This window comes from Choloepus didactylus, chromosome X, assembly GCF_015220235.1.
Source record: "Choloepus didactylus isolate mChoDid1 chromosome X, mChoDid1.pri, whole genome shotgun sequence".
Lineage (NCBI taxonomy): Eukaryota > Metazoa > Chordata > Mammalia > Pilosa > Megalonychidae > Choloepus > Choloepus didactylus.
This window is the reverse complement of record NC_051334.1, coordinates 116549106-116837463: the sequence shown is the minus strand read 5'-3', so window position 1 is coordinate 116837463 and position 288358 is coordinate 116549106. Positions and strand designations below refer to the sequence as shown.

The 288358-nt window shown below is 41.5% G+C and overlaps 5 protein-coding genes and 1 long non-coding RNA gene across 13 annotated transcripts; 2 read left to right on the top strand and 4 right to left on the bottom strand.

Moving 5' to 3' along the window:
- Nucleotides 1-45112: 45112 nt before the first annotated feature.
- Nucleotides 45113-56871, bottom strand: MORF4L2 (mortality factor 4 like 2). Of its 2 annotated transcripts, XM_037821984.1 has the most exons (4): nt 56727-56871; nt 55308-55404; nt 48036-48151; nt 45113-46661 (listed from the first exon to the last, which is right to left on the bottom strand). In XM_037821984.1, the coding sequence occupies exon 4, from the start codon at nt 46635-46637 to the stop codon at nt 45771-45773; it is 867 nt and encodes a 288-aa protein (XP_037677912.1). In that variant the 5' UTR covers nt 46638-46661; nt 48036-48151; nt 55308-55404; nt 56727-56871; the 3' UTR covers nt 45113-45770. The 2 variants fall into 2 exon arrangements, with proteins under 2 accessions (XP_037677912.1, XP_037677913.1); XM_037821985.1 differs by lacking the exon at nt 56727-56871 and having other exon boundaries at nt 55308-55741.
- Nucleotides 56872-57233: 362 nt separating this feature from the next.
- Nucleotides 57234-161047, top strand: TMEM31 (transmembrane protein 31). 3 transcript variants are annotated; one of them, XM_037820983.1, is made up of 8 exons: nt 57234-57388; nt 60983-61084; nt 79904-80063; nt 82392-82449; nt 83324-83448; nt 106288-106316; nt 158190-158340; nt 160915-161047. In XM_037820983.1, coding segments are annotated over exons 2-8 (561 nt in total). In that variant the 5' UTR covers nt 57234-57388; nt 60983-61082; the 3' UTR covers nt 160951-161047. The 3 variants fall into 3 exon arrangements, 1 of the variants encoding a protein (XP_037676911.1); XR_005214473.1 differs by lacking the exons at nt 106288-106316; nt 158190-158340; nt 160915-161047 and having other exon boundaries at nt 79899-80063; nt 83324-83449; XR_005214474.1 differs by lacking the exons at nt 82392-82449; nt 106288-106316; nt 158190-158340; nt 160915-161047 and having other exon boundaries at nt 57235-57388; nt 79899-80063; nt 83324-83454.
- LOC119522567 (glycine receptor subunit alpha-4) lies at nt 75074-97039 on the bottom strand. 3 transcript variants are annotated; one of them, XM_037820978.1, is made up of 9 exons: nt 96806-97039; nt 93572-93705; nt 93214-93281; nt 92336-92559; nt 92115-92197; nt 90554-90694; nt 87505-87719; nt 83959-84108; nt 75074-76905 (listed from the first exon to the last, which is right to left on the bottom strand). In XM_037820978.1, exons 1-9 carry the CDS (start codon nt 96874-96876, stop codon nt 76615-76617), a joined length of 1377 nt encoding a protein of 458 aa, XP_037676906.1. In that variant the 5' UTR covers nt 96877-97039; the 3' UTR covers nt 75074-76614. The 3 variants fall into 3 exon arrangements, with proteins under 3 accessions (XP_037676906.1, XP_037676907.1, XP_037676908.1); XM_037820979.1 differs by lacking the exon at nt 90554-90694; XM_037820980.1 differs by lacking the exons at nt 93214-93281; nt 96806-97039 and having other exon boundaries at nt 93572-93702.
- Nucleotides 154352-159814, bottom strand: LOC119522570. Its single transcript, XR_005214475.1, has 3 exons — nt 159804-159814; nt 159571-159691; nt 154352-154930 (listed from the first exon to the last, which is right to left on the bottom strand). It is a non-coding gene; the product is annotated as an uncharacterized LOC119522570 (long non-coding RNA).
- PLP1 (proteolipid protein 1) lies at nt 160919-176304 on the top strand. 3 transcript variants are annotated; one of them, XR_005214472.1, is made up of 8 exons: nt 160919-161061; nt 169171-169357; nt 170156-170417; nt 171495-171663; nt 172122-172195; nt 173018-173083; nt 174203-174644; nt 175965-176304. XR_005214472.1 is itself a non-coding variant. In XM_037820982.1 (7 exons), the coding sequence occupies exons 1-7, from the start codon at nt 161058-161060 to the stop codon at nt 174272-174274; spliced, it is 729 nt and encodes a 242-aa protein (XP_037676910.1). In that variant the 5' UTR covers nt 160919-161057; the 3' UTR covers nt 174275-176304. The 3 variants fall into 3 exon arrangements, 2 of the variants coding, with proteins under 2 accessions (XP_037676910.1, XP_037676909.1); XM_037820982.1 differs by having other exon boundaries at nt 170156-170312; nt 174203-176304; XM_037820981.1 differs by having other exon boundaries at nt 174203-176304.
- A 59135-nt stretch (nt 176305-235439) lies between these two features.
- On the bottom strand, nt 235440-254535 carry RAB9B (RAB9B, member RAS oncogene family). Its single transcript, XM_037822548.1, has 3 exons — nt 254385-254535; nt 241154-241224; nt 235440-238948 (listed from the first exon to the last, which is right to left on the bottom strand). Exon 3 carries the CDS (start codon nt 238904-238906, stop codon nt 238301-238303), a length of 606 nt encoding a protein of 201 aa, XP_037678476.1. The 5' UTR covers nt 238907-238948; nt 241154-241224; nt 254385-254535; the 3' UTR covers nt 235440-238300.
- Nucleotides 254536-288358: the final 33823 nt, after the last annotated feature.

The following is a 288358-nucleotide window of genomic DNA, read 5'->3' as shown; positions in this document are numbered from 1 at the left end:
TGGGCCTTCCGCCTCAATGCTCTAGAAAAGTTTTGCCGCCTCAGGACCCAGAGGGTGGAGCACATTCCCAGGGGAATGGGAAAAGCCTGGCTGCCACCCCACTGTTCAGAGAAGGAAGAGCCTTTACCCCGAAGAGGCAGAGTCTGGGTGGCACCCCGATGTTTAAGAAGGGTGGGGCCAAAAAGGTAATCTCCCCAGCATCACCCCAGACTTTGAAAAGAAAAGGGCTGCCACAAAAGCCTCTAAAAAGGGTTGGACTCCCACTCCCTCAAGCCCCAAGAATACAATGTCATTCTGTTAATAACTCAGACTTTAAAAGGTCAGCTATATAAAGGAATTTTAGCCTAATATTCAGAGAAGATCCAAAAATCGATGAATGGCTGAATAAGCCATTAGAGGAAATATTCAGAGAGTCAACAAGCCAGGGAGGAAACAGACAAAAGTGAGATAGAGAAGTAATTGGAGCAGTTAAAAAAAAAAAAAAAAGAGGAAGGAAATTTGTAGCATGGGGTTTGTGTGATTCTCTATTCATATACTTATGTGGGGCTAAACAGGTATTAATAAATACATTTACATATTTTAGTGTGCTGTGTAATTAAGTCTAAGGCATGTGGAAGCTACATTTAAAGTCCCTTAATGTGTGTATCAGGGTATATAGAAAGTTATATGCACATTTTTTAGGACTGTATTTGGATGCATTCTGAGAGTTAAAACTTCATGAATCTAATGGGAGTTTAAGTTGTATGTTTACACAAGAATGTGGGATAGTTGTATTTGTATGTAATAAAAGCATGTAATATAATTACGTAGGAGTCTTTCAAACTGTGAAAGTTTGTCAGTGTGTAATTTAAAACTTGGCAAAAATTTCCTGTGTACTCATCTATAGTAAACTGAAGCTATTTCTTTGTGTCTTTATAGCGTATACTAGTTTGTGTGTACTCTAAAGCTGGGCAATTGTGTGCAGTTTCACAATAGTGTGAAAAATGAAAAAAAAAGTGAGAAAAACTGTGTAAAAGTTTTCTATGTATGTGTAACAGTAGTGTATTGGCTATACATGCTTGTAAATGGGAATGTATGTCTGTTTCGTATGGTTATGAGTGTGTATATAATTTATATGTGTCTGTATTCCAGATATATGAGACTGTGTATTCTTGTAAAAAGCAGAATAATTTTTCTGATATATTTTGGGCAAAAGCAAAAGGTCTATACTCAAAGTGCAAGTAAATGTTCCTATAAAAGGGTTTAAGGTTCACTAAAGCTGAATTAAACAAACTTAGAACAGTGAATGGTTCATATCTCTTCCCAGGTCTCCATTTGGTAATGCCAGGTTGCTATCTTAACATTAAGTCTAACAGGAATAAAGACACCACATATATTGTCAAATACTACACACCAAGGCTTGTCCTCCTCTCCCTGGAGAGTGGGTTTTTACTCATCTAACAGCAAAACTTGTGTGTATGTTCAGGGTATGCATATATGTGAATCACGTATATTCAAGCATCACTAAACTAGGTGTACTAAAAAAAACTGAATTTTAAGTTAGCATTTAAGAGTGGTAAGCCTTTTTATGTTCATTAATCTTAGGTTATTGTAAATTATTGTTGTCCTTTAGTCTAATTGTTCTAGCCTGAAATGTTGGTAAGTTCTTGCTGCTCTTCATGCACATGACTTCAGGAGTGTCTGTACCTAAAGCAGGTATTAGCAGTTTTACACTAGGAGAGTCATTAGAGGGGTGCAAGCCATGTGTAATTTAGTACTTAGGCAATTACAAGGTGTAGGCCTTTGGTTTTTGGTTTGCCTTTCCCCAGGAGGACTGGAGAGCTCCCCTCCCTAGACACAAAGGATCTTTTTCTTAAGAATTATATACTGGCCTTGTCTTCTACTTTATCATCTCTCAGGCACCGTGGACTGCTGGCTCAGACCCCGCCTCTTGAATTTGCTGCCCATCGACATCAGCCTGGCAGCTGGGTTCTGATCCAGTCGTGAAAAGAATCCAAACTTCAACCAATCTGGGAAGGACCCTATCAAGTCTTGCTGACAACTGAGATGGCAGTCCGAACGGCAGAAAGAGGTTGGGCTCATTACACACGAGTGAAGGGACCGGTGCCTGAACCAGACGATAAGTATCCAGCAACTCAACCTGAATCCTGGAAAGTGACTCCTACCTCAGATCCCCTAAGGATCACCTTAAATAGGCAACAGTTGAAAGAACATACTAGGAGGGAGGAAGGGCTGGATTAAACCCTATGTTTGCATTGTGCTCTGTGTATAGCTTAATGATGAAATTGCTTATACTGATCATAATGTTCTATATTCAAGGAGTAACAGGTTCTGCTAAGCTGGTTATAAGTGTAGTCAAAGGCTTAAAGTCTCAAACTGTACAATTTGATGTCTGTCAAGTAATGAGCTGTAAAAATCTAAAACATCAGCAACAACTGAGGGAGGAATATAAGCATTTATGTAAGCAGACTGTTCAAATAGAAAGCAAGATTGTTGGGGGGCGAACATTTGAGAGTATAACTTATGAGACACCTAACCCCTGTTATTCTTGAAACACTGCTTGGTGGACCACACAGTATGAGGGATGGGTCTTACCCAGGTTGGAGGGAAAACCATTAAGGGAAACTTGGCTGGAATTTAACTCTCCAGTACAAATTGACCCCAAGGTCATTAGAATACTTAAGGCCAAAAACTTAAAGCAAACCACAGAAATAGAGACAGGTTATGGAAATACAAATGCCTGGGTAGAATGGGGCAAACATACCATCCAGAGTCTAAACAGAAGTGACTGTTATGCTTGTACAACCAAACAACCCACTGTTCAGGTTATGCCCTTCCCCTTGGGGATGAAAAAGCATGAAAGGGAGTTTAAATGTATAACACTCCTCTTTCAAAATGCTACTCCTGGTGAAAGTTGTAGTACGTTGTCCTCCCTTTTCCCTCCAGTCCAGGAGGGAAGTGTCAAAGCCATACCAGCGTCTCACCTTGGTCCCGGAAACCACTCTGCCTGTCTCTCCAGATGGGAAGAAGGGCTCCAGGATCTTGGTACCATGGCTTTGTGTACACAGGTGTGGAATGTGAGCAAGGATAGTACTGGCAACTTCTCCAGCCTAACTATACCCCGAGCAGACCTCTGGTGGTACTGTGGGAAGGGCATCCTCTGGCCAACACTACCTGAAAGGTGGGGAGGAACCTGTGCTCTGGTTCAATTGGCTATCTCATTTACCCTGGCATTTGAAAGTAATAAAGTACCAACCCAAGGCAAAGGAGAAAAGAAAAATGTACAAAGTGTACCTAGTTCCTTCAATAAAAAATGTTTGTAGATAGTATAGGGGTTCCCCAGAAAGTTCCTAATGAGTTTAAAGCTAAAAATCAATTAGCTGCAAAATTTAAATCGTCCTTATTCTGGTGGGTCACCATCAATAAAAATGTCAATCATCAGCTAAAATTTATCAACTATACCAGGAATGTCATTAAAGAAATAGCAGAACAGTTAGATGCCACTAGCCGAATGGCATGGGAAAACAGAATGGCCCTAGACATGATGCTAGCTGAAAAAGGAGGCGTCTGTGCTATAGTTGGGGGAAATTGTCGCACATTCATCCCCAATAATACCACACCTAATGGAACTATCACCAAAGCCCTACAAGGCTTAACAGCCTTATTTCAGAAACTAGAAAAGAATTCTAGCATTAACAACCCACTCATAGAATGGTTGGAAAATTGGTTCGAGAAATGGAAAGGAATTGCAACATCTATTTTAATTTTCCTTATCGTTCCAGCCAAAATGTTTATAACAGCTGGGTGCTACATAATCCCGTGTGCTCAAAGGCTAGTTCAAAAAGCCATCAAAACCACTGGAATCAAAAATAAGAAAGATCCCTATGATGAGGAATGTAAAAAAGCCCTTAGCAAATTTGAGAATCTAAAATGTGAAAACTAAAAGTGTTTAAAAAAAAAGAGGAGGGAATCTGTAAGAAAGGAATAAGTTTCATTTTCACATAGAGACAGCATGGAATAAGGGGAATGGAGGCAAAACCAGTTTAAACAAGCCCCAGACAAAGAGAAGAGAGAATCTGCCTGATGTAAAGAGACATGAGGTAGTATCAGAGGCGGGAACTCACAGCAAAAAAATAAAAATTTGGGGGGGCATTGGCTAATCAGTTCAAAATCTCAATAATGAGCTAGTTGGCTCTCTGGGATTGGCTGTACAAATTAAAATCTCAAAAGATGAATTAGTTAGTGTTCTCGGATAGGCTGTAACCTCTGTAGTACCCAGTCAATGGGGAAACAGGGGAGGGACTTGCGAATTAGGAGTAGGAGATTTAAACATCGCCATTCTCTTCCTCTGGCGCGCCAGCCTTCCGCGTGTTTGGCTGGACGCCCCATCTTGCAAGATCGTAAATAAATTCTTTTCTCCTCCAGAAAAAAAAAAAAAAAAAAAAAAAAAAAAAAAAAAAAAAAGAATAAACTATAAGGTAAATTGAAGAAAATATAGATAGATGACCATATCTTAATTTACCTTGAACAGCATGAAAGGCCTGTACAAGCATATTTTAAAATTAGAAACTAAAGACCGTCTCACCAATTTTGCTATATAAAACTTAAAAGATTTCTTGTAGCAAAACAAGACTATACACGAAAAGGTAGGAGAGATAACTTAATAGCAGGACATATTTTCCATGACTGAACATCATGTAATAACTTGTGTTCCTTCCTTCTAACATGAGTAAAATGCATCAGAAATAAATTCAAAGTTGTTTTGTAATCAGCTCACAAAATGCTTGAGCCAGCCCTGTGCCCTTGGCTTTGTTTTTGTTTTTATTTTTTCACTCTGTGATGCTATTTTGGGATCTTCATATCTCCAGACCATTCTTCAAGGTTATGGCAGACTGATGATGGAGGCTCTTTGGATTGAAATTCCAGCTGGAGTGACATCAGGCACAGGGTCTTTGCAAAATGCCCAGAGACTCCCCCAACCCCATTCAGAAATTCTAATCTAAACTAACTCAATTATTTTTACAAGTGAGAAATAAGATTATACAGATAATAAGAGACAAATTTTGTGTTCTAACTCAGATTTTTCTGTATCATATCCTGTGTTCTCCCCACTGTACCACACTGCCTCCAATTTAGATGGTAGCTTTCCAGAGCTTAAGGAATAGTTGGTTTAGACTTGCTGAGTGTGTATTCTTATTGGTCTGTGCGTTTGAGTTTTCCCATTATTATGTTGCTCCAAGTAGGCAGTTGGATGTGAGTGTCTAGAGTTTTGGAAAGTGATTGGAATGGAAATAAGCATTGTGACTGGTGGCACCCGGCATATAGTAAACACCCTATAAATATTTACTGAATTAAATGAGTGAATGTAGAATCCAATTGCGTATCCTTCTGTCTTTTTCTATGAATATGTATTTTTCAAGCAAAAGTGGTTCTTCTGAACTCTCTGCTTCATAACTTGTTTGTTAAAAATGAACTTTTATTTTTTTTAACCTGCTTTTTACTAAGACAATACCTGTTTTGGAGAATATTTAGAAAACAGTGGTAATTGTCCCCTGGTGACCAGAGCCAGAACTGTGGGTTGAACACAGCTAACAAAGAGAGGCAAGGAGAGAGGCTGGGAGGAAAAAAGGCTTGATTTGTGGGAGGGGAATGCCTCAACCCTGACTTACACTGGACTGATAAAATTATCAGGCTCTTCCTGGGGATTAAGGTGGCACAAGAAGCAAAATATGGTTAGGTGGGTTTTCCCTGTCTCAAGTCCAGATAAGTGTGCTTGTGTGTTTAACCTCAGTGGTCTTATACTATTTTCATTTTTTCTCTGCTAGTGGAAACTATGTGTTTCTACTAGAAAATATCTTGAAATACAAATATGTATAGGAACAAGATAAAATCACCTATAATTCCCCTATCCAGAGAAAATAATTAATATTGAAGTGTATGCACTTACACTGTGTATGTATCCTTTTATATACTATATCAAGGTACTTAGTTATATAGTGTATATGTATAACTTTGTATATTTATATATTATATATTCTAATACCTTTATGTATTTATATATTTATAGTTATATCTTGTGTAGCATATATTTATTCCTTGCTTTTTTTTATTAGAGAAGTAGGTTTACAGAAAAATCATGCCAAAAATTCAGAGTTCCCATATACACCCCCCATTGTTAAAATTTTGCATTAGTGTGGTACCTTTGTTGCAATTGATGAAAAATATTATTATAATTATACTATTAACTGCAGTCCATACTTTACATTAGGTCCACTCTTTGTGTTGTACAGTCCTATGTTGTTGGGCTTTTTTTAGTTTTTAGTCTAGTAACATATATACAACTTAAAATTACCCCCTTTTAACCACATTCAAATATATAATTCAGTGGTGTTAATTACATTCACAATGTTGTGCTACCATGGCCACCTCCATTTCCAAAACTTGCATTATTTGCATTATATGCATATGTGCCATGACATTCACCTGTATGGGTACTCCATCCACCACACCCTTAATGATGATGTTGATGGTGAAGATAAAGTTGTTCTCTTTGATCCGAGAGGCCTATGTCTGTGGGCCACATGAATGGACAAGTTCCCCAAAAAGCATAAAGTAGAGGAAAGAGCATCATGCTTGTTTGGAGTTGGGGAAAGCAATTCAAAATGATCAACACCTACTTTGGGCCAGGTACTTTATATTTGGAATCTCCTTTAATCCTTACAACTCTTTGAGGAAGGTATTACCATTCACTTATTATAGATGAAGAAACTGATGTCAAGTCTTAACCATTATACCTTGCTTACTCCTAAGAGTTCACACTTGACTATTGTTGCCGAGTCCAGTGGTAGTCACCTTTTAGATGTCAAAAAAGCTGTAAACACTCCCCCACTGTCACGCCCCACTCGTGTTGAGTTCGCCTTTTTTTTTTTTTGCTACATGCATGCTTTTGAAATCAGAAAAATGAATAAAGAATTATGTCTTTACAAATCTTTAAAGTAAAAAACATAAATCTCAAAGAATTTTAAATGGCATATGAGAAACAGATTAACATTTCAAACATATTACAGATTTAGAAATATCTTTTAAAAATTAAAAGCTCTATTCACCTAAATAGATAATGAGCAAAGTAAATGGAGAAGTAATGAACATGAGAAAACAAATGACCCATAAACATGCAAAAGATAATCAACCTCTGTTATTATTTAAGAAACAACGATGGAAAGGAAAAAATACACGTTTCTGGTCTATCAATTTGGCAAGGATTGCAAAGATTAATAACATCCTGTATTGGAAAAGAGGTGAGAAAAAAAGCATATATTGCTGATGGTAGTAAGAATTAGGACATCCTTGTTGTAGAACAATTTATGTATGAATATTTATTGGAGTAATGCTGGAAATATAGTGAAAGTTTGGCAATAACCTAAATGTTCACCTGTAGAGGGCTATTTAAACAAATTATGATAATCTCTATTAGGGGTTCTTAAATGGGATGGAGCTGCTCCCTACAGGGTATTTGGAAATGTGTGAGGCATCTTTGATTTTCATAATAACGGGGATATATAACTAGCATTTATTTTATGGGAGCCAGGGATGTTAAATGCTCTGCAAGGTAATACCTCACAACAAAGAATTGCCCTATGTCAAACATCAGTGTCCCACTGAGAACTGGACTACTAAGCAATCAGCCAAAAGAATGAGGGTAGATTGTATTATAAATTGTGAAGTAAAAGCAAAAGCAAATAAGGCAAAGTTACAAAACAGTGTGAGTAGGTAGCCTGATCTCAGTTTTGTAAATTTTAACAGAAGGATCTATTTGCATAGAAAAATGCCTGGAAGGATATACACTAAACTGTTAGTTTTGGTGGGATTATAGGGGACTGGATACTCTTCCCTTTTTCTATATTTGTATTTTCTAATTTTCCATAATGTGCATGTGTTATTTGGGTAATTTTTTTTTCATTGTCTTCTCCTTTGAATTTTTTTATTCATTTTATTGAGATATATTCACATACCATGCAGTCATACAAAACAAAGTGTACATTCAATTGTTTACAGTACCATTATATAGTTGTGCATTCATCACCAAAATTAATTTTTGACATTTTAATTACCACACACACACAAATAATAAGAATAAAAATTAAAGTGAAAAAGAGCAATTCAAGTAAAAAAGAACACTGGGTGCCTTTTTGTTGTTGTTTTGTTTTTCCTTCTCCCATTTTTCTACTCATCCATCCATAAACTAGACAAAGAGGAGTGTGGTCCACATGGCTTTCCCAATCACATTGTCACCCCTCATAAGCCACATTTTTATACAGTTGTCTTCAAGATTCATGGGTTCTGGGTTGTAGTTTGATAGTTTCAGGTATCTACCACCAGCTACCCCAATTCATTAGAACCTAAAAAGGGTTGTCTACATTGTGCATAAGAGTGCCCACCAGAGTGACTTCTCGGCTCCTTTTGGAATCTCTCTGCCACTGAAGCTTTATTTCATTTCCTTTCACATCTCCCTTTTGGTCAAGACGATGTTCTCCATCCCATGATGCCGGGTCTAGATTCCTCTTCGGGAGTCATATTCCACGTTGCCAGGGAGATTCACTCCCCTGGGTGTCAGATCCCATGTAGGGGGGAGGGCAGTGATTTCATCTGCCAAGTTGGCTTAGCTAGAGAGAGAGGGCTACATGTGAGCAACAAAGAGGCTTTTGGGAGGAGGCTCTCAGGCACAATTATAGGGAGGCCTAGTCTCTCCTTTGCAGCAACAGTCTTTATTTGGGTAATTTTTTAACATAGGGAAAGACCATCACTGGTCCTTCAAATAGAAAAGGAGAGGACTCAGCAGTAATGGGGGGGGGGGGGTTGTGGGGCATAGTTAAACCCATAAGGGGATGAGGTAATGGTTTGGTTATAAGGTTATCTACTCTTTGTCCTTATTATCATGGCAGCACAAACCTGGAGGCTCATAATGAGACTATACATACTTAGAAGAAGGAAAAGAATGATAAGCCTTACAGTCAAAGCTCAGATAACAACCCTTTTCTACTTTTAGCTTATTTCTTATGTGTCACAAGAATAGTCACCTGAATTGAAAGCAGGCTTTCCTAAGCCTTTGCCTAATTGGTCAGGCCCTGGATTACCCAGAAGGGAGAGGATCAGGGTGGTTCCTGAAGCCAGATATCCAAACTAAATTGAAAGCCATCCAACCATCATCAGTCTGAATACTTCCGATGCCAAGGGTTCACAAACTTGATGAAGAACTCTTCACTGAGAGACAAGTGCAGGAATAGGGTTTTTAATTCCTTCATATACATATTTACTGAGAGTGTCCTTTGTGCCAGGCATTGTGCTAAACACTGAGTTTACAGAGGGAAAAAAAAGTGGCTGATAGTTGAACAATGGTCGTCACCCCATACAATGTAACCCACAATTCTCATAGGACTCTTCTTCCTCTACTTCTCCCGTGGACCCTGCTATCACATAAAAAGACAATATTTTAAACAAAAATAAGAACATGTAATGGGAACACCTGGTAAAAATGCAGTTAACCTAGAACCTAGGGCTAATTTCTATGGTTGTGTTTGACTGGTATGCTGATTAGACACATAAAGCCACATTTAAAGAATTGTAAGTAAGAATTGCTTACTGGCACCATGCCAACATGGGGCATTGCTATTCTGTATACTCTTTGCCAATCACGTGGGGCTAAATTTAAATTTTTTAAATTTCAGGTATAGCATGGGTGAACATTTATTTGTCTACATGCAATGTATATTTTGTCTTTTTAAATTGCTGATCATATTCTTGGTACATTTTTCCAATATGAAGTTTATCTCTCTCCAATTTCCCCTACATATGAAAGATTTGAATAAGCCTTTATATTCTGGATATGTAAACTGATGTCTACTTAATAACTTACTTTGTGGTGGTAATATTTTGCAAAATAGATGTTTAAATATGCATTCAAATGTATCCATCTTTTCCCTTAAGTTTTCTGACATTAGTGACTTCACAACAATGTTTCTCTCAAAATAAGATTACATAATAATCTACATTTTCATCAAATAATTTTATAGTTTCATTTCTTATTTGTGAATATTTCTGTCATTTCATTTGTTTTTATTCATATACATAATACATACTTGCATATCCTGATTAATAATTAAAATATTGTGGAAATGGCTAAAAGTCTTCCTAACCACCACTTTCTTTTTTTTCCCCTTAATTCAATTTTATTGAGACACACTCACACACCATACAGTCACACAAAGCGCACACTCAGCTGTTCACAGCACCACAATATAGTGTGCGTTCATCACCAAAACTGAGCTTTGAACACCCTCATCACCATACACACAAAAACAACAAGAATAAAAATCAAAGTGAAAATCAAAAATCAAAGCAAAAAAGAACACTGGGTGCCTTTTCATTTTTGTTTTTTTTTTTTTTGCCTCCATTTTTCTACTCATCCATCCATACACTGGACAAATGGAGTGTGGTCCACATGGCTCTCCCAATCACATTGTCACCCCTTGTAAGCTACATTTTTTTTTTTTATCTTCATTTTATTGAGATATATTCACATACCACGCAGTCATACAAAACAAATCGTACTTTCGATTGCTCACAGTACCATTACATAGTTGTACATTCATCACCTAAATCAATCCCTGACACCTTCATTAGCACACACACAAAAATAACAAGAATAATAATTAGAGTGAAAAAGAGCAATTGAAGTAAAAAAGAACACTGGGTACCTTTGTCTGTTTGTTTCCTTCCCCTATTTTTCTACTCATCCATCCATAAACTAGACAAAGTGGAGTGTGGTCCTTATGGCTTTCCCAATCCCACTGTCACCCCTCATAAGCTACATTTTGATACAACTGTCTTCGAGATTCATGGGTTCTGGGTTGTAGTTTGATAGTTTCAGGTATCCACCACCAGCTACCCCAATTCTTTGGAACCTAAAAAGGGTTGTGTATAGTGTGCGTAAGAGTGCCCACCAGAGTGACCTCTCGGCTCCTTTTGGAATCTCTCTGCCACTGAAGCTTATTTCATTTCCTTTCACATCCCCCTTTTGGTCAAGAAGATGTTCTCCGTCCCACGATGCCGGGTCTACATTCCTCCCCGGGAGTCATATTCCACGTTGCCAGGGAGATTCACTCCCCTGGGTGTCTGATCCCACGTAGGGGGGAGGGCAGTGATTTCACCTTTCAAGTTGGCTTAGCCAGAGAGAGAGGGCCACATCTGAGCAACAAAGAGGCATTCGGGAGGAGGCTCTTAGGCACAACCATAGGGAGGCCTAGCCTCTCCTTTGCAGCAACCGTCTTCCCAAGGGTAAAACCTATGGTAGAGGGCTCAACCCATCAAACCACCAGTCCCCTATGTCTGTGGTCATGTTAGCAACCATGGAGGTCGGGTAGGCCAATACCCCTGCATTCTCCACAGGCTCCTCAAGGGGGCACTACATCTTTCTTTTTTCCTTGTTTTTCTTTTTTTTTTTTTAACTTTCCCTTCTTTTTTAAATCAACTGTATGAAAAAAAAGTTAAAAAGAAAACAAACATACAATAAAAGAACATTTCAAAGAGACCATAACAAGGGAGTAAGAAAAAGACAACTAACCTAAGATAACTGCTTAACTTCCAACATGTTCCTACTTTACCCCAAGAAAGTTACATAATATAGCAACATTTCTGTGAACTTGTTCCTACTATATCCATCAGAAATTAACAGACCATAGTCATTCCTGGGCATCCCCAGAACGTTAAATAGCTTATCTGTTCTTCTTGGATTATTGTTCCCCCTTCCTTAATTGCTCTCTATTGCTAGTTCCCCTACATTCTACATTATAAACCATTTGTTTTACATTTTTCAAAGTTCACATTAGTGGTAGCATATAATATTTCTCTTTTTGTGCCTGGCTTATTTCGCTCAGCATTATGTCTTCAAGGTTCATCCATGTTGTCATATGTTTCACGAGATCGTTCCTTCTTACTGCCGCGTAGTATTCCATCGTGTGTATATACCACATTTTATTTATCCACTCATCTGTTGAAGGACATTTGGGTTGTTTCCATCTCTTGGCAATTGTGAATAATGCTGCTATGAACATTGGCGTGCAGATATCTGTTCGTGTCACAGCTTTCCGACCTTCCGGGTATATACCGAGAAGTGCTGGATCGAATGGTAACTCTATATCTAGTTTTCTAAGGAACTGCCAGACTGACTTCCAGAGTGGCTGAACCATTATACAGTCCCACCAACAATGAATAAGAGTTCCAATTTCTCCACATCCCCTCCAGCATTTGTAGTTTCCTGTTTGTTTAATGGCAGCCATTCTAACCGGTGTTAGATGGTATCTCATTGTGGTCTTAATTTGCATCTCTCTAATAGCTAGTGAAGCTGAACATTTTTTCATGTGTTTCTTGGCCATTTGTATTTCCTCTTCAGAGAACTGTCTTTTCATATCTTTTGCCCATTTTATAATTGGGCTGTCTGTACTATTGTCATTGAGTTGTAGGATTTCTTTATATATGCAAGATATCAGTCTTTTGTCAGATACATGGTTTCCAAAAATTTTTTCCCATTGAGTTGGCTGCCTCTTTACCTTTTTGAGAAATTCCTTTGAGGTGCAGAAACTTCTAAGCTTGAGGAGTTCCCATTTATCTATTTTCTCTTTTGTTGCTTGTGCTTTGGGTGTAAAGTCTAGGAAGTGGCCGCCTAATACAAGGTCTTGAAGATGTTTTCCTACATTATCTTCTAGGAGTTTTATGGTACTTTCTTTTATATTGAGATCTTTGGTCCATTTTGAGTTAATTTTTGTGTAGGGGGTGAGGTAGGGGTCCTCTTTCATTCTTTTGGATATGGATATCCAACTCTCCCAGCCCCATTTGTTGAAAAGACCATTATGACTCAGTTCAGTGACTTTGGGGGCCTTATCAAAGATCAGTCGGCCATAGATCTGAGGGTCTATCTCTGAATTCTCAATTCGATTCCATTGATCTATATGTCTATCTTTGTGCCAGTACCATGCTGTTTTGGCAACTGTGGCTTTATAATAAGCTTCAAAGTCAGGGAGTGTAAGTCCTCCCACTTCGTTTTTCTTTTTTAGAGTGTCTTTAGCAATTCGAGGCATCTTCCCTTTCCAAATAAATTTGATAACTAGCTTTTCCAAGTCTGCAAAGTAGGTTGTTGGAATTTTGATTGGGATTGCATTGAATCTGTAGATGAGTTTGGGTAGAATTGACATCTTAATGACATTTAGCCTTCCTATCCATGAACATGGAATATTTTTCCATCTTTTAAGGTCCCCTTCTATTTCTTTTAGTAGAGTTATGTAGTTTTCTTTGTATAGGTCTTTTACATCTTTGGTTAAGTTTATTCCTAGGTACTTGATTTTTTTAGTTGCTATTGAAAATGGTATCTTTTTCTTGAGTGTCTCTTCAGTTTGTTCATTTCTAGCATATAGAAACATTACTGACTTATGTGCATTAACCTTGTATCCTGCTACTTTGCTAAATTTGTTTATTAGCTCTAGTAGCTGTATCGTCGATTTCTCAGGGTTTTCTAGATATAAGATCATATCATCTGCAAACAATGACAGTTTTACTTCTTCTTTTCCAATTTGGATGCCTTTTATTTCTTTGTCTTGCCGGATTGCCCTAGCTAGCACTTCCAGCACAATGTTGAATAACAGTGGTGACAGCGGGCATCCTTGTCTTGTTCCTGATCTTAGAGGGAAGGCTTTCAGTCTCTCGCCATTAAGTACTATGCTGGCTGTGGGTTTTTCATATATGCTCTTTATCATGTTGAGGAAGTTTCCTTCAATTCCTACCTTTTGAAGTGTTTTTATCAAAAAGGGATGTTGGATTTTGTCAAATGCTTTTTCAGCATCTATTGAGATGATCAATTGATTTTTCCCTTTTGACTTGTTAATGTGTTGTAATACATTGATTGATTTTCTTATGTTGAACCATCCTTGCATGCCTGGAATGAACCCCACTTGGTCATGGTGTATGATTTTTTTAATGTGTCTTTGGATTCGATTTGCAAGTATTTTGTTGAGGATTTTTGCATCTATATTCATTAGGGAGATTGGCCGGTAGTTTTCCTTTTTTGTAGCATCTTTGCCTGGTTTTGGTATTAGATTGATGTTAGCTTCATAAAATGAGTTAGGTAGTGTTCCATTTTCTTCAATGTTTTGAAAGAGTTTGAGTAAGATTGGTGTCAGTTCTTTCTGGAAAGTTTGGTAGAATTCCCCTGTGAAGCCATCTGGCCCTGGGCATTTATTTGTGGGAAGATTTTTGATGACTGATTGGATCTCTTTGCTTGTGATGGGTTGGTTGAGGTCTTCTATTTCTTCTCTGGTCAGTCTAGGTTGTTCATATGTTTCCAGGAAATTGTCCATTTCTTCTACATTATCCAGTTTGTTGCCATACAGTTGTTCATAGTATCCTCTTATAATTTTTTTAATTTCTTCAGGATCTGCAGTTATGTCACCTTTTTCATTCATTATTTTGTTTATATGGGTCTTCTCTCTTTTTGATTTGGTCAGTCTAGCTAGAGGCTTGTCAATCTTGTTGATCTTCTCAAAGAACCAACTTTTGGTGATATTTATCCTCTCTATTGTTTTTTTGTTCTCTATGTCATTTATTCCTGCTTTAATCCTTGTTATTTCTTTTCTTCTACTTGGTTTAGGATTGGTTTGCTGTTCATTTTCTAGCTTCTTCAGTTGATCCATTAGTTCTTTGATTTTGGCTCTTTCTTCCTTTTTAATATATGCGTTTAGTGCTATAAATTTCCCCCTCAGCATTGCTTTTGCTGCATCCCATAGGTTTTGGTATGTTGTGTTCTCATTTTCATTCGTCTCTATATATTTAGCAATTTCTCTTGCTATTTCTTCTTTAACCCACTGATTGTTTAGGAGTGTGTTGTTTAATCTCCAGGTATTTGTGAATTTTCTAAGTCTCTGATGGTTATTGACTTCTAATTGTATTCCATTGTGGTCAGAGAATGTGCTTTGAATAAGTTCAATCTTTTTAAATTTACTGAGGCTTGTTTTATGTCCCAGCATATGATCTATTCTGGAGAAAGTTCCATGAGCACTAGAAAAGTATGTGTATCCTGGTGATTTGGGATGTAATGTTCTGTATATGTCTGTTAAATCTAATTCATTTATCAGATTGTTTAGGTTTTCAATTCCTTATTGGTCCTCTGTCTGGTTGATCTATCTATAGGAGAGAGTGATGTGTTGAAGTCTCCCACAATTATTGTGGAAACATCAATTGCTTCCTTTAGTTTTGCCAGTGTTTCTCTCATGTATTTTGTGGCACCTTGATTGGGTGCATAGACATTTATGATTGTTATTTCTTCTTGTTGAATTGCCCCTTTTAGTAGTATGTAGTGGCCTTCTTTGTCTCTCAAAACATCCCTGCATTTGAAGTCTATTTTATCTGAGATTAATATTGCTACACCTGCTTTCTTTTGGCTGTAGCTTGCATGAAATATTTTTTTCCATCCTTTCACTTTCAATTTCTTTGTGTCCCTGTGTCTAAGATGAGTCTCTTGTATGCAACATATTGATGGTTCATTTTTTTTGATCCATTCTGCGAATCTATATCTTTTAATTGGGGAGTTTAATCCATTTACATTCAATGTTATAACCGTGAAGGCATTTCTTGAATCAGCCATCTTATCCTTTGGTTTATGTTTGTCATATATATTTTTCCCCTCTCTCTATTAATATCCTTTATTGTATCCATACTGAATCTCTTTAGTACTGAACCTTTCTCCAGGTCTCTCTGTCCTGTCTTTGTGTCTCTGTCTGTAGGGCTCCCTTTAGTATCTCCAGTAGGGCAGGTCTCTTGTTAGCAAATTCTCTCAGCATTTGTTTGTCTGTGAAAAATTTAAGCTCTCCCTCAAATTTGAAGGAGAGCTTTGCTGGATAAAGTATTCTTGGTTGGAAATTTTTCTCACTCAGAATTTTAAATATATCATGCCACTGCCTTCTTGCCTCCATAGTGGCTGCTGAGTAGTCACTACTTAGTCTTATGCTGTTTCCTTTGTATGTGGTGAATTGCTTTTCTCTTGCTGCTTTCAGAACTTGCTCCTTCTCTTCCGTGTTTGACAGTGTGATCAGAATATGTCTCGGAGTGGGTTTATTTGGATTTATTCTATTTGGAGTTCGCTGGGCGTTTATGATTTGTGTATTTATGTTGTTTAGAAGATTTGGGAAGTTTTCCCCAACAATTTCTTTGAAAACTCTTTCTAGACCTTTACCCTTTTCTTCCCCTTCTGGAACACCAATGAGTCTTATATTAGGACGTTTTATATGATCTATCATATCCCTGAGGTCCGTTTCGATTTTTTCAATTTTTTTCCCCATTCTTTCTTTTATGCTTTCATTTTCCATTCTGTCATCTTCCAGGTCACTGATTCATTGTTCAACTTCCTCTAATCTTGTACTATGAGTGTCCAGAATCTTTTTAATTTGGTCAACAGTTTCTTTAATTTCCATAAGATCATCTATTTTTTTATTTAGTCTTGCAATGTCTTCTTTATGCTCTTCTAAGGTCTTCTTGATATCCTTTGTATTCTGTACTATGGTCTCATTGTTCATCTTTAGTTCTTTGAGTAGCTGCTCCAGGTGCTGTGTCTCTTCTGATCTTTTGATTTGGGTGCTTGGGCTTGGGTTATCCATATCGTCTGGTTTTTTCATATGCTTCATAATTTTCTGTTGTTTTTGGCCTCTTGGCATTTGCTGAACTTGATAGGGTTCTTTTAGGATGTGTAGACCAATTGAAGTCCTTATCTCTAATTTATCAGATCTACAGCTTCGTGGAGTACACTTTCTCTAACTAACCAGCAGGTGGCGTCCACGAGCCAGTTCTCCCCTGCTTTGCCTTTGTGGTGAGTGGGGGAGTGAGTCTTGTGGGGTCCAATTGGTGTACCAAGCTTGCGTGTGTAGTTGGTGTTGCCCGCCCTGTATATGGGGCGTGTTTCTGGGCAGTCAGGGCAGGGGGGTGGCTCTAACAATCAAATCTCCCTGGTGATCCTGGGGTTTTAAAGCTGCTGCAATAGTCTAATCCTTCAGTTCAGTCCTGCCACAGTTTGTCTCTGCCACTGACCCACAAGTCCTTGGTATTGGCGTATGGCTCCTGAGACTTGTAAGTGGGTCCCTCTTCCAGGCCGTGCACCCCCTGGTCCTCTGTTGAGGGATGACTGTGCTATGTCACAGGTGAGTGCCGTCCCCCCAGGGCGGTTCTGGGCTGCTGGGCTTTGTAGGTAGGCTCCCGGTCTGCTGAAATGATGGCTGAATGGGGCTTTGTTAATTCACACTGCTCCACCTTCCTAACTCTGGGACAATCAGCTGAGGTTGCAGGGAAGGCTAATGTCCATGCCCAGTTTTGTGGAGTGTGCCTGTTATTTGAAGCACTTCAGTCACACTGGGTTGTGTGGGGCAGCTCTGGGCTATGGGGCTGGCGATGGGCAGGAGTGTTTCCTGTCCACCAGGATGATGGCTGGGAGCGGACACCCCCCTTTTCTTGGGAAGTTGTGGTGTTTAGTGAAATTTCTCAGCCACTGGATTATTGCCTTTTGTCTCAGAGCTCTCTTAGTTCTGCTCTTGTCTTGACCTGCCCAAATTGCAAGTCTTTGAAGCTTTCTGTATTGGGCTTCTTAGAGTAATTGTTTTACAAAAAGAAAAAAGGATTAAAAAAAAAAAAGGGCCCTCTGCAGAGATCTAATGGGTTATTGAAATGCTAAGAGACAAAGCAACCAGGGCCATTAAGGAAAGGTCCACAGGGCAGAGAGATCAGCTTTTCTTCGGGATTTGCATATGAGCCTCAGGGCCTGAGCTCTGCCCTTCCCCTTTCTATGTTCACCAGAACTCCAAAAATCCTCCGCTTTTATTTTGGAGTTTTTCATGCTGTTTTTTTCTATGCCTGTCTCCTCTCTGCTGGGCTGGCTGCTCTCAGATTCTCTGGTGTCTGGTCTCAGTCTATCTATGGTTGGAGTTTGGATCAGTAGAATGAGTTTCTGATAAGGGCTGCCTCTGCAGTTCTCCCTTCTCCTTCCCGGAGCTGACAGCCCCTCCTCCCACGGGACTGAGCCTGGCAGGGAGGGGCGCGGGTCCCCTGGCCGCAAAAACTTACAGATTTCGCTGATCTCAGCAGTTCCACGTTTTCATGACTGTTGTATGAAGTATGCCCAAAGTCAGATTGCTCTGTGGTGTCCAGTCCACGCAGTTCCTGGCTTTCTACCTACTTTCCTGGAGGAGTAACTAAAACATACAGCTCACTAGTCCGCCATCTTGCCCCGCCTCCGCTCACTGCTTTTTAGACACCCAGTCCTGTCAGGTCTTGGAAAGAAACTTAGACTAACCTACAAGGCAATAAATCTGCCACTCAGTGAGCCACTTCACCAAGGCCTAATATCCAGGCCCTAAGCCGTGACATTCTTTCTTTGACAGCTGTGAGAACGTGTCTCATTTCCTGTGTTTGCATGGAAGGAGTTTTCAATGTATGTCCACTTAGGGGCTCTCTGCGGACAAGAATGACCATGATCTACTTCAGTGAGAATATTTCTACCTTTGCTAAGGCTGGTAGAGGAAAAGACCTAGGACATTTATTCAGAGAGTGAATGGAACGGAATTGAGGAACTTGGATCTTAATAGAAGACATGAAGATGGATGGGAGAAGTGGTCAAAGGTGTTCAAAGTGAACTAAAGGAGATCTGTATGTACCATGGCAAGTGATGAAACCAGACACAGACTACAAAGACAGCTATGGGTTCACAATGCCCCGAAAGAATCCCTTTGTCACTAGTCTGGGCTAAACCATCTGTTTCTATCCAGAAGCAATGACAGTATGAAGCCTGCGCTGTCACAGGCCTGCCTACAAATGGCTCTCAGCCACTATGGCCTATTCTTATGCTCCTGAAACATCTTAAGGAACAAAATCTTTTTTGTGATGTAGACTTTTGTAATATGAGGCCTGAGGGAATTACTCATTCTACAGGAATGGCCCAGCAAGAGCACAGAGGATAAAGCATAAGGCATGTTTGGGTCACACTGAGTGGGGGTCTCTTTTGTCTGGGGCAGAGGAAAAATGGATGACAAAGCTTAGAATGTGTGACTCTGACTGGAATCTGAAAAGCCTTGAATTCCAGGAAGGGGAGTCTGAGATTGATTCTGTGGGTTATGGGTTTGCCATCCAGGGCTTTTGAACAGGAGAATGACAAAATGAAATCAGAAATAAGGTAGATTAATTTGGTCATTTTAATTATTATTTGAATTTTTCTCTGATAACTCCAGTCCACTTTGGCCATTATCTTCTCTAAATTCCTATTGACTTGATAATGATCCCTACCTTGCAGGCTGGTGAGGGGGCATGTTAAATAGCCCACGGGCCTTCATAAAGAAGCTGGCCCCATGCTGAGCACGTGGTAAGCACTCATAAATGGTGAAGTTCCCAGAATTCTATAGAGTAGAGTCTCTAGAGGCCTTATGGTTGGCCAGTGTGTCTCCCCGAATCCATCCACCTCCAATCTGATATACCCCAGTAACTATGCAATAAATCATTTTGACTGCCCTTCTTTGCCCAAGATTTAAGGATCTATCATTCCTTCAATGTATTTCAGAGATGAGGTCAATATATTGGGAGTGACCCAAGGACACACATTTAATGATGATGGTTCTGTCACTGGGGACCTAGAGAGGTCTCCTGATTCTGGTATCCTGTCCAGACAGCAGCAGTATCACAATGTCTTCTGTTTTGTGTCTCAGATACCCATGCTTCTCAGATGTTGGTTAAGAAGGTAAAATAATGGGGCAGAAGAGCAATTGAAATTAAAGGAAATGGGGTGTGATGTATTCTTATTCTCCTACCCCATAATCCATTGATTTCTACTTCACAGACAACTTTCATTCCAAATATTGTCTGTGATAATTATGTCGTAAAGGACCATGTTCTTTTTTTTTTTTTTTAATCCTGGAGAATTGAATGGTTTCTGTTAAATATGGCATTCTCTTAATTTTGTACACATGCCATAGTCTGTTTTTGAGGATGAATTGGATAATTTCGGTGAGCAACATGTTTATATTTAGAATCTAGAATGATCAATGGACTTTGGGGAGCAAAACTTGAAGACAGAATAACTCTAAGGAAGCTATTAATAAACCAAGTGAGAGGTGATAGTCTTGAACTAGGTTCATAGCAGTAGATATTAAAGTAGGTAGAAGTTTTCCAGAGATATTTAGAAAGCTGGATCAGAGGAGTTGATCTCTGATTGAATTGGAAGGGATTGGAGAGGACAAAGGAGTGGAGTCAAAGATAATGCTCAGACTTGGGCATCTGGATGGATGTTCCTGTCTATTCCAGTTTGTTAATGCTGCTGGAATGCAAAACACCAGAAACGGATTGGCTTTTATAAAGGGGGTTTATTTGGTTACACAGTTACAGTCTTAAGGCTATAAAGTGTCCAAGGTAACGCATCAACAATCAGGTACCTTCACTGGAGGATGGCCAATGGTGTCCGGAAAACCTCTGTTAGCTGGGAAGGCACGTGGCTGGCATCTGCTCTAAGTTCTGGGTTCAAAATGGCTTTCTCCCAGGACATTCCTCTCTAAGCCACAGCTACTCTTCAAAATGTCACTCTCAGTTGCTCTTGGGGCATTTGTCCTCTCTTAGCTTCTCTGGAGCAAGAGTCTGCTTTTAACTGCTGTCTTCAAACTGTCTCTCATCTGCAGCTTCTCTCTCAACTCCTGTGTGTTCTTCAAAGTGTCCCTCTTGGCTGTAGCTCCTCTTCAAAATGTCACTCTCAGCTGCACTGAGTTCCTTCTGTTTGTCAGCTCATTTATTTGGCTCCACTGATCAAGGCCCATCCTGAATGGGTGGGGCCATGACTCCATGGAAATATCTCATCAGAGTTATCACCTATAGTTCGGTGGGGCGCATTTCCATGCAAACAACCTAATCCAAATGTTCCAACTTAATCCCCACTAATATGTCTGCCCCCACAAGATTGCATCAAAGAACATGGCTTTTTCTGGGGGACATAATATATACAAACTGGTACACTGTCATTCTCTGAGAAAGTGAACACAGAAACAGAGGCAAGTTTGGGGTCAGGGGAGACAAGATAGGAAAAAGGAAGTCTGTGAATTAGTTTTAGACATACTAAGTTTATGGCTGCCTTGGGACACCCAGTTTAAATAGCATCTAAACTCAGGAGAGAGGCAGGGGCTCAAAATAATACTTGTAATTCATTAGTGCTTAGATGAAGAGAACCTAGGAGGGAAACTGGAGTCAAGAAATACATGTTTTAGTGGCTAAGATCACAGGCCTTGGAGTTGCACAGAATTGGGTTCAAATTCTAGCATTTCCACTTACTACCCTTAGTGAGGACCACCACTAATATTGTGGCGGCCAGGGCAAGATTATATAATGGCAACCCACATATCATGTCTAAATATTTAAACATTATAAATCAGGCTATAAAATTGTTAAATAATATACGTTCTATCTTCCTACTTTGACAAATATACCTTCATAACCACCTAGAAGGCCAGGTTCAAATGTAGAATTCTTAGACTTCTCCGATGCCCATAGCCCTCTCTCCCTCTCTTTCTATCCCTAGCTCCATCCCACACTGAGGGGCCACATGCACACCTAAGCAGACAAAGCAAGCTGCATGTTCAAGTTCCATTCACACTCCCTGAAAACAGCTTCCCTTGCCCTAGGGGTGGGGACCCATAGGAGGACAGGCCTGGGAAAGAAGTCCATACAAGCCCTAGAAGTGGGCTCAAGGCTATTAGCATTTCTAGTCTGGAAGGGAGGATTTCTGGAAACATTTTACTTCAAGTTAGAGAATAGCACACCAGCATTTGAATGTATTCCTCTTTCTTTGTTTAAGATATTCAAATATTTTACAATCTTTTCAAAGAATATAAAATTAAACAACTCCTCTCCCAAACAAAAACAAAACAAAATATCTTATCACTCCCCTAATTTAGGAACATACTAAAAATCTTAGGAGCAAAAACAGGATTGGTCAATTCAGCTTGGAACTTCTGATAGAATTGTAAGCAAAACTAATGCATGATTATGTATAGGTGAAGTTTGGAGGCTCATTAGCAGAAAATAGATGTATAAGAGAAGTGAAAAACTCTGAATGGGCAGAGCTGATTCAAAAATGAATTCACCTTAAAGCTAATGAAGCTTAAGCTTCAGGCCCCTTGATTTCTCTGGACACAAAGGCCCTTAGGAAGCGTTGTGGTAGGCAAAATTCTAAGATGATTCCTCAGTGACCTTTATACATGTACAATTCATCCCTCTTGATTGTGAATGGAATCTGTTATTATGTTACATTATATAGCAAAAGGGATTTTGTAGATGCAATCAAGGTCCCCAATTTTGAGTTAATCAAAAGGGAGATCATTGGGTGGGCCTGACCTAATCAAGTGGGTCTTAAAGGGACAGTGTCCCTCCTTAAGTCAGAAAGATTTGACCATGAAAGAGATTCAATGTGAGGGAGATTCTCCAATGCTGGCTTTGAAGATGGTGGTGGCCAAATGGCAATGTGGGTGACTTCCAGGAGCTGAGAGTGGTCCCTGGCTGCTGACCAGGAGGAAAGAAGAATCTCAGGCCTATAATGACAAGAAACTGAATTTGGCCTCAACCACATGAACCTGGAAAAGGACCCTGAGCTCTAGATGAGAATGCAGCCTAGCTGATACTTTGATTTTAGCCTTATGAGATCCTGAGCAGAGAACCCAGTCATATCATGCCTGGACTTCTGACCTACAGAACTGTGAGCTAATCAATTGGGTGTTGTTTTAAGCTGCTAAATTTGTGGTATTTTTGTTACACAGCAATAGAAGTATAATAAAGGTGCATAGCTGCATCATACGTTTTTGTAAAATTCACAGAAATAAGAATATTAACCACAATTTAAGACTTCTCTCTCTTTCCACTCTGATTCTGCCTTCTGTTGGTGGTGGTGAGATGCATAGGGGCATTTGGGGGATCAAACAAAGGGGAAATTGCTTTGGGATTACATTTAGTTTGGGTTAGATATTTTATTAATGTGTTTCTCAGTCCCTTCCATGTATAGTTAAGTTTCACAGGGTAGTAAGTGGCAGCTCTAAGATTCAAACTTAGATTGTCTTATGCTAATGAGCCAAACTCTACACTCTTGCTACACTCTAGTGAACCATCAACAAACCTTATATTTCAAGTAAAAGCATGATGGTCTATCATAAGCCACCTGCCGGCATATGATACTATTTCCTACTTGCCTACATGATTCCAACATACTTTTCTAGTCTTAACTCTCACTGTAACCTATAACTAAATTATGATTTAGCAGAAATGGACTCCTGGTCTTTCCTAGACGAAACATGCCTGTGACATGTTTGCCCAGTCATATCTACACAAGTTCATATTAATTTCTTGTGATTCAGCATGAAATACTGACATTGACTAAGAAACCATAATATTCAAAATACTTCACAATCATGAGGATACTGACATCAAACTGGTTCGACTACTTTCTATTTCAAATTTTAAAATTAGTTGCTGCACAAGAAAATTTGAAAAGCCCCAAAATCTTAACCCCATATTAGAAATTTAGCAGAGATTGATAGCAGTTTCAACAATACTAAGAATTTACCCATCACTAATAATGAGTTGTGATGTGGAAACTTTTCTATCCACAGTAATTTTAAAAATGATTACCCATACCAAAGGAAAGATTGAATTATCTTTTTACTCTCTCTAGGAGAAATGACATTACAAAATTGTTGTACGAAGAGAGGGTCAAAGAGCTTGTAGCTAAAATTGTAGGGAAAAAAATCATTATGGGGTGTGCCAGGCAGTTAAATAAAAATGTTATTTTTCTGGAATTTGGGATATTTGTTGTATACGTCAGCTGTTCACACTTTGTAATTTGTCGTGATTTCTTTTCTAATTGTAAATAAATATTAACTTTGTACCTAATTGCCTGCATTGCCTATAGACTTTTCATATTCTTTTTCTTAAAGAGGGTTCCCTAAATTGTAAGTTTCAGGCCCCACGAAAGCTAGATTTGCCCCGGAGGTGGTGACAAATAGAAGCTTTTTGGTTGTGACTGGAAAGGGTTAATCAGGATGTGGATATGGTAGGAAACTGGGAAAGATAGCAATTGAGGAGTTTGAATTAAAAACTGTTGTGGAGACCAGAACATTGGGACCAATTGGGACCAACTTTTAAGATCTGCAAATCCCAGATGTACTTGGTGCTGTGGGCTTATGTGCCCTCAGTGGCTTACTTCATGGAAAGGACTCACACACACAGGAGCCTCTCACAAAAGAAGCCTCCAATGCCTTGCACATTTCAAATTTCCAAAAAAGTTGGATGCCTAGAGGGTCTGTTTGTATTATCACTGAGCAGTGAAAACAGGTGGCCAGGTTATTTGTGTATACACACACACTTGAATCCACTTCCCACTTCCCAAATGAAAATAGGCAACTCTTCTATTTTCTAATGACAAATAGGATGCGGGCTGATAGTAATGAGTGGTAATAATAGTAAAAATAAAAAAAAATAATAACCATAAGGAACAGAATAGACAAATATTTTTAAAAACTAGTAAAAAGCTTTCACTCTTACTCCCAGGCTCCTTTCCTGGGCCCCATTTCAGTGCCTGGACAAGACTGCAAGGGAGAAAGTAAACCTCAGGGTGTTGGTGGAGGAGAGGGGGGGCGGTCTTCGTGGCAGGAGTGAAAGAAAAGAGAAATGGTGGATTAACCCCAAGAGGCTAATCCTCCTTGATAATCTCAGAAAAGCACATAGAAATATCAGGGAGATGACACATGTTTAGTGTCTCTGGCAAACACTAAAGATTAATAGTATGAAGCAGGGTGGAGGAGGGGAGTGTAGAGGGTAGGGCCGGCTCCTGCTGCAGAGCCTGTGGGAGGGGTAATTGGGGACCTGAACTCACTGTTGACACGGGCCTTGCGTGACAAAGGACTAATGTGAATTCAAGGAACTATGTGGTCTGGGTCCTCTTTCCCGCACGAGCATTAACTCCCTATTACCTCCGAGGCGGGCGGGCACACTTCTGGCTACTACGCAGAAGAGGACACTAGGCCTGCCCCGGATCCGAAGAGGTTTAATTGAGCCGAAGATACATGAAGTAGAGACGACAAGGGCGAAGACCAAAGCAGGACCAGGACTGCATTACGTACATCCCTTCCCTGACCCGCTCCGATCCATTTTGGAGCAAAAACAAACAAACAAAATGGTGAGCTTGGGGGTGGGGGGGTTCTGGGGAGGAGACAGCAGTCAGGTTTGGGTACCAGATCCCTATTTCATTGAAAGCAAGCTGGCTTCTGGGTCCAGGGAAGGAGGAGGAAGAGGAAAATGCCCAGGATCCCTGCAAGTCGGTGTGAGAGTGGGCGCTCCCTGGAAACCCCTGGGATGGAAAAGAGTGGAGAGCCGGACACAGCAGCGGGTCCTGGACGGCACCACAGCCACGCCCTCTGCCCATTTTGATTCCGAAAATGGTGGGCGATGGGGAATGCTGAGGAGATGGGCGGGAACTCTAGCGTGGATGCCAGCTTCCTATTGCAGAGGAAGTGGGCGTGCTGAGCAAAAGATGGACAAAGAGAAGTAAGCACGCCGGATCCCTGCAGGTGGGTGCGAGGGGAGCTGCTGCCTGTAGCATCTCCGCGTGGGGGCGGGAGGACACCACAGCCTGAGCGAGAACCTTCGGAGACTGCAGTATTCTCTACACTACCTTCCCGCCTCCATTGCTTTTGCAACGTGACCAAAAAAAAAAAAAAAAAAAAGGTGGGCTTTGTGCATGGGCGAGGGGGTGTGTGTGTGTAGTAGTTTGGGGAGTTCGTGGAGTTCTTGGAAGGACAACTTTGGAAAGATTATATTCTTCCATTCCTCTCCTGCATGGAAAAGATGGACTTTGCGAGGGTGGGGGTGGGGAGAGAAGTCATCAGAGGAATCTTGGAGAGGGAACCAGAAAGTGGGAAACCTTAATAACCAAGGCTCAAAATCTTTATGGGAACCTATCCCCTTCAAGCGCTGATCTCGGTATCTCCCATCTGCCTGTAGGTTTATCCATTCACTAAGAGTAGCACAAAACTTCCGAGGGAAAGGAAGTAAAGTACAGCGGTTCTCCATAGGTCGGTGTGAGGATGGAACTGCTGAAAAATATCTGGGGGCAGGGTGGCAGAGAGCAGAGCCCAACTTGGGGTCCTCACAGCCTTCTTCGCTCCCCGCCCCTCTCCCATTTCGGTACAGGAAGAGGTTTACAGTACTTTTCCTTATTATCTCCTAGAAGTAATTGTGTTCAAGGAGGAAAAAGAAAGTAAACTTTCAACATGGGGGGAAAAAAACACCAAGAAAACGAAGGAAAGCCAGAGAGAATGCCAAGGGTTAACGAACAGTACTCTTTTGGGGGCAAGACAATGTATGCAAAGACGCAGAAGCATTTTTCAAACAAGGGGCAGTTGCAAATTTCCCAGGAACATACATAAGGAAGGCATTCTGAAGAGGCAGATGAATGTGATGAAGAAATAAAAGATTTTGGTGACATGGAAAGGGTGCTGGAAGAGAAAAGGAGAGTAAGAAACAAATTTGGGTGTAGTATATTAGAAACACAATCTCGATATTGTCCTTATCTCAGGCATTGAATTCTTTTTTAATTGCTATTTATGTAGCCATATCTGCATTCTGATATTTCTTAGCTCGTTCTTTTTCTTTTAAGCTTTTGTGTTACTTTTTTTTTTTTTGGGGGGGTATCTCTTATTACAGGTATTGGGAAATAACTGGATTTTGTTTTTTGCCTAATGAATCTTCTGTCTTTTAATAGTTGAGTCACATCATTTGTAAGAAAAAATGTTTATGGTACACATTGTAAATCAAAAAGAGCAGGTACAAAAGCAGAATATTTAGTATCATCTCATGTGTCAATAATGTGTATGTGTGTGTGTGTGTAAATTCCTGACATGATACACACCAGAAGGATAACAAGTATCTCTGAATGGTAGAATTCTGGCTATGTTTTTTTTCTTTTCTATTTTTTCCTTTTTGCTTGTGCTTTCTCATTTTTCCAAAGAGAATGCATATTTCCTGGTAGTGAATACAAGGTAAAAAAAAAAGTATAAAAATCAAAAGGATCTGTCAATTAGCTGATAATTGAGTAGTTTTCTCCCACAAACACTAACCCATTTCTCTTGTCTGTCCCCCAATATATTTTTTTGTCACACAAATGTGCATTTTAACAAGTTTCCCAGGTGACTCTTATTTCACTCTAAACTTTGAGGACCACTGCTGTGTCTGTCAGGTTGGGCTAAATTTATGCTGAGGTAACAATCTCAAAATCTCAGTGGATTAGCACCACAAAAAGTTTATTTCTAGCTCATAATATATGTCCTATATTTGTTGGTGAAGGTCAGGGGTAGGGGCTTTGTTCTACATAGTCACTCAGTGACCCAGATTGACAGAGGCACCACAAGCCTTGTCATTGTGGCAGGCGGAGAGAGTCATAAAGATCTCTCACCTACACTCTTCTATGCTTTAGCCTAGAAGTAGCATGAGTCATTGCTGCTCACAGCTCATTGGCCAAAACTAGTCACTGGCCTTCCCTAACACGCAGGGGGCTAGGAAGTATAGTTTTTTGGGTGCCCAGAGGTTAGGGAAAACCTAATACTGGTGAGTGCTAGTACTTGTAATGTCTGCTACAATTGATTTCCACAATATAATCTTAAGTATATTAAGTGTAAATTATTAAGTGAGGCAAATAAACTATAAGCAAATAATCATAATTCAAGAGGGAATACATTTCTAAAGCACTAAAACAAAAAAGAAAAATTCATAGTGACGAGTTTAACGTAAGAATATATATATATATATATCAGCACATTATACTAAGTCATCTCTTCTGAACTCAGTGAAATGGCATTCATTGTTCATTCCCTCCTTCCAATATGAGTGAAATGTAGCAGAAATAAATTTAAAGTTCTTCTGTCATAATCAGCTCACAAAATGGTGAGCCAGCCCTGTGCCCTTGGCTTTTTGTTTTCCCTGTGATGCCATTTTGGGAGCTCTTCATGTCTGCAGACCATTCTTCAAGGTTATGGCAGCCTAATGGTTGCTCTTTGGGCTGGAATTCTAGCTGGAGTGAGATAAGGTTCCAGGGGCTCCCTATGCCCAGTTTTATAAAACAGGGTAAATCTATTCCCCTGGCACTCAGAGGGGTGGGGCTCAGGCAGGCTGTGGAAGGGCTCATCCAAGTCTCACACCTCTCCAGGGTGGGTCTGACTTTCTGCTCCAGCCTGCAGCAGGTACCAGACCTACCTAGGCTGATGGCCAGGCTGTCCTGGAATACATGCCTGGAGAAGGAGAGCTGGCCCCCACTGCAGCTCAGAGCACTGTGCCTTTGTCCGTTTCCCTTTCTCTTTTGGGGAACTTTTCATGTGGGAGGAGGTAAAACTCAAAGCTTCCTAACTGGAAATCTTGGTTGTGACCAAGCAGTTGTCTGAACTGAGTCTCACCAGGTAACTTAGAGTTAAAGCAGAAGGGGACCACCCCTCTCTGAGTCCAGTGAAGTCGCCCCCTGAACAACTGGGATGAAAAGGGGTTATACCACAGACAAGAGCTTTCTCCATCCCTCCCCCACCCACCTTGCTCAGACTCCCAGAAGGGCCTCAGTTGTGGCCTGGCCTGTTTTGGTGGTTCTGCAGTGATGTCACTTCTGTTTCTGCCTGCTTCAGTGCTTCTGATGGTCGAGTTGGTCCAGGCTCACAAGTATAGGTGACCCCAGGCACAGGGACTTGCAAAGACATGTGGTCCTACAACTCAGGAGAAAAGAGGTGTCACCTCCTGTCTGAATACCCACATGCACTTCAGGCCCAGAATTGGGGGTCAGGGAAGTCAAGCTCTGAACTGATGTGAAGATGCCTTTTTAAGTCATTGAAGGTTGAGGGTCAGCAGCATCCAGACCCTGGTTCTCTGGGCCCTCACCACCTTCATGCCCATACAGAAGTCTGGTATCTCAATCACATGTCCAAGCAGCAACTTGCCTGGCCAACCCCAGAGCAGAAAGCACTGAGGGTCTAGGACTCCGCAGAGAGAGCCCTCTGCTAACCAGCATCCCTGGACTCTTAGGAGACAGCGCTTAAGAGTGGGATCCCCTCTGGAGAGGCAGCACGGAAGGAATCAAGCTCAGGGTCCTTGCAAAATGTTCAGGCCCCCACCAGCAGAAGGTATGTGGATGGCTGCCGTGAAACAGTCATGGGGTCTGTGGTGGCCTTGGAGTCACACAGTTCAGCTATCTCCTCAAAAGAACCTTTGGCTGTACTCTGAATTTCATGCTAAGGCCATGCTTTCCCCAGAGTGCACCCACACCATGACTAAGCACCGCCGGGCTGCTACTAGTGCTGGGCTGTTTCTGCCTGAAGGGGAACTGTACTATCTCTGCTCAGGGACTCCCCACTGGCCTCATTATTGCACTGCAGTCTGAGACTCTTCCTGCCCAATCTTCCTTACCGCTCTCCTTTCACAGGTGTCAGATGTTCACTGTGGTCTGAAGGCTTGCCTCATTATCTCCTGCTAACCTCCGTCTTTATCTTTCATAGGTGTTTCCCCCAATAAACTCTTACATGTCTAAGTTTGTCTTGGCACCTGATTCTAGGAGGGCCTGAACTGACAAGGGTCAGGGTGCTTTCCCAGATGGAATCTCAAGTTTCACATTTCCCAATACCTGTACTATTTTTCAGAGAGGCAGGATAGTATAGTAGTTAAGAACTTAACTGGGTTTAAATCTCAGGTCTGCCAGGTCTGTGTGTTCTTGAGCTCTGTGCCTCTTTCGTAAAATGGGGATAGTCACATTATTTCCTCTTAGGGTTATTGTGAGGTTTATACAAATTATATAAACTACTTAGAACAGTGCCTGACACACAGAAAATTAAAATGGATAAATATCAGCTACTTTTACTAGCTTTGATAGATGAAGTCTAAAGTGAGGAAATTATCTTATTAGGTCCTATAGATACTGATAAGTTTGGCATTGAAATCTCAATCTGAAGTTCTGGGGATCTGAGTACATATGGTTTATTGATTTTTAACCTACTAGCTAAAATTAAGGTTCAGGAAAACACATGAAATAGTTAAATGGCATGATGTTGTCCCCTACTTCGACACCATTGGATGGAAATGGTATAATAATAGTGTTGCTTATTCTGTACTGTATCCATCAGACAACTCATTCAGGAACACAGAAATGGCATTGAAGATCACACTTGTGTTGTTCCCTTCTTGTTGTTACATTTATGGTAGAATATGTCGAGGTATGTCTTTCAAGGAAGGGAGGAAGCAGAGTGGACCAGGAACTAACATTTATTGCATGCTCGCTAAGGGCCAGATGCAGTGTTTGGTATTTTACATCTAAGTTCTCTCTTTAATTCCCATAACAACCCTGTGAGGTAGGAAGCAGTATTTTTCTTAAACAAGGAAGAAGCAGAACTCAGAAAGGTTAAGTATATCTTCCAAGGCCCTAATCTAGTAAGTTGCAGAGCTTGTATTCTAGCCCAGGGTTGTCACACTCCAAAGCCTATACTCTTCCCACGCTACCTTTTTATTTTTAACTTTATGTGGTGACCTTCCAGGACTGGGGAATTGGTTGGTTTAAATGTGCATGGCAGGATGTTAAATAGGAAATTTCCTCTTAGGCACAAACGTATAATAGATATGAAATTCTAAAGCCAAGTTTTCGAAGGAAATAACCAAGCAGCTCTACCATCCATGAGGAGGATTAAAAGGGTCAAGAGAGAGGACATAGGAGGGAATTTTTGCGAGGATTTCTTTAGAGAGGGCTTCTAAGGGGGAAGAGTTGGGGTGCTTTCCTTCTACCCCAAAACTTCAACTGGACCCCCTGAAGTGGAATGAGATCTGACTGCAGCATGAGAAATCTTACAGGCCTGAGAATGTGTCTGTGATGATGGTGGGAGCATAGGAGAAGTGACTGTATTAAGATCTGTTTGCATTTCCAATTTGTGGAAGGCAAAAGATATCTGGGTGTTTCCCATTTACCAGAAGTGGGTCAAGCAGGACAGCAAGCTACTAGGTATTGACTCCTGCCTAAGGACCGTTTGGGAGCACTATGGATCCCAGCAAAGAAATTGTATATAATGAATAATTGGAAAACCCATACCTGAATGGGAAACAGCAATAGAATGTTTCACTCTTGAGACAGGAAGTGCAGTAGGGGAGCCTCTGAAGAGAGAGAGCCAGCTTTAAACTTCAGCTGGACACAGTTAGTGTGAAGCCAGCAAACTATGGGACCAGTCAAGAACTTTCTGCTCCTTTCTCCCTGACTCCTTCCCTTCCCTCCAACTCCAGACAAGCCTGAAGTCAAAATTGGCAAGCAAGGGAAGGAGGATGGGGAAAGAGAAGAAACCCAGCACATTCCTTCTCTCCAGTAGTGGGAGGTCCACCTGAAGTTGGTATTAGTTGAAGGAGGAGAGGAGGTTTAACTCTAAATCAAGTTCCAAAGGTCCTTTAATATTTGGGATGTAGGATTCCAATCACTAAATTGAGGCTTGATTTGTGATTTAAAGTGACCCACCAAGTTAGCTAGGCACTGAATCTCATGCGGTAAATACAGTCTCAAAACTGCCTTTCAGTTTTAGAAGGGAAGACATCTAGCCATCATCTATATAGCTTCAGAATAGAGAAATTTACTAAATCAAGAGAGATTTGGCTAAGGTTGGATATACTTATTATAATTGCCCTCTTTGTTTTTATCAATAGGATGTCCCAGTTTAGGCCCTAATAAAGTACTTTAAGCCTCTTCTGAATATTCCTAAGGTATTTTTTTAAAACCATTAACAAGAAGAAATTAGCCAAAATAAAAAGAAACCACCTATAAATTAAACTAGAAAATATTGAACTACCAATCATTGAGATTAACATGCGTGTTGTGTTCTCCTTATATTTTTCTCTTCTCTCATTTCCCAAAACAACCAGGAAACAGAGGTTTGTGGCAGAGCTGGAAACAGAAATTGCTTGAAGTTGGTGGCTTTTCTTAATATTTTGAAAAGGATTATACTTTTTTTCCCACCGGTCCCTTCTGCCACTCCCCCTCTCAGTCTACCCCTCAACCAAAACAGACCAGAATTTGAGGAAGAATAAGAGACACTTGAAGGATCTAGTTACCACCTGATGTATAGTAGGGTCACAACACAGCCAGCCTAGAATAGGACCTAGGCTGAGTTCTGCTACTCTGACATGGTACACTGACTAGACACCTAAAAGCATGTTCAGGTGAATAACTTACCAGCACCCATTTCAATGAGAGTGGGAGAGGGGATATTGGCATTCTTTGCCAATCTGGTTGCAGCAGTAGTGGGGAATGTTCTAATTTGAACTTGTAAGTATTTGATGTCTAGGGTAAAGGAATCCATTTTATACATCTACTTGCAATTTGCATTTCTTTAAAAATTTTGCCTATTTGTATGTATGGCCCATTTTCCTAGTCCCTTATAACTTGTAAAATAACCTTTATATTTTAAGGACATCACTCTTTGTCTTTTATATATATATTATGTATTTATATATATTAGGACTACTGTCTTTGTGTGTTGCTTGCCGAATAACTGTCATCAGGTTATCTTCATAAAATTATTTTAAATATTTATGTATTCAAATCTATCCAAATTTTTTCCCTTAGGCATTCTGCCAATAGTTTTTTTATTTTTTTATTTTTTTTATTTTTTTAATCATCATTTTATTGAGATATATTCACATACCACGCAGTCATACAAAACAAATTGTACTTTCGATTGTTTACAGTACCATTACATAGTTGTACATTCATCACCTAAATCAATCCCTGACACCTTCATTAGCACACACACAAAAATAACAAGAATAATAATTAGAGTGAAAAAGAGCAATTGAAGTAAAAAAGAACACTAGGTACCTTTGTCTGTTTGTTTGCTTCCCCTACTTTTCTACACATCCATCCATAAACTAGACAAAGTGGAGTTTGGTCCTTATGGCATTCCCAATCCCACTGTCACCCCTCATAAGCTACATTTTTATACAACTGTCTTCGAGATTCATGGGTTCTGGGTTGTAGTTTAATAGTTTCAGGTATCCACCACCAGCTACCCCAATTCTTTAGAACCTAAAAAAGGTTGTCTAAAGTGTGCGTAAGAGTGCCCACCAGAGTGATCTCTCGGCTCGTTTTGGAATCTCTCTGCCACTGAAGCTTATTTCATTTCCTTTCACATCCCCCTTTTGGTCAAGAAGATGTTCTCCATCCCACGATGCCGGGTCTACATTCCTCCCCGGGAGTCATATTCCACGTTGCCAGGGAGATTCACTTCCCTGGGTGTCTGATCCCACGTAGGGGGGAGGGCAGTGATTTCACCTTTCAAGTTGGCTTAGCCAGAGAGAGAGGGCCACATCTGAGCAACAAAGAGGCATTCAGGAGGAGACTCTTAGGCACAAATACAGGGAGGCCTAGCCTCTCCTTTGCAGCAGCCGTCTTCCCAAGGGTAAAACTTATGGTAGAGGGCTCAACCCATCAAACCACCAGTCCCCTATGTCTGTGGTCATGTTAGCAACCATGGAGGTGGGGTAGGCGAATACCCCTGCATTCTCCACAGGCTCCTCAAGGGGGCACTACATCTTTTTTTTTTTTTTTTTCCTTGTTTGTCTTTTTTCTTTTCTTTTTTTTTCTTTTTAACTTTCCCTTCTTTTTTCAAATCAACTGTATGAAAAAAAAAGTTAAAAAGAAAACAAACATACAATAAAAAAACATTTCAAAGAGACCATAGCAAGGGAGTAAGAAAAAGACAACTAACCTAAGATAACTGCTTAACTTCCAACATGTTCCTACTTTACCCCAAGAAAGTTACATAATATAGCAACATTTCAGTGAACTTGTTCCTACTACATCCATCAGAAATTAACAGACCATAGTCATTTCTGGGCATCCCCAGAACGTTAAATAGCTTATCTGTTCTTCTTGGATTATTGTTCCCCCTTCCTTAATTGCTCTCTACTGCTAGTTCCCCTACATTCTACATTATAAACCATTTGTTTTACATTTTTCAAAGTTCACATTAGTGGTAGCATATAATATTTCTCTTTTTGTGCCTGGCTTATTTCGCTCAGCATTATGTCTTCAAGGTTCATCCATGTTGTCATATGTTTCACCAGATCGTTCCTTCTTACTGCCGCGTAGTATTCCATCGTGTGTATATACCACATTTTATTTATCCACTCATCTGTTGAAGGACATTTGGGTTGTTTCCATCTCTTGGCAATTGTGAATAATGCTGCTATGAACATTGGCGTGCAGATATCTGTTCGTGTCACTGCTTTCCGACCTTCCGGGTATATACCGAGAAGTGCAATCGCTGGATCGAATGGTAGCTCTATATCTAGTATTCTAAGGAACTGCCAGACTGACTTCCAGAGTGGCTGAACCATTATACAGTCCCACCAACAATGAATAAGAGTTCCAATTTCTCCACATCCCCTCCAGCATTTGTAGTTTCCTGTTTGTTTAATGGCAGCCATTCTAACCGGTGTTAGATGGTATCTCATTGTGGTCTTAATTTGCATCTCTCTAATAGCTAGTGAAGCTGAACATTTTTTCATGTGTTTCTTGGCCATTTGTATTTCCTCTTCAGAGAACTGTCTTTTCATATCTTTTGCCCATTTTATAATTGGGCTGTCTGTACTATTGTCATTGAGTTGTAGGATTTCTTTGTATATGCAAGATATCAGTCTTTTGTCAGATACATGGTTTCCAAAAATTTTTTCCCATTGAGTTGGCTGCCTCTTTACCTTTTTGAGAAATTCCTTTGAGGTGCAGAAACTTCTAAGCTTGAGGAGTTCCCATTTATCTATTTTCTCTTTTGTTGCTTGTGCTTTGGGTGTAAAGTCTAGGAAGTGGCCTCCTAATACAAGGTCTTGAAGATGTTTTCCTACATTATCTTCTAGGAGTTTTATGGTACTTTCTTTTTTTCTTTTTTTTTTTTTTTAATCATCATTTTATTGAGATATATTCACATACCACGCAGTCATACAAAACAAATTGTACTTTCGATTGTTTACAGTACCATTACATAGTTGTACATTCATCACCTAAATCAATCCCTGACACCTTCATTAGCACACACACAAAAATAACAAGAATAATAATTAGAGTGAAAAAGAGCAATTGAAGTAAAAAAGAACACTAGGTACCTCTGTCTGTTTGTTTCCTTCCCCTACTTTTCTACACATCCATCCATAAACTAGATAAAGTGGAGTTTGGTCCTTATGGCATTCCCAATCCCATTGTCACCCCTCATAAGCTACATTTTTATACAACTGTCTTCGAGATTCATGGGTTCTGGGTTGTAGTTTAATAGTTTCAGGTATCCACCACCAGCTACCCCAATTCTTTAGAACCTAAAAAAGGTTGTCTAAAGTGTGCGTAAGAGTGCCCACCAGAGTGATCTCTCGGCTCGTTTTGGAATCTCTCTGCCACTGAAGCTTATTTCATTTCCTTTCACATCCCCCTTTTGGTCAAGAAGATGTTCTCCATCCCACGATGCCGGGTCTACATTCCTCCCCGGGAGTCATATTCCACGTTGCCAGGGAGATTCACTCCCCTGGGTGTCTGGTCCCACGTAGGGGGGAGGGCAGTGATTTCACCTTTCAAGTTGGCTTAGCCAGAGAGAGAGGGCCACATCTGAGCAACAAAGAGGCATTCAGGAGGAGACTCTTAGGCACAAATACAGGGAGGCCTAGCCTCTCCTTTGCAGCAACCGTCTTCCCAAGGGTAAAACTTATGGTAGAGGGCTCAACCCATCAAACCACCAGTCCCCTATGTCTGTGGTCATGTTAGCAACCATGGAGGTGGGGTAGGCGAATACCCCTGCATTCTCCACAGGCTCCTCTAGGGGGCACTACATCTTTTTTTTTTTTTTTTCCTTGTTTGTCTTTTTTCTTTTCTTTTTTTTTTTTTTTAACTTTCCCTTCTTTTTTAAATCAACTGTATGAAAAAAAAAGTTAAAAAGAAAACAAACATACAATAAAAGAACATTTCAAAGAGACCATAACAAGGGAGTAAGAAAAAGACAACTAACCTAAGATAACTGCTTAACTTCCAACATGTTCCTACTTTACCCCAAGAAAGTTACATAATATAGCAACATTTCAGTGAACTTGTTCCTACTACATCCATCAGAAATTAACAGACCATAGTCATTTCTGGGCATCCCCAGAACATTAAATAGCTTATCTGTTCTTCTTGGATTATTGTTCCCCCTTCCTTAATTGCTCACTACTGCTAGTTCCCCTACATTCTACATTATAAACCATTTGTTTTACATTTTTGAAAGTTCACATTAGTGGTAGCATATAATATTTCTCTTTTTGTGCCTGGCTTATTTCGCTCAGCATTATGTCTTCAAGGTTCATCCATGTTGTCATATGTTTCACCAGATCGTTCCTTCTTACTGCCGCGTAGTATTCCATCGTGTGTATATACCACATTTTATTTATCCACTCATCTGTTGAAGGACATTTGGGTTGTTTCCATCTCTTGGCAATTGTGAATAATGCTGCTATGAACATTGGCGTGCAGATATCTGTTCGTGTCACTGCTTTCCGATCTTCCGGGTATATACCGAGAATTGCAATCGCTGGATCGAATGGTAGCTCTATATCTAGTTTTCTAAGGAACTGCCAGACTGACTTCCAGAGTGGCTGAACCATTATACAGTCCCACCAACAATGAATAAGAGTTCCAATTTCTCCACATCCCCTCCAGCATTTGTAGTTTCCTGTTTGTTTAATGGCAGCCATTCTAACCGGTGTTAGATGGTATCTCATTGTGGTCTTAATTTGCATCTCTCTAATAGCTAGTGAAGCTGAACATTTTTTCATGTGTTTCTTGGCCATTTGTATTTCCTCTTCAGAGAACTGTCTTTTCATATCTTTTGCCCATTTTATAATTGGGCTGTCTGTACTATTGTCATTGAGTTGTACGATTTCTTTGTATATGCAAGATATCAGTCTTTTGTCAGATACATGGTTTCCAAAAATTTTTTCCCATTGAGTTGGCTGCCTCTTTACCTTTTTGAGAAATTCCTTTGAGGTGCAGAAACTTCTAAGCTTGAGGAGTTCCCATTTATCTATTTTCTCTTTTGTTGCTTGTGCTTTGGGTGTAAAGTCTAGGAAGTGGCCGCCTAATACAAGGTCTTGAAGATGTTTTCCTACATTATCTTCTAGGAGTTTTATGGTACTTTCTTTTATATTGAGATCTTTGGTCCATTTTGAGTTAATTTTTGTGTAGGGGGGTGAGGTAGGGGTCCTCTTTCATTCTTTTGGATATGGATATCCAACTTTCCCAGCCCCATTTGTTGAAAAGACCATTATGGCTCAGTTCGGTGACTTTGGGGGCCTTATCAAAGATCAGTCGGCCATAGATCTGAGGGTCTATCTCTGAATTCTCAATTCGATTCCATTGATCTATATGTCTATCTTTGTGCCAGTACCATGCTGTTTTGGCAACTGTGGCTTTATAATAAGCTTCAAAGTCAGGGAGTGTAAGTCCTCCCACTTCGTTTTTCTTTTTTAGAGTGTCTTTAGCAATTCGAGGCATCTTCCCTTTCCAAATAAATTTGATAACTAGCTTTTCCAAGTCTGCAAAGTAGGTTGTTGGAATTTTGATTGGGATTGCATTGAATCTGTAGATGAGTTTGGGTAGAATTGACATCTTAATGACATTTAGCCTTCCTATCCATGAACATGGAATATTTTTCCATCTTTTAAGGTCCCCTTCTATTTCTTTTAGTAGAGTTATGTAGTTTTCTTTGTATAGGTCTTTTACATCTTTGGTTAAGTTTATTCCTAGGTACTTGATTTTTTTAGTTGCTATTGAAAATGGTATCTTTTTCTTGAGTGTCTCTTCAGTTTGTTCATTTCTAGCATATAGAAACATTACTGACTTATGTGCATTAATCTTGTATCCCGCTACTTTGCTAAATTTGTTTATTAGCTCTAGTAGGTGTATCGTTGATTTCTCAGGGTTTTCTAGATATAAGATCATATCATCTGCAAACAATGACAGTTTTACTTCTTCTTTTCCAATTTGGATGCCTTTTATTTCTTTGTCTTGCCGGATTGCCCTGGCTAGCACTTCCAGCACAATGTGAATAACAGTGGTGACAGCGGGCATCCTTGTCTTGTTCCTGATCTTAGAGGGAAGGCTTTCAGTCTCTCACCATTGAGTACTATGCTGGCTGTGGGTTTTTCATATATGCTCTTTATCATGTTGAGGAAGTTTCCTTCAATTCCTACCTTTTGAAGTGTTTTTATCAAAAAGGGATGTTGGATTTTGTCAAATGCTTTTTCAGCATCTATTGAGATGATCAATTGATTTTTCCCTTTCGAGTTTTTAATGTGTTGTAATACATTGATTGTTTTTCTTATGTTGAACCATCCTTGCATGCCTGGAATGAACCCCACTTGGTCATGGTGTATGATTTTTTTAATGTGTCTTTGGATTCGATTTGCAAGTATTTTGTTGAGGATTTTTGCATCTATATTCATTAGGGAGATTGGCCGGTAGTTTTCCTTTTTTGTAGCATCTTTGCCTGGTTTTGGTATTAGATTGATGTTAGCTTCATAAAATGAGTTAGGTAGTGTTCCATTTTCTTCAATGTTTTGAAAGAGTTTGAGTAAGATTGGTGTCAGTTCTTTCTGGAAAGTTTGGTAGAATTCCCCTGTGAAGCCATCTGGCCCTGGGCATTTATTTGTGGGAAGATTTTTGATGACTGATTGGATCTCTTTGCTTGTGATGGGTTGGTTGAGGTCTTCTATTTCTTCTCTGGTCAGTCTAGGTTGTTCATATGTTTCCAGGAAATTGTCCATTTCTTCTACATTATCCAGTTTGTTGCCATACAGTTGTTCATAATATCCTCTTATAATTTTTTTAATTTCTTCAGGATCTGCAGTTATGTCACCTTTTTCATTCATTATTTTGTTTATATGGGTCTTCTCTCTTTTTGATTTTGTCAGTCTAGCTAGGGGCTTGTCAATCTTGTTGATCTTCTCAAAGAACCAACTTTTGGTGATATTTATCCTTTCTATTGTTTTTTTGTTCTCTATGTCATTTATTTCTGCTTTAATCCTTGTTATTTCTTTTCTTGTACTTGGTTTAGGATTGGTTTGCTGTTCATTTTCTAGCTTCTTCAGTTGATCCATTAGTTCTTTGATTTTGGCTCTTTCTTCCTTTTTAATATATGCGTTTAGTGCTATAAATTTCCCCCTTAGCACTGCTTTTGCTGCATCCCATAGGTTTTGGTATGTTGTGTTCTCATTTTCATTCGTCTCTATATATTTAGCAATTTCTCTTGCTATTTCTTCTTTAACCCACTGATTGTTTAGGAGTGTGTTGTTTAACCTCCAGGTATTTGTGAATTTTCTAAGTCTCTGATGGTTATTGACTTCTAATTGTATTCCATTGTGGTCAGAGAATGTGCTTTGAATAATTTCAATCTTTTTAAATTTATTGAGGCTTGTTTTATGTCCCAGCATATGATCTATTCTGGAGAAAGTTCTGTGAGCACTAGAAAAGTATGTGTATCCTGGTGATTTGGGATGTAATGTCCTGTAGATGTCTGTTAAATCTAATTCATTTATCAGATTGTTTAGGTTTTCAATTTCCTTATTGGTCTTCTGTCTGGTTGATCTATCTATAGGAGAGAGTGATGTGTTGAAGTCTCCCACAATTATTGTGGAAACATCAATTGCTTCCTTTAGTTTTGCCAATGTTTCTCTCATGTATTTTGTGGCACCTTGATTGGGTGCATAGACATTTACGATTGTTATTTCTTCTTGCTGAATTGCCCCTTTTATTAGTATGTAGTGGCCTTCTTTGTCTCTCAAAACATCCCTGCATTTGAAGTCTATTTTATCTGAGATTAATATTGCTACACCTGCTTTCTTTTGGCTGTAGCTTGCATGAAATATTTTTTTCCATCCTTTCACTTTCAGTTTCTTTGTGTCCCTGTGTCTAAGATGAGTCTCTTGTATGCAACATATTGATGGTTCATTTTTTTTGATCCATTCTGCGAATCTATATCTTTTAATTGGGGAGTTTAATCCATTTACATTCAACGTTAAAACCGTGAAGGCATTTCTTGAATCGGCCATCTTATCCTTTGGATTATGTTTGCCATATTTTTCCCTCTCTCTATTAATATCCTTTATTGTACCCATACCGAATCTCTTTAGTACTGAACCTTTCTCCAAGTCTCTCTGTCCTGTCTTTGTTTCTCTGTCTGTAGGGCTCCCTTTAGTATCTCCAGTAGGGCAGGTCTCTTGTTAGCAAATTCTCTCAGCATTTCTTTGTCTGTGAACAATTTAAGCTCTCCCTCAAATTTGAAGGAGAGCTTTGCTGGATAAAGTATTCTTGGCTGGAAATTCCTCTCACTCAGAATTTTAAATATATCGTGCCACTGCCTTCTCGCCTCCATGGTGGCTGCTGAGTAGTCACTACTTAGTCTTATGCTGTTTCCTTTGTATGTGGTGAATTGCTTTTCTCTTGCTGCTTTCAGAACTTGCTCCTTCTCTTCTGTGTTTGACAGTGTGATCAGTATATGTCTCGGAGTGGGTTTTTTTGGATTTATTCTATTTGGAGTTCGCTGAGCATTTATGATTTGTGTATTTATGTTGTTTAGAAGATTTGGGAAGTTTTCCCCAACAATTTCTTTGAATACTCTTCCTAGACCTTTACCCTTTTCTTCCCCTTCTGGGACACCAATGAGTCTTATATTCGGACGTTTCATATTATCTATCATATCCCTGAGGTCCATTTCGAGTTTTTCAATTTTTTTCCCCATTCTTTCTTTTATGCTTTCATTTTCCATTCTGTCATCTTCCAGGTCACTGATTCGTTGTTCAACTTCCTCTAGTCTTGTACTATGAGTGTCCAGAATCTTTTTAATTTGGTCAACAGTTTCTTTAATTTCCATAAGATCATCCATTTTTTTATTTAGTCTTGCAATGTCTTCTTTATGCTCTTCTAGGGTCTTCTTGATTTCCTTCATATCCCGTACTATGGTCTCATTGTTCATCTTTAGTTCTTTGAGTAGCTGCTCTAGGTGTGTCTCTTCTGGTCTTTTGATTTGGGTGCTTGGGCTTGGGTTATCCATATCGTCTGGTTTTTTCATATGCTTTATAATTTTCTGTTGTTTTTGGCCTCGTGGCATTTGCTGAACTTGATAGGGTTCTTTTAGGGTTTGTAGACCAGTTGAAGTCCTTATCTCTAATTTATCAGATCTACAGCTTCGTGGAGTACACTTTCTCTAACTAACCAGCAGGTGGCGTCCACGAGCCACCTGTTCTCCACAAGCCAGATCTCCCCTGCTTAGCCTTTTTGGTGAGTGGGGGAGTGAGTCTTGTGGGGCCCAATTGGTGTACCAAGCTTGCGTGTGTAGTTGGTGTTGCCTGCCCTGTATGTGGGGCGTGTTTCTGGGCAGTCGGCGAGGGGGGGTGGCCCTAACAGTCAAATCTCCCTGATGATCCTAGAGTTTTAAAGCTACTGCAATAGTCTAATCCTTCAGTTCAGTCCTGCCACAGTTTGTCTCTGCCACTGACCCACAAGTCTTTGGTATTGGCGTATGGCTCCTGAGACTTGCAAGTGGGCCCCTCTTCCAGGCTGTGCACCCCGGGTCCTCTGTTGAGGGATGACTGTGCTATGTCACAGGTGAGTGCCGTCCCCCCAGGGCAGTTCTGGGCTGCTGGGCTGTGTTGGGAGGCTCCCAGTCTGCTCAAATGATGGCTGAATGGGGCTCTGTTAATTCACACTGCTCCCCCTTCCCAGCTCTGGGACATTCAGCTGAGGTTGCAGGGAAGGCTAATGTCCACGCCCAGTTTTGTGGTGTGTGCCTGTTATTTGAAGCACTTCCGTCACACTGGGTTGTCTGGGGCAGCTCTGGGCTATGGGGCTGGCGATGGGCAGGAGTGTTTCCTGTCCACCAGGATGGTGGCTGTGAGCGGACACCCCCCTTTTCTTGGGAAGTTGTGTTGTTTAGTGAATTTTCCTCAGCCACTGGATTATTGCCTTTTGTCTCAGAGCTCTCTTAGTTCTGCTCTTGACTTGACGTGCCCAAATTTCAATTCTTTGAAGCTTTCTGTATTGAGCTTCTTAGAGTAATTGTTTTAGAAAAAGCAAAAAGGATTAAAAAAAAAAAAAAAAAAAAAAAAAACGGCCCACCTCAGAGATCTAATGGGTTATTGAAATGCTAATAGACAAAGCAACCAGGGCCATTAAGGAAAGGTGCACAGGGCAGAGAGATCAGCCTTGCTTCGGGATTTGCATATGCGCCTCAAGGCCTGATCTCCGCCCTTCCCCTTTCTGTGTTCACCAGAACTCCAAAAATCCTCTGCTTTTATTTTGGAGTTTTTCGTGTTGTTTTTTTCTATGCCTGTCTCCTCTCTGCTGGGCTGGCTGCTCTCAGAGTCTCTGGTGTCTGGTCTCAGTCTATCTATGGTTGGAGTTTGAATCAGTAGAATGAGTTTCCCATAAGAGCAGCCACTGCAATTCTCCCTTCTCCTTCCTGGAGCTGACAGCCCCTCCTCCCCCGGGACTGAGCCTGGCAGGGAGGGGCGCGGGTCCCCTGGCCGCAAAAACTTACAGATTTCGCTGATCTCAGCAGTTCCACGTTTTCATGAGTGTTGTATGAAGTATGCCCAAAGACAGGTTGCTCTGTGTTGTCCAGTCCACGCAGTTCCTGGCTTTTTACCTACTTTCCTGGAGGAGTAACTAAAACATACAGCTCACCAGTCTGCCATCTTGCCCCGCCTCTCCCTGCCAATAGTTTTTATATTTAGAAAGTTCATTCCTGAGCCAAGATTATGAAATTTCTTCATTATAGGCAAGCAATTTTATGGTTTCATTTATGAAATGTTAATCTTTAATCCATTTGGATTAAATTTTGGAATAAGGTGTAATGTAAAAAATCTAACTTTTCCCCAAATATTTTTCCCAACATTTCTTGACTAATCCATTATTTCATTACTAATTGAAATGGTCCCTTTAACATATATACTAAATATATATACACATACATGGATTCCATTCTGTTCCTCTGATCTATTTTGGTGTCAGTAATAAATTGTCTTAAAAAGTGTCAATTTATAAAACATTTTACTATCTGGTAACTCCTCCTTAATCTTCTTTTTCAGAATTTTCCTATTTTCACATTTGATTTTTATTAAGTCATTTAAAAATAAACTGGTTTTCTTAGGCTTGAATTACCCTTGTATATCAATTCAGGGAGAAAAATGCTTAGATAACCATATATATGTGTGTGTGTGTGTGTGTGTGTGTGTATCTTTTAAAGTCTGATCCCAATTTTGTAAAAATGTGTGCTCTTTATTACAAAAATATATGTATATGCATAATAATTCTAAGAATATATGGCAAAATAACAACTATGGTTATGTCAGGTGCATGTGCACGGGCTGTCTTCCATTTGTGCCCCCTAATCCACTTTCCTCCCTGCTCTATGTCCTTGGATCTTACCAATATGGATTACATCAAAGGTCTTCCTTGCCCTCTGGTTTCCAGTTTGGCCAAGGGCAAATATCAGGCAGGAGATAGAAAGGAGGGAAGTGAGTGAGGTTAGGTATTTATTTCCCTCCTCTGGTATCTCACTCTCTGCAGGGTCTCTGGGAGCTGGCTGCATTCTGAAGATCACAGCTGCTGTCAGGTTGCCCTTTTCACAGAGCTGTCTACCATTCCAGTAACTTCTCCCTTCCTTCACCCGCTCCCTTTCCCTCCCCTCCCACTCTCCTTTGCTTAGGGGTAATAACACCAGAACACTACCACCCCCACCCCCACCCCACCCCTGCTGATAACTTGGAAAAAAAATTACTTATTAAACTCTCCTCAAATCATCTATTTTAAGTACTATTTATTTTCTGCTGGGACCCTGACTGATCTTGGATTATATGTGGTTCTTATTTCCGTATTTGTTCTTGCTGTATTTCCCAAAACTCCTACAGTAACCACGTATTATGTACTGAACTGTGTCCCTCCAAAAGACATGTCCTGTGAATGTTAACTTATTTGTCAAAAGGATCTTTGACAATGTTATTAGTTAAGGGCCAAACTATATCAGGGTGGGCCTTAATCCATTATAACTAATGTCCTTATAAGGAGAGGAAATTTGGGCCAAGAGGGAGGAAGACAGGAAAAGAGTGAGGGAGGGACAGAGAGAGAGGGAGAGAGGGAGAGGGCGCCATGTGAAGGAGGCAGACAATGAGTTATGGATTGCTGGCAAGTCATCACCAGAACTCTAGAGACTTCAGAGGGAGCCAAGGCCTTGGTGAAAACGTGTTTTCTAACTTCTAGCCTGTAGAACTGAGAGAAAATAAATTTCTGTTGTTTAAACCAACCAGTCGGGGGTACTTTTCTACAGTAACCCTGGCGAATTAAGACACTATGGAACAATTGAATAACTGCTTAAGAACTGAAAAACACTGTCATGAAAAAAAGAAAAACATGGTTTGTCTGGGAAATTTCCATGTAAGATGAATTTATAAGCATAGGTATCTAACACCATCCTTCTCCATGGATCCCCTACCCCAGGATTCCAAAGTAATGTCCAAGGGATTATAAAAACAGGGAAAATGACATCAGTGCTGGAACTAGGGAAGGCTGCCATCTTTGGCCAAAAATCTACAGGTATTTCTGAGAGATGTAATACCTAAGGTGGCTGCTGATACTTCTTCTGGTGGGAAAGAGCAAAGCTCTGTGTAAGTACCCACAAAATGTTCCACTTTACTGACCCAACTCATAGGGGCAGGGAGCATCAGGGACAAAGTTGGGTCTTATAAACCAACATTACTAGACAGCAACCCCACCCTGGGAAGCCACATTTACAGGGAAGAGGGGAGGAATTGGCCCAGCAGGGCATATTCCTGGCTACCACACTTAACAGGGAAAGGGGATTCTTTCACTTGGAGTCAGAGTTCTCCACTGAGATACCCCCTAGATCTTTCCTGAGCCCGCTATCATTAAAGGCACACTGCAAATTACTTGCTTTGAAATTTAGAAACAATTTTTATTTAAGATCTGAAATACAATTCCTAAAATATCAACTTTTCCAGAAAACCATGGCTACACAATAATGCATTGCCTCTATCATGTTAGAACGTGCATTAGACTCAAATACAAAAACCATGAAACAAACAACCATCCTTCAACAATATGAGCAAAGATAGAATGCCTAAGGAACAACATAGATGACTCACAGAGGATGGGCTGTTTTACTTCAAGCACCATAAAAAAAAAAGAGCACAAATGCATGGGTTTTCGGGTATATACATTAAGTTGAACCTTTGGCACTAGGAATCAGGGCATTTTTATCACGTAGCATTAACACATATTAGAAACTTGTGTAGTGTCAAAGGGATAGAACCACCAGCATTCAAGCAATGTTGTCAACTAGGCAATAAAATATTCTACTGGAAGTTTCTTCTTTGTCTAAATTACTGCATACACTGGTAGCAACTTTGAAATGAGAAAAGGAGCTTGCACTCCTTTTATTTTCTGTTCAAAACAAAACAGAAATTTAAACATAAGCCCTGTCATACATTAACAATTTTGAAGAACATCAATTATACAAGAAAAAGACTAGGGACAAAAGAGAGTGTTTACAGATACCCAGATATAACAGTGAGTGGTCAGTAGACCCTCACAGAGCTTTGCGGTGATACTCAGCAGAAGCCACCTTGTAATCACTGGCAGTAAACAGAGTGGCGGAATTCTTTGCCAGATATTTTAGGAAATCATGCAAGTAGCCCAATAATAACGCAAGGCTCTTCTCATCAAGGGGTGTATAAGCCAACATTGCTCCGATTCTCACGAATAATCTCAGTAGATGTGGTGCTCCATAAACCTGGGACATGGGCGCATCAGGGTGAGCCACAAGGATTTCAGCATACTGGGGCCTCTCAAATTTGTAGAGCAGCTGAGTGCCCAACATCACGTTGAAATACTCTTTTATTCCTCCCACGACTTCATTAACTGCATATTCTTTATTATCGACGTTTCCTTGAGATTTCTTGCAATTTGCATATTCTTCCAGAATGGCATCTACATTTTTCTTAGCCGGAAGCTGAAATAGCTGCTTCTGCCTGGTAACTAAGTCCCAGTCCTCAACAAGCCATGGTTTTAATTCTTCAGGAATCTTCACTTTAACTTCCATCCTATTCTTAAACGCCTCTTCATTTTCAACAGTGGGGTCTGCCCGGGCCCTTTTCTTCCGAGGTGGCTGAGGGGCTTCACTGGTACTGCCACCATCTCCATTTCCAGGTGTCTTCTGCTTGTTCTTTCTTGTCTTCCTCACAGATCCAGAAGGTGGGTTCTCAGCAGAGCGACCCCCCCACCTGCCTGGAAGTGCTGGTTCAAGATTCTTCTGCTGCGGACCAGCTGTCTTCTTTCCTGAGGAAGCTCCTCTCATTTTGCTTCTCTGCATATTGCCTCTAGTTGGCTTTTTGAAGTTGTCTTCTTCTGCAGATTGTTGTCCACGAGGTTGAGAACCCTGCTTTCTGGAACTCATTCAACCCTGTTTTTATTCTAACCACTGTAACATATAAAGTATTTTACTTGGTTGTTTTCTATGGCAACCTTTAACATACCATGCTCATAAAGGTCCATCAAAGCATCACACATGCTAACTCTTTTGGAATTAGCGTTTCAAAAATGCTAATTCCTTTTAGCATTTTTCAAATCCTATTTCAGGCCATTTATAAGTGACTTTCTACTTCCTCCCTCTCCCTCTGATTCTCATTACCACCCACTACCCTCACCCCACCCAACCTTTCATCAGACTTGCCCATAAATTAGTTTTTTGATGGCACTCAAAAGATAGTAATATAATTTCAGAGAAAGAATGAATAAAATGGGAAAGAAACTACAGAAGGTGGAAGTTGACATTCAAGGGTTTTGAACAGGAAAAACGATAGGATGAAAGAAATAAGGAAGATTAATTTAGTTGACTGGAGGCAAAATGAGCAACAGTAAAGGTTCTTGTATAAGTCTCAGTAGGTGTTGATAAAGGCATGAACTAGGGTGATGGTGGAGTCAAGAGAAACAGAAGAATATAATGAATTAATAAAAGCTCTGATTTTTTAATTGGAAGTTTGGGATCAGCATCAAAATAACAGAACACAAATAATCCATCCATTCATGAATCCATTTACTTGTTCATCACATATTACTGCATATCTGCTGCGGGACAGGTACTATATGATAGGTGCTGGGGATTTAAATATCTAAAGGGACAATTATGAAACAACACGGTTAGTACAATGATAATTATAGGCACAGGATACTATGTGAGCACACAAGAAATGGTGCACAATACCATCTTCAGTGATGCCTTGATGGAAGTGATACATTGTTGAAGGAGAAGTCAAAGATGACTCCTAGGTGTGAGGATGGGTGACTAGGCCATTAGTATTATTAACAAATGAAATTACATCCAGAGAAGGAGAAAATGCATTAGAGGGAAAAGAAGTTCACTATTAGACCTATTAAGTGTGAGGTATGCAGTTAAACATATGACTTTAAAGTTCAGGTGAGAGGTCAGAGCCAGAAATGAAGATCTGAGGGTAATTATCACATAGCTGAGAGTAGAAACTATGAGAGTCAACAAAATCATTCAGGGAGAATAGAGGGAAAAAAACAGCCAAGTATGGAATTCTGGAAAACCTAGGGAAGAATGTTATTTAAGGTTTGAGCAGAGAAAGAGACCACAAATGAAACAAAAATGGTTAGAGTAGCCACAGGAGAATTAGGAGAATGTTACTTTAGAAGCCAAAGAAATTCAGAGTTAAAAGAAAGAAAAGGGGTAATCTACAAACTAAAATGCAGCAGAGAGGACTAGTAAGATATAGATGAAAAAAATGTTCTGTTTTTCTTATGGTGCAACAGACAAACAATTCCTTTGACTTACATAATCTTCCTTCTTCCGTCTCCAAGAACTCCTAGTGCTTTCCCAGATGGAACCTCACAGATATTCTAGGAGGTCTGGAAGGATGAGGTTGGAAACACAATCTAGAAAACAGGTATCTGCAAATAAGATAAAACTTTCATGAAATAATATAGAAAAAATATATATATATACATAATTTAATTGATCAGCATGTGATTTACAATCGTGATATCAGAGAAAATATGAGTTATGGTGTCAGACAGACCTCTACTTCAATTAGGCTCCATCTTTTATCAGTTGTGAGTCATAGGTCAAGATACATAAGTTCTCTTAGCCTGTTTTCTCATGTACGGAATGTGGTTGATAATTCTTCCCCTCACGAGTTCTTGTAAGAATTTATGTGGCTGAACAGCTAGCAAAGTACCTTGAAGAAATACCTGATGAACATGCATACAAAGATGTTCACTGCAGTGATGTCTGTAATAATGAACTGGAAACACCTAAATATTCCTCAACAGTGAAAAGGTAATATAAATTATTATATATGCATACTACGGAAGAATGTGCAGCCTTTAAAATGAATTAAGCAAAGATCTATGTGCTGACACGTTCAATATACATGATTAGGTAAGTAGGCAGGCTGCATAACACAACAGAAATAGAAAAATAAGGATCAGCCTCAGACAGAAAGAAAAATCTGTTCCTAGGAACAGTATGATCCAACTTCTGCATGTGTGTTTTTAAATCAGTGTGTATAAAAGCATAGGAAAATGTCTAGGCAGATAAATACCAGACTGTTAAGACAAGGACCTCTGGGAAAGGGAGCAAGAAAGGGATGATACTGGACCGGCCTTAAACAAGGCTTCTCTGATAACTACAACTTGCACTCACAGAAAAAGCTCTTCAGGCAATCACTGGCCCTTAAGACTATCTGGGCAGGTGTCAGGGAAGCCTCAGAGAAATAAGCAATAAGAAATGTTTTCAAACTAGAGCCCAGAACCTGGAAAGCCAATTATTGGGAAGACAGGCCTGAATCCTAGTACTTTCACTAAGCAAACAATATCCTCTAACTGAAAGGGAAAAAAACTCTGACAGGAATTAAAAAGCAAAGCCGGTCCTCAGAGAGCATCAACATCTCTGAAGATGGAGACTGACCCTGTGGGAATCAGAAAACTTCTGTCAGGGCTACACAGACACATCCTGTGAAGCATCAAACGAGTGACAGCAGCCAGTGTTATGGCATTATATTGCTATATTATATATAATGTAATTATTATATAAAATATTTTTTAAAAAAGGAATTCATTCTGATTGGGACAAAGGGGATATAGGATAATAGTATCTGAAGATGTCAAGAGAATTTAATCAAGCATTGTGAGTGAAACTTAGAAAGACCATCTCCGGACTGATATAGAGCAGTTCTACAAAACCATATAAAGCAAACAACGTGATCCAGTGTGGACCAGATGGTGTTCAATAGAAGTAGCACCAGGCTGGACAAGAACTAATCTGGAAGTCACATTGGTAATCAGCAATTCCTTAGTGAGAAGGAACTTGAGAATGATAGCAGAATCAATTTATCCTTGCTACCGACTGCATACATTCATGCATAAGAAAACTACAAAAAATAATTTTACGGGGGGAGGGGGAGATTCTCATTACAGATGAGGTTAATCATCCTCCACAAATTCTTCTATCATTCATATAAAGTCCCAAGTTGAATGAAACTTCCATCGTTTTATAAAATTGGTCAAGGTTTATGTGCCCAGACTGAAAAGAGCCCCTCTAAAGAATTGTCTCAGTGACCTTTATTTCCATGAGTGCCTTACTGATTATGCAATCACTACTACCTGAGATTCAGAAGCCAGACATCAAAAGGAAAACCAGACTCATCTTTTTGATGTCCAGCTCCTACTTGTAACACAAATTTATGGAGAGCTTTAACTAATGTCACCGCACTTCATACCTCCCTTCCCAGCTTACACTGACTCCATGAATGGGGACAGATGTCTTGTACACATTCTTCAAAACAGCTGATATTAAGTCAGCATTAATTCTTGCTTTATTCTGAGCTGTTTTAAACTTTGAAGGTGCCAGTTTCAATCTTATGTTTTCAGGTGGTTAACATTGTTTACTCTCGTGGTATACCCACTCTGCTCCCATCAGGCGCCCTCCCTTTTTTCTCCCTCATCTAAATAACACCCAAGTCCCATCACCCCTCTCTAAATCTTCCTTCACTACTCCAGCCCACATTTTCCTCCCATCTCCAATATGAAGCTGTTATTAGTACTCCAGAGCTTACTATTTAATTATCTAAACATTTCATGTGTTAATTTTGCTTATGGAACCACATTAATTTCAATATGCCATATTTCATGCTATACCAATTTTTCAGCTTTCACAGCTCTTAGGTCCCTGATGCCTAATAGATTCTTAGTAAACAACTATTGATTGGTGACTCCAAGCAGGGAGGTGATCCAACACGTGGAGAAAATGGGGACACAAATTTGGGACAATCACCAAATATTTTTCCACCCCTTTCCTACAGATCAGCTCCAGGGTTGGCCAGAAGATGAGAAAACACCTGTTTGTGTTTACTTTGTAACAGTTTATCTGTGTAAATTATACATTTACAGAGGTAAATTTAAGCATTAAGGCATCAAATCTTAGCTCTTCCCTTTTTAAAAAAATTTACCATTACAACTAATCACTGTCCCATGTTATGAAGGTCACGTGTATCCCTTTTGAGAGCTATATGATATTCCATCAAATGGGCATACCTTAATCTACTTAACAACTCCTCTGGAAACACCCAGTACCTTCCTGCGCCTCCCGATTTTACCCTATAGTAATCAAGCCATTTGTGTCACTACTTCATATTATTGCTTTGAGATAGATTGCCAGAAGTGGATTTAGTAAGTCAAGAGGAAAAGTTCTTTTAAGACTCTTGACCTATATTGCTTTTCACTTTCCCCCAAAGCTGTACCAATTTCCAATCCAGCAAGTAGTGAGTAAAAATGACTCTTATCACACCTCATAGCCTGGCTAGCACTGGGAAACCTTTATAAAAACATCTGTGAATTTGGTAAGGAAAACAGGTTGTTTCAGCTGTTTAGCCTGTATTTGACTACTAGTGATGTTTTAACATTTAAAAAATGTGTCTACTGGACATTTGTTTGAGCTCTTGTCCTTTTCCCATTAATCAAGTTGGTTTTTAGTGATTTCATTATACTCTTCTTCATATATATAATTTGTCATTTTTTTGCAAGTATTTCCTAGTGTGTTCTTTATAGTGTCTGATAATTTTTAAAAATTTCATATGGTCAGATATGTAATGTTTTTCCTTTCATTGGTTTTCAGTTTAAAAGTTAAGACTTATTATGGTTGTTTTCCATTTTAATTCCTTAATTTACCTACAATTTATTTTGTTAGGTATGAGCTGACAATTTTTTCCCAAGTAATTAATTTTTGTGGCACCACAAAATTTATATAAATTATATTTATATATCTATATATAGTTAGCTATTTATATATCTATAAATAGCAAACTATATAAAGATGTGGGCATTCTAACCTCACCACCTCCCTCTGCCCCAGTCTCAGAGATATCCCCTGAACTGGTGCAAATTCTTTCAAATCTTTTGTGTGCATATTCACACACAAAAACTAAAAACTTATCTTTAAAACCAAATGTGTCTATCACATGTGAATTTTTACTATAAATTCTTGTTTTGACAAAGATGAGAGATTCATATTGTTCTGTACTTCCTTTTCTCACTGAATATTATCATGGGCATCTTTCCATGTCAGTACATACCTACCTCATTTTTTTTTATAACATTCACATTGTACACTGTATTCTATAATTTGCATGTACTATGATTTAACCAGTTTCATATTAATGAATTTGTTACTCCTAGTATCTGTTACAAAAATGCTGCAAGACATCCGTGTACAGATATATTAGAAGTTATGTTAGGTATTTCTGAAGGATATATTCCCAGAAGTGGAACCAATTCAGTGAAAGGATGCGCTTATTTTCAAGTTTGATAAGAGCCAAATTCACCTCAAAAAGAACCATTTCATTTTGTACTCCCAGAAGTGCAGTTCATTTTACCCATAACTTCAACATTGGATAAACATCTTTTTTTTTTTTTTCTGAAGGAGTGATACAAAGTAACTGGGTTCCCCATTTAGGGGCAAGGGGCAGTCCCCAGAGCAGATGTTATTGGGACTGGTTCTGAGACATGAGAACTACATGAGAACTAGATCATTTTTCACCCAGCCACACTGGTCAGATGGAAACAAAGGCATAAAGCCAGAGAATCTGAGGGTCAGACAAAAGACTATAGAGGTTAAACTACAAAGTCATGGGACTGTAGCTAGAGTCTTTAGTGAGAGATGACTTAGTGGGATTGGTTGAGTACTGAGGAGGTAAAAATCATGAAGTTTTGTTGGAAATGTGGGGCAGGCCTGAAAATGTCAAGATCAAGAAGGGTTAGAGCAGTTTAAAGTGCATCATAATTGCCTTGAGGGCCTGATAAACATCTTTTTGAAAAAAAATTTTTTCCAAATCTAAATTGTAATGTTATCTTATTTTCATCTGAATTTGTGGTTCTGAATTTTTTCAGAAGATCACTGGCCATTTTCCTTATGTGAACATTTTTGCCCCCTTTTCTACTGCACTGTCTTCTTATTGATTTCATATTAATTAAATACTAATTTTTTTGTATATTGGAAATATTTTTCCCAACTGTCATTTTTCTTTTAAGTGTTTATGGTAACTTACTATAAGACAATGTACAAATATACACACACATCCACATGCACACACACATATATTTCTTAACAGAAATCTGTCAATCTCTTCCTTTGTGACCTTTGGCTTTTGTGTCATGCTTAGGGAAAATGTCCCCAAATCAAACAATATTGTAAGAATGATTTCCTATTTTATTTCCTGTTATTTTAATTCTTTTTTACATTTAAATCTTTAATTCTAGAATTTATCTTTGCATATGACATCAAGATTTTTCCAAATACATAACTAACTTTTCCCCATATTATTAAAGAGTCCATCCTTTCCTCACTGATTTGAAATGTAACATTTTAAATTTCCAGAGTTATATGGGTCTTCTCTGATATTCTCTCCCCACTGATTTTTGATTATTAAATTCTGAAAGATATCACTGTTTCAAGGCCTTCTGTTCTGTCTACTCATGCCTGATTATTCTCACACGGGTTTAATTATCATAGCTTAAAAACATAAATGTTGCCCTAGAATATCTGTAAATGTGTAGCAAGAGAACTGTACAAAGATGTTTGATGCAGTATTGTTTGAAGTAGCAAAACACTATCAATCTAAATGGTATCTATAGTGGTTTGGTAAAATAAAATGTCGTATATCCATAATATGGAATATCATGCTAGTTAAAGGAATGCCACTGTGAAATGAATCAAATAGAACTCTATGAATGGACACGAAGACATCCAGGATGAATTGTTGAATAAAAATTGAAAGTTGCAAAACAGTATCTATAGTGTGACACCATAATTGTGTAAAAAAAAAAACCACAAAACAAAATTTTATATATATCCATATACATTTTTTAAACAGGTACATAATTTAGAGATCTAGAAGGGAATAGAGCAAGCTGGTAATAGTGGTTACCTCTGGCCAAGAGTAAGAGGCTTAGGAGTAGAGAGAAAAGGAAACTGAAGTCTCTTCTGTAATATTTAAACTTTTTACAAGGAGAATGTATTCACATATCAATTATGGGATTAAAAATAACTAAGAATATTTATATTAAAAATTCACAATGATTTTCTCAGCTATCCTTATCCATGTATTTCACATATAGGTGGACTTTTCAGTTAGTTATCACTATGTATAATACACTTTGTAGGTGTACCATTCAGACTGGTTTCCCTCCCTCCTAGGCTCTGCCTGTCCTCAAAGGCCCAAGTCAAGGTCTGTGAGGTTTGAGGCCATCCTGGCAGTTGAGTTCTCAGAGCTCCCAGTAGCCCAACAGTCCACCCCCTCCCTTTAGCCCTTAATCACTTTCCAGATGACTTCCTGTGAAGGGATTTTCTGCCTACCCATCTACTACATTTCTTCAACAAGGTCAGTGCCCTTTTCTGAACCCTAACTTTAGGAAGGGAGAAAAATAAGGAAAATATAGCAACTCCATGAGAAAATGAAGCTGTCAAGAGACTCAAAAAACTTTCTTCATCTCCTCATGTTTGTGATGGGTCATTCAGGAATGCAGACTCCAGATGCTAACATCTTTGTGTATGTGTGTGTCACAAATAAGTGTGAATAACATCTCCTAGTTTGTAAGAATAAACCTTTAAATGTGCATGCACCGTGTCAATAACAATTATATCAATGCTCTCGTCTGGATCTTGGAACATCTCCTTCATGTTTAAACAGTGTTCTTGTTGTTTTTGAGACTGAGGACAAAGGAGGAATGACATAAAAAAGCTGTTAGTGGACTTATGGTGGTTTGCCAGTCACCATTTATGTTAATTGTAACTCCTGGAAATTCCCTCACAAATAAGTATGATCAATACACTTAAAACCTTTCTAGATTGTTAGGACAAGCCAGAAGTTATAATTTCAGAATTCAGTTCTAGTGGTAACTGCTGCTTCTGAAAAATCAGGAGAGAAACCAACAGTATTAATTTTTTTTTTGCAATTCCAAAGAGAGTTATCCACTGTTTTTGGAAGCATGTGTAAAACACACGATGTACCAGAAGGGCTAACAGAGTGGTAAACCTATGTGCCAGGCACTGTCCTGGTACTTAACATTTAATCCTCATAACAGTCCAGGAAGTAGGTAATGAATGTCATTACCTGTGTTTTACATATGAGGAAATTTAGGTACAAAGTGAGTAAGTATCTTGCCCAGGAACACAGTAAGTGGTAGAGCCAAGATTTAAATTCAGGAAGTCAGTATTTGCTCTTAACCACTGAACTATGCTATGTATGGGATGTCCCAAAGTAAGAAAAACAGTATGACAAATACATGGATTTGTGGAACTAACTACAGGGCATCCTTTGTAGTACCTTTTATCAAGGGATGTAAAATTACACATCCCTGTGTTGTTTAGGCCTCTATATCCACTTTCCATACTGGAAGCACCGATGGACTTTTTCCATCCTTCCCTTCTTAGAATTCAGAGTGCTTCCCCAGATAGGAACTTATTGATCTTAAAAATATTCTTGGACACTTAGAAAGGCTATGTGATATTATCTTGTTTGAGAACTGGGACCAGGAGAAGGGAAGCACTTACCCAAGATTCTGTAATCAGAAATCAGGGATGGCTCTGCAATCAGGATCAGATCTTCTGATCCCTACTGTACAGTGAACTCTGCTTTTCTGATGGTGACCTAGAAGGTCAAACAAGGGGACAGGAAAGGATACAAAACAAAAAGATATGAGATGATGGAGTTCTTCTCCATCAACCAATGCAGTTTATCTCACACAAAGGACACCAAAGATGATAAATAATGTACAACTGTTTCTTTTTTTCTTCCTTGTGGTTACATTTTCAAATTTATTGTGCGTATTTATCCTATTTTTTTTGACAAAGTAATTTTTAAAATCTTTTATTAAGGAATATTTCAAATGGATACAAATTTAGAGAGAATAGTATTATAAACCCACATGAATCCATCATCCAGCTTCATAATTACCAACTGAAGGCCATCTTGTTTCATCTATGACCCCACCCACCAACCCCCCTCCCCGGATTTTTTTCTAAGCTCACGGAATAGCTCATTTTTTATATTATGGAAAATTTCAAGCATATACCAAAGTAGAATAATATAAAGAATTCCAAATGTTCATCACTCAGCTTAAACAATTATTTAGAACCAGTTTTCACCTATACCCCTCCCCACTTCCCCCTTCCGCTGAGATTATTTTGAAGCAAATCCTAGTCATCAACGTATTTTGACCCAATCCCAGACATATTATTTAATTCATAATTATTTTAGTAATATCTCTTTTAGATAAAGACAATTTAAAAACATAACCACAATCCCATTGTAATGCCTAAAAAATTGCCATCAATTCCTTAAAAACCATCAGATACCGAAACCGTGTTCAATTTCTGCCAATGTTATCTATTACTGTTGGTGTGTTCGAATCAGGATCCAAACAAGGCCTACTCTTCGCATGTGGTTGATTTTCAGCTCGCTTTCGTTCTCTATCTCACTGTCTCTTTTTAACTTTTCAATATGGAAAATTCCAATCCCCACTATTGTGAAACCAATCTCCGGTAGCATATTATTTTAACGGTAAAGACTGATAAGTTTCTTATATCTCTTAATTTCTTCTTGGGAAGAAGTCGATGGGCAGGTAAGGCACTATAATAAAATCTACATAATTTATACTATATTTTCTCATTCTGTTACGTGGGTATTTATCTCCATAGTAATAGCTAATATCCTTAGGAGCCAGGCCTTATACGCACTATTATACTTAACCCTCGGTACCCATCTCCGAAGTAGATACGATTATTATCACCATTTTGCAAACATGGAAACCGAGACACAGAAAGAACACGATCCTTGTCCAAGCTGGGCGTTGGCGAGTAGGGATTTAAATCCAGCGCTGCCCGATTGTAAAGTCACTAGCTAATCCTGTCTATATACATGACGATAAAAGGAAATAATCAACCCTTCTTTCCCACCCCCCACCCCGAAACCTGAACGAGAATCCAGCTCTTCCCAGCAGCCGACGTGTGATCACCACCGTTCCTCCAACCGCCATACTAAAGCCAGGTTTCTCTGGCAACTGATATCCATAGGCAGACACGTCACCCTGGAGGCGGGCTTACGTCCTTCAGCCAGTCACATTCGTCTTGTCTAAGTTTTAGAATGTTCTATAACCAAATGATTGGACGAAGACCACCACGTCAGCAATGACACTTCGCCGCAGTAAAGGGGGGTGCTAGCAACCGCTTCTTCACGGTTAAGGGCTGAAGCAAACCAATTATTTTTCTCGTTTAGTGCGCGCTGCAGCCAATCACGCCCGCCCTCTTAGGTTCTTAGCTCACCTTTCAAAAGCGCGACAGCTGTTGGGTCATAAGTCTATAGGACAGGATGTTCACGTGGCCTATTTTCACGACCCAGAGTTCCCCTGATCAGAAGGTTTTTTTTTTTCTGCAAGGAGGGATTATGGGTTCTCCACACCCACCCACCTCCACCCCCCCCCCCTTACTGGGAAAGGAAGTGTCTACGTGGCCTGCGGAAACGGGATGGGCGGAAATGAGCTAAGGTTCCCGCAGGTGGGGAAGCGGGAGGTCGAGGCTGGTGCCACGCCCCCGAACCTCTTGAGCAACTATCGCAGCAAAAAGGAGAAAAAAAGGTGGTTGGGGTTTTTGATGTGCGTGCGAGTGAGGATGGTGGGTGTCGCGGGCGCGTGACGTGGGGCCGGTGGGTGTGCGCGGGCTAACTCGCGTGGCCTTGGCGTTGGGGTAAGTGCGCGCGCAGGCGCTCATGGCGCTGGCGGGTGTGCGGGCGCCCCTGGCGTTGGGACCGGCGTGTGTCCTTGAACGAGTGTGTGTGTGTGTGTGTGTGTGCGCGCGCGCGTCTGCCCTTGAATGAGTGATGTGCGTGTGCGTGTGTGTTTCTTTACTTATAGATGAGCTGCTCTCTTATACTGTTAAATTTAGATAATGGTCGTGTGGATGCTTATTATAGTGGTCGTTCTCTTCTGTGGTATATGCTTGAAAATTATTCTAATGAAAAGGAAAATAACGTCAAGCAGACAATAACAGAAAAAGGGTCCTTTATTATATATATGAGTATTTCGTATGCCCCATCGATTCAATTTTAGACCCGACCACCACACTTGCTTCATACGTTTTTCTCAGTATCAAAATCCTGTTCTAAATCACAGTCCTCCAGTGGTTAAAGCCAAAACCCTCATTGGTATAGAGTTTCTCTTTGGGGAGATGGAAAAGTTTTGGAACGGATGGTGGTGATGGTGAAAGTAATTAGCACCACTAAATCATATATTCGAATGTGGTAAAAAGGGGGAAATTTTCGGGTTTTATATGTGTTACTAGAAAAACGAAAGTGCCAAACCTTTCCATTCTCAAATTAGGAATTCTCAAGGGGGCAGCTTCTTTAATTTCCCTAGTATCCTTTCCTCTCTCCCCCACCCCGCCCAGAAAGTTCGTGCCATTCTCTTGGCACAAATATAATTTTTCTGTTGGGAATATCTACATACAACAGCCTCCCCTTCCACTAGGGACTTTGAATTTCTGTGGGGGCTGAGGCTTTCTTGTTTTTTTGTCGAGCTCCAATCACGTTCAGTTAATTTTCCAGAAAGTTCTCTTGAGTGAGGTTTTTACCTTTGGAGGCTGCCACTAGATGCCGCCAAATCCCAGCAAAGGATTGGCTGTTTGATCCCCGGAATTATGGGATCCCCCACACCCGTTATGATTTGCCAAACTCAGCAAACATCTATGTTGATGATGTATATATTTCATTTCCAGGGAAAAATTAAGTCAACCTTTGTTGGCCCAAGATCCAAATGCTTTTGCTAGCCATATGAATATGGCATCTAAAAATGTTTTCCTTTTTTCCTGTCCCTTTTAAATTTTTTTCCCCCTCCATCCCTCTTTCTTTTTTCATCCTTGCCTTCTTTTGTCAGAGAGTTGATGAATGACCCCAGGCACTGGTGTTGATGAAGAACCTACCCCTTTCTCCTCACCTTTTCAGATTCTCACAACCCCCCAAAATGGAAAAGTACAGATGGCTGTTTAGTCAGTAAAGATAGATAACAACTCTGAGGTAAAACTTGGACTTTGGCATTGAAAACTGATCTTCCTTTCCTCTTGAAACTTTTTTTAGATATGTGTGTTTGTACCCTATTTTCTGTAGTGGTCTTGCTAAAATGTAGTTTTGATCTAGTTTTGAACCTTATTCCATGACTTACTAGCCCTGTGACACTGGACAAACAATTTATGTTCCATGATCCTCAGTTTTTGTGTGCTTTCTATAGTTTAGATGCCATGTCTCACTTATTCCTCATAAATTCTTATTAGGTGGTACTACAAAATTAAAATCAAACAACAAAGTCATACCTCTTCAGTTATCAATCATATAAAACATACACATATATATGTTATACACACACACACGCACACATATATATAAGTGTAAGTGAGGGATTTAAAACAGTGGTTTTCAAAGTGTTTCCTGGACCAGCAGTGTCAGCATCTCCTGAGAAGTTGTTAGAAATTCAGATTCACAGGCCCCACCTCAAACCTACCAATTAAATTCTTGGAGTAGGGTTCGGCAATCTTTTAACAAGCTATGTTCTGATGCACATTAAAGTTTGAGAACCACTGCTTTAGAGGGCAGAAATGTGATGCTTATTTTTGTACGCACCACTAGAGGGTGGTACAGAATGTAAAGCAAAATGTTTTATTGGGGCACCCTGCGTATTATCAATCCCATTGTACAGATTAGGAACTAATGTATAGAGATGTCAAATTATTTTCCCAAGTATATAGGACAAGTATGGGAACCAGGATTTGAATTCTACATGCCTCCCAAGCTCAAGCCCTTAACAGTACTCTGCTGTTTGACCATAATAGCTTCACTTTCTGGGCCTCAAAACACATTACACATACCCTGTTCCCTGCTTTGGCTAATATTAACTAGAGGGTCAAGAAGGGGGAAGGAAAGCAAACCAAGTGAATGGAAATGTTTTAATGATTTTCATACTCTCCCTCATTTCCATTCTATAATAGGAAATCACATAAAAGCTCATGAATGTTTCCCTTCTTGCTGTAATGTTTCCCAAATACTCTCCCTACCCTGCAGCTATCTTTTTCAGTTTATGTCTGTGACTCTTCTATAAATGAGGGAAGAATCAGGGTAATGAGGGAACAATGAGTTGTTGAAAGCCTACTATGTGCCACTCACTCTATATAGCTCTGTATACATTAATCCCAACAATAGGCCTGTAAATTAGGTGACCATTATCATCATGTTACAGATGATGAAAGTGAATCTAGAGACTAAGTATTTTTCTTAGGTCATACAACTTGTAAGTAGTGAAGCCCCGATAATCGCAGGTATATCTGACCCTGTTACTCCACTAAACTTTCTACTTCCAGGTTTTGAATCTGGTTTTGTTACTTACTATTTAAGTGACTTTCAACAAGTCCTTTAATTTTTCTGAGCCTCAGTTTCACCATATATTAAGGGAAAACAAATATTCCTGCTTATAATCTTGGAGCCAGACTATCCAGTATGGTAGCCATTAGCTAAATTTAAATGAAATAAAATTTAAAATTCAGTTCCTCAATTGCATTAGCCACATTTCAAGGGCTTTATAGCTACTTATGTCTGGCCACTGGCTACAGTATTAGCGTAGATATAGAATATTTCCCTCATCACAGAAAGTTCTATTGGATAGCAACAAGTTAGAGACTGTAAGGTATATAAGAGGGCCTAATATGGCACATGTCTCATGACAGGTGCCCAAGAAAAGTGATTTCCTCTGCTCTTTCCTTTCAGACTCAGTGCTTGGGGTGTTCTGCTTTATCAAAGAGGTCAGAAAAGGGGAGTAACTTTCCCAAGGTACTATGACAGGGGATGTGCCTGACACCGGGACCTACATATCTTGACTATGCTCCAATATTCTGCCTAGCGGACCTATCCTCATGCTTTACTCTGCTTATTGATTGAGGTTTCATGACCAAGAGTGTGAATAATGTGAATTAACTTTGGAGTCAGGATGATAGCAGAAAAGGGCACAGGAACTGAATGCCTCTTAAGTGCCAGGCAGCATTCTGAGTTCTTTACCTCTGTTATCTTCATGAATCCTCACTGAAGCCCAGAGAAGTTAAATCCTCAACCAAAGTTGCTCAGCTGTTAAATGGCAGAGTGAGGATTCAGACTTCTTTCTGTCTAACTCCAAAACCCATGCTTTTCCCATTAGGTCATGCTATCCTCTCAAATGTGAATACTCTCCTGCCTCCTCTACTTACCAGTGGGACAAAGCTTCAGCAGATTCCTGACTCTTAGCAGGTCCTTGGAAAATGTGAGTTATTCTTTCTTCCTTTTGAATTTACAGCTGATCTGCTGTCTTCGCGATCCACTGTCTTAGCTATCCGCTATCTGTTGCAACTGAAAGGGAAGAGATAGCTTTGGTTAATGTTTGTTTGGCTCTAAGGCCCAAGGCCGGACAGAGACTATTTATGGTCTCAGCCTTCACTGGACTTCCAGTTGCTCCAAGAATCCTGGGTTTATCATCAAGGCCACCATTAGCTCATACGATACTTTTGTGCTATTTAGAAACATGTGCCACCTGGGAACAAATTTCAGAAAAGTGTCCACTCCAGTGGAACAATTGGAAAAAAAAATGTTTCTCTCTTTCTGAGGTGTTGCAGCCTCAATCAGGGCAGTTGAAGGATGAATTTCAGCCCCCACTTCTGCCCTCTCGGTTGGGCACCCTTGTTCAGTGTGCAACCTACCCAACAGTGTCTTCTGGCATTATCTTCCTAGTGGCTAAGAGAGCCTTCCTAGGTAGGAAGGTGGTGATCAGTCTGTTCTGAGGGGTGGGGATGGACACCCCCATGGTTTCTGGGTAAGAAATGAAATCAGTCTGTTCTAAGGTTAATTTGGTATTTTTTTCTTTTGGTTTTGACTAATTTATTGGATGATTTTTTAAATACAGTTTTATTGAGATATATTCACATACCCTACAATCATCCACAGTGTACAGTTATTCACAGTACCATCATATAGTTGTGTATTCATCACCAGAATCAACTTTTGAACATTTTTCTTACTCCAAAAATAAAATAAATAAAATAGTAAAAAAGAACACCCAAAACACTCCATCCCTCCATCCCACCCTATTTTTCATTTAGTTTTTGTCCCCATTTTTCTACTCATCTGTCCATATTACTGGACAAAGGGAGTCTGAGCTGTGAGATTTTCACAATCACACAGTCACACCATGTAACCTACATAGTTATGCAATCGTTTTCAAGAATCAAGGCTACTGGGTTGCAGTTCAACAGTTTCAGGTATTTCCTTCTAGCTATTCCAATACACTAAAAACTAAAAAGGTATATCTATATAGCACATAAGAATGCCCTCCAGAGTGACCTCTTGACTCCATTTGAAATCTCTCAGCCACTGAAACTTTGTTTCATTTCACTTCCCCCTTTTGTCAAGAAGAATTTCTCAATCCCATGATGCCAGGTCCAGGCTCATCCCCGGGAGTTGTGTCCCACATTGCCAGGGAGATTTATACCCCTGAGAGTCAAGTCCCACGTAGGGGGGAGGGCAGTGAGTTCACCTGCCGTGGGCTTAGAGAGAGAAAGGCCACATCTGAGCAACAAAGAGATTCTCTGGGGTAGACTCTTAGGCACAATTATAAGCAGGGTCAGCCTCCCCCCTGCAGCAACAAGCTTCACAAGGGCATGCCCCAAGATCGAGGGTCTTCCTACCAAACTGTCAGTCCTTAGCATTTGCGAGAACACCAGTAACAACCCACGTGGGGAAGTCCAACTTTATGCATTCTTCCACAGTTCCCCAGGGGTCCCTGCAAATATATCCTCATTCTCTGCCCAAATTACTTTGGGATATATTGGAATTTCACACTAACCTGTACAGCCCTACCAGATCTCACTTCCTATTCAAAGTTCCATGTAATTATGGTGTTTGAATAAACTGTGCAAATTAAATTAGTGTGCTACAGAAAATAAAGATTCTGCACCAAATAGACATCTCTTCCCTTGGTCCCACACAGAAGCTGAAGTTTTAAAACACAGTCAATATCGTCCTTTATCCTTGGTCTGATTTGCCTTAGTCCTAACCAGATCCGCTTCTTTCATAGCTCTAATTGAGGTCTGAGCTCTTTTTCAGCTTTTTTAACAGTTGCTGTATGAGGTAATACTGACATTCATAGCTGCCAAGCTCTAGCTCTTAGTTTCAGGTGTCACACAGATACCCAAAGTTCCAGAGACTGACCAGGTTATAGACAAAGAGCTCAGCGTCTCAGAGTTTAAAGATAACCATTACAACTCAGGAATAGGTGTGACTGCTATAAGAGCTTACAATCTAGGGACCATTACAATAAGCGTTCCCTTGATAAGCTGTGCTCTAAGGTTCGGTTCTCAGAGTTTACACATTATGGTTAGTCCATATTAGTGAGGCATTATAACACATTATATAGTGTTTCTGGTGTACTTCACTCAAAATGCTGTCTTCAAGATCCATTTACCTAGTTACTTGTCTCACAGCTTCATTCCTTCTTGCAGCTGCTCAGTATTCTGTTGTACGCATATACCACAGTTCACCATTCTGTTCATCAGTCAGTGTACCCTTAGGCCACCTCCATCCATTGCAAATCGTGAATACTGCCTTCATAAACACCAATGTGCAAATGTCCATTATGTCCCTGCTCTCGGATCTTATTGGATGATTTTTAAAAGAATATTCACTTAACATAAATGTTAAAAGCAAAACCTAATATTCAAAGCTAAGCAAAATGATATTTATTTAATAAGGGTGTTTTTCTGTTTATTTATGCTTGCCTCATTCCAAAGGGATTTCATGAAACCAATTCAGCAAATTAGTCTGGATCCATCTAGTTCGCTAGCCTGTGACAGCCAGAGCAGAAGATGGGGATAGTCACAGGAAAGCTTTATCATTTTAGGGGTATTTATTCTCTTTTAGCTCCTCTCTCCTTCTGTAAATGAAACCCCCTGACTTCATCCTTTTGGCAGAAAGAGGTTACTTCAGATGACAAGAAACACTAAGATCCCTACCTGAACCTAATCAGTGTAGTTCTTGGGTGGCCTTGGAATGCCAGACTTGCACATAATCCCTTGGTTTCCCCTTCCTGACTCAATAGTTTAGCAGGCAATTTACCTAAATTTGTGGTTTTGAGAACCACAGGCTTTCCCTGGAATAACTGTGTAAAGTCATCCATGTCGTGCATCAACTAGCAGAGATGAGGACTGATTCCCACCAGTGTGTAGAGACTCCTACAATACATGCATTGCCTCTGGAGAATGCCTGAAACCATTTTCTCCAGTGATACATTTGTTGATGCTTATAACCTTCACCTGCAGTCGCTATTCCACTGGGAATGAGAAAAGCTATGCTTTTCAAAAATATCAGCTGTCATTATTGAAAGAGAACCAAGCACTATTACTTAAAGTACTTCCTCTAAATTGTTGAAGCTTAATGATGGGTACATGGGAGTTCCTTATACCATTCTTTCTACCTCCGTGTATTTTTGTAGCTTTGTATTTTTGAAGGTTTCCAAAATAGTCTATTTTAAAAGGGCTTCATCCTTCCTAGGGAAGAGAACACACATGGGTTTCTCTTTAGACGAGTTCCTCTTAACCAAGGGGTAGTTGGAACACACACTTTTCTAGTAGAGATGTATCTGGGGAGGCAGGTATTTTAGATTGAAAAAGTCTCTTTCTCAGAAATTTCAGTAAGGTCTCCTAGAAGGAGAATCTCCTCCCTCCTACAGCCCCCCTCCACCAGACCCCTTAAAGAAGCATTGCTCTAGTGCGGCACTGTTATTGAAAATAGTGTATCTTATCCCTTGGGTGTTTGGGAGTAGGGGGAGGTTGAAAATCATGGAAGCTGGCTTCAGCTAATTGGTGAAAAACTCTGTTAGCCAGCAGGCAAAGGGAATCTGGGGACAAGAGACAGAACTAAGAGCGCAAAAGGGCTTCATTCTCACCCCATGTGAGTGCTGGAGAGGGCAAAGCTGCTAAGGAAAGGGGATAGCAAGGAGCAGAATATGTGGCAAAGAGGCCCTCACTCAGGGCCTCAAAGGATATGCTTTGAAGGCTCCGGGCCCCAGATGATTTGTAGGTTCTAAAAGTGAGCAAACCCTCTGAAGGCAAAGATGTTACACACACACGTCCAGGGACCTGGAACTTGACTGCTCAGCTTGGAAAGGCAGGCTCCATAAGGTACCTATTGAAAACTGTGTGGGTTTGTTTTCTTGTTGTTGTTGTGTTTTTACTGTGCAACTGAGCAGATGAGGATGTCTATGCACTGCTGGGAGTGAGAAGATACGATTGGAGAGGTGGGGCACTGCTCAGGGACCTTGACCTTGGAGGACATTCTTTTTCAAGATTTTGAGGTCGAGGTAAAATGATTAGAAACTAGGGACAGAGAATAGAGCAAGGGCAGTTCCTCAAAGGTACAATGCTGAGATTCACCCAGCTGCTCCCAGGCCTGAGTTGTGGGTGGGACGTCAGTGAGACTCAGGCGGGTGCAGCCAGCTTTCAATAGAGCTGGTCTCTGAAACTTGGCTGTGAGGACAGAGGAAGATTGATGTTCACTCCAGAGTGGGGCTGTCAGCTGTGCTCACCGCTTCACCATGGTTCCAGCTGTAAACAAAAGTCCTGGCCCTTCATGGCACTGCAGATCAGTCCAGGCTGGCGTAAGTCTCTGAGGACAAGCTAGACCATTTTCTAATACTGGCTAATGACCAGAAGACAGAAGAGACAATAGAAGGTGGGTGGGGGGCAGAATTGGAAGGGGTTGAGAAGTAGGGACCAGTGGGAAGGAGCTGTGAATTTTAGATCTTAGGTCTTTGGATGCAAATAGCAGAAATCTTTTGGGGGAAAGCAGACCCTTTTCCTTATCACCTTTGCAGATAATAGCGAATCACTAAAGGAAACCTCCATGGACAATAGGGCCTCATTCATTCATTTATCCATTCAATGAGTACCTTTTATGTGTCCATCACTGGGCTGGGGACCCTGGGAGAGACCAGAGCAATAGAAGACAGCTCAGAAAATCAAGGAGCTTACAAGGAATTTGGGGATATGTGTGAAGTTAAGTATTAGTACTAAATAGTATATCTTTAAATGCAATGTGACAAACATGCAGTAGGAGTTCAGAGGCAAGAAAAGCCATATCTGGCCTTGATCAGGGAAGGTGAGATTGGAGGGGGGCTTAGAAACTTAGACATGATTTGGCTGGGAAGAAAAGGCACCAGGCATTCCAAGCTGGGGCCAAATCATTAACAAAAATGTAGAAATGGGAATGAGCAAGGCCTGCCTTGGCTGAAGCAGATGGTTGGTGTCAGAGACTCTCTTCATTCACCCCCCCCACCCACCCCCCCCACCCCCCCCCCCCGCACGCTTCAGGCCATGGATAACCCAGCCTTCAAGTTTCACTTTAAATGTCACTTCTTCGGGGAGGCCTTCCCTGATCTCCAGGACCAGATTAAGGACCTTTGCCTTATGTCCCCCTAGCATTTACTACTTTCCCCTTTCTAAACCATGACCAGTTTCACCTGATGGCCTATTCTTGTCTCCCTACAATTTGTTCTCCACACTGCAATCAGAATGATCTTTATAAAATGCAGATCGGTTATATCACTTCCCTCTTTAAAACTCTCCTGCCCCTAACCCCTTCCTTCTCCTTTGCCTACCTTTATGTCCTTCCTACTTTCCACCCTCTTATTCTTCCTTCACCTTGCATCTTAAATGTGCCTGTGTCAGGGAAGCCCTCCATGACATCGCGTCCTCCAACTTCTACCACAATTAGGTCAAGTCCCCTGTTACATACTTCCATAATACTTCCAAATTTTCTCCATTTTACTGCTCCTCAATAATGTGGACTATGCTTGTCTCCACTGACAGAATACAAGCCCTCTGAGGGCAAGGGTATGTCTCTTCTTCAGTGTGTATCCCCTGTATCTAGTACAGTACCTGGCATACTATCGTAAGTATTCCACAAAAATTTGTTGAATGAATCCAAGGAAGATGAGGCAATATTGGTAAGTGAAAGCCAGCCTAAAGAGATTGGTTTTACACTTATGGGCAAAGGGAAACTTTGAAAAGTTTTTGATTATGAGAGGAAAAAACCATGAGAGAATGCTGACTTCTGGGAAAAAAAAAAATAAAACAGCATACACAATCAGGGAACTCCAGCCTCGGATTACCCCAAACCCTAGCCTCCGAATTATCTTGCAGACTCAGGTTCACTCCCTCCCTATGCCCCCTCCCCCAGTCTACAAACACAAGAGAGTTACTCATTGGTCCTTCGCACCAGAGAGATTTGCCAGTAGTGCCAAATGCACTTACTTCCCCACATGCAGTTGTTCATTTGGCTCAAATTTATTGTCTACTTTCATTGTTCCAAGCCCTGTGCTCTTACCTACAGATGAAGGAGACCTTCTCCCTACCTTCATGGAGCTCATTTACTTCATAATCGAATTTCTGGTGAAGGACTTTGCCTTACCTGTGTTCAATGTGGGAGACTTTTCAGGGCAGTAGAACCCTGCCTTTTTGTTGAAGGGATGACATCAGACATTGTATTAGTGACACTTTGAAGACATATTCATTAATTTTGACCCCGCTCTCTCCCTTTGAATCCTTTACCCTGAACTTGAGTCCACCACCAGGATCTTAGGGAGAGAGATTGCAAAAGTAGCGGTTAGCCATGAATGAGATTAATTTCCACAACTCAGTGTTCTTCTCTTTGTTAGGTAGCCTACAGTGAAGAGGGTACATACAATGAGGTTCTAAAATCCACAATGAGATGGGACAGCAAGGGTTAACTCCAAAATCAGTGGAGTATATTTCATAGAAGGATGACAATATATAAACAAGAACCACTTTGTCTTCTTCCTTATAGGACCAACCTGAAGCTTAGGCCAATCAAATGGTAATAGCAGGTTATGTTTCTATTAGGGAAAGGCTAAAAGAAGTGTAAATGTAAGGGATTCACAAACATATTCACATAGAAACTTTGGAAAAGAAAACCCCAAGTTTCTAGAATTTGGAGCTTGGTTTGACCATTTTTCACCTGTAATATTATCCTAACTGTTACCATGATTCATGTTATCCTGTTCCTGTGGCCAAAGTTGGGGACTGAATTGTCAGCACAGGAAGTTTCCTCAGCTGTAGATTACCTCTGAACTTGAATCTGTTGTAGTCTCTATGTCAGAGCAGTCCTAGTAGTGAGCCTCTGGAGCTAATAAATGATAATACACTCTAGTCCTTTACTTTCTATTCTTTCTTTTCACAGCTTCAACTAAGTTGGGAAATAAAAGGTGATTATGCCTTGGGCTGGTGTTGCCCACTGAGGCCCTCAGTGTTCTCATGTTGTCTAATTGGTAGACCAGACTAACTGATCAGGGAAGGCCCTTTGGCTCTGCTGTGCCAGGTTCTAGAATTATAAAACATTGTGAACCATTAACCCAGTTACCTTATAGAAATCCCATGAGTCACTAGTTTTCTTAAAGGGTCACTTGTTTGTCTCTCTGTGCAGGAATGGTGGTGAGAGTTAAATATAGTCAGGATAGCAAATGTGTTTCTGTGACCAATGGTCCCAAGCAGTTTTGCCCTTCTGATGATCAGGGCTGTCTTTATAACAATGAATCTCATTACCTGAAGTAATGTTAGGGATTAGCGTTAACTTGAAGACCGATAAAACTGAGATTAGTCAGCAAGGCATGGTGTTGTGTGTGTGTGTGTGTGTGTGTGTGAGACAAGTATTCAGGACTTCTGCAGGCTGATAATTTAAAGAGAAGCTTACAGTCAGAAAGATGCCCAATTTTTAGATTTCTTTTTCATGGTTGCCCCTCACTTTGGCTTCTTAATTAAAAAAAAAACCAAGGTATTCCTATAATATTACTCAAATAATACAGTTTTAATACCTTTTACCTGTAAAATGGCATACCTCTGAAAGTTGTAGATAATCAACTTTTGCTTTTCATAAATGTCAAAGAAGCAGTAAACTCTACTCCCTACCGCCACCACTGCCCCCAAACAAAATCTTATGGTGAAGCTGAATATATAAGCTGAAAGTGGAATTTCTGTGATTGAAATGGGGTGGGGGGGTGGGGGGACTACTTGTTTTTCCTTCCCATGAAACCCTAGGACTCCTTGAAGCTGACTTTAAAAATCCCTTGCCCAGTATATAAGGCATGGAACTGATAAATAGGAGACCTGGGTTTTGGTTTTGCCACTGTCACTGACTCTTTGTGAGGCTCATTTCCTCATCTCTTGCATGGATAGATGGTTATCTTACCATAAAGATTTGCTTTGAAGATGAAATGCCACTTAAGTGCTTTGTAAGGAAAAAAAGTACAAGGATGCTTGTTACTTTGATAGTATAGTCCCTCATGACACAGCCTTTACAAAGTATAGTTGGTGAGAACTAGCGCTGCAAATGGGTGGTTGAAAAATAAATTATTGAAGATCTACAGTGCTTGCCACTTAAAAACTTATTTAGCAAACACTAGTTCATTTTATGATAAGAGCTTGGTATGAGGAATACAAAGATAAATTCATTATAATCCCTGACCCCAAACTCATATTTATGTGTGAGGGATACAGACCAAAAAAAAACAAACAAAAACCCTGCTATGTAATTATATAATCTTGCAAGTATAAATAAAGAGCTATCTACAGGGCATTATTGGAGAATCCATCTCTGTCGAGAAGTTGGAGAGTAAGGAGTTTGAGGCTTCACAGAAAATGTGATACTTTTCCAGTCTTGACAGGTGGAAGAGGACAGGGAACAGCATTTAAGGACTAGGGAATGGAAAAACACAGAGCATTAGATGGGATGAGTTGTTGGGTTCAGGGAACTGTGGGTAAATCAGTGTAGCTAAATGCAGGGTGCATTTAGGGGAGTAAGGGGAGAGATGAGAGAAGAGGCTGGAGGCATTGGCAGGGGCCAGAGCAGAAGATTCCTTGTAGGCCAATCTAAGGAAATTGGGCTTTTTCCTGTAAGCATTGGAGAACTGTTGAAGGGTTCAAAGTAAGAAAGTTTCACAAATAGATCTCTTATTGGAAGTTCAGATCAGCAGTAGTGTAGAGAATTGGAAGCCATAGTGGAATCAGAAGCTGAGCCAAGATAAGGTGGAGAATAGAGAAGGAGGGAGAGATTTCAGAAATATTTGAAGATAAACTCAATAGGACTTGGTGATTGATTTGATCTGAGGGCTGTAGAAGAAAGTTTTTTTTTCTTTTTAATTTAGGGCCTGGGAGGCCTTCCAGTCCTCAACAGGGTGGGGAAACAGGCCCAAAGAGGAGCAAGGGCTTTGCTAAATTAGCAACAGAGTTGGGTCCTTAATCCAGGTGACTCGGGAGATGGGGCTGTGCTGTGAGACCTAGCTTGAGACCCATGTCAGTCACTTATTAGGTGCGTGTGTGAGCCCTGAGGCCTCAGCTATCCTTCTGAAAAATGGAGACATATACAGTCCCCCGCGGAGCTGGTGTAGGATCCATGGCTAATTTGTGTGAGGGCACTTTTAACATGCTATTTATAAATGACTCCTAATCTGTGTCTTGTCCACTCTGCCACACTAGTCTCATGCTTTTGGCTGTCATTGGAGGCCCCTCACAACCACCTCTGTCCCACTTGGAGGAGGATGTTTTAAGGAGAATGTGAGTTTTTTGGTTCTAGACATGTTGAGTTTGAGATACTTGTGGGACATCCAGGTGGAAATGTTTAACAGAGAATTGAAAATTGGATAAATGGGACTAGAGCTCTGGAGCATCTAAGCTAGAGATAGAAAGGTGAGAATCATCAGCATACAGGTTATCCCAGCCATGGAAATAGTAGAGAATAGCCAAGCAGTTGGTGTACAATGAGCAGAAGTGAGAGCTGGAGATGAAATCCTGGAAAATAGGAAGAAGACCAGGAAGCAATGGTCAGAGATGTAGGAGGAGAACATGGAGAGTGAAAGCCAAGAGAGAAGAGAATTTCCAAAGGTGTTGAGAGCTCTGACAAATGTTACAGAGAGAGAAGTCAGGAAAGATTAGGACAGAAAAGTGTTGACTTGATTTAGAAATTAGGACAGCAGTGTGAGGAACACGGAAAAAGCATTTTCGGTGGGGGAGGGGGGAGGTTAGGGGGAAGAAGGCAGAAGATAGATTATAGTGTATTAAGGAGTAAAATGGTAGGGGTGAGGATGTGGAATCAGCTAAGATAGACATCACTTTTAAGAAACTTGGTGATGAATGGAAGGAGGGAAATAGATCTAAATAGCTAGAGAGAAATTCAGGGTCAAACTGAAAGGTTTGTTCTTTATTTGTTTTGTTTGTTTGTTTGTTTGTTTTGTGTGTGTGTTGATGGGCGATCTCTCTCAAATTTGATGAAAAAGCGGAGGCTCAGAGAGATTAAGCAGTTTGCCACAGTTACAGATTTTGTAAGCATGTTATATTCCAGTAGGAAGAACCCCATGGGAAACTGAAAATAAAGAGAGGTGATTTTACCTTGACCTTTTTGTGAGCATGAGCTCGGTAAGATGAGACCCACGAAATGGAAATCTGAAGTTCCAACCAGGCCCATGTGCTCGAAATCTTACAGGTGCAGAAGAGAAACTAAGATGATGTCATCTGGTCATGTAAAAATGAATCTTTGTTGAACACTTACTATTTGCCAGGCCCTGAGTTAAGCACTTTACATACATTGTCTCATTTAATTCCCACAATAATCCTATGGAGTAGGTACTGTTATTGTCTTCATGTAACAGATGTGAAAACTGAAGCACAAAGGTTTAAGATTTGCTCAAAATCACATAGCTAGGTTTCTATGGTGTGTGAATATATCTCAGTAAAATTGCATTTAAAAAAATCACATAGCTAGGTGTTGTGTGCTGGGTATTTCAAAGCCTTCAAATGGCCATTCAGAGGAGGAAGCTGAGGCTGAGAGAGGTGAAGTCATTTGCCCGAGGACCCATATCTAGTAAGTGGTGGAATTGCAAATCATACCCACGCTCCGTCCGTTGCCGAAGCCCACACTCTTAACCACCACACTGTTATTAAAAATAGAGAATATTTATATATTTTTATATACAGCTCTGTAATCCAAAGCATTCCCTAAATTTAAGTGATAGTAGGAATTGCCCTTATTCCAGGGAGTTGATAGTGAGAACATGTACTTCCTTGGTAATGCATCACACATTATAATGTAACCAGGGTGTTTTCAGAAAGACTCATGGTGAAAGCAGAGACTGAGAAAAACAGAGGTACTCTGGTGGGGTGGCAATAGCTAGGTTCTCATGTGATTTCTGCAGGTAACTCCACAGCAGCAGCTGTACTTTGTTCATCTATGCAGAGACTGTTCTGTGATGGAGAAAAACCCTGGCCCAGATGCTCTTTCTCCTCACTAACACTCATTGGCCTAAGAAAAAGTTCGCTAACAAGCTGTTCTGTTGCCACTGGCCCAGGTTTACGTACTGTAAACATTATCCTAGTGGTGGAGTATGAGGTGGTAAGTGGTAAGTGTTGAGCAGCCAAATTGCTAACCCTTCAGGCATGACTGGCTTGCCAGTGGGGACAGCATGTAGAGCAGGGGGAGGCAGTTGGTTGTACTGCCAAGATCCCTGCTACTGCACTTGCTTGTCACTGCCAGGGTTTTCATTTTGGTGATTGGTTTTGGAAATACAGCTTGATAGTAGTCTTTGTATTTGGAGTATTATCAATGTTTAATCAGACTATTATCATTCTTTATTTAGTGATGCAATTTACAGGGTTTTGCTGTCTTCTTAACTTTGGTTCTTTTGCACTCAATGACCAGCTTGTGTGTGTGTGTGAACTCTATCTGATTTTATAAGTTCTTGTTTTATTTTCCTGGCTGCTAAAACAAATACCATACAGTGGGTTGGCTTAAACAGTGAGGATTTATTGGCTCACGCTTTTGAGGCTAAGAGAAGTCCAAAATTGAGGTGTCAGCAAGGCAATCCTTTCTCCCTGAAGTCTGTGGCATTTTGGGGCTGGTTGGCTGCGATCCTTGGTTTTTCCATCACATGGCAATGCACATGGTGGCGTCTTCTCCTTTCTCTTCCAGATTCCATTGACTTCCAGCTTTTGGCTGCTCCCCGTGGCTTCTCTCTCCATCTGACTTTCACTCTGTTTATAAAGGACTCCAGTAATTCAGATTAAAGCTCAACCTGATTCAGTTGGGCCATGCCTTAACTGAAGTAACATCTTGAAGAGATCTTATTTACTGATACAGACCCACCAGAATGCAGACCAAGACCAAGAACATGTCCAAACTGGGGTACCCAGTTCAATCCACCATAGATCCCTTCCAGGTCTATTTTCCTTTGTTCAATAAATTAATGGGAAGAGAAGAATGAGCAGAAGTGTGGTATGTATTAAAGCAAGTGAGAATTCATGCTTTCACTCTACTTATACACGCTGAGTATTGCTATGTACCAGGAGCTGTACAGGCTGTAAGTTTGTATAAGACACACTTCCTGCTCTCTAAGAGCTCATTCTACATTTTTTCCATTAAAGCAAGTGATAAAACTACCTGAGTTCCTAATACAGTGGTCATTCCCATGCTTAGTTGATTTGTCTCTCATTATCAATGGAACAGCCTAGGAGTATCTTTACTCTAAACACAGTGAATTTGAATCTAAGATTTCTACAGTCAGCAATGATGAGATAATGATAATAATATTTACAGCATTGATAATAGTAAACCAAGACTGGAGAGCAGCCAGTGGGGACACATATAGAGATTCCCAGGTGGTGATATGTTTTGGACAAGATTGGGGCATATGCATGGCTCAGTGAAAAGAGAAAATAACTCCAAGTGTCAATTGAACCTCTCAATTAGAAGAGTGTTAGTTCTTTGGCAGATGGGGAAAAAAGGCTTATGGGAGAAAATTAAAGTGATAAATTTTGTTCACTGTCTTTCTTCCACATAGAAAACTGTTTTTGATTTGACCATAACTTCTGGGAGAGCAAGAGGCCCTGTTAGTGGATTGAGAGGAAACAGGAACACAGACCAGAGTTTTTCCAACAAGCAGAGCAAACTGAAGGGAAGGTGGAGGCACGATAGCCTTAACAACAACTGAATAAATAAAGTCCTTTCTCTGGAAAACTTTATGTATAAGATACCTAACTGACATTAAATATTAAGACTGAATTAATGAAAACACCTGATATGCTTTATTTATGTAGGAAGCATTTTTCCCTTTAAAAAATATGTTGTTTTGAAACTCAAAATTGCTTCAGATGTGATCCAGGCAGAAAGTATTGTGGGTCTCTGGAGCAGTGAGTGCTACAAGAATGAGGAGAAATGGAAGTGACCTCCAAGTGAGCTTCTTACATCACCTCCTGCCAATTTACTGTGATAAGAGGGGTCCAAGTTCAGGAATTCCACGATCAAATGGATTACTAGCTGTCAGATGCTCCCAGTGAGATGCAGCACTCCCACCCCATTCCATAGTACATGTGTGGGAAGGGTGAAGAAAATGAAAGCTATTAGCACCTGATTCTGACATCATGTATCTTCCTTCTCCACTTGGGGACTTTGATGGGGAGGGGGGGGGAGTACCTTCCACCTGGCATTGCCTCTGAGTAGCTTTGTGAACTCCTTTGGACTATTATGTTGGTTGGTACTTTGGCTTCTTTGCCTTCCAGCACCAGCTGATGCCCTGAGCTGAGTCCCAGTTGGGCAGGCACTATTGCTCAGTGCTGTAGCTTTCTCCAGGGCATTGTTCTTGAGACTTCCAACAGGGCAGATTTGTGCGGTTGGCCCATCTGGACAAGATCTATAACAAGTAGAGCTCTGTGCAATAAGCTCATCTCCATAGTCCAGCCCCCCCGCCTCCCCTGCCTCCGGGCTGCAGCAGCCTGACACCCCAGCCCCACCATGGAGAATATCAAAGAGATACTCTCTGCTCCTTTCAAAGGGGTATTGCTTGTGGACTCTCATTGATTGGTACTACCTGGGCAGAGATGGGAAAATAGGGGCTCTCTGCTCTCTCAATTCAATCTGCTCTCTTTAGCCAGTTCTTTTGTTTTGAATCTCCTTAGCACCTGAGGGATAATGAATATTGCCATTAATGTTAATTTCTGGACCAGCTACCCTGGTCATCCCCCAAACCGACAGATAAGAGGAGTATATCTCAGTAAACAGGGAAAAACAGACAAGCTCAATAAGAAGTAAACAGGGAAAAACAGACAAGCTCAATAAGAAAGGGGGAAAGAAAGCTGAGTTCTTGATTTGATTATAGAAATGGCATTAGTCATTGTATTTATTGACTTTTAATTTTGAACACCATGTTATAGGAGAGAGGGAGGGAGGAAAGGAGAGGGGAGAGGGAGAGAGGGAAGGAAGGAGAGAGGGAGAGGGGGAGGGGGCATGGGAATGATTGGACTCATACAGTTGTTTATTCTAGGTCCAGAGAAAAGGACAAGATATTAAAAGATCATTTAATCACCTCTTTCTTTCAGTTGGTAGCCCCACAAATTAATCTCTCCTTTTTCAGTTCTGCAGAGTAGGATCATTTCAAAGGACTCAGTGTACCAAGTCCATGCTGACCCCGTCCCAGCGTTATGTCAGGCTTGAAATGGTCTCTACCATACTAATCCTCTCTACTTTGACGTTTCTGGCAGCTTCAACTGACTGATATACCTCCTCACTGTGGAAGAAGAAGGGAGGCAAGAGAGGGTGAATAAATACTCTAGCTTATGGCTCCCTAACTCTCACAAGTACTATCCTGAGGTTGACCAAGTCAGTGTTTGTCCAGGATAGGGGTCCTCTATATGAGAGTCTTCCCTAGGAACCTTGAAGCCCACTCTGATGCTTGGCACCTTGCATTATTTCCTCAATAAAATGAGGTGAAGGTGCAGGTTGGAAGTGAGGAGTCCTGGGGGGAAAAAAAAGAGGCTTGGGAGAAAAACAAACAAACAAAAAAACAAATGAAAGCACAGCCAACAAAAGGCTCTCTGAGGATAGTTTCATATTCTACTTCTCTTGGGTCCTACTACCTGGGATCTCACTTTTCTTGAACTTTTCTAGCATCATCAAGTAAGTTCCTTAGAGAACTTTTCTCTTTTTATACATTCCAGCAGCCTAACAGACCCTGTCACCATGTAGTTAGTTATGGAATACAACAAATATTTCTGAGATCAGGAAGTTCAGGTGGATCTGGAAGGATAGGCTCAGAGTTCCTGCCTCCATTCTGATAGTGTTGGGCTTCCTACGAGACTTGAAGATCTCTTTGTTGGTTTGTAGAGTGATGCCCTACTCCAGGTGCAGCCCATGACTGTCCCCACCCTTCTGAGAAGTAGGGAACCTGTCACCTTGTCTTCTTCCCCTAGTCAAGGAAACCTGATTGGATCACACAGGACAGCATTTGTGGATGGGAAAGACTGCATAATTGAGCCTGTGGCAGGAGGAACATAGGGCACAGTAAAGGCCAGGATCTAGGTGGGAGAGGAGCGGTGTAGATTAAGATAACAAAAGCCAGAATCTAGTAGAGGCGGTCTGAGTATTCTCCACTGAAGTATCAGAAAACAGAGAGGCTCCAGCAAAGGCATAAAGCCATCTTGGCCCCAGGAACATAGCCAAACCTTAATCTCATGAAATGGGAAAGCATGGAGAAAATATGGATTGGGGTATATAAGCCATCTTTGTAAGTGAAGCCACCGTTGGCACCATGCAGCATAGGCCCACATAGCTTTGGGATCAATAGTTGAAGTTCTGAATGGGAAGTCAGGAAGGAACTGTCCACGCCCCTGACGGAATCTAATGGAGGGGAAAAGCCCACCCAGGTGGAAGCAGGAAGCCAGCAGCTGGACTCTATTGTCCCCACCCTAGTCACAGGGCCTGGTGGATATCTTCTGACCGTAGCACTTTATAGACAACCCAGTAGAAGATGTTGAAGATGAGGAAAGTGAAAGGGAAGACAGCCCGTGAGATGGTGTCAATCCTCTTGGCTCGGTCTACGTAGAGTTTCCGCATGGTTTCTGCCTCCCTTAGAAGAGAGGCTGGAGGGTGGGGACTATAAATGCCAGAACCTTCCATTGGAGCTTCATCCCTTTCCTGCAGGCAGTGGCCCAGGCCATAGCCACGGAAATAGAAGCGACTTTCTCGGATGATATCTTCCTCCTGGAATTACAAGGAAGTAAAGGCAGAATTTGCGGTCACAGCTCTAAGGCGTAGGGAATAGAGACCATAGCACACACAAATATCTCATAGGTGATGCGGTGCAGGCGGGATGGCTGGGTACCCTGGCCCACTGAATGCTTTATTATGGCCACAAAACTACTCATGAGATAGAGATTGACTAAGCAGCTATATATTGTATGTATGGTATATATTATGATTCCATTTGCATATAGGCCCTAAGCCTGCCTTTTAAAAATGCATAACATAATTTAGAGCCATCTAAAACCCAGTAAAGTGCCAGCCCACTGTGAGAGGGAGCTCATAGACATCTCAATGTAAAGTTATCTCTGACTGATAATAAACAGAATAGACAGAACAATGAAGCCATTAGACAGCACAGTTGAGACATTTAGACTTGGTGAACTTGACTTTAATGACTTTCAAAATCTGGAGAATTAGTTCTCCTGGTACACAGTATCTTTTTAAAATTGTTTATGTCAACTCAAAGCTGAAAATTCTCAAAGCTTTAAGTGACCCTAAGGGGTTATCCAAATAAGGGTAAAATTGATCGCTGCATTGCAGACACGTGTGCTTCTCTGCAGGTCAGCAGATTTCGATATAGTGGTTCAGTATATGCAGGGTAACATTTATTACCAATGCACATTCCATTCATGTACAATACATGCATTATGATGAACACATTTAAGAGGTGGATTTAATATAAGCACTAAGTAATGGAGCGTACTACAGAACATTCATTTATTCAATCATCTGTCATTTGACAACCTCAAGTAACTAGAACATAAATGGCCCTCAGGCCCGACTCAGATCCTTTTTACTCTTATTTTACATACAGCCCAACAAACATGATTTTCTCTACTTCTAAAAGACATACTACAATCATAAATGATGGTTCACAGCATGGAATTCAGACAGAGGGACAGGGTAGTATATACCAGAACCATCATTCCTTCAAAGATGGTTAAAATTTTTTAAAGTATTGATGCTTAAAGGAGTTCAGATTTCAGCTATTTGGGACATGTTCAGCAACATGGGACATGACTCACGGGGATGAGCTTGGCCCTGGCATTGTGGGATTGAGAAAGCCTTTTTGGACCAAAAAGGGGAAGAGAAATGAAACAAAATAAAGTTTCAGTGTTGAGAGATTTCAAATGGAGTTGAGAGGACATTCTGGAGGTTATTCTTATGCGTTATATAGATATCCCTTTTTAGTTTTTAGTGTATTGGAATAGCTAGAAGGAAATACCTGAAACTGTTGAACTGCAACCCAGTAGCCTTTATCCTTGAAGATGATTGTGTAACTATCACAAAGCATAGGCTGTGTGACTGTGTGATTGTGAAAACTTTGTGGCTCCCCCTCCCTTTATCCAGTATATGGACAGATGAATAGAAAAATGAGGACAAAAAGTAAATGAATAATAGGGAGGGATGGGAGGGATGGGATGTTTTGGGTGTTCTTTTTTACTTTAACTTTTATTCTTATTCTTTTTTGTGTGTGGTAATGAAAATGTTCAAAAATGGATTGTGGTGATGAATGCACACCTATATAATGGTATAGTGAACAATTGATTGTACACCATGGATGATTGTATGGTATGTGAATATCTCTCTATAAAACTGAATTTAAAAAAATTTAAAAAAAATCCCCTTCCTCCAAAAAAAAAAAAAAAAAAGAAATCACCTGAAGTGAAATGTCCCCTTCCAGGATGACACCAGTTACCATCTTGGTTTGCCTTGGGCCTAGGGGATTTTCGGGCATGGATTTCAATGTTAAAACTGTGAGAGTCCTGGACAAACTATCCTGGTTTGCCCCAACTGAGGGATTTCCTGGGACACAGGACTTTCAGTGCTAAAACTGGGAAAGTCCAAGGCAAACTGGGATGAGTTGGTCACCCTACAGCTACCTGAGGCATTTGCTATAGATTATACAAACATGTACATGAATATTGTATGGATATGACATAGAAATATATAGTACATGGATAAAGTAGATTTTACGCACTCTGTGTAGTTAGACATCATAGGGTCTTTATAAATAGGACCTCTGCAGGTATGGTAACACATTGGAAAGTGAAGTTTATAGATGAGATGTTGGTATGGTGGGGTCCTAGTCATCCTTGATTATTACATTACCAGAGGCTGAGCTGTTAGGATAACATTGGGCATCAGGAGCAAGTAAGCTCAGGCTAGAGATTCAACAACATATCCCATCTCTTTCTCTGCTGCCTGTTGACTCATAGTACACCCTTGGGAAACTTCCTCAATCTCGTTCATGACTGCATCCCCAGTGCCTAGTACAGTGCCTGGCATCTAGTAGGCACTCATTAGATATCTGTTGAAAGAATGAACTGCTGAGTCACATGCTTCAGAATTTAGGAAAGGGAATGTTTTGTTTTTCTTTTGAATCCAGTGTCCTCTCAGGATCTTAAACTGAAGATTCTATTCAGAAGAGAGTCTTAGTTACAGAAGTGCTTGGCAGGAAAAAATATTTATTCCCTGCCCCACACCAGACAATGGCCGGATGCCCTTCAACCTCTAGAAAGGGAGTGGCTCCTTTGGCATAGGAAAGAATCTCTCTAAAGCTGCCCACCAGCTTTGCTGCCCAACTCTTGATTTTATCAGAGTCTTTGTGGAGAGAGTTGTTGATGTGTAGGCTGGAGGCAATTCACTATTGGGGTTGAGCTTGGACCCTGAGTTGTTGTAGTGGGGCAGCCTTGGGTCCAAAGAAAGGAAGTAGGGCTGTCTTAATTCTCTGCTCAAAGCTATTTCTATAGCCTCATTCACCAAAGGTCTTAGTTTACCTCACATGTATTCTCTAATTCATTTTTATGCTATTCTTACAAGGAAGGTTGTGCTGCACCCATTTTAGAGATGAAAAACCAGAGACAAACAAAATATGTCCAACTAATTGAAAAATGAAAATGGGTGGGGTGGTGGTGATAAGGCAAATGATTTTCTCTCTTGCTTTCCAGTTTAGGGTACTTCAGCCAAACCTGTTCTCTACTTCCTTCTGCCCTCAAGCTGAAAGAATACAAGCACGAATAGACTTGCTTGAAAAACCTCTGAAAGAGAAAGTTGGATCCATCTGCTGCTTCTTATTCTATAGATCCAATTATTTCCCTTTTTCTACAATCAAGGTAAATCTAAAGGGAGTTATTGGGAAATATTTCCCAGGCTGGAAACAGCTATTTCTCATGGGACAGAAAGTGGCAAATTTGGAGGGTTATGTGTGTATGTGTGTTGGGAAGGGACAGTAGAGTCTTGAACTCTACTTTGTAGATAGATGCTTTGGGGGGCTAGAGAGGAAGGGGCTTTGGGGGGCTAGAGAGGAAAGATAATTCAAAATCAAGCTGGGGAGGGAATGTACAGTGTAGGACGTGAAGTATGGAAATGGAAGAATGATGTGTATTGATGTGAAAGAGGCCAGAAGAGAAGAGGTTGGAGAATGTGGAGGACGGGCATGTTGGGGGATGGAGACAGAAAAGTAGGGTTCTGGTGAGAGAACGTGGCACTATTTTGAACTTTCTTCCAGTTCTCAAGTTATTCTATTGATAATGGCAAGGCTTTCTCTCTGCCCAGCTCAAGAGAGCTCTTGCCAATCAGCCTGCGAAGGCAAGTTGGTGGGTTGGTTTGCATGGTTGCTGTGCTCAGAACTTGGTGCTAGAGACTGTTGAGGTTACGTAAAAGAGAGCCAGACCCTTCCCTGGGAAGCTTTCGACTAACTGGAAAGACAAAGCAGAAATCCAAGGAAAAAATTTAAAACTTTTCACAGTAACATGAAAGGAGTCTGTGCAGTGAGGATGGGTGGTTGGAGAGAGATTAGAGAACAGAATTAAGCCTGGATTTGTATGAATGGCTGGCTGGCTACTAGAATACTCCTAACTTTGTTCTTTTTTTAAAAATTCCGTTTTATTGAGAGATATTCACATACCATACAGTCATCCATGGTGTATAATCAACTGTTCACAGTACCATCATATAGTTGTGCATTCATCACCCCAACCTATTTTTGAACATTTTCCTTACACCAGAAAGAATAAAAATAATAAAAAATAAAAGTAAAAAAGAACCCCCAAATCATCCCCTCCATCCCACCCTATTTTTCATTTTGTTTTTGTCCCCATTTTTCTACTCATCCATCCATACACTGGATAAAAGGAGTTTCTAACTTGTTCTTTTTTTTTTTTTTTTTTTTTGAGCAGGAAGTTTGCTTTTATTACACTGTACTTGACAAAGAGGTTGGTACTATCAGCAACAGAAAAAGGTAGAAACAAGTAAGGGTGAGAAGACAAGTTCTACACATAGAGATGCTCATGGCAGGATGGTTTTGGAAATGGGTGTCAGCAGATACAGCTCTCCAAGAGGACAGTAACTCCTATGAGGAAAGTTCTTATTTTCTAGATCCTTCTGTGGCCAGTCTATCAGCGTCTTCATTGCCTCTGATGCCGGAATGAGAAGGAACATACTTCCACTGAATATCCATTCCTTGGGAAGCTTGATCAATCCTCTCAAAATCTGCTCTGTTGACAACATCCCTTCCGGAGGCTGTTTTCCATCCATTTTCTTTCCAGTTATCAATCCATTCTGTCATGCCTCTGATGACAAACTTGCTATCAGTTTTAATAGTGAGTTTATCCATGTTGAGGCTCCTTGCTTGTTCAGTTGCTCTGTGGGCTGCCTGCAGTTCAGCTCTCTGGTTTGTCTGCCGTCCAGAAACCCTCTCACTTACATTTAGAGGATTGTTAGGTCCCCAGGAGACTCCGAATCCTGCTCGTGCACCATCTCTTCCATTATTTTTGCAGTTGCCATCTATGTAAACAGTTGAAGTGTTGTCGCGGTCCCAGCCAGAAGCCTGTCCCCGTCGTCCCCAATAGCTCATGTCGTCCTTTTCCAATAGGATCGCTCAGCGTCGTCCTCCCTAACTTGTTCTTGACTGAGAGTTCTCTGATAATCCTATGGATTTACCACTCCCCTCCCCCTTCCTCTCAGACTAAAGACTTCTGCTTTGCTACCTGAAAAAGTAAGACTGAGAGAGATTCTAGAAATGGATCAACTCTCCATCAACTTTTCCAGCTTGCTTGGTGACCTCCAGGTTTCCTGTTACAGTTCCACTGGAATGGCTGTGGCTTTAGGACACTTAAGAAAGGACACGACTAATGGCACAGGCTTTGATTTCCAGGTTTTATTTACATCAACAACAAGCCTCAGCCCACTTTCAGACAGGCTGTAGGAGCTTAAGCAGGGCCCAGGCCGTTGTTATAACTTTATAATAATGAAGCACAGGTTAGGACAGACTCCATTATGAACTCAGGATAAACATATTGTATATATATATAAGCAGGAGGCAATAGTCTTTGGGTGGTTGGGGGTTGGAGAGGTGTGAGGGAAGGAGGTGGGACTAGTGTCAACCTGGGGTAGCTCTTCAGTAACTGAGGCCGTTTTTTGTTTCTGGGACAACCATGCAGACAGCTTGTCTGGCAAAAGGACTCTGGACTGCTTGGCGGCCTGCTCTTCTTTTCCAAGGTAGGCTTTAAGAAGCCATCAAGCTCAAAAACCCTTTCAATATAAAATTTTGGTAACTGAAGGCACTGGTTTTTGACACTGATAAAGAGGAAGTGGGGACAGCTAACTTAGAAAAGGGTACGTTCTCTTTTCCTGCCCCTCTTCCAAGTCTAGATTTTTTTTTTCCCTAAGCCCTGGTTTGGGATCTGAAAGTTTAAAGGGAGGGTTTTATGTCTCAAAGAATAAGTCCTAATCAAGGAGATGAGGTTGTGGATCAGAGTCCACTAGAGGGCGGGCTTTCCAGGGTCCAATTAAATGACTAAAGCAAGGTAAGAATTTATAAATTTGGATAAACTGCTAGATGAGACAGGAGCCCTGCTCTCAGCAGAAAGGGACCTTAGCAAGGGACATGAAACCCCAGAGGTAGTTTGTGAGATATTTCTGGTGTGGATATGGTAGGGGTGCCCCAGGAGCAGCCTAGTTGGGGAGTGGGGTGTTAGGGAGAAGAGAGGAGTCCTAGTGCTAGTGTGGCTCAGACAGACTAGAGCCAGATTTTAACAGTAGGCCCAGGTCACTATTTCCTGTCCCTCCAAAGATTATTATGTGCTTGCTCCTTTGGCCTTGGAGCCTCCAGATTAGGCAAGAAAACAAGGAGCCAGAGCTCAAAACAACCAGAACTCTATAGCTCTAATAATTAAGCAACAGGTAGGTAGCTTTTCAAGGGCTTTCAGCTTTGCTCATAATTGGGCACTTGCTTCCTGTGAGGGTGGCTCAGGTGAGGGTGGCTCAGGTGCCTCTGTTCTCATGACAACTTACCCTGCACCTATTGTCTGGGCAATTGGAGGTAAACTATCTCTGTTGTCATGACAACAGGATTCCTCTTTTATTTCCCCAGGTGAACACTCTGCCTTAGGAGAAATGGGGTTAATAAACAAGAGTGAAGGAGAAGAACAGCTCAAGTCCAGCAACTCTCATTTGCCCAGTGAAGATCAAGGAGAAGAAATCCAGCAGCCCGGAGAGGCAAGTAGTGGTTTTTCAATTCCAACTTTGTTATGGGGACCCTTTTACAGTGCTCCCCTAGAAAGGCACCAATGCCTGACTCACAACAGTGTATGACAATTTGGGGTACCTTCCTCCCAGGTAGGTACAAACATTACCTAGTTCTCCTGGGTAGGTACAACCGTTACTAATTCTCAAAGCAGTCTTGTATGAACTAACTTGATAAGGTTCTAATGTGAAAAAAGCACATTATTTCAGTGCTTCCTATGTGTCAGGCACTGTGCTCATGTTTTATCACTATACTATACTGCCCTACAAGGATTATTGTGCTGTTGGACAGATAAGGCAATAGAATCAAAGAGGTTAAATCACTTAGCTTATCTGTGACCAGCCTGGGACTAGAATCCAGGGTTCCTGATTGACCTATCCAGTCCTTGCAGCCCCAGGCTGGGTCTTGGTTTGTGGGAGGAGGAGTAGGGAGGAAGGTGTCCAAAGGAGAATGGAAGTGAGCCCCTCCTCAGTTGTACTCACCATGTGTTGGTGCCTCTGCCTTCTTCCAAGTCGTATGAATTCCTTATGCTGACGGGAGACAAAATTGACAGCAGCATACTCCAGCAGGGCAGCAAACACAAAGAGCAGGCACACAGCCATCCAGATGTCAATTGCCTTCACATAGGACACCTGAAACATCCACCAATAGAGCAGTTAGCCTTCTTGGAGTCCCTCCATGGCCTATCCAGTGGACTGATATGCAATTGCCTGCTGTTCTTCAGTTTTATCCTGAATTTCTTCTGGTTTTTAAAGACGCTTTCCAAGATAGGTCCCATTATCCGTAGGCCCATGTCAAAGATGTCGGGCTACATCTTCCTTCCTTTGCACTCCCCACCTGCCATTTCCATCTGCCTTTCCTCTCTATACTTCTTTTCCTGTCCTTTTTATTCGTCTTGTAATTGTGCTTCTAATTGTGCTTCTTATTCTTTTTGTTCTTATATTCTTCTGATTCTTTTCTTTCAATAAGACAGCAACGAACATGAACACTGGGCTTGTTTTTCCTGTTATCTCCTAGTATCCTCACAGTCACTGCGGAGTTTAGGCAGGGCTCATTATTCCCATGGAAGACACATGAGGACACTTAAGGCCCAGAGAGGAAAGGTCTTGAATGAGATTACCAAGTGATAAGGTGGCACTAGAATTTGGGGATTCTGGCTTTCAGTTTAGTGGTATTGCCATTTACATAGGCTGCAGTTTCACTGACAGGCTAGGATCTCTTTTCATTGCCTTCTCCACCCATATTTTTCCCTTGACCCTGTGATTTTTCCTGCTGCTTTCCATGAGAGTCCCTGATGAGGAATTGAGCTCAATAGGGAGCTGGGGCCTCAACTCTCTAGAGATGAGATCAGGGCAGGGCTCTGAGGTAGCACCACCCACCTCCTGCTGTAGGCACTTTTCTAATTGCAAGGCACTGTTGGCATCCACCCACACAGTCCTTGTGCTCTCTTCTCACCACCTGCCTATACAGCCTCTGCAAAGGGGAGTATGTTTCTCTCCGCCTTCTCTTGTGAAAGCTGAAACACCTCTCTCCTGGAACAGGGTTGCATCCAGGTGAGGCAGGGAGGAGGCACAGAACTCAGGTTTATGAGGTCCTTTCATCCCCTCAACCAGATCAACTCCCTACATAGTTTTGAGTTGTTGAGCTCATCCCATTGTGCTCCCCAGCATGGGTGGGTTTCACAGCCCAGGGGCATTTGACAAAGTCTAGAGACATTTTTCGTCCTCATGATTTGGGTGGAGGATGCTACTGGCATCTGATAGGTAAGAGGCCAGGGATGCCAGCTAAACATCTTACAGTGCACAGGACATGCCCACCCTGGCCATCAACAATCAATTATCTGTTCTCAATGGCAACAGTGTCGAGGTTGAGAAACCCGGCTCTATCTCCTTTAGAGCAATTCCAAGGAGGTGGTGATGGTGAGTTTCTTGGCAGCCCTGATGAGGCATCTCTTCATGTCTCCACTCTACCACCTGTTAGAAGAGCATCCTATTTTATTCACCACTCCAGTCCTACTAGTGCCCCCAGGGAGGTCCAGTAACCACTATTATGAGGATCAATAATGAGTTAATGACAAGGGAGGTCCCTGAAGGGCTTTGGACCATCACAGGGAATGGATACGTATCTTAAGAACCAGGAAGAAATTCTTGTTAATGGTAAGTGTGACAATAATATATCTTAAATATCTCTGCAATCCATCCACTCACTATCCTAGCTCATCTGAAGGAATGCAACAGTCTCATAAATGGTCTCCCTGCATTCTACTCCTGTTCCCTCCAATCTGTTCTCCAAACAGCAGCCGGAGTTTTGTTTTCAAAATGCAAATCTGATCATATCCCTTCCCTGCTTACAATTCTCTTCAGCCCCATCTCTCCCCTTGCAATCTATGACCCTAACATGATGAACTGTTTCAGTATTTCCCCAAGGAGCCAAACTCCCCACTCTCTTCTCTCTGCTTCACCTGGATAAGTTTTACTTATCCTTCAGCTTTCACTTTAGATACTACATCCTCTGGGAAGACTTCCCTGATCATCCCAGTCTGGGTTGGTTGCCCCTGCTATATGTATGTGCCCAGGTTACCTACACCTTAGTTTTAACATCCATCACACAAACTTGGCTGTTTCCTCCACTAGCACTTTGATGACAGGGACTGTTTCCATCTTTGTTCGTTGTTCTATTCCTTGCACATAGTAAATATCTATGCCTGGCACATGGTAAAATCTGTTGAATCAATGAATGGATGGATGGTTAGACTGTGCTTGCCTCTCAGCCTTGCCAATATCTCGATCCATCCAAGAAACACGTGTTCAGCAAGTGAACCCTGATGACTTCTCCTAGGACCCTTGATTCTAATCTGAGCTTTATCATTACTTACCCCTATGGGGCTTTGGATCACCTCCAAGGTTTCCTGCAACTCAGAAATAATTGGAACAACACTAGCTGCTTTAGCCCCATGTCCATCATTCATTTCTTTCTACCCTGACACCTAATAAGAATTACAATTCATTGAGCAGTTATTATGTTCCAAGCACTGTTCTGTGTGTTTATATAGTATCTTATTTATTTCTTGCAACAGCATTATGGAAGAGGTCATATTCTTATTCACATGGTACAGTTGAAGAGACTAAGACATTAAGGAATTTACTTAAGATCACGCCATTGGTAAATGATGAGGCTGAGATTTAAACTGAAATTTGTCTTGCTCTAATCTCCTACTCTGTACTCTTAACCACTACCCCCATTTAGCAAATGCATAAATTCACCATGGGTGTCCCAGATTATCCTATTTAAGTCCTTAGTAAAAGTCTTTGTTTGGAACAACTCTGGGAGTTAGGAGATCTCACTGCCTGGTTCCCAGTAACCAGAGCAAGAGGAATTGTTCACTGTGAGGTCCACAAGGAACTGTGTTGCTTTTGCTTCCCATGGTCTAGTACAGTACCTGGTACATAGCACATGCTCAGTAAATATTTATTGAATGACTGAATGGCCTAGCTCCCTGATATGCTCAGAGCCTTGCTGGCTGTAAGTACCTTGAGGTGACTTCTAAATTCCTGAAGACATGAGGCAGGGAGATCCTGTGCCCTGTCTCATCAGCACACATTTCTCTGAGTAATCAAAACATCACCAGGCCCCAGCTGATCAGTGTCCTCTGACTTTAATTGCTATTTGCTACCTCAAAATTTTCTCATTTGAGAAGCATGGGCATGGTCTCTAGAGTTCTTTGGAATGGTAACTCATTTTTGACATAGTAAGAGGCCATCCTATGATTTCCTGAAGAAGGTCAAGAGTAAGTCAGGCACTGTCTCTACTCATTCCCTAGCCAGTCAGCATCCCCAACCCCAGCCTCCACAGTGTTAGCAGTGTTATTAGCAATATATTGTGGAGGAAAAGAGAATGCAGGACACCTGCTCTTGCCCAAAGGCTCTTCTCAACCTTAAATCCAAGGTAAAGAGTAAGCAGAAGGGAGCATGGGATGAATGGGAAATGGGGAGCTCTACAGCAAGTAAGTTCCTTGTGTGTCTCTTCACCTTAGGCAAAGAGGCCCGGGAGCCAGAGCTCTGGGTCGTCATGGTGAGGACAGTAGTGATGCCGAGGCCCACACGGGCAGGGGCAGCATCCATGTTGATCCAGAAGGAGACCCAGGACAAGATGACGATGAGTAGGCTGGGGACGTACATCTGGATCAGATAGTAACCCATCTGCCGTTCCAGGTGAAACTTCACCTCGATGCAGGTGAATTTCCCTACAAGGAAAGAGATAAGGTATTAGACCCCAGGTCCCCAGCCTGCAGCTGAGCCTGAGGGGACAGGACCAGGGCAGCCCTGTCTCTTTTGGCCAGGCTCTGGGCACCTCAGCTGAGCCAAGAAATGGGCCTTCCAAAATGGCCCCAGGTAGTGCCAGATGTATGCAGTGAGGAAGCTCTCAGAGCAGCCATCAAGGACTTGGCCTCTTGGTCCCAGCACTTTAGTTTCCAGCAGAAGGCTTTCCAAGTGACAGTACAGCAAGAGAATTAAGAGCAGGAGGGCTCCAGAGCCAGGCTGCCTGGATTTGAACCCTGGACCTTCTGCTTACTAACCGTGTGACCTCGGACAAAACACCCAAGCTTTCTGAGCTTCTGTTTCCTTGCCTGTAAAACACAGTGATAATAATTTCACCTCCACCACAGGGCTACTGTAAGAATTAAGCGAGATAATGTATTTGAGGTGCTGTTACTATTGTTATCATTATTAACAAAGCAATTAGCTTAGACTCCACGCAGATCTCAGCAGCCTTGCTTGCACTTGTTGGCACCCCAGAATCTGTCTAGAAACAACAGTTCACTGGGATAAACGCTGCCTGTGTCTTGAACAAGTGAGAACAGCCAGATAGCAAACATCTGGAAACAGTGCCCAACAGAGACCAGCTCTGGCCCATGGGCAGCGGGTTTTCATAAAGCATCAGGCAGCTGCATTCTCAACAAAAAGTGCATTGGCCCCAGGCACATGTACTACCTCCCCTGCCAGCCATTTTCACTTTCCCCAGCTTCCCTCTGCCCCAAAGCTAAGAAAACACTTGTGCAGAGCACCGAGCGTCTCCCAGAAGCGGAGGCTTAGAGGCTAACCAAAACAAGAAGGGGAGGATATGTATATTGTTATTTTATTCTGGTCTAGGCTTGCTGTTATCAGACCTACCTGATTCCTTAAGGCCAGTGATTCCACCCCTAACTGATTAGGGCTTTGACATGCTGTGTGACACCTTGATCTCCTCCTGTTCTCTGAGTCCATCCCACTTTACCCCACCCCGGGTTTCTTCCCTTCCTCCTTCCCTCCTTTCCTCCCTCCTTTCCTCCTCCCTTCCTTTTCTTTTTTTTTTAAATAGCGGTTTTGTTTTTAATTACATAATTAACCCTTGTTTAGTACAGAAAAAAATTGAGAAGTAGAAAAAGAATAATATTCTTAACTCACTTTTATCAGTGCCCTACTAAGTGCCCTCACTGTATATACTTTATCTCATTTAATCCCACAACAACTCTTTGAGATAGATAGAGATACTGAGATTAAGTTGTATTGCCCAACCGCACCCGAATAGTAAATAGTGGAGCGGGATTCAAACTCAGTTCTATCTGACTTCAAAGCTCTCACTCTTTCCCACCGTATCCCATGATTTTAGAAACATTTAGTGCTATTTCCTTCCAGGCATGTTTTTGGTTTGTTTACTGCAATATAATCATTCTGTGTATACAATTTTGAATCTGCCCCCTTTTAACTTGCACTTTCCCATAATAATATAAACCCTTGCAAGCATACCTTTTAATGTCTACATAAAACATTCCATCAAGCAGATGCACTGTTATTTACCTAATCTCTGCCCCTATTGGTCAATATTTAGAAGAGTTCCAAGTTTTTGCTAGTATAAACAGTGCCCCAGGAACCATCTGGGGGGTCTAAAGTCAATTTGATATTTTGCAATATTTTCTTATAATAAATTCCAAGGAGTGGGATTCTTGGATCAATAGGAAGGAGAAAATTTTAATCTCTAGGCTAAAGTTTCTCAAAATATGCTCCCCAGACCACTTGCATCAGAAACCTCTGGATGCTTGTTAAAATGCAGATCCCTGGGCATCACTCCAAGCATAGGTAATCAGAGTCTCTGCAAAGTAGAGTCTAGGAATCAACATTTTAATAGGCTCCTCAGGGGAATATAATGCACACCAAAGTTTGAAAACCACTGACCTATATGCAGACTGTCAGATTTTTTCCCAAAAAGTTTATACCAATTTCCACTCCTACCTGCTTTTTCTAATTGCTTTTTCTAAATTCGATGTCCCATTCCTCTCCCCACTCCTCACACTCCACTTACACGCACACATATATTCAGAGGGCAGCACCCAAAGTATATTAGAGTACTGTAGAAGGAACCCAGGATCTCCCTTCTTCAGGCTGTTGCCCCCTCTCAGGGTCATAGCTCCTACTAGCCAACTCGCCAAACAAAACGAGAAATCAGCAGCTCTTAGGGAAGCTCCAGGGTGCAGATGCTCACATCGGAAAAGCAGCCCCTCTCTACTTGCTGACCCACGTTACCCACCTGGGAAAACAAGCCAGTTCACGAGAACTGGGCAGTTGTGGTGGCGGTACGGGGTGTGGATGGTAAGCCCACCAATGTTCAGCCATTGGCTGGCTGCTCCCAGATGCAGAGTCCCCAGCTTCCACATGAAGCTGACCCCAGGAAATGTGGGACGCTCCCTGCTACTCACTGGCACAGGCCTTTTTGCTCTGTAACCTTTGATAGGGCAAGAACATGGGCTTTGGATTTAGAAAGACTTGGATTTGAATTCTAAATCTCCTATTTACTAGCTGTGTCCCTTGGACAAATGATTTAACCTCTTGGAACCTCAGTTTCCTCTTTTGAAGAATGGGGCTGATAATCCCTACTTTACAGGGTTGCTGTGTGTACGAAATGAGATAAGATGCATGAAGCATTTTGTACCATATGTGGCACAGGTTGAACCCTAATTAGAAACTGGCTTCCTTACCCCTTCCCATGCATCAGTGGGAGCCCTCCTGTGGCTCACAGCCAGTGAAGATCCTAGGTTTTTACCTGTGTTGTAGTGCTTGGTACAGTAGCCTAGATCCTTCTCATCCCGCAAGATAAACTGGGGCAGAGTCAGCCCCTCAGCCACTTGGACAGCAGGAGCATCTTCCAGCCACTCAAATACGAGATCATTCATGGTGTAGCCAACTGAAAGTGACAGATGGCAGAGGGCTTTAGAGTAGGGGTTTGGGGTAGAGACTTTTCCAGAGAGTATACTTGACCAATTGTCTCAAGGGCCTGTCTCTCGGTGTGTAAATCAGGAAGATACCAGACTCTCTCCTACCCAGTTCTCAAGCTTGAGAAAGACTAAAGGAGAAATTACTCTGGTGGACCTAGAAAGCAGGTCAAAAGAGTTGGAAAGATGTCAAGGAACCCAGCTGGGAACCTCCTGCCATATCTCAAACTCAGAGGAGTATTCGTGTGTACAGACCACATGTCGAGATGAGCCAGCCTCACCCTGAGGAGAGGAGAGCTATTTATATCCTTCCAGTCATGCATGGGACAATGTGCACACCATAAACTAGCCAGGGCCCAGAATTTGGGCAAATTGAGAGCTTGCATCTGAACATGCCAAGTTGTTCACAGATAGCTAGCAGTCATGAAGGCTCACGCCACATATATGACCGTATTCACACATGTCAGGTAGAAATGTGAGAAGAAACACAAGGCTCCCAGATGTCCATTGAAGGGCCTTGACCTAGAATAGCAGTGTGACTTTAAGCAAGTCACTTCCTCATCTGTAAAATGGGGATAATAATAGCTGTTCTACCCACCTTTCAGAGTTGTTGTGAGGGGGTAATGAGAACCTGGATATGAAAGCAGTTTATGAACTCTAAAGAGTTGATCACAAAGGACACATCCTATTTATCATTGTTATTGTATGCTGGAAACAGCCTTACAAGTCTTCTCTGAGGACCAAGTATCTCTCTCCTGATCTCACAGTCACACTTCACCCAAGAGATGGAGAGAGAATGAAAATAGGTGACGGTCATCCCCTGGCCCCTCTGTACTTTAGATATCCCCTTCAGGCTGGCACCCCAGCCATAGAGTAGTCCTTGGCTGACCTCTCTACCATTGACACTGTCCTTTGCCTACAACTGCCCTCTCCCAACTCTCTACAAAGGTTATCTATGTTCATGGGTATTCAGGGTTCAAAGAGATCCCCCTCCCTGCCAACACTGACATTTCTATAGCATCTTCAATGTCTTAACTCCCAGGGAGTAAAGGTAGAATTACTTCAGGCACTGTGAGAGGGGACATATCGTGGAACAGGGGAGATGTCCCTCAAATTGCCCCCCACAGCCAGTGCAAGAACATTTTTATGAAAAATTGGTGCCTTCCCACTCTCTGAACCTGACCAGCAAATAGTGTGGAGAAGGAAAATTACACTTGGCTGGGCATTAAGGAGCCCTAACTCCTTGGCTCATCTGTGCCAGGAACTAGCTGTGTCTCCCTGAGTAAGTGCCTCCCTACTCTGGGTTCCCATTTTCTTGTCTGGAATATTATGGGATGGGAATAACGAGCTGGTGTTCTGGGCCTAGCCCTGTGACTCTCTAGAGGCACTTACAGCTCTCCAGCTGCATTGTGCAGGTCTGGATGTCCATGGGAAAGTTCTTGAGATCCATCAGGCAGGACAAAAGGAGAGTCAGCCTTATGGGGACAGAAAGAGAGAAGTGACATCAGCTCGCTGGGGCCCAGCACAGCACAGGGGACCCTCCTCCCACCCCTCAGCCTCTAGCTGGCCTCTTCCCCTTGCCCCAAAGTCTCCTGGCCGACCACCAGGTGCACCTGATGCTGTAGAGCACATTCCCATTCTTGAAGATGCGCAGTAACTTGTTGTCTGTGGTCACCTCATGGAAGTTGGCCCCTTTCTCATTGGCAAAGAACAGGTCTGGCTTCCAGATGGAGTCCAGCATGGAGGGATCAAGGTCCAGCGAGTCGTCAGGATATTCTCGGTAGGTCAGGCGTGGGTCATTCCACTGCTGCCTCAAGAAGACATTTACCCGGTAGTCCTGGGAGGGTGCAGAGATGGGCCCATCAGAGGCATTGCTATTCCCAGGGGCCCAACAAGCCAAAACAGGCAGGAGGGCCATGAGGAGAAAATGTTGGGAGTGTGTCTCAGAGGCAGTGGGCATTTTCCCCTGGAGAAGGGGCCTGCCGTAGGCTGCCATAGCAGTGATAGGAAGGGAAAAGCGATTTACTGAGCACTTGCTATGTGCCAGGCCATCTGCCAAGTGCTTTGTACATATGCCTCATCTCATTTAACTCATACCAACCCTGTGAGGACGGCTTTACAAAGATCTCCATTTTACAGATGAGAAAACTGAGACAAAGAGAGACTTAGGTAACCTGCCTAAGGTCACGCAGCTATTATATAGTAGAGTAAGGATTGAACCCAGGTTTGTCTGGTTCCAAAGCCTGTGCTCCTTGCCAAGCTACCTCACACGAGTCACCATTGGCACCTTAGGCTTCTCTGTCTTTAGCCATGGAAACCTGGGGCTGAGGAAAGATGTCCTCCCAGTGACCAACTTCAGACATCCAATGGCTTTAGCCATGACCACAAAACAGGGAAAGAAAAGCAGAGGGAGGAAATGTTTGCTATCTGGTGGTGGTGGGCTTCACCCATTCACACTAGAATGGAAGCAGGGGACAGGAAGACCCCTTACCATGGTGGTCTCGGTGACGGAGCCAAAACTGTTGATGAAGATGTTGCAGGTCACGTTCACGGGTGGGCCTAAGGGCAGCAAAGCACAGCCCATTGGCAGGGCATTCCAGGAGCCTGGGAGCAGGTTTCAGGACTCCCGCCCAGAGCTTCAGGGCAGGGCACTGCTGGCAGAGGCAGTGCCAGCTACGTGGGCCCATCAGCAAAGGGGAGGGGAGGGTCCTTCTGAGCTGTAAGAGCTAGCCCTGTACCTCCAGCCTCCTTTCCTTGGGGCAAGGAATCAAGGAATAGGGGCTGGCTGGATATTGTGCCTCTAAAAGGAGAGGGGAGGATGGTCTTTTTCTAGGATGAATTTTCCTTACCTTTAAAATTGGGCCGAATCCTGGAATCATAACCAGATGTTCGCCCCATAAGCTTGTCCAGGAAATCAGATGGGGACATGGGCTGGGGAACCCCCTTGGTCCCAGATTTGACTTCCTCTTTTGCCAAGGCCACCCTGGACAGGAGAGGTAAAGAATCTGAGTCCAGTTGCATTCTGCATCGTAGGCCCCCTCAACCTCCAACCCCACCATCTCCCCATCAGACAGGAGGATAAGAGAGGATGCGTCTCTGGGTGCCCATTTGCAAAATTAGGAGAACGAAAATGGTCATAAGCCAATGCTGTCGCTCACCAGTTAGACCTAGGAAAGTGTTTTCACATATATTAGGTCTTTTTACCCTCACAGTTCTCAGTGTGATGGGGATGAGGACAGGTATCTTCATTTATAGATGAGAAAACTGAGACCTCAAGAGGAGGCACATCTTGTCCAAAGTCTTGAAGCTAGTGAGTGATGGGGTCAGGACTCAAACCCAGGGCTCATGCCTCATCTAGTGTTCTCTTTTGAAGGTGCTTTGAAAGCACTCAAAGAAGACTGATGTCTCACTGGAAATTTGTGGCAACATTTTGTGCATCTGACCTAGCCAAGGATGGGAAGGGTTGAAGGACAACCTACATCCCTGAGAGTTGGTTTCAGTTGCTTGGGCATCATGCTGGGATGTCCAGGATCTAGGCCCAGCTTCTGGGGCGGCAGGCTTGGCTTCTGGCATTTGTTCCAGCAGGAAGCCAGGTTTTGAACTGGACCTCAGTTCAGGGCTGTGGCAGCTGCGGGCAGGTGAACGTGTTTTGACAACGAAATAGGTGGGGAAGCATGGGAAAGCCTCCTAGCAGGGTGATCATGCTGAGAAGGTCAACTCCCACCATTTTTCCCCCTAACAACTCGGTTTTGAGGAAGTGGCTAGTGTGCTTTGGCCTATCCCAGAAGCCAGCCCCCTTCTTCCCTGACAAGCGTGATCCTTCTCAGAGCAGCGAAGCCCCTTCCACATGCCTGCTTATCTGCTTACCAGGCAATGGATAGACTTGGGACCAGGAGCTCAGCAAAGCCTTGGGAGCAGGGGGCAGGGCTCGGGAAAGAGCTCAGGCTGGACTCCTGGCTGGGCCATGTGCTTCCTCCATCCTGCCATTGTCACTGTGGCAGGCACCGCAGCCAGCTCCACCACTACCACCACCGCTGCTGCTTCCTGGAGCTAGGAGGCAGGGTGACTGCTGTCCTGGGTCCTAGTTAACTCTGAGCCAGCAGGCCCCTCTTTTCCAGTAAATCCATGCATCAACCAGTGATAATACAAAAAATATATCTTAGGCACCATGCTGAATGCTTTATGCACCTTATTTTGTTTAGCTCTCACATCGGTCCTCTCAGGTAAGCATTATTATTATCCCCATTGCGTATATATGAAGAAGCTGAGGATCAGTGACATGAGGGGGACTTGTTCAGGATCATATAGCAGTAAGTGGCAAGGCTAAGATTCAAACCCAGGGCTATTAGACTTTGAAACTAAGTCTGTTTACCCCAATACCATGATGCCAGCAGCCCAGGGTGTGCTGACAAGGAACCAGAGTGGAGGAAGGTCAGTGGCAGCCCCTCCCTGCCCTCCTAGAGTCCTGCTTCCTTGAATCATCTGAGCAGGAGGAAGCCCTTACCCTGGGAACAGAGGACACCCTGCCCCCAAGCGGGAGAGCAGGCCCAGGCTGCCAGAGCCAGTGGCTTAAGCAGCCTCTGAAAATCCAAGGAGACTGGTAGTGGTGCTGGGGCAAGCAGAAGTTCGTGACTTCACTGCAGGATGTCCACACCGGCCAGGTGCTTTTGTTGCTGCTGCTGCTGCTGACCACCTGCCATCTGCCCTCTGGGAGGCCACATGGCCCTGCACATGGAACAGCTGGACCCTCTCCACCGACCTCATCCCCACACTTAGGTCACCTCTTCTGCCAGCCTCAGGACCCTGGGACAGGCTCTGGGTTCAGCTGTCCTAGGCCCCAACCCCAGCTACAGCCCCTTTCTTCTGGGGCTGACTTGTCTGAGGACTTGACAACAAAGTCACTGTGTGTGGCCTCTCCTTCCTTCCTTTCATTCCTGGAAAGTTCCGAACACTGGCAGGGCTTGGGATGTTCCAGAGCTGAAAATCTTGCACAGGCAAGGCCCTGGGCGGGATGGGGGGGGGGGGGGGGAGTACTCAGATTCTGCCACTGTGGGTACCTGAGTGACCTTGGAGAGGTCACTGGCACCTCTGTCAGCCTCAGTTTCCATATGTACCATAAAGGACTTGGACTCAAGACTGTAAGGGCCATTCTTGCCCTCTGATCATTGTCTGGTCTCCAAGTCCAAGCTGGAATGCTGCAGCCTCCCCTCCAGGAGGGCTACCAAGCCCCATCTGGGTGTCCCCCTTCCGCCTGTATCCTCCAATCAACTCCAGCTGAACTGCCATTCCACTCTGAGCTGCTTTTCACTCTTAAGAAGTTTATTGCCGCACACTGCGTCCCTGCCTACTTGCCAGCCAGTGTGTCTAGGAGCAGTGGGGCAGGAGGCTCTGCAGAGGCAAGCAGCCCTGGGATCCTCCTTGAATTCGTAAGAGGAAGAGGATGTTGCAGTGGTACCCATCCCACCCCACACTTCAGGAGGCCCTCCTCGCCCAGGCTGCAGCCATCTTTCCTGCTCAGCTCACCCTGCCAACCTAGATTGTCTCCTGGTCTAATGAGAAAGCGGACCCAAAACATATTTTGCCTCCAAGCCCAGGAAATGATTGCTACTTAGTGCTCCTCCAGGGACAGCTAGCAGCCAGGTGCACATGGGCAGGATGACTCCAGAGGGCCAAGGCTTAGCCAGTCCAGCTCCATCTTGATGTGCTCTTTGGGCAAACCCCTGCTACTTGAAGTCTCTCAGGCAGGCAGCTGGCAGATGTTGCTGTCATTTTTTGGAAGGTGAGCAGAGTGTGACTAAGCTGGTAGGGAGGCAGGATTGGGGGGCAGGACAGTTGGCCCACTTCCTGAGCTCAGCTACCTAGCCCCTACCCAAGCTCAGGGAGCTCCCACCCATGCAGAAGCCTTCCCACCAGCACTGGGCCTTGACATGCCTAATGAAAAGCCCCCGGGTCCTTAATGGGGAAGAAGTGTCCTTCCCAGGAGCCCTCCAGGCTGTGGGCTTTTGGGAAGCTTGGGGGTAACTGTGCCATATGCCCCAGCTGTCCCCTGCCAGGAGACTAGTGTTCGCATGCACTCAGCTCACCTGAGGAGGACCTGCCCTGGCAGGGTCCAAAGGAGAAGGAAGGAGAGGGTTGCAAGAGCAAGAGTTGTCATTCCGCGGGTACCCTGGAGCCCTTTCTCAGCCTGGCTGCAAGGTGAGGGGGGATATCGCCCCAGAACGCCAAAAGTGCAGAGCCTTCCTCCAACTTGGGCTGCTAGCACGGAGCCCCAAGGGGCTGGGCTAGGAGTTGCGCGCTCTTTCTCCTCTTCTGCTCTCTTCTTCTCTGCCCTGTCTTTACCAGTCCGGGGCCAGAACTATTCCCCTGGAAATGATCCTGACATGGATACCTCTACTGGCTCCTGCCTGGGCTCACCTCAGGCTTCGGAGGGCCTCAGCCGCCGGGGGATCTCAAAGAGATTCTCTTTGGGCAGCAATCACTCTCTAAACCCTGGAGAGTCTTGGAGGGGAGGGAAGAGGGAGCCCGGTAGAAAGATATTTCCCTCCCTCCCACCTCCCCCCAGATGAACCCTCCGAAAGCAGCAATTTAAAGGCACAGTCTCCAGCTGCTGGCGTGGGGTTCCGATCTGTGTGGGGAGGAGCTTGGGCTGCCGCTGATGCTTGGGGAGGGCTGCTGCTTGGGGAGGGCCGGAGGTGTTCTGTCCAGATTCTAACTCTCAGGTGGGAGGACTGCGTGCAGGCTGCCCAGCTCTCTCCTCCCCAGCAGCTTTTCTTTTAGCCTGGAGCCAAGCTGGGGCCAAAGAGGAGTGTCCTAATGATTTTTGCAAGGGGGGAAAAGACCTCTGAGGGTTTAGGCAGAGAGCCACTGGGTATTCTTAAGCTGACAGCCTCAGGTCTGGGAGAAGGTGAGGAGGAGGCTTTTCCCCAGCCCCCAGCATGGAGGCATGGTGGTGGTACAGGAACTTTGGAGGCCTCGTCAAGTCATGTGTGGTCTGCTTGCCTGTCAGTCTGTCCATCAGTCTGCCTGCTTCCATCTCCTTCATCCTTGTAGCTGTGCATTCGTTTCCCTGCCTGCCTGCAGCTCCCGGCTTCAGATTCTCTCTGGGGAGCTTGGCCTGCTCTCTGTTGCTCTCAAAATCGCCCTCCCTCCGTTCACAAAACCCCTTCCCCAGCCTGGCTTGTGGAAAGAGATAGCTTCCCCTGAGAGGGGCAGGGTGAGGCTGGGACCCAGCATACTTTGCAGGCCTCAGAGCATGGCAAAGAGCAGTGACCTAGCCTCAGGGAGAGCCCTAGACAAACTGCTTTCCCATGGAGAACCCCAGCGACCCTCAGTCTGGATGGCGGAAGGAGGCAAGGAGGGTGGGCTGGCCTCCTCCCTTGCTTTCTGCCCAGTTGCTTACAGGATCCAGGTGCTTCAGCAGTTCTGTTTCTCCCCTGCCCAACCCCTCCCCAAACTTTCCCATGTCTCATCTAAACAACTCTGGGACTTTCCTGAGGGTCTCTCCCTCCCTCTCTACCTCTCTTCTCTTTTTTCCACTCTTCTTCCCTCTCTTGAAACACTCCTTCATCTATCCCCTCTCCATCTCAATCTCCTTCCCCTTGTCTGTTAATCTGTCCCTCCCTGTATCTTCTCTGTGTCACCTTCCCAGTCTGTTTCCTCCTCCTCCCCCTCATTTTCTCTCCATTCCTGTTTTCTCTCTCAACCTCTCCTCCACCCTCACTCTCACCCTCTCCTCCTAAATGACAGCAGTGAGAAGCCAAGGGTTTTTTGTTTCCTCTTCCATGGGAACTCTCAGACCAGCTGTGTTGAGTTCTGAGTGTACTAGGGGGAGAAATTTGCCTCACTTTACATGGGTCAATCCCAGAGCTGTGTCCTTCCCTACCTTCCCAGAAAGGGGTTTATGGGGATTGGAAACTTTTCTGCAGTGCCCATTGGCTACTTAGAGGGGTTAATTAATGATTAACGAGGTCTTGGTGGGTGGAACTTGTGCTGCATCTCCCTTTTGGCCATATTGTTATTTAAAAAGTGGAATTTTCAAACCACAAATGAAAGGGAAAGAAGAAAATTTCCAAAGAATACATACTAAACTGTTGATGGGGGAGTGGGGCTCTTGGAATTGGAACATGGAACATTACAAGTCTCAACCCCTGAAGAACCTTTAGCAGCTGTCTCACCTGTCCACTCCCTCTTCATTTCCCTTAAGAGTCACAATCCCCACTCCACTGGCAGGAACCAAGCACAAAGGGAGCCTTATAGAACCGCCCACCCCCCAACCCTGCAGAGCAGAGCTCCAGTCTGGGGACCTAGAGGATGGGTGAGAGGGCACTTGTCTACTCTGTTTAACCTACTCCCTCTGACATACTTCCCCTGGCTCAACAGATCCCCTCTGCTCTTAGGCTGAAGTCCAAGGCCCTGCATGATCTGGTCACTCTGCCCCTCCCACTGATGCATCTAGAGCTACCAGTTCTATCTCTCCAGCTACCCAACATTTTCACATGTTGTTCCCTATACCCAAAGCCCTCTTCCTTGCATTCTTCCTCATCCTTCTGGACTAAGCTTTGTTGTCACTTTCTCAAGGGCAACTTCTTGAAATGCCACCCCCCCCCCCAGGTCTGGATTGGGAGACCCTCCAGTGTGTTTCCACAGGACTCTCGTCTTCCTCCTTCACAGCACTGGTCACACTCTCTGTTACAGTTGCCAATTTACTTGTCTCTCTCACCCACTACGCTATGAGTTCTCTGAGGGCAGAGACACATCATCCCCCGAATCCTTGTGACCTAGCCCAGCATGGCCCAACATAGGCAATTGGTGAAAGTTTGTTAAAAGATGCATCCTGGGCACACACAGATTCTTCCTCAAGCTCAGTGCCCAAGCATCTCTCTCTCTGTCAAACAAGAATGACAAGTTTCACACAGAGAGGGAAGGCCAGGATGAGGTAATGGTGATAGGGAGAAATGAGGAAGCAGTTTTCATTCCCTTGCCCTGTAGGCCTGTGGCCTCACACTCAGTCTTTTGGAATTCTTGGCTAATGGAAAACAGGTCCCTGCAGACTGGTCCATCGTCTCGGGTCTCACCTCCTGTTCATCTCTTGGGATCATTGAGTGCTGAGAACATAGCAAGGTCAGCTTCCTGGGAGGAAAGATCCCTTCTTACAAAAGGCTGTAGCAATGACCAAATGTCTGGCTGGCAGGATGAAGACTTACAGCTCTCCTAGGGGATTGGAAGCAGACTCTTTGAGTGAAGAAGGGAGGAAATGGAAGCAAAGAACTGGAGAAGCTGCTGACAGGAGTTGACAAGCAGCAGGGGAGATGCCCATTCAAAGAGTTCCTGGTACTAACCAGAAGCTACACTCTGAAGATGACCTTGGCACCGTCTGGTCTGGGAAGGGTACAAAGTTCTGTCCAGCCTCACTCCATATGCTTTTTGTGTTCTCATTACAAAACCATGGTGTATATGAATCTCTATGTTCCAAAATATATTGTACCCTCTTCCTGTTTTGCAATTGGCTGTTTTGCACGTTGGCCCAAATATTGAATGTATTTCAGTGTTGAGATTGTGTGGAAGCTAGAATACACCAAGTGTTTTTCAGGATGAAAGATATTATCTTGTCATGGTAAAACTATTGAGCTGCTAAAAATGGATTAAGCACATTTTCATAAATGTTTCATTCCAGGAAAGAGTGTCACATTTTGGCCTTATGCAGGGAAATTTGCAATTGTCCCCTTCTGACAAGCACGCTTTCAGAAACCTCTGTCTGTGGAGCAGCGTGTCTGTGTTGGAATGGGTTTTATTTGGTAAATTCAGTAACTTCTAGGGCTGGATTTTGGGGGCTAAGATTGAGAATCATTTGGCATCCCTTCCTGGACCCAGCTCCTGTTACCCAGGAGGGTATGGCCCCCATACTGCATCTCACACTGAAGTGGAAAGTGGGATGAGGGCTACCTCTAAAAGCAGGCTGAAGACATTTCCAGAAATTTAGCTATTTTTCAGAACCATTGGGATAAGAAGTTGTGTGTCTGTGTTGAGGGGTGGGTGGGGGGGGTGTTGAAATACAAGACAGATGCTTTTCTAAAAATCTGCTGACCAGGTCCAGGGCATTTCAGTTGGATCTACAGGAGCAGGGTTGCATCTTTTTGCTGTGTGTGAGTTTTCCTTTTCGGGGTTATTTTCAACTTCCAAGGATGTGATGGTTTACTCGAAAGTGAGGGCTCAACCTCCAGTGCTAAGTGAGCATTGCTGGCAGAGGCAAGAAGCCCTCTAGCCCTTTAGACTTAAGGAGGCAGTGCATAGTGTGGCAGGGGCGAGGTGGGGTGTCATCTGGAATAAATAAGAACATAATTACAGATATATTAGGCGTGTTCGGTGCTTTCCTGACCTTAGGAGCTTGACTGGTTCAAGCCCGAAGTTTTCAAGATTAGGCATCCCTTTTTTTTTAAGGGAATATTTCAGGTGTGAGATTTGCAGACAGAACCTGGGTTGTCAAACTTTGGGAGCGGCCTGTGGAGAGGCCAACTGAGCTCCTCCCAGTTGCCAAAGACAGAGCAGATATCAATACCAGGATATCACCAATGAGCAATGGTCCTGCCCCTGTTGCTAGATTCTCTGATCAGTGTCTAGAGGGTAACAGAGAGATGGGACTCCAACTAGGGAAGGTGCATTAACTACCACCCAGGAACGCATCATTTCTTGCCTGTTGGACACTGGGAACCTTACTCGTTCCATCAGCTACCTGAGAGCAATTCACAAGGTATACAAAAGAGTTTCATCAAGGTTTCCACATAGTTTGTATTGACTCTCTTTGTCTCTTGGCACTCATAACTCTGAAACATCCTTGTTGGGGGATGATAGGACTATGTCACATTTTTCCTCAAAGGTAAATTGGTTTTTGCTTGTGGTCATGCTCATGAATGTCTTATTTCACTCATTTGGGGATTGTGATAATCCATCCCGTATAAGCTGTGGAACCCTTAAATAACATAAAACAACAGAACTTGGAAAAATGAGTAAATATATACTGTGTGGAGTGGATCTCATTCCCACTAATTCCTGCATTCATTCAACAGATACTGGGGTGCAAATCATATGTCCAATATTCTGGGCACTGGAGATACAAAAGCAAACAAAGCAAAGTCTGTGAACTCATGCAGCTTACATTTTAGTGGAGGTACTACTATAATTCTTTCCCAAAGAAGGTCATACATGAATCTTCATCAGTGCCCCAGGACCTGAGTGCCTCTCGCAGAATTTGAGCAGGTTATTTAGGAAATACCTAAGGAAAAAAGGGAAATACTTTTCTGCCTGCAGGAATGAGTTTCATCTCCATCCATCCTAGACTCTGTCTGCTGGTCACATCACACAGATGCCTGCTAGACACCCTCACACGTATCCAACCAATAATCCAATAATCCAGCCCTAATAACTCATATTTCCAAGTCCCATGATTATCTCTGGTGGTACATATATGTCTGCAACTGCATCTTTCTCACTTAGGAGAGTTAGATGGCATTAACAGCACTCAACACTCTTGCTGTGGTGTTTTTCTAAGTGATCTCTAATTATTTAGGATTCCTTATTTAGGATTCCTTCCTCCCTCCCTCCCTCCTCTCTCCAGAATTTCTTTCAGTCAGTCTTTCAGTCTTTCTGTCTGTCCATCTTTTATTCTATCTTTCTTTTTTGTTTTTTACCATGAATAAATTCAATGTCTGCTGTAATAGGACACTGGATGCTGAGGTAAGGAAAGGCTTGGCTGGTAAACTACATAGAATTACCCAGAAGCTGAATTTGCATTAATAATACCAATCATACAGTTAGTTACACTTAAGTTAGCAAGTTTTATATGCCAAGAATTATACATTTAGCATTACAAATGATGCACTAACTTAACCTTGCACTCCTGTAGTGTTCATTGTCTGAGAATACACACGTGTTCATGCAAAGAAACAGACGTAGATCTCTCCTTGATAATCTGAAGATGATGCCTCTGCTGCCAGCAATTATTACCTGGGAGTGTGACTGCGGCTGTAGAAGTTGGGGTGTGATGAGTAGTCATTTTCATCCCAGGTGCACATAGAAATTGTTCTTTGATTTGTGGCTGTGGCTTCTACAGATACTGTACTAATGAAGCCCTTCTAGCCACAATCAGTTACCCAGAATAATTGGAATCTCTAGGTAAGGTGCCAAATTGAACCACTTCTCTTTGTACAGTGTGGATTAATACATTTTACAAAGTTATGCTGCATATGGCCCAAAGCAACAGATTCTAATCAATGACAGGCACTCCCCAAAAGTCACCAGAGATGCTAATCAGACAACAGGCTACTCCAGATCTCAGCAAGTCACACACACCAGCTTTTGCTGCCACCCACTCCTGCATTGTCAGCAATAGCATCTTCAGACATTGAGAGAGCATTGCTTTGAGGACTCTGACTTCTCTTTCCTGCCCATTGTTAGTTTCTTTCTGTAACCTTCACATTGCCTTTCTGCCATGCATGGCATCCCACGTGTTTGATAATCCCCTCACCTTCCACAGCAATGTGCCCACTGCTGAGTCAAAAGCAGGTGCTGTTTCACAATTGCAAACCCAGTACAACTAGCGTCAATTATAGTCCAGCTTCAGGACAGACAAAGAGGATGCTGAGGTCTTGACATTTTCAGGCAAGTGGTGGCACAGAGCCAGGGGAGTCTGCTCAGTTGCATCACCTTAAATAAAAGCACTTACAAGACCAAATTATTTTTCATGTATAGAACCAGGTCCATGAAATGCTAGGATGGAGTAGAAGCAGCCCATTTAGAAGGTTCACTGGGTGAGGATGAACATTTTTTTTTCATACAGCCTTAATGCTTTAAGGCATTTATTTATTTTTTCTTTTTTTAAATGCAATTTTATTGAGATATAATCACATAACATACAATCATTCAAAGTGTACAATCAGTTGTTCACAATATCATCATATAGTTGTGCTTTCATCACCATAATCAAACATTGAACATTTTCATTACTCCAAAAAATAAAATGAAAATTAAAATAAAAAAGAATATCCAAAACAGAGGTTGAACATTTTAGCACTTCATAGAAGCAACCAGCAGGAAACTGGAAGCAGGGGCAGGGGAGCTCAGCTCATCCAGACCCACTGGAGGGAGAGAATTTTGAAGTGACTCTTTTTTGATGGCTCAGATTCTGGCAGAAAGTTTGCTGAGATTCCACAAGATCAAGTAACAACCAGCAGCAGTCAGAAGACTCCCAGAGAAAGCTAAACTAAAGAGACAAGCCTCAGACTAGAGACCAAGTCCTGGAGAAGCTGTTAATGAGCGCTAAAAAGTCCAGTGCCTGGGGAGCCTTAGCTCATGTTGACTGCACTGATTGAATCCTAGTATGGAACTGAGTCCACCATAGACTCTAATGATCCCCCCAGAGAAAAGGGCCCTTCTCATCCTCTTACTCTGAGAGGATTCTCTTGTCTCTGTGTAGACTGGAAAGGAGTTCTAGTTACTATGGGAGTGAAGTTTCTGGCATTCAAGTGCTGTCAGATGGTCAGAGGGAGGGAAGATCCTTTGTTCTAGGTGGCAGGATTGATAACAATTATTAGATACATTCCACTGTCTTCAATTCTTAGTCACAGTCTGATCTGCCATTATTGGTCCTTCCTAGATCCATTTGACAGATAGGAAAATGAAGGCTCACGACACTGTATGTCTGTCTTTGCTGCCTCAAACATATATTCCCCCCCCATTCTGCATCCACTCTCCCAAACATAAGTATATTATGTTTGCAAGTTTATAAAAATCAAGCCAACCAATAAGATAGACTGTAGTGAAGATGACACTAGGTGTCTTTTTGTAGTTAGTGGCCAGGTAATGTGTAGGCATCTGTCTCATATCCAGTTCCACATTCAGTCTCTGGCCTCTCCACTGCTCTGCACCTACTCAGACTTCTTTTCCCTTGCACATTCAGGGACACCTGCCTGTGACCCTCAACTGAACTTCAGATGAACTGAAGTTTCCTGATATCCAGTGAGGGTCAGAGTTTGTCCCTTCATTTGAAGAATACATGAAAAGGAAGTACAGAATGATTGATTCATCATGGGACTTGATTCTGCCTTGCAGCTTCTCCTGGTCTTAGGAGGTGAGTGGAGAGTGGAGAAATGACAAGTATCCTACTTTCCTAGGCATCAAAGGCCACTCTGGGGGCTTTTGTAGAAAAGAAATTGCACTTTCTCCAGCCTCTGTTCCACAGAGATTGGCCATGGTATAGGCCCTTTTCCCAAAGGTCACACAAGTTGGCTTCAAGCCAGGCAGGTCTGTTCCCCAACTGGCCTTTGCTGATTATTGGTGAAGTTGTCTCCATCCTAGTGAGAGGATCCTTTCAGCTACTAGATGAAACATGGATGAAATGAACATAGCAGAAGTTTTTTTTTTTTTTCTAAAGAGCTTGATTCTTCTCTGCTCCATCCCCCACCCACACCCTGCCACCAATTCTCGGCAGCCCTGCTCTGAGTTGGAAGATGCAATTGGTTCTCAGGTTCCTTCAAAAGTATTTATGCAGTAGCTCAGTCCAGCCTTACCATGAGCAAATAAGGCAGCAGCCCTGGCTGCCCTGTCAGGTGGTTTAGAAGTGCCCTGTGGCTTCCATTTAGTGCTTGAAATGTCTTGTTTTAGTGAGGAAGGGGGGGAGGTATATTAAAAGTAAAGAGGAGAGGCTTGCATGGGGGTAAAAGAAGAAGGAAAGCTAAAATTCCCCATGCCCCTCAAAATCTCATGTAAAACCACCAAGTCAAAGAATGTTAGAACTGGCTAGGATGTTAAGAGATCAAATCCAAACCCCTCTTTTGGAAGGCCACAACAGGGACCAGAAGGGTCAAAAGGAAGGCTCCGTGTCATCCAGTGATTTACTGCAGAGCTTAGATTAGATCTCAGACACTTTGGCTCTCAAGTCAGCTGCTCCCAGTCACATTGCTACCTTCCACCAAAAGCCGAAACCAGTCCTCTGCTTTGTGCTCTGTGACATTTCCCCTGTGGCCCTCCCCACAAAACACACTTGTACACACCTACACTCTGCAGTGCAACTTGTAGCCATGAGCCCTGCCTAGGAGAGCAGGGGCCCAGGCAATCCAGCCTTCCCAAGTTACTATTTTGCAGCAGAGGTTCAGCAGTAGGGCCAAGGGACTCCCGATATATTAAGCCACACGTCAGCTAAATTAGGTACACACAAGCTGCTGCTTCCACTGTTTACTCAATAACTCATTCTCCTCCAAAATCAGAGCTGAGGAGATGAAAAGAGAAAAGAAGAGAAGAGAGGAAAGAGCAGGCGAAACAGAGATGACTGTATTTCCTTAGAATTTCTGGCCACCCCCACCTTCTCCACACCATTTCTTTAATGCTTGTCCAGTGGGGCCTTTATCTTCTGGATGAACAGGGAATCCACCTTCCCTTGCAATCCTGGACACATACTGTCCCACTATAATAATGATGATGATAATCATAATGTTGCCTCAGCAGTGCCTTTCTTTATCCGGAGACCTTCTCAGCATAGAAGATTGGTGTTTGAACCAAACTCTGTGTTCTACAGGACACTGAGGCTCTTCTTCGACCCCAGAAGTAAGTGATCCAGAAAGAGGAACTGCCTGCTCCAAAAGGAAAGTGGGTACATGCCATGGGCAGCCTTGGGTTTCTCTGCTTTGAGAGAGTTCATAGGGGGCCCAGCACCCCCAAAGCCATCCCATCTCTGGGAGGATTCACCACCACCACCCCCCACTTTGTTTCAGGTGAGACATTCTTCATGTAGAAGTGCTTCTGCCTCTCCAAAGTTGACTCCTCTATGTCAGACAACATGATAGGTACTTCTACAGCCATGATTTTTGTCAACCCACAAGTACTATTATCCCCAGAAACAGGCTCAGAGATGTCGAGTGGAGAGCCAGGCCACATAAGTAGGGCTCTTGGCATCCAATAATCTCTCCACAACAACACAGCTGCCTATGAATGGGCTGAGCAGAGCCTGGATCATGGGAAATATTTGCTCAATGTCTGTTGGATGAATGAAAGAATGAAATAACGCATGAACTAATATCTGAAGGCAGAAGGGCTCACCGTAAGAGCTCCTCAACTCCCTCTCTCCCCTTTCTGCTCCACCGTTCACATGGACTTAAGCAAAAAGACATATGCTTATTTTCCAGGATCTTTTTATTGAGCAGACATCCCCCAAATAATGTTGATTAAAAGGTTTGCCTGGGTCCTATTCAATGAATCAGAATCTTCACCCCAAACCTCTTCTGAAAGTAGTTGTAAAGGGGGCAGGTTTTGGTGCTAAAATGCCTGGGTTGAAATCCTTGCTCTTCCACTTAGTAACTCTGACCTTTTACAAGTTGGCTTAATCAGCCTAAGCCCCTGTTTCCCCATCTATTAAATGAGATGCCATCAGGGTTGCCATGACGATTACATGTGATAATAGATACAAAGCTCGAGCATAAGGTCAGGTGCAGAGTAAGCACTCAATAAATGAAAATTATAGTTATTCTCTACCCTGGAGTCCTTTTCCTTCACCTGCTCTGTGGGCTGCAGTGGTTTTACTGCACTGTGCCCCCCATCCCCACCCAGGTGGGGGATACCAGAACAGTGGGCTTTGGAGGGAATGTCATATAGAGCACACCCAGAGCAAAGACTAATGCTTCAGAACTGCAGCTGATAAAACGTCCTGGAGAAGTTAGGGAGAGGAGAAATGTGTAAAAACATTGCCCAAGGGGAGGGAAGATTATAGAGAGAGAGTACAGAGAAGATAGACAGAAGGGAGAGGAAGAATGGGAAGACGGGAAGAAAAGATTTGGGAGAGACAGGGAGGGGCTCAGAGAGTTGAGGAGAAGGTAAATTGCTACTGGAATATTAAGCACAAATGAGGGGAAATAAAATTAACATCTTTATTGAAAAGAAAAACAAGGAAGTAAGAAATATCCCTGCTTGGGGAATCTTGTGTAGAATGAAGCAGGTGCTGGGGGCCTTTGGAAGCTGGTTGCCATGGCGATGCTATATGGCTTCTTTTCTATTACTCTGTGAATCTGTCCGCTGATGGTTTCTTTCTGCTCTGGTTTCTAGGGCTAGGGTTTAGCCCTTGATAAAGCTTTGGTGTTTCCATCTCTAGCACTTTGGTTATGCTGTGTGTTTTAGTTTCCTGGGCTGCTCAAGCAAATGCCATGAAATAGGTTGGGTTAAATGATGGGAATTTATTAGCTCATGGTTTTGAGGCTAAAAGAAAGTCCAAATCAAGGAGTCAAGGTGATGCTTTCTCCCCGAAGACTGTGGCATTCCTGGGCTGGCTGCTGGCGATACTTCGGTCCTTAGCTTGTCACATGGCAAGGCACATGGCGGCATCTCCTGGTCTCGCCTTTCTCTAACGGGTTTCATTGATGTTCAGCTTTTGGCTGCTTCTTCTGTGGCTTATTGTTCTATCTGAATTTCATTCTGTTTATAAAGGACTCCAGTAATAGGATTAAGATCCATCCTGATTGAGGTGGGCCAAACCTTAACTGAAATAACCTCATCAAGTCCTACTTCAGTGGGTTCACACCTAGAGGAATGGATTAACTTCAAGAACATGTCTTTCTGGGTGCATACAGCTTCAAACCATCATACTGGAACCTTCTAGCTTGTTGCCTTGGCTTCTTTTGGTTATGATTACCTGTCTAGAGAGAAAAAGGTGAGAGTGCATGCTGGGGAGCTTGGGGAAAAGCCCTCTGTGTCTCTTTCCAGGTGGATGAGAAGGCAAGTTTAGCATATAGGCAGCACCTTGGCCATGGGGAGATATGGCAGACCTTTAATAACTCCTTTTTTCAAGGTGAATTCAGGTGGGCGTTTCTCTAAGAAACTAGGGTGAAGAATCATCCCTGTCTGCCCAAGACTGAAGAATTTCCTGGGATATAGGATGGTTGGTCACCCTAAGAAAAAGTCCTTTCAGAAAGTCCAAGATGAACACTTCCACCTTTCAGAGTCTGACATTAGAAAAATCACATGCAGGGACTACAAGGGGCCCTTGAGAGAAACGTACTAACCCAGGTTCATAAAAATAGGCAATTACCTTACTAGCTTGGTTTTTGCCACCAACCCATCTCCCACGTGCTACGCTATGTAGAGAGGTTCTCCAACTTCGAGGAACATCAGAACTACTCTGGGCTTTGTTAAAAATGCAAATTCTTGGACCTTCTCCTGATCAGCTTAATCAAAATCTCGGGGGTGGGGAGGAACAGCCCACAAATCTACATTTTATAAATTGTCTCTAGACAAGTGAAAGCCAACAGGCCTCCAGGCCTCAGAGAGCTTGACTCTGCCAAGCCCAAAGGGTGTGAAAATGTGCTGCCTAGGAGCAGGGACAGAGCTCACCCCTCCACTGCCCAAATCTTCCCGCCACTCATTGCCTGCCTGCTGCCTTCTTTCTTGGCCTTTCCTTGCCTCCCGCTTGATCTTAAAGGCATTCACAACACCCTGTTCTTTGATTTTATTGCACTCATCACAATTTGTAATCTCCTCTTCACGGGGGCAGTTATTTGTAAGTACCCCCACTGCCACTAGACTGTAAGCTCCTTGAGGTTGAGGCCTGTGCCTGCTTTGCTCAGTGCCGTGCACCCTACAGCACCTAGCCCAGTGCCAGGCACATTGGACTCATGAGCCAGATATTTCTGAATGACCGCATGGCTCAACAAACGAAAGAATGGATGGGGAGGCACTGGTGCTCGCCCCAGCGTGGACGACTGTGCTGAGTGCAGTGCCTCTGTGGGGGGCCAATCCCAGCCGCTGTGTTGATGAGGTTGCTTGCAACACCACTGCTGGTTTACACGGGCATCAAGGTGACAAAGGACGGGCCTGGGCGCCTTCTTTCTCAGTTCCAGTCTCGGGGCAGAGTCCTGGGTCACGCCCAAGCTGCAAAGCAAACAGAGAGGCCAAGGCAGCCAGGTCGCAGGCCAGAGGCTGGGGGAGGAGAGGCCCTATTCCCCCGGGCCTGCCTTACCGGAGCCCTGCACCTCAGCCTGCGGCTCTTCCTGAAGGTTAGGTCCCACCCTTTATCCTACCCCTGCTGTCTGCAGAGTCATGGACAGGGGTCTCTGTAGCTCTGGAGCATTGGTCTCCAGGCACTGTTTCCAAGGGTGCCTGGAAAATGAGGAGGAACACACATGCAGTTGCATAAAATTGCTTACACTCTAGTGATCTGCAAACATTCTGAAGGGATGGCTCAGGCAATCTGCAACCACGTCTTCTCATAGCCAGAATGTCATGTTCCCTCCAGCTCGAAGAGCCAGGTCCCAGTGCCTGAGCACTGTGACAAACTACAGGCCTGAATGTTCCACCATTTGACAGATTAAACTGTGGGGAACGGGCTTCTGATGAGAGGTGAAGAGCTAACATTTATTGAGTGTTTATTAAGGCAGTGTGCTAACTGCGTGGCTGCGTTTTCATCAGCTTTTTGAGGTCGTACTACTGTTGCCCTATTTTGCAGATGAGGGTACTGAGGCTTTGTCCCCCTGGGTAGTTTTCTCTGTCACCTGCCTCAGAGAGGCAGAGCTTGGATGTGAACCCAGGGAGTCTGGCTCCAGAGCCCAGGCTCTTAATCACTGTGCTTATATGCCACCTGCCTCATACAGGGCAGGAACCTCCAACAAAGAGAACTTAAACCATCTGCCCAGTCTCACACAGCAAGTTAAGGCCAGAACTAGAAGTAGAAATGAGGCTTCTTCTCTGCCACTGAGGCTCTCTTCCCCAACGTGGCCCTAGTCCCTCCAGTACAATGGGGATAACTTGTCCCCCTTTGCCCAGCCAAGCAGACTCCCAATGGCCCAGACAGAAGGCTGAGGTCTCTTCAGTCCCATGAGTGGCTTTTCTTTCACTGCTCAGTACTCAGGAAGCATGACGGGAACAGGCCTTCGGTGCTTGACCAAGGCTTTTGGGAAAGATGCCACCCCAGTCTAGAACCGAGGTCACCCTTCAGTGATGAATCTCCACAAGTTCCATTCACACTCCTGAGTCCCTGAGTCTCGGGGACTCCCTCTCGCAGGCCCTTTGGGGAAACCTTCCACCCCTGCCACTGCATCTTTTCCTCCCCTTGGCTTTCCTTCAGGCTAGATATGGGGGTTGGGGGTGAGTAGGTCACTCCCACCCAGGGCTTTTAATGAGAAGTTTTGTCACGCCCAGCCAGCAAAAATGAATAATTCAGTGAAGGAAGCCCAGGAAATGTTATTCTTTCAGAGAAGGGTCCCTTGACAGAGGAGAGAGTCAAAGAATGACGGCATCTTATTATGAGGGGATTGGGGGCGGGGATGACAGCAGTAGGGGGAAGGAGGAGGAGGAAGGCTACACAGGAGCCACTAACAGAATTCTGAGGGATCCCTGTCAAAGCCTCTTTCCCACTTAGGAGTTAAGCTACTTAGGCTGGTGTAAAATCCCTAGTAATCTGTTGGCTTTTGCCCCATCAAGCAGTGATCTCTTTAGGACCAATACCTACTTTCTGGAAAGCAGTGTTGTAATCTCTAGGGGTGGTAGTCTGTTTTCTTTATTCATTGGACTTTTAAAATGATTAAGAGTGCTCTGAGGGTAAGGAGGACAGATGGAGGGAAGGAGTGACATGTATTCCTCATTTATGTGCCAGGGAGAAAGAAAAAAACTCACAGAAGCAATTCGCCAGCTTGTGTGGCATCTGAGCACATATCCCTCTGAGGTGGGGAGGGGGACAGCAGGCAGAGGCTGATTCTTAGCACCTTTGAGCAGAAGACATCAAAAGGTTTGCCTGCAAGGCATTGTGGTCCTACTTCAAACAGTGCGGGAGAGTCGAGGCTCTTCCCAATTGGCAGTTTGAGATGCAGCCCGGGGGCCCTAGATCATCCTTGTCTGAAGAGAGGGCAATTAATTGTCTTTGAATGGGAATTGGCATGTGTCACACAGCAATTTTTCTAATTCTTTATGTGCCAAGGGGGCCCCATGGCTCATGGTCTAGGGTTCCGGAATCAGAAAAGAGTGGATTTTAATCCCAGCTCTATCTCTTCTTGGCTGTGTGACCTTAGGCAATTTGTATACACTTCCTGAGCTTTTGTGTCCTTATCTGTAAAGTGAGTAACAGTAACTGAAACTCCCTCATATGATTGCTGTGAGGACTATAGGAGATATGAAAGTGGTTTGTAAACTGCAAAACTTTGTACTTTTGTAAGAGATATTTTTAAGTAGAATGGCATCCTTAGCAACCCATACTCTCTTACCTGGGCCCACTTCTGACAAAATGAATTGCCAGGGTTGGGAATGAAGTATGTGGCCTAGGAACTGTCTCTATGCAAAGCTAATTGGCATGTCAGGGAGCCAAATAGTGACCGTGGTCTCCATGGCACTTCCCTTTTAACAGAGGTATAGAGAGGCAGGCTTTGGAGTCCCAGGGACCTGGGTTTGGTACCACGTGCTGTCATTTGCTAATCGTGTGTGTTTGGGCAAATTACTTAACATCTTTGAGCCTCAGTATCCTCATCTATAAAATGGAATTAATAGTAGTTTTTCACCCTCAAACTTGTCATAAGGCTGAAATGAGAATGTGCATGTAAAGCACTTAATGTAGGTCCTGGCACATGGTGGTTGTTCAATAAATGGCAGCTTTAGTTGCTGCTGTAATTATAAGTGATCAAGAAACTCTGTGATTATACACATAGTAGGCTTAATTTTAAAGACTTCACTGAATACCTATGAAGGGCAAAGTAGGCACCGAAGACACAATGGTGAGCAAAAGCAAACATGGCACCCACCCTCACAGAGTTTAATCTGGTGACTTTCAGTAAATGTTTGGTGAGTGAGTGAGTAAGTGACTAGAAGCAAGACTCCACCTCAGCTCAGGAATTAATAACTCCTTGTTATTAAGGCCTTGGAGGTTAAGGATGAAGGGGAGATGATTATTTTTTCATGTGCTGGGACTCAACTACCCACTAAAGGAATGGGAAAGAGTATCCATTGGTATCATGCACAGAGAGCCATACAGAGGAAGGGAAGGTAGTGTTTTTAAGGAGGAAGGAGTATCCAGTTCCCTTTGCAATAGGGGAAGCCAAACCCACTAAGAAAACAATATGCGTAAGTAACCCTCAACTAGCCATGGACATGGGCAAAACTCCCAAGGGCATCCCCTGAGTCCTTCCTCCACAACTCACTGTCTCCCCTTGCCTTGTCAAAGCATGCATTCAGAAAAGGATATAAGAACTCATTCACATTGCTGTGGTGTAGGGCCAATGTGAGCTGCCTGGGGACTAACCCTAAGTCTGATTTCTGTGAAGGCCAGGTCATTGCATAGGCCAGTGAATCTGGCCCCAACCCCATGTCCAGCTCCAGCCTCAGTTTCTTCAGAAATATAATTGCCAAGGCAGTAGCCAGTGGGGATTATGAAGCCTCTGACACGGACTTGAAGGACTGCCCACCTTGGCAGCCGGCTGTCTATATATGGGGTCACTGCCCTTTTGCTGTGGCATTGGTCTCTTTGGGAGGTCTGGCGAGGCAGAGCTGGAGGTGAGAGAAGTGGCCAGGAACCTTTCCTGAACAGTGTGCCTTCTCCTACCTGTTTCGAGCGTTGTACTCTCACCAATGACCAGCTACCTCCTGAAACGAGGTGAAAATGTGTACCCTGCTGGCTTTTTCTTTTTCCAATTCAGGTTTATTGAGATATATTCACATACCCTACAGTCATCCACAGTGTACAGTCAGTTGTTCACAGTACCATCATATAGTTGTGGATTCATCACCAAAATCAATTTTTGAACATTTTCATTACTCCAAAAAAAGTAAGAATAAAAATAAAAAAGAATAACAAAAAAATTCCATACCCTTTATCCTCCCCTATTATTTATTTATTTTCGTCTTTATTTTCTTACTATCTGTCCATACACTGGATAAAGGGAGTGTCAGTCACAAGGTTTTCACAATTACACAGTCACACCATAATAGCTAGATAATCATCTTCAAGAATCAAGGCTACTGGGTTGCAGTTCAACAGTTTCAAGTATTTCCTTCTAGCTATTCCAAAACACTAAAAACTACAAAAGGATCTCTATGTAATGCATAAGAATAACCTCCAGAATGACTTCTCGACTCTATTTGAAATCTCTCAGCCATTGAAACTTTATTTTTTCTTTTCTCTTCTCCCTTTTGGTGAAGAAGACTTTCTCAATCCCACAATGCAGGGTCCAGGCTCATCCCTGGGAGTCACATCCCACGTTGCCAGGGAAATTTACACCCCTGGGATTCATGTCCCACGTAGAGGGGAGGGCAATGAGTTTATCTGCAGAGTTGGCTTCAAGAGAGAGGCCACATCTGAGTAACAAAAGAGGTTCTCTGGGGGAGAACCTTAGGCACAATTCTAAGAAGGCTTAGCCTCTCCTTTCCCTGCTTACTTCTGATTTCTGTCTCCTCCTCCAGCTTTTGGCCAAAAACGGAGCAAATCACTTTTAGCTGCGAAACGTGACTGGCACCCACACGCATTGAAGGCTCCCTGGCCTGCAGAGTCCTGCTTGAGGGGAGTGAGGAAGACTTTGAGGGTTAATACAGATTGGCACTGGAGGCCTTTGCCATCTTCCCAAGAGGACTCCTCAGAGATGCTGCCTAATGGATGCTTGCTATTCCTCACCTTGGTGTTCTCTTTCCCCTCTCTGTTGCTTCCCCTGTCCTACAACTTCCACGTCTCCCCAGGACCAGTGATTTGCCCTGTATTGAAATCATCCCAGGCAAAGCAGCCAGCCTCCACTTCTCATTAACAACTGGACTGAGGACTGAGGAGGCCTGGAGGCTTACTGGTTGCCATGGTGAGCAGTAGGTCCTGAGAGGATTAAGGAGCTGGGAGCTTGAGGTGTTTTTTTGTTTGTTGTTGGTTTTGATGAGTTCTGTTTGCTTTTCTTCCCCCCACCCCCTTCCCCGCCCATTTCCCTCCCACCCACTCTCCCAGAGTCTCAAACCGCTAAAGCAGAAGGAGATTACTAGGAGCAAAAATCACTCCTCAGGCAGCCTACCCTAAATTCAGGCTGCCCTGCGGAGGGTAATTGGTATGTGCTTTACAATGCGGACTCCTGGGAGGGCCAGGTTTGCAGTGCAAGATGTTACACCTTTGTGGCAGGGTGCTGCATCCTGAGGCAGAGGCGGGCAGTGGGGGAAGAGTGCCTTGAAACTCTGAAGCCTCCATAGATTTTTTTCCCTTTCTGGCCACATAACAGGAAAGGTATAGGTGAATTAAAAGCCAGGAGTTCCGGCTGAGTGAGGCCTATGGGTAAAGGGAGGCAGCTCGGTCCTGGCTGTCAAGGGAACCCCTGTTTTGTCATTCCCACATCCAAATGTCCTCTTCAGCTAGAGTCCAGGCACCCAGTCCACAAAATCTTCCCTAATCAGCTAGTCCTCCTTCCCACTGGTGACCAAGGCTGAGCATATATGGAGAGAAAATATGGGCTTCAGAAGGGTTATGAAGGTGTTATGATTACTACTATAATTCTTATTTTTTAATAAGTAGTTCCTTTCAGTTCAATCCATTGTTCTGGAAAGGGAGACAGCTGGTTCAGGAAGATTTGGGGAACCATGTGCCTTGTTTCCAGTCAGAAAGGATTTTGCTTCCTTCTTTGTTGGTACCCTGAGGCTGAGAAGCAATAAAAAGGGTGAAGGGCACAGAAGGCGGACCCTGGGTGCCCCTGCAAGTCCAGCTCATGGTAAAAGGTGAAGTTTCCTCTTTCATTCTTAGCTGGATGGGATGTGCATGCATCTCAGAGCGAAGGTATCAAGTAGCGTCCCTGTACTCCTAGTCCAACTGTTTTATCCATCCCAGCCTGGGAATGTACCCGCTGCCCCCTTTCTAATCCTCCAAACTTGTATTCCCGGCTTCCAAAATCTTTATTTATCCTTGCTTAGGTGTTGCTTTGTGTATGCTCTCAAACCCCTTTCCTGTATGTATGTTTTATTTTCCCAGCAAGATGACGTTTCCTGTTGGCAAGTTCTGTGTTGTTAACTTCGCTGGAGGGCCTCTTCAGGGCTTCTGAGCACAATAGCTGCTCAGAAAATGGAAAGATCCATGCTATGTAGAGCAGTCATAATATAAGGATATTGGGAAAATTGTCTTAGTATATAGAAAATAATAATAAGATATAATGCATTTATCACACCATAAACAAAGATCTAGAGGTGTTAAAGACTTCAACATAAAAGGCCACACTACAACAATTATTAGAAAATGTAGGAGAATATCTTTGCAGCATTGGGGTAGGAGAGTTTTCTTAAACAACATGAAGAGAGTACAAATCATAAAGGAAAATGTAGAAGATTTGATTAGAGTGCATCAAAATAAAGATTTTGTTCAATACGGAACACAATGGGCAGATTTAACAGACAGTTGATACTTGGAGGAAATGTATATGAGGGATGTGACCAAAAGAGATTAATATCCAGAATATATAGGGCAAGAAAGAGACAAGAAATCTGGTGGGAAAAAGAGAAAATGTATGAATAAGCAGGTTACAAAAGGGATAAAACCATCTGGAGAAATGTTCAACCTCATTATAATCAGGGAAAGGCAAGTTAAAACTGCAGCAAACTACTATTTTATACCCATCAGACCAGCAAAACATTTTAAAAGAGTGAGCTAATGACAAGTGTTGGTGATGATATTGGAAGATAGGGATCCTCATATCTTGCTAGGGATCATGCAAATGGATGTAGCCACTATGTAGAGGAATTTGGAAGTATTTAGAGAAATTGAGTTTGTAGATACCCTATAACTGAGCAATTTCACTTCTGGGAATATACCACTCAAGAACTGCTCCCACAAATGCACAGAAAAGCTTGTACAAGAATGTTCATTGCAATATTGTAGTAGAATTTGGAAACAACCTAAATGCTCATCAGTGGGGAATGGATAAATAAAATGCAAAATATGCACATCATGGAATACTATACAGTAGCTAAAATGAAAAACCAGATCTATAAATATCAGCATAATTAGCTTGTAAGAATTGTAATATTATGTGAAACAAAGAAGTAGAACAAGATATACAGAATAATACCATTTATGTAAATCAAACACAAGAGTAGGTATCCATCAGGAAAAAAAGAATAGGATTAGGAAGGACAATACAGAGGGAAAGAAATAAAGTGAAATAAATAAGAAAAATAGAAATAAAACAAAGTGGGTTATGCATGAACTAATGATGATAGTGTGACTCTAACAGAATTCCAGCCAATGCAATTCTTTGCACCCAAGGTACACCCCCCCCAAAGCCCCCACCCACCCACCCCACACACAAAGAAAAAAAAAGAAAGAAATGGGAGAAGCTATAGGAAATTGCTTGAGACAATGGCCACCAATACTTGCACAGCAAATGTGAGTTTCCTTTTTTCCTACTTCATCCTTTTCTTCTCTGGGAGGGAAGTGGAAGTGATTAGGGAGGATTACAGGCCTAGGGGGCAAACTTATGGGCATTTGGATCTGTCTCTGGGTGTCAACTGGTCCACCTGGAGGAAGCGCACCTTCTGGAGAACATCAAAAGTGAAATGAGGGCGCCTGGTTAGAGACCAGCAGGGGAATGTATCTCACTGGGATGTGGATTCCCTTTGCCTCATGTCCCCAGCTCTACCATCCTTGTACCAAGGAGCCCAATCAGTAGGGTTGCCAGCCTGATCATCGTGAATCCAGTGAGGCCAGCCTTCCTGTTTCCTCAAGGGCTGGAGAAGCTTTTATCTCTTCTCCTGACTGAGCCAACACTACGCCTGCCCAGAGATCCCCTGGCTGTTCTGAGAAATGGGCTACATAGCTCACCAGTGTCAGGAACCTGAGGCCAAGACATCCGGCAGCTAGTTTAAGGAAATTGCTCCTACTCATGAAGGGATACAGAAATTTAACCCAAAGGCAAGCCTAGTGTTTGGTTGAAGACACTCAGCTCAAACACTGAGCTGAAGGGTCCAAGGCAGGGAGGTGCTCAGAAAGCCTGCTTTTCACCTGTCCTGGCCTTGACTTCTGCTGGAGACTGATCAGCATAGTCTGGCCTGGCTCAGCCTGAACAAAGCCAGTTCTGGAGATAGTAGCCTTCAGGGACCTGCTGGCAAAGAAGAGAAGAGAAACAATGTGGAAAGCCTTGCTCCCAAGGGCATGGTTTAAGAAAGAGTAATTCATGAGACCTTGAGTCGTGACAGTGGAGGCACAGGGAATGCCTCAAGTCTCCAGGCTGGCTTTGACCCATTTTATAGCTAGGGGATAACATTCCTTTGCAGAAGTTCCAAAACACAACCAGGGAGGGTTCTAAGACCCAGAATTATGGTGCAGATGGTGTCTTCGTTTCCTTGGCTGCTCAAGCTTATACTGTGCATTGGGTCAGCTTGAAAAATGGGAGTGTATTTGCTCCTAGTTTGAGGGTAAGGAAAGTCTAAATCAGGGCATCATCAAGGCAATGCTTTCTCCTCGCAGACTAATGTTCTGCAGCAGGCTGGTGATCCTTGATCCTTGGTTCCCCTGTCACATGGCAATGCACATGGAGGCCTCTCCTGGCCTCTCTGTTCTCTTCTGGGTTCTGTTGAATTTCAGCTTCTAGTTGCTTCCTATGGCTTTCTCTCTGTGTGTCTGAATTTCATTCTGTTATAAAGGACTTCAGTAATAGGATTAAGACCCATCCTGACTGAGGTGGGTCACACCTTAACTGAAGTGGCCTCATCAAAAGGTCCTACTTACAATAGGTTCACACCCACAGGAATTGATTATGTTTAAGAACATGCCTTTCTGGGTACATAGAGCTCCAAACCACCATAGATGGGAAAGAGACAGGCAAGTGTACATAGGGATGTAAAAGGGAATGGCCTCTGGAAAGAGCAACTGCTTATCATTTCCTCTCGATTTCTTCTGAGCCAAGCTGCTGCTGGCTAGGATGCTCATTGGGCCAAGTGTCAGGACTTGACATTGACCTTGGTTTTGGTGGTTCTAAGGGAGATGGAGGCCTGGTCCTACCAAGCCACAAAACTGTTTGGCTGTCTGTCTGGGGGAAAAGGGACTCAGCCATGTGGTGAGCATCCGTATTTGTACACACTTTTCTACTCACCTTTTCATCTTTGCTTCCACCTCCCCCCCCCCACCCCCGCAAGCTCTGGGCCCTTCAGTCCTCCTGGCTCATTCCTCTACATCTGTTGTCTGTCTGTCTGTCTTTATACCTCCAAGGTCAGGCAATTGGGATTTGCTGATTTAATTTTTATTTTAATTTGTTATTTAAAGATTTTGCAGGCTGCCTGCCCAAGAACACAAATGGCGCAGGGAGTGCCAATCCACACCGGGTACTCTTTTGTCCAATGTCCTTGGCAAGATGAGGGAGGGAAGGAGGAGGGGCTGGGACCAGATGATAGGGGAAGAACACTCCTGGTCACGTGTTCCAAAGCTCATGTCCTCAGCTTGTGTTATCAACTGCCCCTCCCCCTCCTCCCACTGGACTCCTTCTGAGGAGAGAGTCTCTGAGGTTGCAGGGAAGGTTCGGAGGGAAAGGAAGAGTTACTAAGAGTTAAGGAACATTTACTATGTATCTCTAGCCATGCCAGGACCTCTATATAATTTGCTACACTTAGCACTCACAATAGCTTAGTGAGGTCAGTACTATTATCTTTACCCAGTTTATAGATGAGAAAACTGAGCCCCAAGGAGGACAGGTAACTTCACCAAGGTCTCATGGACAGTAAACTGTGGAGCTGAGATTCAAACTCAGCTCTGTCTGACTCCAGCTGTGGTGTCAGTGACCACTCTGCTGTCCTGTCAGGAACACTGGGTTATGCTGCTGGCTATGTCACTAATATGTGGGGCTACTGCTACAAAAATATCTCTGGGTCTCAGGAATAAAATGGGAATGACAGTCTTTGTCCTGCCTGACTCCCAGGATTGCCATTAAAATCAAATTGGTTAGGGGACATGAAGGAATAAAAATCAATTCCCAGTGGTGGGATGGTAGATAATAGCATGAACACTGGTCTGTGAGTTGGGCTGCCTGAGTTCCAGGCATGGCTGTGTCCTTTCTCAGCTCTGTGACCTTAAATGAGTCACTTCAGGTGTCTGGGCCTCAACTGGAAAAGGAAGGAGGAGATCTCGATGTCCTGGTGTTCTAGGGTTCTGTGATCATTTCCCTCCCTCAAGTCTTAGGCCATCTGCCTGCTGCTAGAGTGAAATGGTCCCACTCAGCCTTCTTCCTTCACTGTGCTCACATTGGCTAAGTCTGAAATGGACTTGGAATGAACAGGGACTCAGAGCCCAGACAATCTCCAGTGACCCAACGTGTCTCCTCCAGCCCCCTTCTATACCCTCTATCCCCATAGTGTTGGTCCCAGGTACCAACTGGTCATCATTGTCATTGATGAAGGAAGAAGCTGTGTCATTGCCCCAGTCTCTGCACAGCCCAGTGGCCCTGCCTTACCCCACTGGACTGAGTGATGTTGGCGTCACCTGGTGTCACCTGATGCTGCCCTTGGGGCCTATAGGAAGGGCTGGTCCAGGGCTTGGGCTGGGAAGCAGCTCACAGTGACAGAGGCTTGTCGGTCATTTGCAGTACTAAGTAGCATACTCCTAGTCATTCCTTGAATTCACGAAGCACTGTTGTATTGGGTGCCTACTATGTGCAAATTACTCTGCTGGACACTATGAAGGGAACAGTCAGGTAGAGCAGAAGCTCGCAGGCTGGTGGGTGAGATGGACCTGTCACATCCCATAGCATACAGCACTTAGTGTACTTAACAAGTACATTCAGAACTTTATCTCATCAGATTCTCAGAAGTTCTAGGACATATGCAGGGCAGTATCATCTTCATTTCACAGATAAGTAAACTAAGTCGTATAAATACATGGGAGATGACGTGGCTGTAAACGTAATAAAGGTAAAAATAGAACAGTAGGTGGCAATTGCTGAGATGTCTGATGATGTCAGGTAGAGAGGTTCTAATGACAAAGGGTAGAGAGCCTTTGGGAGAGAGAGATTACGGGGAGGCTTTGCTTTGAGGTTTAGCTAGCTTATTCTCTGGGAACTGGGGTGAGTGTGTATTTGTCACTAGGACTGTATTTGCATGCAGAGGAGTCAAGCCTAAGGAACTGTTGAGAGCTGAGCTCTGTCCTTGGGTAGCCCAGAAGTTCAGAACATGAAGGGGGTCCTGCAAAAAAGTAGAAGTCAAAAGAAATGAGGCTTCCCCTGGATAACCCTGTTGAGTCTCCCTTAGGGAGGTCCAGAATGGAGCTTTAGGGCTTGGTCAGAAGTTCAGGAAACTGCCTACAAAGCTTTGCTCACAGAGGCTTGAATAAGCCAGTCCCACCGAGCAGCCAAGTGTCTTCTTCTGCTCCTGCCCTCACTGGGAGGGCTCTCTGAGCCCCAGGAATTCTGCAGATAGCCCAGTCCCCAGCGTTTTGCCCTCCCTCAAAAGCAGAACTGGAGGGCAAGTTCGTCAAGCTCCCTTCACTAACAAGCACTCTCTGCTCTGGCAGTCCTGCTCTGACCTTCTGCTGGAATAATTGAGCAAAGAAGTGCATGCATGTGAGTGTGTGTGTGTGCGTGTGTGTGTGTGCATAGGGGGAAGGTTGAGGGAGCAGTTGTATTGCCTGGGGTGAGGAGGGGGCTCTCTCCTACCTTCCATTTACCTTCCTTGCTGCCTCTTCCTCCACACATCTGAGGTTGCGACCCTTCTTCCTTTCCTTTCCTGGCTCTCAGGTGCCTAGGAGCGGCTCCCTGCTCTGTGCCCTAAGACCACACCGGCCTAGGGTCATACTATGGCAAAACACTAGGATTGTCCCTGAGGTAGATGAAGCCTCCAGGCATTAGGAAGCAGGTCCTGGGTGGAGAAGGACTAAATCAGGAGGCTGAGGGCAGAACTCCTGTAGGCACACAGGCACACTTGCCAGGTGGTGTGCATAATGGTTAAGAGCGCGCGATCTGCAGGCACATAGTCCAGGTTCAAACCTTTGTTCTGTAACCTATCAGCTATATAACCTCTCTGTGCCTCAGTTTTCTTGCCCATAAAATGGGGATAATTAATAGTACCTTCCATAGAGGGGTACTTTACAGATTCCATGCATTATTTTTTAATGCAATTTTATTGAGATATATTCACATAACATACTCCATGCATTATTATCTATGAAGTGGTTAGAACATTGGTGGACATATACTAAGTATCCAATAACTATTAGCTATGATTATTATTTTCCCTTCTCCATCCTCCAACCATAGCCCATGACAAGATGAGGTAGATCATGGGCCACCCACCCCTCAGCCAGCCATGCCCTTCACAGGCTAGAGCTTGTCTGCCCTTTGGGGATGTGTTGTCCCTCCTCTCACCGCAGCATCCACCCCAACCCCTGCCGTGTACAATTGCTATTGATGTCGTTTTGGTCTGCCTTCTAGGGATAGGCTCAGTAGGATTTATTCCCAATTCCCAAGCAGCTAGGGGCTCCTATTAGATGCCTGCCCTGATGAGAGGCCATGGCACTTCCTAAAGGTTTCTCTCCAGGGGTTTTTGGCTCAGATTCAGCCTGGTGTGATCAGTCCTAAAACCCTGGAGACCTCTAGGAAGAGCCTCCCAAGTGTTGACTTCAACACTGGGATTCCTTGAGGGCTTTAGGCCCAGTGGCCTACTACACACAGAGGACCAGCTGGTCTTGATTTAGTGCAGGGGGTTGGTGATAGGTGCCCCCCGAGCCTCATAGCCAAGAACAGCAGGAGGAGCCAGAGGGAGCTGGGAGGTGGGCATGACCTGCAGAGGCTGAGGTATGGCCTCCATGCCCCCAGCTAGAGCATGCACACCACTGACACCCACCAATGTAGCCCACCATAGTGGTTACCTCATGAGGTTGATCAGCCGAGGCCTAAGGGAATAAAAGAGTTTCAAATCAATGAAAACTCCAGCAAGGAGGCAAATAGGAAAACAGTTGAGAGATCCAGGCCAACTTTGAGAAAGCAGAGAATGAAAAATACCTAGCATCTAATCTTTATTTATTTTGGTGGGGAGATTGAGGCAACCACTGGAGCTGGACAGGACACAAGAAACATTTGTTCCATCTGCTCCAGGAAGAGGTGGGTGTGGTATGAATTCAATTTCCTGGATTACTGCCCAGAGTGGCCACCAACATCACCACAGATCAAGAATCCCCTTGGCACCAGAATTCTCTTTGCAGCCGATACCTGCTTCTGGTCTTCCCAGGGCCTGGGCATGGCCCTCTGCAAGACTTAGTGGCACCATGCTGGCTGATGCTCAGAGAATTCACATTTGGTCCCTGCACACTGAAGCTAGCACTAGATTGAGGCACAGAGAGTGGAGGGGGCAGCACAGCCCTGGCCCATCCCAGCCATCAGAGTCAGCCCAGAGGACTCCAGAGGAGGGTGGAGCTCAAGGCTTGAGGCTGGAAGAGGGACGTCATTCACCCCACAAAGCCCTCAAAAGAGGCAGGTCCTTAAGAAAGAGGAGGCTTCATTTGAGGCTTTGGCATTTGTCTTGGGATATGCTGAGGATGGAGCATAGACTAGCTCCTGAGGGTGAGGTAAGGTAAGGTGCTGCCACTAAGACGCTGACCAGTAGGGAGTTGGCAGGAAGCCAGACAAAGTATCTGCCAAGTCAAGCCAGCCCTCAGGCTATGGGAAATGTGGAAAGGACTTAAAGAAAAGGAATTTTTTATTGAGTGCTTATATGTCAGGTAGCCTGCCAGCGCTAACTCTTAATGATAATAGCTACCATTTAATGAGCACCTACTGTGTGTCAGGCACTTTAATGTTCATTATTTCCCTTAAGCTTCACAACTACTCTGTGAGCTTGGCATTATTATCTCCACTTTTCAATTAGGCAACTGAAGCTCAGAAAAGTTAAGTGACTTGCCCAAAGTTGCACAGCTTGTGTAGAACTGCGATTTGAATGTAGTTCGGACTGACTTTGAAGCTGTGGCTCATTATACAACAAAGCTACATCTCAGTGTAAACTCCTCGGAATCTTCGTCCCAGAAGATGTTATAGGAAAAAAAATTTCCTGATTGTATTAGTCAGGATAGGATAGGATTAGATAGGAGAGCTATTGTAACAAACAGCCCCCAAATCTCAGTGACTTAATGCAATAAACCGTTATTTCTTATCCATGTCACAGTCCAGTGCTGCTTAGAGTGAAGTAGGGTAGGCTTGTAGGCTGTGATCTAGACAGTCATTCAGGGACTCAGGCTCCTTCCATAGTGTGGCTTGGCCATCTCTTATGTCCTTGGAGTCCTTTACTGGATCCTCTGCATTCTGCCAATAGGTGACGGAAAAGAGAGAAAGTGGAGAAGGCACATCCACTCTTAACTGTCTCAGCCTGGAGAGGACACACATCATTTCTGCTCATATTCCAAAGGTTAACACTGACCATCTCATTGCAATGGAGCCTGGGAAATGTAATTTCGTGGTGGGCCCTGTACGGAGAGGAAATGGATTTGGTGAGCATCTACACAGTCTCTGCCTCACTGATCAAATACTCTATAGAACAACTAGTAAAAGAATCAGCTCTGCTGATTACTAGCTTTGTGACCTCAGACAGGTTACTCAACCTCTCTGTGCCCCCAATATCTTCATCTGTAGAGTGAAGATAATACAGTAGAATCTCTTTTATGTGATGAGGATTAAAAAAGAATTAATACATGTGAGGCACTTAGCACAGAGCCTTGGGCACAGCAAGTGCTTGATAAATGGCAAACTCTTGATAAATAGTTGCAAACTCTATTCCATCCATCTTTTGGGGACCATAATGCACGTTAGCACCTTGGAGGTTCTGAGAAGTCTCAAAGTAGAGACACTTTTTTGTTTGTTTCACTCTGGTTAACCCAGTCTTTCCCAGACGTATGTGCCTGTGGAACCCTGTTTTTCACATCACGTTTCAACATCCAGTGGAACTTTCATCTTCTGAAACACGCTTTTGGAAATTCTGCTCTCCTTCCAGTAAGGGACTCCAATAACATTTTTCAGTGCTTTGGAAATGTTTCCATTTGATGCTACTGATACTTTCTTCCTTATTTGTTATCTCCTCTTTGGGGGTGGGGGGAAGGAGGTTCTTTGTCAAAATTCCAGCCTGTGACAGCTGGGCTGCAGGGGAAGGGAAAGAGGCATTGTGTCTTTGTTTTGGATGGGGGCTTTTTAAGAAGATCAGAAACTGAGCTGGTATAAAGAACGGGATGGAAGTCCAGATGGACCAAGTCTGTCCTCAAAGCTAACCTTGTAGATCAAAACCTGGAGGATCCAATCTCAAGAATGCCACAGATCATTCCAATGATTCTACTCCCCTCCTGTATCTGTAAGTGGAGACGGGGAACTGTTCTCTGATTATTTCATAAAGGTTAGTAAAGAGCAAGGAACCGTGTTAAGCAGGGCCTTGTGGAGAGAAGGAAGTAGGAAAGGATGCCTAGTCCTTATAGCCCTCACACTTAGACTACATCTAGCACACCCTCTGTCCCTGTCAGCCACAGTGCCCTTGTGGGAAAGCTCTGACTATGGCCTTGGGCAGTCCAGAGCAGGCACTGCCCCAGCTGATTCTCAGGAAGGAGTCACTGTATCTGAGATGGTTTGGCCCCTAACAGCCCTTTCTCAAGACTCCAGTTCCTCCTCCTTGGCCCGATTGCTCTGGCTCCTCTGCTGCCTTTCTGGCACTGGGAAGGAGCCCCTCTCACCACACCTGAAATCAGGGGTTGCTGGGAGCAGCTTTAGCTCTACTCTTTTTTTTTTTTTTTAATCTTCATTTTATTGAGATATATTCACATACCACACAGTCATACAAAACAAATCGCACTTTCGATTGTTCACAGTACCATTACATAGTTGTACATTCATCACCTAAATCAATCCCTGACACCTTCATTAGCACACACACAAAAATAACAAGAATAATAATTAGAGTGAAAAAGAGCAATTGAAGTAAAAAAGAACACTGGGTACCTTTGTCTGTTTGTTTCCTTCCCCTATTTTTCTTTTTTTTTTTTTTTTTTTTTTTTTTTATTTTTTTTAATCATCATTTTATTGAGATATATTCACATACCACGCAGTCATACAAAACAAATTGTACTTTCGATTGTTTACAGTACCATTACATAGTTGTACATTCATCACCTAAATCAATCCCTGACACCTTCATTAGCACACACACAAAAATAAGAAGAAGAATAATTAGAGTGAAAAAGAGCAATTGAAGTAAAAAAGAACACTGGGTACCTTTGTCTGTTTGTTTGCTTCCCCTACTTTTCTACACATCCATCCATAAACTAGACAAAGTGGAGTTTGGTCCTTATGGCATTCCCAATCCCACTGTCACCCCTCATAAGCTACATTTTTATACAACTGTCTTCGAGATTCATGGGTTCTGGGTTGTAGTTTAATAGTTTCAGTTATCCACCACCAGCTACCCCAATTCTTTAGAACCTAAAAAAGGTTGTCTAAAGTGTGCGTAAGAGTGCCCACCAGAGTGATCTCTCGGCTCGTTTTGGAATCTCTCTGCCACTGAAGCTTATTTCATTTCCTTTCACATCCCCCTTTTGGTCAAGAAGATGTTCTCCGTCCCACGATGCCGGGTCTACATTCCTCCCCGGGAGTCATATTCCACGTTGCCAGGGAGATTCACTTCCCTGGGTGTCTGATCCCACGTAGGGGGGAGGGCAGTGATTTCACCTTTCAAGTTGGCTTAGCCAGAGAGAGAGGGCCACATCTGAGCAACAAAGAGGCATTCAGGAGGAGACTCTTAGGCACAAATACAGGGAGGCCTAGCCTCTCCTTTGCAGCAACCGTCTTCCCAAGGGTAAAACTTATGGTAGAGGGCTCAACCCATCAAACCACCAGTCCCCTATGTCTGTGGTCATGTTAGCAACCATGGAGGTGGGGTAGGCGAATACCCCTGCATTCTCCACAGGCTCCTCAAGGGGGCACTACATCTTTTTTTTTTTTCCCTGTTTGTCTTTTTTCTTTTTTTTTTTTTTTTAACTTTCCCTTTTTTTTTTTTTTTTTTAATCATCATTTTATTGAGATATATTCACATACCACGCAGTCATACAAAACAAATTGTACTTTCGATTGTTTACAGTACCATTACATAGTTGTACATTCATCACCTAAATCAATCCCTGACACCTTCATTAGCACACACACAAAAATAACAAGAATAATAATTAGAGTGAAAAAGAGCAATTGAAGTAAAAAAGAACACTGGGTACCTTTGTCTGTTTGTTTCCTTCCCCTACTTTTCTACACATCCATCCATAAACTAGACAAAGTGGTGTTTGGTCCTTATGGCTTTCCCAATCCCATTGTCACCCCTCATAAGCTACATTTTTATACAACTGTCTTCGAGATTCATGGGTTCTGGGTTGTAGTTTGATAGTTTCAGGTATCCACCACCAGCTACCCCAATTCTTTAGAACCTAAAAAGGGTTGTCTAAAGTGTGCATAAGAGTGCCCACCAGAGTGACCTCTCGGCTCCTTTTGGAATCTCTCTGCCACTGAAGCTTATTTCATTTCCTTTCACATCCCCCTTTTGGTCAAGAAGATGTTCTCCGTCCCACGGTGCCAGGTCTACATTCCTCCCTGGGAGTCATATTCCACGTTGCCAGGGAGATTCACTTCCCTGGGTGTCTGATCCCACGTAGGGGGGAGGGCAGTGATTTCACCTTTCAAGTTGGCTTAGCCAGAGAGAGAGGGCCACATCTGAGCAACAAAGAGGCATTCAGGAGGAGACTCTTAGGCACAAATACAGGGAGGCCTAGCCTCTCCTTTGCAGCAACCGTCTTCCCAAGGGTAAAACTTATGGTAGAGGGCTCAACCCATCAAACCACCAGTCCCCTATGTCTGTGGTCATGTTAGCAACCATGGAGGTGGGGTAGGCGAATACCCCTGCATTCTCCACAGGCTCCTCAAGGGGGCACTACATCTTTTTTTTTTTTTTTTTTTTTCCCCTTGTTTGTCTATTTTCTTTTTTTTCTTTTTTTTTTTTTTTTTAACTTTCCCTTCTTTTTTCAAATCACCTGTATGAAAAAAAAAGTTAAAAAGAAAACAAACATACAATAAAAGAACATTTCAAAGAGACCATAACAAGGGAGTAAGAAAAAGACAACTAACCTAAGATAACTGCTTAACTTCCAACATGTTCCTACTTTAACCTAAGAAAGTTACATAATATACCAACATTTCAGTGAACTTGTTCCTACTACATCCATCAGAAATTAACAGACCATAGTCATTTCTGGGCATCCCCAGAACGTTAAATAGCTTATCTGTTCTTCTTGGATTATTGTTCCCCCTTCCTTAATTGCTCTCTACTGCTAGTTCCCCTACATTCTACATTATAAACCATTTGTTTTACATTTTTCAAAGTTCACATTAGTGGTAGCATATAATATTTCTCTTTTTGTGCCTGGCTTATTTCGCTCAGCATTATGTCTTCAAGGTTCATCCATGTTGTCATATGTTTCACCAGATCGTTCCTTCTTACTGCCGCGTAGTATTCCATCGTGTGTATATACCACATTTTATTTATCCACTCATCTGTTGAAGGACATTTGGGTTGTTTCCATCTCTTGGCAATTGTGAATAATGCTGCTATGAACATTGGCGTGCAGATATCTGTTCGTGTCACTGCTTTCCGATCTTCCGGGTATATACCGAGAAGTGCAATCGCTGGATCGAATGGTAGCTCTATATCTAGTTTTCTAAGGAACTGCCATACTGACTTCCAGAGTGGCTGAACCATTATACAGTCCCACCAACAATGAATAAGAGTTCCAATTTCTCCACATCCCCTCCAGCATTTGTAGTTTCCTGTTTGTTTAATGGCAGCCATTCTAACCGGTGTTAGATGGTATCTCATTGTGGTCTTAATTTGCATCTCTCTAATAGCTAGTGAAGCTGAACATTTTTTCATGTGTTTCTTGGCCATTTGTATTTCCTCTTCAGAGAACTGTCTTTTCATATCTTTTGCCCATTTTATAATTGGGCTGTCTGTACTATTGTCATTGAGTTGTAGGATTTCTTTGTATATGCAAGATATCAGTCTTTTGTCAGATACATGGTTTCCAAAAATTTTTTCCCATTGAGTTGGCTGCCTCTTTACCTTTTTGAGAAATTCCTTTGAGGTGCAGAAACTTCTAAGCTTGAGGAGTTCCCATTTATCTATTTTCTCTTTTGTTGCTTGTGCTTTGGGTGTAAAGTCTAGGAAGTGGCCTCCTAATACGAGGTCTTGAAGATGTTTTCCTACATTATCTTCTAGGAGTTTTATGGTACTTTCTTTTATATTGAGATCTTTGGTCCATTTTGAGTTAATTTTTGTGTAGGGGGTGAGGTAGGGGTCCTCTTTCATTCTTTTGGATATGGATATCCAACTCTCCCAGCCCCATTTGTTGAAAAGACCATTATGGCTCAGTTCGGTGACTTTGGGGGCCTTATCAAAGATCAGTCGGCCATAGATCTGAGGGTCTATCTCTGAATTCTCAATTCGATTCCATTGATCTATATGTCTATCTTTGTGCCAGTACCATGCTGTTTTGGCAACTGTGGCTTTATAATAAGCTTCAAAGTCAGGGAGTGTAAGTCCTCCCACTTCGTTTTTCTTTTTTAGAGTGTCTTTAGCAATTCGAGGCATCTTCCCTTTCCAAATAAATTTGATAACTAGCTTTTCCAAGTCTGCAAAGTAGGTTGTTGGAATTTTGATTGGGATTGCATTGAATCTGTAGATGAGTTTGGGTAGAATTGACATCTTAATGACATTTAGCCTTCCTATCCATGAACATGGAATATTTTTCCATCTTTTAAGGTCCCCTTCTATTTCTTTTAATAGAGTTATGTAGTTTTCTTTGTATAGGTCTTTTACATCTTTGGTTAAGTTGATTCCTAGGTACTTGATTTTTTTAGTTGCTATTGAAAATGGTATCTTTTTCTTGAGTGTCTCTTCAGTTTCTTCATTTCTAGCATATAGAAACATTACTGACTTATGTGCATTAATCTTGTATCCCGCTACTTTGCTAAATTTGTTTATTAGCTCTAGTAGGTGTATCGTTGATTTCTCAGGGTTTTCTAGATATAAGATCATATCATCTGCAAACAATGACAGTTTTACTTCTTCTTTTCCAATTTGGATGCCTTTTATTTCTTTGTCTTGCCGGATTGCCCTGGCTAGCACTTCCAGCACAATGTTGAATAACAGTGGTGACAGCGGGCATCCTTGTCTTGTTCCTGATCTTAGAAGGAAGGCTTTCAGTCTCTCACCATTGAGTACTATGCTGGCTGTGGGTTTTTCATATATGCTCTTTATCATGTTGAGGAAGTTTCCTTCAATTCCTACCTTTTGAAGTGTTTTTATCAAAAAGGGATGTTGGATTTTGTCAAATGCTTTTTCAGCATCTATTGAGATGATCAATTGATTTTTCCCTTTCGAGTTTTTAATGTGTTGTAATACATTGATTGTTTTTCTTATGTTGAACCATCCTTGCATGCCTGGAATGAACCCCACTTGGTCATGGTGTATGATTTTTTTAATGTGTCTTTGGATTCGATTTGCAAGTATTTTGTTGAGGATTTTTGCATCTATATTCATTAGGGAGATTGGCCGGTAGTTTTCCTTTTTTGTAGCATCTTTGCCTGGTTTTGGTATTAGGTTGATGTTAGCTTCATAAAATGAGTTAGGTAGTGTTCCATTTTTTTCAATGTTTTGAAAGAGTTTGAGTAAGATTGGTGTCAGTTCTTTGTGGAAAGTTTGGTAGAATTCCCCTGTGAAGCCATCTGGCCCTGGGCATTTATTTGTGGGAAGATTTTTGATGACTGATTGGATCTCTTTGCTTGTGATGGGTTGGTTGAGGTCTTCTATTTCTTCTCTGGTCAGTCTAGGTTGTTCATATGTTTCCAGGAAATTGTCCATTTCTTCTACATTATCCAGTTTGTTGCCATACAGTTGTTCATAATATCCTCTTATAATTTTTTTAATTTCTTCAGGATCTGCAGTTATGTCACCTTTTTCATTCATTATTTTGTTTATATGGGTCTTCTCTCTTTTTGATTTTGTCAGTCTAGCTAGGGGCTTGTCAATCTTGTTGATCTTCTCAAAGAACCAACTTTTGGTGATATTTATCCTTTCTATTGTTTTTTTGTTCTCTATGTCATTTATTTCTGCTTTAATCCTTGTTATTTCTTTTCTTGTACTTGGTTTAGGATTGGTTTGCTGTTCATTTTCTAGCTTCTTCAGTTGATCCATTAGTTCTTTGATTTTGGCTCTTTCTTCCTTTTTAATATATGCGTTTAGTGCTATAAATTTCCCCCTTAGCACTGCTTTTGCTGCATCCCATAGGTTTTGGTATGTTGTGTTCTCATTTTCATTCATCTCTATATATTTAGCAATTTCTCTTGCTATTTCTTCTTTAACCCACTGATTGTTTAGGAGTGTGTTGTTTAACCTCCAGGTATTCGTGAATTTTCTAAGTCTCTGATGGTTATTGACTTCTAATTGTATTCCATTGTGGTCAGAGAATGTGCTTTGAATAATTTCAATCTTTTTAAATTTATTGAGGCTTGTTTTATGTCCCAGCATATGATCTATTCTGGAGAAAGTTCCGTGAGCACTAGAAAAGTATGTGTATCCTGGTGATTTGGGATGTAATGTCCTGTAGATGTCTGTTAAATCTAATTCATTTATCAGATTGTTTAGGTTTTCAATTTCCTTATTGGTCTTCTGTCTGGTTGATCTATCTATAGGAGAGAGTGATGTGTTGAAGTCTCCCACAATTATTGTGGAAACATCAATTGCTTCCTTTAGTTTTGCCAATGTTTCTCTCATGTATTTTGTGGCACCTTGATTGGGTGCATAGACATTTACGATTGTTATTTCTTCTTGCTGAATTGCCCCTTTTATTAGTATGTAGTGGCCTTCTTTGTCTCTCAAAACATCGCTGCATTTGAAGTCTATTTTATCTGAGATTAATATTGCTACACCTGCTTTCTTTTGGCTGTAGCTTGCATGAAATATTTTTTTCCATCCTTTCACTTTCAATTTCTTTGTGTCCCTGTGTCTAAGATGAGTCTCTTGTATGCAACATATTGATGGTTCATTTTTTTTGATCCATTCTGCGAATCTATATCTTTTAATTGGGGAGTTTAATCCATTTACATTCAACGTTAAAACCGTGAAGGCATTTCTTGAATCGGCCATCTTATCCTTTGGATTATGTTTGCCATATTTTTCCCTCTCTCTATTAATATCCTTTATTGTACCCATACCGAATCTCTTTAGTACTGAACCTTTCTCCAAGTCTCTCTGTCCTGTCTTTGTTTCTCTGTCTGTAGGGCTCCCTTTAGTATCTCCAGTAGGGCAGGTCTCTTGTTAGCAAATTCTCTCAGCATTTCTTTGTCTGTGAAAAATTTAAGCTCTCCCTCAAATTTGAAGGAGAGCTTTGCTGGATAAAGTATTCTTGGCTGGAAATTCCTCTCTCTCAGAATTTTAAATATATCGTGCCATTGCCTTCTCGCCTCCATGGTGGCTGCTGAGTAGTCACTACTTAGTCTTATGCTGTTTCCTTTGTATGTGGTGAATTGCTTTTCTCTTGCTGCTTTCAGAACTTGCTCCTTCTCTTCTATGTTTGACAGTGTGATCAGTATATGTCTCGGAGTGGGTTTTTTTGGATTTATTCTATTTGGAGTTCGCTGAGCATTTATGATTTGTGTATTTATGTTGTTTAGAAGATTTGGGAAGTTTTCCCCAACAATTTCTTTGAATACTCTTCCTAGACCTTTACCCTTTTCTTCCCCTTCTGGGACACCAATGAGTCTTATATTCGGACGCTTCATATTATCTATCATATCCCTGAGGTCCATTTCGAGTTTTTCAATTTTTTTCCCCATTCTTTCTTTTATGCTTTCATTTTCCATCTGTCATCTTCCAGGTCACTGATTCGTTGTTCAACTTCCTCTAGTCTTGTACTATGAGTGTCCAGAATCTTTTTAATTTGGTCAACAGTTTCTTTAATTTCCATAAGATCATCCATTTTTTTATTTAGTCTTGCAATGTCTTCTTTATGCTCTTCTAGGGTCTTCTTGATTTCCTTCATATCCCGTACTAGGGTCTCATTGTTCATCTTTAGTTCTTTGAGTAGCTGCTCTAGGTGTGTCTCTTCTGGTCTTTTGATTTGGGTGCTTGGGCTTGGGTTATCCATATCGTCTGGTTTTTTCATATGCTTTATAATTTTCTGTTGTTTTTGGCCTCGTGGCATTTGCTGTCCTTGATAGGGTTCTTTTAGGGTTTGTAGACCAGTTGAAGTCCTTATCTCTAATTTATCAGATCTACAGCTTCGTGGAGTACACTTTCTCTAACTAACCAGCAGGTGGCGTCCACGAGCCACCTGTTCTCCACAAGCCAGATCTCCCCTGCTTAGCCTTTTTGGTGAGTGGGGGAGTGAGTCTTGTGGGGCCCAATTGGTGTCCCAAGCTTGCGTGTGTAGTTGGTGTTGCCTGCCCTGTATGTGGGGCGTGTTTCTGGGCAGTCGGGGAGGGGGGGTGGCCCTAACAATCAAATCTCCCTGATGATCCTAGAGTTTTAAAGCTACTGCAATAGTCTAATCCTTCAGTTCAGTCCTGCCACAGTTTGTCTCTGCCACTGACCCACAAGTCTTTGGTATTGGTGTATGGCTCCTGAGACTTGCAAGTGGGCCCCTCTTCCAGGCTGTGCACCCCGGGTCCTCTGTTGAGGGATGACTGTGCTATGTCACAGGTGAGTGCCGTCCCCCCAGGGCAGTTCTGGGCTGCTGGGCTGTGTTGGGAGGCTCCCAGTCTGCTCAAATGATGGCTGAATGGGGCTCTGTTAATTCACACTGCTCCCCCTTCCCAGCTCTGGGACATTCAGCTGAGGTTGCAGGGAAGGCTAATGTCCACGCCCAGTTTTGTGGTGTGTGCCTGTTATTTGAAGCACTTCCGTCACACTGGGTTGTCTGGGGCAGCTCTGGGCTATGGGGCTGGCGATGGGCAGGAGTGTTTCCTGTCCACCAGGATGGTGGCTGTGAGCGGACACCCCCCTTTTCTTGGGAAGTTGTGTTGTTTAGTGAATTTTCTCAGCCACTGGATTATTGCCTTTTGTCTCAGAGCTCTCTTATTTCTGCTCTTGACTTGACGTGCCCAAATTTCAATTCTTTGAAGCTTTCTGTATTGAGCTTCTTAGAGTAATTGTTTTAGAAAAAGCAAAAAGGATTTAAAAAAAAATAAAACAACAACAAAAAAAAAAACGGCCCTCCTCAGAGATCTAATGGGTTATTGAAATGCTAATAGACAAAGCAACCAGGGCCATTAAGGAAAGGTGCCCTGGGCAGAGAGATCAGCCTTGCTTCGGGATTTGCATATGCGCCTCAAGGCCTGATCTCCGCCCTTCCCCTTTCTGTGTTCACCAGAACTCCAAAAATCCTCTGCTTTTACTTTGGAGCTTCTCGTGTTGTTTTCCTTCTATGCCCGTCTCCTCTCTGCTGGGCTGGCTGCTCTCAGAGTCTCTGGTGTCTGGCCTCAGTCTATCTATGGTTGGAGTTTGAATCAGTAGAATGAGTTTCCGATGAGAGCAGCCACTGCAATTCTCCCTTCTCCTTCCTGGAGCTGACAGCCCCTCCTCCCCCGGGACTGAGCCTGGCAGGGAGGGGCGCGGGTCCCCTGGCCGCAAAAACTTACAGATTTCGCTGATCTCAGCAGTTCCACGTTTTCATGAGTGTTGTATGAAGTATGCCCAAAGACAGATTGCTCTGTGGTGTCCAGTCCACGCAGTTCCTGGCTTTTTACCTACTTTCCTGGAGGAGTAACTAAAACATACAGCTCACCAGTCTGCCATCTTGCCCCGCCTCTCCCCCTATTTTTCTACTCATCCATCCATAAACTAGACAAAGTGGAGTGTGGTCCTTATGGCTTTCCCAATCCCATTGTCACCCCTCATAAGCTACATTTTTATACAACTGTCTTCGAGATTCATGGGTTCTGGGTTGTAGTTTGATAGTTTCAGGTATCCACCACCAGCTACCCCAATTCTTTAGAACCTAAAAAGGGTTGTCTAAAGTGTGCGTAAGAGTGCCCACCAGAGTGACCTCTCGGCTCCTTTTGGAATTTAGCTCTACTCTTACTGCTGTCAGCTGCCACCTGCTCACCAGGCCACCCAAAATGAAAGTATAATCCAAATAAAGTGCACTTGAGCAAATGCAGCCTGAAGGCAAATGCCTCTACTCCTCTAACACACATTTAAGATCACTGTTCCTAAGTACCTACTGCATAAAAATGTCTGGAACTTTGTCACCTGCCTCCCCAGCCCACCCCCACCCCTTGAGACTTTCTTGCCTGGTAATTACCATAGAGCTGACATGACCAGCTCAAGGAATACTCACCCTTCTTCATCTAAGGGCTCTCAAGGCTATGCCCTATGCCCACATCAGCCAGCAATGTCCCCCACCCCACCCCACCCCACCCCAAGAGTGCCTCCTTTGGCATCTTAACACGTGGCACCTGATGGGAGGGAGGGATGGCAGGAAGCAGTCTCATTGGAAGGCTAAGGTAAGCTCCCCAGGGCAGAAGCCGTATTTTATGCCTGTTCTGAGCCTCCTCGTCCATCCTTTGTGTTCAGCATAATGTGTGCTGGGTGGACGGGAGGAGGGCAGCAGGAAGGATTCACTTCATCCTTGCTGGGAGACTGACCGACTGATTTTCCTCTGTCAGCACTACGTAGTCTAATTGGAAGCTCCACAGTTGCAGCTCTGGCCCTTCCTTTCATGCTCCCACGCAATGCTGCGCTGAGCTAGCAGTCTTACCATGGCTGAGCTCCTCAGCTCTGTTGAGGCCAGTCAGGAAGAGGCCTGAAGAAAGCGGTTTGCCTGGTGGTATTCTATGCAGATATCGTTGGGTGATTCTAGTAACCAGGTGCAGACCCCAGGAGAAATCACATGACATCGAGATCACAGTCCACCCACTCCCAACACTCCCCCACCACACACCCACACACACCCACCCACCCACACACACACACACAGACACACACACACACACACACAATTTAATGAGCAACTACTGCGGTGCATGGTTAATTGGTTAATGAGAACAATCAAAGTAGCTGAGGAGACTTACGGAGGGGATAAGCTGTCAACATGTTAATTAGGGGTAAGATGTAGCCTCTTCCAAAAGGGAATTTTCTTTAAAGGAATTGCTGGGAAGCTAATGGACTCTCCCTTCTTAAGCACTCTTTTAAAAGCAAAGAGCAAGTCCTGAATTCTTGTTCTTGTTTCTCTGCTTCCTAGCTGTGCAGTCTGGGGAAAGTTATCTAAATTCTCAGAGTTGCAGTTGCATTATCTGTAAAGTGGGGAGGGTAATTTTTTTCCCTGTGGGATAAAAGTGGAGTACTGTGTGTATGACTCATTGCAGCGAGGCAGAACACACACCATGGAGAACCATGGGATACTCCAAGAAGGGTGTTAGGAATGACTTATTTTTTTTTTTTTTTTAAATTCAGTTTTATTGAAATATATTCACAAACCATACAGTCATCCATGGTATACAATCAACTGTTCACAGTATGATCATATAGTTATGCGTTCATCACCACAATCTATTTCTGAACATTTTCCTTACATCAGAAAGAATCAGAATAAGAATAAAAAATAAAAGTGAAAAGAGAATACCCAAACCATCCCCCCATCCCACCCTATTTGTCATTTAGTTTTTACTCCCATTTTTCTACTGATTTTTTTTCAATTTTTTAACTTTGTTTATCAAAAAATTAAAAACAAACAGGCAAACAACCAAAAAAACCCCACAACATTTCAAACAAAGCAATGGATTAAGGAAAACAAATAACCTAAAATAATTACTTTGCTTCCAATATGTTCCTACCATACCCCAAGAAAATTAATAAACCATGAGGAATGACTTATTATAGGTCTTGGACATGTGTTAAGTGATTTAGGGGAGGGTTTAAGGCAGTGGGGTTTTTCTCTGGATTGGATGCCATCAGGAAGTGGAGGTAATTCTATAATTGGGTTTCTCAAGAAATCTTATCTATAGGGAGGGAAGATTAGACTGAGGATAAAGCTATAGTTAAAGAAGCAGCAGGCACTCTTATTAGCCAGAATAGGGGGATGTTTGGTCGTTTCTGTTGTTTGAACAATGTTCATGCTTTTATCTGCTCGGACCTGTTTACAGAGTGGTCTTGTTTAGCCTTGATCAATCATGGTCACAGATGGCCTTGTCTGATGTTGATGTTCCGTAAAATTGTTTATGTTTAACAGGACAGGAAGGCCCAACTGATATTTGCAGGCCAATTCCTAGCTGTCGGGGGCTGTTTGTCTTTTTCTCAACCCTCCTCCCCTCCCCCTTATAGCCAAGGGCAGAGGAAGTCAGGCTGTAGGACATTAATCAGTGACATACAGATTTTCACCATTGCCAAGATTTTGCTGATCAGGAGGTTGTTTAGAGAATGTGGCCTGTAGATGGTCGAGGGTTAGTCTATCCTGCTCATTATATTGCAAGATGAGTTGTTGAGTCCTCTAATATGACAGTGGCTATAGTGCATTTGAGACTCTGGACAGGATACATCAACCAACTGTAATGCTAAAAATTATCAGAAACAAAATAATTATTAGTCCGTGAGCCAAGTGGCATTTCTTTTTAAGTTGGTCATAGGCTGTTTTAACTATCTTGGAGTATATAGGTGTAGCAAGAAGTATTTGCTATAATATAAATTTCCCCTTGGCTAGTCAAGAGGAAATCAAGGGCTATGTGATTGTCCATTACAATCCTGGCTAAAGAATTTAGACTATTTCTTGGGCTTTCGGAGCAGATATTATGTGATTTATAGCTTTTGCTAGGATCAGAGACAAGTTTTGGAGCATTATTGCCAGCTGTATTATTCCTGATATGGGAATCAGAGCTCACATACTATGCAGAAAGAAGCCATCAGTTATCCATTCCAGGAATTCTCCAGAGTAGCCTGTGGGCACTTCATTTTGGAGATTTATGGGTATTTTTTAGGTAGCATTATCCTTTGGAGGAGTGGTGATTGAAAATATCTGAAAGTCTCTAAATATTATTATCCTGAATACATAGGATAAGTAAGGGTGTGACACTGATGCCTGAAGTCCACATAAGAAGTAATTCTCTAGTGGGTATTGGGAGTAAAAATACCCTAGTAGTGGGGCAGACTGTATTTGGAGTAAAAATATCATTTATTACAACAGAAGTAACCCATTTTGGATCCCTCTAAGTGGAAACATTTTTGAGTAGAGTTAAACTTTTCCTGCACAGCAGGCGGAAGTGTCTCTGAAGGTGTTCCCGAACAGAAGTAAGCAATTGTTTTTCCTTCTCCAAGTAAATGAAGGAGCATGACTGGGTTTACAGTATTGCAGCAATGGACAGTGTGAAGGGGAAAACAATAATATTTCATAGGATATTAGGCAACAAGCTGCAAAGTGGTGAGTGTGTGTGTGTGTGTGTGTGTGTGTGTGTGTGTCAGTAGAGGAGTTTGGACAGCGTGGGGCACCATAAGTTTAGTGGTGACCCGAAACTAAGCTAATTGAAGGTTGTACATGTTTTGCGGCTATAGCTCTTAGATAGGGAGAATGTGTCTTGGCTAATGGATCTAGTGAAAGAATGAAATAAGCGATAGACCTCTGACTGTTCCCATGCAATTAAGTCAGCAACCCTAGTGCCTTTCCAGAAACTTTATGAACAGACAAGGAAGAAGTTTGTTAATCTAGAATCCTGCAACAATCAATTGGTAGACAGTTAAAATATCAGTCTTTTTGCTTTAATATGAGTGTGTTTCTTTTACATTGAAAAGTATTCAACCATAGAAGGATATTTATATTAACATATGTTACTTATATATAATTAACCTAGAAAGGTAAACTCTAGTTTTAATTTGTCAAGTTATTTTAATACGAAGTTTGGTACAAAAAACCTCTTGCTACTGTTCAACAGTTAAAAGTTGAAGAAATTTAGACAACCTCATTATTCTAACTCTCCTTTCTTTTGAAGGATAAAAGAGCAAATCTTTGTATTAGTTAGTGGCCATTTTAGAAAACCCAAAGACAGTTTAGGCAGAAAGACATCTTAATAGTATTATTCTGAATTTGGGAAAGGCAATTTCAAGAATAGTTGTTAGAAGGGAGAAGGTAAGAGTCATAATTATCTAAAGCAAGAAATATTTACAGTTAACATTGTAAAATCACCCAGCAATAAACAACAATAGCTGGTAGGAAATTAGCTTTTTTAAATGGAAAGAATCTTTTAAAAATGATTGAAGAATATGTCGAAAAGCACTGAGAATTAACAGAATATATTGGTGACAAAAACCTCTACTAATCTGTGCATAAACTAATGTAGTCATTCCACATAAAAAGAGACCCCAGTTTTAATTTTACTCCTTTGGCACATTATTCATGTAACAAGTTGCATTAAAGGATTCATTGAAATATATCTTTATATATGCACTTATGCATACACAGATATATGGATTTATATAAATATAGACAATAATCCCAAGAACTATAGCTTTAAAATGTCATAGCTTATCAGTATATAACTAAAACAATATATCATATTAAATTTATCATTTGTTGAACTGTATCAACTTTCTTAAGCAAACAGAAAATAATAACCATTATTTTATATACATACTTCTGTTTCTTTGTAATTATTTTACCTAGTATAATAAACCATTTATATTCATTCTTATCTTTAACTCAAGTAATCAACCTTCCCTTCTTCAGACATAAGAGAAAACCACAGAACAGAAAATCAAGAATTGATTAGCTATTTTTTTTCCATGAACAATCATTTCATATCATGTTAACAGTTTTAGGAGGCAAAAATAAACATACATATATCTATGTATGACACTTTGATTATTAATTAACTTAGGTCTAATGTCTCAAAGAAAGCTAAGAATCTGGAAATTACAATTTCACTAACACACTAAATCCTTATGATTTATAGCATTGTCAGACTTCCATAAAATTAAACCCTTTGAAAAGATGTCCATTACTATCATTCTATTTAGTCAAATAAAATTTTATACATGCAATTTTTTACTTTAAACAAGTTATGAAAACAGTGGTAACTTGTTGAGCTCATAAAACCAATGTAGGAAATTTAGGAGGTTTGAATGATGAGAAGTTTAACCTTGGTCTTGAACAAGCCAAGTAGTGAGCCCAAGACTCTGAGTCATACCAAAATTCTTTTATGTTGAAACTAAAGCCTTTTCTTATTTTCTTATAGCTATAGTAACAAAAGCTTTTATGTAAATATACTTTTCAGTGCCCCCAAAAAGAAACACAGTTCAATAACTTCTTTTTTTTTTACATTTTTATTGTGAACTTTAACATATATACATAACTGTGATAAATTTCAAAGTACGATTTAACAAGTAGTTGGAGAGCAATTTCAAGGAATGTTATGGGTTACAGTTCCACAATTTCAGTTATTTCCTTATTGTGAAATATAACATATATACAGAAAGGTGATAAATTTCAAAGTACGATTTAACAAGTAGTTATATAGGTAATTTCAAAGAATGTTACGGGTTACAGTTCCACCCTTTCAGTTATTTCCTTCCTGCTATTGTAATACCCTAGCAACTAAAAATAAATAAAACAAATAAAATAAAAAATAAACATTTATGTAAAGATTCAGTATTTGTAAGCCTTTGTTAAATCCTATCTTGTCTGTTGCTACCCCTTCCTCTCATTTAATCACTTTCTCGATCTTCAAGTATGTCTAGGCAGTGACCATCCTAACTTGTTCATATTGAAAAGGGGTGTCAACATTATGGGAAAGAGGGACACATCTGGTTGATGTTCTTGAAGAGGCAGTTGACTCTGGGTTCAATAACTTCTTAAATTTTCTTTTAGAGAAATTTTCACTGTTTATCTGGACTACATATTCCTAGGGTGCATGCAAAGCAACTCAATGTTTTTTTTTCATGCTCTTAACTTTATTTTTTATTGTGAACTTTAACACATATACATAACAGTGATAACTTTCAGAGTATGATTTCACAAGTAGTTAGCAAATTTCAAAGAATATCATGGGTCACAGTTCCACAACTTCAGCCATTTCCATTATTGTAAAATATAACACATGCAGAAATGTGTCAACTCTTGATGTACAACTCAACAAGCAGTTATATAGGTAATTTCAAAAATTGTTATGGGTTACAGTTCCACAGTCTCAGTCCCTTCCCTATTATGTAATAGAAGGTATATACAGAAAGGTGAAGACCTTCAAGGCACAATTCAATGAGGAGCTGTAGAGCAAATCCCGAAGGATGCTATAGGCTACAGTTCCACCATGTCGTTTACTTCCTTCCAGCCATTCCAATACCCCAGCATCCAAAAATATGTATATAATTATATAAAGTTTCAGTATGCATAGACCTTTGTTAAATCTTATCTTGTAGTTGCTACCCCTTCCTCTCACTTAATCTCTTTCTCTGTCTTCAGGGGTGTCTAGGCAGTGAGCACCCTAACTTGTTCATATTGAAGGGGGTGTCAACAGTATGGGGAAGGGGGACGCATCTTGTTGATGTTCTTGGAGAGGCTGTTGCCTCTGGGTTCAATAACTTCTTAAATTTTCTTTTACACACTTTTCACTGTTTATCTGGACTACATATTCCTAGAGTGTGTGCAAAGAAACTCAATGGGTTTTTGATCAATTCGTCTTTAACGTGTTGGCAAAAGAGGGAAAACGAGAGGAGGTGGAACAGAAAACAGAGAGAAAGAAATGGCTTCTATTAAATCTGCAATTATCACTGTAAAAGGCTAGCTATGTTTCATCTCTAAGGAGAGGGAAGAAAATTAACATATAGAAAAACAGGTTATGAGATAGAAACACATAAAAGAGATGGGAATACAGATGGTTGTGACATAACATGGGCTCTCCACATTTTTTAAAGCTGTAAAATTAAAAAGTCAGCATTTATTAATCCCCCAAATATGCAAATAAAGGAGGAGATATTTCCTACACTAAACAAATGCTCTTTTAGACAATCTCCTAATGAGGGTTTCTTTTCTTTTTGTCTGAAGTACCCCTCTTGTTCATGTCAAAAGCTCCCCAAAGTAGCCACAGCAATTTTAAATTGTTCCTGGTGAAACTGGTCCATGCAGAGAGAGAAGCATACCGGTTAGCATTGTAGAGAGAGAATGTGAAGGACGCAGGTGTTTAGCCTGGAAGAGGCGCCATTTTAGACTGAGAAAACTCTATGAGAACGGAACAGTTAGTAAAGACGGTGCTTGTGAAATCTGCTTCTGGAATTTGGCCAAAGGCCAGTTGTCACAGATCAGGGACCAGACAAAACCTCGTGATTCTGGGTAGAGGAAACTAAACAAAGCAGGTCTCAAGGACACAAAAAGAAGACCAAGAAGTCTTTACAAGGTTTTAAAATGATAACTGGAGGCAAAATTTATCCACCAAACACTGTTCTGAGGAGACCTGAACTCCTCAGTCCCCAGGGCCAGCTCAAGAACCAACTTATTTGACCTATTCCCATCCTCTTCCTAGAGTTATCCTCTTGTAGACAAGCAACATTAAAGACACCAGGCAAGCAGTCCGACCTTAGAAGTACATGTTAGAAGTCTAGAAAACAGTTTCACCAGTGAGCAATATAGATGCAATCAGATAACCAAAGGAAAAAAAAAAAAAAAACTCCCAAGGGAGCTCTTTTCTAGAAGAACAAACCCAATGCAGAAGGGCTTCATTGAAATATCAGAGCTCAATTTAGCATGAACTACCCTCCCAATTCAGCATGAAGTCACCTCCCAAACCCGGGCAGGGTGACACTTCAAACAGGTAGACATGAGGGGTCTCAGATGTGGTCACTATTACTAAGTGGAAGATCTGATCTAGGTCCAAGGCAGTGAGGGCTTCAGTTGAATCTCAGTGACCCTCCACCAGGAACACACCTGGTGGCCTGTGGCTGGAGAGTATTGAAAGCATTGACAGCACATGAAACCAGGAAGCCTGCGTTCTGGCTTCTACCACTTACTAGCTGTGTGTCCTTGGGCAAGTCACTTTACTTCTCTGATACACTCAGCTTTCTCATCTGTAAATTGGACACAGTAACAGTATCCACTGTTGTGGGATGCTGTAAAACACACAGATGTAAACTTTGTTTAAAAACAAAACAAACATGTGATAGGTAGGTCATGCCCCAAGTAGCCTCTAGAGTAAACGACTCAGGAATCCAGCGGCCTAGTGAATCTGGAGACCTGCAATCTTGCTGTAGATCGAGGGAGAGGCTTGCTGGCTGCAGTAAGCCCTTTTCCCCAGGCAATTTCTCCAACCTCCATCCCTGGTGTGTTTGTTCTCTATGTCTGTACTACACAGTTTAGCACTTTTTGATATAGTCTCTGCAGCAACAGCCTTTACTGGTGGGAATAGCATTAGACTTGGATTTAGAAGAAATGGGTTTGAATCCTAGCTCTTCCAGTGTTGTTTATTTCAGAAGCCTCAAATTGCTCATGCATAAAATGGGTATAAAAAACCCTACCTCACATGTTGGGGGATTAACAGGGATCATGTTTGTACAAGAATAGCAGAGTGATAAAAAATGATTATTTCATTAGCTGACATCAAAATTTCTTTTTAAAAGAGGATAGTTTTTTGTTTTTGTTTTTAAGGAAAATACCCTGATAAGCCATTTTGGGGAAAGGAGAAGCTCTGATGGAAAGGACTGGGAAAGAACACACATGTAGCTAAACTGTTCTTCATAAGAAATAAGCATGAATCTGGGACAGTGAAGAAAAAAGGGGAAATGGGAATGGTGAGGAAAGAGCAAGAGGGGGTCCATGGCAGGAAGTTGCAATTTGTGGAGGTATTCATAGTGGCAGTGAAGCTAAAAGATTTTATTTTTTTATTTCAATAAGATAATGTTTCTTTTTTTTTTTAATTTTTATTGGGATTGTTCAGATACCATACAATTATCCAAAGATCAGAAGTGTACAATCAGTTGCCCCTGGTACCCTCTTACAGCTGTGCATTCATCACCACACTTAATTTTTGTTCAATTTTTAGGAACTTTTCATTACTCCAGGCCAGAAATAAAGTGAAAGATGGGGAAAGAAAAAAAAAGGAAAAGAAAAGGAAACTCGAATCCTCCCGTATCCCTAACCAACCCCCCTCAATTACTGACTCATAGTGTTGGTATAGTACATTTGTTACTGTTTATGAAAGAATGTTGAAATACTACAAACTGTAGTATATAGTTTGCAATAGGTATATATTTCTTCCCTATATGTCCCTCTATTGTTAACTTCTAGTTGTATTGTCATACATTTGTTCTGGTTCATGGAAGAGTTTTCTAATATTTGTACAGTTAATCATGGATATTGCCCACCATAGGACTCAGTTTTATACATTCCCATCTTTTGACCTCCAACTTTCCTTCTGGTGACATATATGACTCTGAGCTTCCCGTTTCCACCTCATTCACATGCCATTCAGCACTGTTAGTTATTCTCACATCTTGCTACCTACACCTCTGTTTATTTCCAAACATTTAAGTTCATCCTAGTTGAACATTCTGCTCATACTAAGCAACCACTCCCCATTCTTAAGCCTCGTCCTATATCTTGGTACCTTATATTTCATGTCTATGAGTTTACATATTATAATTAGTTCTTATCAGTGAGACCTTGCAATATTTGTCCATATGTGTCTGGCTTATTTCACTCAGTATATTGCCCTTTAGGTTTTGACATCAACCCATTTTTTTTAAGATGGTTTTGTTCACACCCCATACATTCCATCCTAAGTAAACAATTGATGGTTCTCTATATGGTCACATATTTATGTGTTCACCACCTTCACCACTATCTATATAAGGACATCTACATTTCTTCCACAAGGCAGGAGGGAGCATCAAAGAAGGTAGAGAGGGAAAAGAAAGAGAAAAAAATGATAGCTAGGAAGTAGCAAAAGGAAAAGTAATCTTAAATCAAAGCAGGGTAAAGAGTCAGACACCACCACCAATGTCAAGTGTCTATCATGCTTCCCCTATCTCCCCTTCTTATCTGCATTTACCTTGGTATATCACCTTTGTTACATTAAAGGAAACATAATACAATGATTCTGTTAGTTACAGTCTCTAATTTACATTGATTGCATCCCTCCCCCAATGCCTTCCCATTTTTAACACCTTGCAAGGTTGACATTTTCTTGTTGCCCTCATAAAAGAACATATTTGTACATTTTATCACAATTGTTGAACACTAGATTTCACCAAGTTACACAGTCCCATTCTTTATCTTTCTTCCTTTCTTCTGGTGTCTCACATGCTCCCAACCTTCCTCTCTCAACTGTATACATAGCTATCTTTGTTCAGTGTACTTACATTGCTGTGCTACCATCTTCCAAAATTGTATTTTGAACCACACACTCCCATCTTCTCCTATCACTCTCTGCATTGCTCCCTTTAGTAATTCCTGTAGGGCAGGTGTCTTGTTCACAAAGTCTCTCATTGTCTGTCTGTCAGAAAATATTTTGAGCTCTCCCTCATATTTGAAAGACAGCTTTGCTGGATATAGGATTCTTGGTTGGAGGTTTTTCTCTTTCAGTGTCTTAAATATATCACACCACTTCCTTCTTGCCTCCATGGTTTCTGCTGAGAGATCTGCACATAGTCTTATTAAGCTTCCTTTGTATGTGATGGATTGCTTTTCTCTTGCTGCTTTCAGGATTCTCTTTTTGTCTTTGACATTTGATAGTCTGATTATTAAGTGTCTTGGCTATACAGCACACTTTTTAAAAATATTTTCTCATTTGACTCTCACAACAGTCCAGAAAGATAATCTGAATGCTTTCAAAATATCAGTATAATAAAAGCCACACACCAAGGTGGGGGGACTGTTCTAAATTAAACTAAAGTGGCATGACAACTAAATGCAAGTATGATAATTGATTGGATTTGAGACAGAAGAAAAAGCTGTAATGGACTTTACCAGAATAGTTGGGGAAAACTGAATATGGTCTGGATATTAGATAATATGATTGCATCAGTGTTAGACAGGTTATTGGCATCTCCATTTTACAAAACTGAGGCTTGGAGAGAGCTTACTGCAAGGTCCCATAGCTAACATGTGACAGACCTAAGACTCCAAACCAGCTGTCTTATCCAGATCCCCATATTTCTGTGCTGGCCTTCAGTCAGAGTGGGTCTACACACTTGTTGGTTCTCAAAGTCCAAGAAGTTCTTGGTAGGATCTGTTTCACAGCAGAAAGTCCTGTTGTCACCAGTGTTGTTTTCACCCAAGTGGCACTCGAGCTTATGTGGCAACCCAGGCAATAGCTTGGCCTTTTACAGATTTCGCTGATCTCAGCAGTTCCACGTTTTCATGAGTGTTGTATGAAGTATGCCCAAAGACAGATTGCTCTGTGGTGTCCAGTCCACGCAGTTCCTGGCTTTTTACCTACTTTCCTGGAGGAGTAACTAAAACTTACAGCTCACCAGTCTGCCGTCTTGCCCCGCCTCCCCCAATAAGATAATGTTTTAATTGAGCTATGCACAAATAAGCAATGCTATTATTTTATATGTCTATACATTTTTCCAACTAAAATGCCTAAGAACCCTTTATGAACCACATTGTCCAGATGGAAATACAGGGAAAACAAGAGATTCTGAGCTTGCCAAATATGACTCAGCAAATCAGTGACATACCTAGAAATAGAAATGTGAAATGAAACAAGTTTTCAACAATCTACCCTGAAACAAGCGATTTATTAGTTCAGCAGTAAGCGAAAAGATTTTAAATACAGGAATGTCTGTTAATCAGTTTTTAAAAACTTTTCATTAGAGCAGTTGAACATTTACAGAAACATCATACAGGAAGTACCAAGTTTCCATATACTCCCTTCTCGTGCATACAATTTTCCCTATTTTTAACATTTTGCATTAGTGTGGTACATTTGTTACAATTCATAAAGCAATATTATTATAATTATGCTATTAAACTTTATCACACCACTTACATTGCACTATACAGTTCTATGGGTTTTTGTTGTGTGTATGTGGTAACTCATATACAACCAAAAATTTCCCTTTTTCAAATATATAATTCAGTGGTGTTAATTACATATGCAAAGTTGCGCTTCCATCCCCATTGTCCATTGTCCAACTTTTCCATCACCCCAAATAGAAACTTCATACCAATTAAACATTAACTCCCCACCCCTTCCCCATTTGGCCCCTAGTAAACTATATTCTAGTTTCTGACTTCACAAATAAGCTTATCCTGCTTACTTCATATAAGTGAGATCATACAGTATTTGTCCTGTAGTGTCTACCTTATTTCACTCAACATAATGTCTTCAAGGTTTATCCATGTTGTAGCATGCATCAGAACTTCATTCCTTTTTTACAACCAAATAATATTTCACTGTATGTATAAACTGCATTTTATTTATCCATTCATCTGCTGATGGACACTTGGGGTGCTTCTACCTTTTGGCAATTGTTAATAATGCCGCTATGAACATCAGTGTGCAATTGTCTGTTCGAGTCTCCACTTCCAATTGGGTATATCCCTATTCTTTTGGGATTGCCAGGTCATATGGCAATTCTATACTTAACTTTCTGAGGAATTGCCATGTTGTTTCCCACAGTGGCTGAACCATTTACATTCCTACCAACGATGTATGAATAATTCTAATTTCTCCACATCCTCTCCAGCAGTTATTGTTTTCCATTTTTTAAATAGTAACCATTCTAGTGGATGTGAGAGGGTATCTCATTGTGCTTTTAATTTGCATTTCCCTGATGGCTAATGACTTTGATCACCTTTTCATGTGCTTATTGGACATTTGTATATCTTCTTTGGAGAAATGTCTATTCAAGTCTTTTTCCCATTTTTTAAATTGGGCCATGTGTCTTTTTGCTGTTAAGTTGTAGAAGTTCTTTATAAATTCTGGATATTAAACCCTTATCAGATATATGGTTTCCGAGTATTTTTTTCCCATTCTGCAGGTTGTTTTTTTACTGTCATGAGGAAGTCCTGTGATGCACAAAAGTTTTACTTTTAATGAAGTCTCATTTATCCATTTTTTCTTTTGTTGTTCATGCTTTTGGTGTAAACTCTAAGAAACCACCACGCATCACAAGGTCCTGAAGACGTTTCCCTATGTTTTCTTCTAGAAGTTTATAGTTTTAGTTCTTATATTTTGTTCTGTGACACATTTTGAGCTAATTTTTATATAAGGTATGAGGTAGGGGTCCACATTTAATCTGTTGCATATGGATATTCAGTTCTCCCAGCACCAATTGTTGAAGAGAGTATTCTTTACCTGCTTAGCATACTTGGCAATTTTGTCAAAATCAGTTGCCCAAAGGTTTCTTTCTTTTTTTTTTTTTTTAAATACTTGGTTATTTTATTAAAATGACTTTTTTAGGCACCTCTGCTTCAGAAATATTTGTAAGGTGTTCAAATAGAACTGATGAGCAAGCAAAATTACATGGTACAACTGTTGAACTGTAACCCAGTAGCCTTGATTCTTGAAGATGATCATATAACTGTATAGCTTACACAGTGTGACCATGTGATTGTGAAAACCTTGTGGCTCACACTCCCTTTATCCAGTTTATGGACAGATGAATAGAAAAATGGGGAGAAAAAGTAAATGAAGAATGGGGAGGAGGGGTATGAGATATTTTGGATGTTCTTTTTTCTATCCAAAGGTTTATTTCTGAACTGTCAATTTGATTCCACTGGTCTATGTGTCTGTCCTTGTGCTAGTATCATGCTGTTTTGATTGCTGTGGCTGTGTAATAGGTTTTAAAATCAGGAAGTGTGAGTCCTCCAACTTTGTTCTTCTTTTTCAAGATGGTTTTGGCAATTCAGGGCACTTACCCTTCCATATGAATTTGATGATTGGTTATCCATTTTTGCACAGAAGTCTGTTGGAATTTTGATTGAAATTGCATTGAATCTGCATATAGCTTAATATTGACACCTTAACAATATTTAGTCTTCCAATCCATGATCATGGGCTGTCTTTCCATTTATTTAGGTCTTCTATAATTTCTTTCAGCAATGTTTTGTCATTTTCCTTGTATAAGTCCATTACATGGTTAAATTTATTCCTTGATATTTGATTCTTTTAGTTGCTGTTGTAAATCGATTTTTTTCTTGATTTACTCTTCAAATTGTTCATTACTAGTGTATAGAAATACCACTGATTTTTTAATGCTTTTTTTATTGTGAACTTTAACATATATACATAACAGTGATAACTTTCAAAGTGTGATTTAACAAGTAGAGAGCAAATTTCAAAGAATGTTATGGGTTCCATTTCCCCAATTTCAATTATTTCCTTATTGTAAAATTTAACATATATACAGAAAGGTGATAATTTTCAGAGTACAATTTAACAAGTAGTTATAGAGCAAATTTCAAAGACTGTTATGGATGGTTCCACAGTTTCAGTCCTTTCCTTATTATGAAATATAGGGTGAGTACAGAAAGGTGAAGACTTTCAAAGCACAATTCAATGAGTAGCTATAGACAAAATTTCAAAGACTGTTATAGGTTACAGTTCCACCACATAATTTACCTCCTTCCAGTTATTCCAACACCCCAGAATCATATATATATATATTTATATAAAGTTTCAGTATTGATAGACCTTTGTTAAATCTTATCTTGTTTGTTGCTACCCCTTCCTTTCACTTGATATCTTTCTCCATCTTCAGGGTTGTCTAGGCAATGAGCACCCAACTTGTTTATATTGAAAGGGGGTGTTTGACAGTATGGGGAAGGGGCTGCATCTGATTGTTGTTCTTAAAGAGGCTGTTGCCTCTGGGTTTTAGGACTTGTCTGGCATAGGAACACTCTGGTGGATTTAAGTTTCTGAGAGATGAAACTTAGTGAGTGAATCTTTTAGAGAATCTCAGGTAGGAACCTAGGTATTTGGGGACTACTTTTGGTAAAGGCGTAGCATACTGTGGCCATTTGGGATGTCTAGCTGGAGCTTGCATAAGAGAAACCTCCAGGATAGCCTCTGGACTCTATTTGGGATCCCTCAGCCACTGTAACCTCAGCTTATATACCTTTCTTTCCCCCTCTTTTGGTCAAGGAGGCATTTTCAATCCCTCGCTGTCAGGGCCAGACTCATTCCTGGGAGTCATGTCCCATGTCACCAGGGAGATTCACTCCCCTGGGAGTCATGTCCCTCATGGGGGGGGAGGGTGTTAATGAATTTATTTGCCGAGTTGGGCTTAGAGAGAGGAAGGCCACATCTGAGCAGCAAAAGAGGTTCCCTGGAGGTGGCTCTTAGGCATAATTATAGGAAGACTCAGCCTTCCATTTACAGCCCTAAGTTTCACAAGAGCAAGTCTCAAGTCAAGGGCCTGATTTATTAAGTAGACACCACTGATTTTTGCATGTTGATCTTGTACCCTAACACTTTGCTGAATTCATTTATTAGCTCTAGTAGCTTTGTTGTGGATTTTTCAGGATTCTTTCTCTATAGGATTGTGTTATCTGCAAATAGGAAGAGTTTAATTTTTCCTTTCCTATTTGGATGTCTTTTATTTCTTTGTTTTGCCTAACTGATTTGGCCAGAACTTCCAGTAGATGTTGAGTGAGTGGTTTGAGGCCATAAACCAGAGAAGCCATAAATTTCTAGATAAGGCAAAGGAAACAAAAACACACAAAAAACACTCTATAAATAAATCTTAAAGCACATGTGCACATTCCTAAGCATGATAGCTTTCTGTACTAGAGCCGCGCCTGCTACATATCAGTAACTTCAGAGAAACATATTTATAATCTTGAAATCCTGACTTGGTTCTTGCCTTCCTCGTTCTTATCCCCATGAAACACACACACACACACACACACACACACACACACCCGTAACCCCCTGTATGGCAAGGAGCCTACTATGAAAGTCCTGCACCCACCCAGGACCAGCTCCTGGTTTGTAAGTTCCTGTTCTAGTTTGCTAATGCTGCGGGAATGCAAAACACCAGAAATGGATTGGCTTTTATAAAAGGGGGTTTATTTGGTTACACAGTTACAGTCTTAAGGCCATAAAGTGTCCAAGGTAACGCATCAACAATCGGGTACCTTCACTGGAGGATGGCCAATGGTATCCGGAAAACCTCTGTTAGCTGGAAAGTGAGTGAATCTTTTGGAGAATCTCAGGTAGGAACCTAGGTATTTGGGGACTACTTTTGGTGAAGGCATAGCATACTGTGGCCATTTGGGATGTCTAGCTGGAGCTTGCATAAGAGAAACCTGCTCCAGAGTTCTGGTTTCAAAATGGCTTTCTTCCAGGACGTTCCTCTCTAGGCTTCAGCTTCTCTCCAAAATGTCACTCTCAGTTGCTCTTGGGGCGTTTGTCCTCTCTTAGCTTCTCCGGAGCAAAAGTCTGCTTTCAAAGGCCGTCTCCAAAATGTCTCTGTAAACTGCAGTTCCTCTCCCAGCTCCAGCACATTCTTCCAAGTGTCCCTCTTGGCTGAAGCAAGCTCGCTCTTTCTGTCTGAGCTTATATAGGGCTCCAGTGAACCAATCAAGGTCCACGCTGAATGGGTGGGGCCACACCTCCGTGGAAACCATACAATGAAAGCTCCTGCCCACAGCTGAGTGATCACATCTCCAGGGAAACATCCAATCGAAAGTCTCCAACCCAATCAGCACCAACAGTTTCCTGCCCACACAAGACTGCATCAAAGATAATGGCATTTTGGGGAACATAATACATCCAAACCAGCACAGTTCCCTAATAAATTGTTACTATTTTGCTGGATGAAGTGGCCTGCTTCATTTTTTGGTCCTAAGTGCCCATCGAACTTTGGTGGAACCTACTCTGTTGGTTCACCGCCAGACAAGTGGTGACAGTGGGCATCCTCGTCTTTTCAAGATCTTAGAGGGAAACTTTCAATCTTTCACCATTGAGGATGATGTTAGGTGTGGGTTTTCATAAAATGCCCTTTATCATGTTAAGGAAGTTTCCTTCTATTCCTAGTTTTCTGAGAGTTTTTATCATGAAGGGTTGCTGAAGTTTTTCAAATGCCTTTTCTGCATCAACTGAAATGATCCTGTGGTTTTTTCTTCCTTTTATTAATGTGGTGTATTACAGTAATTGATTTTCTTGCATAGAACCACCCTTGTATACCTGTGATAAAACCCACTTGATCATGGTGTATAATTATTTTGATGCCTGTTGTATTCAATTTGTGAGTATTTTCTTGAGGATTTTTGCATCCATATTCATGAGAGATATTGGTCTGTAATTTTCTTGTAGTGTCTTTATCTGGCTTTGGTATGAGGGTGATGTTGGCCTCATAGAATGAGTTTGGAAATGTTCCCTCCTCTTCAATTTTTTGGAAACGTTTACCAGTATTTGCATTAATTCTTCTTTGAATGTTTGGTAAAATTCACCAGTGAAGTCCTCTGATCCTGGGATTTCTTTGTTGAAAGGTTTCTGATGACCGATTTGACCTCTTTACTTATTTTTGGTCTGCTGAGATTTTCTATTTCTTCTAGAGTCAGAGTAGGTTATTTGTGTGTTTCTAGGAATTTGCCATTTCTTCTAGGTTGTATAATTTGTTGGCATACAGTTGTTCGTAGTATCCTCTTAAGATCCTTTTTATTTCAGTGGGGTCAGTAGTAATGGCCCTCCATCTCATTTTTAAGTTTTATTTGTGTCTTCTCCCTCCCACACACTCCCTTTTTTTCTTTGTTAGTCCAGCTAAACATATGTCGATTTTATTGATCTTTTCCAAGAACCAACTTTTGGTTTTGCTAACTCTCTCTACTGTCAGCAATCAAATTTTAATTGTGTTGCTCTAACATATGTAACCCCCATCTACCTATTCCCGGATAAACGCCGCTGCTTGCACAAATCCTTCATGTGAGCTTTCTACAGAAATCCAGGATGGAGAGCAATGTTCCCAATCTGCTGTGACACAAAATAGAAAAAGAAATGGCCACAGAAGATGAGCTGGGTGTGACAGCAGGAGTTCACTGTGGGGCAAATTCAGTGCTAGAATTGGTCATGGGATCACAAGCCCACTCAGTGTTCTCAGAAATCTTGAGGAAGACACTGGGCTTCCCAACAGGGGGTGGGGTGGGGGTTTGAGCCAATTTAATCTGAATTTGAAAGGAAAGACTGAGCCTCTGTCTGCATGTGGTTTACATGTGCACTTGGGGCAGGGCTCAGCACTGGATAGGTGCTCAGTGTCAGTTGTGTCTGAATCCCCGTTTCATTGATGTCTTGAATGTACTTCCAAGCAAGGCTATAAGCTCCCTAGGGCAGGGCTATGTCCAGAAATCCTCCCATTTCTCTGTATTCCCCTCAGTGTCTGGTAAAGTGCTGGTAAAAGGAGAAGAGTGAAGGGAAGAGAAAAGATAAACAGCAGAAAGTCTAGGCTCTAAATATTGGCCATTTATTGAGTTCTGTCCTAGGCCGAGGTGGGATATGAACCCAATTTGACTGGTTAGAAGCCCAAACTCCTAACCAATGCATTCCTCTACCTGCCTTAGGGCCCATTTCATCTTCCCTGGAGCAAGGAGTGACCAGGGTGCCCAGGGCAGGCCAACAAGAGGAAGGAATTTGGGGCTGAAATGCAGAGTAGAAGGCGTGTTCCTTAGGGAATCGTGCTTTCTTGTTTGAGGTTTCCCGAGCAACTCTCCTGGCTGCCTCCCCAGAAGCCAGCTTGGTTTGCCACAGCAGACAGCCCTCGTCTGTAGGTTTGCCAGAATTAGCAAATAAAAATTCAGGGCATCCAGTTAAATGTGACTTTCAGGAAAACAGTGAATAATTTTTAGTGTAAGTATGTCTATCTAAAAGTCACATTTAACTGGGTGTTGTGTATTTTATCTGGCTCCTCTCCTCGCCTGGGCATGATATTTCCGAGAGTGGAGGAATGGGGGCTTTTGAAATTTCCCATTTAGTGTCTTCAGCACGGGGAAACCAACACCTGATCTTGTTGGTAGTCCTTGAGGGAACTGCTTCAAGCACAATGCTTACTTCAGCGCTCCAGTGCTGGTGTAGGGTGACCGACTAGTCCCAGCTTTCCCAAGACTTTCCTGGTTTTAGCACCGAAGCTCCCAAATTGTGGAAAACCTCTTTGTTAATGGCATTCTGGGACAGTTGGTCACTCTAGCTCTGGGCACACCTTTAGGAGTTGGGGAGGTTGAGAGACAAAAAGTACACGGTGAAAATGCTACTTGGGTTGCAATGAGTGTCAGCATTTCTTCCAGGAACATTTCCTTGGCTCCATGTTAAAGATGGCCAAACTGAGGTTCTGGAGAAGTCTAGAAATCTTGGATCTGAAAGACGTTGGTTACAGAGATCAAGAAGTTCAGCCTGTTTGTAAAATGTTTATTAAACATTTCCAGAGATAGAGACATCATCATATCACCTGGCTACTATTATTATTAATACTGTACCTAAGCCCAGGCACTGTGTTAAGTATTTTAAGTTTATTATCTACTGTAATCGTCTCAACAATGCTGTGAGGGCATTATTATTATTGTTCCTTTTTAGGAATGAAAAACCAGAGGTGCAGGAAAAAACTGAAACTGTGGTACTGTAGCCCATAACATTCTTTGAAATTTGCTCTCTAACTACTTGTTAAATTGAACTTTGAAAGTTATCACTGTTCTGTATATTTGCTAAATTTCACAATAAAAAATGTATTAAAAAAAAACAGAGGTGAAATCCTCGCCCAAAGTCACAGAGCTGGTATTGGTAGACCTTCTATTCAAGCCGAGGTGTGTCCGAGATCAGAGTCTATGTTCCTTAACCACTCATAGTGAGCCCTGATCATCTGGAAGGCCCACTTGATGTCTAGCTAAAATCCTTCATGCTGCAATTCTAATATCTTCCCTTTTGCTCGGTTATCAGTGGAGAGAGGATGGCTACTCCCCAAACCCAGCATCAACAGGTTGAGTTTGTCCAGCTTTTCCCTACTCCAGCATCCACCAGCCCCCTTCATGTCCCCTTTTGTGAGGGAATTTGAGTACAGTTGGGTCATTCCTGTCCCAGAATGAAGAACCCCATTGGCTCTTTAGGCTTGTAGCTTAGGTGCGTGGCTCTCCGTAGGGCCAGTTCCTCGGGGGAATTCCCTTGAGCAGAGAACTGAACAGACCCTCCGTGGCTGGGCAGCAGTGGTAGAGCCAGAGAAAGACAGGACAGCTCCAGAGGCTAAGGGGAGCTGCTGCCACTCTACCCTTTGAAAACCTTCCAAGAACGGCTGGATTCAGCCTGTGGAAATAATTGCAGTGCTTTAGAAATTTTAAAGCATTTTCAAGGAGAACCCAAGGAGCATGTAAAACCCTCTTTGGAGGGTCCTCCGGGGGAATCGTTTCTTAGATTTTATGGTTTGGGACGAATTAGGCTTATAAAAAGAAACCATTTTCTCTGAGGGCTAGGGTGCCCATGGCCTAGGACGGGGCAAGCCAGGATGGACGAGTGCATTAACCCCTCCCTTCCATGGGGGCTGGGGGTAAGCAGCAGCTGAGCAGAGCCTGCCAACAGCCTCAGCTCCAGGACCCAGTGGCCCTCATGCCCTCCTACCTGTCACAGAGAAGATTCCATAGCAACGGAGTTCCTAGGGGAGGGATGGTGGAGGGTGGGGGGCCCGGGGGCCCAGAGCCTGCCCCACCCTACTCGGTGATGGGAAGAGGCACCGGGACTCTTCCTCTGGGTGCCAGGATACAAGCTGTCACTTGAGCCCATCCTGTGGGAGGAGAGCAGCTGCCCAGGCCTCCTCCTGGGCTTGGCCAGGGCAGGAGGGGCAGGGCTGGGGAAGCAAACCTCAGCTAAGAGGCTTAGGCAGGGCAAGTCTCCCTGCATGGGGTATTTGCTCCGGGCTCTGGTTCCATCATCTGTGCTTAGCTGGAGTGTGCAGCTCTCAGCAGGGAGAACCAAGGCTCCCCTTCTTCTCCATCCTTGCTGCTGGCCCAGTTTCCCAAGGTTAGACAGTCCTCTCCATCCTCACGTTTAGACAAACGGCTCCCCAGGAGCCCAGCCTCGGATTGAGGTGTCCTCCACCGCCCAGGGTGATTCTTAACACCCAGCCCACAGCCAGTGAAGGGTTGGGCCTGGCTTCTCTGGAGCCAACAGCAAGCTTTTATTATTACTATTAATTATTATTTTGGTGGGGGTGAAATCCCACCTCTAAGAAGGCAGCCCCAGGCAGTGGCTTTGCAAGGAGGAGGCCTGGGCAGCTATCTGGCCTAAGTAGACTTCAGGGTTGTTTGTAAGTTCAGCAGAGGGGAATCTACCTTGATTCCCCTGGAAGGTAGAGGAAGCTGGCCCTTGGGCTGCGGACCTTTCTTCCTTTCCAGGGCTCTCTCTCCTCCCGTGGGGAGCAGGGCCAGAGCAGCGCCCCTCTTCCCCTCCAGCTGCGCCTCAGGGAGGGATTCCTGCGAGTCCTTTCCTGTGGCTGGGAACAGTATATGTTTCACAGTAGGTCAGGGTCTCAGACGCATAGGCAGGGAGAGGAAAGGTGTGGGCGGTGGGCATGTGTGGAGGCAGTGGAGGCCGCCACCCCGCCACGGCAGGCAGCGAGGGCTTCACTCTCCAGATGCCCCTGCCGCCGGGGAGCGGACCCGAGGGGCCTGCGGCCTGCTGTCCCCCAACCCAGCCTGAGGGACTTTTCAAAAGAGATTTTCCATAGGAAAAGTTAGAAATGCATATAATGACAAATTCCAACCATCCTAAAGGGCATATGGTAAAAAGGAAGTTTCCTTCCCACTCCAAACTCACTCCCCTTCCCCAGAAACTTATCAGTCCATATGCCTCCTCCCAGAAATATGGATTGCTTTTGCAAATGTTTTCTTTTTTTCTTCTGTGTTACTTTGAATCTACTCTAATGCCTCCTCTTTTCCGACCTCAAGTTCAAACACACACAATGTAAAAAAAATAGTATAATAAAACTCCATTATACTAGCTTCAATAATCACCCTGCTTCAATAATTATCAACATTTGGTGAATGTTATTTCATCTAATCCTGTTACTAAAATTTTCTGGGGAGGGGAATCCCAGAAATCGTGACATGTCACTTATAAATACTTCTGTATACATCTCTGACCGATAAAGACCTTTTTTTAAAAAAAAAAAATGCCATGCTATTATCACACCCAAGAAATATAACAAAAATTCCTTAATATCATCTAACCTCCACTGACTATTTTGAATCCCACAGATCCTACAAACCTCACAAAACTTGCCCCTGCCCTGGATTTCTAACATGGGCTGCCTACTTAGCCTGAGAAATATCGAGGGTTGGAATCTCGGGCCGCAGCAGCCTGAAGCTTGTCCATCCTCCCCCTGGCTGTTCTTGCTTGGGGCACAGGCTCTCAATTCAGACATTCTTTTGGAGCAGAACAATCTTCCAAGCAACTGCAATGAGAGTCTGGAGAGAGGGCTTATCTAGTGGTGACCCTGTTCCTTGCGTATTGAGAAAGCTGCCATCAGTAAAATGGAACAAACAATGTTGGTCCCTAGGAGTCAAGTAAGTTTTGACAGCCAAGGATGGTTGTTTTGTTTCTGCTGTGCACAGACATTGCCTCAAACATGCAGCCTCTCTGAAGGGTCCACCCTACCACAGCTGGCTGAGTATTCATGTTGCTCTGGATGGGTTATGTAGACAGCTGGTTTCTCTGTATTGCTAGTAGCCATTTGATGCTCCCTGAGCTTCGTCATCTGATTATTTTATCTTCCAGGCTACCCTTCACTCCATTCCCAGGTTATGGGCATCTTCCCCTCACACATATACATCCAACTCATCACCTGCCTTTATCCAACCTTGCACTGCTCCCTGAATCATCAGCAGAGGCAGAAAAGCAGTCCCCACTTCCCCCAACCCCATGCTAGCTCAAAGTATGTGGCATTTCTGGCCCTCAGCCCTCAGTTCTGAATGGCCAGAAAGGCACATCCAAGCCAATTGGCATGAAGTTGGGTGTGGAAAATCTGGCCGCAAGTACACAGGGCATAATATACTGCCAGCCAGTCAGTTTTCTGTGCCAGGTTTAGAAAAGCTGTAGGAAGAAGTCACTTGCACTCCCAAAGTTGGTCTGGGAAGACATTATCTTGGAAAGAAGTGAAGCCTCAGCTCTAGAAGCCCAAATGCTAGCAGGTGACCCCAGGCTCTCACTGGTGTGCTTTCTCTGTTCCCCTTTATGATCTTCTACATGGCCATTGAGGAATGGGTCACCAGACTGGGCACTTGAGTCCTTGTTTAGGTTCCTGGGGGAAATTAAATTCACTGGACTTCACTGAGTTTCAGGGTTCAGTCTACACAATGGAGCAAGGAGAACCCACTTACCCAGTGGCCTTTAAGGATCTGGTACTATGGGATCACAGAGCAGAGTAGGAAGTCATGTCCAAGTGTTTTGGAGTTCTTTGCAAGAAAGATTCACAACCCAACCGAGGGGGCCCAGAGCCTCTGAGGTCCCATCAGAATTGCATGAAGAAAACTGTTTACTAGTTTCATACAATCCTGCATTGTTCCCCTAGGCACCCGGTGCGGGCAGCATGCTGCCACCAAGAAGGCTGGCAGTGCCCTCTTGAGGAAAGCCTGGGTACTGCCGGGAGCCCAGCTGGACTCTGGAAAACATTTTGCCAAGGGCATCCAACAGAATCAATGGAAGCTGAATCACAGAAAAAGGTGGGGGGTGGGGGGATGGGTGGAAAACCCTCCTGGGGATCTGGAAAGAAACACTATGAGGGTTGTGGGGAGGGCTCAGGAGAGGGGTGGTGAGTGGGTGCAGGGGCAGAGTGTCAAGAGGTACAGAGCAACTGTTTTCACACTAGATACCGGGGAGCTGGGAACCTTAAGGCACTGGGGAAAGGTATCATGACACAATCACCTGGCCAAACCCCTTTCCAGCTCTGGGCATAAGAACAAGTTGGAGACAGGAAGGCATGCTCCATCAACAAGTGCAGAGAGAGAAAGAGAAAGAAACGGAAAGAGGAGAGAGACAAAGACGGACATAGAGAGACAGACACACACAGAGAAAGAGAAACACAGAGAGAAATAGAGACAGAGACAGAGACACAGAGATTGAGACTCAGGGAGAAGGCAAACAAATAGTAAGAAAATAGAGATAGAGGAAAGGAGAAGAGAAATGTGTTTTAGGGGAATGTGGTTGATAAATTGGCATCTGCGATTTTATGGGAACACATATTTTCTTCCAAGTAGCCTAGCAGTCTCCAGAGTTGCTGCTGAGGATCCAGAGACAGATTTGTGAGAAGGCTCGTCCTGGGCATCTTCCCCTGCATGCAGAGCTGTCTTATCTTCTTGAGCTTTAAAGACCCATCTCTCTCACCCCCTAAATCAGTACCTCCCATGTTTGGACACAGCTCCTCCTGCCTTCTGATGAGCTAAGGGCACAAGTCTGGTGACTTTTTGTTCTTGATCTCACCCTTTCCCAGGGCCATTCTGACAACAACTCAGCTTCCACAGAAGGCAGAGCCTATGGCTGGAGAGCCGGGCTAGAGAGAGCAAGGGTCCTGGAACCCTCTACCAACAGTTATATATGCTCTGGAAAGCTACTACTGTAACATTCTGCCAAAGAGGCAGCTCTTACAAGGATCCTTTCTCCTTGGGACTGGTATAAAGCAAAGGAGACAGAGTTCTAGGACTCTGAGCAAGCCTCAATCATTGCAGAATTTGGCAGTACAGTGGACCCCCAGGGGCATCTGCAGAAGACTCACCTATTTCCTAACAGCAGAGCCCAAGGCCATATGCCCAAGGCCATAGCCCAAAGAGAAAACTGATAGGCAAAATCTTGCCTCTCTTCCCCAACAGGAAGAGTCTAGGCTCTGCTCAGCATTTCCTTCCCCTACTCTTTAACCCTAAAGGCAAAGCCACAGGAAAAATTCTAGAAGGGCATACCTTTCTTTCCTGCAGTCTTCCAACAGGTGCTCCTTGAGTTATGTGCCAACCAGGTTCCTTAGAGGCCATCTGTGGGAGGAAGCTGGCCTCAAGGTCAAGAGAGCTGTGCCTCTTTGAGGCTCTTGAAGGGAGAGAAAACATCAATAAAGGGCCCAGATCAACACTGGTTAAGATTAACCTCTTCTAGAAAGTCTTCCCAAGCTACTCCCACCTAGCACAGGGCACTCAAATACCTCTAGTATCCTTCATAGACTTTAGATATAACATTCATTAGGCAAGTTTCATATATTATTCCCCTGATTTTGCTGCTTGGCCCTTTTTTCTTAGTGTTTCTTTCTCTGATGCAAAAGCTGTATTTTCTTTCTCCTTTTCTCCACTCTCAGTGCCACTGGCTGCTTCACCCCAATCCACTCCCTGCTTCTCGCCAGCCTGGCCTCGGCTCTCTGATAAAGACAATATATTCTCAGGCTGTGATATTGACCACCTGATTCCCAGAGCATTTTCTTGATCTGTCTCAAAGTCGATTATCTTCCTTGGAAGTTACCCATATTCTCATCTCTGGCATTTTCTTTAGCTCATTCTGTGAACTTGCACGGGGCTTGTCCCCTCTCTAGTTTTTCTGATATCCTATCTATAAAATTATTACAATTCTAGCTTCCCTCGACTTGGTCACAATCTGTTCGTGGAATCAACAGCTTGCATTTTGTCCTCATTCAGTTGAAACCAAGAAGGATTTGGAGGAAATTATTTTATAAGATAAAATTTTCTTCTTCACTGTGTTTCTCGAGCTGGGTGGGGGGAGGGTGTGCTTATTTGCCAGGGAGCCGGGGGAGAGGAAAGGTGAACTGAGGCAGAGGTAGCTAGGGGTGAGTTATGTGCAGAGGTAGCTAGGGGTGAGTTATGTGAGGGGTGGGGTTGGTGTAGAGCTTGAAAGACTCTGGGTGGTAGCATCTAGATTTTTTGACCCAGAATCCCTCATCAGGGCTACCATTTCCATGGCTTCTGACTCTTGTGCTGCCACATCCCACACCAAAAAGACCCAAGGATCACTAGAGGCTTCCAAGACCTCATCTTTTTATTTCCACCCCCAATCCACATTTCCAGATGTCTCTGCAGTAAAGTGAAATTCCACACAGGCAAGCCTTAAGACCAAAAAAAAAAAAATGAAAAAAGAAAAACAATTGGCAGTGAGAGGCAGAAAGAGAAGATGGAAACCTTAGAGAAAGGAGCATCCCTGAGGAGGTGCGGACGAGGGGAGGAGAAGGGGAGGAGGAGAGGAGGAGGAAAGCAGGCCTGTCCCTTTAAGGGGGTTGGCTGTCAATCAGAAAGCCCTTTTCATTGCAGGAGAAGAGGACAAAGATACTCAGAGAGAAAAAGTAAAGGACCGAAGAAGGAGCCTGGAGAGACCAGGATCCTGCCAGCTGAACAAAGTCAGCCGCAAAGCAGACTAGCCAGCCGGCTGCAATTGGAGTCAGAGTCCCAAAGACATGGGTGAGTTTCAAAAACTTTAGCATGGAAAATTTAAGCAGGCACAGGAATTCGCAAGAGGATTTCCAACTTTGGGGTTTAGGGTTTCCCATGGTTTAAATGAGCTGTGTTTTGGCGTGTTTTTTTTTTTTAATCTTTTTAATTCCTTAGCACTCAAATAGGTTAACTCCTTCTCTGCTGTACTGAGAATGATGCTTTTTTTTTTTTTGCCAAAGAATGCCAACAGCACGTGGAGAGTCCCAGAGATCCTTGGAGAGAGTGCCCAGCAGGATGGATGTGATCATGTGTCCTCCTACCCCCTCACTTCCTTCTACTTTTTCTTTTCTTCTGGTTTCAACGCCCTGGTAATGGCCAGGTCAGCTGGCACCCTTGGTTCTGCTGGAGGCATATGAGGGCTGGCTAGCCTTCAGGTGTATAAAGTAACTGGTTGCTTGATATAAAACTTGGACCCTGTTTGGCATCGGTAGGAAGTTTGGGGACCAGGCAATCTAGATTCAGGTTTGGCCATGGCAGAGGAGGCCAATTCAGGAAATGAAAATAAAGTCCTCAATGGCCTTATCATGGGGAATAGATATGTGTAGGGGTGTGTGTGTGTGCGCACGTGCATGTGTGTGTGCGTGTGCCCATATGGGTAACCATTTCTAAGAAATGTCACAGACTTAACTTTTCTGAGGGCATGACTCAGACTCCAAATCCCTGCTTGTGACAGGGAGGCTGCTGGGACCTTAGGTCTCTTGCTGAGTTGTTTGAATACAGAGGGCTTCTCTAGGTTCCTTGAACAAAGAGAGAAGCTATGAGTTTCTGATCTCTGGTGGCACCTACTCAGAGCAAGGTGTGCCCAACACAAGTGTCTTTGTCCATACAGGATGCCACAGAGACTTGTCGATCCTGATCACATTTGGCAAAACAAGGGTAGCAGATTGGATGCATCCTAAATGAAATAGGAATCATTGCCCATGTATTCACTATCAAATGTAGTACCCAGTAGGCTCCAACAACATAGGTTTTCAATTATAATTGAACCAGCGTCAGCTTTTAGGTTGTTTCATCCTGAAACACCGAGAGAGCTTTTTGAAGAGTTTATTCAAGTAGGATAGTTAAGAGGGAAGAGCACTGGATTAGGAGTCAGAACAATCAGGTTTGAATCCCAGATCTGCCATTTATGAACTGAGTGAACTGGGGCAGGGCACTGTGAATAACCATTTGATCATCTGGAAAATGGGGATAAAGATAACTGCTCTGCTTACTTTCAGGGTTGTAAGAATCAAATAAAAATGCTGTGGAAATCCTTTGAAACTGGGCGATCTCTCTAAGAGTAAATTATGTTAATACCGATTATCATGCAATCACTTGTGCACAGGCTGACTCTTAATCTTTCCAGGATGGTTGGGTTTCCTTTGTGTACTTTGTGTGCCGGGTTAAGAATTATTTGACCAACTAAATGTGCCCGGGTGAGAGGTGAATGCTGGAGGAATTCAATTCCTGCCCTGGGTAACATCAGGAGCCCTATCGTAATGTCAGGGCAGCTGATTGGGTAGGTTGTAAATTTAAAACAGAGAGGGGTTAAGAAGGATGTTGAATATTAATTCCTCAGGGGTTGAGAACCCTGTTATGGGACATAACATAACAACCCCCATAGGGACACTTCCTGTTTTGAAGGCTGGATGATTTCCTCCAGAGGAAGATGGCCATATATGAGGGCACCAGTGTGACATGTATTGGATCCCGGATCCTGGAGTTGGGCAACATTTGGGCCAAGTACACATGATGAAGTAACTGTTGAGTTTTCAGTTATCCAATAACTGAAATATTTTGTGAATTATAGACCATCTCTAATAAGGTACTGAACTGCTTCCATTTCTGTTTTGGAGTGTGTTGCTGCTTAACAATTGCAGTAGACAATTGTATCTTGGAATCCATGATTGCGGAGAACTTTAGAAGTTGTCTGAGCCAACCCTCAGTGTAGGATTCCCTTCTACAACAGACAATTCAATGTTCATACAGCCTCTGCTTCATCACCTTCAGGAACAGGGAGATCACTACCTCAACCATATAGAATCCCTTAGGATTAGAAGTGAAGAGGAACACTCAGTTGAGTACTATCTGCACAAAATGTTTATGGAGAAATGATAGCTCATTAAACTTTGTCCCAACTTGGGAGGGAAGGTGTTCCAAATGAGTCTTTGGGATAATAGTGGAACCAGAAAAGGACCAAAGAGCAGTAGCTGATTTTTCTCTGCTCGGTAATACAATGCCATTAGTGAACAGCAAAACATTGGCCCCTGCAAGCCTGTTGTCTGAGAACAGTGGCTGTTGCCCTGGTAACCAGACTGTGATGCTTCCCTCCAAAGGTGGCTGTTTGCCGAGCAGTATAGTTTTGGCTGGCTCAGGGTAAGTGAGTGTAACCCAGGCAAAGAGTGTGGAGGCCGAGCAGGGGCCCAGTTTTACAAAATCCCTAAGGTCTAACTGAATCCCACCAAGATTGCAAGAATACCATGAGAATGCTAGGAGCTTATAAGAAACCAGATCCAAACTGGCATGTTCATTTTCTCTTCTTAGGGATACTGACTAAAATGATCAAGGACAGCCAATCCCACCCTACTCCTCTCCCTTGGCCCTGCAGAGCCAGAGGAGCTCTTGGAGGGCCAGGCAGATTAAAAGGTCTGCTCTGCTTAGGGGTGCTTTCCTCCTGGTTCTGAGCTAGGAAAGCGAGACGTTTGCTCAACAGCCTGACAACTAGGACTGCTCTCTCAGAGCTGTCTGAGTTGCAACAAGGCCCAAGAAACCCCTGGGAGATGGGCAGGAGGGGAAATGTGGTCTCCAGACCCATCGAAGCAGAGCTCCAGCCAGTAGCATCTTGCCCTCACAGCACTGTTGCCTTTTTGTGCATCATCTTGAAGCACTGAAATCCATCTCTGGGGTGTAGCTCTTGGTCTTGAAAGAAAGCAACACAGAACTTCAGGTTCAGAGAAGGACATGTGGGAAAACTGACATGATCAGGATGGGTCACATTAGCTGGAGCAGTGAGCAGAGCAGCTTTCCCTTCCTTTCCCACTGCCAGGCCCTACCCAGGGCCAAACTTACAGCAAAAGCTCTGCAAGTACCGATTGATTAATCCTTCCTTGGTTATACCAGAACAGCCCTAAGCATGATCTCTCAGCTCTGTGCCAGCCTCTGAGCTCTCTGCCAGGCAGGCTCTGCAGAAGAGCCTGTGACATCCCAAAGAAGAGAACAAGGTTCCCCAGATCAGCTTCACCCTGCAACCAAGGAGAGAGACGAGAAATTGGTGGGAGACTTACCAAAGAATCAGGTATGATAACTACTGTTTCTTAGCTTAGTGCCAGGTACTTCTCTTTCACCTTCCCCTAAGTGGGCAAGGCAGAGATGATATGTGAGGGATAGGTTTTAACAATCAAGCTTCTATCTCTGCCTCCCAATCTTTGGGCTTTGATGGCATGCCCGTGAGTGCACATGCATACATAAGTGTGTGTGTGTATTGTATCTCGGGGAGGAGCAGAGAGTATAGGAAACAAGGTAGCCCAGATGCTGTTGCCATGTGATAATAATACCTGTCCAAAGAAGAGGCCAGGATTCCTCTTTATTTAACCTTGTCCACATGACTTTAATATCCAGCAGGGCTTGGATTTCCAGGCCTCAGCACCTACAGGACCCCTTTTCAGTCCTTGGATGTGGTATGTGTTGATATCATGAAGTAAAGGCAAGATCATAGGCAGGGCTTTGTCTGACCAGGAGAAGCAAAAGCAAAAGTCTTTGTCTCTGGAACCTCCTGACGATTGTTGTTTCACTCCTAGAACCCACCCACTGATCCCCATCCATCCCCAGTACCAGTCACGGCTGCTCTAGCATCTTGGCCCTGCCATAGGCCCTGATCAAGGAGGCCTCTGTTCACGGGATAAGGTTAAGGGGTGGGTTCTGGGAGGAGGGTAAGACTGTATGGCAGATTAGAGACTTAGGGAGATGGGGCCAGTTTCTCATTCAATGAGCCTGCCTGTTGTTTAGCTCTATTGTATAGGGTTCTTCTATCTCTCCCTTTGTCAGCTGGATTCAAGGGACAGGCTGGGAATTGTACAGGGTACAATCAGTCTCTTTCTACCATCCCTTTCGATGAAAGCCCTTCCTCTCTTCCCTTTGATGAGCTCCCAGATTCACACTGAATTTCCATCATGGAGCTGGTCCTTGAGGCATGCTCAGGGCATGGGAAAGAAAGGAGGGCTTGGGAGCACTTGGCTCCTACTTAAAGAGATAGCTTCAGGATCAACACAGTGCCTTGGATGGACGTGGATCTGGGTGAGAGTTACAAAGGTCCTGTTGATCTTTGTCAGACCCCTGTGAAGAGCGTTAGTGAGAAAAGCTTTAAGTTCAATTAGAGATTGATTAGTTTGAGGGCTTTGCAGATAAATCCAGCCAACACCGAACTGATGTTTCAGTTTTGCTTACCCTTTGCCCTCAGGACTTGGTAATATCCATTGTAACATAAACTTGTTTTCTCCCAACAAGACTGCAAGTTATCTGAAGAAAGGGACTAGGCCTTATATAATTCCTCTCTGTTTCCGATAGTGTCTAAGTTATAGCTAAGGCGCTTAATACTTGGACTGAATCCACATAAACAGCAATGAAAGGAAAATACTGGTGTGGGTCCTTATTCTTCTCTATGACTGCTCATCAAAGTCAGGTGGTTTAACCCAATCAAGTTGCATTGGGCAATATTATTACTGTAGAGTTCTTTTGTGCCAACTCTACCATGGCACAGTCTGTATTTAGCCTGGGAATGTGAAGATATCTCTTGAGAGAGCCAAGGAACTCCTCTGGAATCCTTCACAGGATTCCTGGATCAAACAACACTCCTTCAACCATGAGGGGTCCTGAAATGAAGAGCCCATGACTTTAGGCTATTATTCATTTATGCCCAAGGACATTTCTTGGGCTGTGAAAAGTCTAAACTAACCCAATGGACCTTTCTCAGAACGCTTTGATTGTCAACTGCTTTGATGAAGACACAATTTCTTGCATGTTCCTAAGTTTTTCCCCAGTTGGAATCTGAAATTTGATTTTTGCTTGGACTGCCTGAGTGAGAATCTTCACTTCTGCTGAAACTTATAAGCCCTCAGAGCAAATATTTCATTTTGACTATGACAGAAATGGACATCCAATGCTTTTGCTGATATTGTTGAGCTGTTTATAGCCCAAATGATAGATTTATCCAAGACAATTGATTTCATATTCTGCATTAGAGACTTGTTTAAGCCTATTTTCTTCTTGTCCTTTGCTTTGAGTGGCAGTGGAGCAGAAAAGGATGTACTAAGTTATTTGAGCTCTAGTAAAATAGAGGAAAACAGAATGCAAGAAGAAAGAGTTTCAGTTGGTGATTCAAGAGCTGCTCCCATAGCATAGCCCTTTATCACCCAGTAAGAACACCACATATGACACTCTTGTTAGGGATGAAAAAACTAAAGATTTTTTTCCTCGTCTTTACAACCCTGGAGGGGCATCGGCTGAAGCTTTGAGTGGAATTCTCTATTTGGTTAGCAAGGGTTCAAGTTCATCCATCCCTGATCACACCTGCACCACCATTTAGCTCCTCCCAGAATGAAAAGGCTGGAGGCAGTGAGTGGGCCCAGGACGGCCACTTGCTGGGGTGGATGGCTCTCCTTACCCTGGACTAAACAAACAGTCCTGCCATTGTTCCCTGGGTCTGACCCCCTCCCCACCCCCAGGCCCGGAGGCCCCTGCAGAATACCAATGAGGCTCCTGAGATCTCAGGAGAAAACAAGGCTCCTTTGTCTGGGGGAGCTGTGGAGGGTTCTGTCCAAGCCCTGACCCTGTACTGGGGAGAGAAGGAACAGTGGGGTCACTGACCTTCTCCTCCCTCCACCCCTCAAGCTTCAGAGCCGTTCTTAACGAGAAGAGTCTAAGTGTTCGAGGGTGGGGAGGAGTTGGATAGAGAGGAAAATGGCAGCACTATTTACTTCCAAGCTCCTTTTCTTGATTTACGGGATGCATATAACATCTTAACTTGTTGCAAAAGAAGGAGATCAATTTCTGAGTCATTTCCTGAGAACAACGATCAATTTCAGTCGTGCATTTCTCTCTGGTATAGTTATGTGTGTATGTGCTTGCTTGCACGTGCACACACACACACACACACACACACACCACGGGCCAGCTCTGATGAGGCACTCTTACCAAGCACTCTTGCAAAGTTCATGCTGAGTAAACTTAGCCTCCACTTACATCAGCATATCTACAAATTGATTGCTTCCCATAGAGGCCAAGTTTTCTGACAGCAGTGCTGCTGTTCTTGGAAAAGGAAAGGTACTCAGTTCTGCTGTAAATACCAGCTACTTTGCTTGGCTTGGGCTTCTGAGCCTTATCTGTGGTGTGACATACAAGGATCTTTGAGGAATATGCTCTTTGAGGCCCAGGAAGCATCTATCATTTTAGGCAATGGTGGGTAACAGCCTCACCCATTTTGTGGCTCTGAGAACAGAGACAAATGCCTCTACCTCAACTTTCCCATGTTTGAGATAAGTTGGTCCTTCAAAAACTGTTCACACTGATGTACTCCATCTATGCAACTCACCAAGTGCTCATGTATTTGGGGCTAAAAAGAAACTGTTCTAGCATTTAAGAGGATCAGGCAAAGGACTCCCCCATCCCCTTCGGATAAATAAGTTTGGTCAGAAGAAATGCTTGAATATAAAAATCCAAACTCAAAAAATTGAGGCAATTTATGCTCTTGCTACATGTTTATTCCAAAATAGCAGATTCCCCAGCACATTTACAAATTATGCATGCATATGTATGTGTATATAAAGTTTTTTTGAAGAGCTTAATATTTTCATTCCTACCACCTTCCTTTTAGGGGTTTGGCCAAGAGGCAAGTGGGAGCCATCCTTTTTCCCATCTCATCAGTCATCTACTTGACATTTGCTAAGTTTCATCCTATGTGGCAACTTAGGGTATCGGGGCTGGTACCTGGGGCACAACTGCTCTCAGAGCCTGTTATTTCTTATGTGCCTTTCCTGTTTCTCAGCAACACTGGCACGGGGCCTGGAGCATCAGGTCAGGGATGCTTAGCACTTTAAGTCACCTGTGTTCCTAGGCTCTGGTGTGTTTTCCTCATGCCAGAAAGATGTTTCATGGTTTGCTGACTTTGTATAAAAGATGTCTGTCTGTAGCTGTTTTGACAGAACCTCAGTGTAGGACTGAGGGTGGAGACATTGGCCAAACTACACTATAGGGACACAAAGCAGTCGTGCAAAGTGTCCAAAATTCATTGAGCCTGCATTATTATTATTGTGAATAATAGTAATCTTCCCATTGCCCTCTCTTGCCCTCTGCCAGTTCCTTCCTTCTCTTTGGACTGCTCCCTGAATTTCTAGACTAAGAAGAACCAAGCATTCCTTGCAGGAAATATATACAATGTTTAAGAATATCCCCAAGCATGCAATTTCCAAAGTTTCCCCCACCTGGAATGCCCTTCAAGACTCAGATCTTGTGTGACAATACCAACATCTCTAGCCAGCACTCATCCCTTCCTGGAACTCCAAATGCATTTACCCTCTGAAACCACTTAGTTGGCTGCCTAGAATTATTCATTGAAAATATGAGATCTGTATAACTAATTCTTCCTCAGTAAACTCAGCCCTCCCATACGGCTGAATCTATGTCTTTATGTCTTCAGATCCCACATACCACAATGCTAGGCACAGAGTAAGCACTTCATAAGTAATTGCTGAGTGACCAAAACAAACAAATAAACAAACAATCAAACCAGAGTGGTAAGAAAGGAGGCACTGATTGCAAAATCTCTCTAGCTTGCTACTTGAGTTACTGAATTATTTTAAAAAATATCAATTCTGGGAACTAAAGATAAGGATTTATTTTAGAGAATGGAATAAAGTAAAGATTCTGGGTCCACCCCAGACTCCGAAAGCCTAAACCTCTAGACTCTCCTGCCTTTGGACTCTTGGGTGACCATTGTCTCCGGGCTTGTGAGCATGGAGACTGGCTGGTCTGATAGAGGCAGAGTAGCATGAGTAGCATGAGCTACCCATTGTACTTCCCTGACTGTTTCCCCTCCTTTCCCAGGCTTGTTAGAGTGCTGTGCAAGATGTCTGGTAGGGGCCCCCTTTGCTTCTCTGGTGGCCACTGGATTGTGTTTCTTTGGGGTGGCACTGTTCTGTGGCTGTGGACATGAAGCCCTCACTGGCACAGAAAAGCTTATTGAGACCTACTTCTCCAAAAACTACCAGGACTATGAGTATCTCATCAATGTGTAAGTACCTATCCTCCTACACAAACCCACCTCTTTTTCCCTCGCTGCCTCCCGGAGATGCAGAACTCATGGGCACCTTAGTGACTAGTAGGGGATTGGTGTGGAGCCAGACAGGATGCCTGAATCTTCCCACTGTGTATGGATTCCACCTCTGCCAAATCTGAAGTCCTAAATGAGGGGAAAGTGCCAGATTTGGAAAGGAAGGTCTGTCTGCCTGCCAGTCCACTCCCAACCCCCTCCTTGTTTTCTCACACATTTTCTGTCTGACTCATGCTAGGTATGATTAATATTGATGAGTCAGTGCCTCCACAATAGTAGATATGGAGAATTCAGAGAAGGCACGATGACTGGACAGAGTGGGGTTCCTGCTCTTGGTTGGACACACTGCTTGAGTCTGCTCAGGTCCAGTACTAAGGTCTCTTCTGTTCCTAGAGCAAGTTAGGCTCCTGCTGCTCCTTGGGCCCTCTTCCATCTTGTCTAGCTCCTCTCTCCTCTCACCTCTGAGGAAGCATCTCTGAAGGGTCAGGCAAGGAGAGAAGGGCCCTGGTTTTTCAGGTCACACAGTAAGCAATGTGTGGTAGAGAAGTATGTGCTCCTGGCTACATGGTCCCTGTTTTCCTTTACTTCAGTAAAGATAAGGTGAAAGCACGGAGGAAGGAGCCTTAGAGAGTCCTCTAAAGAATCCCTAGCCTTATTAAGGTGCTCACTTGTGGGTCTACCTCACGAATGCAGAAAAGGAGCCACCGGGTCCTCAATTAATAAAATTCTCTGGTCCCTTTTGGCTATCTGTTAATGTAGGATCCATGCCTTCCAGTATGTCATCTATGGAACTGCCTCTTTCTTCTTCCTTTATGGGGCCCTCCTGCTGGCTGAGGGCTTCTACACCACCGGCGCAGTCAGGCAGATCTTTGGCGACTACAAGACCACCATCTGCGGCAAGGGCCTGAGCGCAACGGTAACAGGGGGCCAGAAGGGGAGGGGTTCCAGAGGCCAACATCAAGCTCATTCTTTGGAGCGGGTGTGTCATTGTTTGGGAAAATGGCTAGGACATCCCGACAAGGTGATCATCCTCAGGATTTTGTGGCAATAACAAGGGGTGGGGGACGATTGGGCGGGAGTCTGTGGCCTCAACCCCACCCAAGGCTGGGTCCTCTCAAGGGGCCTGGCTTTTGAGTGAGGAAGTGACGGCTACAGCCGAAATGAAAAGGTCAGGAAGAACATGGTGCCCAGCTGGCTTAGCCACATCTTTCAAAAGTTCCCCAGAAAATTTCGTCTCAAAATGAAAATTGTGAGTTTTGTAGAATGCATTGAACAATCAGACCATTTCTAAGTCATCTGTTGGTATCTCTTTTCTCTTAGCAGGGACCACAATAAGTGTGGATCTGACTGCTCAAGAGTATAAAAATGCTACTCATGGGATTGAGTCTTAGGCATCTGGTCTGAGAGGGAGGGTGGATCATAGAAATTAAATAATTGACTCCAAAGTGGAATTCACAATACTCTGAGGTCCTACACTATTGGAGCTCCCAGAAGGAACCAGAGTAGACCTGCATATTTAATGTTTCATCTTCATTCAAGGGCTATCCCATGCTTCTTGATTTTCAGACTCTAGGGTTTAAGATCTTTTGGGGACTCAACATATGTGGGTTATGGTGATGTCTTTTCTTTTTGTGGCCAGCAGTTGGCTTAGAAAGGTTTTTGAATCTGAAATTTAAATCTCCAATTGACTTTGCTCAAAAACTAGGGGACAACAGTCCTGTGACAGGGAACATTTTCTAAGCTCAGCCTAAGGCATGAAGTGGCACGACTTTCTTTCAAGATCTGTTTTGATTTCTTTACACCTCATCTGCCCAGACAATCCCCTGAAGCCTCTCTAACCCAGGGATCCTCCTCACTCTACCCCCCCCCCCCCCGCCGCCCATTCCCCCACCTCCCCTCACACTTGGGGCCAATCAATTCTCTAGTAGATACTGCCAGTGACACTTGGCAGAGATGCCCTGCTCACTAATTTCAGTTGGTGGAGATCCCTGGAATCTGGTTTCATGTCTGGCACATGCCACTCCAGGATCTCCCAGTTTGTGTTTTAATGTCTGCAGGCTGATGCTGCTCTCTAACCGTCCCATGTCAATCGTTCTAGTTTGTGGGCATTACCTATGCCCTGACCATTGTGTGGCTCCTGGTGTTTGCCTGCTCTGCTGTACCTGTTTACATTTACTTTAACACCTGGACCACCTGCCAGTCTATTGCCTTCCCCAGCAAGACTTCTGCCAGCATAGGCAGTCTCTGTGCTGATGCCAGAATGTATGGTGAGTTAGGGCATGGGTGTCTTGGCTCCCCCCTGTCCCCTATGGAAGCTCTATATATTTGGCTCTTTTTCTGGAGTAAAGGAGGGTGGTGATTATGGATATGTGGGATTCACAGATCCCTCTCCACCGAAACTGGAGAGGTTTATTTCCTGGAAAGGGAACGTCTTGGAAGTTGTGGGAGTTTTCTTGACTGTTCACACTGCTCTACTCTAGTTGACTGCTGTTCTCAACCCAGAAGCAGCATATCTCAATTACAAGCACAAAATTTCACAACTTCCCAATACCACCTTCTCTTTTTTTTTTTGGTAAATCTTTAGAGAAGAGGCTCTCGATTGTTGGTAGGATCTGACTTTTCAGTCAGGATGATAAAAAATGGAAGGAGGGCTCTGGGGGAAAGTTTCCATGTGACCCCATAGCTCCTCCAAGCTTACCCTAGTCCATTTGTTTGTCTTGCTTAGGCGTTCTCCCGTGGAATGCTTTCCCTGGCAAAGTGTGTGGCTCCAACCTTCTGTCCATCTGCAAAACAGCTGAGGTGAGTTGGCTATTTAGTTTAATTTACAGAGGGGTGGTTAGTGTACCATACAAATTCCTACCCATGGCCTTCAATTTTAAGGGCCACAGTGTCTCTTTGCTAGGTTTTGAGTTACCAGATTACTTTCTACAAAATATTGACTGAGTATGCCTGAGCCAACAAGCAAAGATGGTAAAATAACTACTTCCCCTAGAGCTGCATAAAGACTTCCATTCCAAAACTTCCCTCCTTAAAGGAGAAATTGGTAGCTTTAGGTAAAGATATAGTTTAATGGAAAAATCCCCCAAATGAAAATTTTCATTCCTTTAGTTAAAAAACTTATCAAGAAAACGGGCTGTGCACAGAGACATTCATGGGTTTTACAAAACGCTTTCAATTTGGAACTTCTTAATCTCTAATGAGAGGTAAAAAAAAAAAAAAAAACCATTTGAAAAAGGAAAGCACTGTCTTGAGAACAGATATTATACACAAATGAGGCAGGGAAATAAAAGTAAATCCTGGGGAGGAAGCTAGTAAACCATTTCTTTGAAAGCAAATGTTGACTTCAAAAACGGGATCCTGGGTAAAACTGTAGGGAACCAATTGATTACTCGGGAATATTAGATTTCTAATGAGTGTTCTGTGTTCTGGGTGCCGTGGGGTTAGGTGCTGTGGTGTACGTTGAAGAATTGGAGAACTGCATTCAGGGAAATGACAATTTAGAGATGCAGAATTAATACACAAAAAAGGTAGCAACACGTTCAGAAAGCTGCATTTGTGATTTATATCAGAGCACATCTTTGTTGTGAGAAACAGTTCTCTCCCTCTTGCATTTTCTTGCAGTTCCAAATGACCTTCCACCTGTTCATTGCTGCATTTGTGGGAGCTGCGGCCACACTTGTTTCCCTGGTGAGCTGTCTTTGATCTTGGCAAATAAATGGTCCTGGAATGGCTTGGGTACAGCTATGTTGAAAGGCAGGAGGCTAGATTGCTTCCAACCTTGGGATGCTGGAGAGAAGCTATTGGGAGGAGACAGCAAAAGTCTAGAGACTGTGTACTTCCAGTGGATTTGGGTTTTCTGAAAGTAGAAAAGCTTCAGAAATTAGACAAGAACAAGAAAAATGGTATGAGGAAAGAGGAATTAAGAGATTCATAGTTATTAATGATAACATTTCACATTTACAGAGCAGCTAATATTGCCAAGTGCCTTGCAGTTATAAACTTCAGTTAATTCTCAGCACATTCTGGTGAGATTAGTGACGAGAACACTGAAACATCGTTAAACATGATTTGCTCTAGCCAGGAGTTCGAATTAGCTATGTTGTAAATACGGATCTATCTTGAACCCTCTCCAAGGATTTAGTTACTCTCATGGTAATACTGGAAGGCTCTCCTAACATTATTAGAATTATTACTTATAATGCAGTTCTATGTCCTTGGATCTTGTTGATGGTGTTAACACCAGCACAGTGTCAATGTAGTGTACTCATTGTGCAGATTAAAAACCTAAGGCACTGAAGAGTGAAGGGATTTATCTGAAGTCATTTAATAAGCTGGGGAAAAGACAAGGATGAATTTCCAGAACTCCTGGTCCCTACTCCTGGGGCTTTTTTAAAATACAAAACTGAGTTGCTTCTCACCTTGTAAAATAAATTGATGCATTAAGTAGGGGAGGGCTGGGCTACAGGTCATGGCTGTGTGTCTACAGTCAGCACCCCAATGACTCCAAATCACTCAGACATGTGATTTGGACTGTTCACTTCCCTGAGGAAAACTCAGTTCTAGGCTGAACAGAGGTGGGGGGTAAATCCTTGTTGAGTTGATTCTCTGGGCCTGGGTCATTGGAAAGAAATGTCTCTAGTTGAGTATTTAGTGAGAAAGCCTGGATATGCTACTTTTTGCAGAGCAGGGGTTTTTCCTTTCTTTAGTTCTGATTTTATTCCTACCCCTCTTCATTCCCAAAATGATTTGAGGAGAGAGAGCTGCCTTTTCCACTCTCACATATGTTCTCTTTTTTGTTCCCTACAGCTCACCTTCATGATTGCTGCCACTTACAACTTTGCCGTCCTTAAACTCATGGGCCGAGGCACCAAATTCTGATCTCCTATAGAAACTCCCCTTTCTCTAATAGCGAGGCTCTAACCCCACAGCCTTCAATGCTGCGTCTCCCATCTTAACTCTTTGCCTTTGCCACTGACTGGCCCTCTTTTTGACGAGTGTGACAAGAAAGGAGAGTCTTGCAGTTATTAATGGACTCTCCCCTCTTATGTACCTCTTTTAGTCATTTTGTTTCACAGCTGGTTCCTGTTAGAAATGGGAAATGCCTAAGAAGGTGACTCCCCAACTGCAAGTCACAAAGAAATGGAGGCTTTAATTCAATTCTCAAGCATCTCCTGAGGACCAGGAAGTGCTTTCTTCTCACAGCGCACTTCCACTTGATGGAAAACAAAGTGGAAAGAAAGATGCTCAGGTAGAGAGAAGGAATTTTACTTGGTCCCCTTGTGATCTGTAGAGACCAAATATATTCTCCTTGGTGTAAAAAACAGAGAACTCATTCCTGTTTCCCTATTACCACTGACAACAGAAGAAAAAAATGCCAGCGAAACTATAAGAGCATTTGCCCAAATCTGCCTATTTGCATCTGGGAGAAGGGGGTCAAAGCAAGGATCTTTCACCCACAGAAAGAGAGCACTGACCCCGATGGTGATGGACTATTTAAACCCTAACTCTGCCAACTCTACTTATAGCATAAGGGAGCGTAGTGTCTGTGTAGACAAAGAGGGCACCTGACCTTACACCTTGTTAGGGAAGAGAAACAGGTTGTTGTCAGCATCTCCTCATTCCCTTTTCCTTTATAACAGCTACCATGACAACCCTGTGGTTTCCAAGGAGCTGAGAATAGCAGGAAACTAGCTTACATGAAAAAGACTGGCATAACGAGCAGCAGTTGCCAGTGGCTAATGGTGTAACCTAAGAGGGCCCTCTGGTAGACACAGGATAGATAACTCTTTGGATAGCATGTCTTTTTTTTTTTCGTGTTAATTAGTTGTGTACTCTGGTTTCTGTCATATCTTCACAATGGTGCTCTTTTCATGGAGTATTGTCAATTCAGTTATAGTAGGTGATTTGAAGATCTTGATTTGTTTCAGAATGGTGCATATTTCACATTTCCCAATTTATCACCTGTTTGCGGTTGTACCAGAAAGGTCTGGAGAATGATTATTTGATTATGATTCTTTAACAAATGAAAATTGGACATTAAGCATCACAGATGATATTTAAAATTGGCTAGTACCATGCATCTATTGGGATTTTCTACAAATTCTTCTGCCTTTGGCAGAAACAACTTTGGTGAATTTAAATCTCAATTTGAATAACCTATTTGATCCTCCTTTCTAGCTAGTGGGAAATGATTTGCTTTAGCAATGTCCTATTGGTAGGTTAAAGAGTCAGGTTTAACATGAAGGTTATTTTCTTCTGGTACAGATCACATAACAGAATGCACAAGCTGTCAGCTATTCAGTTAGTAAGCGTCCAAGGAAAAGTGCAAGTGGAAAGAGTTTGAAACCTGAATAGTTCCCACATTTCAGTCTTCTCTTCCAGTTTCTGTTAACTTTGGGTTAAAAAAGGGTCTGATTGATCTTTATTTAAGGAAAAATTTCAAGGTATAATGGTAGCTCTTTTTTTTTTTTTGTAAAAAGCTGTTTTGTTTTCTCCCCAAAGTGGTTTCAGCAATGTATAAGGAGATGTAAGATCTTTACAAAAAGATACCTGATATTTTTTTTTCCAGACCAATATACAAGATAAGCTTCCAGGCTGCATAGAGGGAGGAGAGGGAAAAGGTTCTGTAAGAAACCAATCAAGATCAAGGAAAGTGAAGTAATCCATACTTTGTGTTTTGTTTTGATTTAATAACATAACAAGTAACCAACCCTACCCTGAAAACCTCACACGCATACATACACACATATACATACACCGAGAGAGTTAATCGACTGAAAATGTTTCCTTCATTTCTGATATAGAATTTCAATTTTAACACACATAAAGGATAAACTTTTAGAAACTTATCTTACAAAATGTATTTTATAAAATTAAAGAAAATAAAATTAAGAATGTTCTCAATCAAACATCATGTCCTTTGAGTGAATTGTTTTGTTTGACCCCACAATAGAAACCATAATAATTGTAGCTTACGTTGTGCCTTGTTCAAGGTACATGAGTATTTTCAGACCATCCGACTCATTCTCACAACAATGCTCTGAAATAAAGAGATGAGACACTGATCGCTTCTCTTTTACAGCGGGAGGCACTAAGAAATAGAGGTGAAGTAAATTACCCAAAGAAATCCAGTAAGTATGTCTGAGCTTGGACTAGAACTCAGGTCTTTTTTTTTTCAGTTTTATTGAGATACAGTCACAAACCAAACAATCATCCACAGTGTACAATCAATTGTTCACAGTACCTTCAAAGAGTTGTGCATTTATCACCACAATCAATTTTTGAATATTTTCATTATTCCAAAAACAATAAAAATAAAAATAAAAGTAAAAAGAGCACCCAAAATCTCCCACCTACCCCCCCCTTATTATTCATTTACTTTTTGTCCCCATTTTTCTACTAATCTGTCCATACACTGGATAAAGGGAGTGTGAACCACAAGGTCTTCACAATCACACAGTCACTCCATGTAAGCTACATGGTTATACAATCACCTTCAAGAATCAAGGCTACTGGGTTGCAGTTCGATAGTTTCAGGTATTTTCTTCTAGCTATTCCAGTACACTAAAAACTAAAAAGGAATATCTATATATAATGCAGGAATAACCTCCAGAATGACCTCTCGACTCCATTTGAAATCTCTCAGCCAATGAAACTTTATTTTGTTTCATTTCACTTCCTCCATTTGGTCAAGAAGATGCTCTCAATCCCACGATGCTGGGTCCAGATTCATCCCCGGAGTCACGTTCCACGTTGCCAGGGAGATTTACACTCCTGGGGGTCCTGTCCCACATAGGGTGGAGGACAGTGAAGAACTCAGGTCTTTTGATACCAATTCATTGCCTGTTTAGGGTTGGGTTATTGTTACCTTTTCTTTGAATTGTTTGGATAGTCTAATAATGAGCCCTTAGTGCTTCATACATGAATGATACTTTAGTTTTATGTGGAAAGTGCTGGATGAAAGATTTAATGTAGGGGCAGACCAGAGATAGTAAGGGTTAGTAAACAATAAGGATAGTAAATTTGAACAAGCTGTGACCGGGCAGTATTAAAACCAATTAGCCACATAAACACCTACTGCCCTGGATGGTTAGCCCACTAGTCCACCCGTGACATAGTACTAAATCCCTGTCACAACCCTAGGCCAGAATTTGGCACTCAGACAGCACTCTGATGACCAGCCTAAAGAAAGCTCATGTAAAATTAGCTGTAAATTCCTTGTCCTGGAGTTGCAGCTGGCAAAGAACATGACTGGGGAGAAGGGCTACGTTAGCTCGGGGAACAAGTCAGACATCAGTTAAGGAGCTCCATTCAAAAGTAGTTTCACTTTAATCTCCTGATTTCTGCCTCACTACAATTCATATTCCACAAGCAAGCCTGGTTGGATGACTTTAAGACAAAAAGAATAAAAATATGGATGGCAAGGACTCATTTTTAGACACTAGCAAATAAGGACACAGCACCATATGTTAGAGAATTGATTTGGGGCGCTATAGAGTGAGTGTATTTTTGCCTCAGAGGAACCGAAAGCCAGTTTCCAAGAAAGCTGCATTCTCCATCTGCCTTTATTTGGCTCTGCCCTCTGGGGCCAATCTATAGATGGAGTTTCCAGCCTCTCAGAAGCTGAGAGCATCTCCAGTCTATCAGTTGAGCCCATTGTTCTGAGCTCTCCCACACACCAGAAACCTCCTTTCTCTGAACTGAAAGAGCTCTCTTTGTTCTTAGATCAGTCAGAGATCAAGATGCAGCAGTGTAAACAAGAAACATTTTTTTACAGTGTCAATTGTATTGCTCTTCCTATCTCCAGGGTCAGTACTAGTGCAGTCATGCAGGGTGTGGAAGCTTCAGCTTTGTCCAGAGTAACATTCCTTCATTTGTTTGTTCATTCATTCATTCTACAAATATGTACTGCGTACCTATTTAGCTTTCTGCTAAATGCTGGGATTTTCAAGTTTGGGGCTGGGGTGAGTCTCCTGGATAGACCTGAGTGGAGGCAGGGAGGATGCAAGACAAAATCTGACCAGCTGACTGCAATGTGCACCAGAAATCTCCCCTCAGTATGTGGGAGAGGGGGTGGTTAAGGGCCATGACTTCACATGGCTTTGGTTTTCTAGGCCCTGATAAAAACAAAACTCCAATTTAGAGTCCTGAAAACTTGTGACTTGCTCCCCCTGTCACCCTGCTTCTTGCTTTACATGTGACAGCATTTATGCACACGCTGGCACAATGCATGTGCGTGCTTCCACCCACTCAGTCATTCAGGGAGTCAGAGGGCACATGGATCAGGATTTAAATAAACACAGGCTATTCAGCTTGGCTTTTTCTCTCCATCCAGGCTAAATCCAAGAAGCCAGGGAAGGGTAATAGAAGATACAAAGTCTTTCTCTCTTTGAAATTCCCTACGGTGAGCCCACACAGTGTGTATATTTTGACAGTAACAGATTGATGAATATTAAGTAACAGATGGAAGAAATATTTATTCTCACTTTAAAAGAAACCAACACCAGGCCCTTTCCTACATCAATAAGCAGGCAAAGAATTCAAGTCAATATCTATAAATTGGGGAAGATTCTCGTTGTTCAATTACTTGCTTTTAAACAAGCAGCCAGGCTCTTCAATATTTTTGTTATCTTGCAAAGTTTGGTGTCTATGTATTCCTGCTCTGGTACTCCTTGAATTGATCTACTTTATTCCAAAGGAAACAAAAATAAGAAAAAGTCAGGAGTATTTTCCAGAGTATGAAAGAACCAAAGGAAACCCAACCTTAACATTTTATTCAGACCTTCAACAAATATTTGTTTAACAAAATCTCTGTATCAAGTGTTATACTAGGTGCTAGCAATACATCAGCACATAAATGAGACAGTCTCTGCCCTCATGGAACTCAACTAAAGACAAAAATGGTTACAAAGGAAGAGAGAAAGCGTGGTGAACTGTCTTCAAATGGTGAACTCTACCCCTCAAATATCGAAAGGGAAAACCACAAAGCTGGATTCTAAGGATTAAAATATTAAAACCAAACAACCCAGCTGATACTTGAAATTTTATAGATGGATCTAATTCTGATGACTTGAGCTCACACTTAGAGAGATTTTTAAAAAGGAAAGGAAATGTGGCTCTTGCAATCCCATCTCTCAAAGTGTACCAGATATGAATTTGGTGAAATCTCATTTGATTTAAAATATGAAATTAGCCTATATTACCACAAACTGTGAGTAGAAATGTAAGCATTCTCCTATATTCAGATGACATTATATCATTATCACAAGCTACGAGTGGTCTTAGTAAACAAATGGCTCAACTAATTATTGCTAGAAAGAAAGCCAACATATCAATATTCTTAAAAATAAATTCATTTTCTGTAGATATTCCAACTTCTTGTTGGTGAATAGTGTAAACAAGCCCACAGAGCAAGTACTTCAAGATATAGTCTACAGCTAGTTTTTCTGGGAGGACAAACACGTAAATTACATTTTTCAAGCCAGGTGGTTTATGGGTACTGAGTTTTTGCTTGTTCATTTTGTTTTTAATAGCTGTGGGGGTTAGCCACTTTAAAATATTTCCAGGTTAAACTTTTTAAAGTCATGCTTTATGACATGAGCTTTTGATTGCCCGTTTGTCTCTGTTAAAGAAGATCCCAAGATTTTCTGAGGAGAATCTTGCCCTGTCCACAGACAGCCATGCATCCAAGAACAATAATAGCTACACTATTGAGTACTCTGCAAAGTACTTTACACACATTATCTTGTTTAAGCCTCACATCAGTCCTACAATCCTCACATCAGTCCTAGGAGACAGAAGCAACTATTATCCCTCAGCACCACAGGGATCCTGTGCCCTGATTGGTCACCTTAGTTTGCAAATGAGGATGTTCTTTGAGTTTGCTAAAGCTGATGAAATGCAATATACCAGAAATGGGTTGGCTTTCACAATGGGGATTTATTAACTTAAGTTTACAGTTCTGAGGCTGTGAAAATGTCCAAATCAAGGCATTAACAGGCAATGCTTTCTCCCTGCTATAGGCGATCCTCAACTCCTCTGTCTCTCCCTTCTCCCCTGGGTTTTGTTGCTTCCAGCTTCTGACCTCAGGTGACTTCCTCTCTGTTTTCTGTGTATCCTGTCTTAGCTTCTCTGGCTTTTCTCTTTGAGCTTCTCTGGGGCTTTTTTTTTTTTTTTTTTTTTTCCCTTTCTGTGCCTTCCCTCTGTCTTTTATCCTCTTATAAATGTCTCCACTAAGAGGATTAAGACCCACCCTGAATGAGGTGGGTCACATCTCAACTTAAGTTAAAAATCCTACTCACAATGGGTCCATATCCATGGGAATGGATTAGCTTTAAGAACACAGATCTTTTCTGGGGTACATACAGCTTCAAACCTCACAGATGTTAATCCTGTCCCAGATAAGAGATTAGCTGCATTCAGGTGTTTATCAGGGAGCAGAACCTCAAAGTCATTGCAACTCAAGGATGTACTAACAACTCCCCTGAGAGAAGCAGTACCTATGGAGGATACCCTGAAGGAAGTGTAGTCCATTCATTTCCCAGCCATCTCCAAACATGTTTGATTGTGCAACCCTATCAATAATACATGTTTGAGCCCACACCCTTCATAACCATTCTGCTCAAAGTGTGGTCTGAGGACAAGTGGAATCAGCATCACCTGGAAGCTTGTTAAAACTGTAGAATCTTAGGTCCTGCCTTAGAACTACTGAATCAGAAACTGCACTTAAGATCCCACAATGAGCTGAATACACATTAAAATTTGAGGTTTGTATATATAACTATATTAAAATTGTATTAAAATGTGTATTATATATAACTATATAAAAACATGTTAAAAAGTTTGATACACATGTTTAAAATATTAACATTACATTCATGTACTGCTGTACTGGTATACGTATTATAAAGCATGCAAAACAGCAGCTTTAAAAGTATGAGATAAATATGAAATAAATGATACATTCAAATAAATTTTATATGATATATATAAACTTCTGACTAATTTGAAACATTATTAATATTTCAGTAAGAGCAATGTGATTGGACATGCCTCATTAATTTTGAAATCATGCTTTAACATTTTGGAATATTGAGTCTAGTTTCCACTGACACTTGGCTTGAATGGATGTCAGAGCTGAAAACATCTCACAAAGATTCATAGATCTAAATTGATACAGTACGACATTGGTTGTGCTCAGTAAATCACACTATTAGCTGTTTACAAAATTCTGGTAACATCTATATAACAGAAAATTTCCCAATTTAACCATTTCTGTTTCACTCTGCAGTTATGCAAAGTTTTTTTTTGTTGTTGAAAGTTAGCTATTAAATTTCCATTCTCCCTGACATTAATCAGTGGCTGTTTCAAACTGAAATATTTTTGCAAATGAGTTCAAGCTATTGGATTAGAATTTTTTATTTCAAGTTAAAAATACCCCATTACATTTTTTTTTTTAAAAAAGACTGGACAAATAAGTGGCACACATGGTTTTCAGCAAAAAAATTCACAAGATGAAGCATTTCTGGATGTCTGTTTTCAAAGTGCTCTCTCTAATGGCATAATTCTTTTGAAAAACACTTAGTTTCTCACTCATTGTTTAAAAGGTGTCTTTCCTTGACAAATAGTGAGTGCAGACACTAGACTCTGTCTTTCTATTAGATGCTAATAAAACTTAATTTCTTCTTACTTTAAAATTAAAAATTAATACAAAGGCTAGTTCTAATAGATCATGTTGCAATCCTCATAGAGTGCAGGCATCCCACACTAGAGACCATACTTTGTAGCAGCATTTCCAAACCATTTTGAGTATGAAGATCTCTTTTTCCCCCATTTTAACCATTTTTAAGTCACAATGCTACTATTACTGCCATCTATTACTAATACTTTGAAGATCTCTTTTTAAGGTGAAAAATTTTCTCTGGCCTCTACCATGATAGTGGCTATACTTTTAGTATCCATTGGTTGAAAATAACTCATCAAATCTACCATCAGTCAAGTAATACTCTTTATAAACTTTTTTCAACCATATGCAAAAATAAAGAGAATGGTGCAATGAGCCCCATGTACCCATCACTCAGCTGCAACAGTTATCAATAATCAGTAATACTCTATAATGAGTCTGCATTTTATTGATGTCCATAAATATGAAAACATATTATTCATTCATTTTACTGACAATCCTTAGTGTTCATAATGATATGGGACTCCTTGCAGAAATGCTTCCAGTTTCTACCCCACCCACAGAGGACAGAGACTCAAAGCTTGGAAATCGCTCCATTCTACAGTCTAAATTCTTCCTGGATTAAGCCAGGTCAACAGGTAGCAACACACTTGAATGACGTCATATTGTTCTCCATGGAATTATTTTTACTGAAATGCTTGGTTTTGTGATGTCAGTGACCTATATTGAGAGATGTTTTAAAAAGCAGTCCTATGAAACAGTGGCTGTGTTTACTATGGGCATGCTATTGTAGGTGTTATTCATTATACTATATTTACCCGGAAAACTACAGGGAGACATTTCTATTCAGGCTCAGTATCAAAAATAGTTGTGCTTTATGTGAGTGGTAGAGTAAGGCAGGCTCTGTATGATTACCGATGCGGTATTTTGAATTTTGGGGAGAACACATTCATCACTTTGGTAATTTAATCCATTTCTGAGTTGTTGAAACCATTTTAAAACAATCTTTCACCTTGTTGGGTTCTTTTTTTTTAATTAGAGAAGTTTTAGGTTAACAGAGCAATCATACATAAGATACAGAGTTTCCATATACCAACATATTATTAATGCCTTGCATTAGTGTGGTACATTGGCTAAAATTCATGAAAGAACATTTTTATAATTATACTATTAACTGAAGTCCATCGTTTACAATAGGGCTCAGTATTCTTTTCCAACTGAGTGGGCTTGACAGCCTTGTCAAAGTCAATTGGCCATGAATGTGAGGGCTGATTTCTGAACTCTCAATTTGATTCCATTGGACTATATGTCTGTCCTTGTGCAAGTACCATGCCCTTTTTTAAAATTCAATTTTATTGAGATATAGTCACATACCATACAATCATCCAAAGTGAAATACCATGCTCTTTTGATTATTATGGCTTTGTAATAAGTTTTAAGACTCGGAAGTGTGGGTCATCCAACTTTGTTCTTTTTGAGGATGGCTTTGGCTATCAGGGCCCCTTACCCTTCTGTATGAATTTGATGAATGGTTGGATTTTCCATTTCTGCAATGAAGATTGTTGGAATTTTGATTGGGATTGTGTTGAATTTGTAAATCGCTTTGGGTAGAACTGACATCTTAACAATATTTAGTCTTCCAATCTGTGAACATGGAATGTCCTTCTACTTTATTGTGTCTTGTTTGATTTCTTTCAGCAATGTCATGTAGTTTCTGTGTACAAGTCCTTTACATCCTTGGTTAGATTTATTTCCAGGTATTTGATACTTTTAGCTGTTATCGTGAATGGGATTTTTTCTTGATTTCTTCTTCCGATTGTTCATTGCTTGTGTATAGAAACATTACTTGTTTTTGGGTGTTGATCTTGTACATCACTACTTTGCTAAATTCATTTTATTAGCTCTAGGAGATTTGTTGTGGAATTTTCAGGATTTTCTGTAAATAGGGTCATGTCATATGCAAATGGAAAGTTTTACTTCTCCATTTCCAAGTTGGATGCCTCTTATTTCTTTTTCTTGTCTAATTGCTCTAGCTAGAAATTCCAGTACAATGTTGAATAACAGCACTGACAGTGGGCATCATTGTCTTGTTTCTGATCTTAGAGGGAAAGCTTTCAGTCTTTCACCATTAAGTAAGATGTTAACTATGGGTTTTTCATATATGCCTTTTATCATGTTGAGGAAGTTTCCATCTGTTTCTAGTGTGCTAAGTGTTTTTATCAGAAAGGGTGATGCATTTTGTCAAATGCCTTTCCTGCATCAATTAAGATGATCATGTGTTTTGTTTTCCTTTCCTCTGCTAACGTAGTGTATTTTCTTATGTTGTCCCACACATGCATACCTGGGATGAATTCTGCTTGATCATGATGTATAATTCTTTTGATGTGCTGTTGGATTCAGTTTGCTAATATTTTTTGAGGATTTTTGCATCTATATTCATAGGGGATATTGGTCTGTAGTTTTCTTTTCTTGTGGTATCTTTATCTGGCTTTGATGTAAGGGTGATGTTAGCCTTATAGAATGGGTTAGGGAGTGTTCCCTCCTCTTCCATTTTTTGGAAGGCTTTGAGCAGGATAGATGTTAATTCTTCTTGGAATGTTTGGTAAAATTCACCTGTGAAGTCATGTGGTCCAAGGCTTTTCTTTGTTGGGAGGTTTTTTATTACTGATTCTATCTTTTTTCTAGTTATTAGTTTGTTGAGATATTCTATTTGTTCCTTAGTGTAGGTAGTTTGTGTGTTTCTAAGAATATGTCCATTTCATATAGGTTATCAAATTTCTTGGTATGCACTTGTTCGTAGTATCCTCTTATAGTCCTCTCTTTCTTTTACTTTGTCAGTCTAGCTAATGGTTTGTCAATTTTATTGATCTTTACAAAGAATCAACTTTTGGTTTTGTTGATTCTCTCTATCATTTTTTAATTCTCTGTCTCATTTATCTCCAGTCTAACTTTATTTCCTTCCTTCTGCTCACTTTGGCTTTGTACTTCTTTTTATAGATCCTCTAGTTTTGTGCTAAGGTATCTGCTTTGAGAGCTTTCTTCTTTTTTGATGTAAGAATTTATAGCTTAAGTTTCCCTCTCTGCACTGCCTTTGCTGCATCCCGGAAGTTTTGGTATGCTGTGTTTTCATTTTCACCTCAAGATATTGCCTAACTTCCCTTGTCATTCTTCTTTAATCCATAGATTGTTTAATTTTCACAGATTTGGGAATTTTCCATTTCTCCCTCTGTTATTGATTTCTAGTTTTATTCCATTGTGGTTGAAGAAAATACCTCAAAGGATTTCAATATTTTTAAATTTATTGGGACTTATTTTGTGCTCTAAGGAAGAATGTATATTCTGCAGCTGTTAGATGAAGTGTTCTATATATATCTGTTGGGTCTGGTTGGTTTAGAGTATCGTTTGAATCTTCTGTTTCCTTATTGATTTCTATCTAGATGTTCTATTCATTATTGAAAATGATGTATTGAAATCTCCTACTGTTAATGTAGAACTGTCTATTTATCCCTTCAAATCTGTCAATATTTGTTTCATGTATTTTGGGACTCTGCTTTTAGGTGAATATACATTTATAATTGCTATGTTTTCTTATTGAATTTACCCTTTTGTCAGTATATGGTGACCGTCTTTGTTCCTCATAAGAGTTTTTGACTTAAAGGCCATTTTATCTGATATTAGTATAGTTGCTCCAGCTCTCTTTTGGTTACTACTTGCATGGTATATTGTTTTACATCCTTTCACTTTCAACATGCTTATGTATGTGAATTAATAAGGTCAGTCTTGTAAACAGCATATAGTTTGATCATGCCTTTAAATTCATTCTGCCAATCTCTGATTTTTGACTGGGGAGTTTAATCTATTTACATGTAAAGTAACTACTGATAATGCAGGACCTTCTTTTGCCATTTTGCTTTTTTGTGTAAGTCTTATACCTTTTTTGACTCTCAATTCTTCCATTAATGCCTACTTCCATATTGATTTGGCTTTTTGAATTGTACCATTAGGGGACCCTTCTCATTTCTTTCTGAATGTATTTTTCATGTATTTTCTTTGTGGTTACCACTGGGTTAAAATTTAACATCCTAAATCTATAACAATCATAATTGCTTTGATATCAACTTATCTTCAATAACATACACATACACTGTTCCTATACACTTGTCTCCTCACCTTTTTTATTTGTACTTGTTACAATTTATATCTTTGTACATTGTATGTCCAAAATCATCAATTTCTCATACTTTTTATGTATTTGCATTTTAGCACCTCTATGAAGTAAGAAGTGGAGTTACATAACAAACAGTGCAATGCAATAGTACTGGCATTTATAATTACCCATATGATTACCTTTACCAGAGGTCTTTATTTCTTTATGCTGCTTTGACCCACTGTCTAGTGTCCTTTCCTTTTAGCCTGAAGAACTTTTTTTAGCATTGCTTGTAGGTCAGATCTAGTGGTGGCAAATTCCCTCAGCTTTCGTTTATCTATGAATGTCTTAATCTCTCCCTCATTTTTGAAAGAAGTTCTTGCTGGATATAAAGGTCTTGGTTGACAATTATTTTCTCTCAGCACTTTAAATATTTTATACCACTGCCTTCTTTCCTCTATGAGTTCTGATGAGAAATCAACATTTAATCTTATTGGAATTCCCTTTTACATAACTCATTTCCTTTCTCTTGCAGCTTTCAGAAATATCTCCTTGTCCTTGGCATTGGACAATTTGATCACTATGTGTCTGGGCATGGTTCTCTTTGAATTTATCCTGTTTGGGATTCATTGCAGGCTTCTTGAATGTGCATATTCATGTGTTTCATTAAAACTTCATGGGAAGTTTTCTGCCATTATTTCTTTTTTTTTTTTTTTTTTTAATCATCATTTTATTGAGATATATTCACATACCACGCAGTCATACAAAACAAATTGTACTTTCAATTGTTTACAGTACCATTACATAGTTGTACATTCATCACCTAAATCAATCCCTGACACCTTCATTAGCACACACACAAAAATAACAAGAATAATAATTAGAGTGAAAAAGAGCAATTGAAGTAAAAAAGAACACTAGGTACCTTTGTCTGTTTGTTTGCTTCCCCTACTTTTCTACACATCCATCCATAAACTAGACAAAGTGGAGTTTGGTCCTTATGGCATTCCCAATCCCACTGTCACCCCTCATAAGCTACATTTTTATACAACTGTCTTCGAGATTCATGGGTTCTGGGTTGTAGTTTAATAGTTTCAGGTATCCACCACCAGCTACCCCAATTCTTTAGAACCTAAAAAAGGTTGTCTAAAGTGTGCGTAAGAGTGCCCACCAGAGTGATCTCTCGGCTCGTTTTGGAATCTCTCTGCCACTGAAGCTTATTTCATTTCCTTTCACATCCCCCTTTTGGTCAAGAAGATGTTCTCCATCCCACGATGCCGGGTCTACATTCCTCCCCGGGAGTCATATTCCACGTTGCCAGGGAGATTCACTTCCCTGGGTGTCTGATCCCACGTAGGGGGGAGGGCAGTGATTTCACCTTTCAAGTTGGCTTAGCCAGAGAGAGAGGGCCACATCTGAGCAACAAAGAGGCATTCAGGAGGAGACTCTTAGGCACAAATACAGGGAGGCCTAGCCTCTCCTTTGCAGCAACCGTCTTCCCAAGGGTAAAACTTATGGTGGAGGGCTCAACCCATCAAACCACCAGTCCCCTATGTCTGTGGTCATGTTAGCAACCATGGAGGTGGGGTAGGCGAATACCCCTGCATTCTCCACAGGCTCCTCAAGGGGGCACTACATCTTTTTTTTTTTTTTTTCCTTGTTTGTCTTTTTTCTTTTTTTTTTTTTTTTTAACTTTCCCTTCTTTTTTCAAATCAACTGTATGAAAAAAAAAGTTAAAAAGAAAACAAACATACAATAAAAAAACATTTCAAGGAGACCATAGCAAGGGAGTAAGAAAAAGACAACTAACCTAAGATAACTGCTTAACTTCCAACATGTTCCTACTTTACCCCAAGAAAGTTACATAATATAGCAACATTTCAGTGAACTTGTTCCTACTACATCCATCAGAAATTAACAGACCATAGTCATTTCTGGGCATCCCCAGAACGTTAAATAGCTTATCTGTTCTTCTTGGATTATTGTTCCCCCTTCCTTAATTGCTCTCTACTGCTAGTTCCCCTACATTCTATATTATAAACCATTTGTTTTACATTTTTCAAAGTTCACATTAGTGGTAGCATATAATATTTCTCTTTTTGTGCCTGGCTTATTTCGCTCAGCATTATGTCTTCAAGGTTCATCCATGTTGTCATATGTTTCACCAGATCGTTCCTTCTTACTGCCGCGTAGTATTCCATCGTGTGTATATACCACATTTTATTTATCCACTCATCTGTTGAAGGACATTTGGGTTGTTTCCATCTCTTGGCAATTGTGAATAATGCTGCTATGAACATTGGCGTGCAGATATCTGTTCGTGTCACTGCTTTCCGATCTTCCGGGTATATACCGAGAAGTGCAATCGCTGGATCGAATGGTAGCTCTATATCTAGTTTTCTAAGGAACTGCCAGACTGACTTCCAGAGTGGCTGACCCATTATACAGTCCCACCAACAATGAATAAGAGTTCCAATTTCTCCACATCCCCTCCAGCATTTGTAGTTTCCTGTTTGTTTAATGGCAGCCATTCTAACCGGTGTTAGATGGTATCTCATTGTGGTCTTAATTTGCATCTCTCTAATAGCTAGTGAAGCTGAACATTTTTTCATGTGTTTCTTGGCCATTTGTATTTCCTCTTCAGAGAACTGTCTTTTCATATCTTTTGCCCATTTTATAATTGGGCTGTCTGTACTATTGTCATTGAGTTGTAGGATTTCTTTGTATATGCAAGATATCAGTCTTTTGTCAGATACATGGTTTCCAAAAATTTTTTCCCATTGAGTTGGCTGCCTCTTTACCTTTTGAGAAATTCCTTTGAGGTGCAGAAACTTCTAAGCTTGAGGAGTTCCCATTTATCTATTTTCTCTTTTGTTGCTTGTGCTTTGGGTGTAAAGTCTAGGAAGTGGCCTCCTAATACAAGGTCTTGAAGATGTTTTCCTACATTATCTTCTAGGAGTTTTATGGTACTTTCTTTTATATTGAGATCTTTGGTCCATTTTGAGTTAATTTTTGTGTAGGGGGTGAGGTAGGGGTCCTCTTTCATTCTTTTGGATATGGATATCCAACTCTCCCAGCCCCATTTGTTGAAAAGACCATTATGGCTCAGTTCGGTGACTTTGGGGGCCTTATCAAAGATCAGTCGGCCATAGATCTGAGGGTCTATCTCTGAATTCTCAATTCGATTCCATTGATCTATATGTCTATCTTTGTGCCAGTACCATGCTGTTTTGGCAACTGTGGCTTTATAATAAGCTTCAAAGTCAGGGAGTGTAAGTCCTCCCACTTCGTTTTTCTTTTTTAGAGTGTCTTTAGCAATTCGAGGCATCTTCCCTTTCCAAATAAATTTGATAACTAGCTTTTCCAAGTCTGCAAAGTAGGTTGTTGGAATTTTGATTGGGATTGCATTGAATCTGTAGATGAGTTTGGGTAGAATTGACATCTTAATGACATTTAGCCTTCCTATCCATGAACATGGAATATTTTTCCATCTTTTAAGGTCCCCTTCTATTTCTTTTTTTTTTTTTTTTTTTTTTTTTTTAAATCATCATTTTATTGAGATATATTCACATACCACGCAGTCATACAAAACAAATTGTACTTTCGATTGTTTACAGTACCATTACATAGTTGTACATTCATCACCTAAATCAATCCCTGACACCTTCATTAGCACACACACAAAAATAACAAGAATAATAATTAGAGTGAAAAAGAGCAATTGAAGTAAAAAAGAACACTGGGTACCTTTGTCTGTTTGTTTCCTTCCCCTACTTTTCTACACATCCATCCATAAACTAGACAAAGTGGTGTTTGGTCCTTATGGCTTTCCCAATCCCATTGTCACCCCTCATAAGCTACATTTTTATACAACTGTCTTCGAGATTCATGGGTTCTGGGTTGTAGTTTGATAGTTTCAGGTATCCACCACCAGCTACCCCAATTCTTTAGAACCTAAAAAGGGTTGTCTAAAGTGTGCCTAAGAGTGCCCACCAGAGTGACCTCTCGGCTCCTTTTGGAATCTCTCTGCCACTGAAGCTTATTTCATTTCCTTTCACATCCCCCTTTTGGTCAAGAAGATGTTCTCCGTCCCACGGTGCCAGGTCTACATTCCTCCCTGGGAGTCATATTCCACGTTGCCAGGGAGATTCACTTCCCTGGGTGTCTGATCCCACGTAGGGGGGAGGGCAGTGATTTCACCTTTCAAGTTGGCTTAGCCAGAGAGAGAGGGCCACATCTGAGCAACAAAGAGGCATTCAGGAGGAGACTCTTAGGCACAAATACAGGGAGGCCTAGCCTCTCCTTTGCAGCAACCGTCTTCCCAAGGGTAAAACTTATGGTAGAGGGCTCAACCCATCAAACCACCAGTCCCCTATGTCTGTGGTCATGTTAGCAACCATGGAGGTGGGGTAGGCGAATACCCCTGCATTCTCCACAGGCTCCTCAAGGGGGCACTACATCTTTTTTTTTTTTTTTTTCCCCTTGTTTGTCTTTTTTCTTTTTTTTTTTTTTTTTTTTTTTTTTTTTAACTTTCCCTTCTTTTTTCAAATCACCTGTATGAAAAAAAAAGTTAAAAAGAAAACAAACATACAATAAAAGAGCATTTCAAAGAGACCATAGCAAGGGAGTAAGAAAAAGACAACTAACCTAAGATAACTGCTTAACTTCCAACATGTTCCTACTTTACCCCAAGAAAGTTACATAATATAGCAACATTTCAGTGAACTTGTTCCTACTACAACCATCAGAAATTAACAGACCATAGTCATTTCTGGGCATCCCCAGAACGTTAAATAGCTTATCTGTTCTTCCTGGATTATTGTTCCCCCTTCCTTAATTGCTCTCTACTGCTAGTTCCCCTACATTCTACATTATAAACCATTTGTTTTACATTTTTCAAAGTTCACATTAGTGGTAGCATATAATATTTCTCTTTTTGTGCCTGGCTTATTTCGCTCAGCATTATGTCTTCAAGGTTCATCCATGTTGTCATATGTTTCACCAGATCGTTCCTTCTTACTGCCGCGTAGTATTCCATCGTGTGTATATACCACATTTTATTTATCCACTCATCTGTTGAAGGACATTTGGGTTGTTTCCATCTCTTGGCAATTGTGAATAATGCTGCTATGAACATTGGCGTGCAGATATCTGTTCGTGTCACTGCTTTCCGATCTTCCGGGTATATACCGAGGAGTGCAATCGCTGGATCGAATGGTAGCTCTATATCTAGTTTTCTAAGGAACTGCCAGACTGACTTCCAGAGTGGCTGAACCATTATACAGTCCCACCAACAATGAATAAGAGTTCCAATTTCTCCACATCCCCTCCAGCATTTGTAGTTTCCTGTTTGTTTAATGGCAGCCATTCTAACCGGTGTTAGATGGTATCTCATTGTGGTCTTAATTTGCATCTCTCTAATAGCTAGTGAAGCTGAACATTTTTTCATGTGTTTCTTGGTCATTTGTATTTCCTCTTCAGAGAACTGTCTTTTCATATCTTTTGCCCATTTTATAATTGGGCTGTCTGTACTATTGTCATTGAGTTGTAGGATTTCTTTGTATATGCAAGATATCAGTCTTTTGTCAGATACATGGTTTCCAAAAATTTTTTCCCATTGAGTTGGCTGCCTCTTTACCTTTTTGAGAAATTCCTTTGAGGTGCAGAAACTTCTAAGCTTGAGGAGTTCCCATTTATCTATTTTCTCTTTTGTTGCTTGTGCTTTGGGTGTAAAGTCTAGGAAGTGGCCTCCTAATACAAGGTCTTGAAGATGTTTTCCTACATTATCTTCTAGGAGTTTTATGGTACTTTCTTTTATATTGAGATCTTTGGTCCATTTTGAGTTAATTTTTGTGTAGGGGGTGAGGTGGGGGTCCTCTTTCATTCTTTTGGATATGGATATCCAACTCTCCCAGCCCCATTTGTTGAAAAGACCATTATGGCTCAGTTCGGTGACTTTGGGGGCCTTATCAAAGATCAGTCGGCCATAGATCTGAGGGTCTATCTCTGAATTCTCAATTCGATTCCATTGATCTATATGTCTATCTTTGTGCCAGTACCATGCTGTCTTGGCAACTGTGGCTTTATAATAAGCTTCAAAGTCAGGGAGTGTAAGTCCTCCCACTTCGTTTTTCTTTTTTAGAGTGTCTTTAGCAATTCGAGGCATCTTCCCTTTCCAAATAAATTTGATAACTAGCTTTTCCAAGTCTGCAAAGTAGGTTGTTGGAATTTTGATTGGGATTGCATTGAATCTGTAGATGAGTTTGGGTAGAATTGACATCTTAATGACATTTATTTTTTTTTTTTTTTTTTTTTTTAAATCTTCATTTTATTGAGATATATTCACATACCACACAGTCATACAAAACAAACCGTACATTTGATTGTTCGCAGTACCATTACATAATTGTACATTCATCACCTAAATCAATCCCTGACACCTTCATTAGCACACACACAAAAATAACAAGAATAATAATTAAAGTGAAAAAAGAGTAATTAAAGTAAAAAAGAACACAGGGTACCTTTGTCTGTTTGTTTATTTGTTTGTTTCCTTCCCCTATTTTTCTACTCATCCATCCATAAACTAGACACAGGGGAGTGTGGTCCTTATGGCTTTCCCAATCCCATTGTCACCCCTCATAAGATACACTTTTTTTTTTTTTTTTTTTTTTAAATAACAGCTTTATTGAGATATAATTCATATGTAGTAAAGTTCACCTTTTTGAAGTGTACAATTCAGTGTTGTTTTTTTTTTAGTACATTCACAGAGTTGTGCACCGTCACCTCTATTTAATTCCAGAACATTTTCATTATCCCAGAAAGAAACCCTGTACCCATTAGCAGTCGCTCCTTATTCCCTCCTCCCCCTGTCCCTGGCAAAGAGTAATCTGTTTTCTGTCTCTCTGGATTTGCCTGTTCTGGACATTTCATATAAATGGGATCATACCATATGTGGCCTGTTACTTCTGGCTTCTCTGAAGAGTTTTTTTTTTTTTTTTTTTTTTTTTTTTATCATCATTTTATTGAGATAGATTCACATACCACGCAGTCATACAAAACAAATTGTACTTTCGATTGTTTACAGTACCATTACATAGTTGTACATTCATCACCTAAATCAATCCCTGACACCTTCATTAGCACACACACAAAAATAACAAGAATAATAATTAGAGTGAAAAAGAGCAATTGAAGTAAAAAAGAACACTGGGTACCTTTGTCTGTTTGTTTCCTTCCCCTACTTTTCTACACATCCATCCATAAACTAGACAAAGTGGTGTTTGGTCCTTATGGCTTTCCCAATCCCATTGTCACCCCTCATAAGCTACATTTTTATACAACTGTCTTCGAGATTCATGGGTTCTGGGTTGTAGTTTGATAGTTTCAGGTATCCACCACCAGCTACCCCAATTCTTTAGAACCTAAAAAGGGTTGTCTAAAGTGTGCATAAGAGTGCCCACCAGAGTGACCTCTCGGCTCCTTTTGGAATCTCTCTGCCACTGAAGCTTATTTCATTTCCTTTCACATCCCCCTTTTGGTCAAGAAGATGTTCTCCGTCCCACGGTGCCAGGTCTACATTCCTCCCTGGGAGTCATATTCCACGTTGCCAGGGAGATTCACTTCCCTGGGTGTCTGATCCCACGTAGGGGGGAGGGCAGTGATTTCACCTTTCAAGTTGGCTTAGCCAGAGAGAGAGGGCCACATCTGAGCAACAAAGAGGCATTCAGGAGGAGACTCTTAGGCACAAATACAGGGAGGCCTAGCCTCTCCTTTGCAGCAACCGTCTTCCCAAGGGTAAAACTTATGGTAGAGGGCTCAACCCATCAAACCACCAGTCCCCTATGTCTGTGGTCATGTTAGCAACCATGGAGGTGGGGTAGGCGAATACCCCTGCATTCTCCACAGGCTCCTCAAGGGGGCACTACATCTTTTTTTTTTTTTTTTTTTCCCTTGTTTGTCTTTTTTTTTTTTTTTTTTTTTTTTTTTTTTTTTTTTTTAACTTTCCCTTCTTTTTTCAAATCACCTGTATGAAAAAAAAAGTTAAAAAGAAAACAAACATACAATAAAAGAGCATTTCAAAGAGACCATAGCAAGGGAGTAAGAAAAAGACAACTAACCTAAGATAACTGCTTAACTTCCAACATGTTCCTACTTTACCCCAAGAAAGTTACATAATATAGCAACATTTCAGTGAACTTGTTCCTACTACAACCATCAGAAATTAACAGACCATAGTCATTTCTGGGCATCCCCAGAACGTTAAATAGCTTATCTGTTCTTCCTGGATTATTGTTCCCCCTTCCTTAATTGCTCTCTACTGCTAGTTCCCCTACATTCTACATTATAAACCATTTGTTTTACATTTTTTCAAAGTTCACATTAGTGGTAGCATATAATATTTCTCTTTTTGTGCCTGGCTTATTTCGCTCAGCATTATGTCTTCAAGGTTCATCCATGTTGTCATATGTTTCACCAGATCGTTCCTTCTTACTGCCACGTAGTATTCCATCGTGTGTATATACCACATTTTATTTATCCACTCATCTGTTGAAGGACATTTGGGTTGTTTCCATCTCTTGGCAATTGTGAATAATGCTGCTATGAACATTGGCGTGCAGATATCTGTTCGTGTCACTGCTTTCCGATCTTCCGGGTATATACCGAGGAGTGCAATCGCTGGATCGAATGGTAGCTCTATATCTAGTTTTCTAAGGAACTGCCAGACTGACTTCCAGAGTGGCTGAACCATTATACAGTCCCACCAACAATGAATAAGAGTTCCAATTTCTCCACATCCCCTCCAGCATTTGTAGTTTCCTGTTTGTTTAATGGCAGCCATTCTAACCGGTGTTAGATGGTATCTCATTGTGGTCTTAATTTGCATCTCTCTAATAGCTAGTGAAGCTGAACATTTTTTCATGTGTTTCTTGGTCATTTGTATTTCCTCTTCAGAGAACTGTCTTTTCATATCTTTTGCCCATTTTATAATTGGGCTGTCTGTACTATTGTCATTGAGTTGTAGGATTTCTTTGTATATGCAAGATATCAGTCTTTTGTCAGATACATGGTTTCCAAAAATTTTTTCCCATTGAGTTGGCTGCCTCTTTACCTTTTGAGAAATTCCTTTGAGGTGCAGAAACTTCTAAGCTTGAGGAGTTCCCATTTATCTATTTTCTCTTTTGTTGCTTGTGCTTTGGGTGTAAAGTCTAGGAAGTGGCCTCCTAATACAAGGTCTTGAAGATGTTTTCCTACATTATCTTCTAGGAGTTTTATGGTACTTTCTTTTATATTGAGATCTTTGGTCCATTTTGAGTTAATTTTTGTGTAGGGGGTGAGGTAGGGGTCCTCTTTCATTCTTTTGGATATGGATATCCAACTCTCCCAGCCCCATTTGTTGAAAAGACCATTATGGCTCAGTTCGGTGACTTTGGGGGGCCTTATCAAAGATCAGTCGGCCATAGATCTGAGGGTCTATCTCTGAATTCTCAATTCGATTCCATTGATCTATATGTCTATCTTTGTGCCAGTACCATGCTGTCTTGGCAACTGTGGCTTTATAATAAGCTTCAAAGTCAGGGAGTGTAAGTCCTCCCACTTCGTTTTTCTTTTTTAGAGTGTCTTTAGCAATTCGAGGCATCTTCCCTTTCCAAATAAATTTGATAACTAGCTTTTCCAAGTCTGCAAAGTAGGTTGTTGGAATTTTGATTGGGATTGCATTGAATCTGTAGATGAGTTTGGGTAGAATTGACATCTTAATGACATTTAGCCTTCCTATCCATGAACATGGAATATTTTTCCATCTTTTAAGGTCCCCTTCTATTTCTTTTAGTAGAGTTATGTAGTTTTCTTTGTATAGGTCTTTTACATCTTTGGTTAAGTTGATTCCTAGGTACTTGATTTTTTTAGTTGCTATTGAAAATGGTATCTTTTTCTTGAGTGTCTCTTCAGTTTGTTCATTTCTAGCATATAGAAACATTACTGACTTATGTGCATTAATCTTGTATCCCGCTACTTTGCTAAATTTGTTTATTAGCTCTAGTAGGTGTATCGTTGATTTCTCAGGGTTTTCTAGATATAAGATCATATCATCTGCAAACAATGACAGTTTTACTTCTTCTTTTCCAATTTGGATGCCTTTTATTTCTTTGTCTTGCCGGATTGCCCTGGCTAGCACTTCCAGCACAATGTTGAATAACAGTGGTGACAGCGGGCATCCTTGTCTTGTTCCTGATCTTAGAGGGAAGGCTTTCAGTCTCTCACCATTGAGTACTATGCTGGCTGTGGGTTTTTCATATATGCTCTTTATCATGTTGAGGAAGTTTCCTTCAATTCCTACCTTTTGAAGTGTTTTTATCAAAAAGGGATGTTGGATTTTGTCAAATGCTTTTTCAGCATCTATTGAGATGATCAATTGATTTTTCCCTTTCGAGTTTTTAATGTGTTGTAATACATTGATTGTTTTTCTGATGTTGAACCATCCTTGCATGCCTGGAATGAACCCCACTTGGTCATGGTGTATGATTTTTTTAATGTGTCTTTGGATTCGATTTGCAAGTATTTTGTTGAGGATTTTTGCATCTATATTCATTAGGGAGATTGGCCAGTAGTTTTCCTTTTTTGTGGCATCTTTGCCTGGTTTTGGTATTAGATTGATGTTAGCTTCATAAAATGAGTTAGGTAGTGTTCCATTTTTTTCAATGTTTTGAAAGAGTTTGAGTAAGATTGGTGTCAGTTCTTTCTGGAAAGTTTGGTAGAATTCCCCTGTGAAGCCATCTGGCCCTGGGCATTTATTTGTGGGAAGATTTTTGATGACTGATTGGATCTCTTTGCTTGTGATGGGTTGGTTGAGGTCTTCTATTTCTTCTCTAGTCAGTCTAGGTTGTTCATATGTTTCCAGGAAATTGTCCATTTCTTCTACATTATCCAGTTTGTTGCCATACAGTTGTTCATAATATCCTCTTATAATTTTTTTAATTTCTTCAGGATCTGCAGTTATGTCACCTTTTTCATTCATTATTTTGTTTATATGGGTCTTCTCTCTTTTTGATTTTGTCAGTCTAGCTAGGGGCTTGTCAATCTTGTTGATCTTCTCAAAGAACCAACTTTTGGTGATATTTATCCTTTCTATTGTTTTTTTGTTCTCTATGTCATTTATTTCTGCTTTAATCCTTGTTATTTCTTTTCTTGTACTTGGTTTAGGATTGGTTTGCTGTTCATTTTCTAGCTTCTTCAGTTGATCCATTAATTCTTTGATTTTGGCTCTTTCTTCCTTTTTAATATATGCGTTTAGTGCTATAAATTTCCCCCTTAGCACTGCTTTTGCTGCATCCCATAGGTTTTGGTATGTTGTGTTCTCATTTTCATTCGTCTCTATATATTTAGCAATTTCTCTTGCTATTTCTTCTTTAACCCACTGATTGTTTAGGAGTGTGTTGTTTAACCTCCAGGTATTTGTGAATTTTCTAAGTCTCTGATGGTTATTGACTTCTAATTGTATTCCATTGTGGTCAGAGAATGTGCTTTGAATAATTTCAATCTTTTTAAATTTATTGAGGCTTGTTTTATGTCCCAGCATATGATCTATTCTGGAGAAAGTTCCGTGAGCACTAGAAAAGTATGTGTATCCTGGTGATTTGGGATGTAATGTCCTGTAGATGTCTGTTAAATCTAATTCATTTATCAGATTGTTTAGGTTTTCAATTTCCTTATTGGTCTTCTGTCTGGTTGATCTATCTATAGGAGAGAGTGATGTGTTGAAGTCTCCCACAATTATTGTGGAAACATCAATTGCTTCCTTTAGTTTTGCCAATGTTTCTCTCATGTATTTTGTGGCACCTTGATTGGGTGCATAGACATTTACGATTGTTATTTCTTCTTGCTGAATTGCCCCTTTTATTAGTACGTAGTGGCCTTCTTTGTCTCTCAAAACATCCCTGCATTTGAAGTCTATTTTATCTGAGATTAATATTGCTACACCTGCTTTCTTTTGGCTGTAGCTTGCATGAAATATTTTTTTCCATCCTTTCACTTTCAGTTTCTTTGTGTCCCTGTGTCTAAGATGAGTCTCTTGTATGCAACATATTGATGGTTCATTTTTTTTTATCCATTCTGTGAATCTATATCTTTTAATTGGGGAGTTTAATCCATTTACATTCAACGTTAAAACCGTGAAGGCATTTCTTGAATCGGCCATCTTATCCTTTGGATTATGTTTGCCATATTTTTCCCTCTCTCTATTAATATCCTTTATTGTACCCATACCGAATCTCTTTAGTACTGAACCTTTCTCCAAGTCTCCCTGTCCTGTCTTTGTTCCTCTGTCTGTAGGGCTCCCTTTAGTATCTCCAGTAGGGCAGGTCTCTTGTTAGCAAATTCTCTCAGCATTTCTTTGTCTGTGAACAATTTAAGCTCTCCCTCAAATTTGAAGGAGAGCTTTGCTGGATAAAGTATTCTTGGCTGGAAATTCCTCTCACTCAGAATTTTAAATATATCGTGCCATTGCCTTCTCGCCTCCATGGTGGCTGCTGAGTAGTCACTACTTAGTCTTATGCTGTTTCCTTTGTATGTGGTGAATTGCTTTTCTCTTGCTGCTTTCAGAACTTGCTCCTTCTCTTCTATGTTTGACAGTGTGATCAGTATATGTCTCGGAGTGGGTTTTTTTGGATTTATTCTATTTGGAGTTCGCTGAGCATTTATGATTTGTGTATTTATGTTGTTTAGAAGATTTGGGAAGTTTTCCCCAACAATTTCTTTGAATACTCTTCCTAGACCTTTACCCTTTTCTTCCCCTTCTGGGACACCAATGAGTCTTATATTCGGACGTTTCATATTATCTATCATATCCCTGAGGTCCATTTCGAGTTTTCAATTTTTTTCCCCATTCTTTCTTTTATGCTTTCATTTTCCATTCTGTCATCTTCCAGGTCACTGATTCGTTGTTCAACTTCCTCTAGTCTTGTACTATGAGTGTCCAGAATCTTTTTAATTTGGTCAACAGTTTCTTTAATTTCCATAAGATCATCCATTTTTTTATTTAGTCTTGCAATGTCTTCTTTATGCTCTTCTAGGGTCTTCTTGATTTCCTTCATATCCCGTACTATGGTCTCATTGTTCATCTTTAGTTCTTTGAGTATCTGCTCTAGGTGTGTCTCTTCTGGTCTTTTGATTTGGGTGCTTGGGCTTGGGTTATCCATATCGTCTGGTTTTTTCATATGCTTTATAATTTTCTGTTGTTTTTGGCCTCGTGGCATTTGCTGAACTTGATAGGGTTCTTTTAGGGTTTGTAGACCAGTTGAAGTCCTTATCTCTAATTTATCAGATCTACAGCTTCGTGGAGTACACTTTCTCTAACTAACCAGCAGGTGGCGTCCACGTGCCACCTGTTCTCCACAAGCCAGTTCTCCCCTGCTTAGCCTTTTTGGTGAGTGGGGGAGTGAGTCTTGTGGGGCCCAATTGGTGTACCAAGCTTGCGTGTGTAGTTGGTGTTGCCTGCCCTGTATGTGGGGTGTGTTTCTGGGCAGTCGGGGAGGGGGGGTGGCCCTAACAATCAAATCTCCCTGATGATCCTAGAGTTTTAAAGCTACTGCAATAGTCTAATCCTTCAGTTCAGTCCTGCCACAGTTTGTCTCTGCCACTGACCCACAAGTCTTTGGTATTGGCGTATGGCTCCTGAGACTTGCAAGTGGGCCCCTCTTCCAGGCTGTGCACCCCGGGTCCTCTGTTGAGGGATGACTGTGCTATGTCACAGGTGAGTGCCGTCCCCCCAGGGCAGTTCTGGGCTGCTGGGCTGTGTTGGGAGGCTCCCAGTCTGCTCAAATGATGGCTGAATGGGGCTCTGTTAATTCACACTGCTCCCCCTTCCCAGCTCTGGGACATTCAGCTGAGGTTGCAGGGAAGGCTAATGTCCACGCCCAGTTTTGTGGTGTGTGCCTGTTATTTGAAGCACTTCCGTCACACTGGGTTGTCTGGGGCAGCTCTGGGCTATGGGGCTGGCGATGGGCAGGAGTGTTTCCTGTCCACCAGGATGGTGGCTGTGAGCGGACACCCCCCTTTTCTTGGGAAGTTGTGTTGTTTAGTGAATTTTCTCAGCCACTGGATTATTGCCTTTTGTCTCAGAGCTCTCTTAGTTCTGCTCTTGACTTGACGTGCCCAAATTTCAATTCTTTGAAGCTTTCTGTATTGGGCTTCTTAGAGTAATTGTTTTAGAAAAAGCAAAAAGGATTTAAAAAAAAAAAAAAAAAAAACGGCCCTCCTCAGAGATCTAATGGGTTATTGAAATGCTAATAGACAAAGCAACCAGGGCCATTAAGGAAAGGTGCACAGGGCAGAGAGATCAGCCTTGCTTCGGGATTTGCATATGCGCCTCAAGGCCTGATCTCCGCCCTTCCCCTTTCTGTGTTCACCAGAACTCCAAAAATCCTCTGCTTTTGTTTTGGAGTTTTTCGTGTTGTTTTTTTTCTATGCCTGTCTCCTCTCTGCTGGGCTGGCTGCTCTCAGAGTCTCTGGTGTCTGGTCTCAGTCTATCTATGGTTGGAGTTTGAATCAGTAGAATGAGTTTCCGATAAGAGCAGCCACTGCAATTCTCCCTTCTCCTTCCTGGAGCTGACAGCCCCTCCTCCCCCGGGACTGAGCCTGGCAGGGAGGGGCGCGGGTCCCCTGGCCGCAAAAACTTACAGATTTCGCTGATCTCAGCAGTTCCACGTTTTCATGAGTGTTGTATGAAGTATGCCCAAAGACAGATTGCTCTGTGGTGTCCAGTCCACGCAGTTCCTGGCTTTTTACCTACTTTCCTGGCGGAGTAACTAAAACCGCCATTATTTCTTTAAATATGTGCCAGTCTGAATGCATTATGTCCCCCAAACGCCATTATCTTTGATGTAATCTTGTGTGGGCAGACCTATCAGTTTTGATTAGATTGTGATTCTTTGAGTGTTTCCATGGAGATGTGCCCCACCCAACTGTGGGTGATGACTCTGATTGGATAATTTCCATGGAGGTGTTGGCCCAAACATTGGGTGGGTCTGAATTAAATTACTGGAGCTCTATATAAAATCAGACAGAAGGAGCAAGCTGCTAGAGCCAAGAGGGATACTTTGAAGAACACACAGGAGTGGAAAGAGGAACTTCGGCTTACAGAGACATTTTGGAGACAGCCTTTGAAAGCATACTTTTGCTCCAGAGAAGCTAAGACAGGACAAATGCCCCAAGAGCAACTGAGAGTGACATTTTGAAGAGAAGCTGAAGCCTAGAGAGGAACATCCTGGGAGAAAACCATTTTGAAAACAGAACCTTGGAGCAGACGCCAGCATGTGCCTTCCCAGCTAACAGAGGCTTTCCGGATGCCATTGGCCATCCTCCAGTGAACGTACCCGATTGTTGATGCATTACCTTGGATGCTTTATGGCCTTAAGACTGTAACTGTGTAACCAAATAAACCCCCTTTATAAAAGCCAATCCATTTCTGGTGTTTTGCATTCCAGCAGCATTAGCAAACTAGAACAACCCCTTTCTCTCTTTCTTCTCTTTCTGGGATTACTATAATGCACATATTGGTACTCTTGATGGTGTCCCACATATCTCTTAGGCTCAGTTCATTCTTTTTATTCTTTTATCTTTCTGTTCTTCAGCCTGAATCATTTCAGTTGCCTTGCTTCTGAGTTCACTTTTTCTTTCTTCTGCCACTTCCAATCTGCTGTTGAAAACATGTAGGGAATTTTTCATTTCAGGTACCGTGTTCTTCACCTCCACTATTTTTCTGGAGAGATTCCCATATTGTTCATTCATTGTTTTACTCATAGCCTTTAGTTCTTTCCCCATGCTTTCCTTCATCTCCTTGAGCATATTGAGAATCATTATCTTAAAATTTCCATTCAGTAAATCCAAAGTCTGGTTCTCTTTGTTGATGGATTCTGTATTTTTATCTTGTCCCTTTGGATGGGTTGTCATTTTCTGTTTCTTTGTTGCACACTGCACATTTTAATATTTTAAAGTATTAATTCTGAGATTTAGTCCCTGGACTGTCCCTTAAGTTTGTATCCAGCTAGTGATACGACATAGATTTTCTTGATTGCCAGGAGCTAATGAAAAAAAACAAACCAAGGAAAAAAGCACCTCTCTGCAAATTTGTTATGCTTTGGCTCTGTTCTCCTTCTGAACTTAGCCCTGCTATCAAATGGATCAGCCTAAGGCAAATGGAAGAGCAGGGTCCTCTCTGTCTTATCTGAGCCTGCGTGAAGCCCAAACTGGGGAGCCTGCTTCTTCTCCTCCACTTGTGCTCACTAGAGGCCCCAGGAATTCCTGCTTTAAAGTCCACAGGAGTTAGAGTGAATGCTCTCTCTACTCCCCTTGGAACAGAACTCCTCCCCACTCCTAGGTGCTCTCTCCAGTGACTTAAAGCAGGTAGTTCTTTGCCCTAGGCTGTTTCAACTTAACTGTTTCTCACACTGTCCCAAGTAGCTACTCGGCCTTCAGCACAAACTCTGGGAGAGCGAGCCAGAGACACATTCCCTTGTTCAGCCTCTCAGATTTCCAACCATAGACTGGCACTGACATACATGCACTCCATTATGCACATAGGGTCCATTCTGCTCCCTCTGGAACAGGCCAGGGACCCACACTGTGTTGTAGAGGGTGTAGGGGATGGGCCAGCAAGGGCACCAGGAGCTTCTTCTATGTTTTTTTTTTTTTTTTTGCATTTTTCATATGGTTTTTTTTTTGTTTGTTTTTTTAATTTTATTTTGAAATAAATTCAAACTTACAGGAACAGTTCCAAAAACAATACTAACCCCATACACACAATTCCATCATACCCTGAACCCCCTCCCCTGATAGCCCAATCCACCAACTTTAACATGCTGTCACATCGCTGTTTCTTTTCCTCCCTCCCTCCCTCCCTCCCCCTCTATCATCCGTCATCTATTGCTCTGTCTTCTGAACATATGAGAGCAAGCTGCACACATCTTTGACAAACAATATAATTCACATATACAATTCCCATGAACAAGAACATTATTTTATGCAATCCCATTAAGTGCAGCTAAGAAGTTCAAGAAATTCAACATTGATACAAAGATTACATTCTATATTTCCTTTTTTTTTCCTTATGTCCCATCTGTGTCCCTTTGAGCCTCCTCTCCTCCATCCTCAGATCCCATCCAGGATCATCCTTGGCATTTAATTGTCATCTGTTTAGACTGTCTTTTTTTTTTTTCAATTGTGGAAACATATATATAGCCTAAATCTTCCCATTCCGCCCCCTCCCTAGCATTCCATCAGTGGGATTAATCACATTTAGAATGTTGCAATGCTATCACTTCCCACCATCCCTTTCTAGAAATTTCCTTTCACCCCAAACAGAAACCCTACACTCATTTCTTAACTCCCCATTGCCCCTTCCCCCACTTCTCGGAACCCCTACTCTACTTTTCATCTCTATGGTCATATTCTCTGACACTTTTTTTGTGTTTACCATGGGGCTTAAATTTAACATCTTAAATCTATAACAATCTTGTTTTTCTTTGATATCAACTTAACTTCAATAGGGCACATAAACTATGTTCCTATACTCCATCATTCCCCCACTTTTATATAATTCTTGTCAAAAATTACATATTTTACATTGAGTCCAAAACCATTGATATATCATTACAGTTTATGTATTTTAGATCCTGTAGGAAGTAAATAATGGAGTTACAAATCAAAAATGCAGTAGTATTGGTATTTATATTTACCATGTGATCTTTACTGGAAATCTTTATTTCTTCATGTCGTTTCATTCAATTGTTTAGTGTCCCTTCCTTTCAGCCTGCTCAACTCCCTTTAGCATTTCTTATAGGACTGATCTACTGGTGATGAAGTTCCTCAGCTTTTGATTATCTGGGAATGTTTTCATCTCCCCCTCATTTTTACCCTCCCAGTGTTTGTGAAGTCTCCAAGTCTCTGATGGTTATTGACTTCTATTTGTATTCCACTGTGGTCAGAGAATGTGCTTTGAACAAATTCAATTTTTTTTTTTAAATTTATTGAGGCTTCTATGTTCCAGCATATGGTCCATTCTGGAGAAAGATCCATGATCACTAGAGAAGAGTGTGTGTCCCGGTGACCTGGGATGTAATGTTCTATACATGTCTGCTAAAATTCTCTATCTCTCTCTCTCCTTTCTTTGTTTCTCTGTGGGTAGGGCTCCCTTTAGTATCTGAAGTAGGGCAGGTCTTTTATTAGCAAAATCTCCCAGCATTTGTTTGTCTGTGAAAAATTTAAGCTCTCCCTCAAATTTGAAGGAGAGTTTTAGTGGATAAAGTATTCTTGGTTGGAAATTTTTCTCTCTGAGAATTTTAAATATGTCATGCCACTGCCTTCTCACCTCCATGGTGGCCGCTGAGTAGTCACTACTTAGTCTTATGTTGTTTCCTTTGTATGTGGTGAATTGCTTTTCTCTTGCTGCTTTCAGAACTTGCTCCTTCTCTTCAGTATTTGACAGTCTGATCAGAATATGTCTTGGAGTGGGTTTATTTGGATTTATTCTATTTGGAGTTCACTGGGCATTTATGCTTTGTGTATTTATATTGTGCATAAGGTTGGGTAAGTTTTCCCCAACAATTTCTTTGAATACTCTTTCTAGACCTTTGCCCTTCTCTTCCCCTTCTGGGACACCAATGATTCTTAAATTTGGACGTTTTATTTTATCTATCATATCCCTGAGATCCATTTTGATTTTTTTGATTTTCTTCCCCATTCTTTCCTTTGTTCTTTCACTTTCCATTCTGTGGTCCTCGAGGAGGCTGAGTCATTGTTCAACTTCCTCTAATCTTGTATTATGAGTATCCAGAGTCTTTTTAATTTGGCCAACAATTTCTTTTATTTCCATAAGATCTTCTATTTTTTTATTTACTCTTGCAATTTCTTCTTTATGCTCTTCTAGGGTCTTCTTTATGTCCTTTATATCCTGTGCCATGCTCTTCTTCATGTCCTTTATATCCTGTGCTATGCTCTCATTGTCTGTCTGTAGTTCTTTGATTAATTGCACCAAGTACTGTGTCTCTTCTGATCTTTTGATTTGGGTGTTTGGGTTTGGGTTCTCAATATTGTCTGGTTTTATCATATGCTTTAAGATTTTCTGTTGTTTTTGGCCTCTTGGCATTTGCTTTACTTGTTCTCTAATTTGTCAGAACTACAGCTTGGTGGTGTACAATTTCTCTAACTAACCAGCAGAGGCATCCATGAGTCACCTATTCCCCTCAAGTCAGTTCTCCCCAACTTTGTCTTTGTGGCATGTGGGGATCTGATTCTTGTAAGGTTCAATTGGTGCAGTAAATTTGGGTGTGTTGTTGGTGCTGTCCCCCCTGAATGTGGGGCGTGTGTCTGGGTGGTTAGGGAGGCAGGGAAGCTTTAATAATCAAACCTCCCAGGTGTTCTCAGAGGTTTAAGGCTATTGCAGGAGCCTAAGTCTTCATTTCAGTCTTTCCACTGATTGTCTCTGCCACTGACCCACAAGTCCCTGGCACTGGCATAGGGTCCCTGGATTTTCTGAGCAGGTCCCCCTTCTCAGCCGTGCTCTGCTGAGGGAAGGCTGTGCCACGTCACAACTGTGCACTGGCCCACCAGGGAAGCCCTGGGCCGCCGGGCCGTGCAGGAGCATTCCCAGCCTGCTGTAAAGATGGCTGAATGGGGTGTGTTAATTTCCCCCTTTTTGCACAGCTCCGCCTTCCCAGCTCCAGGACAATTAGGTGTGGGTGTAATAAAGACCACTGTTCATGGCTGATATTGTGGTGTGTGTGCGGTGCTGCAGGAAAGACTCTCCGTCACACTGGGTTTCTTGGCACGGCTCTGGGCTGTGGGTCCCACCCTGGGCAGAAGCGTCCCCAGGCCACTGGGGAGATGGCTGCAAGGGGCGTGGTTTCTTTCTCTTTTTGGCTCCCCTCTGCTCCCCTGGCCCTGAGACAATCAGCAGCAGGTGTGGGAAGGACTATCCTCCACGCCAGACACCGAGGCGTTGGCCCAGCCCTCTCCTGCAGTGCTTCACTGCGCAGTTCTCCCCATCGTATCCGCAGCCGCTCCCGGTTTTTTTTTTTCCCTAAAGAACTAGTCCATCTCCAAATGCCAACCCACCATTTCTCCACAATGCAGTGCAGCTGCCGGACTTTCAGCCAGCTCACTCACTCATTTCAGAATGCAGACTCCCAGTTTCACCAAATGCACTTTCCCTGTGGATTTAGCAGACTGTGTCTGGCTGGTGCATCACTGGAACTTGTATTCTGGGTCACTTTCTGGTTTTTATCTAGTATTTTTCATGGAGGTATTTTTTTGCCCTGTGTCACCTAGCCGCCATCTTAGGTTCTCTCCCATATGTTTTTAATTGTATGATTCTATTTATATAAAAGTGTAGAAAATTCAAACCCATCTATAGTAACAGAAAACAGATCAGTGGTAGAAGATGTTTTTGTTCATCTTTTATAAGCGAGAAAATGTCTCTATTTCTATATGAAAGACTATATGTGTACAATTTTTAAAAAATTTTAATGCAATTTTATAGAGATATGCTCACATACCATATAATCTATCCAAAGTAGACAACCAATGGCTCCCAGTATCATCATATATTTGTACATTCATTGCCAGTTTTAGAACATTTTCATTACTCCAAAATAAAGAAAAAAAGAAAAAAGAACACCCAAACCATCCCACACCTCCTATCCCCCCCTATGATTTATATTTATTTTTGTCATTATTTTATTACTCATCTGCCCATACATTGGGTAAAGGGGGTGTCAGTCACCAAGTTTTCACTATCACATGGTCACATGATAAAAACTATATAGTTATACAATCATCATAAAGAATCAAGTCTTCTGGATTATAGTTCAGCAGGTTCAGGTATTTCCTTCCATCTATTCTAATATTCTAGGAACTAAAAAAGAGTATCTATATAATGTGTAAGAATAACCTCCAGATTGTTCTCTCGACTCTATTTGAGATCTCTCAGCAAATGAAACTTTATCTTGTTTCATTTCTTTTCCCTGTTTTGGTCAAGAAGGCATTCTCAATCCCATAATGCCAGGGCTAGGCACATCCCTGGGAGTCCTGTCCCTCTTTGCCAGGAAGACTTACACCCATGGGAGTCATGTCCCATGTAGGGAGGAGGGTAGTGAGTTAATTTTCAGAGTTGGCTGAGAGATACAGGCCACATCTGAGAAAAGGGCAAAAGAGGTTCTCTGGGAATGACTCAGGCATAATTATAAGTAGGCTTAGATTCACCATTGGAGAGATAAGTTTCATAAGGGCAAGCCCCAAGATTGAGGGCTCAGCCTCCTGAACTGGTAGTCCGCAATGCTTGTGAGAATATCAGGAATTCCCCAGGCTGGGAAGTTTAATATTTCCACATTTTCCCCCAGTCCCTCAAGGGGACTTTGCAAATACTTTTTTATTTTCTGCCCAAAATACTCTGGGGTGCATCAGAGAATCACATTAACCTGTACAGAATAACAAGAGCTCATTCCCCATTCTAGGTTCCATGTAACCATGTTGTTTAAATAAACTGACCATACAGGTTATGTTAGAGAGTATGCTACAGAGAATATAAATTTTGTACCAAATATACTTCTCTTAAATAAAAGTCAAAACTCAGGAATAGATGTGACTGCTGTAAGAGCTTACAATTTAAGAACCTTTACAGCAAGCTTCATTGTACACTCATTGATTGCCCAATCTCTGTCCACATTCTATCCCCTGGTACCTATGCTCCCTAATTCAATTCTCAGCATCTGCTCATTATAGTTAGTTTATATTAGTGAGGCCTTACAATATTTGTCCTTTTGTTTCTGGCTTATTTCACTCAACATGATGTCCTCAAGGTTCATTCATCTGGTTGCATGCCTCACGACTTCATTCCTTCTTGCAGCCATTCAATATTTCATTGTATACATACACCACAGTTCAGCCCTTAGGCTACCTCCATTCATTGCAAATCGTGAATACTGCTGCCATAAACAACAGTGTGCAAATGCCTACTCTTGTTCCTGCTTTCAGTTCTTCCAATTATATACCAAATAACAAGGGGTTGCAGGATCATATGGCAACCTTATACTTAGTCTTCTATGGTATTTGAAGCTGCATTTTCTTAATTCACTACTTGTCTGGTTAATACTGTCCTTTAACTGTTTTCTGTAGTTTTGAGGAAGGTTACTGTCTTTAAGATTCTTCTGCTGCCTTTGTCCCAGAGGGGTTGGAACAATGGCCCCCTTTAGAGCTAGCCCCCAGTGATCTGAAATAGCTGGGATCAGGCCACACATCACTGGAGTTTGGAGGACTAGTTCTTTATGTACCAACCTGGCACCAGCAAGCTGAGCCAGGAGCCGGAGCTCCAGTCCCCCACTCCTGCTGGCCCTGAGGCTGGGGGAAGGGTTTTAGTAGCTGCTGCAGGGAGGGTGAAACTCACCTGTCTTTTTTTTTTATTTGCAAATCACCAGCCTCTTCCTACCCCTCCTACCTAGATGCTGCACAGCATTCCCCTAAACTCTGGAGTTTCAAAGCTGTTGTTGATTCAGGTAGTTCCTGCCAGTTCAATAGTTGTTTTGGTGTAGGCACTGATTCCTGGAGCTTCCTACTCCACCATCAATCCTCTGCCCCTTATCAGGTTATTGTTCTTTCTCTTTGTCCATTTCAGTGGAGGTGGGCAGGGTGGTCAGATTTGAAAGAAGAAGAAAGAAAACAGTTCCAGGTCTATTCTTCCCCAACCCTCACTTCAAACTCTAGAATTCAGAAACCTTTAAAACATCAGGCTTAGATGCGGTTTTGTTAGTAAGTTAATATATGGATTCAAGTATGGTGAATTAACATCTTCTCTCAACCAGACTGTAGTGGCTTGGAGTTATGTACCTCAGAACAACAGGTTCTTAATCTTAATCTATTCCTGTGAGTGTGAATCCTTTTGTTGAGTTTACTTTAGTTAAGGTGTGGCCCAACTGAACGAAGATGGGCCTTAATCCTATTGCTAGAGGCCTGTGGAGAGAGAAGGCCACAGAGAGAGAAGCCACAGGGAACAGCCAGAAGCCAGAAGTCAATGGAATCCAGAAGAGAAAGGAAAAGACATGGCTACACGCATTGCCATGGGATGGAAAAGTCAAGGAGCCCCAAAGATTGCTGGGCAGCCAGAAGATACTGATCCCAGGAGGAAGCAAGCTTCTAGCCTCTGAAACCATGAGCCAATAAATTCCTGTTGTTAAGCCAAACCATTGCATGGTATTGATTTTACCAGCTAGGAAATTAAAACACAAACAGAGATATTCACTCCGGCCCTAATAAGTACTCCAGGCTGTTCACTCATTTTAATGAATGACGTAGAAGATGCCTTGCTGGACAAACACTTGTACAAATAGATATCAATTTGAATGTAAATGGTCCTGTGCCCAAAGCTTTTACTTTCAACAGGTAAGGAAGGCTTTTGATTATTTCTTCCTTCCCATTGTAAAATTTTAGAGAAGCTAATTCCCAGGGCTGTTTCAACATCCTGGGGTATCTCCAATTGGTCCCCAAAATATCAGGAAAGTGATACCCATGAGATTTTAATGTAATTCAATTTTTAAAAGGACATGTCATGCATTTTTAGGAAGAGAGAACAAGATTAAAATGAAAGAAATGATTGGTTTCTATTCTAAATATTTGGGGATTATTGCTTTAAAACACAGTTATCAAAAGAGTGGACCCATTTTAGGCTCTGCCTCATTCCCTTTGCTTCTGCTTTCCAGTGTTTACAGGTGGATACAATGATGTCAGCATGATTGGGCTTTACTGTGACTCCTATGCAGATATTCATGGCCCCTCCTACACAGAGTTCCTGCATCCCATTCTCCCACCTAGTACACCAGTATAGTAGGTAGTTTAGTTTTCTAGGCTGCTCAAAGCAGATATCTTGAAATGGGTTGTTTTTTAACAATGGGAGTTTATTGCCTTACAGTTTTGAGGCTGGGAAAATGTCCAAATCAAGGAATCATCAAGGCAATGCTTCCTTCTTGAAGACCAGCTGCTGATGAGACTTGGCTCTCTGCCACATGGTAAGGCACATGGTGGCATCTGCTGGTCTCTTGCTTCTCTTCTGGGTTTCACTGCTTTCAGCTTCTTGCTTCTGTGGCTGGCTCTCTCTCTCTCTCTGTCTCTCCATCCTGTTTATAAAGGACTCCAGTAATAGGATTAAGACCCATTCTGAATGAGGTGGGTCACACCTTACCTGAAGTAGCCTCATCAAAAGGTCCTATTTACAGTGGGTTCACACCCACAGGAATGGATTAGATCTAAGAACATGTTTTTATGGGGTACATTCAGCTTCAAATAATCGCAGTAGGATTGTTCCCATTTTGAATCACTACAGCAGTCATTTATTATTCCACCCCCTTCCTAGGAGTGTGGCTTAGACTTGCTTTTATCAGTTGGTCCTACACCCTTCCCAGGTACCCTGCTCCTGTCACCTGGTGACAGGCTTCCCCAAGACCATTGCCAACCTGCCTGAACCTCTTTAGACGATTTATCTTCTCTTGAACCTAGCTTCTGCACTTGCCCACTCTATTGGGGCTTGAATAAATATATGTTTCACCAGAGGATTCCAAGATATGAATGATAATCTGGAAATATAAGAAGAGAAAGCATATATAATTTCTGCTATGTGCCAGCATTGTTCTTAATGTTTTCTAGATATTAACTCATACAAGTCTCATAACATCTGAGAGGTGAGCACTATTATTATCATAATCCCAGTTTAACTGGTGAAGAAACTGAGGCACAGATAGGTTAAGTACATTGTCCAAGGTTACAAGCTGATGAGTAGTAGAACCAAGATTTAAAACTATGTAGTCAGATTCCAGAGTCTGTGCCTTAACCACTGCTCTATGGTCCTCCCAGCATAGGGAAATATCCTGTTACAGCAGAGGAGGACTTTAAAACTAAGGAAAACATTTTAAGTAACAAAACTGTCCTGTTTGTTGGAGGAGGGAGACATGTCAAGGGCAGGCTGAGATTAGTGGGAACAGGATGCTGAGGGTCAGAACAGCCTGACCAGACCTTGGAGCACCCAGTTCCCATCAAGAGGGAGAATCATACAGCATAAATACCACTCCACTGTGGAAATTATGTAGCCACAAAATATAGAACAAGTTTTCTAAAAAAAATAAAGAATTGAAAAACAAATACTACATAAAACATCAGCACATAATTTACTGGGATACCTGTATATTTAAGGACTATATTAAACACAGAGTGGGTGCCTGGGGTGGGAGTAGAGATCATGGAAGAAGGAACAGGGTGGGGGGTTGCCTAAATGACAACAAAAACACATAAGAATTGAAGAGTATGACTAACTCAATTCTCAGCCATATGAGGTCCAAATTAAACAAACAAACAGTTGCCCCAGAATGGCATTCTTTGCTCTTGATGGCACTCATAAATTTTCTTGTTATATGTAGAGTTTCTGATACATCTCAAGGGTAAGAGGACTAAAACTTGATAGGTGGCTGTGTGGGAAACAACCTCAATGTTGCATTTGCTACACTGGGATATGACTGGGCTATTCTTTGCCTTTGCTTTTCTTTGCAGCTAGACATGACAATAAACTCATACCACAGGCTGTCAGTGTGGGATGTATATTTTTTTTATTAAACACGTTGCTGGTTTACAGAACATGAAATACAGAGTTCCCATATAGCACCCTATTATTAACACCTTGCATAGTGTGGTACATTTGTTACAATTTATGGAGGAACACTTTTATAATTATACTATTAACTATAGTCCGTTGTTTCTAATAAGGTTCACCGTTTGTATTGTACAGTCCTATGTGGGATAGAAGGATAAATTCTTGAAGGTTGTTTAGCTCCTACCTATGCCAAAGTGATAAGACAAAGTATCCAGAACTCAGGAAGAGATTTAACAAGGTCTCTTCACGATAGCCTTGAGGATAAGTTGGAAAAAACAGTTATTGGATGATATAATTAGGTGGGTTTGTAATGAGTTGAATGATTGCACCCTGAAAGTGCTAACTAGTGAATTTATGTCAATCTGAAGGGTTCTGTCCTTGAACACATGCTGTTCAAATTTTTAATCAATGACTTAGGTAAAGACAAAAATGGCTTACATATTAACTCTGTGGATGACCAAAGTTGAGAGTGATAGCAAAAATAGTGACTGTCAAATTAGGACAAGAAACCATTTGACAGGTTGTGACCTTGGTATGACTTTCACAAGATACAATTTAGCAGGGCTAAATGTATTCATATAACACTGTGTCATACATTGATTATAGCAGTAGCCTCCCACTCCTAACTCTTCCAAATTAATTTTATTAGGATAGGATGGGGGTACAATGTTGAGCCATAGCACATGAAAAAACCACCTAGGGGGTTTAATTAATAATGAGTTCCTTGTGCCTTTCCCATTGCCTGGCACATGGTGAGCATGCAATAGCTATTTAGGAAGGGGAAGGAGAAAGCTTGCTGCAGCTGCTAAGAAAGCTAATGTAATTTTAGGTTGTATTAATAGGGGTTGAATATCTTGAGAAAAGTCCACAAGAATGAAAATCCTGGAGGAGGAGTAGTTGGAGCACTAGAGACTCCTCATGGCCCAAAACCTGCCCCCTTCCTCCCTCTATGTGCCAGGACACAGGCTGTCACTAGGTCCCACGCTGGTGGGGAGAGCAGTCGATAGTCTCATTTTACTCTGTGGTGCTCCAAGCACACCAAAAATGATACATTTTCAGAGAGAAATAAACAAATTAAAGTTTGCTCAGAAGAAAGTGCTCAGAAAAGAATCATCCTGGTCTCTTCCTTCATGACTCACATCTAGCTCTGTCAATTTTACCTTTTGCCTTTCATGACAACTGAAACCTGAATGATTGCAATAGCCTCCTCTCTACTCATCTTGCCTCCATCTTCCTTGCTAAAATGAGAGTGCTCTTTAGAAAGGCAATTCTGATCTCAAGTCACATTCCATTTAAAACTCCTTACCGAGAGTGTACACTATTAGTGGCTCCTGTGTAGCCTTCCTCCTCCTCCTTCCCCCTACTGCTGTCATCCCCGCCCCCAATCCCCTCATAATAAGATGCCGTCATTCTTTGACTCTCTCCTCTGTCAAGGGACCCTTCTCTGAAAGAATAACATTTCCTGGGCTTCCTTCACTGAATTATTCATTTTTGCTGGCTGGGCGTGACAAAACTTCTCATTAAAAGCCCTGGGTGGGAGTGACCTACTCACCCTCAACCCCCATATCTAGCCTGAAGGAAAGCCAAGGGGAGGAAAAGATGCAGTGGCAGGGGTGGAAGGTTTCCCCAAAGGGCCTGCGAGAGGGAGTCCCCGAGACTCAGGGACTCAGGAGTGTGAATGGAACTTGTGGAGATTCATCACTGAAGGGTGACCTCGGTTCTAGACTGGGGTGGCATCTTTCCCAAAAGCCTTGGTCAAGCACCGAAGGCCTGTTCCCGTCATGCTTCCTGAGTACTGAGCAGTGAAAGAAAAGCCACTCATGGGACTGAAGAGACCTCAGCCTTCTGTCTGGGCCATTGGGAGTCTGCTTGGCTGGGCAAAGGGGGACAAGTTATCCCCATTGTACTGGAGGGACTAGGGCCACGTTGGGGAAGAGAGCCTCAGTGGCAGAGAAGAAGCCTCATTTCTACTTCTAGTTCTGGCCTTAACTTGCTGTGTGAGACTGGGCAGATGGTTTAAGTTCTCTTTGTTGGAGGTTCCTGCCCTGTATGAGGCAGGTGGCATATAAGCACAGTGATTAAGAGCCTGGGCTCTGGAGCCAGACTCCCTGGGTTCACATCCAAGCTCTGCCTCTCTGAGGCAGGTGACAGAGAAAACTACCCAGGGGGACAAAGCCTCAGTACCCTCATCTGCAAAATAGGGCAACAGTAGTACGACCTCAAAAAGCTGATGAAAACGCAGCCACGCAGTTAGCACACTGCCTTAATAAACACTCAATAAATGTTAGCTCTTCACCTCTCATCAGAAGCCCGTTCCCCACAGTTTAATCTGTCAAATGGTGGAACATTCAGGCCTGTAGTTTGTCACAGTGCTCAGGCACTGGGACCTGGCTCTTCGAGCTGGAGGGAACATGACATTCTGGCTATGAGAAGACGTGGTTGCAGATTGCCTGAGCCATCCCTTCAGAATGTTTGCAGATCACTAGAGTGTAAGCAATTTTATGCAACTGCATGTGTGTTCCTCCTCATTTTCCAGGCACCCTTGGAAACAGTGCCTGGAGACCAATGCTCCAGAGCTACAGAGACCCCTGTCCATGACTCTGCAGACAGCAGGGGTAGGATAAAGGGTGGGACCTAACCTTCAGGAAGAGCCGCAGGCTGAGGTGCAGGGCTCCGGTAAGGCAGGCCCGGGGGAATAGGGCCTCTCCTCCCCCAGCCTCTGGCCTGCGACCTGGCTGCCTTGGCCTCTCTGTTTGCTTTGCAGCTTGGGCGTGACCCAGGACTCTGCCCCGAGACTGGAACTGAGAAAGAAGGCGCCCAGGCCCGTCCTTTGTCACCTTGATGCCCGTGTAAACCAGCAGTGGTGTTGCAAGCAACCTCATCAACACAGCGGCTGGGATTGGCCCCCCACAGAGGCACTGCACTCAGCACAGTCGTCCACGCTGGGGCGAGCACCAGTGCCTCCCCATCCATTCTTTCGTTTGTTGAGCCATGCGGTCATTCAGAAATATCTGGCTCATGAGTCCAATGTGCCTGGCACTGGGCTAGGTGCTGTAGGGTGCACGGCACTGAGCAAAGCAGGCACAGGCCTCAACCTCAAGGAGCTTACAGTCTAGTGGCAGTGGGGGTACTTACAAATAACTGCCCCCGTGAAGAGGAGATTACAAATTGTGATGAGTGCAATAAAATCAAAGAACAGGGTGTTGTGAATGTCTTTAAGATCAAGTGGGAGGCAAGGAAAGGCCTGGACCCGAAGAAAGAAGGCAGCAGGCAGTGCCCTACCTCGATGGTTGCTAACATGCCCACAGACATAGGGGACTGGTGGTTTGATGGGTTGAGCCCTCTACCACAGGATTTGCCCTTGGGAAGACTGTTGCTGCAAAGGAGAGGCTAGGCCTCCCTATAATTGTGCCTAAGAGCCTCCTCCCGAATGCCTCTTTGTTGCTCAGATGTGGCCCTGTCTCTCTAGCTAAGCCAACTTGAAAGGTGAAATCACTGCCCTCCCCCCTACGTGGGATCAGACACCCAGGGGAGTGAATCTCCCTGGCAATGTGGAATATGACTCCCGGGGAGGAATGTAGACCTGGCATCGTGGGACGGAGAACATCTTCTTGACCAAAAGGGGGATGTGAAAGGAAATGAACTAAGCTTCAGTGGCAGAGAGATTCCAAAAGGAGCCGAGAGGTCACTCTGGTGGGCACTCTTATGCACAATATAGACAATCCTTTTTAGGATCTAATGAATTGGAGTAGCTAGCAGTAAATACCTGAAACTATCAACCTGCAACCCAGAACCCATGAATCTTGAAGACGATTGTATAAAAATGTAATTTATGAGGGGTGACAATGTGATTGGGAAAGCCATATGGACCACACTCCCCTTTGTCCAGTGTGTGGATGGATGAGTGGAAAGGTGGGGGAAGGAAACAAACAAACAAACAAACAGACAAGGGCACCCAGTGTTCTTTTTTACTTTAGTTGCTCTTTTTCACTTTAATTATTATTCTGGTTATTTTTGTGTGTGTGGTAATGAGGGTGTTGGGGATTGATGTACAACTATGTAATGGTACTGTGAACAATCGAATGTACGATTTGTTTTGTATGACTGTGTGGTATGTGAATATATCTCAATAAAATGAATATTAAAAAAAAAAGAAATAATAATAAAAAAATAGATCCCATCAGCCATGGAGCCAGAGAATTTAAGGGGTAACACACTAGTGGCTTGGCCTTTTTATAGCCCATGCTGTTATCCTTATTAGTTAAGCAGGGTGATCAAACAAGGGTTTGAGCAGTTCAATAAGATTCGGAGAGATGAAAGGGAGCTGTAGATACACACACTCTTCTCCATGAAGAACTAGGATACAGGCTTTTGGATAGAGGGACAGGGAGAACACAGAGGAAAGCGGGTAAAAGGAGTAATGTTTCCTCTTTTCCTCAGTGCACATTAAAGATGAGAAGGTCATTTCTAAAGATCCACTAGCTACCCCAAGCATGCAGGAGATGGCCAACTGCATATCTGGATTAAGTTCCAGTTAGTTTTCGTACAGTGTAAGTTAGCAGCATATTTTGGAACTACTAAGGGATCTCACACTAACGAGCCTTTGGAATGGACATGAGTTGGTACAGCTGGGGAAACGAGATGTCCCACATTCTGCCCAACAAAATAGACCCTATGCAGAAGCAAGCACTAAGCAGCCTCAACTTGGTCCAAGCTGGCTTGAACTTTTCAGTCTAGGAAGACTCAGGAGAGTGAAAGCTGAGACAGAGAATTAGAGATTTTTTTCCAGGCTTGAGAAGATACAGGTGTTAGTATTTTTTTTTCATTTTTAAATTGAGGCATAATTTACAATTTAAAGTAAACAGTACACTGTGTTCTAGAAACAATTTCTCAAATTTGTAATTTAAACATTAAGTGCTGGAGAACGAGGTTTTGCAGGCAGTTTCAACCTGTCTGTGGTGAAATAAAGATAAGCCATCCTGAATGCAAGGCTGGCACCCAGGGGGTTGGAATATATTTTGACAGCTAATTAAAAAAAGCTACAAAAAAAAAAAAAAAAAAAAAAAAAAGAAGGCAGCAGGCAGGCAATGAGTGGCGGGAAGATTTGGGCAGTGGAGGGGTGAGCTCTGTCCCTGCTCCAAGGCAGCACATTTTCACACCCTTTGGGCTTGGCAGAGTCAGGCTCTCTGAGGCCTGGAGGCCTGTTGGCTTTCACGTGTGTAATAAACTTTCTAATCAGAAGAGGGGTCCAAGATTGCATTTTTAACAAGGCCCTCAGGTGGTTCTGATATGGGGTTCTGATGCTCTGTGACCCATTTTGGGGAAGCATTGGCATGCCATAGCATAAGCTGCATGGTCTTTCATGTTTTCCTGTCTATTGTGATAGCCTTCTACCTGGTTACCTGCCTCTAGGCTTATCATCCTCACTCCCATCACAATTCTATCTTCCATATCACTGCCAGAGTAATAATTCTGTAACACCAGCCTGAGCGTCCCACTTCTTTGCTCAAAATCCATTCTGTTATTCCCTATTACTTTCAAAAGGAAGTCCACATTCTTTAATATGGCCTAAATAGTGCTTTATGTCTTTGCTTTTGCCTTAACTACCACTTCTGCCCACCTCCCAGTTACTTTCATCCCTATATGTAGCATATTGCCTAGTACACAGTAGACAGTTGACAAATATTTATTTAATGACTAGGATAATGAGGGGATTAAATGTATTATATGAGAAATCACTTAAGGTCCTGAGGCTATTTTGTTTCATGAAAATAATAACTATGGGGACAGAACTATCTTCAAATTTTTGAATAGCAGTGTCATGTGTAAGAGTGATTATACTTGTTTTGAATGTCCCCAGGCCCAACCTGGAAGTCACAGGAAGTCAGAATTTGTCTAAATATAAGGAAATACGTTCTAGCAGAGCTTTTCAAAGATGGAATAATCTGCATTGGAAAATGATAAATTCCCTATCACTTGCAGTATTCTAACACTGATTCTATCATGACCTGGCAGGCATGTTAATGAGAATACTCAAGCACTTTGTGGAATTTGGAAGAAATAACACACCAATGTTGAAATCATATTGAGGCAGGCTAGAATAGGGAACCTGTGGCCAGCAGAAACGGCGACACGGACTAGGATTGCAAATGAGCCAATCCTGAACCACCCTTGACTGACCAATCAAAATAGCCTGGAATGCAAGCACCAATCAAAATGGCTGTCAATTGAACCAATCACAAGTCACTCTTAGCTGGTCCCCCATTCGAGAACAGCCCCTTATTTGCATAAAAATCAGCCAATTGGAAAACACCAAGTGTCTAAGCCCGCCCCTTCTAACCTATAAAAGGCCAAAACTGCACTCACTGGGGGGCGAGTGTCTGTTGAGTTGGCCCGAGGTGAAGTTCTTTGGCGTGTGCTATCCTGAGCTGTAACGTTGCCTGAACTATAACGCTGCCTGAGCTGTAACACTGCCTGAGCTGCAACTCTGCCTGAGCTGCAACTCTGCCTGAGCTGTAACACTGCCTGAGCTGTAACACTGCCTGAGCTGTAGCTCTGTCAGAGCTGTAAACGTCTGAGCTGTATGCTGCAGGGAGTGGTCTTTTTGTTTGGAGGCTCCAGCCTGATGGTGCTGTCTGTAACATCTGGAGTGGAGCTTTGCTGTTGCCTTGCTGCTGGCCTGTCTTGGCTGTGAAATTCCTTCTGGATGGGACCCCCAAAACCTAGAGTAAGACTCCACTCCAGCAGGAGCCCAGCCTTATCCTGTGAGCTGATAACAGGTTTGTTGGTGAGCCAGCCAGGAAGGTCTATCTTGTCTCCAGAGCCCTGATGCCCCAGGAGCCTTGCCTCCCCAGTAAGTCTGCAGCTGAAGTGACCTAACACTGATGATTATCCTGGATTCTCGGTTTCAATTTACCCCCTTGTCCTGACTCCTGTGGCAGCTGAGGATTTCCTGCCTGCTGCTCAAGCTGAGTAACTCTGTTTCAAGGGGGCGTCATAGAGGCCATGGAAATGTGTACCGATGTAGATCCTGATTTGGAAGAAGGAAAAATAATGTTGAAAACCTATTTTGATATCCAATCAGCAACAGATAAAAGGAGAAAACTACAACATATGGCCTCAGACCTCCAGAAACTTACGAAAGAACTCATGAACACTGCCTTTTTTGTCTTTAATAACTGAGACAGGGCTGCTGAGGAGGCTAGGTCTTGGAGAGACTGGAATAAGGCAAGGCTCATAGCTCTCACAATAATAAATGGTAAGCAGCCACCTCAGGGCCACCCTGGGCAGGAGCTGCCCGGAACCTGTCAGATGATATGGAGAGCCAGCACATGGGAAGCAAGAATGCCCTCAAAGTCACACGGGACTCTGAAAAGGGAGAGAGTCCCCTCTTTCCACGATGCAGGAAGGCTGGGCACTGGGCCCAGGAGTGCATCAAGGCATCTTTGAGTCCTACTGATCATCACCAGATGGACTGAAGGGGCCTGGGGCCAGTGGCTCCCTGGACCTTGCCAAACGATATCAACCTTGACGAGCCCCCATGGCACTTGAAATGGCAGATAAGACTGATAATTTTTTAATATGGTTTGGTAGCCACATTCTGTCTTAATCTCTCTCTGCAGCCCTCTCTCTAAAATGTGTCCCATTGTGGGAGAAGATGGGAAGGAAGTCTTGGGCTCAAGCCTTCACTCCACCTATCCCCTATTAAATGGGTAATGTTCTTTTCTGTGTGTGGAATATAACATAAAGTGATAGCTTTCTAAGTTAAATTTAACAAGAAAAGAGAGCAAATTACAAGGAATATTAGAGGTTACAATTTCAGTTTCAATTATTTCCTTATGAAATATAACATACAAAAAGGTAATATCTTTCAAGGTATGATTTTAACAAGTAGATACATAGGGAGTTTCCAAAGTTATGAGTTATAGACCATAGTTTCAGTTATTTCCTTATTGTGAAATTCAACATATACAAAAGGGTATAGCTTTCAAATTACCATTTAAGCAGTTACTATAGAACAAATTTCAAAGGTTGCTATTGGTTACAGTTCCACCATTTCAATTCTTGCCTTCTAACTATTCTGATACCCTAGCAACTAAAAAAGAAAACTATGCAAGTATTCAGTATTCATAATCCTTTGTTAAATTCCATCTTGTTGCTATGCCTTCCCCTAGTTCAATCACTTTCCCAATCTTCAGGGGTGTGTAGGCAGTGACAACCCTAACTCATTCATGTTGAAAAGGAGTGTCAACTTTATGAGCAAAGAGGGCACATGTAGTTGGTGTTCTTGAAGAGGATATTGCCTCTGGGGTTGGGGACTTAGCTGGCATAGGACCACTCTGAAGGACCTAAGTTTGTGATGAATAAACTTAGTGATGTAGGTAGATTTTTGATGACTGATTGGATCTCTTGTGATTGGTTTACTGAGGTCTTCAATTTCTTTGGTCAGTCTAGGCTGCTCATGTGTTTCCAGGAAATTGTCTATTTCTTCTAAATTGTCTAGTTTGTTGGCATACAGTTGCTCATAGTAATCGTCTTGTGACTTTTTCTTCCTCGGGTTCTGTAGTAATTATCTCCTCATTTCTGATTCTGTTTATTTGGGTCTTCTCTCTTTTTGACTTTGTTGGTCTAGCTAAGGGTCTGTCAATGTTCTCAAAGAACCAACTTTTTTTTTTTTTTTGTTCTCCAGCTCATTATTTCTGCTTTAATCTATTTTTGTCTACTTGCTTTAGGGTTAGTTTGCTGATCATTCTTTAGCCTCTTCAGTTCAGTTAGGTCTTTAGTTTTAGCTCTTTCTTGCTTTTTGATATATGCATTTAGAGCCATAAAATTTCCTTTCAGCACTGCCTTCACTGCCTCCCACAGGTTTTGAAGTGTGTTCTCATTTTCATTTGTCTCTAGATATTTTACCAATTTCTCTTCCAATTTCTTTGACACACTGGTTGTTTAGGAGTGTGCTCTTTAATCTCAATATATTTGTGAAAGATCTGGTTCTTTGGTGGTTGTTGATTTCTAGTTGGATTCCCTTGTGGTCAGAGAATGCTTTGAATAATTTCAATCTTGTAAAATTTATTAAGACTTGTTTTGTGCCCCAGCATGTGATCTAACCTGGAAAACATTCCATGTATATCCTGGTACTTTGGGATGTAATGATCTGTATATGTCTACTAAGTCTAATTCATTTATCATATTGTTCAGGTTCTCAATTTCCTTATTGGTTCTCTCTCTAGTTCTATCTATAGAAGATAGTGGTGTATTGCAGTCTCCCAGTATTGTAGATATGTCTATTGCTCCCTTCAGTTAGCCAATGTTTGTCTCATGTATTTTGGAGCTCCTTGATAGGGTGCATAAACATTTATAATTCATGAATTATCCCTTTTATTAATATATAGTGTCCTTTATTATATCTTTGCATTTAAATTCTATTTTTTCTGATATTAATATAGCTACCCCTGCTTTCTTTTGATTGCAGTTTGTGTGAAATATTTTTTCCATCCTTTCACTTTGTCTGTTTGTGTCACAGGGTCTAAGATGAGTCTCTTGTAAACAGCATATCACTGGGTCATGTTTTTTAATCCATTCTACAAGTCTGCATCTTTTAATTGGAGAGTTTAATTCATTCACATTCAAAGTTATTACTGTGAAGGGCATTCTTGAACCAGCCATCTTATCCTTTGGTTTTTAGATGTTAGAACTATTTTTTTTTACCTCTCTTTTTCCTTTAAGTTACCCTTACTAGTAAGTCTTCAGTTCTGTGCTCTTCTCCAGACTTGTCTCTCCATTCTTTTTTTCTCAGCTGGTAGAGCTCCCTTTAGTATGTCTTGCAGGGCAGGTCTCTTGTTAACAAATTCTCTGTGTTTGTGAAAATTTTAAACTGCCTCAATTTTGAAGGAGAGTTTTGCTGGATAAAGAATTCTTGGTTGGCAATTTTTCTTTTTCAGAATCTGAAATGTCATACCCACTGCCTTCTTGCCTTCATGGTGCCTGCTGAGTAGTCAGTACTTTGTCTTATGTTGTTTCCCTTGTATGTGGTGAATTGCTTCTCTTGATGCTTTCAGATGTCTTCCTTCTCTTCAGCATTTGACAATCTAATCAGTATATGTCTCAGAGTAAGTTTATTTGGATTTATTCTTTTTGGAGTTGGACATCTTTAATTTGCATATTTATGTCATTTATAAGGGTTGGGAAGTTTTCCCCAGAGTATTCTTCGAATACTCTTCCTAGCCCTTTACTCTCCTCTCCCCCTTCTGGAAAACCAATGATTCTTATATTTGTGTGCTTCTTGCTTTCCATCATATCCCTGAGATCCATTTCAAATTTTTTGACTTTTCACTATTTGTTCTTTTATGCTTTCACTTTCCCTCAGCCTATCTATGAGGTTGCTAATTTGTTCCTCTACTTCTTCAAATCTGGTGTTATGTGTCTCAAGAATATTTTTAATTTGATCAACAGCATCTTTTATTTCCATAAGCCCCTCTTTTTTTAAAATTTATTCTTGCAAATTCTTCTTCATGCTCTTCTAGGGTCTTCATGTCCTTTATATCCTGAGCCATAATATTGATATTTGTGTGTTCCTCTTTGATTAATTGCTCCAAATTTTGCATCTCTGGTGGCTTTTTTTTTTTTTTTTAATCATCATTTTATTGAGATATATTCACATACCACACAGTCATACAAAACAAATTGTACTTTCGATTGTTTACAGTACCATTACATAGTTGTACATTCATCACCTAAATCAATCCCTGACACCTTCATTAGCACACACACAAAAATAACAAGAATAATAATTAGAGTGAAAAAGAGCAATTGAAGTAAAAAAGAACACTAGGTACCTTTGTCTGTTTGTTTGCTTCCCCTACTTTTCTACACATCCATCCATAAACTAGACAAAGTGGAGTTTGGTCCTTATGGCATTCCCAATCCCACTGTCTCCCCTCATAAGCTACATTTTTATACAACTGTCTTCGAGATTCATGGGTTCTGGGTTGTAGTTTAATAGTTTCAGGTATCCACCACCAGCTACCCCAATTCTTTAGAACCTAAAAAAGGTTGTCTAAAGTGTGCGTAAGAGTGCCCACCAGAGTGATCTCTCGGCTCGTTTTGGAATCTCTCTGCCACTGAAGCTTATTTCATTTCCTTTCACATCCCCCTTTTGGTCAAGAAGATGTTCTCCATCCCACGATGCCGGGTCTACATTCCTCCCCGGGAGTCATATTCCACGTTGCCAGGGAGATTCACTTCCCTGGGTGTCTGATCCCACATAGGGGGGAGGGCAGTGATTTCACCTTTCAAGTTGGCTTAGCCAGAGAGAGAGGGCCACATCTGAGCAACAAAGAGGCATTCAGGAGGAGACTCTTAGGCACAAATACAGGGAGGCCTAGCCTCTCCTTTGCAGCAACCGTCTTCCCAAGGGTAAAACTTATGGTAGAGGGCTCAACCCATCAAACCATCTGGTGGCTTTTTAATTTGTTCATTTGGCTTGTCCATGTTCTGTATCCTTTGAGTGCTTTGTAATTCTCTGTTGGCTTTGGGGCATTTGCTTGTCTTGATAGGACTGAAAGTGTAGAATTGAGTATTTATACATAATTTGTTTTGCTGGAGTGCAGTTTCCCAATCCTACCAGTTGGTGGCACTCTTGGGGCACAGCTTTCTGAAATGCAGTTTTCCTAACCTACCAGCAGGTGCTGCTCTCACGTAGGTCTTCCCCAAACTCTGTGCAGTGGGCAGAGTCCAAACAGGGTGGGGAACCAATCAGTGCACTGCATCTCCATGTGCTCTGGGGAATCCTGGTCTTGGGGCTGCAAACTGGGCCCTGAGCAGGTAGGCAGGGAGCCTGATCAAGGGCACCCCGTAGGTGGGACATGGGCCCTACCTGCCAGTTCTCTGCCTGCCTTGTGCCAGTGAGTCTCTGGTGTGTGGGAGAGGCTCCTGTTTGCTGGTATGGTGCTTCTCCCTTGCTTCTTGCAGGTGCACACCCCAGACTTCTGTGGAGGGGGTAAGCAATTGCAGCCTGCCAGGTTCCCTCATGGGAGCTCCCTGCTGTCTGGCTGTGGAGGAACATCCCCCAGCAAACTATCAAGGTAGGTGAATGGGAGTGAAGAACCACTGCTTAATTCCTTGCCCAGTGGCGTTTTTGCTGCTGCCAGGATGGGGTAGTCCGGGTGGGTGAATTAGTTAGGGTTCTCTAGGGAAACAGAATCAATGAGAGGTGTCTATGACTATAAAATTTATAAAAGTGACTCATGCAACTGTGGTTATGCACGAGTCCAAATTCTGTAGAGCAGTCAGCAAACTGTCAACTCCAAGGAAGATGTCCGATGAGCTCCTCAGGAAACGAACTGGCAACTTCGATGAACTCCTCAGGAAATGCTTCGCTGGGCAGCTGAAGAAGTGAAGGTCCTCTGTCTCACTTACAAGTCTTCAACTGATTAATTGGATTAAATCCAGCCAATTGCATTCTCTCATTGTGGAAGGCATACCCTTTGGTGAGTCATCAGTCACAGCTGCAGTCAATTGATGATTTAATAAACCAGCCTGTTGGTTCCAGCCACAAACGTCCTCATAGCAATTGTTAGGCCAGTGTTTGCTTGACCAGACAGCTGGGTACTATCACCTGGCCAAGTTGACACACGAACCTAACCATCACAGTGGGGAACACTCTCACCGCGTCCCTCCAGCCTTTGTCTTTCCTCCATTTTTGACAGGTGTCCCCTCCATGTACTGTGGGGGACCATCTATGGCCAGTCACACCCCGGACCCTTTCTAGTTACTCTGATGGAGAAGAAACCTGTTCCACCTCACATACTCCGCCATCTTCTCAGAAGTCTCTGCAGGTAATGTTGTTTCGAGTCATCAGTTTTTAGAAATACCAGATTGTCCAACCTCACTTCTAGGAAGAAATATACTAAAAGCATTAAGTGCCCAAATCCAACTGATAGGTTGTCTGCCAAAACAAGAACCTGAGAGCCCCATTGAAAATATTGTAGCCTTAAGTATGGTGTTAACTGGGACTGAAAGGACTCTAGAATCTTTCCCCTTAGAATCAAGTGGACCCTGAAGTCTGGGAAACAGACGTGCTGGAGAAAGCAATTCATGCCCCTCCTATTGTAATTCTATATAGGCGAGAACTGCCTTTCCCAAGGAGGAGACAGTACCCACTTAAGCAGGAGGACTTTAAAGGTATTCAACTCCTCAACTAAAAGTTTTTAAAAGCAGGCCTTCTTATTCCCTGCCAGTTCCCTTCTAATACCCCCATCCTATCCATTAAAAACTCAAATGGGACTTATCAGATAGTGCAGGATCATAGGGCCATAAACCAGTTAGTCATTCCCCTCCACTCCATAGTCCCTAATCCTTACACCCCCCTCAATAAAATCCCAAGCTCCACCATGTGGTACTCAGTTCTGGATCTAAAGGATGCTTTCTTCTGTACACGTTTACACCCAGATTCCCAGTTTTTAAAAAATTCAGTTTTATTGAGATATAGTCACATACCATACAGTCATCCATGGTGTACAATCAACTGTTCACAGTACCATTATATAGTTGTGCATTCATCACCCCAATCTATCCCAGTTTCTTTTTGCCTTTGAATGGCAAGAGCCCATGGATGCAACCCCCACCCAGCTCACATGGACAGTCCTGCCCCAAGGGTTTAGGGACAGTCCTCATCTCTTTGGAAACACACTAGCCCAAGATTTAGCCCTCCTGCGTTTGGAGTCTAGCTCTCTTCTTCAGTATGTGGATGATTTGCTAATTTGCAGTCCTACTAGGGAAGCCTCCCTTAGGGACAATACTACCACTCTAAATTTCCTAGCTGAACACCAGATATTTCCTAGCTGAAACCGAGTTTCAGCTTCAAAGGCTCAAGTTACCTTGTAGAAAGTTCTTTATCTTGGGTTTTATTCTTACCCCAGGGGAGCACTCTGAGGCATTTCAAACTATGCTGTCTGAGACCAAGAAACCTTTAGAGCGTTTCTAGGGATGGCAGGGTATTGCAGGGTCTGTATTCTCAATTTGGGGAGATAGACTGACCTTTATATGAAGCAGTTGGGGGACTGGATAATGCCCTCTTTGAATGGGGAACAGCAGGCTTCTGCCTTCACCACCATTAAAAGTGCTCTCCACCAGCCTGCCTGCCGTAGGATTACCAAAATTAGATAAGCCTCTTTTCTATATGTAACTGAAAAGAAATGAGTAGCATTAGGAGTTTTGGTGCAAAAGCTTGGAAGCATTCCCCAACTTGTGGTATACTTTTCAAAACTGTTAGATGCCATAGCTCAGGGCTGGCCACCTTGTCAGAGTGGTAGGAGCCACTGCCTTACTTATAGAACAAGCCATAGGGTATACATATGAAACAAATGGATGGCTTGTCAAAGAAGGAAGAATTTTCTTGCCCAGTGAGGTGCAGTGGAAAGTCATTCAAGGTTTCCACCAAGCTACCCATCTGGGCAGGGATGCTCTTACTCCTTCAGCATAGATAATGGTTTTGGGAAAGAATTTAACCAAGACCATTAAGAAAGTTACTCGGAGTTGTGCTTTGTGTGCCATTAACAACCCAAATTCCAGCAACCTCACCCACCCACCAGTCCTAACAACCCCAGTGCAGAGATGAGGAACATAACCAGGAGAGGACTGGCAGGTCAACTTCATCCATAAATTGCCTTGCCAGAGATTTAAGTACTTATTAGTCTTTGTAGATACCTTTACAGGATGGATAGAAGTCTTTCCTACTCAAACAGAAACTGCTCATACTGTGTCTAAGCTCCTAGTTAAAGAAATTATCTCTGGATTTGGGTTGCCTGTTTCTATCCAAAGGGATAATGGGCCAGCATTCATTAGCCAAATCACGCAATGGGTAGCTTCAGCCCTTGGCATAAGATATCACCTCCACTGTTCCTGGAGACTGCAATCCTCAGGAAAGTAGAAAGAGGCAATCAAACCTTAAAACAAGTGCTGGCAAAACTATGCCAAGAAACCCATACATCTTGGGCACCAAATCTTCCCTCAGCACTTCCAAAAGAGCCTCTCTTGTTAAGCTCCTGAGATGATGTATGGGAGACCATTTTTAACCCAGGATTTAATGTTAGACCCAGAAATCTATAATCTTACCAAGTACTTTACCTCCCTAGGAGCCACCCAAAAGCTGATACAAGAGTTAGAGGCTCAGTTTCTTCTGGCCCAAGAGCCAGGCTTGCCCCTTACTAAGTAAAACCTGGGGACTCTGTCTTAGTCAAAACCTGGCAAGAAAACAGGCTTGGCTCCCAACTGGAGCCCAAGTGGAAGGGACCTAACTCAGTAATTCTTGTCACTTCCACAGCAGTTAAAGTCAGTGAAATCTCCAGATAGATTCACCTGTTCAGGATCAAGCTCCCCTACCAAGATCCCACAGACCCTCCTGGCCAAAGGGAATCCTACAACTGCCAGCCACTGGAAGGATTGTAACTCCTGTTTAAAAGACAACAAAGCTAAGAATAATGGACCCTTCCCTTCTGGGTGTACTGCTGCTCCTCCCTTCACAGCTTAGCAGGTCAGCCCCAGAAGAACCTCATCACTTATACCACTCACCACTTAAACCTCACTTCCTGTTGGCCACGTGCCGGGAACTCCCAACCTATAGCCAACATCATGCACTGGGGTACAGCACAGCTCTTTGCAACCCCTCGTTTATGCCTTGAAGACCCAACAGAAAAGTGCTTTTCCTTTTTTAATCCTCCTTCTGGGCACTGCACTGACAGCCACCAGAACAGCAATAGGGGGGATCATTGCTTGCTATCAATTCCACCACAACCTGTTCCTAGAACTAGCACAAAGCATACAATCCACCGCCTGTGCTCAGGCCCAAGTAGAGTCCCTGGCAGTGCTGGTCCTCCAAAATCGGCGAGCCTTAGATGCACTCATGGCAGCCCAAGGGGGAACATGCCTCTTTTCCCTCTTCTTACAAAAGCAGTGTTTAACCAATCTGGAAAAATTCAAAGCAATTTATGAGATATACAGAAACAGAGTACACGGTTTAAAATTAGTGCTGGAAATCCCTGAAACCCTTTTCCATCTTTACCTAATATAGCTTGGGCTCTCCTGTTTCTATGTCCTCTTGTTCCTTTTATTCTCATCCTCATATTTGGTCCACGCATATTTAACCTCCTTGCTAAATTTGTCTCCAATAGGTTACCCGTGCTCCAAGCCAAACTCATTCTAGTCTGTGGATACATCGCCCCCTCCCAGACCAGGACAGGCCCACCATGGACCCCACTAAAATAATTTAAAAATAGAGTTCTACACCCTGGCAGGCAGTTGACGATGCCCCGAATAAGCAGGATGAAGCTCTAGAAGACAGCTCTCTGTCCCTTGACCTCCCCTTAAGATTAAGGGTGTACAACTCTCTCAGTGGGAGTTGAGGCAGGCTAGAATAGGGAACATTGGACAGGCAGAAAGGGAGGTATGGGACTAGGATTGCAAATGAGCCAATCCTGAGCCACCCTTGATGGACCAATCAAGATAGCCCAGAATGCAAGCCCCAATCAAAATGGCCTTCAATTGAACCAATCACAAGTTGCTCTTAGCTGTTCCCCCATTCGACCACAGTGCAGTCCCTTATTTGCATAAAAATCAGACAATCCTGAAACACCAAGTGTCTAAGCCCTCCACCTCTAACAAATAAAAGGCCAAGACCGAACTCACTGGGGGCAACTCTCTCGAGTTCCCCTGCACTGACATTCTTCGGTGTGTATTCTCCTGAGCTGTAACACTGCCTGAGCTGTAGCCCACAGGGAGTGGTCTCTTTGCTTGGAGGCTCCATCCTGATGGTGCCCTCTGTCACATCAAAGCCTTGCTGTCACCTTGCTACTGGCTTGTCCCGGCTGTGAATTCCTTCTCAGCAGGACCCGGAACCCGGAGTAAGACTCCACTCTGTAGGAGCCCAGCCTTGTCCAGTGAGCTGGTAACAATATGTTTCTGTGGAGAAATAAAGGTGAAGAGAGAAAAGGGAAAACGAACTATCTATTGTCCAGGGAAATGGAATATTGTGGTTAGTTGTTACCATACACACCATGCATGGAATGAATATTGCCCATATTATAAAATAGTCCAAACACAAGATACTCTTTATTCTTTCTTTGATAATCAAGGAAATGATTTGGGATCTTGCAATGTATATGGGTCATCATTATAAACATTAATTCTCATCATATTATTGAAGTGTAGATACACCAGTAAAGAAAAATCTCTGCCAGAATGTTGGTTAAACCAGCTTTTGCTACTGAAACTAGAGAAGTACTCCAGACAAAAACAATAAAGAAGTGCATCACACAGAGAGACAGTGACACTGAAGCTCAATCTATTTAGCATGTTCAAAAAAGTTTGTATTGGGGGCAAAGAGCCATGTCAATTTAGAGAACAACCCTACAGATCAGAAGGCTCATGTGGCCAAAATTTAGCTAATAAAATAACTGCTTCATAATCACCAATTAAACAAGCAATTTTCACAACTGATTTGCCAATGTTTATTTTATTTCTAAATAAAAGGAGAGTGTGGGGAATCCAGGATCTTGGTGAGCCTCCCTGTCAGGTATCCATGTATTTTCTCTCTCTCCTTATTTGGTTTAGTGGGGACATTTAGATTTTAGAGTAATTTGGGTAATTTTCAGTCAGATGTTTAAGGATTTGGGGCACTAAGAAAAAGCAAGAGCCTTGATTTTTAACAATTTTTAGTAACTTGTTCATTCAAAGCAAAGGCTATTGGGAAAACAGGCCTTTTCAGTAGTTCCTAGGGTTATTTCCTTGGGAGAAAAAATGATGTAACTGGCTCTGAGGAAATTTCCCCCAGGCAAGAGCTGCTTGCTACTGTTTGCCTGTGCCCTTTCCACTGCCTGAAGCCTAAACTCTGCTCTGGTTAGAATCTTACTGTGCCGGTTTGAAAGTACTATGTCCCCCAGAAAAAGCCATATTCTTTGATGCAATCTTGTGGGGCAGACATATTAGTGGGGATTAAGTTGGAATGTTTGGATTAGGTTGTTTGCATGGAAATTCGCCCCACCCAACTGTGGGTAATGACTCTAATTGGATAATTTCCATGGAGGTGTTATCCCACCCATTCAGGGTGGGTCTAAATGAAATCACTGGAGCCATATAAATGAGCTGACAAACAGAAGGAACTCAGTGCAGCTGTGAGTGACATTTTGAAGAGCAACTGAGAGTGGCATTTTGAAGAGGAGCTACAGCCAAGAGGGACACTTTGAAGAATGCATAGGAGCTGAGAGAGTAGCTACAGATGAGAGACAGTTTGAAGACGGCCGTTGAAAGCAGACTTTTGCTCTGGAGAAGCTAAGAGAGGAAAAACACCCCAAGAGCAACTAAGAGTGACATTTTTGAGGAACTGCAGCCTAGAGAGGAACTTCCTGGGAGAAAGCCATTTTGAAATCAGAACTCTGGAGCAGACGCCAGCCACGTGCCTTCCCAGCTAACAGAGGTTTTCTGGACACCACTGGCCATCCTCCAGTGAAGGTACCCAATTGCAGATGTGCTACCTTGGACACTTTATGGCCTTAAGACCGTAACTGTGTAACCAAATAAACCCCCTTTTATAAAAGCCAATCCATTTCTGGTGTTTTGCGTCCTGGCAGTGTTAGCAAACTAGAACACTTACCTTTCCTTTCTTTGCCTCTCTGGTTTCATTTCCTCCCCATCCCTATCTGATCATTTCTCAAAGTATATTAAAATCCTGGCCCCAGAAATGGGTGAGCTAAAAACAGTCCTGGATGTGCAAGCAGGAGATGAGGGTTCTAATACCTGGTCTGTCACTGGCTAGTTGTGTGGTCTTCAGGAATTTGCTGAACTTTCCTGCTCCTCAGTTTTCTTATCTATGAAAATGGGTGATTGGACCCTATTTCCTTAGAGTCTGTTCCAACATTAGACCTAATATGACACACATCACCATGCCTATTGCACCTCACCCTTGAATTGAAATCACCCTCCTTTTTCAAAATTTCTCTAAGAAACTTGTTTGTTTTAAAGAGGGCCTTTGCAACTACCAAATACTGCAATCCTTTGCCAACTGTGTCACCAGAACCTGCGTTGTGAAGTTCTTTTTAAATTTAACCTGTGAGCACATTTAAAATTTAATATGAATAATGTGAGAATCATCTTGAGAATGAAAAATACCTAGGCTGGAATCCATGAAGTTTTATTCTTAATGTGAAATAATTATTCTTATTCGAGATAGAGAGTGGCTGATTAAAATATTAGAGGAAGGAAATAATTTATCTCTCATCTACTCTGTGCCAAGCACATTACTTGGCACTTGTGCACATCATTCCTGGTAATCCTCAAAACAACCCTGTAAGGAAGACATTATCTCTCTTATTTAAGATTATACAAGAAACTGAGGCCCAGCAAGTTTACACAACTAGCATAAGGTAACATCCATTAAGTAGCTGGACCAGGATATGAATCCAGGAGATTAAAATGTATGTTTTTATAGTTTGTGTCATTTATAACTAAATCACAATTTGATAAACTGGAAAATGCCTAGGATCCAGCTCTCTCTAACTAGTCAGCTCTGCGACCTGGAACAAGTTGCTTAACCTCTCCAGACTTCAGTTTTTCCATGTAAGGGAGAGGTGGACAAGAAGGATGATTTCCACGCCCCACTTTAGCTCTAACAATCTGTAGTCTAATCTGTCTATGGCAGAACACTAACTGGTCTTCATTTCCCCCTTGTGGGTGAAAGCTGAACTGTTACTATCACTATATTTGTATGAGACTTAAGAATAATTTGTACATTAAAATGACAAAAAGCCCCAATCAAATCAGCAAATTGACATCATGCAGATAATGCAGCTGGATGAATGGTTTGCTTTCTACCAATTCTTTGATCATGTTGACACAAGTTTAGAGTCATAATCTTTCTAAACAAAAATAACTACATATAGTCTCAAATGTGATCAAGAGCAAAAGATAGATTAAAATAGGCTTTTCTCCCCTCACCTTTGTTTTTGTTTTCTATTTTATCAGAACATGATCCTTTCAAGAATCTGTCAATATGTAAAAAATGCCATAAGTGAAATTAAAAGGCAAGAAATAGGTCAGGGGTGGGGAATTGCAGTAGACCAGCAATATGGATAAGATCAGAGGTTAGTACCTATGATATAAAAAATGAGTTCCTAGAAATCAATTAGAAACAAGAATGAATGCCCCCCACCCATTCAAAAATGGACTAACAACAAGAATGGGCCAAAAAGAAATAAAAATGGTCAATTAAATATATGAACAACTACTTACTCTTAAAAGATTAAAGAAACACAAACCAAAACACGTGATCATTTTTCATTCATCAAATTGGGCAAATGTGGTTAAAAAGAAGATAATATTCCATAAATATGAGTGTTTGGAAAAATAGGCCTCCTTTTAATCTACTGTAATTGTTGACAGAATTTGGGACAACTTTCTAGAGCATGATTTTATATATATATATATATATATATAGTCTTAAAAAGAGACAGTTGGAAAACCACTCAATGTCTGGTGAATAAGGGAAGGGTTTGGCAAATCCTTCAATGGAATATTATGCAATCATTAAATATAACTGTTAGAAGAATATATAGTCACTTAGAAGAAAGTTCAGTCTATGTTACATGAAAAAAGATTACAATCAGCATGTATATCAGTATGACATCAATTATATAAATATATTAAAATATACACTAAAAAGTTAAGTTCTGGTTATCTCGGGGTACTGGAATTATAGATATCATTTGCTTTTCTTTATCTTGCTATTCTTTTTCTTTTGTTCCCTAATTTTCCACCATGGATGTGTATAACTTTTGTAATCAGAAAAAAATAGACACATTTTTCATGTTTCCTAGCGACTCAAAAGTTTTCTGGCTGGGAACAAATAGACAAAGAAAAGATTCAAAGGCAACCAACAGTTGTTCATCTATCAGCAGACTTTATGTTGAACAATATATTACAGGACACACACTTGGATATGCTGTTTCTAAGGCAGCCAGGAACAATGTAAGGGTAAAGAAACGATATGAGCCTGTCTCTTTCTTCCTCACGAATACACCACAGGAAAGCATGATTTGTATTCTAACTTTAATCAGTACAGCTAAGGTTGAATTAAGAGCTATTCTTTTCATTAAGGGAAGATTTTCCAATTCCTTTTATCAATCAATTAGGTAGAAGAAGCACAGCTTGGCATGTCTGGTTAAAATTCGGGAGTGCTACACTGAGACTCATTACACGTTTACCCGTAATTCATAGAGCATGAAAGGAATTGACAGGTTACTCAAATATACGCACACATGCACACACAAAACCCACTGTTTAAAAAGGCATTTACATGGCTGAAAAAATAGTTCTCTGAGTCACCTAGGAGAAGACAAATCAATTTATAAAGACACAGAGAAATGCAGCAGTTTCTTCATGTCTAAAGATGACAACTCCTTCACATCTTGAGCTGTGAAGACATTCCTTTTCACTGGGAAAACACCCCCACCCCCAAAACACTTTACACATGTATCACTACCACAGCCAGCAAAACAAAAGGCAGATCCTTATCAGTTTTTGCATATCAATAACCAGACATTTGATAATCTTTAATTCTGTAAACATGCCTACCTTCTATCAGTATCCTTTCTCTTAAAGAGAAAAGAGTAAAGAATGAAGGCGCCATTAGTCATGGTAACTTGATGGAATTAAAGAGGCCAGTTTCCTTGGTAAAAGGGAACATTGGTGAGTATCCAAAATTATGCACGTACATTTTACATTTTATCAAAAGATGTCTCAGTTTACCTGGCCTAAAATTAAGTGTAAAAAAGGCACTCCACTGTAAAAAATCCTACATCTTCATAGCAAAGAGAGATTATCAGTATCACTGAGGTTAAAAAAAAATGCTGCAGTTAGGACTACTTCAGGTTATTCAAATGAAAGTAGAGATGCCCACCCCAATTCTCATCCTGAATTTACTCAAATCAAAGCCCCACTTTCCCAGTGTGATTTTTTAATTTTTTAACACAATTTTATTGAAATATATTCACATATCATACAATCATCCAAAGTGTACAATTGTTCCCATTATCCTCATATAGTTGTGCATTCATCACCACAATCAATTTTTGCACATTTTCATTACTCAAAAAATAAAAATAAGAATAAAAATAAAAGTAAAAAAGAACACCCAAAATGTCACTATACCCTACCCCCTTATTATTCATTTACTTTCTGTCCCCATTTTTCTACCCATTTGTCCATACACTGGATAAAGGGAGTCTGAGCCATGTTTTCACAATCACATGGTCACACCATATAAGCTATATAGTTATACGATCATCTTCAAGAATCAAGGATACTGGATTGCAGTTCAACAGCTTCAGATACTTCCTTCTAGCTATTCTAATAAACTAAAAACTAAAAAGGGATATCTCTATAATGCATAAGAGTAATCGCCAAAATGACTTCTTGACTCCATTTGGAATCTCTCAGCCACTGAAACTTTATTTTTTTCCATTTCTCTTCCTCTGTTTGGTCAAGATTTTCTCAATCCCACATTGCCCGGTCTAGGCTTATCCCTGGGAGTGACATCCCACATTGCCAGGGAGATTTACACTCCTGGGAGTCATCCAGTGTGTTTTAAAAATTCAATTACCGAATTGAAAATAAATCATCCATGTCACACCCTCCACTTTCTGGAAAGACAACAGCGAAATCACTCAAAAAATGAGAATTTATACTATTTCTTAAGACATCAAGAGAAAGAGATTTCCCATTGGGTAATGAATCAGGCATAAAAACAGCAAAGGCAGAAAGCTAGTTTTCTGCTTTGAAAATGTAAGTTTTGGATGAGCAAATACTTTGTAAGAGGCTTATAAATTGTGTAAAAATCTGTTTTTTTTCCCTTCTGCAATTTCAGTTGCCCAAAGTTCCAAGTAGAGGGAGGAGAGAAGAGGCCTAAATCTGTGGCCAACAGAATCTATGTAATGAAATTATGTTCTGTGGAGAGACTTGTGTCCATAATTTGAAAGTCACCATTATGTATATTCAAGCCCTTCTATGCTAATGCAAGTATCCTTTGAGAAGGAAGAGAACAGAATATTTTAAGTTATCCTTTGTTTTCTGGTTTGTCTCTCCTGTATTTTCATGTTTTCCTAAGGTCTGGAAAATTTACCAGTAAAAAATAAAGGGAATATGTTTATTCTGTTTAAACTTTGTGGTTGTTTAACATTTGTTTTAAGTTATAATACAGAAAGAAAGTGGAGAGTCAAGATCCAATTTCTAGTCCCAATGACCTTCATGCATTAGAAAGTGACAAAAAAAAAGGCACCTCTCCACTGCGATCTTTGGAGTTTGCTTCCCAATCAGTAGAACAATATTTATCTTGTCACTAGGTAGTGGCTGCTTAGAGAGCCACGTGAAAAATGATCCGGAGGCCACATCCAACACAGCCAAAAGAGTGACTTGATTGATAAGTACTGTCTGTCATAGCCACTAGTTAATCAAAAAGAGAAATGGAGGGAAGATGCACAAAGGTATATTGGTTATTCAAAATGCGCTTTTTATTCATTTTAACACAGATGATTTTTAACAGTTGAAACAAAATATCTGATACACAATTTTGAGATTTTTAGCAGCACCTGCAACAAGAGGATTGTGGAATACCTCAGGAAAAAGTAAAGATGGCTGAGGCAGGCACAAAATAACCTGAAATTCACCAAGCCACTGAAGACATGGAATCTGAGGCCCCTTGAATATTAGCCCAATACAAGAAAATAAACTAAATTAAAATTCTGTATGATGTTTTAATGGACCGTTGGAAAACTGAATATAGTTCTAATTAGAAATATCTTATTCGAAAAATCTAGTGCTTGTTTTTTTAAAAAAACTCACTGAAAACATTGCACTGAACATTCCAGGGTACACTGCCAATTTCTAAGCATATATGCACAGTTCCTGGTGCTCAGATTTCAGCCTTTGGTGATTTTTAATCTTACCCACACTATATGTCAACACCCTATTGAGTTACACACCAAAGTGCCACTGCTTTTGTCACTTATTGCTAAATGCCTTCATTAACATATTGTGTCGTGATTTGGAAGGAAAAAAAAATGATATGCCTATGAGGTAAGAGGCTTCAACTGACCTGCCATAAAATTAATACTTGTCTTGGGTGGACAGGAGGCCTATGAATGGAATACTTACATGACTTGTTACTCAAATGACTACATGCCACTCTAACAGAGACAAGGACTTTTGTGAGTTGGTGGAGGTCTTTGTGAAGGCCTGAGATCTACAAATAGAAACTACTATAAGCAGAGTGCAAGTAGAAAGAGAAGGCCCCAGGTCTCATGCCTTAAAAACAATTAGCATTTAACAGTTCTGACTACAGCAATGTACCGATTTCCATCCTAACATGATTGTAGCAAAATGATCATGAAACTTGGAAATTATCGTGGCTGGCTATAGGCAGAGGCAGAATGGGGACCTATACTTAAGAGCTGTGGGGTCCCAGTTCTGGCTTTGACTTCTGGCATCAAAGTTAGTTAGACAATCAGTTCAGGGCTATATCTTAATTGGAAATATTGGGTATGACTGGGTTGTAGTATCTTTCTCCGCTTGTTTATGTGGCCCAAAAGTCCCAGAGCTCTTAAAGCACATAAGGTTCCACGTGTAAGGCTGATTCCATATGTGGCTACAATGGAGAGTTCTAGGCTGTATTCCTGTGAAAGCTCCCACCCCCTTCCCAGCCTGGGTCTCTTTGGGGGGGGGGGCATTTCTAACTGTTCCTCACTACTTTGGGTCACTATTTTTATCATAGATGCTATAAAGTACAGATTAAAAGTTATGCTGCACAAACAGATCAACAAGAACTAGACTGCATAATACGGTATATAACTGGTAGTCATCGTAATCAAAAATTGACAAACCATTTTTGCATTTTAATGTTATCTTTAGGCTGTTTCCATCAGGGCACATAAAGATTACTCAGAGCTCAAGAATTTTTTCTGCTCCAATGCAAAAGCAAAGGGAAGAACTATGCAGAAGCTGTTGTTAAAGGCTGATCCCAGAATAGTTTGAAAATTTTTAAAAGTCACTCTTCATGGTGTTAGGTGTTATCTTAAGATAAATCTAGCTATCAAATGGCATTGAAACACAGTTTATAGGTTCACAGAACTTAGAGCTGGAAGGGACCTTAGAATGAATATCTAGCCAGTACAGAAATTCTTTTTTATGCTGTTTTAAAGGATGGTCATTCAGCATCTCCTTGAATAATTCCAATGGAGGAGAGCTCAGTATTAAGGCAGTCTATTCCACTGTTGGACAACTCTAATTATGAGGAAGTCCATTCTAACACTGGGTTGAAGTCTGCTCTCTTGTCATTTTCAATGTCCTAATTTGGTCCGCTGAAACCTACAGTGCAACATACAAGAAATCCATTTCTTCTTCTATAGTAAGTATTCGAATTAAAGAACCTTGGGAGAAAAGCCAATTATTCCCTAATCTTTTCTGAAGCCTTCTTTGTGGGACCAGCATGGTAGACTAAAGAACCATCTAAATTATGAGCAGAGAGCATTGCACCCAAAGCCATATATTAAGCAGCATTGCTAAATTAATAAGAGGTTGTCAGAGAAGCAACATCTCTATACAGAAGTAGAGTTATTAAGTAAAAGCAAACCAACCATTTATTTGCAAGGGTGGTTGGCATATTTAAGCATAATCCATTCACTAATACCCTGTCCCTTTAAACTCAAGAGTACAATCAATTTCCAGTGTCATTAGGGTATCTGTTGTTGAGGTGGTATTTTTTTAAAAGCCCAGAGAGGGGCAAACTATACATAAGGATTAAACAAGGCAGTGTACATCATTATACTTTTGATTCTTTATCATTACAGCCTCCCTATAATTTAAGGTTGGGACATCCTTGTTTGTATTATTATTTTTTATTATAATATAGCGCAGAGTCTTTTTTTTTCCTTTGACAGAAATGTCAGAAACGGTTTGGCAAAAGTCTGATGGTGATATTTGTTAGTTGATTAATGGAACACTTTAAGGGATAACTTTAGCTCTTTAACTCTTTCATGCTGCTGAGCTCTAGGTTTAAACTGTGATTTGAAAAATATTTATCTCTCAGGACTAAAGCTTTCTGACATGTCTTGATACACACAGAAGGGGAAATAGCAGAAATCACACAAAATACACTTGGCTTGACAAAGCTTTTTTTTTTTTTTAAATCATTCTACAGCTTCAATTTGAAAGGCTTTGATTCACAATCACAACCTTATCTCTTACCGTTGTGTGTGTGTGTGTGTGTGTGTGTGTGTATGCACTCTTAGAGGGGCACAGTTATTCTTATACTACTAACTGAACAATTTGGGGCACATTTTAAAAAGACTACTTTTAACAGCATGAAGATCCTGCTTTGGAGCCACTATTCAAGTCAATGGTGTGGCCTAACATGCAATGCTCCAGCTGTTCCTCTACAGCCAAAACCTGCCTGACAGCTTCTTCAAAGGCCACTGTCACATTAGTATCATCTTTGGCACTTGTTTCTAGATAAGGGTAATCCCCATTCTCCATGCACCAGGCTCGTGCCTCCTCGGTAGTCACTTGCCTATCCTCTTTGTCTACCTTGTTACCCAGAACTACAAAGGGGAAGTGCTCAGGGTCCTTTACATCTGCATAGTAGATGAATTCTTTCTGCCAGTTGCCAAGGTTCTCAAAGCTCTGTCGGTCATCCACGCTGAAGGTCAAGAGGCAGCAGTCTGCTCCCCTGTAGAAGGGTGTCCTAAGGCTCTTGAAACGTTCCTGCCCTGCAGTGTCCCAGATCTGAAGGGTTACAAAGCGTCCATCTACCTCCAGATCTCGGTTTAAGAACTCTACCCCTATGGTGTGAAAAGCCTGGGAGTCAAACTTATTAGTTACATAACGGTTCATAAGTGAGCTTTTCCCAACTCCACCATCACCCAAGAGAATGACCTTTAAGAGCAGGGATTTCCCACTCATTGTTGCAGCAGCAGATATGGAGGAGTTTGTAACAAAGAGAACCTGAAAAAAGAAAAAAAAAAGAAAAAGAAAAAGTAGGAGGGAAAACAGTTAAACCTAAAACAGAAATCAATTTCATAGCAAGTGTCTCAGAATTGTGAGGACTTCTAATTTAACTTCTCTTGATTCATGCTCATTAAATGATATAACACAGCAGTAGGCATAAAACTCTTTCTTTGCACAAGAGGAAAAAAGGTCTCATTTTTCTGAGGTCGCTTGCCTGTGCCAGGAAAATGGCTGAATGACACAGGTAAACGGATTAGCAGATGGTGCTATAATTTGGTTCCGTTCTGACCCCACTCTAGGAGTGAGAGCCTAGAACAGGAATGCCGCTCGAATGTGTAACCATATTAGCTTCTGGTTTAGACAATTCCAAACAAGAGGAAAATAGTACGAAATTGACTTGGAGTTTGAAGTCTGCTCCTGATTGACCCAAGAATTACTGAGAGAAAGCTATGTGAGCTGGATTCTTGATTTCATCAGTAGAGGCATGGACCAGAATTATACTGGACTCTAGAGTTTGGGGGAGAGAAAAGAGGTCAAGTTTCTTCAGGCATTTGCCCCATTATCCTTGCATGGATACGGGACAGCCTCATAAGTAAACAGTCTTCCATAATCTTTTCCTCATGGAACAATGGCATATAAGTTGATGATAGTTGACTGATATCAATATAACAGCTATCATTAAGGAAGAAAATCTCAAATAGCTTATTAATTTTGGGATTTAGGTCCTAATTCCCTAATAGAAACATATGAAAACATACTGTAAACTCTAAAGTGCCAATAATTATATAGTAGTACCCTTCTTGTTACCTCTACAACATGTCTATACATGGAATGCCTAGAATGCATTTTAAAATAAAAAGATCAAATGTTGACTGTGCAACTACCTTGTACCAGATCTGTTAGGTACTTTCACATTAGGTCCATTATGGGAACTCAACAATGATGATGTTAATCAGGTGTAATTTATGGAAGAGATCCAGAGCTTTGAAAAGCTAATCACTAAACAAAGGAGCCCATGCAAAAGAGCTTTGGGAGGCACATATGTTTGAAATGTTGTTTCATTAATCCAGTAGGCTGTAAAACTATTTTGGTGTGCATGTGTACTAACTATATATTTTTTCTAACTATTCATTTTTTTTTTAATTAAATTCAGTTTTATTGAAATACATTCACACACCATACAATCATCCATGATATACAATCCACTGTCCACAGTATGATAACGTAGTTATGCGTTCATCACCACAATCTATCTCTGAACATTTTCCTTACATCAGAAAGAACCAGAACAAGAATAAAAAATAAAAGTGAAAAAAAACACCCAAATCATCCCCCCATCCCACCCCATTTGTCCTTTAGTTTTTATCCCCATTCCTCCACTCATCCATACACTAGATAAAGGGGGTGTGATCCACAAGGTCTTCACAATCACACTGTCACCCCTTGTAATCTACATTATTATATAATTGTCTTCAGGAGTCCAGACTGCTGGGTTGGAGTTTGGTAGTTTCAGGTATTTACTTCTAGCTATTCCAATACATTAAAGCCTAAGAGGTGTTATCTATATAGTGCATAAGAATGTCCACCAGAGTGAACTCTTGACTCCATTTGGAATCTCTCAGCCACTGAAACCATTTTGTCTCATTTTGCATCCCCCTTTTGGTCTAGAAGATACTCTCAGTCCCACGATGCCGGGTCCACATTCATCCCCGGGAGTCATACTCTGCGTTGCCAGGGAGATTTACACCCCTGGGAGTTGGGTCCCACGTAGGGGGGAGAGCAGCGAGTTCACCTGTCGAGATGGCTCAGTTAGAGAGAGAGGGCCACATCTGAGCAACAAAGAGGCACTCAGGGGGAGACTCTTAGGCACCATTACATACAACTTCAGACTCTCCTTTGTGGTAATGAGCTTCATAAGGGCAAGTCCCATGCTCGAGGGCTCAGCACATCAAACTGCCAGTCCCAATGTTTGTGACAACATACGCTAGGGGATCAGTATCTCAAAGTTTAGAGATAGGCCTTACAATTCAGGGATAGAGTTAACTGCTGTAAGAGCTTACAATCTAGGGACTATTACAATTATTGTGTCCACGTTAGGCTATGTTCTAAGATTCAATTCTGAGTTTACACATTGTCTAACTATTCATTTTTAAGAGGTCAAATTTAAAAACATAAAATTCATAGTTTTTATGAAATACCTACCCGGTTGGGTCTTTGTCACAATTTCACACCTTTTCTTTCTTCCAGTTGTTTTATTCTTTCTTTTGAGGGTTCTACAAAGCAGATTGGGAAACATTGTTTTAAAAATCTATAATGAAACAAAGTTAAGGCTATACACTCAAGTCAGAATAAAAGAGCAAACTCAACTTACCTACAGAGGATGCTTTTTACAAATATACTTAAGAGTGCAAAATGCCACAAATGCTTAACATGAACAAAAAAATTTTATTGCAAGAACTTTAACTTGTCCTAACGAGTTTACTTTTTATATGAGTTTTAGTTTTATATTGTCTCTCCATTGAACTCTTCAGTGAAAATAAAAGTAAATCAAAGAGGGGGCGGGGCAAGATGGCAGACTGGTGAGCTGTATGTTTTAGTTACTCCTCCAGGAAAGTAGGTAAAAAGCCAGGAACTGCGTGGACTGGACACCACAGAGCAATCTGTCTTTGGGCATACTTCATACAACACTCATGAAAACGTGGAACTGCTGAGATCAGCGAAATCTGTAAGTTTTTGCGGCCAGGGGACCCGCGCCCCTCCCTGCCAGGCTCAGTCCCGGGGGAGGAGGGGCTGTCAGCTCCAGGAAGGAGAAGGGAGAATTGCAGTGGCTGCTCTCAACGGAAACTCATTCTACTGATTCAAACTCCAACCATAGATAGACTGAGGCCAGACACCAGAGACTCTGAGAGCAGCCAGCCCAGCAGAGAGGAGACGGGCATAGAAGGAAAACAACACGAGAAGCTCCAAAGTAAAAGCAGAGGATTTTTGGAGTTCTGGTGAACACAGAAAGGGGAAGGGCGGAGATCAGGCCTTGAGGCGCATATGCAAATCCCGAAGCAAGGCTGATCTCTCTGCCCAGGGCACCTTTCCTTAATGGCCCTGGTTGCTTTGTCTATTAGCATTTCAATAACCCATTAGATCTCTGTGGAGGGCCGTTTTTTTTTTTTTTTTTTTTTTTTTTTTTTTAAATCCTTTTTGCTTTTTCTAAAACAATTACTCTAAGAAGCTCAATACAGAAAGCTTCAAAGAATTGAAATTTGGGCACGTCAAGTCAAGAGCAGAAATAAGAGAGCTCTGAGACAAAAGGCAATAATCCAGTGGCTGAGAAAAATTCACTAAACAACACAACTTCCCAAGAAAAGGGGGGTGTCCGCTCACAGCCACCATCCTGGTGGACAGGAAACACTCCTGCCCATCGCCAGCCCCATAGCCCAGAGCTGCCCCAGACAACCCAGTGTGACGGAAGTGCTTCAAATAACAGGCACACACCACAAAACTGGGCGTGGACATTAGCCTTCCCTGCAACCTCAGCTGAATGTCCCAGAGCTGGGAAGGGGGAGCAGTGTGAATTAACAGAGCCCCATTCAGCCATCATTTGAGCAGACTGGGAGCCTCCCAACACAGCCCAGCAGCCCAGAACTGCCCTGGGGGGACGGCACTCACCTGTGACATAGCACAGTCATCCCTCAACAGAGGACCCGGGGTGCACAGCCTGGAAGAGGGGCCCACTTGCAAGTCTCAGGAGCCATACGCCAATACCAAAGACTTGTGGGTCAGTGGCAGAGACAAACTGTGGCAGGACTGAACTGAAGGATTAGACTATTGCAGTAGCTTTAAAACTCTAGGATCATCAGGGAGATTTGATTGTTAGGGCCACCCCCCCTCCCCGACTGCCCAGAAACACGCCCCACATACAGGGCAGGCAACACCAACTACACACGCAAGCTTGGGACACCAATTGGGCCCCACAAGACTCACTCCCCCACTCACCAAAAAGGCTAAGCAGGGGAGATCTGGCTTGTGGAGAACAGGTGGCTCGTGGACGCCACCTGCTGGTTAGTTAGAGAAAGTGTACTCCACGAAGCTGTAGATCTGATAAATTAGAGATAAGGACTTCAACTGGTCTACAAACCCTAAAAGAACCCTATCAAGTTCAGCAAATGCCACGAGGCCAAAAACAACAGAAAATTATAAAGCATATGAAAAAACCAGACGATATGGATAACCCAAGCCCAAGCACCCAAATCAAAAGACCAGAAGAGACACACCTAGAGCAGCTACTCAAAGAACTAAAGATGAACAATGAGACCCTAGTACGGGATATGAAGGAAATCAAGAAGACCCTAGAAGAGCATAAAGAAGACATTGCAAGACTAAATAAAAAAATGGATGATCTTATGGAAATTAAAGAAACTGTTGACCAAATTAAAAAGATTCTGGACACTCATAGTACAAGACTAGAGGAAGTTGAACAACGAATCAGTGACCTGGAAGATGACAGAATGGAAAATGAAAGCATAAAAGAAAGAATGGGGAAAAAAATTGAAAAACTCGAAATGGACCTCAGGGATATGATAGATAATATGAAGCGTCCGAATATAAGACTCATTGGTGTCCCAGAAGGGGAAGAAAAGGGTAAAGGTCTAGGAAGAGTATTCAAAGAAATTGTTGGGGAAAACTTCCCAAATCTTCTAAACAACATAAATACACAAATCATAAATGCTCAGCGAACTCCAAATAGAATAAATCCAAAAAAACCCACTCCGAGACATATACTGATCACACTGTCAAACATAGAAGAGAAGGTGCAAGTTCTGAAAGCAGCAAGAGAAAAGCAATTCACCACATACAAAGGAAACAGCGTAAGACTAAGTAGTGACTACTCAGCAGCCACCATGCAGGCGAGAAGGCAATGGCACGATATATTTAAAATTCTGAGAGAGAGGAATTTCCAGCCAAGAATACTTTATCCAGCAAAGCTCTCCTTCAAATTTGAGGGAGAGCTTAAATTTTTCACAGACAAAGAAATGCTGAGAGAATTTGCTAACAAGAGACCTGCCCTACTGGAGATACTAAAGGGAGCCCTACAGACAGAGAAACAAAGACAGGACAGAGAGACTTGGAGAAAGGTTCAGTACTAAAGAGATTCGGTATGGGTACAATAAAGGATATTAATAGAGAGAGGGAAAAATATGGCAAACATAATCCAAAGGATAAGATGGCCGATTCAAGAAATGCCTTCACGGTTTTAACGTTGAATGTAAATGGATTAAACTCCCCAATTAAAAGATATAGATTCGCAGAATGGATCAAAAAAAATGAACCATCAATATGTTGCATACAAGAGACTCATCTTAGACACAGGGACACAAAGAAATTGAAAGTGAAAGGATGGAAAAAAATATTTCATGCAAGCTACAGCCAAAAGAAAGCAGGTGTAGCAATATTAATCTCAGATAAAATAGACTTCAAATGCAGGGATGTTTTGAGAGACAAAGAAGGCCACTACATACTAATAAAAGGGGCAATTCAGCAAGAAGAAATAACAATCGTAAATGTCTATGCACCCAATCAAGGTGCCACAAAATACATGAGAGAAACATTGGCAAAACTAAAGGAAGCAATTGATGTTTCCACAATAATTGTGGGAGACTTCAACACATCACTCTCTCCTATAGATAGATCAACCAGACAGAAGACCAATAAGGAAATTGAAAACCTAAACAATCTGATAAATGAATTAGATTTAACAGACATATACAGGACATTACATCCCAAATCACCCGGATACACATACTTTTCTAGTGCTCACGGAACTTTCTCCAGAATAGATCATATGCTGGGACATAAAACAAGCCTCAATAAATTTAAAAAGATTGAAATTATTCAAAGCACATTCTCTGACCACAATGGAATACAATTAGAAGTCAATAACCATCAGAGACTTAGAAAATTCACAAATACCTGGAGGTTAAACAACACACTCCTAAACAATCAGTGGGTTAAAGAAGAAATAGCAAGAGAAATTGCTAAATATATAGAGACGAATGAAAATGAGAACACAACATACCAAAACCTATGGGATGCAGCAAAAGCAGTGCTAAGGGGGAAATTTATAGCACTAAACGCATATATTAAAAAGGAAGAAAGAGCCAAAATCAAAGAACTAATGGATCAACTGAAGAAGCTAGAAAATGAACAGCAAACCAATCCTAAACCAAGTAGAAGAAAAGAAATAACAAGGATTAAAGCAGAAATAAATGACATAGAGAACAAAAAAACAATAGAAAGGATAAATATCACCAAAAGTTGGTTCTTTGAGAAGATCAACAAGATTGACAAGCCCCTAGCTAGACTGACAAAATCAAAAAGAGAGAAGACCCATATAAACAAAATAATGAATGAAAAAGGTGACATAACTGCAGATCCTGAAGAAATTAAAAAAATTATAAGAGGATATTATGAACAACTGTATGGCAACAAACTGGATAATGTAGAAGAAATGGACAATTTCCTGGAAACATATGAACAACCTAGACTGACCAGAGAAGAAATAGAAGACCTCAACCAACCCATCACAAGCAAAGAGATCCAATCAGTCATCAAAAATCTTCCCACAAATAAATGCCCAGGGCCAGATGGCTTCACAGGAGAATTCTACCAAACTTTCCAGAAAGAACTGACACCAATCTTACTCAAACTCTTTCAAAACATTGAAAAAAATGGAACACTACCTAACTCATTTTATGAAGCTAACATCAATCTAATACCAAAACCAGGCAAAGATGCTACAAAAAAGGAAAACTACCGGCCAATCTCCCTAATGAATATAGATGCAAAAATCCTCAACAAAATACTTGCAAATCGAATCCAAAGACACATTAAAAAAATCATACACCATGACCAAGTGGGGTTCATTCCAGGCATGCAAGGATGGTTCAACATCAGAAAAACAATCAATGTATTACAACACATTAAAAACTCGAAAGGAAAAAATCAATTGATCATCTCAATAGATGCTGAAAAAGCATTTGACAAAATCCAACATCCCTTTTTGATAAAAACACTTCAAAAGGTAGGAATTGAAGGAAACTTCCTCAACATGATAAAGAGCATATATGAAAAACCCACAGCCAGCATAGTACTCAATGGTGAGAGACTGAAAGCCTTCCCTCTAAGATCAGGAACAAGACAAGGATGCCCGCTGTCACCACTGTTATTCAACATTGTGCTGGAAGTGCTAGCCAGGGCAATCCGGCAAGACAAAGAAATAAAAGGCATCCAAATTGGAAAAGAAGAAGTAAAACTGTCATTGTTTGCAGATGATATGATCTTATATCTAGAAAACCCTGAAAAATCAACGATACACCTACTAGAGCTAATAAACAAATTTAGCAAAGTAGCGGGATACAAGATTAATGCACATAAGTCAGTAATGTTTCTATATGCTAGAAATGAACAAACTGAAGAGACACTCAAGAAAAAGATACCATTTTCAATAGCAACTAAAAAAATCAAGTACCTAGGAATCAACTTAACCAAAGATGTAAAAGACCTATACAAAGAAAACTACATAACTCTACTAAAAGAAATAGAAGGGGACCTTAAAAGATGGAAAAATATTCCATGTTCATGGATAGGAAGGCTAAATGTCATTAAGATGTCAATTCTAACCCAAACTCATCTACAGATTCAATGCAATCCCAATCAAAATTCCAACAACCTACTTTGCAGACTTGGAAAAGCTAGTTATCAAATTTATTTGGAAAGGGAAGATGCCTCGAATTGCTAAAGACACTCTAAAAAAGAAAAACGAAGTGGGAGGACTTACACTCCCTGACTTTGAAGCTTATTATAAAGCCACAGTTGCCAAGACAGCATGGTACTGGCACAAAGATAGACATATAGATCAATGGAATCGAATTGAGAATTCAGAGATAGACCCTCAGATCTATGGCCGACTGATCTTTGATAAGGCCCCCAAAGTCACCGAACTGAGCCATAATGGTCTTTTCAACAAATGGGGCTGGGAGAGTTGGATATCCATATCCAAAAGAATGAAAGAGGACCCCTACCTCACCCCCTACACAAAAATTAACTCAAAATGGACCAAAGATCTCAATATAAAAGAAAGTACCATAAAACTCCTAGAAGATAATGTAGGAAAACATCTTCAAGACCTTGTATTAGGAGGCCACTTCCTAGACTTTACACCCAAAGCACAAGCAACAAAAGAGAAAATAGATAAATGGGAACTCCTCAAGCTTAGAAGCTTCTGCACCTCAAAGGAATTTCTCAAAAAGGTAAAGAGGCAGCCAACTCAATGGGAAAAAATTTTTGGAAACCATGTATCTGACAAAAGACTGATATCTTGCATATACAAAGAAATCCTACAACTCAATGACAATAGTACAGACAGCCCAATTATAAAATGGGCAAAAGATATGAAAAGACAGTTCTCTGAAGAGGAAATACAAATGACCAAGAAACACATGAAAAAATGTTCAGCTTCACTAGCTATTAGAGAGATGCAAATTAAGACCACAATGAGATACCATCTAACACCGGTTAGAATGGCTGCCATTAAACAAACAGGAAACTACAAATGCTGGAGGGGATGTGGAGAAATTGGAACTCTTATTCATTGTTGGTGGGACTGTATAATGGTTCAGCCACTCTGGAAGTCAGTCTGGCAGTTCCTTAGAAAACTAGATATAGAGCTACCATTCGATCCAGCGATTGCACTCCTTGGTATATACCCGGAAGATCGGAAAGCAGTGACACGAACAGATATCTGCACGCCAATGTTCATAGCAGCATTATTCACAATTGCCAAGAGATGGAAACAACCCAAATGTCCTTCAACAGATGAGTGGATAAATAAAATGTGGTATATACACACGATGGAATACTACGCGGCAGTAAGAAGGAACGATCTGGTGAAACATATGACAACATGGATGAACCTTGAAGACATAATGCTGAGCGAAATAAGCCAGGCACAAAAAGAGAAATATTATATGCTACCACTAATGTGAACTTTGAAAAATGTAAAACAAATGGTTTATAATGTAGAATGTAGGGGAACTAGCAGTAGAGAGCAATTAAGGAAGGGGGAACAATAATCCAGGAAGAACAGATAAGCTATTTAACGTTCTGGGGATGCCCAGAAATGACTATTGTCTGTTAATTTCTGATGGTTGTAGTAGGAACAAGTTCACTGAAATGTTGCTATATTATGTAACTTTCTTGGGGTAAAGTAGGAACATGTTGGAAGTTAAGCAGTTATCTTAGGTTAGTTGTCTTTTTCTTACTCCCTTGCTATGGTCTCTTTGAAATGCTCTTTTATTGTATGTTTGTTTTCTTTTTAACTTTTTTTTCATACAGGTGATTTGAAAAAAGAAGGGAAAGTTAAAAAAAAAAAAAAAAGACAAACAAGGGGAAAAAAAAAAAAAAAAAAAAAGATGTAGTGCCCCCTTGAGGAGCCTGTGGAGAATGCAGGGGTATTCGCCTACCCCACCTCCATGGTTGCTAACATGACCACAGACATGGGGGACTGGTGGTTTGATGGGTTGAGCCCTCTACCATAAGTTTTACCCTTGGGAAGACGGTTGCTGCAAAGGAGAGGCTAGGCCTCCCTGTATTTGTGCCTAAGAGTCTCCTCCTGAATGCCTCTTTGTTGCTCAGATGTGGCCCTCTCTCTCTGGCTAAGCCAACTTGAAAGGTGAAATCACTGCCCTCCCCCCTACGTGGGATCAGACACCCAGGGAAGTGAATCTCCCTGGCAACGTGGAATATGACTCCCAGGGAGGAATGTAGACCTGGCACCGTGGGACGGAGAACATCTTCTTGACCAAAAGGGGGATGTGAAAGGAAATGAAATAAGCTTCAGTGGCAGAGAGATTCCAAAAGGAGCCGAGAGGTCACTCTGGTGGGCACTCTTATGCACACTTTAGACAACCCTTTTTAGGTTCTAAAGAATTGGGGTAGCTGGTGGTGGATACCTGAAACTATCAAACTACAACCCAGAACCCATGAATCTCGAAGACAGTTGTATAAAAATGTAGCTTATGAGGGGTGACAATGGGATTGGGAAAGCCATAAGGACCAAACACCACTTTGTCTAGTTTACGGATGGATGTGTAGAAAAGTAGGGGAAGGAAACAAACAGACAAAGGTACCCAGTGTTCTTTTTTACTTCAATTGCTCTTTTTCACTCTAATTATTATTCTTGTTATTTTTGTGTGTGTGCTAATGAAGGTGTCAGGGATTGATTTAGGTGATGAATGTACAACTATGTAATGGTACTGTAAACAATCGAAACTACAATTTGTTTTGTATGACTGCGTGGTATGTGAATATATCTCAATAAAATGATGATTAAAAAAAAAAAAAAAAAAAAAAAAAAAAAAAAAAAAAAAAAAAAAGTAAATCAAAGAAAGTAGATGATATTCACAATAAATGATATTCAGGAAAGGGAAACCATAGAGATATGCTGAAATCCTAAATCCGAGAAAAAATTCCTTCCCATTATACCTACCAAAGTTCCCATTCCAAGAAAGGTAGTGCACTTGCCAATCTGCCTCGAGGTTGCCTCTAATTAATTCCACAAGATCAGAGAAGAAAAAAAAATGTTTGGGGACTCCCTGTTTACACATATATCCTCTTGGCAAATTATTTTATTCATTAATTTAGGTCATCTGTCTTGAACACTGGTTTTAGTATTTAGTAGGCTTTATTAAATTCAACCATATCTTCATTTAATGTTATACTTTATTATGGTAAGGGTCTTATTTAAGCAGCATCAAGAGTACTGGTCTAAAAAGAAGAATAGTTCCTAGATTTGTTGAGTGTTCTTTCTCATTGAGCAACAGAGAAACTTTTTAAAAAATCTACTGCCTAATAATCTCATGCTACTTTTTTTTCAAACAGATAAAATATATAATAAGAGATTCATTGGAGCTCTAATGACTTTAAACAACTTTAAGTAACTATGACTTTAAATAATGTCTCCTAAATTGATAGGCTTTATTCTCCTTCTTGGTCTATATCTCTCTACAGAATTCTCAAGTTTCCTACAATTCCTGGTTTTTATCCTCTTTTTTTCTGCTCTCAAATTTCTGTCTTTAGAACTACCTCAAGCAAACAAACACTTCTTTAAATGGAGATGAAACAACTTCTTTATTTTCTATACTGATCTCTTGGATAATTTTATACAGCAGAACTCTTGAACTCTCACTTGAAAAGTAACAAAAAGAAGTACAAACTTGGTCATGACGCTGCTAGCTAGTGTTAAGGACCCATGCCAAAGGAGCTGCCTTAAGTTCCTAGCAAACAGGTGTTCACATCATTAAAAGACTCACTAACCCTACTTTCCCCGCTGTGGATAAACTCCATACACGGGTCAAGGACTGAGTGAATATGGAACCAAATGTTCAGTTCCAGGAATGATGATGAAGTATTAATAACTATCTGAGATAATGCTGCAGTTGCTTGTGCATTCCCTATTTGGTCATGTGCACATGTAACTTCTGAATACATGGACTCTATACCAGGAAATGGGAGGAAAGGCAATGGGGTTTAGTTTCAAGAGCTCTGAGCTGTCAGCAATCAAGAGACCAGGGCCTTCATCACTGCTATGACATTCTTCTATTTTATGAACTTGGGCAGCCCTTACATAAAAATAGAGCTGATAATACCTGCCCTACTTAACTCATAGGATTTGAGGGAGGATGAATAATTTACGAAGTTGGCAAAGATTTGTAAACATTTCTTGAGAAATTTGACTTGAGATTTTTGTTCCTTTTGCTCATCTACTTCCTTTCATTCACTGGTGGGGGCCTCGCGACTTTATATGAACCCTTCTCCAAAAGGGCCTGCCAGTGGGAGGATAACAATTCTTCCTTTTCTCTTTCCTCCACATCTGTGAATTCCTTGTTCCCCAACAATCTTGAGCATCAGTATATGACAGAATCTGAGCATTGTAGAGACTTTAAAGGCCTTCTGGTTCACTTCTGCTGCTGATACTTGAGCAAACATTTGAGTGCCTATTGTATGCTGTGCCCTAACTAAGGAGGCCTCCACTCTATTCTGCTGTCTCCAACTCCCATTTGTTTGCTAAAGGTAGAATCGAATACAGTTTAGATTTGTCTCCTTGCCTTCGGGCACTAAATCCTGTGATTTTCTCCTCTGACTACCCTTTTCTAGTCCTCTGCTACCATCCTCATTTTGGCCAACATGTACTCCCATCTAATCTATTGTCAAAATTTCTGCTCTCCTCTTTCCCTGCCTTTGGTCTCTCCCCAACAATCTACTTTGCAGAGCCTCACCACTTGAACATCCACTGGGTATAGGCATTGAGAAATGCACAAATGTTTAAGACAAGGTTTCGCCTTCAAGGAGTTTACAGATCAACATATAAGCTTAAGATCTCATGGTTTAAGTTGTAATCGTATTATTTTACCACCTTATTTTGTTAGCAATCTTTTCTAAGTAAGTCTTTCCTACATAACCAGATTTGTTAAAGTTTGCCACCCACATTAAGATATTGAACATTTCCAATATCTCAGAAGGCTTCCTCATGTCTTTTTCCTGTCAATATCCTTCTCCATAGGTAACCGTTATTTTTACTTCTACCACCATAGATTTGTTTTGCTTGTTCTTGAACTTCATGTAAATTATCTGCCTTCTTTGGGTCATCATTACATTTATGAGATTCATCCATGTAGTTACATGGAACAGTTCATTCTTTTTTATTGCTGTGTAGTATTCCAATGGATGACTATCATAATTTATTGATACATTCCACTGTCAATGGACATTTGTGTTGTTTCCAAATGGCTATTTTGAATAAAGCTGCTAAGAACATTCTTGTATGTGTCTTTTGGTGACTATATATTGACTCATTTCTTTTGGGAATATATACCTAGGAGTAGAATTTCTGTGTCATAGGGTAGGCATATGTTTATTAGATACTGCCAATTTTCCAAAGAGGTTGGACCAATATACACTTCTACTAGTAGTGCACGAGAGCTCCAATTGCTCGTATACTCACCAACACTTGGTATTTTCAGTCTTTTTCATTTTAGCCATTCTACTGGGCATGTAGTGGTATCTAATTATGCATAACCAGTTTTTAAATTCCTGGATAGTAAGGCCCTTGTTTGTATATGCCTTTGGGGCCCCTTCAGCATGCAGCATCACGGTCCTCCATAGAGATAGATAATCGATAAATATTTGTTGAGGAATTGACTGATTAGGTAAGTGCCCAGAATTAATGCTTTTGAATTGATGCCAAAGTGGAATAGATCCACAGTTTTGTAAGATTTCCAAATACTACTATTTATAAAGTGAATAAAGAGCAAAAGGTTATGGACTTATCTGGATCATCTTCCAGATGGGACTTAACAGGAATTCCACCTGTTGAAAGTCAATGAAAATGCTGCAGTTTCCCTCCCCCAACTCTCAATTTAAAAATGAACATATGTATTTCTCTATTTCCACTAAAAACAAGAGCCAAATAATTATCTCCACTTTATGTTTTCAATGGGTGCTGGCACCCCCAGTGTCATTCATCATTGTTTGAAAATGAGTATGATATCCTAAATTTAGGACATAATTAAATTAAAAAGAAACAGCACAGTACAAAGTAAATGAAACCAACTTTTTCTTTTCTCAAAATATGCCAAATTTCAGTCAAACCTTAAAACAAGGTAGCAATAAGCAGGCAAAAGAATTATTCTGTAACACCAAATACATTTACTGGGAAAGTCAAACCCCTTATGCATGTTGTATAGGTCCCTAACCTTATAGTTAGAATTTGGACAGAAATGTTTATTCTAATGTTGGACCTATTCAGAGAAAATCTGGCTTTCACTGACTCAAATATCTTAGAGATGCAATTCCTCTTTCCTAGTCCCTCTCCATATAGATTAACAAAATTCTCTAAGAATAGTTTATTCACTTTTTTTTCCTAATTAAGGTTCTTAGCCTTGAACAGTAAGGTGAATTAGGAATTCACGTAACCAATGATCCCCAGCTTTCTTTGTTCTTCAATATACTTGAAACCTTCTGAATTCTGAATTAACCCACACAGTCTGATTAAAATTATTGTATTTGGTTAGGGGATGTTTGGGGGTGGAGATGGAGATGGGGAGGAGGCAGTTAAAAAGAGAAAGAGGTTGAGCCTTTGAAAATAGTACATTTTAGTGTGACAATGGAGAGAAGACAGAGAAAACAAAATTGCTAATGTCAGTTCGGTTGCCATGGGGTAGAATGATGCTCAAAATCCGTAGCGCAAATTGTTTGGGAGCAAATCTTGAGAGAGATGTGTACTGCAGGGATGAGTTGGGGAAGAGCAGCAGGGGAGGGCTAGGTAGTAGATAAGAGGAGCCATGGTTGGAGTCATGGGAAAAGCCCATCTTGTGGTGACGCACTGATTAGGGCTATCCCACTTACTGTTGAATCCTGGTACAATATTTGGAAATACTACTGTGGAGAGCTTGATGGGGCTTTCTTCAATAAGTAAAAATCAACACAAATAAGAAATGATTGGACCTTTGAGACCCTGTAACTTAAATGGTGTAGGTTGTTTCCAATACAACCTGATGCTTGGTGTGGGGAGGCTCCAGAGCGAGGATACCCTCTGATGCACTGGATTCATTTTGTAGAGCGAACAAGTTATCAGTTATATCCATGCTATGAGTCCAAATGCCACATCTGTCAAACCAAAGCTATTTTCACATTTATGTCCACATTTATATCCTGTATGCAACTTGAAGAGTCCAATATGGAATTTCACCTCTAACCTTTCACTCCTCACAAAGAGGGCTCTGGGCTTACGAGCCATAAGGCACACTAGATAGCAATCTGACACTGCCCCAGGCCACTGCTTCCTGAGACTGCCTGGAGACAAATAGGTACGTAAGATTTGGTGATATTAAGCTAGCTAGGAGGGCACAGGAAAAAAGAAGCTTCCTGAGGAAACCGGGAATGCTAGTCTCTCTATGAAAGGGGAACCGTTAGCATAGGGTACCTAGAAAGTAAGATGCGCCCCAAGTCCCAACTCCCTCAGACCCAGGTCCTCTCACCTCACTCCCAGGTCTTAGAGCGCGCCCGCTGTAACGCATGCGCACTGAGCCACACCCGCTCCCCACCGAGCCCTGCGCCTCTCCGCCGGGCTTTGGCAGCAGCTCCGGATTACTCAGCAACGCCCCCCTCCACCATCACTTATCAAGCCCCCACCCCTCAAACCCCAGGTCCGATCCCGGCAGCGCCTAGGCTCGGTTCCTAAGAGGCGAGTGGCCCCGGGGACCACGTAGGCCCCCCTTTCTCCCTCTTCTCACAGTCCCCGCACCCCCCCCCACCCCAGCGCCCGGCCTCGCGGGTCCATCGGCCCCTAGCCCCTCTCCCTGCCCACGCACAGGTACCTTACCCAATAGAGTGAGAAGGAAATAGGAGAGGGCCGCGGGTGCCAGGCAGGTCAGCTCTGCATGCCCGGAGTCCAGCTCCTCAGCAACACGGTCACCGCTACTGCTGCCGCCTCGTTCTCAATGGGGCAGCAAGTACAGCTTGGACCTCGGTGGCCTGACAGCTGCCGCTCGCTCCCGCCGCTGCCGCCGCGCAGCGTCTCGCGCCCGCGCCCGCGCCAGCCAGGGGAGGGGGCGGGGCCCGCGCCGCCTCCTTGTGCCCCTTTCTTGGCGCTGGGACCTCGTGAAACCGCCTGCTTCCCTCCGACGTCGAGAGCCCTCCCTCGTTAGCTCATCTTTCATGCTGAGTCCAACCCTGGTCTCCCTTATCCTCCTCCCCTCTCTTAACCGATTACGAGACACAGCGACAATGGACGGTCAGTGATTGCTCTTCCACTTAAATACTCTCCGGCATGGGGCCTGAGCCCTCGGCCAGCGCGGGCTAAGACCCCATTTCCTGAGGCTACCTTCCGACCTGCCTCATTTATCCTACCTCTAGACCCTCTACTTCTGCCAAGGGGATGGCACATACATCCTCTTGTTTGGAATAACTCAGGAAAATGCCTGATCTCAACACATTACCAGGCACTCTAGCTGCTACTGTTCATGAAATTCTCATGGCAATCCAAATGGAAAAGTTCACACCTGTAATTCAGGCAGGGAAGACACACTGCCTTTTACCCTTGCAGGTTTCCGTTCTAGGGTGGGGGTGGGGGGCACACAGAGAGCATTACTCTAGGTTCTGGAATTGCTGCTGGGATAAGAATTTAATGTTCCAATTGTACCAAGCCACCCAGCCAGTCTCTTCTTGTTGCCTGTGGACCTCCGGTACCTCCAACTAGTTTGTGATTTTTTCCTGGAATCAAAGTAGAATGAAGCTCCTGGGGCCATTTAGCCTGAGCTCCATCTCTCTGTCAGGCAGCTCCATCTCTGAAGCTTTCCCCATGTCAGAGATCCTGTACCTGTAAGGCATTGCCCTTCACTCACCATATGCCCCCTCAGGGCCCCTGAATATGCCCTCCCTTCATCTAGGCCACTATCCTTCTAGCTCTTCACAAGTTATCCACTCAACCAATCTCTTGGGTCCCAGATTAAATATCTCTTCCTCAGAGTAACCTTTCCACATACTCCAAAAATAGAGAAGGTGTCCCAATTTTTCCTCTAGTAGCCCTTGTACCCTGCTATACATTTCCTGAATAACACTTATCCATTTATGATTTCATATTTAAATATATGATTATTTGATTGACACCCATCTTCCCCAGGAAACTATATTATACTATGAGGTCAAGGACTGTGACTGTTTTGGGTCACCATCATATCCCTGGAGCCTAGGGCAATACCTGTACACAGGACATGCTCAGAAAAGATTTGTTGAATATGAATGAATGTTGCTTCATTAAAAATTATTGTTATTTTTAAATGAAATGAATGACTCTGACTGAAACTCTTTTACTCCTATTTAAACCAGCCTGGCCCCTAAAGACAAATGTCTGAAAACACTCTCTGTCCTAGTAGAAAAGAAATTGTACACAATCCTCTAAATCAATTTTTGCTTGTGCATCCTTATCTGTAAATCAAGAAAATCCTTTGAGCCTGTACTCAATTATATGTATATTTATTTATAGATTATATACATGCAGTAATATGCTTATATATGATACCATTATTGAAATACTCCAACATAGAAATTTAAAAAGAATAAGAAAAAATAAATACATTGATGTTGCTGAAAGAAAGCCCCAATGAATGGTCTTGAGAACTGCTCTAAATAATAGCCCTTTATATTAGAGTCACTCATCTCTAGGTGTAACAATCTAGACTACTTTGTCCTTTCCTCATAAATGCTCTTTTCCAACAGAAAATCATCTTTGACTCCCCCAAACTTACCTGGAAGTTTTTAAATGCAGTTTTATTGAGATATATTCACACACCATACAATTGTAAGTTTTAAGGGCCTTTTAATTAGGCTTGGATACCTATCTCTGTGGTCAGATTTCAGAACTGCTGAAGGCATCACACATTCATAGATTGTTGGAATCCCCAGAGGTAAGCAAAATCTTATGTTAGCCTAAAGACTTCTAATTTCAAATCCTATATTGAAAGAGTTTCTAGAGGCCACTAAAAAGCAACTACCATGTGTCCAGAATAGCAGTAACATAATTAACAGCACAAAGTTTCAAAGTAACAATTGTGAGTGATTTTGTGGCTCTCAAAAGGGACTATTCCAAAAGGTCCATCATTGAGGTCTGTCAAACCACTGCACATTTCACACATTTCACACTTTATCTTTAAAACACAGTTACACACACACACACACACACATTTTTCTACAGAGAATAGAATCATATTGTGGTCAGTAGATAAGAGACTACACCTATACCAAGATTGCATTAAAATATTGGACATAAGGTTATCTTCTGAGAGTGGCGCACACACACAAATCAGCAGCCAATGACTGAAAGTAATTATCTCCAAAAGTGCCCAATCCTGAGTCATTTTGAAATACATTGACCTGGGCTTTAAGAAGACATAATTGGAATGTACTTAATATAAAAGAATAGCCTTATCCAGCATGCACAAGACACTTATGAGCAAAAGGGTTCCACAGTTAAATACATTTATAAGCACTGCATAATAATTGCCTTTCCAGAGAGTTACAGTGCATATTAGCACATTAGAGGCTCTTGGAGTCCTTCAGTAAAGAAACCTGTTTTATTTTTTCAAATGAACATTTCCCAAATTTTTGTGACCACAAATTCCTTTTGTTTATGGAACACCTATTAACAAGACTAATGCACTTCAGAAACCGATTTGTCAACTGCTGTCCTAATCAATTGTACAAAGTCATTATGTGACAATAGAAGGACACTGGTTTGCCTTGAACACAAATAGCAATAGCTGTCATTTTTATGGCAACTCAGATTGATTTGTGGTGGCTTGCTGGAGAATTGTGAACTGAAGGATTCCAAGGTACATCCGGCTTAGTAGGAAAGAGTTAGTGATTGCTTAGTGATGCTTGCCATGAATGAAGCAATGTGTTCACCATCCTTCACCTAGAGTATTTGTATGGCAACTCTGCATTGGATATTTTCCAGATACTTCTGATTTCAAATATTTTGTTCTGTTGCCCCACCATACATACAATAATAATTATCAGACTGCCTGAGTTTCTTAATTCAGAAAATATGGTAGCCATCGGCATGTAAAAAGGAAATTGGGTGGTAAGAATTTGTAAATATTTATCTACCACTGTCCAAAAGCAAGTCATTGCTTCTGGTGACACAATTATTTTTATCACTTGAGATGTGGATAATCTTATGAAATAGGGATACTCTGCAAGTTTTTCCATAGCCTGAAGGAAAGATCCCCTAAGATCATCCAATTATTGAAAGTATCAGTAAGACCTCAGTTGTTGCTGTTTTTCTATTTAAATAATGAGGCAATGGAAGTTTTCAGGCACACTACTTTTTTTTTTAATTTCCAAAATTTACAACACTATACCCACTAAGCAACAACTCCCCTTCCTCCCTCCTTCCATCCCTGGTAATCTCTAATCTACTTCCTGTCTCTACAAATTTGCTATTTTTAGATATTTCCTATAAGCGAAATCATATAATATTTTTCCTTATGTGCCTTGCTTATTTAACTCAGAATAATGTTTTCACATGAGCTCAGTTTTATCTTTAAAACACATATTTTCTCGAATTTTCTAAGAAAATTCTTAGAAACAATGAAAAACCTAGTGCCAAAGAGCACCTCTAGTGCCCAGATTGAGACTGTAAACATATTTTCACACTAAAAGGAACAAGAATTCCTTAGAGAAATGGTTGATTCTGGGACTATGACAAGAAATGTCCAAGATGAAACTGGAATATCTTGTCATACCAGATAGCAAGGAAGTTAATGAATGCTACTAGGGTTATGCCTAAAGGACATGGGAGCCAGTTTGAGTTCATAATGACACTAAAAATATAATTGATCAGCTTTGAAGGATGCTAGAAAACTAGCTCAGTTATTTGATGCTGGTAAATAAAGGCAGTAAATCAAGCATTTAGCTTGCCTTTTGATTGCTACTGTAAGGATATTTCATGGACTTAAATAATCAGTAACTTGACTGCATCTATGGCTGGTTACATCTATAATCAACTGAGGAGCTTGCCTTCAACAATGAGAGAAGTCTCATCCAATCAGTGGAAGGCTTTAAAAGAAGTGATTTCAGCAGTCAGAAGAGAGAATATCCATCTCTACTTCAGCCAACCAGCTTTTCCTGGGGAGTTCAACTAAAACATTCATCAGAGTTCCCAGCTTGCTGCTGGTCCTATGGAATTTGGACTTGTCCATCCCCAGAGTCACATGAGTCAATTCCTATTTTAAAAAAACTCCTAACATTTACACTAGATATATTATATACGTCATATATATATATTTCCTGTCAGTTCTGTTTCCCTAGAGAACACTGATGAATACAGTTTTGGGTAGAGGAGTGGTTCATAAGAAACAGAATCTTAAGGATGAGGTTTTTTTTTTTAATAATTGTACAGATAATCACAGACATTGCTCACAACAGGATTCACTGTGTTATACATTCCCATGTTTTAACCTCCAGCTTTCCTTCTGGTGACATATATAACTCTAAACTTCCCCTTTCAACCACATTCACACACAATTCAGCACTTAATTATTCTCACAATAATGTGCTACTGTCATTTCTGTCCCTTTCCAAACATTTAAGTTCAACCTAGTTAAACATTCTGCATTCATCCCTATTCTTTAGCCTTGTTTTATATCTTGGCAACCTACATTCTATATTTTATGCCTATGAGTTTACATATTATAATTAGTTCATATCAGTGAGATCATACAATATTTGTCTTCTTATGTCAGACTTATTTCAGTTAACTTAATGTCCTCAAGATTCACCCATGCTGTTGCATAGCTTCAGGACTTTATTCCTTCTTACTGCTGAATAATATTCCACTGTATGTATACACCACATTTTGTTTACCCACTCATCTGTTGATGGACACTTGGGTTGTTTCCATCTTTTGGCAGTTGTGAATAATGCTGCTGTGAACATCAGTGTGCAAATGCCTGTGCATGTCCCTGCTTTCAGATCTTCTGGGTATATACTGAGTAGTAGGATTGCCAGGTCGTAAGGCAACTCTATACTTAGCTTCCTGAAGAACCACCAAACCATCCTCCACAGCAGCTGTGCCATTTTACATTCCCACCAGCAGTGAACAAGTGTTCCAGTTTCTCCACATCCTCTCCAAGTTGCCTGTTTGTTTAATAGCGACCATTCTATAGGTGTGAGATATCTCACTGTGGTTTTGATTTGCAGTTCCCTAATAGCTAGTGAAGATGAGCATCTTTTCATGTGCTTTTTAGCAATCTATATAAAATGTCTACTCATGTCTTTGCCCATTTTTTAAGTGGGTTGTATGGTCTTTTTGTTGAGTTTTAGGATTTCTTTATATATTCTGGATATCAAACCCTTTTCAGATATGTGGTTTCCAAATATTTTCTCCCATTGAGTCAGTTGACTTTTCATCCTTTTGACAAAGTCCTTTGACTTTTTTTAATTTTTTTTATTTATTTTATTGAGATATATTCACATACCATGCAGTTATAAAACAAAGCATACATTCGATTGTTCACAGTACCACCACATAGTTGTGCATTCATCACCAAAATCAATCCCTGACACCTTCATTACCACACACACAAAAATAACAAGAATAAAAACTAAAGTGAAAAAGAGCAATTAAAGTAAAAAAGAACACTGGGTGCCTTTTTTGTTGTTGTTTGTTTGTTTGCTTGTTTTTTGTGTTTTTTTGTTTGTTTGTTTTTTCCTTCCCCCATTTTTCTACTCATCCATCCATAAAATAGACAAAGGGGAGTGTGGTCCATATGGCTTTCCCAATCACATTGTCACCCCTCATAAGCTACATTTTTATACAATTGTCTTCGTGACTGTAAGAAGGAACGATGTCATGAAACATATGACAACATGGATGAACCTTTAAGACATAATGCTGAGCAAAATAAGCCAGGCACAAAAAGAGAAATATTATATGCTACCACTAACGTGAACATTGAAAAATGTAAAACAAGTGGTTTATAATGTAGAATGTAGGGGAACTAGTGATAGAGAGCAATTAAGGAAGGGGGAATGATAACCCAATAAGAACAGATAAGCTATCATGGGTAAATTTAACGTTCTGGGAATGCCCAGGAATGACTATGGACTGTTAATTTCTGATGGGTATGGTAGGAACAAGTTCACAGAAATGTTGCTGTATTAGGTTATTTTCTTGGGGTCGAGTAGAAATATTTTAGGCGTAAAGTAGTTATCTTAGGTTAGTTGTCTTTTTCTTACTCCCTTGTTATGGTTTGTTTGATATGTTTTTTTATTGTATTAAAAAAATTTTTTTTATATAGTTGATTAAAAAAGAAAAAAAAGAGTTAATTAGAAAAAAACAAACAATGAAAAAATATGCAGAGCCCCCTTGAGGAGCTGGTGGAGAATGCAGGGGTATTGGCCTGCCCCACCTCGATGGTTGCTGATGTGCTCACAGACATAGGGGACTGGTGGTTTGATGGGTTGAGCCCTCCACCACAGGACTTGCCCTTGGGAAGACTGTTGCTGCAAAGGAGAGGCTAGGCCTCCCTGTAATTGTGCCTAAGAGCCTCCTCCTGAATGCCTCTTTGTTGCTCAGATGTGGCCCTCTCTCTCTAGCTAAGCCAACTTGAAAGGTGAAATCACTGCCCTTCCCCCTACGTGGGATCAGACACCCAGGGGAGTGAATCTCCCTGGCAAAGTGGAATATGACTCCCGAGGAGGAATCTAGACCCAGCATCGTGGGGTGGAGAACATCTTGACCAAAAGGGGGATGTGAAAGGAAATGAAATAAGCTTCAGTGGCAGAGAGATTCCAAAAGGAGCCGAGAGGTCACTCTGGTGGGCACTCTTACACACAATATAGACAACCCTTTTTAGGTTCTAGTGAATTGGAGTAGCTAGCAGTAAATACCTGAAACTATCAAACTACAACCCAGAACCCATGAATCTTGAAGGATGAGATTTTTGAGTTGGTTCTGGAGTTTTTGGAATTGATTCTCTAACCTGATTAAATTCAAAGGCAACAATGACTCTATTTCCAACAATCAAGATGGCACTGACAGTCTATGGTGTGAGTTGGCAATAGAGATATGCAAAATATCACCACTGGATATGGCTACTCAAATGCTTCTAAGAGGCAAGGCTCTAGGTGAGAGTTTTTTAGCACCTTAACTGAGTTTTGTGGAGTTAAAAAGTATAATGGTGTTGGGTGGTTGTTCCTAAATATGCTAGATATAATTCTAAAAGAAAGGGATGAGTTCAATGCTTCAAATTCCCAACTTAAGAGCCACATGTATGACATGAAAGTTTGTATGTGTGCCTTGAAAAATAATCTTATTTCATGTAGCCACAGACTTAAGATTTCTGAAAACCAGATCCAGAATCTCATTGTATGACTGGCTAAATTAAACAGAAATTGAATTCCCAACATTGCAGAGTGTCTGCTGTCAAAGGGAGAGCATTGATTGGAAAGGAATGGGATCCTGAAAATTGTAATGGGGACATATGTGTTGATAAGAATAATGGTGGGGACATTGAAACCCTAGATTCTGCTGAGTCTTTGCCAAATAAACCTCAAGTGGTCTGCCCCAAGGAATCAGCCATCCAACCTCCACCTGAGGAGAGTTACCCCATGGTACCTGATAAACTTGTAACCACCTCCCTGAGGCAACAGCCCTCAAACCTCTGTCAGAGGAGATTAATCCTCTTTCACCAGATGAAACAGTGATGGAATGCCCTGAGGTCGTTGGCTCCCAAGATGATTCTAATTTTTCTTATTACCCACCCCACCCCTCTTTTCTTCAAGACCTAGACTGAAGTCACAACAGGCCCCAAAAGGTGAGGTACAAAGTGTGCAATGAGGAGGTGCACTACACTACAAAAGAACTGCATGATCTTTCAAATTTATATAGACAGAAATCAGAGGAATATGTGTGGGAAAGGATATTAAGTGTGTGGAATAATGGTGGAAGGAATATAAAGTTGGATCAGGCTGAATTTATTGATATGGGCCCATTAAGCAGAGGTTCTGCATTCAGTGTTGAAGCTTGAGGGTTAGAAAGGGCGTTAACAGTTTGTTTGGGTGGTTGGCTGAAACATGGATAAAAAGGCGGCCAGCATTACCTGAGGTCGAAATGCCAGAACTGCCCTGGTATAATGTAGAGGAGGGGATTCAAAGGCTTAGAGATATTAGAAAGCCAGAGTGAATTTGTCATGGAAGACCTGCTCACACACCCCTGGAATGTCCAGAGGACATACCTTTTACCAGGACTGTGAGGAATAAATCTGAGACCAGTTCCATCATCCCTGAAGAGCTCTGTGGTTGCCCTTCTCTGTAGGTCAGATATTACTGTGGGAACTGCTGTCACTGAGCTGGGGTCCTTAAACACAAAGGGGATAATCAGATCCCGAGTCGTTAGAAGCCACGTGGCAGCAGTTAACTGTCAAAGACAAAGTGGGTGTGGCTACCATAATAGACAGTAGACTCAAAGCAGTAATCAAAATAGTCTGATTCTCAAAGACCCATGGCATTTTCTAGTAGATCATGGGGTATCTAGAAGTAAAATAAATGGGCAGTCTACTAAATTCATACTTGATCCGTATAATCAGAAGAGTTCTAGATTAAGTGAACAAAAGTCTAACTTGATATACAAAAACAGAGAGTCACAGCTTCTTAATCAATTCCCAGGCTTGAGACAGTTTACAGACCCTGAGTCCCTTGAATGAAGGGAAGGCCAAGTTCCCTTAGGGAAGGACCCTGCTACACTGCCCAAAATGTATACCATTAATCTTCCTTCCAGCCTTTCCCAAAAAGACCTATGGCCTTTTACCATGGTAAACTGTGCATTGGGGAAAAGGAAATGATCAGATATTTGGGGGATTATTAGACACCGGTTCAGAAGTGACATTAATTCCAGGAGACCCAAAGTGTCACTCTGGTCCACCAGTCAGAATAGGGGCTTATGGAGGTCAGGTGATCAATGGAGTTTTAGCTCAGGTCCATCTCACAGTGGGTCCAGTGGGTCCCTGGACCCATTCTGTGGTTATTTCCCTGGCTCCAGGATGCATACTTGTAATAGACATACTCAGCAGCTGATGGAATCTCCACATTGGTAACCTGACTCATGGCGTGAGGGCTATTATGGCAGGAAAGGCCAAGCGGAAGCCACTAGAACTGCCTCTACCTAGCAAAATACTAAATCACAAGCAATACAGCATTACTGAGGGCATTGCAGAGATTAGTGCCACCACCAAGGGTGCAGGGGTGGTGATTCCCACCACATCCCCATTCAATTCGTCTATTTGATCTGTGCAGAAAGCAGATGGATCTTTGAGGATGACAGTGGATTAATGTAAACTTAACCATGTGATGACTCCTGTGGCAGCTGTTGTTCCAGATGTGGTATCACTGCTTGAGAAAATCAATGCATCCCTTGGTACTTGGTATGAAGCTATTGATATAGCAAATGCTTTTTTCTCAAATGCAGTTAGTAAGGACCACCAGAAACAGTTTGCTTTCAGCTGGCAAGGCCAGCAATACACCTTCAAGGTCCTACCTCAGGGGTATATCACTCTTCAGTCCTATATCATAATCTAATCTGCAGGGAACTTGATGGTCTCTCTCCCATAAGACATCACATTAGTCCAATATATTGATGATATCATGTTGATTGGACTTGGTGAGCAAGAAGTAACTACCTCTCTAGACTTATGGTTAAGGCATTTGCATGTCAGAGGATGGAAGATAAATCCAATAAAAATTCAGAGTCCTTCCACCTTAGTAAAATTTCTGGGTGTCCAATGGCATGGGGCATATTGAGATATCCCTTTTAAGGTGAAGGATAAACTGCTGCATTTGGTTCCTCCGACAACCAAAAAAGAGGCGTAATGCCTAGTTTGCCTTTTTGGATTTTGGAGACGGCATATTCCTCATTTGGGTGGACTACTCCATCCCATTTACCGAGTGACCAGAAACTGCTAGTTTTGAGTGGGGACTGGAACTAGAGGAGGATCTGCAAGAGGTCCAGCCTGCTGTGCAAGCTGCTCTACTACTTGGCTCATATTATCCAGCAAATCCAATGGTGCTGGAAGTGCCAGTGTCAAATAGAGTTGCTGTTTGGAGTCTTTGGCAGGCTCCTACAGGAGAGTCACAGTGCAGAACTTTAGGATTTTGGAGCAAAGCCCTCCCATCCTCTGCAGATAACTATTCTCTTTTTGAGAAGCAGCTTTTGGCCTGCTACTGGGCCTCAGTAGAGACTGAACGCTTATCCATGGTTCACCAAGTTACCATGCGACCTGAATTGCCTATCGTGCGTTGAGTGCTGTCTGACTTGCCAAATCATAAAGCTGGGCATGTACAGCAGCACTCCATCATAAAATGGAAATGGTATATACCTGATAGGGCTCAAGCAGGCCCTGAATGCACACATATGTTACATGAGGAAGTGGCCTAAATGCCCATAGCCTCCATTCCTGCCACATTACCTTCTCTTTCCCAGCCCACAGTTATGGCCTCATGGGAATTTCCTTACAATTAGTTGACTAAGGAAGGCCTGGTTTATAGATGGTTCTGCACAATATGTAGATACCAGCCCAAAGTGGACAGCTACAGCACTTACAGCTCCTTTCTGGGATGTCCCTGAAGGACAGCAGTGAAGAGAAATCCTCCCAGTGGGAAGAACTTTGATTAGTGCACCTGGTTGTCCATTTTGCTTGGAAGAAGAAATGGCTGGGGCTGCATTTGTATACTGATTCATGGGCTGTTGCTAATGGTTTGACTAGATGGTCAGGGACTTGGAAGGAACATGATTGGAAAGTTAGTGACAAAGAGATCTGGGAGAGAAGTTTGTGGATAGACCTTTCTAAGTGGACAAAAAACATGAGGATGTTTGTGTCCCATGTGAATGTTCAATAGAGGGTGACTTCAGCAGAAGAAGATTTAAATAATCAAGTGGATAAGATGGCTCATTCCGAGGATACCAATCAGCCTCTTTCCCCAGCCACTCTGTCATTGCCCAATGGGCTCATGAACAAAGTGGCCATGGTGGTGGGGATGGAGGCTATGCATGGGCTTAGAAACACGGACCTTAATTATGATGGCCACTGGGTTGCAATATCATGCAGGGCTCAGGCAGTATTCCCCAGGAGACTATATGTGCTGTAAATCAGCATCCACTCTATGGTGCTGTTTCTTCCATAGCCAGGATTCACTGGTCCAGGAATCAAAGGGCAGAAAAAGGTGTAGCAACATTCACTATTATCTCTAGTGATAAACTAGAAAATTTTTGACTTCCCCTTCCTGTGACCTTATGCTCCATGAATGTACAGGTCTTAGTTCCAAAAGGAGGAGTGCTTCCACCAGTAGACACATCAATTATTCCATTCAACTGGAAGTTAAGACTGCCACCTGGCCACTTTGGGCTTCTCATGCCTTTAGTCTTGCAATGTCTTCTTTATGCTCTTCTAGGGTCTTCTTGATTTCCTTTGTATCCCGTACTATGGTCTCATTGTTCATCTTTAGTTCTTTGAGTAGCTGCTCTAGGTGCTGTGTCTCTTCTGATCTTTTGATTTGGGTGCTTGGGCTTGGGTTATCCATATCGTCTGTTTTTTTCATATGCTTTATAATTTTCTGTTGTTTTTGGCCTCGTGGCATTTGCTGAACTTGATAGGGTTCTTTTAGGATTTGTAGACCAATTGAAGTCCTTATCTCTAATTTATCAGATCTACAGCTTCGTGGAGTACACTTTCTCTAACTAACCACCAGGTGGCATCCACAAGCCACCTGTTCTCCACAAGCCAGTTCTCCCCTGTTTAGCCTTTTTGGTGAGTGGGGGAGTGAGTCTTGTGGGGTCCAATTGGTGTACCAAGCTTGCGTGTGTAGTTGGTGTTGCCTGCCCTGTATATGGGGCATGTTTCTGGGCAGTCAGGGAGGGGGGGTGGCTCTAACAATCAAATCTCCCTGGTGATCCTAGAGTTTTAAAGCTGCTGCAATAGTCTAATCCTTCAGTTCAGTCCTGCCACAGTTTGTCTCTGCCACTGACCCACAAGTCCTTGGTATTGGCGTATGGCTCCTGAGACTTGCAAGTGGGCCCCTTTTCCAGGCTGTGCACCCCGGGTCCTCTGTTGAGGGATGACTGTGCTATGTCACAGGTGAGTGCCGTCCCCCCAGGGCAGTTCTGGGCTGCTGGGCTGTGTAGGGAGGCTCCCAGTCTGCTGAAATGATGGCTGAATGGGGCTTTGTTAATTCACACTGCTCTACCTTCCCAACTCTGGGACAATCAGCTGAGGTTGCAGGGAAGGCTAATGTCCACGCCCAGTTTTGTGGTGTGTGCCTGTTATTTGAAGCACTTCCGTCACACTGGGTTGTCTGGGGCAGCTCTGGGCTATGGGGCTGGCGATGGGCAGGAGTGTTTCCTGTCCACCAGGATGATGGCTGTGAGCGGACACCCCCCTTTTCTTGGGAAGTTGTGGTGTTTAGTGAATTTTCTCAGCCACTGGATTATTGCGTTTTGTCTCAGAGCTCTCTTAGTTCTGCTCTTGACTTGACCTGCCCAAATTGCAAGTCTTTGAAGCTTTCTGTATTGGGCTTCTTAGAGTAATTGTTTTAGAAAAAGAAAAAAGGATTAAAAAAAAAAAAAAAAAAAGGGCCCTCCTCAGAGATCTAATGGGTTATTGAAATGCTAAGAGACAAAGCAACCAGGGCCATTAAGGAAAGGTCCACAGGGCAGAGAGATCAGCTTTTCTTCGGGATTTGCATATGCGCCTCAGGGCCTGAGCTCGGGCCTGAGCTCTGCCCTTCCCCTTTCTATGTTCACCAGAACTCCAAAAATCCTCCGCTTTTATTTTGGAGTTTTTCGTGTTGTTTTTTTTCTCTATGCCTGTCTCCTCTCTGCTGGCCTGGCTGCTCTCAGATTCTCTGGTGTCTGGTCTCAGTCTATCTATGGTTGGAGTTTGGATCAGTAGAATGAGTTACCGATAAGGGCTGCCACTGCAGTTCTCCCTTCTCCTTCCGGGAGCCGACAGCCCCTCCTCCCACGGGACTGAGCCTGGCAGGGAGGGGCGCGGGTCCCCTGGCCGCAAAAACTTACAGATTTCGCTGATCTCAGCAGTTCCTTGTTTTCATGAGTGTTGTATGAAGTATGCCCAAAGTCAGATTGCTCTGTGGTGTCCAGTCCACGCAGTTCCTGGCTTTCTACCTACTTTCCTGGAGGAGTAACTAAAACTTACAGCTCACCAGTCTGCCATCTTGCCCCGCCTCCCCTCATGCCTTTAAATCAACAGGAAAAGAAGGGAATTACTGTACTGGCTGGGTGATTGATCCTGATTATCAAGGGGAAATAAGACTGACTACACATTTCAGGTACAGAAGAGTTTGCCTGGAGTACCAGAGATCCCCTAAGGTGTCTCTCAGTACTACCATGCCCTGTAGTCAATGTGAAACTGCAGCAACCCAATCCAGGCAAGACTACCAATGGTCAAGAAACTTCAGGAATGGAGGTTTGGGTCACTCCAAGAGGCAAAGAACCACAGCCGGCTGAAGTGCTTACTGAGGGTAAAGGGAACACAGAATGGATAGTGGAAGAAGGTAGTAATAAATATGAACTACAACCAGTTACAGAAATGAAAACTGTAATGAATATTTCTTCCTTGTTTTCTTATGAGTATGTTTATATATACACATAATGCAAACATCTTTGTTTTATTCCATATCTTATCCCCTAATCATATGGCATAAGTTTTATTGACTTCATGTCACAATATTTAAGTTACAGGATATCAAGTTTTAGAGAGAATTTTACCAGAGGACTTTATGCCCTATTCTGGAGAGAATCAATGAGTTTCTGGTTGTACTCAGGACAGTTGAATATTGTTAGGTGAAAATATGACTGTTACTACTTTTATTTAGAGATTAAGAATGGTTTAAGGTGATGTGTATACCTGCGAAGTTGACAAGGGGTGACTGATGGTTTAGTTCATATGTCAACTTGGCCAGGTTATGGTGTCCAATTGTTTGGTCAAGCAAGCACTGGCCTGATGCTTACTGTGAGGATATTTCATGGTTTTAAATGATCAGTAAATTGATTGCATCTATGGCTGATTACATCTAGAACCAAATGAGGAGATTGCCTTCAACAATGAGAGGAGTCTCATCCAATCAGTTGAAGGCCTTAAAAGGAGAAGTGATGATTTCAGAATCCAGAAGGGAAAATTTCCAACTCTACCTCAGCCAGCCAGCTTCTCCTGGAGAATTCATTGAAAACCTTCATCAGAATTCCCAGCTTGTAGTCTGCCCTATGGAATTTGAACTTGACCATCCCCACAGTCACATAAGTCAATTCCTATTTAAAATCTCATATTTACATAATATATACATATATATGTATATATATCCCCTGTCATTTCTATTTCCCTAGAGAACCCTGATGAATATTTCCCATACACACTGCTCCTCAGTGTAAATAAATAGTTGGTAAGGAAAATGTTATTTTTGTACATTTCCAGCTAATAAATTTAGAAAGAATTATAGAATTTTACAACCCATCATGAAGGAATTAATGGATCTAGGCAATGACCATCAATGTCTGCTAACTTGACAAAAGGTGATAATCAGTAATTATTTGCCTTCTGACAGAAAAACATAGCAGTGCCTATGAAGCATTTTTGCCAAAAAAATGGGACTTGAATCTGAACTAGACATAATTACCAATTTTTAGAGAGATACAGAGGATAGAAATGTTAAATAACATCACAAGCATGTAATCACTAGCATCCAGACTTGGTGTTATGGTGAGAGTGTGTGAGGGGACGCTACAGAAAAACAACATGGTTTCTTTAAGAAATAAATTGTGAGGAGGCATTCAAAAATGAAATTAAGAAAAAAATTTCATTTACAATAGCATAAAAAAGAATAAAGTATTTAGAAGTAAATTTAACAAAAAAGTGCAAAACTTATACTCTAAAAACTATAAAATGTTGAAATAAATTAACAGACTCCTAAATACATGGAAAGACATCCTGTGTTCATGGATAGGAAGACTTATTATTAAGATGTAAATACTGTTCAAATTGATCTATAGCTTCAACACAATCCCTATCAGAATCCTAGCTGGCTTATTTGTAGAGATTGACAAGCTGATCCTATAATTCCTATGGAAACTCTGGGGACCCAGAATGGCCGAAACAGTGCTGAAAAAGAAAAACAAAGCTGGAGACTCACATGTCTTTGCTTCAAAACTTACTACAAAGCTCTTGTAACCCAAACAGTGTGGTGCTGGTACAAGGATAGCCATATATATAAATGGAATAGAATTGAGAGCTCCCCCCAAAATCCATATGTCAACTTATTTTTGACAAAGATACCAAGGACATTGAATGGGGGAAAGAATAGTCTTTTCAACAAATGGTGCTGGACAACTGGAGATCACGTGTAAAAGAATGAAGTTGGACCCTTACATCACATCATATAAAAAATTAACTCAAAATGGATCAAAAGTCTAAATGTAAGAAGCAAAACTGTAAAACTCTTAAAAGAAGGCATCGGGGCAAATCTTCATGATATTGGATTTGGCAAGGGATTCTTAGATATGACACCAAAAGCATGAGCAACAAAAGAAAAAGCAGATAAATTAGACTCCATCAAAATTAAAAACTTTTTAATCAAAGGACGTTATCAAGACAGTGAAGATAATCTACATAATGAGAGCTTGTGTAGAATATGTAGATCACTTTGGGTAGTATTGCTATCTTAACATTTTTGTCTTCCAATGCATGAACAGGGGATATCTTGCCATTTATTTATGTCTTCTTTAAATTATTTACATAATTTTCAATGTATAAGTCTTTGACATTCTTGGCTAAATATATTGCTAGATATTTTATTCTTTTAGTTGCTATTGTAAATAGAATTGTAGAAATCTCTAAATTTAAGAAAAAATAAAATCAGAAATACAAGTGTCTCCTGTAAGGATGGTGTATAGCTTCTAAAAGTAAGTTGCTTGTTAGCAAGAAAGCAGTTTAAAAGAAAAAAGTTCAAAGCAAATGCAAGGCTCAGTATCTCTGTGAAGAAGTCATTGTTCACCAAGCTACTAATAATTTATCTTTTAAAAGATAAGAATTTTTCTAAGGCTGAAATATTTAATATTTTACCTTTGAAAATATTAGCAGACCTGTTGCAAATGCTGCAAAACATTGTTCAAATGAATATGTAAGTCATAATATGATGGTTTATGAAAATTAGTGTTTTTAAAATTGTGTCAATGTAAAACATCCAAAGCAAGCCAACTAACTTTTCTTAAAGAAAGCATTGTGTTCAAAGTCTACAAAAGGTCAGAGTATCTTTATTGTAAAGTTAAAGTCAAGATAAATTTTCATCTTCCTTTTGCCTTAGAAATAAAATTTCATTCTGATGGTTTTCCTAAATATTATATATAGTATAAAAGCTTGTTTGCTTAATTAATATCTTTGACAATTTTCCATTTTAGATCAATTGATATTTACTAGAACACTATGGGAAATTCTGTTATGATGCCTGCTGTGGGGACAGGAGTGGGGTGGTGGCAATCTACACACCATGCAATCTCTCTTCAGTAGAACAGACCTCCAATATTTGGGTTGCTCTCATACACCTTTTAAATCTTCTTTTTCCCAGATTAAACATCCCCAAGTCCTTTAACCACTCTATGTGGGCTTGGTTCTTAGAGCCTTCATTCTTCTCTTCCCTGCTAAACACCCACAACTTAGTCACCAACCCTCTAGAACTATGTTGTCTATACATGAAGTCAATACAAATATGCCTTGACCACATTTATAGTATTAATACTCATTTCTGAAAATGGTCACCTATCTTGCTGCATCAGTGCTAGTTTGTTTCATTTTTATCCATTTCTCCTGTTTTTCAGAATCATGTAAAATTCTTAATATGTATTTTAAGATGCTAGCCTCTTCTCCTAATTTGCTTTCATTTGCAAGTTTAATGAGCATTTTCTTGATTCCATAATTTAGATAATTAATTCATCCACCTAATTCAACAAATATTGAGTATGTACTCTGCCTGGCTCTGATCAAGTCCCTAGGAGTGTGGTGGTGAGCACTTAACAGACATGGCACCTGTTCTCAAGAGTTTGCAATCTAGTGGATAAAAATCTAAATGCAGGATGCATATAGTGCATCAACAACATCCATGGCATCAATTATTGCAGAAAGGAAGCTGGGAAAGTTGGATCTTTGACAGCCAAGTGAGTGCTTTAGAGGTTTAGATGGGAAGTGGTTGGACTGGCCCATAATTCACTATGAAATTTTCCTTTTGCTGAAAAAAAAAATAAGGTTTTAACCCCCTATCAAGGAAAATATGTTCCATCTTCTTTTAGTACAACAATCCAAGCATTCAAACATTCAATTCTTATTGTAGAAAATACTGTGTGTAGTTTCTACACTTTAGATGAACAGTGCATGTATTGTGGCTTAATGCAATGTAAATGTATAGTACATTAAGCCAGAGGCTGGAAGAGATGCTGATAGATTCATGGCAATTGTTAGCTAAATATATAAAGGGCACTAGAGCAGTAGATGGGTGAAATGTATTTTGACTGCCATTCAGAAGAGGCAGTGGACATTATGGAAAGTGCATGGGACAGTTTGTCAGCACGTCTGTGTCTTGGTGCTGACTGACTCTGCCATAGGATGTATGAGACCTCTGCTAAGTCACTTAACTTCTCAGTCATAATTTTTCATCTATAAAATGAGGGTAATATTACCACCCCACCATCATCATACTATTACTGGGAACAATAAAATGAGCTAATGTCCGTGAAGCACTTTGGAAAATGAAAGCATTGTACAAATATAAATTTCTTACATTAATTAGCTATCATATTTTAATTCTGGATAGTGTAAGAAGAGGCTATTATCTCACAAAATTCTGTAATTCTTCCATAATGGAATTTTAAGGAATTGATCACTACAGATTGAATATTGCTTTAAGGTTTCAAACATTATTTTTATATATATAATTTAATATTGAGTAATCCCCTCCTCCCCCAAAATCATGCCACCACATGACCAACGAAGAACCAAGTAGAAATACTTCTATAAAAATGAATTTCAGTCAAGAGTATAATAAAATGATGGAAAACTTCACCTATTGAAATAGCTGTTAATGCATAATTAGTTCAGTTGGTAGGGAAATTCCAGCATATGGTCGTCTTGCTATTATTTCACATTTCTATGGATTTCCAGTGCATTTTTTGAAGTTTTTCTAGGGCCTATACATAAACAGAAGGGCCACATGAGTATTTTTTGAAATAAAAAGCCAAATTTGACATAGTGTCACTGATAAAGGACAGGAAAAGTTATAATATGCAAACTCTAATCAATAGAAAGCTGCTGGAGTGGCTATATTAAAGTCAAAGTGTACATTAGAACATGGAAAGTAACAAGGCAAGGGGATTGATAGTGTTGCTCATGTCTTCTTTATCTTTACTGATTTTATGCCTACTTATTCTATCATTTACTGAGAGTGGAATGTTGAAATATCCAACTATAATTGTGTATTTGCCTAAGTCTCCTTTTAATTCTATTCATTTCTGTTTCACGTATTTTGAAGCTCTGTTTTTTTAGGTACATAAACATTTATGATTGTTATGTGCTGTTGATGAATTGACTCCTTCATCATCTATTATCATTAATAGATGGAGAAAAAGTATTTGGCAAAGTCCATCAACATGCATTCATGATAAAAATACTCAACAAACTAAGAAGGAAAATTCCTCAACTTCATAGAGAGCGTGTATGAAAAGACCACAACTGACATCATAATTATGATAAAAGACTGAAAACTTTCCACCTAAGATCAGGAACAAGGGAAAGATGTTCACACTTGCCACTTCTATTCAAAATTGAAGTGCTAACTAGGGCTATTAGGCAAGAAAAAGAAATTAAATCTGTGGAATCAGTTGATACAACTGCGCATTGTGGGAAGACAGGTTCAGGGTGCAACAGAAACTTTCAGCAAATGATCTATTTATTACTTGCACAGCATAAAGAGTCCAGAAGGGCAAAAACCTCTTTGTACTCACATAGCACAAAAAGTCCAAAAGATCAGGGGAGGAAGTCCCATCATGGCTTCTCTCCCGGGGTGATCAAAGCTGCTTGGGTGGGGGTCAGTAGGTGGCAGCTCCACACACCCCATTTCATTTCAGAGAAGAGAGACTAATGTATCTCTTTATTACTTACATAGCTCAAAGAGTCCAAAAGAGCAGGAGAATAAATGCCATCATGGCCAAACTCCCAGGGTGGCCAAAACTGCTCAGGTGGGGTCAGTAGATGGCAGCTGCACATTCCTCACTTTGCATGCACTGGAGAAGAGAAACAAATCTATACTGTTAGAGTGTGGTTTTTATCTACCTCAAGGGGAGGGGGCCCTGTCGTTAAAAATTCCTGCCTTGATTAACATCTGCGGCTGCTTGTTCCCAGTTTCTGGGTTTAAGTTCCAGCTGGGCTTTTTCATTAGACTTATTAACATTTCTCCCGGCTGTGAAATGACACACAAGAAAAAAGGAGGTGAGTATAGCAGAAGGCCAGAGGATGGCCACTTAGCATGTATCCTATGATTTCCCCAGAGAAGGAGGTAGGGGTAGGTGAGGTCTTGGTGATGGATACTTACAGGTGTCTGTGACTTCCCTAACAGCATTCAGATTGGAAAGGAAGGAGTAAAACTAACTTTATTCTCAGATAATATGATCTTGAACATAGAAAATTCTGAGGAATCCATAAAAAACTACTAGAACTAATAAATGAAATCAGCGAGTTTGCAAAATACAAAATCAACATATAAAATCAATTGTATATCCATATATTAGCAGTGAATACTCCCAAGAGGAAATTAAGAAAACAATTCCACTTACAATACTATCAAAAAGAATAAAATATTTATGAATAAATTTAACAAAATAAGTGTAAGACCAGTACACAGAAAATGACAAAAATTGTTCAAAGAAATTAAAGATAATCTAAGTAATAAATTAAAGATAACCTTCATGGATCAGAAGACTTAATGCTGTCAAGATGACAATACCCCCCAAATCGATCCATATACTCAATGCATTCTCTATAAAAATTCCAACTGCCCTTTTTTTTCAGAAATGGATAATATGATCCTAAAATTCGACATAATTATAATGTCTTTCTCTTTGTTTAATGTCAGTGTCCCCCCACTAGTCCATAGGCTCCATGTTTGTCTCTCATTCACTGCTGATTCCACAGATCCTAGCCCTGTACCTGGCATAAACTAAGCACTCAATAAATAATACCTGTTGAACAAAAAATTTAAAAATACCAGACATTAGGACATCCTTAAATGAATTTTGGGAATCTGGTTCAACAAATCCATCTGGAAGAGAGGACATGGAAAACATAGTGTGTCAGTTTGAATGCATTGTGTCTCCCAAAACACCATTATCTTTGATGCAGTGTTTTGTGGGCAGACGTATTAGTGTTGATTAGATTGTAATTCTTTGAGAGTTTCCATGGAGATGCGACCTGCCCAACTGTAGGTGATAACTCTGATTGGATGATTTTCATGGAGGTGTGGCCCTGCCCAGTCAGCATAGGCCTTTATTAGTTTTCTGGAGCACTATATAAGTTCAGACAGAAAGAGCAAGCTTGCTACAGCCAAGAGGGACACTTTGAAGAATGCACAGGAGCTGAGAGAGGAGCTGCAGTTTACAGAGACATTTTGGAAATGGCCTTTGAAAGCAGACTTTTGCTTCAGAGAAGCTAAGAGAGGACAAATGCCCCAAGAGCAACTGAGAGTGACATTTTGGAGAGAAGCTGCAACCTAGAGAGGAACATCCTGGGAGAAAGCAATTTTGAAACCAGAACTCTGGAGCAGATGCCAGCCATGTGCCTTCCCAGCTAACAGAGGTTTTTCGGACACCAATGGCCATCCTCCAGTGAAGGTACATGATTGTTGATGGACATTTTATGGCCTTAAGACTGTAACTGTGTAACCAAATAAATGCCCTTTATAAAAGCCAATCCATTTCAGGTGTTTTGCATTCTGGCAGCATTAGCAAACCAGAACACATAGTAACCTCCAATGCTTCTGAGCAAGGAGTATTTCTATCCTGACTTACCCCACCCCTAAGGAGATTCATCATTGTCCTATTTAGCCAAGGTCCTTTAAGATCTGTGGCAGAAGTTCTTAGCCTGGGGTCTATGAATAGGGTCAGGTAGATCATGAAACTTCTGAAATTGTATAAAATATGTTTCAGTATGTTCATCTGTGCATTTTTTCTAGGGAGAAGCTTCAGAGCTTTCATCAGATTCTCAAAGGAGTTCATGACCTGGGAAAGGTTAAGAATCACTCATTGGAGGATCCTTCTGTTTTGGTTTGCATTTGCTAAAGCTGCTGAAATGCAATATACCAGAAATGGGTTAGCTTTTTTTAATGCATTTTTGAATTGTGAACTTTACTATATATATGTGTGTGTGTGTGTGTGTGTGTGTGTGTGTGTGTGTGTATATATTAGTGATAACCTTCAAAGCATGATTTAACAAGTAGTTAGCAAATTTCAAAGAATGTCATGGGTCACAGTTTCACTTCAGCTATTTCCATCATTGTAAAATATAACATACACACAGAAAGCTATTAATTTTTGATGTACAGTTCAACAAGCAGATACATGGGTAATTTCAAAAATTGTTATGGGTTACAGCTTCACAGTTTCAGTTCTTTCCTTGTTATGCAATATAGGGAATATACAGAAAGGTGAAGACTTTCAAAGCACAATTCAACCAGTAGCTATAGAGCAAATTTCAAGGGATGCTATAGGCTACAGTTCCACATGTCATTTACCTCCTTCCAGCTATTCCAACACCCCAGCATCTGAAATATATATATATATATATATATATATATATATATATATATATAAAAAGTTTCAGTATTCGTAGACCTTTGTTAAATCTTATCTTGTTTGTTGCTATCCCTTCCTCTCACTTAATCCCTTTCTCCATCTTCAGGGGTGTCTTGGCAGTGAGCACCCTAACTTGTTCACATTGAAAAGGGATGTTGACAGTATGGGGAAGGGGGCTGCATCTGATTATTGTTCTTAAAGAGGCTATTGCCTCTGGGTTTTAGTACTTGTATGGCATAGGAACATTCTGGTAGATTTAAGTTTCTGAGAGAGAAAACTTAGCAAGTGAATATTTTTTAGAATCTCAGGTTAGGGACCTAGATATTTGGGGACTACTTTTGGTAAGGGCATGACATACTGTGGCCATTTGGGATGTCCAGCTGGAGCTTGCATAAGAGAAACCTCCAGGGTAGCCTCTAGACTCTAGTTGGGATCTCTTGGTCATTGTGAACTCAGCTTGTTACCTTTCTTTTTTTTTTCTCCCTTTTTGGTCAAGTAGGCATTTTCAATCCCCCTCTTTCAGGGCCAGGCTCATTCCTGGGTGCCATGTCCCATGTCACCAGGGAGATTCATTCCCCTGGGAGTCATGTCCCTCATGGGGGGGTGGTTAATGAATCTATTTGCTGAGTTGGGCTTAGAGAGAGAAAGGCCACATCTGAGCAACAAAAGAGGTTCCCTGGAGGTGCCTCTTAGGCATAATTATAGGAGGGCTCAGCCTCCCATTTACAATCCTAAGTTTCACAAGAGCATGCCTCAAGTTGAGGGCTTGATTTATTAAGTAGTGGGTTCCTTAATACGTATTCTATATTGGTTGGTTTTTAACAATGGGGCTTTATTAGGTTACAAATTACAATTCTAAGGCCATGAAAATGTCCAAATTAAGGCATCAACAAGAAGATGCCTTCTCTGAAGAAAGGCTCCTGGCATCTGGGATTCCTCTGTCACATGGGAAGGCACATGGCTGGTGTCTGCTGATCCTTTGCTCCCAGGTTTCATTGCTTTCAGCTTCTGATTCCAGTGGCCTTCTCTCTGAGCATCTGTAGATTCTCCCTTAGCATCTCTGGGGTGTTTCTCTCTCCAAGCTCTCTCCAAATGTCTCTGCCTCTCATAAAGGACCCACCTTGAATGGGCTGGGTCACATCTCAATTGAAACAACCTTATCAAAGGGTCCCATTCACAAGAATGGCTTAAAATAAACTAGAGGAAGGGATAGCAACAGACCAGATAGAATTTAACAAAGGATTATGAATACTGAATCTCTATATAATTTTCTTTTTCTTAGTTGCTAGGATATTAGAATAACTAGAAGGAAAGAACTGAAATGGTGGAACTGTAACCCATAACATTCTTTGAAATTTTCTATGTAGCTACTTGTTAAATTGTAATTTGAAAGTTATCAACTTTTTGTATATATGTTATATTTCACAATAAAGAAATAACTGAAAATGTGTAACTGTAACCCATAACATTCTCTGAAATTTGCTCTCTAACTACTTGTTAAATTGCACTTGGAAAGTTCTCACTTTTATGTAGATATGTTATATTTCACAATAAAAAAAAGGATGGATTAAAAGAACATGACCTTTTCTGGGGTATAAAATAGCTCCAAACCAGCACACCTTCCCTGGGATTTAGGCCATCCAGCAGTCCTGAACTTCTCTAATTAAAATGCAATTGGAAGGGTGGGGCAAGATGGCAGACTGGTGAGCTGTATGTTTTAGTTACTCCTCCAGGAAAGTAGGTAGAAAGGCAGGAACTGCATGGACTGGACACCACGGAGCAATCTGACTTTGGGCATACTTCATACAACACTCATGAAAACGTCGAACTGCTGAGATCACCGAAATCTGTAAGTTTTTGTGGCCAGGGGACCCGCGCCCCTCCCTGCCAGGCTCAGTACCTTGGGAGGAGGGGCTGTCAGCTCCGGGAAGGAGAAGGGAGAACTGCAGTGGCAGCCCTTATCGGAAACTCATTCTACTGATCCAAACTCCAACCATAGATAGACTGAGACCAGACACCAGAGAATCTGAGAGCAGCCAGCCCAGCAGAGAGGAGACAGACATAGAAAAAAACAGCACGAAAAACTCCAAAATAAAAGAGGAGGATTTTTGGAGTTCTGGTGAACATAGAAAGGGGAAGGGCAGAGCTCAGGCCCTCAGGCTCATATGCAAATCCCGAAGAAAAGCTGATCTCTCTGCCCTGTGGAACTTTCCTTAATGGCCCTAATTGCTTTGTCTCTTAGCATTTCAATAACCCATTAGATCTGTGAGGAGGGCCCTTTTTTTTTTTTTTAAAATCCTTTTTTCTTTTTGTAAAACAATTACTCTAAGAAGCCCAATACAGAAAGCTTCAAAGACTTGCAATTTGGGCAGGTCAAGACAAGAGCAGAACTAAGAGAGCTCTGAGACAAAAGGCAATAATCCAGTGGCTGAGAAATTTCACTAAACACCACAACTTCCCAAGAAAAGGGGGGTGTCCGCTCACAGCCATCATCCTGGTGGACAGGAAACACTCCTGCCCATCGCCAGCCCCATAGCCCAGAGCTGCCCCAGACAACCCAGTGTGATGGAAGTGCTTCAAATAACAGGCACACTCCACAAAACTGGGCGTGGACATTAGCCTTCCCTGCAACCTCAGCTGATTGTCCCAGAGTTGGGAAGGTGGAGCAGTGTGAATTAACAAAGCCCCATTCAGCCATCATTTCAGCAGACTGGGAGCCTCCCTACACAGCCCAGCAGCCCAGAACCGCCCTGGGGGGACGGCACTCACCTGTGACATAGCACAGTCATCCCTCAACAGAGGACCAGGGGGTGCACGGCCTGGAAGAGGGACCCACTTACAAGTCTCAGGAGCCATACGCCAATACCAAGGACTTGTGGGTCAGTGGCAGAGACAAACTGTGGCAGGACTAAACTGAAGGATTAGACTATTGCAGCAGATTTAAAACTCCAGGATCACCAGGGAGATTTGATTGGTAGAGCCACCCCCCCTCCCTGACTGCCCAGAAACACGCCCCATATACAGGGCAGGCAACACCAACTACACACGCAAGCTTGGTACACCAATTGGACCCCACAAGACTCACTCCCCCACTCACCACAAAGGCAGAGCAGGGGAGAACTGACTTGTGGAGAACAGGTGGCTCGTGGACGCCACCTGCTGGTTAGTTAGAGAAAGTGTACTCCACGAAGCTGTAGATCTGATAAATTAGAGATAAGGACTTCAATTGGTCTACACATCCTAAAAGAACCCTATCAAGTTCAGCAAATGCCAAGAGGCCAAAAACAACAGAAAATTATAAAGCATATGAAAAAACCAGACGATATGGATAACCCAAGCCCAAGCACCCAAATCAAAAGATCAGAAGACACACAGCACCTGGAGCAGCTACTCAAAGAACTAAAGATGAACAATGAGACCATAGTACAGAATACAAAGGATATCAAGAAGACCCTAGAAGAGCATAAAGAAGACATTGCAAGACTAAATAAAAAAATAGATGATCTTATGGAAATTAAAGAAACTGTTGACCAAATTAAAAAGATTCTGGACACTCATAGTACAAGACTAGAGGAAGTTGAACAACGAATCAGTGACCTGGAAGATGACAGAATGGAAAATGAAAGCATAAAAGAAAGAATGGGGAAAAAAATTGAAACAATCGAAACGGACCTCAGGGATATGATAGATAATATAAAACGTCCTAATATAAGACTCATTGGTGTTCCAGAAGGGGAAGAAAAGGGTAAAGGTCTAGAAAGAGTTTTCAAAGAAATTGTTGGGGAAAACTTCCCAAATCTTCTAAACAACATAAATACACAAATCATAAATGCCCAGCAAACTCCAAATAGAATAAATCCAAATAAACCCACTCCGAGACATATTCTGATCACACTGTCAAACACGGAAGAGAAGGAGCAAGTTCTGAAAGCAGCAAGAGAAAAGCAATTCACAACATACAAAGGAAGCAGCATAAGACTAAGTAGTGACTACTCAGCAGCCACTATGGAGGCAAGAAGGCAGTGGCATGATATATTTAAAATTCTGAGTGAGAAAAATTTCCAGCCAAGAATACTTTATCCAGCAAAGCTCTCCTTCAAATTTGAGGGAGAGCTTAAATTTTTCACAGACAAACAAATGCTGAGAGAATTTGCTAACAAGAGACCTGCCCTACTGGAGATACTAAAGGGAGCCCTACAGACAGAGAAACAAAGAAAGGACAGAGAGACCTGGAGAAAGGTTCAGTACTAAAGAGATTCGGTATGGGTACAATAAAGGATATTAATAGACAGAGGGGAAAAATATATATGACAAACATAAACCAAAGGATAAGATGGCTGATTCAAGAAATGCCTTCACGGTTATAACATTGAACGTAAATGGATTAAACTCCCCAATTAAAAGATATAGATTCGCAGAATGGATCAAAAAAATGAACCATCAATATGTTGCATACAAGAGACTCATCTTAGACACAGGGACACAAAGAAACTGAAAGTGAAAGGATGGAAAAAAATATTTCATGCAAGCTACAGCCAAAAGAAAGCAGGTGTAGCAATATTAATCTCAGATAAAATAGACTTTAAATGCAGGGATGTTTTGAGAGACAAAGAAGGCCACTACATACTAATAAAAGGGGCAATTCAACAAGAAGAAATAACAATCATAAATGTCTATGCACCCAATCAAGGTGCCACAAAATACATGAGAGAAACACTGGCAAAACTAAAGGAAGCAATTGATGTTTCCACAATAATTGTGGGAGACTTCAACACATCACTCTCTCCTATAGATAGATCAACCAGGCAAAGGACCAATAAGGAAATTGAAAACCTAAACAATCTGATAAATGAATTAGATTTAACAGACATATACAGGACATTACATCCCAAATCACCAGGATACACATACTTTTCTAGTGCTCACGGAAGTTTCTCCAGAATAGATCATATGCTGGGACATAAAACAAGCCTCAGTAAATTTAAAAAGATTGAAATTATTCAAAGCACATTCTCTGACCACAATGGAATACAATTAGAAGTCAATAACCATCAGAGACTTAGAAAATTCACAAATACCTGGAGGTTAAACAACACACTCCTAAACAATCAGTGGGTTAAAGAAGAAATAGCAAGAGAAATTGCTAAATATATAGAGACGAATGAAAATGAGAATACAACATACCAAAACCTATGGGATGCAGCAGAAGCAGTGCTGAGGGGGAAATTTATAGCACTAAACGCATATATTAAAAAGGAAGAAAGAGCCAAAATCAAAGAACTAATGGATCAACTGAAGAAGCTAGAAAATGAACAGCAAACCAATCCTAAACCAAGTAGAAGAAAAGAAATAACAAGGATTAAAGCAGAAATAAATGACATAGAGAACAAAAAAACAATAGAGAGGATAAAAAACACCAAAAGTTGGTTCTTTGAGAAGATCAACAAGATTGACAAGCCCCTAGCTAGACTGACAAAATCAAAAAGAGAGAAGACCCATATAAACAAAATAATGAATGAAAAAGGTGACATAACTGCAGATCCTGAAGAAATTAAAAAAATTATAAGAGGATACTATGAACAACTGTATGGCAACAAACTGGATAATGTAGAGGAAATGGACAATTTCCTGGAAACATATGAACAACCTAGACTGACCAGAGAAGAAATACAAGACCTCAATCAACCCATCACAAGCAAAGAGATCCAATCAGTCATCAAAAATCTTCCCACAAATAAATGCCCAGGGCCAGATGGCTTCACAGGGGAATTCTACCAAACTTTCCAGAAAGAGCTGACACCAATCTTACTCAAACTCTTTCAAAACATTGAAGAAAATGGAACACTACCTAACTCATTTTATGACGCTAACATCAATCTAATACCAAAACCAGGCAAAGATGCTACAAAAAAAGGAAAGTTACCGGCCAATCTCCCTAATGAATATAGATGCAAAAATCCTCAACAAAATACTTGCAAATAGAATCCAAAGACACATTAAAAAAATCATACACCATGACCAAGTGGGGTTCATTCCAGGCATGCAAGGATGGTTCAACATAAGAAAATCAATCAACGTATTACAACACATTAACAAGTCAAAAGGGAAAAATCAATTGATCATCTCAATAGATGCTGAAAAAGCATTTGAAAAAATCCAACATCCGTTTTTGATAAAAACACTTCAAAAGGTAGGAATTGAAGCAAACTTCCTCAATATGATAAAGAGCATATATGAAAAACCCACAGCCAGCATAGTACTCAATGGTGAGAGACTGAAAGCCTTCCCTCTAAGATCAGGAACAAGACAAGGATGCCCGCTGTCACCACTGTTATTCAACATTGTGCTGGAAGTGCTAGCCAGGGCAATCCGGCAAGACAAAGAAATAAAAGGCATCCAAATTGGAAAAGAAGAAGTAAAACTGTCATTGTTTGCAGATGATATGATCTTATATCTGGAAAACCCTGAGAAATCGATGATACAGCTACTAGAGCTAATAAACAAATTTAGCAAAGTAGCGGGATACAAGATTAATGCACATAAGTCAGTAATGTTTCTATATGCTAGAAATGAACAAACTGAAGAGATACTCAAGAAAAAGATACCATTTTCAATAGCAACTAAAAAAATCAAGTACCTAGGAATAAACTTAACCAAAGATGTAAAAGACCTATACAAAGAAAACTACCTAACTCTACTAAAAGAAATAGAAGCGGACCTTAAAAGATGGAAAAATATTCCATGTTCATGGTTAGGAAGGCTAAATGTCATTAAGATGTCAATTCTACCCAAACTCATCTACAGATTCAATGCAATCCCAATCAAAATTCCAACAACCTACTTTGCAGACTTGGAAAAGCTAGTTATCAAATTTATTTGGAAAGGAAAGATGCCTCGAATTGCTAGACACTCTAAAAAAGAGAAACGAAGTGGGAGGACTTACACTCCCTGACTTTGAAGCTTATTATAAAGCCACAGTTGCCAAAACAGCATGGTACTGGCACAAAGATAGACATATAGATCAATGGAATTGAATTGAGAATTCAGAGATAGACCCTCAGATCTATGGCCGACTGATCTTTGATAAGGCCCCCAAAGTCACTGAACTGAGCCATAATGGTCTTTTCAACAAATGGGGCTGGGAGAGTTGGATATCCATATCCAAAAGAATGAAAGAGGACCCCTACCTCACCCCCTACACAAAAATTAACTCAAAATGGACCAAAGATCTCAATATAAAAGAAAGTACCATAAAACTCCTAGAAGATAATGTAGGAAAACATCTTCAAGACCTTGTGTTAGGCGGCCACTTCCTAGACTTTACACCCAAAGCACAAGCAACAAAAGAGAAAATAGATAAATGGGAACTCCTCAAGCTTAGAAGTTTCTGCACCTCAAAGGAATTTCTCAAAAAGGTAAAGAGGCAGCCAACTCAATGGGAAAAAATTTTTGGAAACCATGTATCTGACAAAAGACTGATATCTTGCATATATAAAGAAATCCTACAACTCAATGACAATAGTACAGACAGCCCAATTATAAAATGGGCAAAAGATATGAAAAGACAGTTCTCTGAAGAGGAAATACAAATGGCCAAGAAACACATGAAAAAATGTTCAGCTTCATTAGCTATTAGAGAGATGCAAATTAACACCACAATGAGATATCATCTAACACCTATTAGAGTGGCTGCCATTAAACAAACAGGAAACTACAAATGCTGGAGGGGATGTGGAGAAACTGGAACTCTTATTCATTGTTGGTGGGACTGTATAATGGTTCAGCCACTCTGGAAGTCGGTCTGGCAGTTCCTTAGAAAACTAGATATAGAGTTACCATTCGATCCAGCGACTGCACTTCTCGGTATATACCCGGAAGATCGGAAAGCAGTGACACGAACAGATATCTGCACGCCAATGTTCATAGCCCCATTATTCACAATTGCTAAGAGATGGAAACAACCCAAATGTCCTTCAACAGATGAGTGGATAAATAAAATGTGGTATATACACACGATGGAATACTACACGGGAGTAAGAAGGAACGACCTCGTGAAACATATGACAACATGGATGAACCTTGAAGACATAATGCTGAGCGAAAGAAGCCAGGCACAGAAAGAGAAATATTATATGCTACCACTAATGTGAACTTTGAAAAATGTAAAACGAATGGTTTATAATGTAGAATGTAGGGGAACTAGCAATAGAGAGCAATTAAGGAAGGGGGAACAATAATCCAAGAAGAACAGATAAGCTATTTAACGTTCTGGGGATGCCCAGGAATGACTATGGTCTGTTAATTTCTGATGGATATAGTAGGAGCAAGTGCACAGAAATGTTGCTATATTAGGTAACTTCCTTGGGGTAAAGTAGGAACATGTTGGAAGTAAAGCAGTTATCTTAGGTTAGTTGTCTTTTTCTTACTCCCTTGTTATGGTCTCTTTGAAATGTTCTTTTATTGTATGTTTTTGTTTTTTGTTTTTTGTTTGTTTTTTTTTTTTTGTTTGTTTTTTAATTTTTTTTTTTCCATGCAGTTGATTTAAAAAGGAAGAACAGGTTGAAAAAAAAAAACCAGGAAAAAAATATGTAGTGCCCCCTTGAGGAGCCTGTGGAGAATGCAGGGGTATTGGCCTACCCCACCTCCATGGTTGCTAACATGACCACAGACATAGGGGACTGGTTGTTTGATGGGTTGAGCCCTGTACCATAGGTTTTACCCTTGGGAAGACGGTTGCTGCAAAGGAGAGGCTAGGCCTCCCTATAATTGTGCCTAAGAGCCTCCTCCCGAATACCTCTTTGTTGGTCAGATGTGGCCCTCTCTCTCTAGCTAAGCCAACTTGAAAGGTGAAATCACTGCCCTCCCCCCTACGTGGGATCAGACACCCAGGGGAGTGAATCTCCCTGGCAATGTGGAATATGACTCCCGGGGAGGAATGTAGACCTGGCATCGTGGGACGGAGAACATCTTCTTGACCAAAAGGGGGATGTGAAAGGAAATGAACTAAGCTTCAGTGGCAGAGAGATTCCAAAAGGAGCCGAGAGGTCACTCTGGTGGGCACTCTTACACACAATTTAGACAATCCTTTTTAGGTTCTAAAGAATTGGGGTAGCTGGTGGTGGATACCTGAAACTATCAAACTACAACCCAGAACCCATGAATCTCGAAGACAATTGTATAAAAATGTAGCTTATGAGGGGTGACAATGGGATTGGGAAAACCATAAGGACCACACTCCACTTTGTCTAGTTTATGGTTGGATGAGTAGAAAAATAGGGGAAGGAAACAAACAGACAAAGGTACCCAGTGTTCTTTTTTACTTCAATTGCTCTTTTTCACTTTAATTATTATTCTTGTTATTTTTGTGTGTGTGCTAATGAAGGTGTCAGGGATTGATTTAGGTGATGAATGTACAACTATGTAATGGTACTGTGAACAATCGATTGTACGATTTGTTTTGTATGACTGTGTGGTATGTGAATATATCTCAATAAAATGAAGATAAAAAAAATAAAATGTAATTGGAAAACATAGTGGAAGCAACTGTTTCCTTAGAGCTTTCCTTGGAGCTCTGAACAGACCTGCTTGAGCTTCCCTGGTTTGGGGCACCTTATTGGTATTATATAATGTATTTTAAATCCTGCCAAGACCTACTCTGTCCCCGTTACCTATATAGGTTTTATTTCCTGCTACCATAATGGTGTTTACCTCCTAATCCTTGATTCTGAGTAGATCTGTACCAATATCATGACCTATGCGGATGTCACCAGCATATCCTTTTGTCTGACTCAATTCTGTCAGGGCTCTTCGCTAATTCCAGATTAATTGACCAGGAGAATTATGGTGTCAATGACAAAGAAAGTAATGTATGGGTGGGGGAAGAATCAATTCAAAGTAAGATGATGAGTTTCTTCTTAGAATAGTTAAGTAATGGTGGGGCATTCAAGTAGAAACCGCCAACAGATAAAGATGTGGAACTGTGTACAGCACATGGCCAAGCTTGAAATACTTATTTGGGTTACAGATTGGTGGCTCTATTGACTTGTTTTTCTGGCCTTCACAATGTTGATTTGTTTCTTATTTTAATTGTTTTCCATCATTTAAACCTGAGAAATTTAACCCCAAATCCTAGATTTATGGCTTCTCTTGAGAACTGCAGAGAGGTGGGCCACACTGAGCTCAAATTCCAGCATGTCAACAGCGAGATAGAACTAAATAACAGCCGACTTTACTGGCTATGCAGTTAATTCTAGTCCCTGCCACTCACTCCAAACTGTCTTCCTGACACTGAGGCCAAGTGTGGTTTGTTAGTTTTCTTGATCCTTAAGCTGTGGTTTCCCCTAGAGTAGAGAAATATTTCCTTATACTGAGTCATTTATGTTGACTGCATGGTCCCTATGAGCATTCGAATTTGTGACCTCATGGCCTAAGACTGATGAACCTCGGGAAAACCCAATTAGGGAACTGGAAGAGGAAGAAAATTGCTTGAAGAAGATCAAGAAAGAAAAGTCATATAGGTGAGATTGTAAAGAGGAGGACACTGCAATAACTAATGGAGAAGGATCCTTGAGGAAGCAGAAGTAATGGGATAAGAGCATGAGTGGAACAATTTTCCTTGGAAAAGAAGTTGCCAGGATAATTTGAGACAAGGCTCTCAGAATTCAAAAGAGATCCAGGCTACCATCATTATTTTTGATATATTAAAAAAATAACAAAGACATGTCAAAACAGGGTTTAAATATAGTAAGATGTTGTTGTAGCCCATGAGGGCTTTGCCAGTCTAGAGGCCAAAGAAGACACTGGGTATTGTCTGATACTTGAACTTTTATTCAGGGCTTACCAACAGGGTGGGAAGTTGGTATAGAGATCATGACGGTTCTCTCACGCCAGTCAGGCCTCGCACTCGCAGGGAAGTTGACCGCACGCTTCAAGAAGTGGCCAGTGGGTTATAAGGGTTTAAGACAAAGACATTCCTAAAGGTAGGAGAGCACAGACACGGGAACAGGGTCCTGTGACATGGGGGTGATGCAGGAAGGGGAGGAAAATTATAGGATGGGGCTTTGTAGATAACCTCAAGAGTGATAACATTTGGGAGCCAGGAAGCAGGTAGACTAGATTAATATTTGATGGTGGGAGGTCTGGAGTACATTTACATTTTGCTCTTTTGTGAGACCAAGAATTTCTCACCTCCTGCTTACTTCCCTTTTTACGTTTTAAAGTTACATTTTAAGGTTAATTTATGCTTTTCTCTTTACTGGCTTACAAAGACGATAGGTTAAACATTAGCTGCCCAGGTCGCACAGACTGCTGTGCGATGACGAGTTCTGCAAGCCTGTTTGCTCAGGCCAGGGGCTGCCACAGATGCTTTAAATGTTTATATGTAACATATTGGCATTTCTTACATCACCACAACTCCTCCATAATGTAATATAATGAAATATATTCACAAAATAAAATATTTGAAAATGTAATCAATAAGGTACTCTATATTCTATGGTCCAATACTAGGACGCAATTTTGAAGTTGCCTGATGAATGGCATTTTCTTCATTTTTGTCAGTTTATGTCTGGAACTGAATGTACAAACTTATCTAAGAAAACATGAAAAGTTTAAATACAGAGACCTTCACAAATGTGAGACTTGGCCAAAATGATTCTTCCTCTTAGAGATGTAGGGATTCTGAAACAGTAAGAATAGAAGGAGTGGAGGGAATGGGTATAATAGTCTTTTATTAGATATATATTTTGTGAATATAGATTTTTATATCATAAAGGAGACTTAAAATTTGGTAATCAATAATAAGTCTAGTAATCCAGCTTCTCCTTTTATTATAGATGAGGAAACTCAGAGAGCTAGTGACTTCTCCATAGATTTATGGTACTAGCAGTCTCCTAAAACTCCAG

Coding starts and splice junctions, on each gene's coding strand:
- MORF4L2 (XM_037821984.1), bottom strand. CDS start 46,637: ATGAGTTCCAGAAAGCAGGGTTCTCAACCTCGTGGACAACAATCTGCA.
- LOC119522567 (XM_037820978.1), bottom strand. CDS start 96,876: ATGACAACTCTTGCTCTTGCAACCCTCTCCTTCCTTCTCCTTTGGACC. Junction 93,282..93,571: donor GATTCGGCCCAATTTTAAAG/GTAAGGAAAATT, acceptor TGCTGCCCTTAG/GCCCACCCGTGAACGTGACC. Junction 90,695..92,114: donor CACAATGCAGCTGGAGAGCT/GTAAGTGCCTCT, acceptor TGTCACTTTCAG/TTGGCTACACCATGAATGAT.
- RAB9B (XM_037822548.1), bottom strand. CDS start 238,906: ATGAGTGGGAAATCCCTGCTCTTAAAGGTCATTCTCTTGGGTGATGGT.
- PLP1 (XM_037820981.1), top strand. Junction 169,358..170,155: donor TATGAGTATCTCATCAATGT/GTAAGTACCTAT, acceptor CTGTTAATGTAG/GATCCATGCCTTCCAGTATG. Junction 170,418..171,494: donor GGCTAGGACATCCCGACAAG/GTGATCATCCTC, acceptor CAATCGTTCTAG/TTTGTGGGCATTACCTATGC.
- TMEM31 (XM_037820983.1), top strand. Junction 106,317..158,189: donor GCTCTTCTTCGACCCCAGAA/GTAAGTGATCCA, acceptor TTGTTCCCCTAG/GCACCCGGTGCGGGCAGCAT. Junction 158,341..160,914: donor AAGCTGAATCACAGAAAAAG/GTGGGGGGTGGG, acceptor TTTTCATTGCAG/GAGAAGAGGACAAAGATACT.